At 42.8% G+C, this 235832-nt stretch overlaps 2 protein-coding genes and 1 pseudogene across 14 annotated transcripts; 2 read left to right on the top strand and 1 right to left on the bottom strand.

Annotated features, from left to right (window-relative positions):
• Window positions 1-1720: 1720 nt before the first annotated feature.
• On the top strand, window positions 1721-67265 carry FAM120C (family with sequence similarity 120 member C). 7 transcript variants are annotated; one of them, XR_014793784.1, is made up of 17 exons: window positions 1735-2791; window positions 19037-19283; window positions 20412-20494; window positions 21463-21591; window positions 33342-33444; window positions 33991-34067; window positions 34502-34773; window positions 35528-35801; window positions 36940-37111; window positions 38465-38714; window positions 42500-42614; window positions 48412-48621; window positions 50005-50206; window positions 52931-53066; window positions 53770-53827; window positions 62390-63677; window positions 63752-67265. XR_014793784.1 is itself a non-coding variant. In XM_084871027.1 (16 exons), the coding sequence occupies exons 1-16, from the start codon at window positions 2090-2092 to the stop codon at window positions 56349-56351; spliced, it is 3072 nt and encodes a 1023-aa protein (XP_084727153.1). In that variant the 5' UTR covers window positions 1734-2089; the 3' UTR covers window positions 56352-56623. The 7 variants fall into 7 exon arrangements, 4 of the variants coding, with proteins under 4 accessions (XP_084727154.1, XP_084727155.1, XP_084727153.1 ...); XR_014793785.1 differs by having other exon boundaries at window positions 62390-63683; XR_014793786.1 differs by having other exon boundaries at window positions 62390-63685; window positions 63744-67265.
• On the bottom strand, window positions 58436-58913 carry LOC311615627 (ribosomal protein eL22-like; annotated as a pseudogene). Its single transcript has one exon. The product of its transcript is annotated as a ribosomal protein eL22-like (transcript).
• A 17918-nt stretch (window positions 67266-85183) lies between the features above and the next one.
• PHF8 (PHD finger protein 8) lies at window positions 85184-161690 on the top strand. Of its 6 annotated transcripts, none has more exons than XM_084871033.1 (22): window positions 85184-85320; window positions 86161-86349; window positions 109974-110059; window positions 110413-110521; window positions 113658-113818; window positions 114431-114572; window positions 115968-116154; window positions 119756-119918; window positions 125291-125378; window positions 126660-126766; window positions 127985-128076; window positions 131770-131859; window positions 133742-134044; window positions 134788-134888; window positions 139303-139481; window positions 139767-139852; window positions 140344-140444; window positions 141126-141439; window positions 145970-146065; window positions 153868-153977; window positions 157903-158266; window positions 159168-161690. In XM_084871033.1, exons 2-22 carry the CDS (start codon window positions 86252-86254, stop codon window positions 159254-159256), a joined length of 3066 nt encoding a protein of 1021 aa, XP_084727159.1. In that variant the 5' UTR covers window positions 85184-85320; window positions 86161-86251; the 3' UTR covers window positions 159257-161690. The 6 variants fall into 6 exon arrangements, with proteins under 6 accessions (XP_084727159.1, XP_084727156.1, XP_084727161.1 ...); XM_084871030.1 differs by having other exon boundaries at window positions 140344-140477; XM_084871032.1 differs by having other exon boundaries at window positions 85194-85304; window positions 140344-140477.
• Window positions 161691-235832: the final 74142 nt, after the last annotated feature.

The following is a 235832-nucleotide window of genomic DNA, read 5'->3' as shown; positions in this document are numbered from 1 at the left end:
TGCAGTTCCGAGCTTGGGTAGGAAATCATGGGCTGAGTTCAGGGCTGTGAAGCTTCTCTTTTCTGACCTGTGAGACTATTACACTTAGTAATAACTTCCTTACATTCCAGCTGACTGTATTTACAGAGAGACATCATCACATCAGGGGGACTGGAGAACAAGGCAGTACTATGGTTCTTTATACAGTTCACCTCATTCCGATCGCCTGGGCCAGTTTCCTAATCAGTGAGACATTTGAAGTGTGAGTTCTACTGTAAGTCAGCGAAGCCCACTATTACCTGACCCTCAGCAACTGCATATCTCTCTTTTATTAAAATATATTTTATTGATTTTTTCCAGAGAGGAAGGGAGAGGGATAGTCAGTCAGAAACATCGATGAGAGAGAAACATCAATCAGCTGCTTCCTGCACACTCCCTACAGGGGATGTGCCTGCAACCAAGAATCGAACCTGGGACCCTTCAGTCTGTAGGCCAATGCTCTATCCACTGAGCCAAACCAGTTAGGGCTGCATATCTCTTAATACAGGCAGGAGTCCTAAGGACAATAAGCAACTGCTTTATTGCCAAACAACATAGAATGCCAACTTCTCTTTTTTTAATCGTCATCTGAGGACCTGCTTAGAGAGAAGAGAGAGAGAGAGAAATCAATGGAAAAAAGTATCCTAGGGTGAGGATTGATTCTATCTCTACCATCTCTATCTCTATCGCTATCTCTATCTCTATCTCTATCTCTATCTCATTTAGAATTGGAGTCCTTGTAGTAATTTTACCAGACTTCCCTGACAGACTGATTCACAATGAGGTGTAAAAACACAGGTCCTAACTATAAGACACTACAACTTCAGTGAATACCAGAAAGGTACAACTTGTAGTGTCATTTGTGATGGTGCTTATCTCCCTGCCTGAAGAGATCCTGAGGACAATGGATGGTCAATTTCACCTTTTCTCTGCATTGCCTTGGGAAAAAAAGAGAAAAAAAGTAAGTTTCACTATTCATTCACTGGGGCCAAAAACGCTTCAAAAAATTGCAGTTGCTAAAAGTAAAATTGAGTCAGAAATTGTGGTGGTTATTATGTTTTATGTTCCACAGCATCCTTCCTTCCCACGCATTAAAAGCTACACATATTAGCCCTGGCCGGTGCGGCTCAGTGGCGTGTCCACCCGCGTCCTGAAGGGTCCGGGGTGCACCAGGATTGCAGGTTCAATCTCGCCGTCTGTGTGGATGCAATCAATGGATGTCTCTCTCTCTCACATCGATGCTTTTCTCTCTCGCTTCCCTCCCTCCCACTCTCTCTAGGAAATCAATAGAAAAAAATATCCTCGGGTGAGGATTACCACCAACAAAAGAGCTACACGTATTATTTTTCACCCCCTGAAATGAACATTTCCACCTTCCAGAGAATTTTAGCAGACTTTAACTTAATCCAATTAATCCAGTCCGCTTCCTTTCCCCATGATGCATCGCTCCTTCTCCCTCTTCCCTGGAAAAGGCAGTTAAATACCACGAAGCAACTCGGTGGGTGCTAGGAACGGAGGTGCAAATCCTAAACATATATCATCACGCCCCGCCACTGGCGATCCTGCGAGACCGAGGGCTGACGGGGAGGGAATCTCGTTCCTCGGCTGCATAGCCTGAGGCCATGGAAAAAACTACAACTCCCAGGATGCCTCTGGGCCCCGCCCCGCCCCCACTCCTCAGCTAGAAAGTGTGTACCATCGACACTAGGCAACATGGCTTCCGGAAGTGGAAGGAAGAGGCTCCCCCACTTTTGAAGCGGTGAGGAGCCGTAGGAGAGGAAAAAAAAAAAAAAAAAAAGCTAGGAGTGACCGGAGCCCGGCGCTGCCTTTATCCTCCCGATCTTTCCCGAATCCCGTTGGCCTCATCCCTCCCCCCCCAAATCCGGTCAGTGGTCTCTTCCCACTCCGCCCTCGCTCCCGCGCTCCCGCCCCTCGGGAATCCTCTTCCCACCCCCTCGCCCCCCGCCGAGTGCGCACGCGCTCGCCCCCAGCTTCGCGCCCAGATCGCCGCTCCGCTCGCCGCGCAGCCGCAGCCGCCGCCGCCGCCTCGTCTGCCCGCCGCCGCCGAAGCATGGGCGTCCAGGGCTTCCAGGAGTTCCTGGAGAAGCGCTGTCCCGGGGCCGTGGTCCCCGTGGACCTTCTCAAACTCGCCCGCACCGTGTCGCGCCAGCAGCAGCAGCTCGTCCATTGCCAGCTGCCGCCTCCGGTGGCCCTGGCGCCCGGGGCTCCGCGCTTCGCCCGCGGACCCGGTCCTCTGCCGCCGCCGCTCCCGCCCCCCGGCCTGGGCGCCTACTGCGGGGGCCCGGGGCCGGCCCGGCACCACCACCCGGCTCACCACTACCACCACCACGGCCCGGGGCACCCCGGCCTCCACCCGCCGCCCCCGCCGCCGCCGCCCCCGCCCCCGCCGCTGCCCGGGGCGCGGGTGCTGGTGGACGCGGGCTCGGCGCTGCAGCGGCTGTACGGCGGCTACCAGACGGATTGGGTGTGCGGCGGCCAGTGGAACGCCATGCTCGGCTACTTGTCAGCGCTGTGCCAGGCTTGCGCCTACCCCGGCGGCGAGGGCCTGGAGCTGGTCGTCATGTTCCCCGGGGGCCTGGGCAAGGACCGGCTCGCGGAGTGGGGCCGTCGGTGCCAGACCGAGCGGCAGACGGCGCAGCTGATCGTGGGACACGTGGGCAACAAGGGCACCCCTCCTCCACGGGCCTGGTTCCTGCCACCGGCCTGCCTGAGCCACTGCGTGAGGCTGGCACTCATCCGTTTCCGGGTCAAGGTGAGGGAAGGGCCCTATCCTAATGTGCCCCACACCTGTTCCCTCCTGGCTACACACCTCCCCGCCCATCCCCCCACTTAACTGCCCCCCCCATCCATTTACCGCCCAACCCATCGCCCACCCCCCTCCATCATTCCATCCATCCACCCACCCCTTCCCACCATCCCTCATCCCTCCGCGCACCTCCTTAACCCCATTTCCACCCAGGTCATCCCAGTGGCTCCCTTCACCTCCCATTTCTCCAGCTGGCCTATCCCTGGGGCGTCGAGGAATATCTTTTGTATCCCCAACTTTCCCCGCTGTTCGCCGCCTAAAGCCGAAATGCCTTTTTCCAGATCTTTCCACTTGGCATCTCTCTTCTGCATGCCTCTTTCCAGCCTCGAAGCAAAGCAGTTCAACAGATGCTGAGCGCACCCCTTCTACACTACCGTGTTTCCCCGAAAATAAGACATCCTCCGAAAATAAGCCCTAGCGCAACTTTGGGAGAAAAAAATTAATATAAGACACTGTCTTATTTTCGGGGAAACAGGGTATTTCTCCCCCCCCCCCCCCCATTTGCACCTAGGCTTCTCCCTCCCCCACCCGGATGGCCATTCAACCTTTTTTTTTCTTCTCATTTCAACAGGTACCTCCTCCCGTAGCCCAAACACACAAGCCAAAAACAAACACGCACACACATACACACACACACCAAAAAAAAACCACCCCACCGATTCAGTTACTGTTCAACAAGTATTAACTCACCGAGCACGAGAGATGGAAAAAACACGAGACACGGTCCTCCCCTTGGAAAACCAAACATGCATCCATGGAATATGTATTTCGTGGTGTATGTGTGATTATGCTTTAGGGTACAGATTGCACGTGCAGACCCTGATCTGTGTGTTGGGGTGGTTTCGGGGGGCTGAAATGGTCACGGGGGTCCCCACCTGGGCCTTCAAAGATGGGGGGCTTTTGAAGGGTTGCTGCTTTGGGAGGAGGCCGCTTTAAGAGGGAGGAAGGCAAGGAGCAGAAGCTAACGGAATATGAGCGGGTGAGGCCCCACGGGCAGCGGAGTCTAATCTCCCCTGTACTTGGTCACTGCGATGGGGCCCAGGGAAGAGCTTGGCAGCAGCCCAGTTCTTGGCACTGCCGCTGCTCCGCTGCTTTCCCATGCTCTTAGGTTTCAAGTTCCTACGTGTGCAGAATAGCAAGGCCTGAGAAGTAAAGGGGGAGGTGGGCAGGAAAGAGGAGAAAGGAGTGCGGGATCGGGCAGGACAAAACCTCACACCCATTCAGCCACGGGGCTCAGGGATGCGCTCCCAGTCAGGAGACAGGACAGGAAATTGGGGGAATCATAAACTAAAGAAATGGTGCTGCAGGGAGTCATGAAAAAACAAAACAAAAAAAAAAAAACGCAGCTGAGACTGAAAGACCCGCATAGAGAAGCTTACAGTGGTCGGTCACAGAGCTGTGGCTGGAGTTGGGTCATACTAGACCCCTTGTGCTCTGGGCTGCAAATGCGGGCCTGCGCTGGGGAAGTTAGAGCTGCTTTTGATAATGAAAAATCGAATCAGGAGCCATGCCAAATGTACAAAGCCAAAATATATATATATATAAAACAAGCTCATTCTGCTTGCCTTCCTACTTTTTAGTAGATTCCTCATTCATGGCTGTTCTTTCCAATTTGTTTTCATCGCTACCACTCAAGTTTTTTTTTTTTTTTAAATACATTTAAAAAATTGATTTTATGGAGACATGAAAAAGAGAGAGAGAGAGAGATCAGTTGCCTCCCCATATGCTCCTGATCGAAGGCTCCTGACCTGGGAATCAAACCCGCAACCTAGGTATGTGCCCTGATTGGGAATCCATCCGGTTACCTTTTGGTGCCCAGGACAATGCTCAACCAACTGAGCCACACCGGCCAGGGCCCACCCAAGCTTGAAGGATTTTTTAAAATATATATTTTTATTGATTTCAGAGAGGAAAGGAGAAAGAGAGAGAGAGAGAGACAGAGAGAGAGAAACATCAATGATGAAAGAGAATCATTGATTAGTTGTCCCCTGCATGCCCCCCGACTGGGGATCGAGCCCACAACCTGGGCATGTGCCCTTGACCGGAATTGAACCCGGGACCCTTCAGTCCGCACACCCACGCTCTATCCACTGAGCCAAACCAGCCAGGGCATTGAAGGACCTTTTACCTCATTGTCATTATTAACTGGGTTGCTGGCAACAATGGCCATCATTGATAGAATGCTTAGTATGTGCCAGGTGCTAAGTTGTGTGCTTTAACAAAACAAAAACCAAACAGATCTCTCCTTTGATCCTCCACAGTAAGCAGTGAAAGTGTCTTATTCCTTTTCCAAATCAGGAAACTGAGGCACGGGAAGTTTAGAGACTTGCCTGGAGTCACCCAGCACTAAATGGCAGAGCTGGGATTCTGGGCCTCATGCCCAGCTGTCTGGCTCCGCAGCTCATCCTCTTAACAACGGTGCTCTCTCTCAGAGGAATCTTTCTGAAGTGCCAGCGCGATTAGGTCATTCCCACACGATTGCAATCTCCCCTGGCTCCCGGGTAAAGACAGGTCTGGGTTGTTCATTTATATGGGGTGTCCCTCCACCCCCCCCCCCAAAAAAAATGTATACACACACTTTGAATAATTACAGAGGCAGGGTTTCTTAAAACCCATTTCATTTCCTAATGGGATAGAATCAGCTGTGAGAGTGTGTATACATTTTGGGGGGGCGTCCTTGTATGGGCCTGGTACCATGCTGGTTGCTGAGGATTCTGGGGTGAAGGAGAGGACCACCCCTGCCCTCAATCAGGTCCGCTTAGTAAGAGATCCACACTGAAAGCAGAATTGCAGATCCTGGGGGCTAATTGCAAAAGATGATGCATGTGTCTAGGCTGGTGAAATCATAGCTGCTTTTAATAACGTGGCCTTGATGGGGGGGGGGGGGCTGGGGGCATGCTGACTTGGGAGTGAGGGTGTGAAAGTTGGAGGCGGCTTCACAGGCTGATGTGAAGGGGGCTGGGAAGAACAGCTCAGACAGTGCCCGAGGGTACCGAGACCTAAAATGGCCTGGGTGAGCGCTGAATGCATTTTGATCGGAGGTTGGCAGGAGAGTTGAATGCTGAACATGGGTATGTGTTTTCCAGACGTTTTGGTACCCAAATGATCAAAAAAATTTTTTAAATATATTTTTATTGATTTCAGAGAGGAAGGGAGAGGGAGAGAGAGTTAGAAACATCGATCAGCTGCCTCCTGCACACCCCACACGGGATATGCACGCAACCAAGGTACATGCCGTTGACCGGAGTCGAACCTGGGACCCTTGAGTCCGCAGGCCGTCGCTCTATCCACTGTCAGTCAAAATTTTTGAGATACAGCCCTAAAGTAGGGCTACTAAGCTCATCAAAAAATAAGATGTATGGATGGATGTGTGAGAAAGCAGATATAGTAGAAATGGTAGAATCGTGGTGGTATCCGAGTGTTCAATAAAATTATTTCAACTCTGCCATGTTTTTGAACATTTTTCATAATAAAATGTTCGGGGGGGGGGGCGGAATCCCAGCTGCTCTCTTCATCCGAGCAACACCATTGGGGAATATATAGAATAAATATATATAATTTAACTCTTTTCAGGTTCTTCATAGTGTCTTGCATACTTTAGGTGCAGGATAAAATTTCCCCCCCCCCCTGAACAAACAGGTCTGGGATCCTAAGAGGATGCAGTGTAAGAGGAACTTAAAACAAATGTCGAATGTGGTTTTTAATTTCGCGGATTGAAGACTGGCTCCAGAACTGCCTAGGTGAAGTTCTCTCTCCTGGTTCTGGCGGATGCTTTTGTGGTGGTGCTTGTTGTCATTGTTAGAGGGGACTTCCTGGTTCATGGCACAGATTGGAGAAGTGCTGGGGAAGAATTGATTGTGGTTTTCCTTTTGAAAGTTTTTCTTTTCTCAAGCTGAAACTGGATGATTTGATGTCTGATCATAAAGACACCTTGAACTTAGAGAGAAATGAATGTGGCCGGTGTACGCTGTGAGTGTCTTTTCGGATACGTGCTAGTTTCCGCAGAACGGACTTGCCCAGGAAAAAGAGGTCTTTTTCGATAATTCGTGGACCCGATGTGATAAGACGTTCGCGTCGGTTTGTTGTTGTTGTTAAATATGCTTTTAGTGCTTTTTTAAAGAGAGGGAGAGTGAGAAACATGGATCGGCTACCTCCTGCACGCCCCACACTGGGGATCGAGCCCCGGACCCCTCTGTCCGCAAGCCAGTGCTCTAACCACTGAGCCAAACCGGCTAGGACTCCGCTTCGGTTTTGATGGTCCCTGCAGGGATCGGAGTGGCTAGGTCTTCATGTCTGTTAGGATTTCTCTGCGGAGATGCCAATTGGGAGGTTCCGCGTACCCTTCCCCCTACGTGAGCGCGCATGCAGTCAGAAGGCAGCCGAAATTCTGACTCAGAGTAACCAGCGGCCCAGCGAGGGCCAGCAGGGACCCGGGATGGGGAGCCCCAAATCCGTGGCTCCTGCCGTGCACCCCACCTGTGGCCCCATTCCGGTTTGTCCCTTTGCCTCCATGATGCAGCGGGGTCTCGCTCTGGGAGGCAGTAGCTCAGACGGATCTGAGATATTTTCAAAAAGCGGCAACTGTGCGAGGGGGGGGGAGGGGGCTGGGGGAACGACGGCGCCGTTTCAGATTTTCAGGAGCTCCACGCCGCCATTTTAGAAACGCTCCCACCATCTTGAAGAGAACCGGTTTCACTGGGATGATCGGAATGATCGGTGTGCGTACGTTTTAAAAAAAAGTATTCTAGGTTACGTGCACACACATATTCCATTGCAGTTTATATTCCACGGGGTTTTCTATTAGTTGCTGGTGTACAGCATAGTCACTGAAACGCTAGTGCTTCCAAACAGAGCCCACCTCGTGTACTTCTCCTCCTCGCGGTCTTCAGAGCAGGCCGGGAGGCGGGCCTTTGTTCCCAGGCCATTTTCAGAGGTGCTAGGCAAAAGGGCCGGAGGGATAAATAAAAGGTAAAATGCGCGGATGGATGTTGAGCTTTAGACAAGGCAGGACTTCGCGTGAGAGCATCCAGTGTATTTAATTGAGATGAATTTTGTTATTTGGTTAGTTTCTCTTGTACGTTCCACAAGCCTTTGTAAGTGGTAAGCACCAGGAGCCGAAAAATTCAGGCAACCCAAATGGCCAGCCTGGTCTCTTCCTGAGGGTTCCAGAGGCACAGCAACCTAAAGCAGTTTTAGAATATAATTTGGGAGAAGATGTGGGGCTGTCAGGGAATGAATACTTTGTTTTGATGGTTATTATATACAGTAAACCCCCAATTTTGCAGAACTCAATTTAGCAGACTTTGGATCATTTCCGGTCCCTATGGCATAGGCTTTTAGCCCAGACTTGCTTATAATTAAATTAACAGGTTATTTTGTGTTATTAATACACGGTTATTTTTAACAAATTTTAGGGAATAGGCTATATGTTGTAAAAAACACTAGTAATTTCGCCAACATAAGTAAATATTACATATATACAACTATAGTCTACATATTCATATCCAAGTGTCACTGCTCATAAATAGTATTTGGCAAATGATTAGCACACGAGCACACCACCTGCTATATGGTAATTGGTTCTGTTGTTACCTGGTGTGACCTTCTGCAGCAGTTTTTGTTTTGTTTTAATCCTCATCAGAGGATATTTTTCCATTGGTTTTTAGAGAGAGTGGAAGAGAGAAAGAGAGAAATATTGATGTGAGAGAGACATTGATTGGTTACATGTGCCCCAATCGGCCCGGGCCAGGGAGGCGCCTCAGAGCTGAGGTACATGCCCTTGACTGGAATTGAACCCAGGACCCTTGGGTCCATAGGCCAACCGCTGAACCAAACCGGCTAGGGCTCTGCAGCAATTTTAACATGCTGTCTGATGTTCCCATGTGCACATTCATTTGCTTTCCGTGACTGGTGAGTGTACACATTTACAAGACTAAACAGTATACATTTAAAATTACAGTAATACATATTTTTCTGTGAAATTAACCTTATCATTCATAATTTTACACAAACATGTCTATGTAAGTAAAAACAGGTAAACTAATTTGTCAATTTTTCAACAATTTAGAAAACTTACTGTATTATATAACAGACTTTTGGCTTCAGACACCTCTCACCCAAATTATAAAAACCTGTTGTATAGAGGTTTTATTGTATTAGAAAAAAAAGATGATCATGTGAAACCCACCATTTCGCAGCTTATACTATTTGAAAATTGAGAGAGAGAGAGAGAGGAGAGAGAGAGAGAGAGAGAGAGAGAGAGAGAGAGAGAGAAACATAGATGTGAGACAGTAATGTCGATCGGTTGCCTCCTGCATGTGCCCCAACCAGGAATGGAACCTGCTACGTTTTGGTGTACGGGACCATGCTCCAACCAACTGAACCACACTAGCCAAGGCTCACAGGTATGCTTCTTCAGAGCAGGACAGTTAGGGAAGTGTGAGCTGATTAGAAGAAATCAATTAAGGTGCAGTACAGTGGAACCTTGGTTCTTGAACTTAATCCATTCCAGAAAGCTGTTCAAAACAGAATCATTTTTTTCACATTAGAATTTAAGTTGAATTCATTCATTCCATACAGCCAAATGATTTCGTTTTAATCTTATATGCATTGCATCCCTAATGTACTGCTTAATCTATAAATAAACAATTTAAAAACAAAAAGGACAAGAAATGTAAAGGAATATTTAACAAAAAGGAAGTGAAAAATGAAAATTTAATAATCAGCAGCAGCAAAAACAAAAGAATGCCAACATATTCGCAGCACAATTTCCTAAGATAATAACAGCACGAGGTTTAACCTTTGAGAGACGTGTGCATGCATGATCATAGAGGCACCAGCACGAAGGGTTTGTTGAATGTCTCAAACTCCTCCCATCTCAATTCGGTTCTAGTCCAAGTTGTTCACAGAAAAAAAAATCTTGGTTTTTGAACCAAACTTCCATTTTCTACCTGACAACCCTTTCTTGCTGACACCTCAGCATGACAGAAAGCGTCTCTTAGGCAACAAACAAAGGAGCTTTCGAGGCTGGTGAAATCAGCAGATTAGCACAATTAAAAAAAGAAAAAGCCCAATGTTGTTAAGGATGAGAAAGAAACCGGTCACAGGCAACGGAAGAGGGAGAGAATCTGTTGTTGATGTGGGTAAAGGAGAAGCAGGCAGGCAGGGACAGCTCTTTGGAGGCAGTGTCACGTGACAAGCAAAGATGCTGCATGCTGACCCGCAGGACAGCCCTGGACCAAACACTGACAGTGATAAGGCTATTGTGGGTGGTTCGATAAACTTAACAAGTGCTTATTTACACCTTAAACAGTACATTGGACATGCACTGTGTGTAAGAAAGGTTAAAATAGAATCATCAGGGAGCCTGGAATGGATTAACTCAATTTACATTGTTTCTCATGAAAAAACGATTCGGTTCTCAAATCACTTCTCCAACAGCCTTCCGGAGGGAATTAAGTTCGAGAACCAAGGTTCCGCTGTATTACTATGTGAGCACCAAGTTGTATATAAAGTGCTTTTTAAATATCTTGTTTCATCCGCACAAGCGTGCAAGAATGCATGGTATTCTTCCCATTTGCCAGTTGAATAACTGAGGTGCATAGAGGTGAAATGATTTTTCCTTGGTCTGAATACTAGCCATTGGTGGATAAAAATCTTTGTTCTGGGTCTGTATCGCTCAGTCTCTTTCCACACTCTCACCATACAGTTTCCTTTGTTTCATACATCTTGTGTAAGATCGTGTATTTTTATTAGCCAGATAATATGCATAGATACATGTAGGAAAGCAATAATTAGATTATTGAACACTGAGTTTGTGCCAGCATTGCTAACTGTGCGGTACTGCCAGTACATGGCACATGCGTAAGCTAAATGCTAAGTGAAAGAGTCCGATAGTGAGGTTATAAGAATTCAAAAGTAATCATCTCTTTTCTGCATTTTCAGTCTCTCCATCTCTGGTTTCTTTCCCTTACAGTGTACAGGAATAACTTAAAAAGCACACAAAACTTCCCATTGAATTTTTTTCATAATTGAGATTTTATTGTTTGTTTTGAGGATCAGTACACAGACATTTTAATTTGTACACAATTCTCAACATTCGTAAAAAAATGTCGTCATGTGGTTGTGATTCTTTTCTAAACAGTTATTCCAGTGACTTTCCAGCTTAAAATTTAGAGGCTAACTTTCCTTAAGAGTATCAAGTACCAATATCTTCAGATGTTGATAACGCTGTTACATCAAAGTCCCACTAATTCACAGATTAATATCATGTATACTACATAATCAAATTTTTAATCTTTCACAGCACATTGAGAAAGTTACTAGGAAAACTGGACTGCCACAACAAAGATATTACAGATGCACAAAATTCTGACAGGGAAAGCCAAGATCAAGGAGTGGTTTTCTTTTTCTTTAAAAAAAAAAAAAAATATATATATATATATATATATATATATATATATATATATATATATATATATATATATATATATTATTGTGTTTTTTTTACAGAGAGGAAGGGAGAGAGAGAGTTAGAAACATCGATCAGCTGCCTCCTGCACACCCCCCCACTGGGGATGTGCCCGTAACCAAGGTACATGCCCTTGACCGGAATCAAACCTGGGACCTTTCAGTCCACAGGCTGACGCTCTATCCACTGAGCCAAACCGGATAGGGCTATATTCTGATGATTCCTAGAGTTCTTTCTTTACTCCCAACCTCTCTTATGAACTTTTGGCACAACTTAGGTCACTTCATCCAGCAATAGCTAACCTTTTAGACCTCACGGACCGCCAGTTGGCAACTGCTGACTTAATCAAAAAAATATCCAAGATGGAGTTCAATAGTTTCCCCTCACATTTATTCTACTTTCTGTATTCTCTTTTTCTTTTTGATCTTCACCTGAAGATATGTTTTTATTTAGAGAGAGAGAGAGAGAGAGATGGAGAAACATTGACCAGCTGCCTCCCGTATGTGCCCCAACCATGAATCGAACCCACAACCTCTTGGTGCATGAGACAACACTCTAACCAACTGAGCCACCTGGCCAGGGCTGTATTTTCTTTTCCTATGAATCTTGTCTCATCCATTTCAAGCCAGATACTCTGAGATAATAAATGTTTTTTAAGCCACTAAGTTTTGGGGGTGATTTATTATATAGAAATAGATAACAAAAATAGCATTGATTGTGGCGCTTGTGCTCTTTTAGCAGTTTTGATGAACATGAAATATTTTTTGTACCCACACCTATGGAAAGTAAACGAAAAGATTATATAAGAAAGGCACATATTTAAAGGAAATTTGGAGAGAGCCTTTTTCTTTTCTTTTTTTTTTAAAAAAATATATTTTATTGATTTTTTACAGAGAGGAAGGGAGAGAGATAGAGAGCTAGAAACGTCGATGAGAGAGAAACATCAACCAGTTGCCTCTGGCACACCCCCCATCGGGGATATGCCCACAACCAATGTACATGCCCCTGACCGGAATCGAACCCGGGACCCCTCAGTCCGCAGACCGACGCTCTACCACTGAGCCAAACTGGTTTCGGCCAGAGAGAGCCTTTTTCTTGTTGGAAGTTGTAAGAAATAAGGCAAGCCCCCAAATTCAGGGGTCCTGGTAGAACACAGCATACTTGGGAGCCAGGTAGCAAGGCAAATATATTTACTTTTGAGCAGAAAGTGCGCAGCATATGGTCTGGGAGGGAAGGCACACTGAGCAGGCAGTCAGCTGGGCTTTGTAGTCCTGATGCATGTGACCTGTCCCTTTTGATTGGAGCTCAGGCACACAGCCTTTTGTGATTGGCTAATTCAAAGGGAGAGGTTGGCCTTCGCCATTTCAAGATGGCGGCTGCCAAGTCACACAGACCAAAATGGCGGCTGTCTAAACTGTTCTCTGGCAGAAAAGATGACTTGTTTCTTCTCACAAAGTGATGAGTTCCTCTATACCTAAATAAAATGTGTCTAGTGAAAGACTAGAGCTTAAGAAACCATTTAAACAGAAACCATTATAAGAAATACAACCAGTGTACAAAAATGACTGGTGTTGAAACAAAACGAATAAGCCGTTGCTAGTTTGCACAGTGGTTAGAGCGTCAGCCTGCAGGCTAGAGGGTCGTGGATTTGTTTCTGGTCAAGGGCACGTACCTTAGTTGCAGGCTTGGTTCCTGGCCCTGGTTGTGTTGTGCGTGGAGGGCAGCCAGTCGATGTTTCTCTCTCTGTGTCTCTCACCTCCCTTCCATTCTCAAAAAAATCAGTGGGAAAAAATATCCTTGGGTGAGGATTAACAACAACAAGAAAAAGCGATTGAAATTTCAATAGACTGTTTTGTTTTTGTTTTATATATTTTATTGATTTTTTTACAGAGAGGAAGGGAGAGGGATAGAGAGAGAGCTGAAAACATCGATGAGAGAGAAACATCGATCAGCTGCCTCCTGCACACCCCCTACTGGGGATGTGCCCGCAACCAAGGTGCATGCCCTTGACCGGAATCAAACCTGGGACCTTTCAGTCCACAGGCCGACGCTCTATCCACTGAGCCAAACTGATCAGGGCTCAATAGACTGTTTTGAATATAGACACAATAAATGATACCAGCATGAAATGCAAATATGTAGTAAGTTAAACATTGCTAGGCCTTGAAAGCCTTTTGTAGGTAAGTTTGAGAGAAGAGTGAGTATAGCAGAAATTACATCATAAACAAGCATAGGAAATCCTGTGGCTCCAAATGTTAAAAATGGGTGGCCGAACAATTTGAGGACAACTTGGGTCAAGAAGCTATTTGTGAAATTTTAGATTGCACCTGTTTACAACAGATATAAATGCTGCCCATAGAGTTATACACTTGGCTATGTGCCTCACAGTATGGTCCCTGACCAACAGCACTGTACCACCTGCACACTTGTTAGAAATGCAGATGCTCAGGCCCTATCCCAGACCTCCTGAATCAGAATCTGGAGATGGGGCTTGTCGGTCTGTTTTCACAAGCCATCCACCGTAGAGTTCGAGAACCATTGCACCTGCGTGTTAAAATGTTTGATGCAGTCCAGCCGGCCTGGCTCAGTGGTTGACTGTCAGGGTTCAGTTCCCTTCAGGGCACAGGCCTGGGTTGCCTGCAGGAGGCAGCCGATCCATGATTCTCATCATCGATGTTTCTCTCCCTCTCTCCTCCCTTCCTCTCTGAAATCAATCCAAAAACATTAAAACATTTTGTATGCCATCTCACTCTTTTGGCCTAGTAGTCTGTGGCAGGTGCATCCAGAAATAACTGGATTTTGTATGCTGAGAAAGTCTTGACATTTTTAGTATAAATTGGTCAAAGCTAGTGAATACGACTACATGTGTGCTTCTGCAAAAGCAATGCTGTTGGACTTTGAAACAGAAACATTTTACAAGGGCTAAAAGCTTTGTCATGCCACTCCTGAGGAGTCACCGTGCAAAAATGTTCAAAATGAAACATGTCAGGAGCTAGTAATTAACATGGTGATTTGTACCAACCACAGTTGAATACTTTGCTTAGTGACTAGATTCATGTTTTGGAAATCTGCTCTATCATAAGGAGATTGGTTGGCTTGGTACTGAAGATGCTGAGAAAACAATTTCTTAGTTGGCATTTAAAGGGCATTCAGCACTCCAGAAATGATTGAAATAAAATATTTAACCTGTTTAGTTGGCATTTCAACGCATCCAGACACTTTGAATTGAACCAGGATTGTTCAGAAATACCTTCACAAGCGTATGGTTGTATTTATTTGCTTGTTACTAGCATAATTAGGCCTTTAGAAACTCATTTTGTTCATCAGTTTATGTTGTTCATTTTATTCCACAAATGAGTGAGTTCTTGTGATATTTACCTTTCTCTGACTGGCTTATTTCACTTAGCACAGTGGTCGGCAAGCTGCAGTTTGCCACCCTGTTGACTAATGAGTTTACTGACTACTGCCTTAGGGAAAAACTTAAAAAACATGTTAATAATGTACTAAACTTCTGGGTAAGGGTAATGCCTTACTCAGTGGTCAGAAAAGTCATTAGTCAACAGAGCTGCAAACCAGTTGCAGTTCACGAGCCGCAGTTTGCCGACCACTGGCTTAGCCCAATGCTTATTATGAAATATTAAACACTATGATGTCAGCTCCATGAAGATAGGAATTTGGGGCTCTTTTTAAAAAATATATTTTATTAATTTTTTACAGAGAGGAAGGGAGAGGGATAGAGAGCTAGAAACATCGATGAGAGAGAAACATCGACCAGCTGTCTCCTGCACACCCCCTACTGGGGATGTGCCCAACCAAGGTAGATGCCCTTGACCAGAATCGAACCTGGGACCTTTCAGTCCGCAGGCCAATGCTCTATCCACTGAGCCAAGCTGGTTTCAGCGAATTTGGGGCTCTTGTTCACTGTATCCCCACACCTAGATCAGTGCCTAGCACATATCAGTTCCTGGCTCTATAAATAATGGTAGAGCCCTAGCTGAGCTTTGGCTCAGTGGATTGAGTGTCAGCCTGTGGAATGAAGGGTCCCGGATTCCATTCTGGTCAGGGCACATACCGGTTGGGGGCTCAGTCCCCGGTGTGGGGCTTGCAGGAGGCAGCCGATCAATGATTCTCTCTCATCACTGATGTTTCTATCTCTCTCCCCCTCTCTCTTCCTCTCTGAAATCAATAAAAAAATATATTGGTTGAAAGTCAAAATGGCTCATTGGTCCCCTACTCTGCCAGGTGTTCTATGCACAAGAGATACAGCAGTAAACAAAACAGACCCAAAATCTCAGCCTTCTTGGAGCTTACATTTTAGTGGCAAATACTTCTAGATTTAAAAAAATATATTTATATTTTTTAGTGATTTCAGAAAGGGAGAGAGAAAGGGAGAGGGAGAAAGAGAAACATCAATGAGAGAGGATCACTGATTGGCTGCCTCCTGCACGCCCCCTACTGGGGACCGAGCCCGCAACCCAGGCATCTGCCCTGATCAGGAATGAAATCTTGACCTCCTGGTTCATAGGTCAACTCTCAACCACTGAGCCAGGCCAGCCAGGCTACTTCTAGTTGTTTTTAACAGCAAATATTCAATAAAATAAAATATTTCTCAAAGAGCCGAAATATAAAATAGGTAAATATGAGCTCGGTTTGAAGAGAAAGTAGGTGCATCTGATTATTTGATCCAGTTTTCTACCTACCCAAACCCTGGTTTGGGGAGCACAATTTAAAATCCACTGCTTCGGACTACTTAGATTGGAAACGAAACTTCTCAGGGAGCTCTTTCCCCCTGAGTTTTATTCTTCTTTGTATTCATGCCACTCTATGCTGTCTGTGTCCTGGCACTTAGTAGGCTCTCAATTCATATTCGTTGGACTAAAATTGAGTCAGTGATTAAAAGCTAGACAGCCCTGGCTGGTTAGCTCAGTGGTTAGAGCGCTGACCTGCGGACCAAAGGGGTCCAGGGTTTGATTCCGGTCAAGGGCATGTGCCTTGATTGCAGGACTGCAGTGGCTCCTGGGCCTGGGCCCTGTTCGGGACTCCTGCAGGAAGCAATCAATCGTGCGGGAGGTAATCAATTGACGTGTTTCTCTCACATGGATATTTCTATCTTTCCCTCTCTTCCACTCTCCTTAAAAAATCAATGGGAAAATATCCTCAGGCGAGGATGAACAACAATAAAAAGCTGTAGACAATTCAGAATCTCAACTCTTGCTTTCCTTATAGCTCAAATGTCCTGCTTTTCTGCTTAGTCGTTTGGGTATGTTGTTTAATTTCGCCTGAATCATTTCGGTCTCCTGGAAAATTGCACGGTTGCCAAGGAAACCGGATCAGCTTGGACCAGGGCCTGGAAGTCATTCTGCATAGGTGGCAGTAATCATCAGAGCTGTTCTCTGAGAGGCACTGTGGCCGGAAGGCTTTCTCCTGGCCCGCCAGGGTTTCATTATCACCAGCTGATCTGAAGCACAGGTTTGTACATTTTGAAGATGCTCTCCAGCCATTGTGATTTGCACTCCTGGGGTTATAAGAGCCACCAGATTAGTTAAAAATCACTAGTCCTTGGCTTTCTGGAATTGAAATCAGTTGGATAGCGGCGTAATGTGCTTTAGACCAGACAGAAGCAATGTGCTGTCGCCGAAAGAGCAGCGCGACCCAGGCTTCTGCTTCCCAGTTCTGTGGCCCTGAGGATGGCACCTCATTTCTCTAAGCCTCAGTTTCCACATCTGTAAAATGGGGCTTACATGGTCAGATTGTGATGATTGTGAGAATATGCTACACGTAGCCTTATGCCTGGTACAGGTAGAAGGATGCTCAATCAGGGACGTGTATGAGAGATGCGCTGGAAGAAATTATCACTAGGGACTGCGTAACACTGGACTGCCCTGACCCCACTGGAGTTTATCACAGCTCTAGGCTTCAATATGTTACAGTGTGATGTAAGGAATTTTGGTTCCTTTGCCTGGATATCAAATACACCTTGCTTTGCTATCCGCTTACCAGTGTCCGTCCCCTTGTATGACTAACGTGTGACATGACTCTCTCCTGTGACCCGTCTCCCTTTACAAAGGCTGGCAAAAGCTTACTGCATTGAAACTCCGGTCAGACTTCAGAAAACTACCATTTCTTTACAACTCGAAGGATTAGATCAGTTGGGTTCAACAAAATTATCGAGGTCCACAGGCTCTAGGGCCAAAATCCAGGTCTAGCTCCTTCCAGCCACGTGACCTGAAGGACAGGAATGTAAAGTGGGTATGACAGTAGTAGTTGTGGCAGCCTAAGACTGTTTTTGGGTATGAAACGAGTTAGTGCATGTAAAGTGCTCGGGACATTACTTAGCCCATAGAGCGTGTTCAGTATCTGTTAGCCATTGCTATTCATATCACTGTGCTCTAGGTCTTATGTGGGAGCTGGGAACGCAGAGATAAAGTCTCTGGAATGAAGGAAGTTGGTGTGGTGGGTCCAGTGTGCTCTAAGTGCAGCTATAGAGGGACACATAGCAGGGCACTTAATGGTATGTCTCTCCAGGAAGAAGCCTGGCATAATGGAAAGTATGAATGTTGGCATCAGATGAACTTGGGTTTGAACCCTGCCTTCTTCACTCACTCATCATGTAACTTTGGGGGCAGCCCATTTCTTGCAGCATTCGTTTTCCCACCTTTAGAAATGGGGTTAAGTTGCTCAGGCCGGGTTGCTCAGTTGGTTAGAGAATCATCTCGTGCACCAAAAAGGTGGTGGGTTCGATTCTGGTCAGGGCACATCCCTAGGTTGTGCATTTAATCAATCCCCGGTTGGGATGTATACTGGAGACAACCTCATGTCAATATCTCTCTCTGTCTCTGTCCCTGTCTCTCTCTCCCCCCCTCTCTAAAGATCAATAAAAACATATTCTCAGGTGAGGACTGACAAAATAAACATGGGGTGAAGTTTCTGATACCTACATGATAGAAGTGCCCTTGGTGCTCTTAAAGCAAGAAGTCATTTTTAAAGGGGAGTTAGATGAGCTTCGGTTCAGGTTCTAGCTATATGGTGTTTAACCTTCCTGTGTAAGTTTTTACATCCACAACTCCCTTGCCCATGGTTGTTCTGATGCTGAGATAATTTATGTAAACTATGCGGGGTATATAGAGGTGCTGAGCAATAAATAATAGCTTTTATCTTTCTATTGTAGTTATCTTCTGTTATTGTTTAAAAACTTATATACCATGTTAATTTCTTTTAAAGAGGCTTAGGCCTCTCAGTTTCACGAAAGGAGTATAAAAAGACGGGGCATTTGAACAAACCCAAAGATAATTCTGCGTTTACAAGAGAGGCTTTAAATATAAATACACACACACACACACACACACACACGTATGTATGTATGTATTGATTTCAGAGAGTAAGGGAGAGGGAAATAGAAACCTCAGTGATGAGAGAGAACCATTGATCGGCTGCCTCCTGCATGCCCCACACTGGGGATCGAGCCCGCACCTGGGCAAGTGCCCTGATTGGGAATCGAACCTTGAGGGACCTCTTGGTGTTCATGGGTCAGTGCTCAATTGCTGAGCCACTTCGGCAGGCAAGAGAGAGGGCCCCCCCCCCTTTTTTTTAACTCTTCCGTTCAATCTCATATAATCTTGTTTCAACAAACTGTAAAATTCCGTTACTAACCCTCCTGACGGCGAACCAGACGCAGCTCCGCTTCTGTTGCATGACCTTGTTCTTCTCTGCTTCCCTCCTAGGTCTTTCAGAGCCTCGAGGACCACCATCTGGAAGTGGTGGCTTTTTTCAAGGAAAATGGCTTCCACGGCCTTCTTGCCCATGACTCCGAGTACGCTCTCTACAATATCCCCTTTTACTACAGTTCCCATGCTCTGAAGCTGAGCTGGAACGGGAAGAACCTCACTACCAACCAGTTCTTGATGCAGGAGGTGGCCAAGCAGCTGGGCCTGAAGCGGATGAGTTTTCCCATATTCGCTGCGCTGCTAGGTAGGTGGTTCCGAGAACAGATTCCAGTGATTAGTTTCCCCTTCTGGTGCTAAGAGATGAAGACCAGAGCCATCTAACCTGTCATCATTGGATTTGTCTTCTGAAAATTCTCCTGCCAAAAACTATGGTGCTGAGCTTTTTATAAAATTACTTTCTCTTTTAAAAATATTTTTTATTGATTTTTTTCTTTTTTACAGAGAGGAAGGGAGAGGGATAGAGAATTAGAAACATTGATGAGAGAGAAACATCGATCAGCTGCCTCCTGCACACCCCATACTGGGGATGGGCCCGCAAGCAAGGTACATGCCCTTCACTGGAATCGAACCTGGGACCCTTCAGTCTGTAGGCCGACGCTTTATCCACTGAGCCAAACCAGTCAGGGCTGAGTTTTTTTTTTGTTTTTGTTTTTTTTTTTAATATATTTTATTGATTTTTTACAGAGAGGAAGAGAGAGGGATAGAGAATTAGAAACATTGATGAGAGAGAATCATCGATCAGCTGCCTCTTGCACACCCGCTACTGGGGATGTGCCTGTAACCAAGGTACATGCCCTTGACCGGAATCGAACCTGGGACCTTTCAGTCCGCAGGCCGACGCTCTATCCACTGAGCCAAACCGGTTTTGGCTGAGCTTTTTTTTTTTTTTTTTTTTTTAATATTATTATTGATTTCAGAGCGGAAGGGAGAGGGAGAGAGAGAGAGAGAGAAGTATTAATGATGAGAGAGGATCACTGATCGCCTGCCTCCTGCACGCCCCCGGAACATGGGCATGTCCTTGACTGGAATTATACCTGGTACCCTTCAGTCTGCAGGCCGACTCTTTTTTTTTTTAATAATATATTTTATTGATTTTTGTACAGAGAGGAAGGGAGAGAGAGAGTTAGAAACGTCAATGAGAGAAAGTCATCGATCAGCTGCCTCCTGCACACCCCCCACCGGGGATGTGCCCGCAACCAAGGTACATTCCCTTGACCGGAATCGAACCCGGGACCTTTCAGTCCACAGACTGACGCTCTACCACTGAGCCAAACCGGCTTCAGCTACTTGATGATTTTCTCTCACAGAATCTTTGTCAGGCCCTGAGGTTCTAAGAAAACATGTGTGCAGCCAGTGATAGTGTGTTTTGTAGGTAACCACATTCTCCCCGACGAGGACCTGGCTGCTTTCCACTGGAGTCTCCTGGGACCAGAACATCCCCTTGCATCACTTAAGGTACTGTGCCCCTCTCCTGCCGATACAGCCATGCCTCGGGGACCTCAGGCTTTGATTGGAGTCTTGTTAGAACAATTACCTTTCATTAGGCTTAAATGACTTCTAATACTTAGCAGATAAAAATTTATAATTCTGATTAATACCCTTTAAAGAGGAAAAAGTTCATTTTCCACCTTCTGTGTAGGGGAAAACCCAGCTCTTGCCTCCTGTTTTGCTTTCCTGTGTGTGTCCTTCACTCTCACACTTCCACCACGCTCATTCAGAATACATCACTTCTGATGCTTCTTGTCACCAAACGTGCTGGGGTTTTCCCCACATCAGGCACTTCTCTGCAATAGCAGCTGGGTATCCTACAGTTGAACTCATTTAAAATTACACACACACACACACACACACACAATCCTACAGTTGAACTCATTTAAAATTACACACACACACACACACACACACACACACACACATATATTCGATGACTACTTTATTGTTTTTAAATATATTTTACTGATTTTTTTTACAGAGAGGAAGGGAGAGGGATAGAGAGCTAGAAAAGTCGATGAGAGAGAAACATAGATCAGCTGCCTTCTGTACAACGTCTAAGCGGGATGTGTCCACAACCAAGGTACGTGCCCTTGACCGGAATCAAACCTGGGACCCTTCAGTCCACAGGCTGACGCTCTATCCACTGAGCCAAACCGGTCAGGGCTCTTTTCATTTTTAAATATGTTTTTATTGATTTTTAGAGAGAAGAAGGGAGAGGGATAGAGAGAGGAAATCATCATTTGGCTGCCTCTTGCACAGCCTCCACTGGGGATCGAGCCCACAACCTGGGCATGTGCCCTGACTGGGAATCGAACCGTGACCTCCTGGTTCATAGGTCGACTCTCAACCATGCAGGCCAGGCACCTCACCCTTTTTCCTAACAACCCATGTCTGATGCCAGTGTTTCTTGTTTATATGAACTCTTCTAGGTTCGAGCTCATCAGCTGGTTCTTCCTCCGTGTGACGTGGTGATCAAGGCCGTTTCTGAATATGTTAGTGCCATCAAAGACCCCTCTGACCTGGATGTGGTCGGGAAGGATGTTTTCAAACAGTCTCAGGTGAGCTAGCCGCCCCTTCCTAAGAGTAGCCAGTTTTCTTACCTTCACCAGTACCACCAGCAGATCCGATCTTTCCTGGGTAGGCTCCTCCTCTCCTCCAGCTGCTTGTCTTCTCCATGCATCCAGACCCGAGCCCCAGAGCTTCCTTGAGAAAACATTACTAGGACTACATTGAAAGGATTCTTCAACTTTTCCCCACTGACTATCAAAGCTATGCAAGCTCATTCTGGAAAATTTAGAAAATACAGTGGTGCCTCACACAACGAACTTAATTCGTTCCAGGAGCAAGCTTGTTATGCGAAAAGTTCGTTATGTGAAACGCGTTTTCCCATAACAATACATGTTAAAAAAAATAATTCGTTCTGTAGCATAAAATATGCTAAGATGACATAAAAAAAATGCTAAGATGACATATTTTTATTTATATACATCTAAAAACATAATTTTTTTTAAAAAAACACACATTTTTTTAATTTTAAGACAGACTAAGTAGAGTCTACCGAATCTTGCACATCTTCATCCATTTTCTGCTTTTTGGCCGATGGTTTCATGAAAAACCTGTCCAAAGTTCGCTGTGCGAGGCGTTCGTTATGCGAGGCACCACTGTAAACAAGCAAAAAAAACAGTCACTTAAAATCTAAAATCTCATTACCCAGAAACAACATGCTATATTATCACTAGCATATATCCTCTTACTCTTTTATTATTATTTTAACCCTTACCCAAAGATATTTTTCCATTGATTTTTAGAGAGAGGGAAAGAGAGAAAGAAAGAGAGAAATATCAATATGAGAGAAACACATTGATTCGTTGCCTCCTGCACGGGCCCCTACCAGGGCCCAGGCTGGGGAGGAGCCTGCAACCGAGGTACGTGCCCTTGACCAGAAATGAACCCGGGACCCTTCAGTCCACAGGCCAACGCTCCATCTACTGAGCCAAACTGGCTAGGGCTCTTTTCTTTATTTCACTGTATATTTTAATATAAAGGCAGTCTTGCTTAGTGTAGGATAATGGGTAATGAGAAAGACTACTTAAAGTAGGTTCACATAAAACAAGAATTGATATTTCATTGTTAATAGTGACAAAAGAGCTTGACTATGATTTTGTCTTGTGAAACGAAGTTAGGAAAATAAGTTACTTTTCCTTTTCTTTTAAATATATTTTTATTGCTTTCAGAAAGGAAGAGAGAGGGAGAGAGAGAAAGAAACATCAGTGATGAGAGAGAATCATTGATCAGCTGCTTCCTGCACGCCCTACACTGGGAATCGAGCTTGCAACCCAGACATGTGCCCTGATTGGGAATTAAACTGCGACCTCCTGGTTCATAGGTCAACACTCAACCTCTGAGCCATCCCGGCCGGACCAGTTCTATGAATTTTTAACATGTATAGATTTATGTAATCACTATCACATGTAGGATCAGAGCAGTTGAACCACCCCAAAATCTTATGCTGTCCCTTTGCAGTTACACCCAAACTTATCCCCAACTCTTGGCAACTATCGGTCTATTCTCTGTTACTTTGGTTATAGCTTTTAGAGAACAGCATATGACTGGAATCATATAGTATATAATCTTTTGAGAACGTCATTTTCATTCAACATAATGTCTTTTCCAGTCTTCTAAGTTTTTGCATATTGCATCCAACAATAACTTATTCATTTTTATTGCCAAGTAGTATATATTGTGTGGGTATACGTTTGTTTATGCATTCATCCTAGAGGATATTTGAGTTTCCAGTTTTGGTTAGAGCTGCTGTAAACACTTGTGTATAGGTTTTTGTAGGAACATACGATTTCATTTCCGTAGGAGTGGGATTTTTGGGTCATGTGGTAAGTATGTGGCTAACTTTATAAGACTCTGCCAAACCATTTTCCACAGTGGCTATTTCATTCTTCATATGCACCTGTTACTGTCAGTATTTTTATGGCCATTCTAATTGGTGTATTGTGATAGCCCATCATAATTTTAATTTGCTTTTATCAAATGATTAATGATGAACAGTTTTCTTCTTCTGTTTATTTGCTGTCCATATGTCCTCTTTGGTGAATGGTGTGTTTGTTAGCAGTCTTTTGCTCATTTTTTTTAATCGGGTTGTTTGTTTATTTCCTGCTCAGTTTTGAGAGTTCTTTATATGTTCTGTATACAAGTCCCTTGTCAGATATCTGGTTTGTAAATATTTTTCCCAGTCTGTGGTTTGTCTTTACATCCTTTTTTTAAAAACTATGGCTCTTTATTTTCACATGGACACTTCAAAGAAAGTCATTACTAGCTTTTTTTTTTCTTCTTTTGGTGGGTTTTTAATTTTTTTTATCGATTGACTTTTTTTTGAGAGAGAGAGAGAGAGAAGGAAACATCAGTTTGTTGTTCCACTTGTTGATGCATTCACTGGTTGCTTCTTGTATGTGCCCTGACCGAGGATCAAACCTGCAACCTTGGTGTATTGGGACAATGTTCCAACCAACTGACCCGCCTGGCCAGGGCCTACTTTTATTTAATGTAATAAAAAGAAGAAAAGTCACACAAAAACATTAAACCTTGGGCTTAAAGGAAACCCACCTATCACTAGGAGCCTGGTTGAAGGATTCATGCTTTTAGAAGGGACATACAGTGCAGAATTCTCTAGAGAGAAAAGCAGTTGTGAAACGAGTCGGGGAGCTCATTTCCCAGGCTCGGAGTGATTTGGGGGAGGTGTCACAGTGCTTGGCATAGGGTGATGGGATAGTGATCGCTGACCAGGGCCTTGGAGTGGATCTTGCTGTCACACAATGCAGGTAACGGAGAGAGAGACACCAAAAAGTAATTAAGGCGCCAACCAACATTTTTTAATTGAGCATTTATCATGTAGGTCCAGAAAGGATAGGCATAGATTGTGTTAGGGTGGAGGTCTCAGAAACTGTCAGCCAGTAGAACAGCCTCTCTATCAGTTTCCCAAAGTTGTGCCACTCTTTTATTTTATAAATTTTATTGATTTCAGAGAGGAAGGGAGAGGGAGAGAGAGGTAGAAACATCAATGATGGGAGATTAGCTGCCTCCTGCACGCCCCCTACTGGGGATCCAGCCCACATCCCAGGCATGTGCCCTTGGCCAGAATTGAACCTGGGACCCTTCAGTCTACAGGCCGACGCTCTATCCATTGAACCAAGCCAGCTAGAGCTGTGCCACTCTTTTAAAAAATATATATTTTGAATGATTTCAGAGAGGAAGGGAGAGGGAGATAGAAACACCAGTCATGAGAGAGAACCATTGACCAGCTGCCTCCCGCATGCCCCACGCTGAGGATCGAGCCCTGACCAGGAATCGAGCCATGACCTCCTGGTTCATAGCTGAAGCTCAGCCACTGAGCCACGCCAGCCAGACAAGTTTTGCCACTCTTTTGGAATGAAGCCAGCATTCTTTTTGGCTTGGGGTGGCGAAGGTCAGTTTCCTCATAAGCCCCATCGAGGTTCCCCATATAGCGCAAGGAGCCTGCAGGAAGCCAGGCCCTTCAGGAACTTGGCAAAGGCTCCATCCCAGCGCTGCTGGTATTCCAGGCACACCAGATCTGGGCCGACATTAGGTACATAGTCTGTTACCAGCACAGAGGTGTCAAATCCAGCCACAATCACAAATGCATCAAATTCCGACAATGCCATGGGAGACACTGAGTGGCCACTGGTGGGAGAGCAGGCCCACGCCACTGCACCCCTCAGAGTCTGAAGGAGCTGACAGTGCTGATGGGGTAGTCCATATAGCTCCTGAAGTTCAGCTGGTAGTTTAGTCTCTGAACATTGGGACTACTGCAGGCCCAGGATCTCTGGCATCTTCCTTTATCCAGTCTAGACCTTTCTCCTTCATCCAGGCCTGAAGCCCAGCCGCATGCCAGGACTGTGCCTCATTTGCCCCTGGGTGAAGTGTTCTGATCTGGGGATGCCCTCATACAGGGCTGGCCCCTCTCCTGCTGCCTCTTCTTCAGTTTTCTTTGCTCCTGCTCCCAACTTACTCTTCCTCACCCGTCTGGCCCAAACTTGGGCTCTTTCATTTTGTAAAAAATATATTTTATTGATTTTTTTACAGAGAGGAAGGGAGAGGGATAGAGAGCTAGAAACATCGACAAGAGGGAAACATCGACCAGCTGCCTCCTGCACACCCCCCACTGGGGATGTGCCCGCAACCAAGGTACATGCCCTTGACCGGAATCGAACCTGGACCCTTGAGTCCTCAGTCCGATGCTCTATCCACTGAGCCACACCGGTTAGGGCTTGGGCTCTTTCTTATCTTCTCCCACCGCACCCCTTTTCCCTAACTCCCCACCTTTCACCCCGTGGCCCAGTAAAGCAGTATTTCTTCAGCATTGCTTGCTCAAGACCTTGTCTAGCTCCTCCTCATCTGAGCACAAAGAATGGATCCCTGTCTCTACTTTCTTTTTGCAGACAAAAGTTTTAAATTCTTACCAGTTTTTATCTTTTATGGATCATGCTTTGTTGTCATCTCTAAGAACTCTGCAAAACTGCAGGCAGGACAAATTCTGTTTCCTTCTAATAATGATATAGTTTCATGCCCTGACCAGTTTGGCTCAGTGAATAGAGCATCAGCCTGCGGACTGAGGGGTCCCGGGTTCGATTCCGGTCAAGGGCATGTACCTTGGTTGCGGGCACATCCCCAGTGGGGGGTGTGCAGGAGGCAGCTGGTCGATGTTTCTCTCTCATCGATGTTTCTCTATTCCTTTCCCTTCCTCTCTGTAAAAAATCAATAAAATATATATTTTAAAAAGATATAGTTTTATATTTAGAATAAATAATTTGTTTTGAGTTCATTTTTGTATAAAGTGTGAGGTGTTTCAACACACTTCACTGAAAAGGGTGTCTTTTTCTCCTTTGAATTGCCTTTGTCAGAAATCACTTGTCCATATTTGTGTGCATCTGTTTCTGGACTATTTTCTGTTCGTTTGACCTGTGTGTCTGTACCTTTTCAGATAGCACACTGTCTTGAATACTGTAGCTTTACGATAAGTCTTAACACTGGGCAGTGATTCCTCCAATTTTATTCTTTTTCAAAATTACTTTGTATGTTCTATTATTATTTTTAATTCTCACAGGAGGATATGTTTTTGTTTGATCCTAGAGAGAGAGAAAGTGGGGAGAGAGACATCCGATCGCCTGTCTTTCGTACGCTCCCCAACCGGGGATCGAACCCACGACCCTTTGGTCTACAGGATGATGCTCTAACCAACTGAGCAACACTGGCCAGGGCTCCTGCTGGGATTTTAATTGGAATTTCTTTAAATATATAGATGAATTTGGTGACTCTTCAAATCCATGAATTCAGTGTGTGTCTCCATTTATTTAGATCACATGTGTCAAACACAAGGCCCGCGGGCCAAATCCAGCCCGCCAGGCCTTGCAATGTGGCCCGCACCACGCTGTCATCACTGCACTCCGCTGTCAGTTTATGACATTGTCAGTTTATGACTGTTCAGTAAACCATTCGGCCCGCGATTTAGGCTGGATTTTAGATTTTGGCCCCTTCTCTGATTGAGTTCGACACCCCTAATTTAGATCATCCTTGATTTCTTTGGTCAGCATTTTATATGTTTCAGTCCTGTTGACACTTTTGTTTTTGGAGGCAATCAACCCATTTAGGTTCAGATCACAAGTTCTCACCATGCTTTTGTGGATTGTGATTTCAATGGCTGCAATTTTCAAGGCCTTTGCAGACCTATTTGGATCAGTAGCATGTGCGCCACCCAGTGGCCATTCTGGGACTTGAGCTGTGATTTAGCTCTTCAGGTCTCAGTCTACGCAGGTCCAAATCCATGTGTGTGCTGCTCCCTCTGCAATCTCTTCAGTTCGTCACGGTTCATTGGAACGTTCATTGGAACGATCTTGTTCACCGTCTGGGGCCAAGTAGCAGGAGGGGGGAGAGGGGGTGTGAGAGAGAAAGAGAGAAGGCATCAAAATCTCACTTCCACCTCTTCAGACTTTTGCTTCTCTGATTGGAGAGGAAGCTTCCTGTCATTCAGTTTTAGATTTCTGCTGTTCCCCTATTGTCACTTCTGCCACCCCAAGTTTGCTTTGGGCTGGCACACAGGAGAACAGACAAAAGAAAAAAGAAGGGAAAATGGGCCATTTCTAGACACTCCCTTGAGTTTTTGGAGATCCCCTTCCCACTATTTAAGCCAGAACAAGACTAGGTTTTTTTCTGGAGTTTTTTCTGTCCACATCAATGGATGCTTCCAGATTTCAGGCTGTGTTGTATCCGCACGGGGGGATGCCAGAGGGAAAAAATGCTAAACTCATCCTTGGTTCAGTGGCACTTTGAATTCTGGTCTTCTCCCCAATCCTCCTGCTTCACTTTTCAGAGTCTAGTTGCTCCTGCTTATTATAGCTACATTTAGCGGGAACAAGGTGGAATATGCTCAGTCCATCTTATCCAGGACAGAAATCTCTCTATAGATTTCTCTATATGAATAAAGAATGAAATCAATGTTTGATATAGGAGGTATATGTTTTGCTAACAACATTTTGTTATATCTATTACTTCACATTTAACTTTCTGTTTTTAAAATATTTTTTTTTCTGATTTCAGAGAGAAAGGGAGAGACAAAAACATTAATAATGAGGGAGAATCATTGATAGGCTGCCTCCTGCAAGCCCCCGACTGGAGATCAAGCTTGCAACCTGGGCATGTGCCCTGACCAGGAATCTAACCGTGACCTCCTGGTTTGTAGGTTGATGCTCAACCACTGAGCCAAAAAATAGATATTTTATATATACATACATACATGTGTGTGGGTGTGTATTTATTTATTTCAGAGAGCAAGGGAAAGGGATGGAAAAATAGAAATATCAGTGATAAGAGAGAATCATTGATCGGCTGCCTCCTGCACGTCCCCTTCTGGGGACTGAGCCTGCAACCCGGGCATGTGGCCTGAACCAGGAATTGAACTGTGACCTCCTGGTTCATAGATTGATGCTCAACCACTGAGCCATGCCGCCTGGGCAAGGTCATAAATTTTTTTTTAATTGGGGTGACACTGGTTAATAAAAGTACACAACTTCAGGTGCACAATTCCACAACACATCACTGTACACTCTGTTGTGTGTTCACCACCCCAAGTCCAGTCTCCCTCCATCACCCATTTTTCCCCTCATATCCCTCTCCTCCCTCCAGCAATCACCACACTTTTATGCCTTTTTAATTTAAAAAACAAGAGCAAAAAACTAAAACAGACCCTTTGCTCCTAATTCCATCCTAAGTTGCTTACAATGTTTTCTGTCTCCTTTATATGTGTGTTTTGATGTGGTATGGTAGTCATCTCTGTGTAAAAAATCTTAACATAAAGACTTCACTACTTTTCATTGTTGCTGTAGCATTTTCAGAAATATCTCCTTTATAGACCTATAAAAGGAAAGGATAGAACTTTATTAAATGCAATTATGCATCAGATACTAAATAAACCTTTATAGACAAGGTCCCATGCTACATACTAGGACATAAATGTGAATAAATCACTCTTCGCTCTCATGGAACCTGAGGTTAAACTGCGAGGCAGAAGCAAATAAATGAGCACAACAAAGAAAAACCCGGATAAAAGTTTCCTAGAGAGGAAAGGTTTCATACAACTGGTGCGGGCCCCTTGAAGGAAGAGTAAATATTTGTCAGGACTCAGAACAGAGTGGTGCATTGTGAGAAGTATGCATAATTTGTATTTCAAGGGATTGCATCATAGACCTATACTCACTGGCAATGAATAGTTTATAAGACTTATTGTTAACTAAGAAGAAAGGCTTTAAAAGGAAGCAACCATGCTGTCACCTTGATATTGAACTTCTAGTCTCCAGAACTGTGAGAAAATAAAGGCCTGTTGTTTAAGCTAAAAAAAAAAAAAAAAAAAAAAAAAAAAAAAAAAAAAAAAAAGACTTATTGTTAAGTACAAAAACCAGGTTAAAAACATATGATATGACTTCATTTATGTGGAAAAAAGACTTGGTGTACATGCAGCAAAAGTTATGACAGGACATATACCCAACTGCTAACAGTGGTCACTATCTTACAAGATAGCTTTTATCTTGTAAGAGATTGTTTTCAATTATTATGTATATTATTAAATATACTAATGAAATAATGCATAAAATGAAAATTTGAGCCCTAACTGGTTTGGCTCAGTGGATAGAGCATCGGCCTGTAGACTAAAGGGTTCCAGGTTCGATTCCAGTCAAGGGTATGTACCTTGGTTGCGGGCATATCCCCAGTGGGGGGTGTGTAGGAGGCAGCTGGTCAATGTTTCTCTCTCATCAATGTTTCTAACTATCCATCTCCCTTCCTGTCTATAAAAAAATCAATAATATATATTTAAAAAATGAAATTTTGACTCAAAGGAACGTTATTCAACCATATAGATATTCTGTAAGTCGGTATAATTTGAAAACATTCTTTAGACATGGGACCCTTTTTTCAAACAATTATAGTGAGTCCAATTTTAAAATTTTTAATTTTTTTTTAGATAGAGAGAAATGGAGAATGAGAGAGAGATAGAAACATCAATGAGAAAGAAACATCAATCAGCTGCCTCCTGCACGCCCCACACTGGGGATCAAGCCTGCAACCTGGGCACGTGCCCTGACCCGGAGTTGAACTGGCACCCTCTAGGTTCATGGGTTCATGGTCAACCACCGAACCACACAGGCCTTCTCAAGTCCAGTTTTTTTAGTAAGCAGAGTGATTTCGTTTCCTAGTGAGGCTGGCGGACATGCAGATCTTGATTTCTGTGTTTGTGTGCTTGCGTGCATACTCAAACACCTCTGGAATGCTGTCTAGATCCTGGGGTGTTAATAGTTACAACTCTGAGAGATATGATTATGAATATTTTAAGTTTTCCTTTTTCATTATTTTTTTAAATTAAAAATTATTTTTTCTATAAGAAACAAGTTGTTATAGTTAGTAGATGGTTTTTTGTTTTTTTTAAGAAAATATTCGACACTTGGGGCTACATGGCGAATTGGGCACTCTCATGTATTGATGATGAAAATATAACTTGTGACACTATTCTGGGAAGAGATTTAGTATCATGTGTCAAGAGTCTATGGACATGACCATGTCCTTTGACCTAGTAAACCTATTTCTAAGAATTTGCCTTATGAAATAACGCAAGAAACTTGTTAACAATGTGCTTATCAGAGCAATATTTATAATGAGAAATTAGAAATGACTTTAATATCTTATGTTCCATTTGATGAAATATAAAGACCATAAAATTATGTTCAAGGGGATTTTGATAAGGAAAAGCCCCGCCTTGGTCAGTCCCAACCCCACAGAGGGAAAGAGCCATTTGACTCCTATTGCCATAGATTAGTTTTGCTTCTATTTGAGCCTTATATGTATGCTTTTGTGTTTGTCTTTCACTCAGTATGTCTTTGAGATTTATCCATAGCATTACATGTATCAGCACTTCTTTGCTCTTCTTTATCATTATATTGTATCCCATTGTATGAATATACTACAATTGATCCATTCTTCTGTTAATATACATTTGAGTTATTTCTAGTTTAGGGCTATTATGCATAAAACTGTTGTTAGTTTGTTCATACTTTTTGGTGGACAAATGTACTCATTTCCCCTAGGGTGAATTTACTTTCCACTTGCCTTCTGAAATTGAGGAGTAAAAGTATTATACTAATAAAAGCTTAGGTGGTCCTCATGCCATCACGCCATCACAAGATGGCTGTGCCCATAGCGGAGGCGGGGTTCCTCTAGTAAATCTAGTAAATTACTTAGGAGAAGGATTACTATACTACTCGGTAAATAATGTTTAGTTTTATAAGAAACTGCCCAAACTGTTTTCCAAGCTGTACCTAGATACACCTACCAGCAATCTACTGGTATTCCAGTTACTCCATATCCTTACCAGTGCTGATATTTATAATCTCGAATTTTTGCCATTCTGTGGATATACAGTGATGTCACATTGTGGTTTTATATACACTGAGTGGCCAGATTATTATGATCTCTGAATGCATAATAATATGGCCACTCAGTGTATATCCTATATAATAAAAGGCTAATATGCAAATTGTCCCCTCGACCAGCAAGCAGGCTGGCCAACTGCCCATGTCCCCTGCCCCTGGCCAGGCTCTCTAGACCCCACCCATGCACAAATTCATGCACCAGGCCTCTAAAACACTCACTCACTCACTCACTCACTCACTGAGTGGCCAGATTATTATGTGTTCAGAGATCATAATAATCTGGCCACTCAGTGTATGTTTTAAGTGCTTTTGTGTGTTTTAAAAATATTTTTATTGATTTTGGAGAGGAAGGGAGACGGAGAGAGAGAGAAATAGCAATGATGGGAGAGAATCATTGATCAGCTGCCTCCTGCACATCCCACACTGAGGATCAAGCTTTCAACCCCCCGGGCATGTGCCCTGACCAGGAATGGAACCGTGACCTCCTGGTTCATAGGTCAGCCATGAGCCACGCTGGCCGGGCTGCTTTTGGTTTGAATGTTCATACCTTTTGAACCAATAATTTCACTTTGGGGACATTGTCCTAAGTATATGATCTAAAATCCAGAAAATCTTCTATGATGTGTTCTCTGCTGTGTAACTTATAAAAGCCAAATGTGAGAAATAACCTAAATGTCAGGTATTAGGGAAGTAGGTGCATAATTTATGATATATTTATTATGATAAAATATGCAGCCATTCAAAATTATCTTAAAATACAATAAAAGCAGGATATAATATTATACAGAGTAAGGTATTAACTATGGAAAATATGGGTATTAAAATAGTATAGCTATATACATCAACAAAAATTTTATTTTGAAGTAACAATTTTTATTTATTTTTAATTTATTGTTGCCACTATCACAGATGTGCCCCATTCCTCCCCTTACCTACCTCCACCCAGCCGCACCCCCCTCCTTCTGGCCATCACCACACTTCTCTGTGTCCATGGGATATTCATATATGTTCTCTGGCTAATCTCTTCACCTTATTTCATCCAGTCCCCCCCATTCTCCTCCTCTCTGACGTCTGTCAGTGTGTTCCATATATCCATGCCTCTGCTTCTGTTTTGTCCAAAGAGGACATACAGATGGCCAATACATATATGAAAAAGGCTCAGCATCACTAATCATCAGAGAGATGTGAACTAAAACTACCACGAGGTATCACCTCACACTTGCCGGAATGGCTATCATCAGTAAATCCACAAACAACACCTGTTGACAAGAATGTGGAGAAAAGGGAACCCTGGTGCAGCTACTGTTGAAAATAGTGTGGCGTTTCCTCAAAAAATTAAAAATGGAGCTGCCTTTTGACCCAGCAATCCCACTTCTGGGAATATTTCCTAAGAACCCTGTGTTCATAGCAACATTATTTACCAGCCAAGATCTGGGAAAAAAGTTTCTTTGAAAAAATACTAGAAGGAGAAAACACACCAAAATACCTTTCGGTGGTGGTACTGTGTAATTTGCCCCTATCCTTATGTGTTTTGTTAATGATCATGTGACCATTTTAGAAGAATACAAAATTTACTAAGTCAACTTGTATTTATTTTTAAACTTCATTTAAAAACTTTCCCCAGATTTGATGTTCTATAATGCTTTCTCCTTATCTAATCTTTCCTGCAACATGAAAAATTACTCTCTTGGGTTTCTTTAAATATTTGATTTCTGCTACTGTTTTGACTCTCAAATGACAAATTGCATGAAAAAGACACTCTTGTGTTGTTTCTTCTTCTGAACATCTGATGTTGCGACATCCAGTCCAGGACGGAAGATAAAATAGAGCGATTCAAGAAAGCAGTTGAGTACTATTCAGTCACAACCAAAATCTCTTCGCTGCCAGTGAGTTCCTCCTCCTTTCTAGGTAAGGCTTCCACCGGACCCGGAACTGCTCTGTCCATAGAGGAGACTGAGGTGGCCCCTCAGAAACTCCGGGCCAGAGGAGAATCCCTTGTTTGTATTGCATCCTCCTGTTTGCTAGACATTCTCCTTTGAATTTCCATGCAATAAGAGAGGTGACATGAGACAAGGCCCCGATTGCCCAAAACGTTAGTTGGCGTCCTATGCCATTCTCTGAGCTTGGGCTTCTTCTGGTGCTACCTTCCATTGTGGCCTAGTACACATAAGACAGCCCTCTCAGTGGTGTCAGACCTGAGTTCGAATTCCACCTCTGCTGCTTACTAACTGTGCAATCTTGGCAAGAAAGGTGGCTCACGATACCTATTAGATAAGGTGGTTATCCGATGCAATAATTTATGTAAGATTCCTGACATGGTGCATAATAGCTGCTCAGTAAGATGTGACTTATTTATAATTAATAATAATTTTTCAGGTGATGTGGGGTTAGCAGAATGTAACGTGGTAGAATTATGACGATTGCCTAAAATGTCGCCCTTTCTCTTGGCTTCAGGGTTTCGTAACAATCGCCTGGGAAATCCTCCCATTCCACGAAGTCACATGAGTGGTATTTCTCCTGGGAGGCCAATGGTAAGTATCCTTTAAGGGGCCTCAGACCGTTATTTTAGCACTAGACTCTGGTGGCTTCCTGAGTTTCATAGCCTGAGTTAGGTTGTCTCAGTGTAATCAGTGTGTTAAGACTGGCATATACCTATGTCACATTCTCAGCTGGAGGCCAGCAGACTATGTCAAGAAGACATCCAGATCAGTAACCACTAGGGCCTGGCGAAGGTAGATGTGCTAATGGTGGAGAGCGTTCTAGACCATGGTTTGGTTCATTGCCTGCCTCTGGAGAATTCTATCCGGACATCACCGTTAGAATTATTTCTTGTTTCTCTCAGTAGGTTCTTTGTATCCCAATAACCCTTGCTACAGCCATCATCTGCTATGTCACAGCTTTTGAGGGAGCCATCTTGGAGCATGGTAAAATGTTAAAGAGCTTCTCTGTCTGTTTTATCCTTCAGTTCTCTCACCATGTGCCCCAGAAAATGAAATATCCACCACCATTCCCATTGGGACCCAACTCCTCTCTTCTCTTCTCCCCCCATGCTTTGGGGGAATCCCATGCTTTTTCTGAGAATCCCCTGCTGGAGGACAACCCCCTTGCCACTTGGGGTATCTCTTATGACTCATCACAGTTTCCCAATTACCTGACTTCCAAAGCCTCACCTCCTCTGGGACCAGACTCTTCCCACTCTTCCTCCTCTGGTGATGAGCCAAACGGAGTCAGCTCTGAGTAAGTATCTGTATAGGCACCCAAGGAAACAGACTTCCGAAGCATCTCTGTTCTTTTGCTGCTAACCTGGGCTGGGGCGTGGGGAAGCGCATGCTCCTGGCTTCTCTCTGTGGCTCTTTGCTTCCTAAGCAAAGTATGAAAACTCTCTCTCTGCTTGGCCACTTCATGCTCGTTTTGACCCTAGACGGGTGGTAATTTTCAGACACTCAAGCCATGGAGGTAAAAGGCAGCACAGCAGCTAGTTGTGGCTAGCCATTTCTCAATCAGTGAGGGGAGCGGACTGAATGTTAAAAAAATGAGAAGAATTTTTAGAGTGGAGGTATTGGAACAGTTGTGTAGGCTGTTATATTGTTAGTGACTCAGACAGGATGTTGATGATTAAAATATCGGCATTTTGCATTAGTTCATTTGTTCTTAGATTGTTCTCTGAGCAGATTATCCCTGGGAAACGGGGCTGCCCTGAGGTTTCAATTGCAATTATTTTCTTAGAACATGCGCAGACTCTAAATGTGATCTCTTACGTGGTGGGAAGGATTCGGAATGGTTCCCACCGCTTCCGGTCACGTTGGTTTGTGTCAGATGGAAGAAGCCAGGAGGGTGGTGATGGCCACTGAGTGGAAACAGCCCACTGCTAACCCAGTGTCCAAACTCCCCAAGGGTTTGTCAGGTTCCTTGAGATCAGAGTAGACACTTGAGCTGGAATATCCTTATCAACTTCCTTTCTCTCTCTACATTGTCTCTCTCGATCTTTTAGTCACGTCACAGAATCATTTCATCGGCAGTCCAGATGGGAGGACCCCAATTGTAGCAGAGGTCCGTGGGTGCAGCCTATTGACTCTGGAGTTTCTGATTCTGCCCTGGGAAATGGCGAGCCCCACATCCCGTCTCTGCTCTCTATGTCTACGAGGAACCACATGGACATCACCATTCCGCCGTTGCCGCCAGTCGCCCCAGAAGTCTTGCGGGTGGCCGAACACAGACACCGAAGAGGTCTCATGTACCCGTATATCTACCACGTCCTCACCAAGGTGAGCGCGCCTCAGTGCCTCCTCCCCTCCTTGCTCTTCAGAGTGCACTTCACACTTCCTCGACCTGTAGGTCACCGGAGAAAATGCTGATTGATGGTATCTGAAGGGAGATAAAAGGAGACCGAGTGTCCTGGGGCTTCTCATTGTATTATGGGTCTTAGGTGAGGTGAGACCAGAAGGAGATGGGACTGCAGTAAATGAGGCCCAAGAAGTGTAACTGAGATTTCCAAGAAGAAACGTGGCAGATTCTGGTCCAGGGGAGGACTCTAGAAGAAGAGGCTTTATGCCCTTGTGTTTTGCCTTTCTTACTTCCGCAGAGCTGTTCCCCTCCATCATCTTACCATCCAAATCCACGCCCCAGCAAAAGGTGTAAGATGAACTTTTCCCGTTTAGTTGGCTAATCAGTTATAGCAAAGACTTTAAAAACAGAGCAGAGCTTTGAAGCTGGCTGTGGTCAGCTGGACTTATTGCTGCTTTTTATTTTATTTTTTAAACATAAATTTTATTTATTTTTTATTTTTATTGATTTTTATTTTTTATTGATTTTTTTACAGAGAGGAAGGGAGAGGGACAGAGAGCTAGAAACATCATGAGAGAGAAACATAAACCAGCCACTTCCTGCATACCCCCTACCGGGGACGTGCCCGAAACCAATGTACATGCCCTTGACCGGAATCGAACGTGAGACCCTTCAGTCTGTAGACCGATGCTCTATCCACCGAGCCAAACCAGTTTTGGCTTTTATTATTTTTTTAAGAACCATCTTGCGTTCTTTTAAAAAAAATTTTTTAAATCTTTTTATTTCGGAGAGCAAGGGAGAGGAAGAGAGAGAGACATCAATGATGAGAGAATTATTGATAGGCTGCCTCCTGCGTGCCTACACGGGGGATGGAACCTGCAATCCGGGCATATGCCCTGACCGGGAATTGAACCTTGATCTCCGGGTTCATAAGTCAACACTCAACCACTGAGCCACATCAGCTGGGCTATGGCTTCTTTTTAGTCTGAAACTATCTTAAGTACAAGTGGAAACTTTAGTGGCTAGGCTACATACAGCTCCTTACTGGTTCTTCTCGGCTCAATCCCAAACCTTGAGGTAACTAATTTCCTCCTTCTCTCTGGCTTATATTCTTATTAGGGTGAGATCAAGATCCCTGTATGCATTGAGGATGAGTGTAACATGGAGCTGCCGCCAGCTGCTCTTCTGTTCCGGTCAGCTCGTCAGTATGTATATGGGGTGCTTTTCAGCCTGGCAGAGACACAGCGGAAACTGGAGCGCCTGGCCATACGGCGTCGGCTGCCTGTGGAACGTAAGCGCAGTTCTGGCTTTGACAGATTTCCCAAAGCTTGACGCAGAGCAAAAATGTATCTGCAAACACATACTTTTGGCTGTGGAACATTTTTATTTTTATTTTATTGATTTTGTACAGAGAAGAAGGGAGAGAGATAGAGAGCTAGAAACATCGATGAGAGAGAGTCATCGATCAGCTGCCTCTTGCACACCCACTCCTGGGGATATGCCCACAACCAAGGTACATGCCCTTGACTGGAATCGAACCCGGGACCCTTCAGTCCCCAAGCCGACGCTCTATCCATTGAGCCAAACTGGTCTCAGCTATGGAACATTTTTTAAGAAAATGTATAATTCACCAGGATACTCATTGGTATGGGGAATTCATTAACTTATGCTCCAATTCTTTTTTTAAAATTATATTTTTATTGATTTTTGAGAGGAAGGCAGAGTGGGAGAGAGAGAGAAAGAGAAACATCAATGGTAAGAGAGAATCATTGATTGGCTGCCTCCTGCACGCCCCCTATTGGGGATCGAGCTTGCAACCCGAGCATGTGCCCTTGACTAGAATCGAACCTGGGACCCTTCAGTTTGCAGACCGTCCCTCTATTTACTGAGCCAAATCGGGTAGGGCTGAGTCCCAATTGTTTAACCATTAAGCATTCAGAGCAACTATTACTTATATAAACCATGCTGGGCCTTGGGAATGCAGAGGTGTATCGGACACAATCTCCTCTTCAGTGAGGTTTTTGTTTTGGAACTTGATCCTATAGATTAGTGGTCGGCAAACTGCGGCTCTCGAGCTGCGGTTTGCCACTCTGTTGACTAATGAGTTTGCCGATCACTGCTGTAGATAATTGGAGCCATTGAAATGTGTGTGTGTGTGTGTGTGTGTGTTTTGTTTTCAGAGGAGAAAGGAAAGGAATAGAGAGATAGAAACATCAATGATGAGAGATAAATATCGATTGGCTGCCTCCTGCATGCCCCACACTGGGGATTGAGCCCAAAACCCAGGCATGTGCCCTGACTGGGAGTCAAACTGTGACCTGGTTCCTAGGTTAACAACCACTGAACCACACTGGCCAGGCGAGCCTTGATTTCTCCATCTGCAAAATGAGCCCTACATTTTGTAATAATGTAGGCATAATCTCTCTCACAATTTTTCTGAAGAGCAAATGAGATTTACTTTTATATGCAAAGTACTTAACACATATCAAGAAGATAGTAAATGCTTACTACTGCTACCAATAAATATTATAGCAACAAAAGTAAAAAAGGTGTTGAGATGTGGTCGATCTTGTCCATTGTGGCCAGCTGCAGAAATACTCGGAAAGTCTCTACATCCTGGTTTTCCTCAATGTCTGTTTTCCAGTTCCTGCAGTGATCCTTAAGGAGTGGTCTGCCTACAAAGGGAAGTCACCTCAAACCCCCGAACTGGTGTCTGCACTGACATTTCGGGAATGGACCTGCCCAAACCTCAAGAGGCTCTGGCTGGGCAAAGCCGTTGAGGACAAGAACAGGAGGATGAGGGCCTTCCTGGCCTGCATGAAGTCAGATACCCCCAGCATGCTCAATCCAGCCAACGTGCCCACCCACCTGCTGCTCATGTGCTGTGTGCTCCGGTAAGCTGTGGCACCGGGAGGCAGCCTGCTCATTTCTCTCTTACTTTTCGGATATTTCCTTTAATCAGGTGTGTTTATGTGTGTTTGGGGTGGGCAGGTTTTTGTTTTATATTTAGCTTAGACTTCAGAAACACAAATTGATTGCTTTGATCGTCTCCTTGGCTTATGATCTCTGTCATCATCAATCTACGCATCACCTATCTTTTTATTTTTATTTTTAAAATATACTTTATTGATCTTTTACAGAGAGGAAGGGGGAGAGAGATAGAGAGCTAGAAACGTTGAGAGAGAAACATCAACCAGCTGCCTCCTGCACAACCCCAACCGGGGATGTGCCCGCAACCAATGTGCATGCCCTTGACCGGAATCGAACCTGGGACCTTTCAGTCCGCAGACCGACGCTCTACCACTGAGCCAAACCGGTTTCGGCTCACCTATCTTTTTAAAAAATATATTCTTACTGATTTTAGAGAGGAAGGGAGAGAGATAGAAACATCAATGTTGTTAGGATCATCGATCGGCTGCCTCCTGCATGCCCCTTACTGGGGATTGAGCCTTCAACCTGCACGTGTGCCCTGACCAGGAACTGACGTCCTAGTTCATAGTTCCTTGCTCAACCATTGAGCTGCAACAGCCAGGCATGACCTCTCTTTAAAAAAAAAAAAAAAAAACTTTATTGATTTTTTTTACAGAGAGGAAGGGAGAGGGATAGAGAGCTAGAAACATCGATGAGAGAGAAACATCGACCAGCTGCCTCCTGCACACCCCCTACTGGGGATGTGCCCGCAACCTCAGTTTGAATTCTGGCTCTGATACTTTGCAGCTTAGATAAGTCACCTTAACCTACTAAAATCACCCATTTCTGCCCAGCTGGTATGGCTCAGTGGTTGAGCATCAACTCATGAACCAGGAGCTCACAGCTTGATTCCCTGTCAGGGCCCATGCCCAGGTTATGGGCTTGATCCGCATTAGGGGGCATGCAGGAGGCAGCCAATCTCTCTCTCTCTCTCTTTCCCTTTCCCTCTCCCTTTCTCTCTCTCAAATCAATTTTAAAAATATTTAAAAAATAAAATCATCCATTACCTCATTATAAATGGTTATAATAATTCTCTGCAGAGCTGTTTGAGGATTTAGATAGTACATGCAGGGGGCCCTATAACATGAGAGACTTAATATATATTTATTCTCTAACTACCTTGAGATTAAGATTGGTGACTTAAGAAGTCTTTCCATTGCCCTGGCTGGTTTGGCTTAGTGGATAGAGCGTTCACCTGTGGCCTGAAGGGTCCCAGGTTCAGTTCTGGTCAAGGGCACTGAATTACGGGCTCAATCCCCAATGGGAGGCATGCAGGAGACAGCCGGTCAATGATTCTTTCTCATCATTGATGTTTCTGTCTCTATCTTTCCCCTCTCCCTTCCTCTCTGAAATCAATAAAAATATATTTTAAAAAAGAAAAAAGAAGTCTTTCCATTAAGAATAATAAATGGGCCCTGCTGGCATGGCTCAGGGGTTGAGTGTCAGCCTATGAACCAGGAGATCAAGGTTCAATTCCAGGTCAGGGCACATGCCTAGGTTGCAGGCTAAATCCCTAGTGTGAGGTGTATAGGAGGCAGCCAATAACTGATTCTCTATCATCGTTGATGTGTCTTTCTCTTCCTCTCCCTTTCTCTCTGAAATTAAGAAAAATTATATATTTAGCCGGGACCGGTTTAGCTCAATGGATAGAGCGTCGGCTTGGGGACTGAAGGGACCCGGGTTCGATTCCGGTCAAGGGCATGTACCTTGGTTGCGGGCATATCCCCAGTAGGGGGTGTGCAAGAGGCAACTGATCGATGACTCTCTCTCATCGATGTTTCTAACTCTCTATCTCTCTCCCTTCCTCTCTGTACAAAATCAATAAATATATTTAAAAAAAAAAAATTATATATTTAAAACAAAGAATAATAGATAAGATTTACCTCCTACTTTCTAATATATTCCTGGGCTACAGCCCTGTATTGTCTCATATCAACTCTGGAATTACATGTGTTGTTTATATTTTCTCTTAAAAGTATAAGTAGTAGTTCATTTTCCCATTTATTTGATTATCTGGGTTTTGTTTTTAAAGTAGAATGCCCCCCACCGAAACCGGTTTGGCTCAGTGGTAGAGCGTCGGTCTGCGGACTGAAAGGTCCCAGGTTCGATTCCGGTCAAGGGCATGTACCTTGGTTGCAGACACATCCCCAGTAGGGGGTGTGCAAGAGGCAGCTGGTCGATGTTTCTCTCTCATCAGCGTTTCTAGCTCTCTATCTCTCTCCCTTCCTCTCTGTAAAAAACCAATAAAATATATTATAAATAAATAAATAAATAAAGTAGAATGCCCCCCCTCCCTTTTTTGTAATATATTTTTATTTCTTTCAGAGAAATGAAGGGAGAAGGAGAGAGAGAGAGAAGTATCAGTGAAGAGAGAGAATCATTGATGGGCTGCCCCCTGCACATCCCCTACTGGGGATCAAGCCTGCAATCCGGGCATGTGCCCATCCCAGGAATCGAATTGTGACCTCCTGGTTCATAGGTCAGTGCTCAGTCACAGAGCCACACTGGCTGGGCAGTTTTCTGGTTGTTTTTGTTGTTTTTTTAAGCACATCCAGGAACATGAAAATGAGTAAAAATTGTTGATGGACAACTAGGAACTATCAGTTAGTCTATGTTCTAATAGTCTAATCCTTTCTGTTTGCTTCTGCTGAAGACAACCTGAGCCTCCTGCTCAACCTATTTATTCTTAATTTAGACACATTTCTCACAATTTGGTCATCTGATTACCCAGGGTACAACAAATCGGAGGTAGCCAATTGTAACAGAGGTGACTAAAGACTTAAGAACCGAAAAAGAGGAGGCATCATCTGGAGTCATTTATCGCAGGGGAAACTGACCTGCATAAATCAGTACCCTGTATAAGCTCATTGTTAAAGCACGAGGCGGTAATCAATGTTTGGAAAATCAAGAACAGGTTTTATAATGTTACATATATGTATCTGGCAATATGCTAAGTCAGCCTTTTGTTTGTGATACCACTAAATCCTCATAATAGCGCTAAAAGTAAGTATTATTTTTCTCTGTTTATAGATGAGGAAATAAAGGTTCAAAGGTTGCGTAGCTAGTAAGGGGTAGTGAAAGAGTTTGAACCCAATTCTCTCCAGCTCCCAATTCCTATGCTTTTTAAAAGATAAAATGGCCCAGCTGGTGTGGCTCAGTTGTTGAACATCAACCTATGAGATAAATGTTTTTTATAAAAGATAAAAAGAATAAAAATCAAGCAGGAATTTAACTGATCCTGAGACAAGAAAGGGATTTTAAAAATAAAAATAAGTATGCCTCAAGCCGTTTCCCTCTTCTGTGCTCTTATAGCTCCCTGTGGATTCTTCCATCTTGGTACTTAACACACTGTCCTATATTTTACTTTATTTCTTTTTTTTTTAAATATATTTTTATTGATTTTTTTACAGAGAGGAAGGGAGAGAGATAGAGAGCTAGAAACGTCGATGAGAGAGAGACACCAACCAGCTGCCTCTTGCACACCCCCTACCAGGGATGTGCCTGCAACCAATGTACATGCCCCTGACTGGAATTGAACCTGGGACCTTTCAGTCCACAGACCGACGCTCTACCACTGAGCCAAACCGGTTTCGGCTATTTTACTTTATTTCATTAGAATCACCAAAACCGAGCCTAGGATCTGGCCCCTGATCAGTATCTTCGCTTAAATGAGCTTTTATGACTTAATAGTGATGCTTTTATTTTCTAGGTACATGGTTCAGTGGCCAGGCGGTCGAGTCCTGCATCGCCATGAGCTGGACACCTTCCTTGCCCAAGCTGTATCTTCCCAGCTTTATGAACCAGATCAACTTCAAGAACTCAAGGTGATTTGATCTATTCTTGTTTAAATTTTCTTCTTTTTTTTTTTTTTTCCTGGAGCTGGGGAGAAGAGTAAATTCTATAGGTAGATGTTTTATTTACAGTAGCCAAATATGTCTAGTAATAAAATCAAGAGGTGCCTGTAGCACAGCCAGTGTGGTCGGTGGTTGAACATTGACCTATGAACCAGGAGGCCATGGTTCAATTCCCGGTCAGGGCACATGCCCGTGTTGTGGGCTCCATGCCCTGTGTGAGGTGTGCAGGAGGCAGCCCATCAATGATTCTCTCTCATCACCGATGTTTCTGTCTCCTTCTCCCTCTCTGAAATTAATAAAAATTATATTTTTTTTAAATGAAAGAGGTACACTGTCTCCATGCTGATGGGTGAGGATGGACAAAAAAGATGGAAATTATACAAGACTAATAAGTTGTGGCCCATAGACCATGATAAAGTTTCTGACTCTTTAAGATACACTTCAGAGACTGATCCTGGTGTCTCCTTTTTGTCTCTGAATAAATATCCACCTTCCATCCTTTTATTCTAGTTTTATTGAGATGTAATTGATACATAGCACTATATAAGTTTAGGTGATACAGCACAAATGGTATATACATCATGGAATGATTACCACAATAAGTTTAGCTAACATCTGTCATCTCATACAAATACTATATATACAGGGCAAAAGTAGGCTTATAGTTCTTCATATGGAAAAGAATAACATAAAAATAAACTGTATTTCACGTACTCATAAGCGCAAACCTACTTTTGTCCACCCTCTGCAATTTTTTCCTTACGGTGAGAACCCTTAAGATTGACTCTCCTAACTTTCCTAAACATCATACAGCAGTGTTAGCTATAGTCATCCTGCTGTACATTACATGCCTACTATTATTTACCTTACAACTGGAAGTTTTTGCCTCTGACCACTTTTATCCACTCCCACCTCTGATAATATCAAACCTGATCTTTTTTTCTATGACTTTCGTTGGGTTTTTGTTTGTTTTAGATTCCACATATAAATGAGATCATGTAGTATTTGTCTTCCTCTGTCTGACTTATTTCCTATAGTATAATACCCTCAAGGTCCCTCCATGCTGTCGCAAATGACAGAATTTCCTTCTTTCTTGAGGCTGAATATTCCTTTGGGTACCTACCACATCTTCTTTATCCATTCGCCCACTGATGGACACCCTCCTTTTTAAGAATACTTATTGGGTGTTAGAGAGAAGTCTAGAAAAGCATAAGAAAATAAATCCACCCTGTAATGAAGGTAGGCTAGAAGGTAGCTGTGTGACCTTGGGCAGGTTACTTAACCTCTCTAGCTTTAGTTTCCTTTCTTTTAGGGTTGAGGATATTAAATAAAAGAATAGATGCATGCCCTACCTGATTTTGCTCAGTGGGTAGAGCATCAGCCTGTGGACTGAAGGGTCCCAGGTTCAATTCTGGCCAAGGGCACATGACTTGGCTTGCGGGCTGGATCCCCAGTAGGGGGCGTGCAAGAGGCAGCCGATCAATGATTCTCTCTCGTCATTGATGTTTCTATCTCTCTCTCCCTCTCCCTTCCTCTCTGAAATCAATAAAAATATATTTAAAAGAAAGAATAGATGCAAAACACTTAGAACACTGCCTTGAGTGCTCACTAAATGTTAGCTATTAATGCAGGACACCCCTCTCCCAACTTCCAGTAGCCATGGACTTTTGAGGACCCAGGATAAACTAGAAGAAGATCAAGTCCAATGAGACTTGCAAAATCTTAATGTGAGGTCAACTAAGGGAAAGAGGAAGCACTAAGACAAACAGGGCATGGTTCCCTGTTATTACAAATGTAATACTGCTTGGTCCTGTAGCAGTCACCGACTCCAGACCACACCTAGGAGGGACCTTCAAGTATGTCCCCTTTTCCTTTTCAAGCCATCTAGCACACCAACTTGAGGTAACCACTGAAAATGTTGGTAGTTTCTTGCAGTGTGTGTGGTTTTTTTTGTTTGTTTGTTTGTTTTTTTGAGTTCATTGAGCTGCTTTTTATTTATTTATTTATTTTTATTTTTTTTTATTTATTTTTTTTTAAATAAGTTTTTATTTTTCATATTATTACAAATGTTCCTTCCCCCCCCCCCACCATTGCTCTCCTCCACAAGGTTCCCACCCCACCCTCTGCCCTTTCCCCTCTCCCCATTGTCCTCATCCATAGGTGCACAGTTTATGTTCAGTCTCTTCCCACGCCCCCCTCTCCCCTTTTCCCCAAGAATCGTCAGTTCACTCCCCTTCCATACCTCTGATTCTATTATATTCAACAGTTAATATTGTTCATCAGATTTTTTTAATTTCCTTGGTTTTTAGATTCACTTGTTGATAATTACGTATTTGTTGTTCATAATTTTTATCTTTGTTTACTTTCTCTTCTGAAAGAACCCCCTTCAGCAATTCATATAATTCTGGTTTGGTGGTGATGAACTCCTTTAGCTTTTTTTTTATTAGTGAAGCTCTTTATCTGGCCTTCGATTCTGAGTGATAGCTTCGCTGGGTAGCTTATTTTTGGCTGTAGGTTCTTGCTATTCATCACCTTGAATATTTCTTGCCATTCCCTTCTGGCCTGCATGGTTTCTGTTGAGAAGTCAGCTGACAATCGTATAGGTGCTCCTTTATAAGTTACTACCTTCTTTGCTCTTGCTTCTTTTAATATTCTCTCTTTATCTTTTGCTCTTGGAATTTTAATAATGATGTGTCTCGGTGTGGTCCTCCTTGGATTCCTTTTGTTTGGAGTTCTGTGCACTTCCTGGACTTGTAAGTCAAATTCTTTCACCAGGTGGGGGAAGTTTTCTGTCACTATTTCTTTCAGTATGTTTTCGATATCTTGCTCTCTCTCATCTTCTGGAACCCCCATAATTCTGATGTTGGTTCGCTTGAAGTTGTCCCAGAGGTTTCTTACATTATCTTCAATTTTCTGGATTCTCTTGCCTTCTAGCTTCTGTGGAGGAGTGTCTTCTGGCTCTTTATGTTCCAAATCTTTGACTTGATTCTTGCGATCTTCCCTTCTGTTTTTAGGACTCTGTAGAATATTTTTTATTTCAGACAATGTATTCTTTATTTCTTGTTGTTCCCTTATCATTTCTTGATGGTCTCTTTTCATATCCTCCTAGGCCTTATCCATCTTTTCTAGGAAATTCTTGAAAAACCTTATAAGCGTAGATTTGAACTCTATATCCAGACGCTTTTTGTCCTCCATTTCTTTCGTTTGTGATCTATTTTGTTGTCGCATTTCGCAGTTACAGATGGGACGGGGTTTCAGGGTGGAGCCTGCAGCTTTGGCTTCCGTCAGCCCCGCCCTATGCGGGTCCTTCAGTGCTCGCTGCCGGCGCCTCTGAGAGAAAGGTGCCCTCGATTTTCGCCTGCTGCCAAACAGTCTATGCTCTCCCACAATGAGCCCGGTATTGGGGTTCAGTTCAGTTGGAAGTGGAGTTGGAGGTGGCGTTCAGAGCAGTCTGGAGCCCCAGTCTCCTTCCCGTCGGGGCAATCCCGCGGCACAGCCGGCCGTCCCTTCTCTGGGGGCAGTGTGCGCGCCTCCGGGACCTCCTTTCTCCGCTACCCCGGGGCTCCGACCTACAGCCCAGCTCCCTATGGCTGAGCCTGAGTCTCCGGGGTCTGGCCCAGAACGGGGGTTCAGAGCAGTCGGGGGCCCAGCACAGTCGGAGTTTTATCTCCTTTCCGCTAGGGAACGCCCGCCAGGCACTCGGCCTCCCTCCTCTCCGGCTCCGTCCTCTCCGCGCGCCGCGTGTCTCCGTACCTTGGGCTTTTACAGCTTCTCCGTGCTTCCTTCTGGTTTTCTCCTTGCTTCTTGTTGTAGGATTTCCAGTCAGTCGACTTTCCTGTAGTTCTGGGTAATGTCCATTTTATATTTTAGTTGTATTTTATTAAAATTGTTGTGTGCGGCTGCGGCTAGTTGCCTACCCGAGCAGCCATCTTGGATTCTCCTCCAGTGTGTGTGTTTTGTTGTTGTTGTTAATCCTCACCTGATGATATATTTTTCCCATTGCTTTTTTAGAGAGAGTAGAAAGAAAGGAAGGAGGGAGAGAGAGAGGGGGAAAGAGAGAGAGAGAGAAAGAGAGAGAGAGAGAGAGAGAGAGAGAGAGAGAGAGAGAGAGAGAGGGAGAGGGAGAGAGAGACATCAATGTGAGAGAGACACAAGAATTGGTTGCCTCCTACATGTATCCTGACTGAAGTCGGGGATCAAACCTACAACTGAGATACATGCCCTTGACCAGGAATCGAACCCACTACCCTTTGGTGCATGGGCCCACACTCTAACCCAGGGGTCCTCAAACTTTTTAAAGTGGGGGCCAGATCACGGTCCCTCAGAGAGCTGGAGGGCCGGACTATATGAACTACTAATTCCTACTGTAACACCTCGGCTGCGCTCACTGCCCAAAAAACCTGGTGGGCCGGATCAGACTCCTCTGCGGGCCGCATGTGGCCCGCGGGCCGTAGTTTGAAGACCCCTGCAACCACTGATCCATGTCTTTCAGTCTTTTGTCATGCATTTTTTTACATAGTGGAGATCTGTTTATGTAAAAAAAAAAAAAAAAGTATATATATATATATATATACATATATATGCATATATATTTACTTAATATTGCATATGTTTTATGTCTCAAAAATTTTAATAAATAATATTTTATATAGATGTATCATTTAATTATGATAGTGTTGGCTGTTTGGTTTCCAGTTTTCCCAATTTTTGTAATATTACAATTAACATTTTTATGCACAGTGCTTTACTCACTTCCTTACTTTCTTAGAATAGATTCATAAAAGTAGAATTTCTGAATCAAAAAATGTGAAGATTTTCAAAGTTTTTTATACATATTGCTTAATTGTCATATCCCTTCCTTATCAGTTCTTTATGAGCATGCCCATTTATTTCACTACATGCTTATCAGCAGACTGATGCTGGTGTTCCCTTTTTGTCTCTGAATAAGCATCTGCCTTCCATCCTTTTATTTTAGTTTCATCCTATCTAATAAAAGAGTACATAATATGCAAATTGACCATCACTCCAAAACACAAGATGGCCGCCCCCATGTGGACACAAGATGGCCAGCAGGGGAGGGCAGTTAGGGGTAACCAGTCCAGCAGGGAAGGGCAGTTAGGGGTGACCAGGCCAGCAAGGAAGGACAGTTAGGAGCAATTGGGCTGGCAGAAGAGCAGTTAGGCATTGATCAGGCTGGCAGGGGAGTGATTAGGGGGTGATCAGGCTGGCAGGCAGAAGCAGTTAGGGGGCAATAAGGCAGTCAGGCAGGCAAGTGGTTGGGAGCCAGCAGTCCTGGATTGTGAGAGGAATGTTCGACTGCCCTCAAGGGGTCCCAGATTGGAGAGGTTGCAGGCTGGGCTGAGGGACACACACACACACACACACACACACACACCTTGTGCACAAATTTCACGCACTGGGCCTCTAGTTGAGATATAATTGACATATTGCACTGACATATTTTGGTCTTTAGTTTTTTTTTAATTTTTTCTAATTTGACAAGCAGAAGAACATGGTATATCAAGTTGGTTCTTTTTAAAGTTTCAAAGCTGATGTCTTTTTGTTGTTGTGGAGGTGGTGGTGGTGAGTGCCTTTCAAACCGTCTCAGGGAAAGATGTGGATAGAAGCTGCCTGTGCAGTCTGATGTCTGTATTGAAAGATCACATGTTCAGATTTAACTGGAACAATCAGCATAACAGGAATAAGATTCAATATAGCCAATAGCATGACTTCCTAATGGGTTTGTTTTCCTTTGTGGTGGTTTCAGATTGAGAAACTGGACGCCCGCGGGATCCAGCTTGCTGCCCTCTTCATGAGCGGGGTGGACACAGCTCTGTTTGCTAATGACGCCTGTGGCCAGCCCGTCCCCTGGGAGCACTGCTGCCCCTGGATTTACTTTGACGGCAAGCTGTTCCAGAGCAAGCTCATCAAAGCGGGCCGAGACCGAGTGTCCCTGGTGGAGCTCTGTGACGGCCAGGTACCGGCACGGCGGGCAGCTGCTCAGAATCTTCGCTGATCTGCTGTGGGATGAATGGGCGGGGCAGGAGCAGCACAGAGACCCGGGAGAGAGGCAGCAGAAGTGGCAGAATGTGTCTGACCTTGACCTAACTTGGTCAGTGTTAGTCCCAAAGGCCCAGAGTCCGATGTGCATGTTACGGAATCATATGCTGGAAAGCTTTTTTCTTTCTTTTTAAAAAAATATATTTTATTGATTTTTTACAGAGAGGAAGAGAGAGGGATAGAGAGTTAGAAACATCAATGAGAGAGAAACATCGATCAGCTGCCTCCTGCACACCCCCACTGGGGATGTGCCCGCAACCAAGGTATGTGCCCCTGACTGGAATCGAACCTGGGACCTTACAGTCCGCAGGCCGACACTCTATCCATTGAGCCAAACCGGCTTCGGCGGAAAGCTTTTTTCTTATGAACTTCACTTTTTCATATTACTTTTCTTATCCTGAGTATTTTCCCCCATGGAATCCTCAAATATACTATGTCTTTCCTGTAATTCTTAGAATGTCATCTTCCTTATTATTTACAAAAACTAAGTCACTTTTACAAGTGGTAATATTTTTGTAAAGGAACTATGTTTAGAAATAGAAGAGGGTAATGAAGCAACAGAGTAGAAGAAGAGGGTTTTTTTTTTTTTTTTTTACAATGAAATTTTGGGAAAGGTGAGGAGAGGCAGGGAAAGGGACCCTAATTGCTCCTTATCCATTAAGGGGGTGGAAGGGCCTTGAGCTCAAGGACTAGAGCAGGGGTCAGCAAAGTACCCCAAATTCCAAAATTGGAGTTTTTATTTTATAAAGTTCTATCGGAGCACATCCATGTTCATTCATGTATGGTGGAGGTGGATGTTTGTAACAGACCATATGGCCCTCAGAGCCTCAAATATTTATCACAGGGTCCTTTTCAGAGTCAGTTCGTCAGGCTCTGGGCTAGAGTCAGGGACTTCCCCTCGACAGGTCAGGGTATTTGATCCTGGGGATGGAGGAGAAGGGTGAAATGCTTTGTGTTGAATATGTCAGGGTTTGGTTCTCTCTCTTACCTAATTCTGTTACCTCCCGCTTGCCCTGCAATGGACCATCATTGAATACTTATTATTGTATTTGTCTTTCTTGACCTAATCAATGTGCCTCACACATCCTCAACCAGAACTAGTCTGATGGCAGTGCGGTGTCCTGTGAGAACTGGGGCTTTTCTGAGGGTGTCACCTTGGCCATTTTACTCCAGGCCTTGATCCCCTTGATGGGAATAGACTTATGAGACTGTAGCTAGAGCACCCAATAAATACTGTGTTCGAAACAGAGACGTTCAAAGAATGGCAGCTGCTAATTATTATTCTGTTCCCCGTTTGAAGGCCGAGCTGGCAAGCAAAGTGGAGAAGATGAGACAGAGCATCCTTGAAGGAGTCAACATCAACTACCCACCGCCTTCTGCTCTGCTCCCGTCACCAACTTTTGTGACTCCCATGATGCCGCCTCTCTATCCTGTTCCATTTTATCCGCGAGCCATGGGCTCAATGCCACCTCCGCCTCACGGGAGGAGCCGGGGCTTTGCAGGTCAGCACCTAAGAACAAGGCATTTGATATCCTCAACCTGTTTTCACAATGGCCAACGCAGTAATTATTGCCAGTTACAGAATTAGCAGTGCACATACGTCTTATCTCATGTACCATCTGTGCTGTGTTGTGGTCGTTTGAAAAGGAGCTTATTAAGATAGAGGGCTGTCACTCAGCCAGCATGGCTCAGTGGATGAGCATCGACCTATAAACCAGGAGGTTATGGTTCGATTCCTGGTGAGGGCACATGCCTGGGTTGTGGACTTGATCCCCAATAGGGGGCGTGCAGGAAGCTGCCAGTCCATTATCTCCTTTCATCATTGATGTTTCTATACCTCTCTACCTCTCCCTTCCTTTCTAAAATAAATTTAAAAATTATTTATTTATTTATTTTTAAAATCTATTTTACTGATTTTTTACAGAGAGGAAGGGAGAGGGTTAGCCAGAAACATCGATAAGAAACATCGACCAGCTGCCTCCTGCACACCCCCCACCGGGAATGTGCCCACAACCAAGGCACATGCCCTTGACCGGAATCAAACCTGGGACCCTTCAGTCCGCAGACTGACGCTCTATCCATTGAGCCATACCGACTATATATATATATTTTTTAAAAGATAGAGCATATGTAATACTTTTAACAATAGGAAGGGGAGAGAAAAATAGAAAGGGGAGAGTTAGAGGGCTGTAGCTGGGAAGCAAGTCCCCTGACTTCCCAGACCACTCTCCATAGAGGTCGCTGATCCCAAAGAATTCGACTCTCCCCAACCAAACTCCTGAAGTAGCTGGTGCAGAAACCAGGAGCCACCTAATTACCTTTGAGAACTGTAACTCATGTGAGTGGGCTCTTCATGGTTGCTGGTTTGATCTCTCAGTCCTCATTTGGCAGATAGACAAGCAGCTTACAGGCAGAGCGGTGACAAGTAAGAGTAAGTGACCATCGTCGGCAGGTGACCGTAGCATGATGTACCCATTTCCACTCGGGGGGGCGGGGTGTGATCTGATACATTCCCAGAAGCACAGAGCGAAGTCAGTTACCAACCATGCCCTCCGGGTAGCAGTTTAGCGGGGGAAACACGCCCACACCCATGCACATGTATAAATTATTAAGTTATGCTGACACCTGAGCTGCAGCTTAACGATGAATAGTCTGTCATGCTATTACGTAGCTCAGAAAGCTGATCCTGATAATGTAACCAAGCTGTCCCCTGGTAAAACAGGGTATTTTCATGGGGACATTTTAACATGAAATATGGAGATTATATGATCAGGTGGGAAGTCATTGCTGTGGTTGAAAGTATTTGTTGTCTGTTGCTCGTTATTTTAAAAGTAAAGCTGAAGCCTGGCCAGTGCTGCTCAGTGGTTGAACATCGACCTATGAACCAGGAAGTCACGGATCAGTTCCCTGTCAGGGCACACGCCCAGGTGCCGATCAATGATTCTCTCTCATTAATGTTTCTATTTCTCTCTCCCTCATCCTTCCTTTCTGAAATCATTAAATATATAGTAAAAATAAAACTGTAAGTTGAAGTTTGTTAAATTGGGGGTCACAGAATTCAATGTGGCTGTTTAGCTTAATGCTCTGCTTAGCTGAGCAGTGTGATATCTGCTCTGGTAACTAACTCCCTGTTCAGTGAGGTAGTGATCAAATCTTAGAATCCAGGGAGGCACCCACTCATCTCAACCTTTGAAGGTGACACTATGGCTCTGATCCCTCGTTCTTTGCCTATTGATTTGATTGTGTCTCAGAAGACAGAGTTGAGGTCAGGTTCTCGGGAGTTCTGCACCATTGCCCCAGGTTACAGTGATGCTTAGACTCCAGTCACAGTGGTTCATGGGGAGTCTCCTGCCCCCGAAGGGCTACAAGATCCCCCAAATGCAAGTTTTCCTGCCCTCTTAGGACTACCTAGTCCCTTAGAATCCCACTTTTATGTAAATGAAGGGCTCTTTACTAATAACCTGCTAAATGAGAGAAGAGTTATTAATATTTGGGTTTTATCCATGAATTAAACATTTTTTAAAATATTTTTTTTATTGATTTCAGAGAGGAAGGGAGAGGGAGAAACAGATAGAAACATCAGTGATGAGAGAGAATCATTGATTGGCTTCCTCCTGCATGCCCCCTACTGGGGATTGAGCCTGCAACCTGGGCTTGGGCTCTGACTAGAATTGAACTGTGACCTCCTGGTTCATAAGTGGACTCAACCACTGAGCCATACCGGCTAGGCTCAATAAACTAAAATTTAAGGTTTACTAAGGTTTTAAGAAGATATGCTATCTTGTCTTGAATTTGGTCTGGTTGTCAACTGTTGCTATTCTTACTTTTTAGTGATAAATTACTTTTAGTTTCGTTTCATTATTTCCAGCTTCATTTGGTTGCTTGGCTAATCCTCCAGGGAATAATGATACATATCCAAATCAAAAGTGCTTTTGGCCTACAATGCTCCTGTAATCAGATTATAAGACATCCATTCCCTCAATAAATATTGAATGCCTGCTATTTGCCAGGCTGTGTAGTTGAAAAAAAAAGTATCATCCACAGCCCACTTGGTAAGTGGATGTGTACAGTTCTTCAACCCTGACCCTTTATTGTTACCATGGAGTGCTTATCACAGGGAAATGGAAATAAGCCGAGTAGGTGGGCTGTAGGATCTTCTGTTACATGTCTTATCTAAGCTACCTTGTACTTACCGCTCCTTACTGCCATTTTCCCTCTCTCTCTAGGTCTCCATCCAATCCCGCCCCAAGGAGGAAAACTGGAGATTGCTGGCATGGTTGTGGGCCAGTGGGCGGGCAGCAGACCCTCCAGGGGCCGAGGCTTCGGCATGCAAGTGGTTTCTGTCGGTGGGCCAGGAAAGGGGTATGTATTCGAATAGGTTGGTATGAGCTAGTGTCAGTCAGGGGACCCTTAGGGAAGTGCCCGGCTATTGAATCCTTCTAATAAGGTAAGGGGCATTAAGTACCTTTCCATTTTTAAAAATATGTATTTTATTTTATTTTATTTTATTTATTTATTTTTTTTTACAGAGAGGAAGGGAGAAAGAGAGAGTGCTAGAAACATCAATGAGAGAGAAACGTCTATCAGCTGCCTCTTGCACACCCACTACTGGGGATGTGCCTGGCACCAAGGTACATGCCTTTGACCAGAATCGAACCCGGGACCTTTCAGTCCGCAGGCCAACGCTCTATCCATTGAGCAATACTGGTTTTGGCAGTACCTTTCCATTTTTATTTATTTATTTGTTTGTTTGTTTGTTTGTTTGTTTTTTACCTTTTTTTTTTTTATCTTTCCAATTTTAAAGCCAGTTTTCAGTTTAGTTCAGGAACATATACTAAATGCCCCGCCTTGATGAAAAAGCGTTGCCCCTAGAGGAGGACCCAGAGTAATTTGGTATAACAGAAATGAAAGCGATAGAGATTACAGTGTGAGCACGGAGGAGGGGCATCTAACTTATAAGGGTCAAACTTCTGAAAGGAAAGGAGTTGTCAACTAAGTGAAAACGGGGGTATGGGCTTTCTGTGTTTCTCATGATCACTCCCCCCCCCCCCCCCCCTTTCTAAAGGCATGGAAAAGAACAGACTGGGAGAGGATTCAAAGGATCTAAAAAAGGAAATAAACAAGTAAGTACCTTTTTGAGATTACTTTGCTTCTGTTTGATACCTCTTACCTTTTCAGCGAAATAGCAAGAGGTCCGAAACCTGGGACCTTTCACAGCTTCTGGCATTTGATGCCATTGCCTTGCTCTCTAGCTGTGTAGTGAGGCTGTTTCCACAGGGCTGCAGGTGTCATCCTTGTCACTGAGCGAGGCCACGAGGCAGAAACCAGGTGTATTCTCCCGAAGACCTTTAAGTACCGTAATATGTGCTGCCAGAGTGGGGGACCAGAGGGAAGGTAACATTAGGATTGCTAGCAGTATGCCTGAGCTCCTCGAGGGCTACCAGGGGTGCTTAGGAAACTGGACTTTGGCCTTTGCTGAATATGCAAGGGGAGGAGGAGCAGGAACCATTCTGCTCATTCTTTTTTTAAAAAAATATATTGTTGAGCCCTAACCGGTTTGGCTCAGTGAATAGAGCGTCAGCCTATGGACTCAAGGGTCAAGGGCATGTATCTTGGTTGCAGGCACATCCCCAGTAGGTGGTGTGCAGGAGGCAGCTGATTGATGTTTATCTCTCATCGATGTTTCTAACTCACTCTCCCTCTCCCTTTCTCTCTGTAAAAAGTCAATTATATATATAATATATATTTTATTGATTTCAGAGAGGAAGGGAGAGGGAGAGAGAGAGATACAAACATCAATGATGTGAGGGAATCATTGATTGAGCCCACAACCTAGGCATGTGCCCCGACCAAGAATTGAAACGCAACCTCCTCGTTCATAGTATGACGCTTAGCCACTCAGCCACAAGGGCTGGGCAACAGCTCCCATTTCTTGAGTGCATACTTCCTACCACACCCTCTACTAAACATTTTACATGCAGTGTCTGATCCTCACAAGGGTCACTGACTAAAGCATATGCAAGGCCACTTTATCGCCAGTCCTCAATCTCAAATGAGCTCTCTGGTATACAGCCAACCCTCAGTGTATCCATGTTCACCCCCATGTTCACCCCCATTGTCTGATGTTTTCTCATTGTGTGTGTGTGTGTGTGTGTGTGTGTGTGTGTGCGCGCACGCGAATTCATGCACTGGGCCTCTACACCGGGCCTCTAATGTATATTAGAGGCCCAGTGTATGAATTTGTGCATGAGTGGGTCCAGCAAGCCTGGCCAGGGGGAGGGGACATGGGCAGTTGGCCAGCCTGCCTGCTGGTCAAACTCCTGGTTGAGGGGTCAATTTGCATATGAGCTTTTTATTAGATAGGGTATACATTGAGTGGCCAGATTATCATGCGTTCAGAGATCATCATAATCTGGCCACTCTGTGTACAATAGTCTATAAAAAGGGTGACTGAACAAAGGAGAGGTAGCTGTGGTTCAGGATCTGATCATTGGCTATATAGTCTAAAAAAAACCCCATTTTTGCTACAATATCAGGGAGTCCATTTTGCAGTGCTTGACTCACATTAATGAAGATCACAGAAATAGTATGTGGGCCCTGGATGGCATGGCTCAATGGTTGAGCATCAGCCCATGAACCAAAAGGTCGCTGGTTCAATTCCCAGTCAGGGCACATGCCTGGGTTGCAGGCTCGATCCCCAGTAGGGGGTGTGCAAGAGGCACCCAATCAATGGTTTTCTGTCATTGACATTTCTATCTTTCTCTTCCTCTCTCTCTAAAATAAAATTTTAAAATATTTTTTAAAAGAAGTGTGCTTGAGGACCTGAAATCAGAACGACAAAAGTAGCTGGCGTTTAATGAGTTCTCACAGTGCTAGCCACCACATATCTAGTACTTACAATGAGTGCTTCATTGAACCCTTACAGGAACCTATCAGATAGATACTATTATTCTGTTTCACACATGAGAAAACGGGGAAGACAAGGGGTACTAGGTCACACTAAGTTTCTCTTGACTAAGATTGCTGGGGGCAGTTATCTACTCTAGAAGTAGCCAGACTCAGGAAGCCCTCTGAATGGCCTTGTTTTTAGGTGAGGCATCTTCCCTGGGCAGAGCTGCTGCTGCTTGCTTTGCTACCTCTCCTTTGTCTGTTCAGTCACCCTTTCTATAGAGTATTATACACGGAGTGGCCAGATGATGATGATCTCTGAACGCATGATAATCTGGCCACTCAATGTATATCCTATAGAATAAAAGGCTCATATGCATATTATCCCCTCGACCAGGAGTTCGACCAGCAGGCAGGCTGGCCAACTGCCCATGTCCCCTCCCCCTGGCCAGGCTGGCCGGACCCCACTCATGTACGAATTTGTGCACCGGGCCTCTGCGTGCACACACACATATTAGAGGCCCGATTATTTTGCGTTCAGAGATCATAATATACTGGCCACTCAGTATAACTTATTGTTCAATCTTATTCAGTCTGCTTACATTATAGACCTGTCTTCTTGAGAGTATTCCTAGGCCACTGGAATTTTTTGTGTTTTCAAATTCTTAAGTCACTTATTTGTAATGGTTTGCTTTCTTTGTTGGCTCCCACCCACAGGTGGCTAATACCATTCATTTTATGGATATTTTGCTACAGTGAGACCTCAGTTCTCGAACTTAATTCCTTCCGGAAAGCTGTTCAAGAAGTGATTTGTTTGAAAACCGAATCATTTTTTCCCATTAGAAATAATGTAAATTGCCCTGGCTGGTTTGGCTCAGTGGATAAAGCATTGGCCTGCAGACTCAAGGGTCCCAGGTTCAATTCCAATCAAGGGCATGTACCTTGGCTGCGGGCGTGCAGGAGACAGCTGATCGATGTTTCTGGCTCTCCATCCTTCTCCCTTCCTCTGTAAAAAAATCAATAAAATATATTTTTTAAAACAAAGAATGTAAATTGAATTAATCCATTCCAGACTCCCAAATGATTCTGCTGTAACCTTTCTTACATACAGTGCATGTCCAATGTACTGTTAAAGGTGTAAATAAACACTTGTTAAGTTTATCGAACCACCCACACTAGCCTTACAGGAATCACTGTCAGCATTTGGTCCAGGGCTGTCCTGCGGGTCAGCATGCAGCATCTTTGCTTGTCACGTGACACTGCCTCCGAAGTGCTGTCCCAGCCTGCCTGCTTTTCCTTTACCCACATCACCAACAGATTCTCTCCCTCCCATTGCCTGTGACCGGTTTCTTTCTCATCCTTAGCAACATTGGCCTTCTTGGGGGCCTCTTTATGTTTTAAAATTGTACAAATTCTAGATACTGATTTTGCCAGAATCAAAAAAGCATTCTCTCTCTTTGTTGCCTGAGAGGTGCTTTTTGTCATGCTAAGGTGTCAGCCTAAAAGGGATCCATCCTTGAAGTTTTGTTCCATAGCCAAGACATTTTTTCTGTGAAGAACATGGTCGAGAACCATATTGTTCAAGAACTGAATTATTCAAGATGGGAGATGGTCAAAGAACCAGGGTTTGACTGTAGTTTCATCTTTTTTCCCAGGTTCTTGAGCAACAATTCATAGTAGCCCCCATGTTGTATAGGCTTTGGAGCCAAATGATCTAATTGATGTGTGTTTTTTTAAATATATTTTATTGATTTTTTTTACAGAGGAAAGGAGAGGGATAGAGAGTAAGAAACATCGATGAGAGAAAATCATTGATCAGCTGCCTCCTGCACACCCCCTACTGGGGATGTGCCCGCAACCAAGGTACATGCCCTTGACCGGAATCGAACCTGGGACCTTTCAGTCCGCAGGCTGATGCTCTATCCACTGAGCCAAACCGGTTTCGGCCAAATGATTTAGTTTTGAATCTGACTCTGCCATGTACCAGTTCTGTGACTTTGGACAAGTTATTTAACCTCTTTTTGCCTTAGTTTTCTCAACTGTGAAATGGAGAAATTGTTATTTACCTCAGAGAGTTGTTATGAGTGTTAAATGAGATGATATATATTGTCCTAGCCGGTTTGGCTCAGTGGATAGAGTGTTGGCCTGCAGACTGAAAGGTCCCAGGTTTGATTCCGGTCAAGGGCACATGCCAGGTTGTGGGCTCCATCCCCAGTAGGGGGCATGCGGGAGGCAGCCATAAATGATTCTCTCTCATCACTGATGTTTCTCTCCCTCTTCTTCCTCTCTGAAATAAATAAAAATATATATTTTTTAAAATGAGATGATATATGTAGTATTTAGCGCAGAGCCTGGAACATGGGAGGTATTCAAGAAAAATTAGTAGTTATTGTTTCTAGTTAACCACTAATTCAACAGGAATTAGATTTCCACTGTGTATTGTATCCTAGTGGAAAGAACAAAGTCTTTGGAATAAAACACTCTTGGATGCAAGTCTAGGCATGCTAATGATCTTGGGCAAGTCATTTTACTTTTTTAAAAATTTAATAAATCTTAATTGCTCAGATTATTACAATTGTTCCTCTTTTTCCCCCCCATAGCTCCCCTCCATCTGGTTCCCACCCCACCCTCTGCCCCTACCCCCCCACTGTCCTCATCCATGGGTGTACAATTTTTGTCCAGTCTCTTCCCGCACCCCTCACCCCTTTCCTCCCAAGAATTATCAGTCCACTCCCTTTCTATGCCCCTGATTCTATTATATTCACCAGTTTATTCTGTTCTTCAGATTTTTTTTGAGTGTTACATTTTTTATTCACTGATAAATTAAAAATCCATTTCTAGATGGTTCTCTTGGTACACTTCATATGTTTTATTAGTAAGCAAAGGCCTATATGAGGTGCCTTCACCTAGTCCTCAGATTCAAACCCATCTTCATCTTGACTAATCTGGAAGTAACGAAGTTCATACATCTCCTTGTCAGATGCAACCACGCGAAGCCAATCATGAAGACTATTCTTCTTGAAGTATTTCTTGGTAAGGTATTTCAAATATCTTTTAGAGAATTGTTTTCTCAGAAACAACTGTGATTTTATTCTTGAAGTGTTCAATGTGAACAACATTCCCAAGATTTCCAGTTTTCCCATTGACATTTAACCTTCTCCCATAGAAACTGTTCAAAATTTGCAGAGTCAAAATGCCATTTTCTACTGGATGAGTAAGGTTCAAACCAAACTTCCAGTTTGTCCTCTTAGGCTTCTTGGCTTTCAGCGCCATCTTGCAAGTAGGCCCCGCAATCAGAGCCAGATTTTTTATTCACTTCATTTTTAGATTCACTTGTTGATAGATATGTATTTGTTCATAATTTTTATCTTTACCCTTTTCTTCTTCATCCTCTTCTTAAAGAATACCCTTCAGCATTTCATATAATAATGGTTTGGCGGTGATGAACTCCTTTAGCTTTTTCTTATCTGTGAAGCTCTTTATCTGACCTTCAATTCTGAATGATAGCTTTGCTGGGTAGAGTAATCTTGGTTGTAGGTTCTTGCTACTCATCACTTTGAATATTTCTTGCCACTCCCGTCTGGCCTGCATAGTTTCTGTTGAGAAATAAGCTGACAATTGTATGGATGCCCCCTTGTAGGTAACTAACTGTTTTTCTCTTGCTGCTTTTAATATTCTCTCTTTGTCTTTTGCTCTTGGCATTTTAATTATGATGTGTCTTGATGTGGTTATCTTTGGATTCCTTTTGTTTGGGGTTCTGTGCACTTCCTGGGTTTGAAAGTCTATTTCTCTCACCAGGTGGGGGAAGTTTTCTGTCATTATTTCTTCAAATAGGTTTTCAGTATCTTGCTCTCTCTCTTCTTCTGGCACCCCTATAATTTGAATGTTGGTACGCTTGAAGTTGTCCCAGAGGCTCCTTACACTATCTTCAAATTTTTGGATTTTTTTTTTGCTTTTTGCTTTTCCAGTTGAGTATATTTTGCTTCTTTGTTTTTCAAATCTATGACTTGATTATTGTGGTCCTCTAGTCTGCTGTTAGATCGCTGCATAATATTTTTTATTTCAGTCAGTGTATGCTTAATTTCTAGTTGGTCCTTTTTCATATCCTTGAAGGTATTTCTAAATTTATTGACTTTTTCTAGAAAATTCTTGAAAAACCTTATAACCGTGGTTTAGAACTCTATATCCAATCATTTGCTTTCCTCAATTTCTTTCATTTGTGACCTGTTTCTTTGTTCCTGCATTTTGGCTGCTTCCCTGTTTTGACAGAGTGGCTTTGTATGCTAGGTGTCCTATAGAGCCCAGTGGCTCAGCCTCTCCAGTTACCTGAGGTGGACACTCTTGGTGCACACCTTTGTGGGCTGTGTGCACAGTCTTGTTGTAATTAAGCCTTCATTGTTGTTGATATCACTGGGAGGAATTAGCTGTGAGGATCAGCTGTGTCTATGATGGGAGAACTTCTTGCTGGAGACACCCTTATGAGACAAGACTTGCAAAAGTCTCTGTGCTCAGCTTGGATGGGGCGGAGTCTCAGGATGGAGCAGACAGAATTGGTTTCCCATCAGCCCTGTACTAATATGCCCCTGTGTCTCAGTGTCCCAAGGTAATCTCTCCAAGCACCTCTGAGAGAAAGCCACTATCAAGTTCCGCCCACTGCCAGACAGTCCAATTTCTCACTGAATGAGTCTGGGTCCAGTTTACTTTTTGAGCTTCATTGGTCTTATATGTAAAATGAACAGAGCATCTGACATTCCCAACCACTTAGTAATCAAGTTGTTATTATTTCCTGATAACATTCATTGAGAGCCAACACTGCACTGCAAGGTAATGCAATTCATGTCATTAGCATTTCATTAACAGTCACATTCCTGGAATTGGAAGAAAAAACAGTAATTTAAAAAAAATATATCTTTTTTTATTTCAGAGAGGAAGAGAGAGGGAGAGAGATAGAAACATCAATGATGAGCCCTAATCGGTTTGGCTCAGTGGATAGAATGTTGGCCTATGGACTCAAGAGTTTCAGGTGTGATTCATGTCAAGGGCATGTACCTTGGTGCGGGTACATCCTCTGTAGGGGGTGTGCAGAAGGCAGCTAACTGATGTTTCTCTCTCATCAATGTTTCTAACTCTCTATCCCTCTCCCTTCTTCTCTGTAAAAAATCAATAAAATATATATTTTTAAAAAGAAACAGTGATGATAGAGAACCACTGATTGGCTGCCTCCTGCACTCCCCCCACTGGGGATCGAGCCCACAACCCAGGCATGTGCCCCGACTGGAATGGAACCTGGAACCCCTCAGTCCCCAGGCCAATGCTCTATCCACTCAGCAAAAACCATCCAGGGTCAGTGATGGTTTTAGTTATGAAATATTCTGAGGAATATTGCACAAAACTCTCATGGTTTGTTTCCTTTCCTTTTATTTACATGTCCAGCTGTCAGCATGGAGAGCATCGAATGGCAGTTAGAATAGACTTTAGAGGCTGGCTGACTTGCAGTGGAATCCTAGGCCCACAACTTTCTTTTTTAAATTTATTTTTCATTGCTTTTTTACAGACAGGAGGGGAGAGGGATAGAGAGTAAGAAACATTGATGAGCCCTAGCTGTTTTGGCCCAGTGGATAGAGCGTCAGCCTAGGGACTGAAGGGTCCCAGGTTCGATTCCAATCAAGGGCATGTACCTTGGTTGCAGGCACATCCCCAGTAGGGGGTGTGCAGGATGCAGCTGATCGATGCTTCTCTCTCATCTTATTCCTCTCCCTTCCTCTCTGTAAAAAATTAATAAAATAAATTTTTTTAAAAAGAGCCGAGGCCGGTTTGACTCAGCGGTAGAGCGTCGGTCTGCGGACTGAAAGGTCCCAGGTTCGATTCCGGTCAAGGGCATGTACGTTGGCTGCGGGCACATCCCCGGTGGGGGGTGTGCAAGAGGCAGCTGGTCAATGTTTCTCTCTTATCGACATTTCTAGCTCTCTATCTCTCTCCCTTTCTCTCTGTAAAAAAAATAAATAAAATAAATAATAAAAAAAAGAAAAAGAAACATTAATGAGAGAGAAATATTGATTGGCTGCCTCCTGCACGCCTCCTACCGGGGATGTGCCTGCAACCAAGGTACATGCCCTTGACCAATATTGGACCTGGGACTTTTCAGTCTGTAGGCCGACACACTATCTATCCACTAAGCCAAACAGGTTAGGGCACACCTTTCTTGAAAAAAAAATTTTTTTTAAATCAATTTCAGAGAGGAAGGGAGAGAGCTAGAAATAGAAACATCAGTGATGGGAGAAAATCATCAATGGCTGCCTCCTGCACACCCCCTATAGGGGATTGAACTTGCAACCCAGGCATATGCCATGACTGGGAATTGAACTGTGACCTCCTGGTTCATAGGTCGATGCTCAACCACTGAGCCACATCAGCCTGGCCTGATCCCAACTTTCTAACTCTTTCTATCTGGCTGTCCTTGAGCAAGTTACATTACTCTCTCTTAGCCTCATCTTCCTCATTTCTAAGTGGGACATGACAATATCTACCATTTATTGTCCCCAGTAGTATCGGATAAATATGTCATAAATGGTAGTTGTGTCATTATGATGTGCTGTCATTGCCATTGGATTTTAGTCAGATCCATCTGTTGTCACCCTAAGTTCTCAGGACAGTAGCAGAATGCATTGAGTGTTATGCTTTGGGCTCTGTGGCGTCTCGGACGAACTGAAGCAGCGTTGAGTTCCTTATGAGTCTGCTGGGAAGGGTCAGCCGTCTGGGACTGCCATTGCCATTGAGCATCTCTGTTGTTGATACAGGGCCCTTCAGATGGAGTCTTTAAGTCCCTGGAGCCTCCTCAGAGCCTGCCCCGCCCACAGGTAAACGGAAGCAATGGCACACTGACCAAGGAGGAGAAGAGCGACCTCCTCCTCCCAGCTCCATCACAGTGCGCCCTATCCAGCGAGAACAGCATGTGCGACAGCGAGAGCCGCTACTTCCCCGTCAAGAACGGCGAGCAGAGCCTCCTGGGAGAGCAGAACCTGGGAACTGTGGCCCTGCAGAAAGAGGAGTGAAGCTACAGCTGTCTTTACCAGATCAGGAGAGGGGAAAACATATACTTGTCTGATTTTAGGCACACCCACGTTAGAGGAGCACCTCAGTGCTTACCCTAGACTTACCCCGGACTTTGTGGCAATGTCCTATAGGATCCATCCTTCTCCCCGCCCGGGCTTTGTCTGGGCCCCCAGACCTAGCGGTCCGCTCCCGGGGAAGGTCTGGTCAACATGAATGGCAACAGGACTGGCTCCTGTTGTCAGCTTTAACGCAAAACGCCAGTGTTCTCTAGACCTCCCCCGGGAGCTTGGTAAGGTAGCGACCGCCAGAAATTAATGTCATCCCATAAGGCCCTATAATAGGAAAGTTCCCGTTTTGATTTGCTGAGTCTTCAACATGATACTTGTTTATGAACCCCATGGGGTGGTAGGGTCAGCTACCTACATTGGCCCCCTAGCTTCCTGTTTGCTCTCTGAAGTAGCGGGGCCTTTGTATGTAGCCAGTACCCGCCCCCTCCCTCTTCCCGCCCCTCACCAAGCCCAGGTTCTTGTACCATTGCCTCTAGCGCTGGCCTGACAATCAGATAAGTAGATGTTTTCAGGGAAGCGAGGTAGTGTTGGCTATTCTATTTTATTTTATGTTTTATTTTATTTTATTTTGTATACTTGTGAAAAACACAAAACTACCAATGGCCTTTGTACTGGGGGATTCAAGTGAGTCAGAAAAGTACTGGGCAGATTTTTCCTGCCTCTGAACTAATGCTTTCTTTGTAAAATAGAAGAGGTGGTGCAGTCCACCCGCTCCCTGCTGCCCACGCCCTCACGGCGTGGGAATCAGTGTAATGAAACTGAGTACGAAAGGGAACTCAGAAGACTGTGTGCGTGTGTGTGCGCGTGTGTGTGCGTGCACGCGTGTATGTGTGCGTGCGTGTGCACCTTGTGTTTGGATGTGTGTGGATGTACATATGAATATGTGTATCTAGATGCATACACATGCCCTTTATATAAAAGAAACAGATCTATTTATCTATACATATTTTATATATAAATATATGTATGTGTGTGTACACATACCTGTACATCTATCTATCTGCCTATATATAGATAGGCAGATAGATAGATGTACAGGTATGTGTATGCGTGCATACATACATGGTGATGTCCCAGAGGATTTACTGAATTTCCCAGAAATGCTTCCACTGCTATGGAGTGGTGGGTTTCAAAAGACCATAATTGGAAATCCTTACTAAGTCACAGCCCATCCCAGTTCTAAGGAGACGGGCTTTGCTCTAAAGCAGACAAAAAGCACTTTCCGGAGATTGCCTGTTCAGAGCAACAAAACAGTTGGATTGTCACAAGCTTAATCTTGAACGGAGCCCTCACATCCCATACGACGAAAACAGAAGGTCGGAGTAGGATCGGGAAGGGTCGGGCGTTTCCCTGTGTCGGGGAGCAGCCTGGATTGGAGATCGAGACCCCGGGGTGGGAGGTGACTGACGGCCAGGGCTTGCAGCCAATTCGGAGGCAGTCTCATCTGGAACTCCACTGGCCCCAGGCTAGAATCGACTGCCAGGACCAGCTGTGGGAGAGGACTGGCAAAGGAAAGGTGGTACAGGAAAGTGTGAGGAAATTGACAATTTGATTTTCCACACCTAGATTCTTTCATTCGTTCATTGATCTTTTGACTACGGGATCTTTTCGTTTGCTTTTGCAAGGAAGACTTGAGAGGACTCTGGCCTGGGCCTTTAGACAGGAGTATTCTGGAGAAGGTTGCCAGCCCTGCGCGAGGCTAGAAGCTACCCAGGACAAAGAGGCCCTTCCTCCTTGTCAGATGCCCTTGAGACAACCTTGCACTTCAGTTCCCCTCCTCAGCAGCCTGAGGCTGAGGGATGGGAACGTGGCTCGCCACAGATTAGCATTCTATCTTCATTCAAGAATCGAGGCCTTCCGCCTCACACACCTCCTTTTGGGCCTTGTGATATTCTCGCCCAAGAAGTACTATTTCTACGGGAATTGACCTGACTAGACTTCTATCAGGGTTCTCTCCCTTTTTGAAAAACCCCATGCACTTTAACCCACTGCAGGTCCCTGGCAATTTTTTCCCAGACAACCAGAAGGCTCTTTGCTCACTGCCCACTTACAATTGGTCTATCATGAGAGATTGAAGTCCGTTTCAGACCCTTTAATCCTAGTCTGGCCCAAATTAAGAGAACCTACAATCCGCAGGGGGAGGGGGGCCCTGAAGTGCCTCTCCCCCGCCCAGACACTTCTTACACAAACCAAAGCAGGATGACAGAGTGCACACCCAGCCAGGTTTAACCAGGAACAAAGCTTAGAAGCCCATCTTTGGAATCGGCTCCCCTAATTCGGCGCCCCCTCCTCTGACCTGCCCAGCCTTTAACAACACCGAGAAGGCTGGGACTTCGGAGTGAGTGGCTTGGAAATTTCTGGAGCCACCCGGGCGGGGGGAGGTATCCTTAGGAGCTGGAGAAGGAACCAGAGTCACTGAGCTGTGCTAAATTCAATCTGTCTAGCTCTCCATTTTCTAATCGGAAGTATTTGGAGTTACACGGAAAGGTATTTTCTGTTGCTGTTTCTGCGCATCTTGAACTTATTCGATACAATCCAACGACAGTATTGTAAGCTCTCACAGCATGAAGGCCATCTCTTATTTTGCAGGCGTTCACTGTGAGAATTGCTGCTGTGATTCCAGTTTGCCAAAAGGCTTGCTTTTTCTCCCTTCATCAGACCTCTTCTTTCTCCTAGGCTGGCCCAGGGTAAAGCAAGTGGCTCCATTCCAACCTTGATTTTGATTCCCATTCAGCATTTGGGGTTCAGAAGCTTACCACAAAAGAACCATAAAGATCCACACTCATATGTTTTCATTTATCTGCCAAAATACACAATTTGGAAGCCAGAAAGACTTAAGGTTCATCCCTGGGATGAACTTTCTTTCTAATTGGAGGACAAATTGGAGAAGGCAGATTTGATCTTTGCCATGAGTACCACTTTAAGAGACGGTCATCCTTCATTCGAGGTTCCTTTCTTGACGACAATGTGGCTCCTCAAACAGTCATAAAGGAACCCCTAGGAATGACCCCTTTACCTTTATAAGGCCACAAGCAAAAGCCCCCTAATCGGTTGTAGACACTGATCCCCAAGGCAATGCAGTTCTGACTCTGCAGCTGAGCCTTGGGGTCAGCCTATGACCCTCACCCTTACCGAGTGGCCAGCCTGGTCTAGACCAGGTCTCAAACTTCTGCTCACTCGCATCATTTCATTCTGAGCCAGTAGCACTTGGGATTGACTCTAAAGCCCAAGAAATGGCACTCGCTTTAGCTAGTGACATCTTACGTTTGCCTACATCTTGATTTTCTGGCATTGTTGGCCAAGTCACACTAACTTTTTTTTTTTTTTTAATCACTGTGGAAAAAAGCAGCCAGACAAGGCATTAGGGAGGATGATGAAGGTGGGGGGAGGGGAGCAGTGCTTCTGTAGGCTAGGAAGAATGTGGAGGTCACTGGTTCTAGTGATCCAGTCCAGGGGACCCACAAGAGGCTCCTTTAAGACCCCCCTCCTTTGAGATGACAATACAAGTAGACCACAGTTTAAAGTAGTTAGTATAATCCTACTAAGGTTTAATCATTGTACTTGTTCACTTTCCTGACGCATATTGGCTAAATATGCTTGGGGCTTGGGGGCGGGGGGGTAAGTTTTCACTGTTCCATTGTGCGTCGCCCTATATTTTCCCCCCTCTCTCGTGACTGGCATTTTTCCCAGATTCGGCTTTCCACTCTCTCTTTCCTTGGCTTTTTGCAGTAGTCTGCCGGTGTGTACCTCTCCCCCATTACCAATCCTTATCTGCAGCATTGCCACAGGTTGTTTTGATGTTCTAAGAAGATAACTTCACTTTTTACAAAAGCATCTTTCCCCCAAGTTCAAAGCAAAAGAAAATCCCCCTCGTGCTAGGGCGCCCATTGCAGCTTCTGACGTGGCCATTGTATTCCTATCGATGTTCTTTTTGTCCCGTGTTGGTAGTTACTAATGCCTAGTGAATTCTCATGTAAATGAAACAAATTAAACACTTCAGATCTTCTCTCATAACCCTGCCAAATCTGATGACTTCGTATTAGTTCCTTCCCAGAAGATACCTCCCCTCCTATCTTTTCTTTTCTTCTGTTCTATTTCTAGGATAACATACTTGGTAAAGAAACCGTAACCACAGGAGCCAATGTTTTTTTTTGTGTGTGTGCGCGTGCTCCCTGATAAATGATGTTATTGACAAAAGTAAGAAATTCTTCCATTGTTTTTTTTCTCCTGTGTTAATATCTCTTCTCCTGTGCTCTTTGACAGTGTGATTAGTGGATGGATAATATGTATTTCTCTTTCCCACTTCCAGATTCCAAATTCCCCGCCTTTATTGGCCCACCTCACCACAAAAGCTCCATAGTTTATTAATGTAAGTTCGAATGGATGCTTCTTAGGGGAAACTGCGGGAGGTAATGGAAGTGTTTCAGAAAGGAACGAAAATGTCTCAGGAGTTGTTCTGTGATGGAAATTGGTCTGTTGTTCTGTTAATTGCGATGGAAAGAAACTTACAGTGCTTAATAAAAGTTTATTCTTTTAGTAAAAAAACTGTTAAATAATGCTGGCTGTGTGAAGTCTCATTTTTTCCCCTCCCACTTCTGGGTCCCTTTCTGCAAATGGAGGATATACTAGTGCTTGTCTCAGTGCAGAAGCTGTTTTGCCCAGATTTCGTGATCCCCAAAGACCACCAGGGAGCTGAGTCTGATGCAAAAAACAAAGAGCCTTTATTCAAGCTAGCCCGAGCTCAGCCCACATACACCGGTGCAGCGGCGAAGTGGAGAGAGCAAGCTTCAACAGAACAAAGGTTTTATAGGGGTCTGGGGCATGGGGAGGGTCAGACCTGAGTTGGCTGACCCCGATTGGTCAGTTCCAGGTCAGGGTTTTATTCCAGGGTTTTACAGCAGGTTCTTACGGCACAAAGGACAGGAAATGATTAACACATTCCTGAGTCTGAGCTATGCCCTTCTACCCCCTGATTGGTCGAGGGAGGTGCACAAGGCCAGCATCGAGATAACCACTAAGTGTGCATAGGGCTGGCTATTCAACAAAAAGGGAAGTTCTGCTTATAGCCTTGCTCTGCCCTTTCAAAGCATTGCTCAGAGATGGGGAGCCTATTTGTAGTTGAATATCAGGGCACCTGAGCCAGTGGAGAATCATCAAAAGGAAGGGCATATTTTGCCTCCTGCTAAACTTCTTTACTTGCCTGACCAGTGTTCTCAGTGGTTGAGCATCGACCCATGAACCAAGAGGTCGCCAATTTGATTCCTGATCAGGGCACATGCCCAGGTTGCTGGTTCGATCCCCAGTGTGGGGCATGCAGGAAGCAGCCGATAGATGATGTTTTCTCATAGATGTTTCTATTTTTCTCCCTCTCCTTTCCTCTCTCTAAAAATTAGTAAAACACCTTTTTTAAGATTTCCTTTTTTACTTTTTTGTTAATCCTCACCCGAGGATATTTTCCCATTGACTTTTAGAGAGAGTGGAAGGGAAAGGGGGAGAGAGAGAGAGAGAAACGATGTGAGAGACACATCAATCGGTTGCCTCCATACTCCTCCTGACCAAGGCCAAGGATTGAACCAGCCTGCAATGAGATGCATACCCTTGACCAGAATCAAACCCAGGACCTTTTATTTTTTTTTATTTATTTATTTATTTTTTTAATAAATTTTTATTGTTCATATTATTACAAGTGTTCCTTTCCCCCCCCTTCCCACCCCACCCTCTGCCCTTTCCCCACTCCCCATTGTCCTCATCCATAGGTGCACAGTTTATGTTCAGTCTCTTCCCACATTCCCCTCTCCCCTTTTCCCCAAGAATCATCAGTTCACTCCCCTTCCATACCTCTGATTCTATTATATTCAACAGTTAATATTGTTCATCAGATTTTTTTTTTAATTTCCTTGGTTTTTAGATTCACTTGTTGATAGTTACGTATTTGTTGTTCATAATTTTTATCTTTATTTACTTTCTCTTCTGAAAGAACCCCCTTCAGCAATTCATATAATTCTGGTTTGGTGGTGATGAACTCCTTTAGCTTTTTTTTATTAGTGAAGCTCTTTATCTGACCTTCGATTCTGAGTGATAGCTTTGCTGGGTAGAGTATTTTTGGCTGTAGGTTCTTGCTATTCATCACCTTGAATATTTCTTGCCATTCCCGTCTGGCCTGCATGGTTTCTGTTGAGAAATCAGCTGACAATCGTATAGGTGCTCCTTTATAGGTAACCACCTGCTTAGCTCTTGCTGCTTTTAATATTCTCTCTTTGTCCTTTGCTCTTGGAATCTTAATTATGATTTGTCTTGGTGTGGTCCTCTTTGGATTCCTCTTATTTGGAGTTCTGTGTGCTTCCTGGACTTGTAAGTCCAATTCTTTCCCCAGGTGGGGGAAGTTTTCTGTCACTATTTCTTTCAGTATGTTTTCGATATCTTGCTCTCTCTCATCTTCTGGGACCCCTATGATTCTGATGTTGGATCGTTTGAAGTTGTCCCAGAGGTTTCTTACATTATCTTCAATTTTCTGGATTCTCTTGCCTTCTAGCTTCTGCAGAGGAGTGTCTTCTGGCTCTTTATGTTCCAAATCTTTGACTTGATTCTTGCGATCTTCTATTCTGTTTTTAGGACTCTGTAGAATATTTTTTATTTCAGACAATGTATTCTTTATTTCTTGTTGATCCCTTAGCATTTCTTGTTGATCCCTTTTCATATCCTCATAGGTCTCATTTATTTTATCGGCCTTTTCTAGGAGTCTCTTGAAAAACCCTATAAGTGTGGTTTTGAACTCTATATCCAGTCGCTTTTTGTCCTCCATTTCTTTCCTTTGTGATCTATTTGGTTTAGGCATTTTCGCAGGCAGCTTTTCTGATGGGGCGGAGTTTCAGGGTGGAGCCTACAGTCTTGGCTTCCGTCAGCCCCGCCCTATGCGACTCCTGAGACTCAGGGTCCTTCAGTACTTGTTGCAAGCGCCTCTGAGAGAAAGGTGCCCTCGATTTTCGCCTGCTACCAAACAGTGTAAGCTCTCCCGCAATGGGCCCGAAACTGGGGTTCAGTTCAGTTGGAAGTGGAGTTGGAGGTGGCGTTCAGAGCAGTCTGGAGCCTGTCTCCTTCCCGCCAGGGCAGTCCTACGGCACAGCCGGCCGGCCCTTCTCTGCGCGCTGTGTGCGCGCCTCTGGGACCTCCTTTCGCTGCTTCCCCGAGTACCGCCTTACAGCCCAGCTCCCTCTGGATGAGCCTGGGTCCCCAGGGTCTGGCCTAGAACGGGGGTTCAGAGCAGTTGGGGGCCCAGCACAGTCGGAGTGTTTATCTCCTTCCCGCTAGGGAACGCCCGCCAGGCACTCGGCCTCCCTCCTCTCCGGCTCCGTCCTCTCCGCGCGCCGCGTGTCTCCGTACCTTGGGCTTTTACATCTCCTCCGCACTTCCTTCTGGTTTTCTCCTTGCTTCTCGTTGTAGAATTTCCAGTCAGTTGACTTTCCTGTAGTTCTGGGTAATGTCCATTTTATATTTTAGTTGTATTTTATTGAAATTATTGCGTGCGGCTGCGGCTAGGTGCCTACCCGAGCAGCCATCTTGGATTCTCCCAATTTTTTTAAGTATATTTTATTCTGAGAGGAAGGTAGAGATATAGAGAGTTAGAAATATCGATTAGAGAGAAACATTGATCAGCTGCCTCCTGCACACCCCTTACTGGGGATGTGCCCACAACCGAGGTACATGCCCTTGACCGGAATCAAACCTGGGACCCCTCAGTCCGCAGGCCGATGCTCTATCCACTGAGCCAAACCAGCTTCGGCAACCCAGGACCTTTTAAGCTTCTTTATTTGGATGTTCTTAAGGCAGTTTTGACATTTCCTAAACTGAAGCCATCCTTTCTTCTGAAACCTACTCCATGAGTGGCATTACCTTCTCAGTTGTCTGAATCGCAAACCAACGGAGTTCTCCCAGATTTATGCCTTTCCCTCATTTATCAAATAGTGACGAGATCTGTTAATAACGATCAGCCATCTTTCTATTTCTCACATCTAGTCCTGCGGCTGAGGTGTAGTTTGGGCCTCCTCATGTGTCCCCTGTCTTCCTACCCAGGTGATTGTAATCAACATTTCGTGTCTGAGTGTATGTACCTTCTGGTGAAAGGGCCCATGCCCTTTTTCAGGCTCTTAAAGTCTATGGCCACCCTAGCTGGTTTGGCTCAGTGGATAGAGCACCGACCTGCAGACTGAAGGGTCCTGGGTTTGATTCCATTGATGTTTCTACCTCTTCCCTCTCCCTCTCTGAGATCAATAAAAATATATTTTTTAATTATTTATTTATTTATTATTATTGATTCTGTACAGAGAGGAAGGGAGAGAGATAGAGAGTTAGAAACATCGATGAGAGAGAGTCATCGATCAGCTGCCTCTTGCACACCCCCTACTGGGGATATGCCTGCAACCAAGGTACATGCCCTTGACCAGAATCGAACCCGGGACCCTTCAGTTCCCAAGCCGACGCTCTATCCATTGAGCCAAACCGGTTTCGGCAATAAAAATATATTTTAAAAAAGAAGCATATGACCATAGACACATTAGAACAATTGCTTTAATCCCTCATGCTTATCAGCTCCCAGAATAATCTGTTCTGACATGCTGCATTCCCACTGCCATGGTCCTTACATGATGTACCTCATTTCCAACCATCCCTAGCTCCCTCCAGTGATTCATTTCTGACCATCCCTAGCTCCCTCCAGTGACACTAAAGTGCATTCCATAGCATTAAGCTGTTAATACCCATTTCTTTTTTTAAAATATATATATTTTATTGATTTTTAACAGAGAGGAAGGGAGAGGGATAGAGAGCTAGAAACATCAATGAGAGAGAGACATCAATCAGCTGCCTCCTGCACACCCCCTACTGGGGATGTGCCTGCAACCAAGGTACATGCCCTTGACCGGAATCGAACCTGGGACCTTTCAGTCTGCAGGCCGATGCTCTATCCACTGAGCCAAACCGGTTTCAGCTTTAGTATGTTTTTAAACGGGGCTCTGAGAAAAAACAAAACATGGAGTTTTGAATCCACCTTTGAACGACAGAGGGATGTATGGGGTCGAGTCTGAAGCCAGGACTCGAGGGCATTCTTATCTTCCGACTTCTGCAGAAGCTACTGCTGAGCGATGCCAGCTGGGTTTGGCCTCTTACTGCTCTGTGCCTCGTGTGGACAGATTACAAAAGGAACAGCTGAGCCTGAAGGTGAGTGTTAGAGGCTTACTGAAGCTTATAAACACTTTACCCTGAGAGGAAACTATTATTTGTAACATGCTTTGTTTTATATTCAGATCATTATGGCTGTGGTTGTCTTTTCCTAGCCTTTGATCTTTGGATGTTGGGACTCCGAATTTAATAGTAGGAAATTTTTAAGATTAGGCTTTTAAAAGTTACCATAGATTGAGGGCTCATAAGGTTCTAGGCTCTTGTACATTATTTCTAATCCACAAGCAACTCTGCAAAGTACAATAAATATTATCCCCACTTTACACATGAGCAAAGTGATTTAGTGTTGCCCAAGTTCCGACCAGCTACTAAGTGATAAAACCAGGGTTCTAAACACCAGGGTTCTTTAAAAAAATTTTAAAAAATTAAAAAAAATATATATATAATTGATTTTTTTACAGAGAGGAAGAAAGAGGGACAGAGAGTTAGAAACATCAATCAGCTGCCTTTTGCATACCCCCTACTGGGGATGTGCCCGCAACCAATGTACATGCCCTTGACTGGAATCGAACCCTTCAGACCGCAGGCCGACACTCTATCCACTGAGCCAAACCAGTTTCGGCTAAACACCAGGGTCCTATATCTAAGTTCATTTTGACTAGATAACTTTTATTTATTTTTAAAATATATTTTATTGATTTTCTACAAAGAGGAAGAAAGAGGGACAGAGAGTTAGAAACATCGATGAGAGAGAAACATCGATGAGCTGCCTCCTGCACCCTCCCCATTGGGGATGTGCTCGTAACCAAGGTACATGCCCTTGACTGGAATCGAACCCGGGACTCCTCAATCCACAGGCTGAGGCTCTATCCACTGAGCCAAACCGGTTTTGGCTAGATAACTTTTCATTCTGCCTGCCCAGCATTCTTTCCTCTTTCTGGCAGTCAAGCCAAATTTTGTTTTCCTTTCCTCTTTCTGGCAGTCAAGCCAAGTTTTGTTTTCCTTTGGGGAACTGCCCCTCCCTGTCTTGGGGTAGAGTTGGGTTAACCACCAATCACATGGCTTTTCTTCTAAAATCACAAGCATTAGTAATAATGGGAGCCTTCGATTTGCGCCTTCTACAATTAGTGTGAGGAATATAAAAATTCTGTAGCCATTCATTAGGATCAGATACAGAGAGAGGTCTAGGCACTTTATTTATTTTTATTTTTAAATATATTTTATTGACTTTTTACAGAGAGGAAGGGAGAGAGATAGAGAGTTAGAAACATCGATGAGAGAGAAAAATCAATCAGCTGCCTCCTGCACACCCCCTACTGAGGATGTGCCTGCAACCAAGGTACATGCCCTTGACACAGTGCTTTTGAAGTCCGCAGGCCGATGCTCTATCCACTGAGCCAAACCAGTTAGGGCACTTTATTATTATTTTTTAATATATTTTTATTGATTTCAGAGAGGAAGGGAGAAAGAGATAGAAACATGAAGGAGGAGAGAGAATCATGGATCGGCTGCCTCCTGCACAATAAGGATTGAGTCCACAACCCAGGCATGTGCTCCTGACCAGAATCAAACCTGGGACCTTTCAGTCACAGGTAGACACACTCTATCCACTGAGCCAAACCAGCTAGGGCTAGGCATCTTATTTTACACGCCATATACATTTTCATTTCATTCAGTCCTTATGCATTCATAATCTCCAACTCTAGAAAGAGGGGGTGTATCAGTCAGGATCGGCTAGGTTTTGCTGCAATAATATCTCCCAAATCTCAATAACATAATTAACATATACCTGTTGCTCATATATGTCCATTATGTATTGGCGAGGGGATTTTGACATTCATAGTCACTTAGAAACTTGGACTAACAAGCCTCATCACTGAGCCAGGGAAAGGCATGTGACCAAAATGCACATTGACTTTTAAAGCTTAAAATGTCACACCTCATTTCTCGCTTTTCATTGCCCAAAGTAAGTCACAAGATTGCACCTAATTTCATAGAGGTGGAATAGTACAATTCCATATGCCTGGAACAGGGAAGAGGTGAACGTGGTGAGTTGCAATAATAAATGGTCCCCTCTCATCATCGATGTTTCTAGCTCTCTCTCCTCCTCCATTCCTCTATCAAATCAATAAAAATATAGTTTTAAAAAAGATGTTCAACTTCACCAGTGATTGGAGAATACAAATGAAAAAAACAACCAAATACGAGTTACCATCCCCCCCCAAATTATCAAGTTGGCAAACAATTGAAAGGTCTGAGTCTTAGGAAATATGAAGCTGCACTGCTGATGGGAGTGAAAATTGGCACAGTGCTTTTGAAATGCAATTGGGCAGTCTGTATTTCAAATTGAAAATATCCAGCCCTGACCAGTTTGGCTCAGTGGATAGAGCGTCAGCCTGCGGACTGACGGGTCCCAGGTTCGATTCCGGTCAAGGGCATGTACCTTGGTTTCGGGCACATTCCCAGTGGTGGGTGTGCAGGAGGCAGCTGATCGATGTTTCTAACTCTCTATTCCTCTCTATAAAAAAATCAATAAAATATATATTTTTTAAAAATTGAAAATATCCATACCCGTTTCTGAGTTTCTGAGTGAGAAATAAGGAGGCTGCTTCGGGTATATTCACTGCAGCTCTGTATTCATGAAAAAATAAAACCACTTAAAAAGTCCATTAGGGGAGTGGAGAAATAAATCAAGGCCCATCTGCCAGGCCCGGAGCAGCAGCTGCCAGGCTGGGAGCGGCCAGGCCCGGAGCAGCCGGGTCTGGTGCGGCCAGGCCTGGAGCAGCGGCTGCCGGGCTGGGAGCGGCCAGGCCCGGAGCAGCAGCTGCCGGGCTGGGAGCGGCCAGGCCCGGAGCAGCGGCTGACAGGCTGGGAGTGGCCAGGCCCGGAGCAGCAGCTGCCGGGCTGGGAGTGGCCAGGCCCGGAGCAGCCGGGTCTGGTGCGGCCAGGCCTGGAGCAGCGGCTGACAGGCTGGGAGCGACCGGGCCCGGAGCGGCCGGGACCGGAGCAACCGGTCCAGAGCAGCCGGGTCGGGTGCGGCCAGGCCTGTAGCAGCAACAGCCAAGTCCAGAGCAACTAGGTCGGGAGCGGCAGTGACCAGACCTGGAGCAGCTGGTTGTGGAACGAACCAGAGCAACAGAGGCCAGGCCCGGAGCAGCCAGGCCCGAAACAGCTCGCTCCTCGCCTGTACCTGCCCACGGCTGCCTCTCAGACATGGCTGGAAACTTTTGCGGGAACTTGAGGGTCTGCTGAATCAAGTGATGAAGGCTTAGATCTGGATGTGTTGAGTTAGTATAGCGCTGGGGTGTTGATCTGTGAGTGCCTTGGGTGGGGCCTGGATGAGGCTGGTTGACCTATTTGAAAATGTCTTTTGTGTGAAGTGTATCATTGGGCATGTGGAGGTATTATTGATATGAGAAAATGCTAAGTAACAGATTTACTATCTGAAAAGGGATTTACTATCGGGGAAAGGGAGGGAGGAAGAGACTGAACATAAACTGGGCACCTATGGATGAGGACAATGGGGGATGGGAGGGGGCAGAGGGTGGGGTGGGAACCTGGTGGAGGGGGGAAGAAATGAGGAACCTTTGTAATAATATGAACAATAAAGATTGATTTAAAAAAAATAATAAAATAAAATAAAAAATAAAAAAAATAAAAAAAATAAAAATTGAAAAAAAAAAAAAAAATAAATAAATAAATAAAAAAAAAAAAATAAATCAAGGCCCATCTGAATTATGTAATTACCTGAACAAGATTTTTTTTTTTTTTTAAGAACAAGGTTGATTTATTTTGGTAGAAAGATCTCCAAGACATATTGCCAAGTGAAAAACGCAGCTGGCCAAATAGTATGGACAGTGTGATCCCGTTCAGTTGAAAATGATAAATCTCTTCCCTAACTTTTTTATTTTATTTTATTTTTTCAATATATCTTATTGATTTTACACAGAGAGGAATGGAGAGGGACAGAGAGTTAGAAACGTCGATGAGAAAGAAACATCGACCAGCTGCCTCTTGCACATCCCGCACTGGGGATGTGTCCACAACCATTGTACATGCCCTTGACCGGAATCGAACCCGGGACCTTTCAGTTCGCAGACCGATGCTCTATCCACTGAGCCAAACCGGTTCAGGCACTCTTCCCTAACTTTAATATCTCTGTGTTGTCATCTTGTCTCTACCCACCCACCCCCACTCCTGGTGGAGAGAGGTTTGGTTAGAGCAGGGAGGCTGTTGGTATAGCTATAATCCCTTCAAATCACCTCATGATTACCATGGAGCAGAAGTGGGAGCCTACTACATAATTTGTGGGGTCCAGTGCAAAATGTGAGGACTGCCGAAACTGGTTTGCTCAGTGGATAGAGCGTCGGCCTGGGGACTGAAAGGTCCCGGGTTCGATCCCAGTCAAGGGCATGTATAATACCTTGGTTGCGGGCACATACCCAGTGGGGGGTATGCAGGAGGCAGCTGGTCGATGTTTCTCTCTCATCGATGTTTCTAGCTCTCTGTCCTTCCCTCTTCCTCTCTGTAAAACATCAATAAAATATATATTTTTAAAAAAAAGAAAAGAAAAGAAAATGGAGGACTCCTTGGTCAAAAACCTGGGGAGCCCTAGCTGGTTTGGCTCAGTGGATAGAGCCTCGGCCTGCGGACTCAAGAGTCCCAGGTTCGATTCCAGTCAAGGGCATGTACCTTGGTTGCAGGCACATCCCCAGTGGGGGGTGGGGACGGTGCAGGAGGCAGCTGATTGATGTTTCTGACTATCTCTCTTCCTTCCTCTCTGTAACAAATCAATAAAATATATTTTAAAAAAACAACCAAAACTAGATGAGAGGCGAGAAGTGCAGTTAAAGGTACTAAAATATTGAGTGTTTTCCTTTAAAATATTTTATTACTTATAAAACAGTATAGGGATAATAGTGATACCTGATTAACAACATAAATATACAAATTGCAGAATAATGCTTTGGGGATAGTTTTATAGAACAAAATTCATAATTTTTCTGGCTTGCTTTTCTGAAAATTCAATTATTCAGTCACCAAAACTTATATTTTTTGCAACTTCATTTTTAACCAATATAATCAAAAGCGACATCAGTCACAAGAGGTCAGGTAATATTTGATAACTTCTCATTTTGAGAAGGAGTTTTCTACTGAAGCAGCTATTACTGGCTGTGACAACATTGGGATAGATATATGATAAATTATTTCAAAATGGAAATTTTAGCTCTAGCCAGTTTGGTTCAGTGGATAGAGCTGCGGACTGAAGGGTCTCAGGTTCAATTCTGGTCAATGGCACATGTCTGGGTGGTAGGCATGATTCCTAGTAGGGGCTGTGTAGGAGGCAGCCAATCAATGATTCTCTCTCATGGATGTTTCTCTTCCTCTCCCTTCCTTTATGATATCAATAAAAATGTACATATTAATATATATATACACACTGTATATAATCTTTAAAAAATACTTTATTGATTTTTTTACAGAGAGAAAGGGAGAGGGAGAGAGTGTTAGAAACATCAACGAGAGAGAAACATCAATCAGCTGCCTCCCGCACAACCCACACTGGGGATGTGCCCACAACCAAGGTACATGCCCTTGACTGTAATGGAACCTGGGATCCTTGAGTCCGCAGACTGACGCTCTATCCACTGAGCCAAACCGGTTAGGGCTGTATATAAATTTCAATGCATCTATAGCTGATGATTCTTGTGGAACAATTTTTCTAACAAGATTTAATTCTTCATACAAATCTAATTTTTGTGTAAATCTAATTTTAAATATAAATTTCTATAGTGACATTGAATGTTTTATCTGGCATTTCCTGCAATTTGTGGAGATTTACTTTACAGAATGCTCTTGTCCCCTCCCCTCCCCCCTATTCATATGTGATGGTTTAGGGCAGTGGTCGGCAAACTGCGGCTCAAGAGCCACATGCAGCTCTTCGGTCCCTTGAGTGTGGGTGGCTCTTTCACAAAATACCACAGCCTGGGCGAGTCTATTTTGAAGAAGTGGCGGTAGAAGTTTTTTTTTGTTTGTTTTTGTTTTTAAAGTTGGCTCTCAAAAGAAATGTCAATCGTTGTCCTGTTGATATTTGGCTCTGTTGAATAATGAGTTTGCCGACCAGTGGTTTCGGGGATGGGGCCTTGGAGAGGTGATTGGGTTTTGAGGGTGAAGTTTAGTGCCCTTAAGAAACAGAACCTGAAGCTCTGACGGGTTTGGCTCAGTGGATGCGGACTGAAAGGTCCCGGGTTCGATTCCGGTCAAGGGCATGTACATTGGTTGCGGGCACATCCCCGGTAGGGGGTGTGCAAGAGGCAGCTGGTTGATGTTTCTCTCTCATCGACGTTTCTAGCTCTCTATCTCTCTCCCTTCCTCCTCTCTATTAAATATCAATAAAATATATTTAAAAAATAAAAATAAAAAGAAGCTGAAGGGCTCTTTCACCCCTTCCGGATGCAGCAAGAAGGTGTGCATCTGTGACCAGAAAGTTGGGCTCTCACCAGACATGGCATCTGCCAGCACTTCCATCTTAGACTCTTGAGCCTGCAGAATTGGGAAAAATAAGTTGTTGCTTATTAACTGCCCAATCTATGGCACTGTCATCATAACAGCTTGAACAGACTAACAGGGGTCTTCAAACTACGGCCCGCGGGCCACATGCGGCCCACAGAGGAGTCTGATCCGGCCCGCCAGGTTTTTTGGGCAGTGAGCGCAGCCGAGGTGTTACAGTAGGAATTAGTAGTTCATATAGTCTGGCCCTCCAGCTCTCTGAGGGACCGTGATCTGGCCCCCATTTTAAAAAGTTTGAGGACCCCTGGACTAAGACAAGGCCATAAAAGAAAGAAAACAATGGCTCCATGAATTCCTTATGATTCAAAATGTCTGTTTGTTCATTCTCCTACTGTATCTTCAACTACAAGGAAAAACTTAAAAAAATTAAATATATTTTATTGATTTCAGAGAGGAAGGGAGAGGGAGAGAGAGATGGAAACATCCATGAGAGAGAATCATTGAACGGCTGCCTCCTGCATGCCTCCCACTTGGGATTGAGCCCACAATCTGGGCATGTGCCCCTACTGGGAATTCAACCCTGACCTCCAGGTTCATAGGTTGACGCCCAACCATGGAGCCACACCAATGAGATCATTTTTTAAACTCAACAATTATAGGTACATATATGCAGAGATGAATCAGAAGAGAGGCCCCCTGAGGTGGTCAGCAGGGATCTTCAGCCTGTTTGAATGTATACAATGGGAATGCATTTACTATTGTGTAATTAAAAATAAGTGTTTACAGCCGAAACCGGTGTGGCTCAGTGGATAGAGCATCAGCCTGTGGACTGAAGGGTCCCACGTTCGATTCCAGTCAAGGGCATGTACCTTGGTTGCGGACACATCCCCAGTAGTTGTGCAAGAGGCAGCTGATCAATGATTCTCTCTCATCTATGTTTCTAACTCTCTATCCCTCTCTCTACCTCTCTGTAAAAAATCAATAAAATATATTTTTAAAAAATAATAAAATAAAAATAAGTGTTCACAATTGTTAAGCGGAGGACGGGTCTCCTGAGCAGTAGTCTCATACCATGGCAGCCAGTTCAGAGACTGCCCTGATGCTGTGAGAGCACACACTTCCGGGGCAGCAGCCCTGGTATATAGTAGGTGGTCAATAAACATATGAATGAAATTGTATTTGTTAATCCATGGCAGTACCAAGAATCCCTTTGCCAGCAAATCTAACTGCCTGAGATTCAGTCTCCGGACAGCTTTGCCTTCCCCATTAGCCTTCAGTGCCCACACCCCACCTCCCAAGAGCACGGGGGAGGGACTTCTCGGGGTGGGTACCCATGTACCTGGGTCAAATGCCGCCTTCTATGAAGCCTTCCCTGACACACCCGCTGAACATATTTGAATGACTTGTGACTCCCTTTGTTCCCACACATGTTGCTCAAACATCTCGTTAGCACTTAGAGTTTGACCTCTTTCAAACTAGTGATTGTTCTTTGAACCTTACCTTCCTCATTAGACGGTACGCACACTCCTTTAGGATACACACATGGTCTCTTATTCACGTCTTCTAACCCACCCCAACTCCCCTGTACTCCACCCAGCCCATCGGAAATGCTCGTTCTTGGGAGGGTGCTCTGAACTCTGACCCTCCCGCCACAATAGGTGCTTTTCTTTGGCACTTTTGATGCCTCCTGTCTTGTCCCTGGCCAACTCTTCTTGTTATTCAGGTCTCAGCTCACTTGGCACCTTCAAGAGGCGTTCCTTCACCACCCTATCTCAAATCGACTATCTTTCATCCAAATCTCTATTTCATAACTTGCTTTATTTTCCTCAGAGCACTCGCTGCAGTCTGAAATTCTCTTATTTGGCTCACTTTATTGTCCATCTCCCTCACCAGAATGTGAATCACAGGGAGGCCGGGGCCATTTCGGTTTTGTTTATCCTTGAATCCCCAGTGCATGGGACAGTGCCTGGTATATAGTAGGTGCTCAATAAATACATGAATGAAATTATTTGTTAAATTATTGACTGATCCCCCAGGAGAATGCCAGCCCCATGAAGGCCCGGACCTTATTTTTGTTACTGCTACATCCTCAGCACCCAGCACCCTGCCGGGTGCATAGTAGATGCTCAATAAAGAATGGTGGAGTGAGTTACTGTTCCACATACACCTTAACCCTACACACTCCAAACTGAACTTAGTCTTTCCTTCCCTACCAAGCCTGCTTTTCCTCTGAGTACTCTCCCTCAGTCAGTGGTATCACCATCCACTCTGACACACAACCCAGAAATGAACCCACACTCTTTCCACTCACTCATCCACTCCTGTTTTTTCTTCCTTTTAAAATATTTTTTTCTTTTAAAAATAATTATTGTTGAGAGTATTACATGTCCCCCCTTTTCCCCCACTGACTCCCTCTAGCCCGTCACCCCCTCCCCTCACTAGCTATTTTTTTTTTCCCTCCATTTAAAAAAAAAATATATTTTGTTGATTTTGTACAGAGAGAAAGGGAGAGAGATAGAGAGCTAGAAACATCGATGAGAGAGAGTCATCGAACAGCTGCCTCTTGCACACCCCCTACCGGAGATGTGCCCACAACCAAGGTACATGCCCTTGACCGGAATCGAACCCGGGTCCCTTCAGTCCCCAAGCCGATGCTCTATCCATTGAGCCAAACCGGTCTCGGCTTACCTCCATTTTTTTTGAGGTGTTATATGTGCACATATCTTACCATTACCCCTCCTCCCCACTCCCATACATGCCCTCATCCCCCAGAGTTTTGCATCCATTGGTTATGCTTATATGCATAAGTCCTTTGGTTGATCTCTTATTTGCCCCACCTCTCCCTAACCTTCCCGCTGTCATTTGACTGTTTGATGCTTTACTGCCTCTGTATCTATCATTTTGTTCATCAGGTTATAATGTTCTTTATTATCCACAAATGAGTGGGATCACGTGATATTTTTCTTTCATTGACTGGCTTATTTCACTTAGCATTATGCTCTCCAATCCCATCCAGGTTGCTGCAAATGGTAAGAATTCCTTCTTTTTTGTAGCAGCGTAGTATTCCATTGTGTAGATGTACCATAGTTTTCTAATTCAGTCATCTGCTGATGGGCACCTAGGCTGTTTCCAAATCTTAGCTATGGTGAATTGTGCTGCTGTGAACATAGGGGTGCATATATCCTTTCTGATTGGTGTTTCCAGTTTCTTAGGATATATTCTAAGAAGTGGGATCTCTGGGTCAAATGTCCCCAAGCTCTGCCTGTTCAATCTCTCCTTATCTGATCCTTTTCTACCCCTGCTACAACTATCCTGACGGAGGCCACATTTTTTTTTTCTCATGACTAATGCAATAGTCTCTTACCTCATTCTTTTTTGTGTGTGAAAACTTCATGCATTTGCATGTCATCCCTGTGTAGGGGCCATGCTAATCTTCTCTTTCCAATTTAATAGACGTGCTGCTGAAGTGAGCGCCCTTCTTAGTAAACTTTCTTTTAAAAATATATATTTTATTGATTTCTTAAAGAGAGGAACGGAGAGGGATAAAGAGTTAGAAACATGGATGAGAGAGAACCGTGATCAGCTGCTTCCTGCACCCCCCCCCCACAACTGGGGATGTGCCCGCAACCAAGGTATATGCCCTTGACTGGAATCGAACCCGGGACCCTTGAGTCTGCAGGCTGACGCTCTATCCACTGAGCCAAACCGGTTACGGCTGGTCATGTGTTTTATAAAGTTTGTAAAATATACTTATTGGTTAAAACTGCTGTCCCAGCTGGGCTGGTGTGGCTCAGTGGTTGAGTGTCATGTCAATCCAGGAACCAAGAGTCACTGGATTGATTCTGATTCCCTGTCAGGGCACATGCCAGGGTTGTGGGCTTGATCCCCAATGGAGGGCATCCAGGAGGCAGCCGACTGATGATGTTTGTACCTCTCTATCCTTCTCCCTTCCTTTATCTCTAAAGATTAATAAAAACATAAAAAAACTGCTGTCAGAGAAAGACAAATATCACATAATCTCACTAATATGTGGAATCTAATGAATAAAATAAACTAAGAGACAAAATAGATCCAGAGACATAGAAGCATGGAACAGACTGCAGAATCTCAGAGGGAAGGCAGGGGAGGGTGGGTGGGAAGAGATCAACCAAAGAACTTGTATGCACACATGCATAGCCCATGGACACAGACAGTAAGGTGGTGAAGGCCTGGGATGGGAGGTGGAGATGGGTGGGTGCGGGCTAGAAGGGGTCGATGGGGGAAAAAGGGGACCTATGTAATACTTTCAACAATAAAGATTTCATTGAAAACAACTGCTATCCCTTTGCACGGAGTTTCCCTGGTGCCATTTTCTCCTGTATTAGGTGGTGTTGGCGTTGCTTCAGACATTTTTGAGGTCCAGCTAAGTGGAAGTTTGTTTGGGGTACATATTTAGTTTGGGTTTACTGGGACATTTATATGTGTCTATATAACTTCTATTCATAGTTATTGCTCAGGAATGGCTTCTGGAAATATTCTGCCTACCCTTTGAACCTAATTTTGTATTCACAAGTGTATATTCTTTTTTAAAAATGTATTTTTTTATTGATTACCGCGAGGAAGGGTGGAGAGAGAGAAACATCAATGATGAGAGGGAATCATGGATCAGCTGCCTCCTGCACTCACACAGAGGATCGAGCCTACAACCTGGCATGTGCCCAAACCAGGAATGGAACCATGACCTCCTGGTTCATAGGTGGATACTCAATCACGGAGCTATGCCAGTCGGGCACAAGTGTGCATTGTTTTCTTAAAGTCCCACAAACTGTATAAGCTTTAGGTGCCAGTAAACCTGGCATGTCCTGTGCCTAAGACACAAATGCCACTCAGCTGTTCTTGCTCAAAAACCTTTAGTGTTTTTTTAATGCTTGCAGGATAAAATCTAATACCCATTTATTGTGCAAATGTTTCCCCAGGTGTCTGCATGCATTTATATTTGTTGATGCTTTCATCTGCAATGCGAAGTGAAATCTCCCTGGACAGCAGCAAGCAGCTGCTGAGCACTTTCTTAGCTTTACATTGCAAGAGGCATCTGCGTGCCTACTGGACTTGTACTCCAACTGTTGATTTGCAAGCTGGCATCCTGCACTGGCTGGAAATTTCTCACTGCACAGTCCCCCTGTCCATCATTGCACCCCCAGGGCCTAACCCACTATCATGAATAAAAGTGATGCGCACACTCTCAATTTTTTTTTTTTAAAGCGTGGGACCCTTTAAGAAAATCCAATAGTAAGAGGATTCCTGGAGACTATTCTCAATTGCCTGAGCAAACCAGCGCCATCTTGAAGCAGGTGTGTGGAGCTCCATTCATTCAATGTCTTCTCCCACCTCACCCGCTGGCTGGAGTCAGAAAATCGTGGGACGTGGACAGTGAAAAAAAAAAAAAAAAAAAAAAAAAAAAAAAAATATATATATATATATATATATATATATATATATATATATATATATATATATATATATATATATATATATATATTGCGCGGGGAAATATTTGAACTGGATCTGAACTGCATTGAAGCGAAGCAATAAGGCTAGAGGAGAGAGGTCCCAGGGAGCTACCGTAGGAAATGGACACAAATGATCAGGAACGGGACCGAGGACAGAACGCGGGGGTTGTAGAAGGCGTAAGGTTGCTTCCCAGCTCGGAAATACATGTCACCTCTAAAACCGGATCCTCCTTTTGGGGATCCCAACGGAGCTTCCTTACAGCGAGGAACACACACGCCTCGGAGATGCAGTGAAAGGGTCTGAGCCTGAACGGAAGGCTGGATGCAGACTCCGCCTCCGCCCTGGCCCCAGACTCCCCTTCCCTCCCCACGCCACCTCTTCATTTTGCAGCTTCCAGGCAGAGCCCACCTCCTCTCGTGGGAGGAGAGGCTGGGAGGGCGTTGTGTGGTGGTGGCGAAGCGCCTCCCTCCCCGCCGGCCCCGAGGGGGAAGGCTTGGAAGCTTCTGGCCCCTCTCAAAATGGAGCCAAGCGCCCGCCTCGTCTAAGATGGCGGCTCCCCCGCCTCCCGGCTCCCGGCCCTCGGCGTCCATTGGGCGGCCCGAGGAGGCGAGCGGGTCCCAGGGCAGCCGGGCCCCGCCCCCCTTTCTCAAGACAGGCCCCGCCCCCCGACGTCACGCGGGAGCCGGCGTCCGCCAGGCCCCGCCCCTCGCCGCCGCTGCCGGCGTTCGCGTGCGGCGCCCTCATAAGATGGCTGTCGCGCCGCCTCCTTGCGGCCGCGCCGCCACTCTCAGTATGGGAGCTGTTTACCCCGTATTCTCCTCCCCTCTCGGCGCTTCCACTTCCTCGTTGTTTTGAATAAACTTTATTGACTACTCCGAATTGCCTCCCACCGCCACCGGGCTTCTCCGGGCGGCTTTCCGGGCCGTTCTCCTCGCCGTCTGGCCGCCGGGTCCTCTCCTCCCTCGTCGCTTTGCTCGCCGCGAAGCTCCGGCCGCGCCGGCGACGACGCGAGCGGCGGCCTCCGGACTAGGCCCCAGCCGCGGTCTCCGGTAGGCCCTGGCGGCCGAGCCCGGGGCCGGGCCGCGCGGAGAGCTGCCCGGAAGCGCCGCTGGGCGGCGGGGGCCGAGCCCCAGCGGGTGGTCGCGGGGGCCGCCGGGCGAGGTCGGCTGCGCGGCCGGGAAAATCCCAGAATCCGGCGCGCGCCGCCGGTGGGGCCGGAACTGCCGGCCGAGCCTCCGCCGAGCGACGCCTACGGCTCCCGAGCGAGCCCCGCGGCCGGCGCGTCGGGGGGCGCACGGAGCCTCGCCGGCGGGAGCGGTCCGCGCGGCGTGGCGGACGCGGAGGTCCGCGCCGAGCCCGGGACCGTAGACATTGTTGTCAGCCCGGGCGTGTGAGGAGATTCCTGTCAGGCTGGGAGGTGCGAAGACGTTCTCGTAAGTTTCGGGGCTGCGAGGCTTTTCCTGTCAGACGGGGCGATCTTGGTCCGGTTTTGGGGGGGGGGGGCGGGGAGACCTCCTCCCGGGGAGGGGGGAGGGGGGAGGGGGGAGATGCCTGCCAGGGTCCGAGCGGCGAGGAGCAAACAAACCCTCGCTCACTTGCGGGAGTGTGAGGGAACCGTGCTCCGTTGCGGGGGGCTTCGGGGCGCCCCTGTTTAGTGTCGGGGTGCCCCGGGAGCACCCGGGCGTGCTGGAGAGAGACGACGAGCTGCCGAGTTGCGGGGCGGTGATGGATCTCGGCCGTCGGGCTGCGGGGGCTCCCGCCGGCCGGGCTGGGATGACGGGGAGAGTTCCCACAACGGGACCCCGCAACTGTGATTGGAGTTGGGCGCCTCCGTCCTGCTCCCGAAGGCGGCGGGGTCGTTTGCGAGGGAGCGAGCCCGGGTCCGTGGGTTCCCCATCCCTGTTGGGGGGCAGACAGAGGGGCTTCTGCCGGGTCCCCCCGGCCTCCTCCTGGCCTCGTAATAAAGAGCGCTCTGGGCAGCGAGGGCTCAAAGAAGCTTCCTTAAAGCATCGGCTATCTCCCCGAACCCCAGAAAGTTCTCAGGGACTCGGGGTGGGGGTGGGGGCCGAGGAGGCAGCGAGGAGGGCTGGGGGGCCAAGCCTCCGGGGCACGGCGTCGGTCTTTATTCGTGCAAGCCGGTGGGCGCTCCCCGATTGCCCCCTGCAGCCACACCCCTGTGTTGCACCCCGGCTGTGGTCACTGCCCGTTCGCGGACGGAGGGTGGGTACCCCGGGCACCGGATTGACGTGGGAAAAAGTGGTGTTTGTGCCCAGCCCAGGTCCAGGAAGGACGCGTGCTTCTGCCTCCCGTCCCCGGGACGCCCTGAACCTGGCTGGCCACGCCAGGCTCCCAGGCCAGCCGAAGATGGCCACGGTGCCGGTGTACTGCCTGTGCCGGCTGCCCTACGATGTGACCCGCTTCATGATCGAGTGTGACATGTGCCAGGACTGGTTTCACGGCAGGTAAGGAAGGCAGGCCGGGGGACAGGTGTTCCCCTGGCTTTTCTGCCGGCTCTGGTTCGCATTCCCACTCAAACTTGATTCCTCCAATCCGCCTCCCAGACCCAGGTTCCCCCGTCCCTCCTTCCCGCTAGGGTCTAGCTGACATTGGCCTCTGCTTTCTCCTCTTTTTTTTTTTCTTCTTCTTCTCTTTCTCCCTATGTATTTTTGCTTGGCACCCTTCTTTGGATTTTTTTTTTTTTTTAATTTAGAAAATAGTTTCTTTCCTTCAAAGCACCATTTTTGTCTGCTGATAATTTTATCTCAGTCCGGGCTTCAGGAGGAGACAATATTACATTTTTGGATATTCGAGGCCAATAAGGACAGATTTGAGTTCTGGCTTTGTGATTTATTGTAGCAAGTTTGCCTTGGGCAAGTTGCACTGCTTCTCTTTGCCTCATTGTCTTCGCCTATAAAATATATCTAGTGCATCCTTCCTGATTATTTAAAGCGTTTTGCATGCACCCGGTTAATGGAGGCAGAAATGCAACAGTGTTTTATTTCTATAGCATTTATCTGCAGAAGCATCTAACTAGATTGAATTAAGCAGAAGAGATGTTGGGTAAAACAGCAGCAGTAAAACCACTCATGATCTCCCTCCAGTTTACCATGTGTGCACGTAAGCACCTGTTATCTAGGGTTCTAGAGAGGTTAGTGTGTGGAATAAAACTGTAATGTTATCCCATTATTGGGACTTAAATCCCAGGTCTAGGAAGAAAACTGTGAGAGGCCTTTGTACACTGGAGTACAACAAATCGGTCTATGGCACCCTCCTCCCGTTGCATGTTGTTAGATTTTAGAATTTTCAGTCACTAGTCCCTTCCAAAGAGCTGTTTCTGTTATATACCCAGGACCAAACAAGGCGCTGGTGTGGCTAAAATTCTGCTCTCAGCAGGGACTGCCTCATGTAGCACATCCAAATTCATATTCAACTGATTTTTATTGACTTTTTCCTGTGGGCCAGGTGCAGAGTTCTGTTTACTGCCTCATGTTATTTCATTTCAGAGGGGACAGACGTAAGGGGTGGGACTTTTTCTTTCCCTCGGAAAATAAGTGGGGATTAAGATGTTTTTCAGGACTCCTTATATCTTTGCCAGTGCTGATCAAGTCACTCCACTGTTAAATAAATATTTTTTTGTTGGTTCCATTACAGAATAAAATTCTTTTTTTTTCCTAAATTTTTAAATTGATTTCAGAGAGTAAGGGAAAGGGAGAGAGAGATAGAAACATCAGTGATGAGTCATTGATTGGCTGCCTTCCACGCGCCCCACATTGGGGATTGAGCCCGCAACCCAGGCATGTGCTCTTATCAGGAATCGAACTGTGACCTCCTGGTTTACAGGTCAATACTCAACCATTGAGCCACACTAGCTGGGCCAGAATAAAGTTCTTCAGCCTTCTTTGTGTGACAGACAAGACCTTTTGTGATCTATTTGCTCAATCTCAGTTCCTGCCACTCGTCCTCCCTTATTTTTTGTGTCCTAGCAAGATTTGAACTACTTATAGGTAAAAAAAAATTTTAATTGATTTCAGAGAGGAAGGGAGAGGGAGAGATAGAAACATCCAATGTAAGAGAGAACCATGAATTGGTTGCCTCCTGCACATGCCCTACTGGGGATCGAGCCCACAACCTGGGTATGTGCCCTGACAAGGAATTGAACCTGTGACCTCCTGGTTCATAGGTTGATGCCATTTGTTCTAAAACAAATTTTCTGTGACTGTCTTTGCACATTCTATTTTGACTAATGTCCTGTCTTTTACAACTCACAATATACCTCTTCTGTAAAAGGCCTTCTTCCACTGGCTTCCCGTTACACTTGTGTACATCCTTACCAAAAGAAATTATTCCATCATATCATAGTTATAAATACATCTATGTCACTTACTAGCTGGAACTACCTGAGGACAGAGATGTCATCTTTTTATTTTTTGGTATCCTCAGAATCTAGTTTAGACCTAAACATATAATAGATGCTGAGTACATTTTATATATATATATATATATATATATATATATATATATATATATATATATATATAATATTTAGAACTGTACTTTATATTGGGAATTTTAAATGGATAAGAATTTAACTTTTTTAATATTTAAAATTATTTTTATTTATTTTTAAATTTAATTTTATTATTTAAAGTATTGCAAATAGTAGTATATATGTTTCTTTTTCCCCCCATTGACCTTTCCCCTGTCCTTCCCTACTCCCCCACCCCCCTCACATGCCCTCTTTATTCTTTTTTTTTTTGTTTTCAAAATATTTTTATTGATCTCAGAGAGGAAGAGGGAGGGAGAGTTAGTTAGAAACATCAGTGATGAGAGAGAATCACTGATTGGCCACCTCCTGCACGCCCCCCACTGGGGATCAAGCCCACAACCCCGGTATGTGCCCTTGACTGGAATCAAACCCAGGACCCTTCACTGAGCCAAACTGGCTAGGGCCATACTGAGTGCATTTAACATTAGTTAATAACATTATATAAATTTCAGCTGTAAAGCATTATAGTTATATATCTGTATACTCTATTTTGTGCTCACCACCAAATGTCTAGTTTCCTTTCATTAATATATATTTGACCACCTTTACCAATTCGCTCTTTCCCCACCCCTTACATTTTTCAATGAAGAAGGGAATGAATTTTCATGAAAAGAGCTATTCTCTGTGACCCTTGCTTTGGATTGTGTGGGACGTGTGTAGATTCAAATCTGGAAATTGAACTCTTGCCCACAATATAGAGACCCCATTTTCACAGTCTGGGTACAAGAAACAGGAAGGAATGGTTTCTCAGTGCTTACTGATAGGATGTAGGATAGGACTTCGCTTAAATTATCTTAACCCACACCCAACCCTGAAAGTTACATATTTCTTTTTAAAATAATATTTTAATTTTTTCCCCAACTATAGAGTGGAGACATGCTCATTATAGAAAATATAGAAAAAGAATAAAGAAGGAAACAAAACTTACCTATAAGTCTACTGTTCGGCACAGTACACTTACATTTTTGGTTGCATTAACTCCCATCATTTTTTCCCCATTGATTTTTTAGAGGGAGGGAGAAAGGGAGTGAGAGAGAGACAGACAGAAAAAAACAGATGTGTAGAGACACAAAGATTAGTTGCCCCCACATGTGCCTGTATGTGCCCCACGTGCCCGATTGGGCCAGAAAGCGAACAAACGCACAACCCAGGTAGGTGCTTTTGACCAGGAATTAAACTAGTGACCCTTTGGTTGACACTCTATCCCAGGGGTGGGGACCTTTTTTACTGCTAAGGCCATTGGATATTTATAGCATCATTCACAGACCATACAAAATTATCCACTTAAAAATTAGCCTGCTGTATTTGGTCAGACATTTAATTAACTCACTCTTAATGCCTTGGCAGGGCCAGACCAAATGATTTTTGCAGACGTTCCTCACCCTTGCCTGGCCACAGCAATACTGGCTAGGGCTAACTGCAGTAATTTGACTTAGAATATAAATACCGTATATGTTTTTACAACATGGGGTTTTATTATAAATATCATTTTATAACCTGAGTTTTTATTCCTACATTATATTGTGAATATTTTACTTGATTTCTGATATCCCACCATGTGTATTTGGCCTCACTTAACTCTGTGGTTGGATGCTTATGTTGTCATTGCCTCTGTGGCTGGATGCTTATGTTGTTTGTACTTTTTTGTGTTATAAATAATACTAAAGGCCCAGTGTGCACTGGAGGGGGGGGGTGTCTCTCAGCCCGGCCTGCGCCTTCTCACAGTCTGGGACCCTTGGGGGATGTCTGCCTGCCGGCTTAGGCTTGCTCCCCATGGGGATTGGGCCTAAGCTGGCAGGCAGACATCCCTCTTGCAGTCCGGTACCCCTTGCTCCTTACTGCCCATCTGCTAGCTGCCACAGAGCTGGGAGAGGCTCCCTCTACCGCCGCTGTGCTTGCCAGCTGTGAGCCCAGCTTCTGGCTGAGCGGCGTGCACTGGAAGTGCACTGACCACCAGGGGACAGCTCCTGCATTGAGTGTCTATCCCCTGGTGGTCAGTACACATCATAACAACCAGTCATTCTGGTCGTTCCGCCTTAACGGTCACTTAGGCTTTTATTATATAGACTAGAGGCCCTTGTGCACGAAGTTCATGAACAGGGGTGGGGGATCTTCTCAGCCCAACCTGCACCCTCTCCAACCTGGGACCCCTCAGGGATGGTGCTTAAACCGGCAATTGGACATCCCTCTTGCAATCTGGGACCTCTGGCTCCTAACCGCTCGCCTGTCTGCCTGATCACCCCTAACTGCCTTTGCTTGCTGGCCTGATTGCCCCCTAACTGGTCCTCCACCGATCTGGTAACCCCCTAACTGCCCCTCTGCCAGCTTGGCCACCCCTAACTGCTCCCCTGCTGGACTGAATGCCCCTAACCACCCCTGCCTCAGCCACCGCCACCCACCGTGGCTTTGTCCGGAAGATGTCTGGTTGACTGTTTAATTAGCATATTATTCTTATTAGTATAGATTGTGATGTGAGAGAAACAGGAGGTTCTGTAAATGTTTTGAATTTTAATATGGGTGCTAATTAAAGTGGAAAGCATTGTGTAGTGGACATCTTTGCACAGTAGAGACTTGACATTTACAAGGAACACCACTGAGGCCTTTAAGAATTCCAAATTTACAAATATAGAAGTGAGTTGGTGGGTCAGGCCCCTCCTTAATCACATTTCTGTGGTAAGTCTGATATTTCTGTGCATACCCTGACACAAGTTAACTTGTATCAAGTATCAATATGAGTATCAATCAGCTACCTCCTGCACACCCCTAACTGGGGATGTGCCCGCAACCAAGGTACATGCCCTTGACCTGTTGAACCCGGGACCCTTCAGTCCACAGGCCGACGCTCTATCCACTGAACCAAACCGGTTAGGGCTGCCTTAATTTATTTATTTTTTTAATTTTCACTTTAAAAAAATATATTTTATTGATTTTTTACAGAGAGGAAGAGAGAGGGATAGAGAGTTAGAAACATCGATGAGAGAGAATCATCGATCAGCTGCCTCTTGCACACCCCCTACTGGGGATGTGCCAGCAACCAAGGTATATGCCCCTGATCGGAATCGAACCTGGGACCTTTCAGTCCGCAGTCCGACGCTCTATCCATTGAGCCAAACCGGTTTCGGCTGCCTTAATTTTTTAAATAAAAGTTTTTATTTCTTCTCATGCATGTCTTTATGGGCTGCCAAAGAACAAGAAGGCCAGCTAAGAATCATGCCCGTGGTGCATGACTGCTCTTGCTTGCTCAGTACATTGCTTTTACACATACACACACACACACACACACACACAAACACACATACACCCCCTTCCATTTAAGTTTGTACTTCAGCACAATTGAAAATTACTAAATAGTGTGGACTTTTCATAGTTGCTCACGATAGTTAAACCCACACACATCTCTGATGTCTTCCATAGGCTAGATTTCATTTTTGAATTTATTTAAGATTTTTTATTGTTGAAAATATTACATATGTCTCCTTTTCCCCCCATTGACCTCTCCCCGCTCGCTCCCACCCCCCAGCACATGCCCTCACCCCCTTACTGTCTGTGTCCATTGGTTATGCTTATATGCATGCATATAAGTTATTCGGTTGATCTCTTAACCACCCCCCACCATCTTCTGCCTTCCTTCTGAGGTTTGACAGTCTGTTCAATGCTTCAGTCTCTCTTTGTTCATCAGTTTATGTTGTTCATTGTTTTTTTTTAATTTCTTTATTGATTAAGGTATTACACATGTGTCCTTATTCCCCCATTACCTCCCACCTGCCCATTCATGCTCCTAAAACCCCCCCCCCCTGTTGTCTGTGTCCATTGATTAGGCTTATATGCATGCATATAAGTCCTTTGGTTGATTTCTCCCCCAGTACCCCCACCATCCCCTACCTTCCCTGAGGTTTGACATTCTGACATTCTGATCGATGTTTCTCTGTCTCTGGATGAACCACACAGGCCAGGCCTCAAAGAACAAGTTTTATGTTTCATTAACTTTATCATCTTTCTGTTTTCAGTGTCATTGATTTCTGCACTAATTATTTCTTCTTCTGCTTGCTTTGTATTTATTTTGCCCCTTTACCTAATTTCTGGAGGTGGGAGCTTAGGCTATTGATTTGAGACTATTCTAGAGTTGTTATTTTTTTGTTAATCTTCACCCAAGGATATTTTTCCATTGATTTTTTTTTTTTTTTAGAGAGAATCGAAGGGAAGGTTGGTTGCCTCCGCTTGTGCCCTGACCAGGGCCGGGAACCTAAAACCCAGATATGTGCCCTTGAACAGTAATCGAACCCTTGATCCTTCGGTGTGGGGGCTGATGCTCCAACCACTGAGCACACTGGCCAGAGACTATTCCTGTTTTCGAATGCATTCAGTGCTATTAGTTTCCCTCTTTGTACTGATTTAGCTGTCTTGCAACTTTTGATATGTTTTCCTTTTCATGTAGTTCAATGTCATTTTTAATTTCCTTAGAGACTTTTTGTTTGACCTATGAATTATATAGACTGTGTTGTTTACTTTCCAAGTATTAGGAAAATGTCTTGATTTCCCTTGAATTCCTTAAGGGTCTTTTCATTTGATATTAAATTCTGGGTTTCCAGTTCTTTTCTTTCAGCACTGAAAACTAGTGTGCTACTTACTTCCATTTGATCTCTCTAATTTCTTATGAGAGATCCTTTGTCATTTGAATTGGTGTTCTCTTTTAGGTAATGTGTCATTTCTTTCTCACTGCTTTCAAGATTTTTCCTTTGTCTTTTGTGTTTAGGAGTTTGACTATGCTGTTCACTTTAGTTTATTTTTAAAAATTTATTGGGATGACATTAGTTGACAACATACGGTACAGGTTTTCAGTGTGGGTTTCTGTGTTACAAGATCTATATATTGCACCGTGTGCCCACTACCCAAAGTCAAATCTTCTGTCACCTTATATTAGGACCCCTTTCTCCCACCCCCTTCCCTGTGGCAACCATCACACTGCTGTTTGTTCACAAGTTTCAGTTTTATATCCCACATATGAGTGAAATGATATGGTTCTTAGCTTTTTCTGACTGACTTATTTCACTTAGCATAGTATCCTCAAGGTCCATCCATGTTGTTGCAAATGGCACTATTTTATCCTTTCTTATGGCTGAGTAGTATTCCATTGTGCATATGGACCACATCTTCTTTATCCAGGTCTCTATCGCAGGATGCTTCGGTTGTCTCCATGTCTTGACCACCATGAATAATGCTGCAATGAACATAGGTGTGGATTATGCTATTTCTCATTATGGATTTCTTTGGGTTTGTCTTTGTTTTAATCTTTTTTGTTTGTTTGTTAATCCTCACCCAAGAATATTTTTCCCTATACAGTAGGTCCTTGGGTTATGTCGGAGATCTGTTCTTACGGCGCGACGTATGCGATTTTCAATTTTCGCCGTAAGTCGGAACCCACTACATAAGCATGTATGTTACTCACCCATATGGAGCACATACACAGCAGTAATGAAGTGAAACAGTAAAAAAAAAAAAAAATTAAAAGAGATAACAATTCCTGACCTTTACTTGTGGTAAATAATAATAAAAAACATAAAGCACATATGTACATACGTTGAAATGATAAAACTTTCTTTTTCATAACTAAATGGGAGATGGCTATGTAACCATGAAACGATGTACATCGAGTCCAACGTAACCCGAGGATTGTCTGCATGTTAATTTTATATCCTACATCTTTACTGAATTTGTTGATTCAATCCTAAACTTTTTTTTTGTGTGTGTGTGGAGTCTTTAGGATTTTCTCTAGATAAAATCATGTCATCTGAAAGTAGAGACAGTTTTTCTTCTTTCTTTGAAAATTGGATGTCTTTTATTTCTTTTTCTTGCCAAATTGCTCTGGCAGGGATTTCCATAACTATGTCGAGTAGGAGTGGTGAGAATGGGCATTCTTGTCTTGCTCCTGACCTTGGAGGAAAAGCTTTCATCTTTTCATCATTGAGTATAATGTTAGCTGTGTGCTTGTCATATGTGGTCTTTATTATGTTGAGGTACATTCCTTTTATACCCCATTTTTTAAAGAATTTTTATCATAATTGGATGTTGTATTTTGTCGGATGGTTTTTCTGCATCTTAGATGATCATATGGTTTATTTCTTTCATTCTATTAATGTTATGTATCACCTTTATTATTTTTTTATTTTTTATTTTAAAATATATTTTATTGATTTTTTTTTCTTTTTTTTACAGAGAGGAGGAGAGAGAGATAGAGAGCCAGAAATGTCGATGAGAGAAAAACATCGACCAGCTGCTTCCTGCACACCCCCTACCGGGGATGTGCCCACAACCAATGTACATGCCCTTGACTGGAATCCAACCTGGGACCTTTCAGTCCTCAGACCAACGCTCTATCCACTGAGCCAAACCGGTTTCGGCACCTTTATTATTTTTTAAAATTTATTATATTTTGGTTGTGAATCCTCTCTGAGGATATTTTTCCCATTGATTTTTTTGGTGAGAGTGTGGAAGGGAGGAGAGAGAGAGAGAGACATAGACATTGATGTGAGGGAGACATCGATTAGTTGCCTCCTGCACACTCCCCCACAGAGGGTGGGAGTGGGGGGCAGGGATTGAATCTGCAACCCAGGTACCTGCCTTTTACCCTTCGGTGCGCAGGCTGATGCTCTAAACCACTGAACAACACCAGCCAGGGCTATCACCTTTATTGATTTTCTTATGTTGAATCATCCATGCATCCTTAGGATAAATTCCACTTGATCATGGTAACTGTTCCTTTTGTGTTGCTGAATTTGGTTTACTAGTATTTTATTGAGAATTTTTGCATCTATATTCATCAGGGATATTGGCCTGTAGTTTTCTTTCCTTGTAATGTACTTATCTGGCATTTTTGAAAATCAAGGTAATGCTGATCTCATGTAATGAGTTTGGGAGTGTTGCCTCCTCTTTGAGGTGTTTTTTTTTGTTTGTTTGTTTTTTTTTAAGTTACCATAAGATCCAGAAATCCTCTTTGCATTTTTTGAAGAGTTAGTGAAGAATTGGTGGTAAATCTTTTAATGTTTGGTAAAACTCACTAGTGAAGCCATCTGGTCCTGGGTTTTTCTTTGTTGGGAAGTTGGTGGTTTTTCTTAACTATATATTTTTTATTGACTTAAGAGAGGAAGGGAGAGGGAGAGCGAGATAGAAACATCAATGATGAGAGGGAATCATTGATCAGCTGCTTTCTGCATGTCCCACACTGGGGATTGAGCCTGCAACCCAGGCATGTGCTCTGACAGGGAATCGAGCCATGACCTCCTGGTTCATAGGTTGATACCCAACCACTGAGCCATACCAGCTGGGTGGGAAGTCTTTTTTTATTACTGATCCAGTCTCCTTACTAATAATTGGTTTGTTCAGGTTGTATTTTCTTCTTGATTTAGGGTGGGTATATTTTCTATTTCTAAGAATTTATCCATTTCTTCTAGATTGTCCAGTTTTTTGGCATATAGTTGTTCATAGTTCCATCTATTTTCTTTCTTTTGTTCAGTTTAGGTAATTTCTATTGTTCTAGCTTCAAGTTTACTTTTTTTCCTGTAGTCTACTTTCTGCTGTTGAGTTCATTGAATGAGTTTTCATTTAAGTTATTATATTTTCATTTCTAAAAGTGCCATTGTTTCTTTTCTGTATCTTCTAGTTCTTTGTGGAGAGTCTCTTTTTTTATTAAGGTATTACATATGTGTCCTTATCACTCCATTGCTCCCCCGATCATGCCTTTACCCCCTGGTGTCTGTGTCCATTGGTTATGCTTATATGCATGTGTACAAGTTCTTTGGTTGATCTCCCCCCATTTACCCCCACCGTCTCCTAACTTCCCTCTGAGGTTTGAGCATCCGATCGATGCTTCTCTGTCTCTGTTTTTGTTCATCAGTTTATGTTGTTGACCCTTTCTATTTTATTTGTTTCATGCATGTTCATAATTATTCATTGAAACAGTTTTATGATTGCTCCTTTAAAGTTGTCAGATAATTTCAACATTTGTGTCATCTCAGTGTTGAGATTGATTTTTCTTGCTCATTCAAGTTGTGATTTTCTTTGTCCTTGATATGATGTGTGATTATTTTCATTATGTTCTGGATATTTTGGGTACTGTATTGTGCTATGAGATTCTGGATATTATATCTTCTGTTTTCGCAGATCTCTTCAAACACTGCCTTTCAGTGGCAGGGGAAATGGGTACCACTTTGTTATACCAGGTGGGACTGGAAGTCCATGTTCCCCATTTGGTTTCTGTTCACACCTACTACCTCTGGTTCTGTTGTCCCTAGTCAGGGTGCCTTCTCACCATCTTTCAGAGTTGCCTGACTTTTTTGAATACAATGTTCAAGACTTTTAGCTGTACTTAGTGGGAAGAATCGGGAGAGGTGTGTCTATTCCATGTTGTTCCATAACCAGAAGTGACCAGTTAATCTTCACAGTAGCTCTTTGGATCTGTTATTTTCTCCCATAATAACTTGCCCAAAGTTACACAGCCAATTAGCTGCTCAATCATCAGTCCAACCTAGGTCTCTTGGACTCTTGCTATAAGATACAGTAGTATAGAAAGTATAAAGCACTGTTCAGGGTAAGGTATTTTCAAGACGTTGTGGGAGATAGAGAAAATCAGGCTTATAAACTCACATACAGCCCACATTTTTTTTTTTAATTTATTTATTTATTTATTTATTTATTTATTTATTTATTTTTTACATATTTTCTTGATTTATTTTATTGCCCCCCTCCCTCCCTCCCACACATCCCCTCCCTCCCCATAGTTTTATGTCCATTGGTTGTACTTATATGCATTTATACAAGTCCTTCGGTTGATCTATTATCTCCCCCTGATATCCCTACCCTCCCCACTGTAATTTGACAGTCTGCCTGTTGCTTTACTTTCTCTATATCTGTCTCTTGGTTCATCAGTTTATAAAGATCTTTATCATCCACCGATGTGTGAGGTCATGTGGTGTTTCTCTTTCGTTGATTGGCTTATTTCACTCAGCATGATGCTCTCCAATTCCATCCAGGTTGCTGCAAATGATGAGAATTCCTTTTTCTTTATGGCAGCATAGTATTCCATTGTGTAGATGTACCATAGTTTTTGGATCCAATCATCTGCTGACGGGCACCTAGGCTGTTTCCAAATTCTGGCTATTGTAGATTGTGCTGCTATGAACATAGGGGTGCATATATCCTTTCTGATTGGTGTTTCTAGTTTCTTGGGATATATTCCTAGAAGTGGGATTACTGGGTCAAATGGGAGTTCCATTTTCAGTTTTTTGAGGAAACTCCACACTGTTCTCCACAGTGGTTGCACCAGTCTGCATTCCCACCAGCAGTGCACGAGGGTTCCTTTTTCTCCGCAACCTCGCCAACACTTGTCGTTTGTTGATTTGTTGATGTTGGCCATTCTGACAGGTGTGAGATGGTACCGCATTGTTGTTTTGATTTGCACCTCTCGGATAATTAGTGACTTTGAGCATGTTTTCATGTGCCTTTTGGCCTTCCTTCTGTCTTCTTTTGAAAATATTCTGTTTAGGTCCATTGCCCATTTTTTAATTGGATCATTCATCTTCCTTTTATTTAGTTGTATAAGCTGTCTGTAAATGTTGGAGATTAAACCTTTATCAGTGGTAATATTTGCAAATATGATCTCCCACACCGTGGGCTTTCTTGTTGTTTTATTGATGGTTTCTTTTGCTGTAAAAAAGCTTTTTATTTTGAAGTAGTCCCATTTGTTTATTTTCTCTTTAGCTTCCATTGCCCTAGGGGCAGTATCAGTGAAGAAGTTATTTTGGCATACGTCTGAGATTTTGCTACCTGTGGATGCTTCTAGTATTTTTATGGTTTCCCGTCTGATGTTTAAGTCCTGTATCCATTTTGAGTTTATCCTTGTGAATGGTGTAAGTTGGTGATCTAGTTTCATTCTTTTGCATGTGTCTGTCCAATTTTCCCAACACCATTTATTGAAGAGACTGTCTTGACTCCATTGTATATTCGTGCCTCCTTTGTCAAATATTAATTGAGCATAGTGATTTGGGTTGATATCTGGGTTCTCAATTCTATTCCATTGATCTATTTGTCTGTTCTTGTGCCAGTACCAGGCTGTTTTGAGAACAGTGGCTTTGTAGTATAGTTTGAAGTCTGGTATTGAGATCCCTCCTACTTTACTCTTCTTTCTCAGAATTGCTGTGGCTATTCGGGGTCTTTTATTGTTCCAAATGAACTTTTGGAGAGTTCTTTCTAGGTCAGTGAAGTATGTCGTTGGTATTTTAATGGGGAGTGCATTGAACCTATAGATTGCTTTAGGAAGTATGGACATTTTGATGATGTTGATTCTACCAATCCATGAACATGGTATGTTCTTCCATCTCCTTACATCTTCCTCTATCTCTTTTTTCAGTGTCGTGTAGTTTTCCGCAAATAGGTCCTTTATTTCTTTAGTTAAATTTATTCCTAGGTATCTTAATTTTTTTGGTGCGATGGTGAATGGAATTGCTTTTTTAGCCTCTGTTTCTGTAGTTTCACTGTTGGTGTATAGAAATGCCATGGATTTCTTGGCATTAATTTTATATCCTGCTACGTTGCCAAATTCATTTATTAAGTCAATTAGTTTTTTAATGGAGTCTTTTGGGTTTTTTATGTACAATATCATGTCATCTGCAAATAAGGATAACTTTACTTCTTCTTTTCCAATTTGGATGCCTTTTATTTCCTCCTCTTGTCTAATTGCAATGGCTAGTACTTCCAGAACTATGTCAAACAGGAGTGGCGAGAGTGGGCATCCCTGTCTTGTTCCTGTTCTTAGAGGGAATGGTTTTAGTTTTTGCCCATTGAGTATAATGTTGGCTGTGGGTTTATCATATATAGCTTTTATTATGTTGAGGTATGATCCTTGTACTCCCACCTTTTTAAGAGTTTTTAACAGGAAAGGGTGTTGGATTTTGTCAAATGCTTTTTCTGCGTCAATTGATATGACTATATGATTTTTATCTTTCAATTTGTTTATGTGATGTATCACGTTTATTGATTTGCGGATATTGTACCATCCTTGCATTCCTGGAATAAATCCTACTTGGTCATGGTGTATGATCTTTGTGATGTTCTTCTGGAGTCGATTTGCTAGAATTTTGTTGAGGATTTTGGCATCTATGTTCATGAGGGATATTGGCCTGTAATTCTCTTTCATTGAGTTGTCTTTATCTGGTTTTGGTATTAGGGTGATGTTGGCTTCATAGAAGGAGTTTGGAAGTGTTCCTTCCTCTTGGATTTTTTGGAATAGTCTGAGGAGGATAGGTTTTAGTTCTTCCTTGAATGTTTGGTAAAACTCTCCTGTGAAGCCATCCAGCCCACATTTTTGTTCCAAGTGAAATCAGGTTAACGGGTACACTACTTTTTATTTTGAAATGGTAGAAGGCTAACCTATAGCTTTAGGAGTGTGTGTGTGTGTGTGTGTGTGTGTAAAAAAGTTATGTGGCAAAGGGAAGATAGGTCCTGGCATTTATATCTAGGGTTTACTAGATATAATAAACTAGTAGCCCATTGCGCAATATCGCGTGCAGTACGTCACCTACCACTTCCGTGGGAGCCGGAAGGAGCTGCTGTGTCGCTGGGAGCCGCACTGCTTCCATGGGAGGTGGGCTTGCCGTCTCCTCTCTGGGCCTGTGCCGACTTCTCTCGATCACGGAGGCTGTGGGCTGACCCCCCTGCCCTCCAGAGGCCCTCTGTCCGGCCAGGCTGAACGGTTGCCTCATCACCATGGTGATGAAACAAACATTCTGCCAGGCTGCTCAGGCTGCCTCTGGTGGGGCTGGCTGCCAGCTTTGTGATGGAGTGATGGTTAATTTGCATATCACCCTTTTATTATATAGGATGGGCTGCAGAATCCCTGACTTGGAGAAGGTCTTGTAGGGTGTAGAGTTGGAAGAATCAGAGGACAGCCTGATCTGTCAAGATTCTTGGGATGTCTCTTGGAGTGGCATACTTTTTAAATAAGTTTTTATTTTTAATAATTATAGATTCACACAAAGTTGTAAAAACTTCATGGAGCATGCCTGTGCACTTTAACCCAGATTTCCTTATATCTTACGTGACTATAGTACAATACCAGGAAACTGTCATTGGTTTAATCTACCAATCTTACTTCATTATTACCAGTTTTATATGTACTCATAATTGTGTGTATGTGTGTTTAGTTCCACACAATTTTATCACATTTGTAGATTTGTTTAACCACAACAATCAACCTACAGAACTATTCCTTTATCATTGGGGTAGCATTTTTTCCCAGGCCACAGGGAAGGAGTTTGGAATGGTAAACATACCCAAAGAACGGGTGGTCAATGTTTCTAGGAAGAGTGTCCTGAAAATTTAGAATACAGTGGAAGGTCTGATAGGAATAACGCTCAGGACTGTTATCAGACAAATGAAAATATGCTTTGGAAACAGAAGCATAGTGCTGAAAGCATGGCTTGGGAGTCAAGGTAACCTGGAATCCTAGTTCTCCCATTTAGTAGCCCTATTGCTTTGGGCAGGTCATTTGACCTCTTTACCATCTGCTTTCATAGCTTTAAAACAGAATTCATATTTCATGTGGTTGTTGTGAGGATTAATGAACGAATGTCTGTAAAGCATCTGTAGAGTCCCTGCTCATAGTACTCAATTTTGGCTAGCTCCTAGAACCAAGGTCGGCAAACTGCGGCTCGTGAGCCACATGTGGCTCTTTGGCCCCTTCAGTGTGGCTCTTCCACAAAATACCACGGCCTGGGCGAGTCTGTTTTGAAGAAGTGGCATTAGAAGAAGTTTAAGTTTAAAAAATTTGGCTCTCAAAAGAAATTTCAATCGTTGTTCTGTCGATATTTGGCTCTGTTGACTAATGAGTTTGCCGACCACTGGCCTAGAACATTCATACAATAAATATTTAGTGAATATTTACTGTTTGTCAAGCAGTGAGCTAAGAACCATGGGAGATAAGAGATGAAGACATGGGCTATCTAGATTATCTCAAGCTAGAAAATAAGAGGGATTCATTTATTCACTCACTTATATACTCACTTACTGGATGATGTAGTTCCAGGTATTGTTCTAAATGCCAAAAAGGGTAGGATACAGCAGTGAACACAAGACCATAAACATAAGTATATAATGTGTCAAGTTATAATAAGTGGCATAGAGAAATGAAGCACGGTGAGCAGAAGCTGGAGTGCCATCCCTAGGGCTTGAGACATGGTTATTATTATTATTTAAAAAAAATAAATCTTTATTCAGATATTACAGTTGTTCCTCTCCCACTCCCCCATAGTTCCCCTCCACCCATTCCCACCTCACCCTCCGCCTTTCTCCCCCCACTGTCCTCATCCATAGGTGTACGATTTTTGTCCAATCTCTTCCCGCACCTTCCACACACCTTTCCCCCCAAGAATTGTCAGTCCACTCCCTTCCTATGCCCCTGATTCTATTATATTCACCAGTTTATTTTGTTCATCAGATTTTGTATTCACTTGATTTTTAGATTCACTTGTTGGTATGTATTTGTTGTTCATAATTTTTATCTTTACCTTTTTCTTCTTCTTCCTCTTCTTAAAGATTACCTTTCAGCATTTCATATAATACTGGTTTGGCAGTGATGAACTCCTTTAGCTTTTTCTTATCTGTGAAGCTCTTTATCTGACCTTCAATTCTGAATGATAGCTTTGCTGGGTAGAGTAATCTTGGTTGTAGGTTCTTGCTATTCATCACTTTGAATATTTCTTGCCACTCCCTTTGGCCTGCATAGTTTCTTTTGAGAAATCAGAACTGGAGTTCAGAGCAGTCTCCCTCCTTGTTGATAAAGCCAGCCAGTACTCAGTTGCCAGCCCTCTCTGCGAGTGCCTCTGTACCTCTGAACTTTACTTCTGAAGCTCCTTTGAGTCTCAGTGTGCTTTTCTCTTTCCTTCTAGTTGTAGAATTTCTACTCAGCCAGCCTTCCTGTGGTTCTGGATGATGTTCGTTTTGTCTTTTAGTTGTAGTTTTGAAGTGGTTGTGCGAGGCAGCAAGTTCATGTGCTGCCATCTTGGTTTCTCCAAGGCACGGTTATTTTATCTGGGTGATTATGCATGGGTAACAGGTGAGCAGAGGGCTGAAGGAAAGTGAGGGAGGAAACCACTCTGGTAAGTGGGGGGAGAATGTTCCAGGTAGAGGAAATACAGGACCTGGGTGGGGAGCACACCTGGCATGCTGCCATTTCAGTTACATCAAGGAGGCCAATGGACAGAGTGAGTGAAGGGAGAAAAGGAGAAGCCGATGATAGGGACTTGGGAGGTTGGAGCAGATCAAGTGTGGTCCCTGGACAAGCAGGGATCAGCATCACCTGGGAACTGGTTAAACAGATGTTTGCATCCCATCCCAGACCTACCAAATCAAACTCTGGAGGTGGGATGTAAGAATCTTTCCTATAATAAACCCTCCAGATGATTCTGATGCACTCTAAAGTTTGAGAATCACAGGTAGAGGGCCCTGGTGGGCCATTGAAAGAACTTGGTTTTTACTCCAGGTGGAATGGGAACACAGAAGGGTTTTGAGCACAGGACAACTGTGAGTTGCTTTAGACTTTGGCTGTTGTGAGGACACAAGGGTAGAAGTTGGAAGAGTTGTTTGGGGGTTACTGTAGATTTTTATTCCTTAAAGTATGTACCTGGACCAACAGCATCTGCATCACCTGGAAGCTTGTTAGAAATGCACATGTACGGGCCCCACCCCAGACCCACTGAGTCAGGATCTCTGGGGATGAGGCCCGCTAATCTAACAAGCTCTCCAGGTGTTTCCAATATCGCCTAATATTTGCGGACGCTGGTGTAGTTAGGCAATGGTGGCTTGGACCAGAGCCAGTGCTGATTGGATTTTGAATCTCTGTTGATTACAGGATTTGCTAATGGATTGGAATGGGGCTGTGACAGAAAGGACTCAAGGATACTCCATTTTGAGGGGCTTTGGTATAGAGGGAAACAGTAATGAGGCAGGGGCTGAAGGAGTCACAAGAGGATTTTTTGTATGGGTGGATTTTTTTGAAGATAGAGATTATAATTTGTTTGTATGCATGTGAGTGTTTGTGTTGGTGCATCCAGAATTTAGTGACACCTGTTATAGGCAAATGTGTGTGACATGGACTAGGTAGATTAAAAGAAACATGCACTAGATCTTCTTCAGTGTCCTTTGTACTCCTTCAAGTCCTGGGTGCCAGGAGGTAGGGGGGACACTGGTGGGAATGGTGTGTGTCTCAGCTTCTAGAGATGGTCCATCCCTGTTTTTATAGATGGTGCTTGGCCTGGTTAAGGTTGTTGCCAGAAACCAGAAATTGACTTGTATTTTTCTGGTATTTTTTTGAATAATGAAAAATGGTAAAATATGTTCTTTTCCTCTTTATTTGTGAATGAAGTTATTTTTTCAGGGCTTTGGTCACTCTCAGAGAGAAGAGGTTGAGCAGATAAGCCAGACAGGTTTCTGAGCAGCCTTGTCACCCTCTAGCTTCTCCAGTCCTCAGCTTCCAGTCAGTTCCACACTCTTGGAAGAATTGAGTGCCCATTTTGTCTTGTTATATAGTACTTGACTGTGCTAACAACCCCACACTACATTCTAGTTACATATTGACATGATAGAGTGGAGTCACACAGATCTGAATTTTATCCTGCTCTGCTACTTACTAGTTTCTTGGGATTTTTTTTAATCCCCAAGGATATTTTCCCATTGATTTTTAGAGAGTGGAAGGGAAAGGGCGAGACAAAGAGAAGCTTTGATGTGAGAGAGACACATGGATTGGTTGTTCCTTGCACACACCCTGACCTGGACAGAGATCTAGCCGGCAGTTGAGGTACGTGTCTTTGACTGGAATAGAACCTGAGATCCTTCATTCTGTGGGCCAACGCTCTATCCACTGAGCCAAACCTGCTAGGGTGGAAGGATAGTTCTTTTGTTGTAACAGGAGGAAAGGATGGATGCAGAAGGAGGTGGATCTGGTGTGGGAAGTTGAGATAGTTCCCAGCTGATTACTTCATTTTGTCTAAGAAGTAGGAGGCAGAGTTATTTGCTGAGATAAATGAGAGATTTAAAATAGCCACGAATGGGCGAGAGCACTGAGCAGGGAAATATGGGAGGATTGTCAGGCAGCATGACCCAGATATTTTTTAATAGACTTTATTTTGTACAGTAGTTTTAGCTTCACAGCCCAATTAAGTGGAGTTTACAGAGATTTCCCATGTGCCTACTGCTCCCATGTACATAGCCTCCCCCATCATCAGCATTTCCCACCAGAGTGGTACATTTGTTATAATTGATGAACCTACATTAACACATCATAATCACACAAAGTCTATACTTTACATCAGTGTTCACAGGTAGTATACATCTTATGGGTTTGGACAAATGTATAATGACATTTACCTACCACTATAACAGTTTTTTAAATATATTTTATTGATTTTTTACAGAGAGGAGGAGAGAGGGATAGAGAGCTAGAAACGTCGATGAGAGAGAAACATTGACAAGCTGCCTCTTGCACACCCTCTACCGGGGATGTGCCCGCAACCAATGTATATGCCCTTGACTGGAATCGAACCTGGGACCTTTCAGTCCGCAGACCGACGCTCTACCACTGAGCCAAACCAGCTTCGGCTTCCTCCATGTCTTGATGGCTCATTTCTTTTTAGCACCAAGCAATATTCAATAGTCTGAATGTACCTCAGTTTACCATTCACCTATTGAAGGAATGTTGGTTGCTTCCAAATTTTGGCAATTGCGAATAAAGCTGATTATAAACATCTGTGTGCACATTTTTGTGTGGATAGTTTTCAGTTCCTTTTAGTAAATGCCAAGGAGCATGGTTGCTCTATTGTATAGTAAGAAAATGGTTAGTTTTTTAAGAAATTGCCAAACTGTCTTCCAAAGTGGCTGTATCATTTTGCATTCCCACCTGCAAAGAAGGAGAGTTTCTATTGTTACACCTCTCCTCCAGCATTTGGTGTTGTCAGTATTCTGGATTTTGGCTATTCTGATATGTATATAGTAACCTATTACTGTTGTTTTAATTTGCATTTTTCTAAAGACATATGATGTAGAGCACCTTTCCATATGCTTATTTGCCATCTGTATATTTTCTTTGATAACATGTTTGTTCAGATCTTTTGAGCATTTAAAAATATATGTTTTTATTGATTTCAGAGTGGAAGGGAGAGGGAGTGAGAGGGAGAGAGAAACATGAATGATGAGAGATAATCATTGATTGGCGGCCTCCTGCATGGCCCCCACTGGGGATCGAACCCACAACCTGGGCATGTGCCTTGACTGGGAATTGAACTGTGACCTCCTGGTTCATAGGTTGACACTCAACCACTGAGACACCCCCGGCTAGGGTAATTACTGTAGCTTTAGAGTAAGTCTTAAAGTTAGGTAGCATCAGTCTTCCAACTTAGTTCTTCAATATTGTATTGGTCATTCTGTGACTCAGATATTTTGGACAATGAATTTATTGTGGCACCAGATCCATTGGGTGATTCTTTTCTAGCCATGCCCAGTGGTTCAGTGTTATGTAGTTTGATTGAACCACTGTTGGTATTTGCATATGGGGGTGATGGAGAAGTTGTGGGCAAGTGAGTTGAGGATATCTGTAGGAGAATGGTTGAAGTGAAGAAGGGTGAAGTCAAGAATCGGTGAATATTTTTTCCACACTCAAAAGTAGGATCAAAGGGATTTTGCAGACACCGAACAAGTGTAATGAATGAGAGCTGAATGGATATACTTGTGGTCAGAGAGTGTGATGTGTGAATTTCACATTTCATAGGTGGAGCAAATGCAAGTATTGACTATAGGAGTTGGTAGCTGAAATGGAAGCGGAGACAGCAGTCTCCAAACATGGGAAGGTCAGAGAGCTAAGAGGCCAAGATATTGGGTCTCTACATTGATAACAGTGTCATGTGGAAAATTGGCAGGAGTTAGTTGAAGAGGAATCTGTGTAGGTTCTTCAGTGAAGAGGTAATATTGGGCCCTGACTGGTTTGGCTCAATGGATAGAGCGTCGGCCTGTGGAATCAAGGTTCGATTCCTGTCAAGGGCATGTACCTTGGTTGTGGGCACATCCCCAGTGGCGGGGGCGGGGGGGGGTGCAGGAGGCAGCTGATCGATGTTTCTCTCTCCTCAACTTTTCTAGCTCTCTATCCCTCTCCTTTCCTCTCTGTGGAAAATCAATAAAACATATATATATATTTTTTTTAAAAAAGAGGTAATGTTGGGGAGATGAGTAGCTGATGGTGAAGAGGAGTAGCAAGGGGTATGGTTAATTGCTATGAAACTCAGGAATAGGAGATCCTACAAAAGGGTAGAGGAGAGATGTTTCAAAATCTCACTGGAGAATGAGGGGGATGTCTACCTCCAGCTCAGCCCTGAGGTATAAGAGTATGGGAGAATTTGCAACTTCTGCCTTCACAGGGCTCTACCAAAATGTTTCTTTAGCTTTTTAATTTCCAATCAATAATGGGCCAGTCCTTTTGTAAACTAAAATATGAATTGCTAGAAAAGTGGTCTGAATCAAAAAGCTACACAAAAGAAAAGCCCAAACTTTTTATTATTAGATTCAACAGATGTAAAATTCCTCAGCCAAATGGCCATTAAAATTGTTGTGCTCTTTCTGTATTTATCACAGCATTAGTGCATGCGCTGTACTCTTGAGTGGTACTGATATAGAGAAAATGGTGAGAAGCTGCGTTCAGCTAAGCCAGAAAGGTGAAGAGAAGGGGCTTGCTGAAAGGGATGTGCATATAGAGGGGTTTGTTTTCCAGGAAATAGGATTTTGGGGAGTGCAGCAGGAAAGTAGAGAAAGTTGATGAGCGGTGGGTGTTTGGGGTAGGGAAAGCACATAGCTATGTGGGATGAAAGTTCAGGAGAGACACATTAGAGGGGTCCTTTTGAGCAGTGTGCAGGGTAATAGGGGTGTGAGACAGAAAGGATGTAGTCCAGGGAAATGAGTTAATGCTATAAGGTTTGGGGAATATATTTAAAGAAGGTTTAAGAAAGTTAAGGGTGAGGTCTAGGCTGGGTGGAAAAATATTAGCTATTACTTACTAACTACTTATTGTGTACCAGACTCTGTCCTCACTATGCTAGGTACTTTAGATATACATTATCTGAGTCCTTTTAAAAATCCTACAAAGTTGATGGTGATATCCCCAGTTTATTGATATGCAGTATGTTTATGGACATTAGGATTAGCACTTTAGAAAGTGATGGGGCCCTAGCCGGTTGGCTCAGTGGATAGAGCATCAGTCTTGGACTGAAGGGTTCCAGGTTTGATTCTGGCCAAGGGTACATGCCTGAGTTGTGGGCTTGATCCCTAGTAGGGGGCGTGCAGGGGGCGGCCAATCACTGATTCTCTCTAATCATTGATGTTTCTTTCTCTCCCTCTCCCTTCCTCTATGATCAATAAAGAAATATATATCTATACATACACTGAGTGGCCAGATTATTATGATCTCTGAACACATAATAATTTGGCCACTTAGTGTATTTGTATCTCAAATGGGTACCAAAAGTATTCTAGACTTTTGCTGGAGATCAACCATCTATTTGCTCTGAGCTTTCTATCAGCCAGTGCAAAGGGGAAAACTGATCAGGTTCTCTATTTATAGTATCTTTGATATCAAATAAATGAGGTACTCAAGAGAAGTACACTGGGTGGCCAGATTATTATGCTTTCAGAGATCATCATAATCTGGCCACTCAATATAAAAGCCCAGCAACTGGAATGGCAGAATGACCTGAATGACCGGTGGCTATGACATGTACTGTGGCAGCCAACTAGACTGATCTGGGCCCTGATTGGGCCCCCTGGTCCCTGATCGGCCCCCAACAACCTGATTGGGGGTGGGGCCAGCTGGCCAACCAACCTCGGACCCATAAGCCCCCATTGGAGCAGGCCATGCACAAATTTGTGCATAGGCCTCTAGTAAATATATTTTAAAAGAAAATAATGGGGTCCTGATCCCAGGAAGTCAGTTTATAAGCATGATCTTGGCTGAAATAGTTGGAGCTCTGCCCTATTCTTACTCTCCCTGCTGTGTGTGGCTGACTAAAAGATTTGAGGAGTTTGATCTTAGCCAGAGTTACTTGGAGGACTGCTGATGACTTCTTTGGTGAAGAAGGGTTTAATTTTGTGAGATTTCTACCTCATATACATGTAAACTCAAATCTTCAAAATGAAATAATTTTTAGACATTACAGTATGAAATAAGTAACATATGTTCACTGTAGAAAATTAGAAAATACAGATAAGGAAGAGGAAAATGATTACCTGTAATCCTTCTCTCAGAACTACCGTTGACAATAAAATACCCTTTAAGTCCTTTGAATTTAATAAAGTAAAATGCTCAATAAAGTTTAAATTTTTATATGTTGAAATGATAATTTGGATATATTTGTTAAAATTTCACCTGTTTCTTTTTTTAAAATATATTTTTATTGATTTCAGGAAGGGAGAGGGAGAGAGAGAGATAGAAACATCAATGATGAGAGTGAATCATGGATCAGTTGCCTTCTGCATGCCCTCTACTGGGGATCGAGCCTGCAGCCTGGGCATGTGCCCTTGACCAGAATTGAACCCAAGACCCTTCAGTCCATAGGCCAATGCTCTATTCACTGAGCAAAATGCCTAGGGCTCACCTGTTTCTTTTTACCTTTTCATGTGGCTACCAGAACATTTAAAATTCCTATTTGCTCACATTATATTTCTATTGGACAACACTGCTCTAGAGTCTCTTTCTGCTCTGACTATTCTGAGTCTTTTAAAAAATATTTTTTATTGATATATATAGAGAAAGGGAGAGGGAACGAGAGAAACATTGATGTGAGAACACAACACTGATCCGCTGCTTCCTGTGCACCCCATACCAGGGATTGGGGATCCAGCCCTGACCAGAATAAAGCCACCAACCTTTTGGTGCATGGGACAACACCCAACCAACAGCCAAACTGGCCAGGGCCATTCTGAGTCTTACTGAAGTTTTACTGTCTGTACATTTTTAACTCTGTCATAAGTGTTTTTGGGCCAGTGTAGTCTACTAGAACTTTTTGCACTGATGAAAATGTTATCAATCTGTCCAATGTGGTAACCTCTAGCCACTTGTGGCTATTTTTTTTTTTTTTACCAGAAATTGTTTTTTAATTGATTGATTTCAGAGAGAGAGGGAGATGGAGAGAGAGGTAGAAACATCAATGATGAGAGAGAATCATTGATCAGCTGCCTCCTGGGATCCGAGCCCACAACCCGGACATGTGCCCTTGACCGGAATCAAACCTGGGACCCTTCAGTCTGCCGGCTAACGCTCTATCCATTGAGCCAAACTGGCTAGGGCACATGTGGCTGTTGATCACTTGAATATAGCTAGTGTGATGGAGGAACTGCTTTAAAATTTTTACTTAATTTGAATTAACTTAAATGTAAATCACGTGCACTGGACAGCACAGTCATAGGCCTTATAAAAATAAAATTTCCATAAACCTTGGCTGACTTTGTCTTTTTTAGTTGTGTTGGTGTTGAAGAGGAGAAGGCTGCCGACATTGATCTCTACCACTGCCCCAACTGTGAGGTCTTACACGGGCCTTCCATTAGTAAGTAGATCTCGGGGTTTCCAAGAGAGCATGGGCCAGCGGAGAGAGAAAGCAAAGGAAGCTGGGAAGGGAGATTGCCTTTGTGTGGGTGCTTCAGATTCCTCTCCCCTGGGAAACAGCAGAGACTATATAGGCCCTGCAGGGGAGCAGCCACCCCATGGAGAGGGCAGAGGGCAGAGTTTCATCCCTTCCCTTCCTGGGGACTTCTCAGAAGAAGCACCTATCCCCACTGAGAACTTTCTTCAGTCTGTGAGGGCCTTGTGGACTCCAGGGGCTCCAAAGGGGTTATTAGATTGGAAGAGAAGCAGGGTCAGCCATTCTGATTTACCATCTCCTGTCTTTTTCTGGCTCAGTGAAAAAACGCCGTGTGTCTTCCAAAGGGCATGATGCACACAAGGGGAAGCCGGTGAAAACGGGAAGCCCTACCTTCATTCGAGAGCTCCGCGGTCGGACCTTTGACAGGTGAGTACTGTACTCCAAGTGCTGGTGGGCTCTATGGCTCTGGGGAGCTGGCTTTCCCGCGGGCTGTCCCATTAGGTGCATCCCCCACTTGGAGGTGTCTACAGGGCTCTGTGAGTTCCCTCTAGAGAGGGCTCTTCTGTTTCAGTCAGTTGCTGAGAAACATCGCTAGAGTTTCATTTGATGTACGGAGTACATTAAGGTCCACGTGTGGAAACTTGATAGATTGGGAGGCAGTTTTGTTCAAGTCAGGCGAGGATATTTACATGCACCCACAGATTGTGACAACTAGGAGACTTAAAGATCCGAAAGTTTAAATTCTCATTGTGAAGACAAGAAATCTCTTAAAAAAATAAAGAAAAAATATGAGGATCATATCTGTCTTTCGCAATCAAAAGGAAGTTTTCCTTTTAAAAAAATTAAGATGGGCTTATTAAAAAGAAATTATATCAATTGTACAAAAATAATGAGTTAAAAAGTTAATGAATGAAGGTGCTCCCTTTTGCTTAGTTTTTAATTCATTGGATCATTTTTAGCTTTCCTATAACTGAAGTGTTGTTTAGAATTATAACATTTTCTTTAAGTTAATATTTTTTGTTTTGTTTATGTAAAGGCAGTGAGTTTCCTTTCTACTTCAGAACCCTCAGATCTCCTCTCGAAATTTAACCAGTTTCTTGTGCATTCTTCCAGAAGTAGTTTTTGCTTATATAAGAATGTGGTCTGGCTGGTTGCTCAGCGGTTAGAGCTACAGCCTGTTGATCGAAGGGCCTCAGATTTGATTCCCAGTCAAGGGCATGTATCTCACTTGCAGGTTCGATTCAGTCAGGGTGTGTGCAGGAGGCAACCAATTGATGTTTCTCTCACATTGATGTCTCTGTCTGTCTGTCTGTCTCTCTCTCTCTCTCTCTCTCTCCCCCCATCTCCCTCCCTCCCACTCTCTAAAAATCAGTGGGGGGAAAAATCCTCTGGTGAGGATTAAAAAAAAATGTATGTGTTTGTGTGTGTATCAATTAATCTTTTAAAAAATACAAATAGAAACACTGTATTCTGCATCTTGCTTTTTTAACTTAAAATTATATACCTTTAAACATTTTTTTTCTTTAAACATTTTTATTGATTTTTAGAGAGAGAAAGGGAGAGTGGGAGAGAGAGAGACATCGATTAGTTGCCTCTCGAACACACTCTTACTGGGAATCAAACCTGTAACCTGGGTATGTGCCCTGACTAGGAATTAAACTCACAACCTTTGGTGCATGGAACATTTTCCAACCAACTGAGCCACACCAGTCAGGGCTAAAATTATATATCTTGAAGATCAGTCCATATTAACACATGCACATGTTCTTTATTATTTTTCATGGATGTTTAGTGTTCGATTGTATGGATAAATAATTTATTTAACCAACCCTCTATTGATGAACATTTAAATTGATCCTAGTATTTTGGTGTTAGAAAAAAATTACTGCAGTAAATGTCTTTATATTTAAGTTTTTGCATATGTGGATAATTTTATTTTGTAGATTCATTATCTAACAGTGAAATTGCTAGGTCAAAGAGTATGTGCTTTAAAAATTTTTACAAATATTGCCAAATTATTTGCAGAGTGGCTATATTTCACACTCCCACTAGACAACGTGTGCAAGTATCTAATTTCCTGTATCCTGGCTGGAACTGTTTACTATCGAACTTTTTTTTTGCTTGCTTGCTTATTTATTTATTTATAATTTTCATATTTAATTTATAATTTATATATTTATAATAATTATTTATTTATTTAAAATATATTTTATTGATTTTGTACAGAGAGGAAGGGAGAGAGATAGAGAGCTAGAAACATCGATGAGAGAGAGTCATCGATCAGCTGCCTCTTGCACACCTCCTACTGGGGATGTGCCCGCAACCAAGGTACATGCCCTTGATCGGAATTGAACCTGGGACCCTTCAGTCCCCAAGCCGACGCTCTATTTGAGCCAAACCGGTTTCGGCTATAAAAAATTTTTATTAATTTTAGAGAGGAAGGGAGAGGGAGAAAGAGATAGAAACATCAGTGATGAGAGAGAATCATTGATTGGCTGCCTCCTGCACACCTCTTACTGGGGATCGAGCCCGCAACCTGGGCATGTCTCCTTGACCGGAATCGAACTTGGGAACCTTCAATCAGCAGGCTGACTCTCTATCCACTGAACGAAACTGGCTAGGGCTATTTTGCTTTTCTGATAAGATAAAAATGAAATGTTTCCATTTGATTTCTTTAATTATTAGGAAGACATATATTTCTGTATGTTTATAAATCATCCTATTCCTTTCTCTTATACTGCTTGCTTATGTTATTTGACAATTTTTCTATTGGGTTGCTGCCTATTACTTGCTGATTTATGATAGCTTTTCTTGCAGAAAATTTTAATTTTTATGTAAATTTATTTTTACTATTTTAGTAGGTCCTGCACCTTATCTCTCTTGTTTTTTTTTTTTTTTGTGTGGTTTTTTTTTTGTACTACATGTATTTATTTTTTCCAATTTAATCTTTGAATTGTCTAGAGCCGTAATCGGCAAACTGCGGTTCGTGAGCCACATGCAGCTCTTTGGTACCTTGAGTGTGGCTCTTCCACAAAGTACCATGGCGCCGAAACTGGTTTGGCTCAGTGGATAGAGCGTCGGCCTGCGGACTCAAGGGTCCCAGGTTCGATTCCAGTCAAGGGCATGTACCTTGGTTGCAGGCACATCCCCAGTAGGGGGTGTGCAAGAGGCAGCTGGTCGATGATTCTCTCTCATCGATGTTTCTAACTCTCTATCCCTCTCTCTTCCTCTCTGTAAAAAAATCAATAAAATATATTTTAAACAACAACAACAACAAAAAACAAAGTACCATGGCTTGGGCGAGTCTATTTTGACTTCCAGAGAAGAGCACCCTATTGACAGGATATCCTGGGTTAAGCTTTCCACCTCTGCCAGTGACCTGGCTTCTTGCCTTGTCAAGAACAGGTCCTTTCTTCCCTGGCACATGAAGTTTATGCCATTAGTTGCCAGTCCATCTTAGATCCCCTCAGCAAGATCCCACCCCATAAGTGAACCGTAGCATCTAGTGAGCCTTCAGCGGCAGGGCCTCTGGGTCTCAGCGTTTCTCTCCTATGGCCTACAGCTCAGATGAAGTGATTCTGAAGCCTACTGGAAGTCAGCTGACGGTGGAATTCCTGGAAGAGAATAGCTTCAGTGTGCCCATCCTGGTCTTGAAGAAGGATGGATTGGGGATGACGCTACCCTCACCGTCATTCACTGTGAGGGACGTGGAGCACTATGTCGGTGAGCAACACAGACCTTCCTAACTGTGGTATTGTTCGCTCTCATTAAGACCTGTGACCCCTCCCTTCAGTCTACCTTTTCAATTTCCTTTCTAACCATCTTGGGAATCTCAGGTGAAGTGCTTGCTCAGAGTCATTCTTTGGCGAAGCTAGAACCAAAATCCTGTCCTTCTCCTTCTCCTTTTTCCTAACGGATCACAAAACCCCAGGCGGAGCCCCATTTCTTAACCTGGGCAGTACCAAAAATTGCAATGGTCTCTCTGTCCTTGCTTGAAATGAGAAAGCTTTGGACTTTTGCCCGCACAGGCCAATTTTCTTCTGAGCATGTGTTTTGGGGATAGGAGGAGAGAAAGTGAGGAAGCAGGGCCTAGGCAGGTGGATTGTATTATGAGAGACTGTGTGTCAGGCAGTTCTGTTGCCCTAGCAGTCCTGGACCCAGCACATAGGAGAGTACAAGTGATTCCTACACTCAGCTCTGAGACATGCATATACAAATACAATGTTTGAGGAGAGAGGTTTTGAGTGCAGGCCATTCTAGGGATCGGTAAGGGAATGAGAGACGCTTCCCCGGTTTCTGAGACCACTTGGTATAGAACCCATCTCTTTACTCCAGGTTCTGACAAAGAGATTGATGTGATCGATGTGGCGCGCCAGGCCGACTGCAAGATGAAGCTCGGTGATTTTGTGAAGTATTACTACAGTGGGAAGAGGGAGAAAGTCCTCAATGTCATCAGTTTGGAATTCTCTGATACCAGGTAGGAGAGACAGGGGTGAGTAAAAAGCCTCACAAATGCCTGGAACTTACCATATACTGAGTACATGTTAGTGTTCCTTTCCCTTCCTCCGTGGTAACTTCCTTTGGGCTGGGGAGCTGGTTTATACTTTTCTAGGGTTGATGCTCACATAACAACCAAATCGTATTTCTCCTTCACAGTTCCAGCGATGGATAGATTAAATAGTAGCTAATATAATTGACTTTTATCTCCTTCAAGACCAGGGCAGCTTTCTTAGACCTTCTGATATTCAGAATGTGGCATGGTCATTTGTTTAACTCCCAGGATAGGTCCTCTGTTCCTGGAAATAGATTTACTAAAATTACCCCCAAATAGTTTCTCTAAGTATAAGGTTTCTTAGATTTAAAAAAGGAGAAAAGCTTATGACCTTTAAGTGATTCTGTCTGGACTTAAATACTCAGTAGATATATGTAGTCTTCTCTGTGCTCAAAACCATGGAGAGCCCCCAAAATCATAACACATCCTGTTGCACTTAGGAAGAGTACAGCCTGATTGTTTACCTTTTTAGCCTTTAATTTTGACATAATTATAGATTCACATGCAGTTACAAAAAAAAATGTACAGGGTGGTCCCATGTGTCTTTCATCCAGTTTCCCTCAATGGCAACATCTTACAATAACTATACTACAATATTGAAACCCTTGCTATTGGGTTTAACAAGCAAAGTTACCCTGAAGGTGTTTAAAAAAACTGTTTATACCTCACTTCATTTTGAAAGACTATTTCAAGCAGCTTACAGAGATGTAAAGGTGGGGGGGGAAAGAAAATTGGAATAAAAGGAAAACAAAGGCGGGGAGATAACATACATCTGGTGGGTCATCTGCCCACAAAATGCATGTATGAATTTCTGGATAGTTAATGGAGAAGGACTTGAGAGTTTTCACTGAATTTCCTTAGGGTCAGAACAAAGAAGGGAATGCAGTGGTACAGAATTTGTGGTTTTCGCACAGTATAAAAACAACCAGATGTTTGGGAGAAACACTTCTTTACGTGGAACTGAGCCCAGAGAGCTTTCTCTAAAGGTTCCTCATAAAGAAGACACTATGAGATGGGGACCATACAGTTCACTGTTATAAACCAAGTGCCACGCGAGTGGGCTGGGGTTGGGGGTATGAACATTTAGTAGAGGACATGATCGCTTTTGACTGAGGAAGGCTGTGGAGCGGGGACTTGGGACTTGTAGAGCTGAGTGGAATGAGGATGCTGACCAGATTTACAGAAATAAGTGTTCTTGGGATTCTGTGGAGAGAACAACTTTGTCTTTATCGACTCTCACTGGAACGGAGGGCATTTTATTCAGACTTCAACCTCAATTCCTAACCAACTGACATCTCTTCTCCATCCCTTCCTTGCTAGGCTTTCCAACCTTGTGGAGACACCCAAGATTGTTCGGAAGCTCTCATGGGTGGAGAACTTGTGGCCCGAGGAGTGTATCTTTGAGAGACCCAATGTGCAGAAGTACTGCCTCATGAGCGTGCGGGATAGCTACACAGACTTCCACATTGACTTTGGCGGCACCTCAGTCTGGTACCATGTTCTCAAGGTAGGAGTGCGTATGGCTCCTGGAGGCAGCCAGGCCTTGGACCACTCTGTTTTTTTTTCAGGTGGCAGCACAAAACAGGCTGCTGAGGCCTTCCTAAAGATTGGGTACTTAGTGAGTATGCCGTGTAAACTGTCTCTGCTTCACACTTGGTGCTTAACATTATTTTTTTTTTTCAATAACAGCAGATGCCTAAAATTTTCTCTAACCATTATCTTCTTTTTTAAAAAAAAATATATTTTATTGATTTTTTTACAGAGAGGAAGGGGAGAGAATAGAGAGCTAGAAACGTCGATGAGAGAGTAACATCAACCAGCTGCCTCCTGCACACCCCCCACCGGGGATGTGCCCGCAACCAAGGTACATGCCCTTGACCGGAATCGAACCCAGGATCCTTCAGTCCGCAGACTGACGACTCTCTACCACTGAGCCAAACCGGTTTCGGCCAACCATTATCTTCTTAACTGAACCAATATATACTACTGTGTTTCCCCGAAAATAAGACCTAGCACATGGAAAAATAAGACATCCCCTGAAAATAAGATCTAACGCATCTTTGGGAGCAAAAATTATTATAAGACACTGTCTTATTTTCGGGGAAACAGGATACCACTGTGTGCAAATGTCCATATGTCCAAATGTCCATATTTACTGAAATTCCTGGTGACTTGAGAACTTCCCTTCCCCCTAACTTTATTGAGGCATACTTTATCCTATATAATATAGAACTAATATGCTAATTAGACTGAACAGCAGAATGACCATCCAGACGAACTTCCAGACAAAGCTGGGGTTGCAAGGGCTGACTGGGACTGGCTGGGGCTACAAGGGGCTGTGAAGGCCAGCCGGGGCTGTGAGGGGCTGTGAGGGACTGTGAGGGCTAGTTCCTTGCACAAATTTTGTGCATCAGGCCTCTAGTATACCATAAAATTAATGTTTCAAGTGTATAGTTTGATGAGTTTTGACAGTTCTGTATATCTATAGCTATCTATATATATAAAACCTAAGCAACCATTATGACTGGTCGACCAGTCATTATGACACACACTGACCACCAGGGGGCAGATGCTCAATGCAGGAGCTGCCCCCTGATGGTCAGTACGCTCCCACAGCTAACCTCCTGCGGTCCCTCCTCCCAGTCAGCCAACCTCCTGCTGTCCCTCCCTCTGGCCTGGGTTAGACGGCCCTGATCAGCTCTGATTGCTGGCCAGGCAGAGGGACCCCACCTGTGCACGAATTCATGCACCGGGCCTCTAGTAGTTGTATAACTTTCACCACCATCAGGACAGAGCATATATGAGAAGTTTTGTTTTAATGTCAGCTTTCCTATAGATAATTTTCCTTTTAGTTATTATAATTAGCATATCAATTGTTAATGACTACAAAGGATTTTTGAGGTCTAGAAAACACATTTAAATAATTTTGATTGTTTTCCACCATTGTTCACACTATTCAGTTTTCTTTTCAGAAATGCCAAGGATAGAACAGAAAACGGATATGGCTCTTGTCCAACTGATCACCAATGTTAAACTAATTGTTTCCATTGTTTTCTCATGAAGAAATTGGAGCATTTATTTATTTATTTTAAAAATATTTTTTAGCCGAAACCAGTTTGGCTCAGTGGATAGAGCGTCAACCTGCTGACTGAAGGGTCCCACATTCGATTCTGGTCAAGGGCATGTACCTTGGTTGCGGGCACATCTCCAGTAGGGGGTGTGCAGGAGGCAACTGATCGATGTTTCTAACTCTTTAGCCCTCTCTCTTCCTCTCTGTAAAATCTCAATAAAATATATTTAAAAAAATATTTTTTATTTATTTTAGAGAGGAAGGGAGAGACAGAGAGAGATAGAAACATCAAATATGAGAGAGAATCATAGATTGGCTGCCTTCTCCTCCCATGGGGATCAAGCCCACAATCTGGGCATGTGTCCTGACCAGGAATCAAATTGTGATCTCCTGGTTCATGGGTCAGTGCTCAACCACAGAGCCACACTGGCCAGGCTGGAGCATTTGCTTTCTTTTTATCTTTATTGTTGAAAGTATTACATAGTCCTCTTCCCCTCCCCTCATTAACCCCTTCCAGCATGCTCCTGTCAGCTGGAGCATTTAAATGAAGGGCTATTATGCAAATGTTACATTTAACTTCTTTATTTTTATTTATTTTACTTTTTAATATTGATTTCAGAGAAGGGAGAGGGAAAGAGAGATAGAAAGCATCAATGATGAACCGTTTTGGCTCAGTGGATAGAGTGTTGGCCTGCGGACTGAAGAGTCCCAGGTTCGATTCCGGTCAAGGGCATGTATCTTGGTTGCTGGCACATCCCCGGTGTGGGGTGTGCAGGAGGCAGTTGATCGATGTTTCCCTCTCATCAATGTTTCTGACTTTCTGTCCCTCTCTGTAAAAATATCAAAATATATTTTAAAAAAGAAAAACATTAATGATGAAAGAGTATCATAGATCCGCTGCCTCCTGCATGCGCCCCATTGGGGATCAAGCCTGCAACCTGGACATGTGCCCTGACTGGAAATCGAATTGCAACCTCCTGGTTCATAGGTTGATGCTCAACCACTGAGCCATGCCAACCAGGCAGACTTTTTTTATTTTTAAATAAATTTTTATTGAAAAAATACAAAAATAACAGGAAGAATTTCTGTGTCCTTTATTTAGATTCTCCAAAGGTTACCATCTTTCTTTCTCTAAAGCAAACATAATAAAATGATTTTATATATAGATTTTTTTCTGAAACATTTGAGAGTAGTTACAGACATGGTTTCCCTTTATCTCATAATAATTCAGTGTGTATTTCTTAAACACGAGGGCATTATATTATAGTTATCAAAATCAGGAAATTAATACTGATATATTATTATTTAATCTACAGATCTGATTCAAATTTCTCTAATTGTACAATAGATAATTTTAAAGATAATTCTGTTTCTTTTCTTCATTGAAATTTATGATGAAATATTGGTTAAAGTAATAAAGCTGTGGGTTGGGATATTTTTGTGCTAGTGGGTTTTTGTGCCTTTTCTGCCAAATGATCTATCTGGTGATTATCCAGGCAAAATATAATAAGAAAATAAAATGTTCTTTTAGTAGATAATCACCTAACATAAAATTTTTCATAAGTCCTTAGGCGATTACTGAACTTTTAAACTTTTATTAGCTTTGATTGTAGGTGTGAGAAGGAATACTCTCTGTAAATGGCATTTAAAGGCAAATTCAATTTCTTCTCATTGGTAATGTGGCCTTAAATTCTCCTAGGGCTAGTACTATTGATCTTTTTGTCCGTAGAGGCCATTTTTCATTTGGTATTGCATGAAAAATAGGAGCCTTTGGTGTACATTTGTGCTAAGTTGAACAATTTTGTTTGAAATACTCTTTAAATGATTTTTGTCAATATCCTAGAAGCTTAAAAATGAAAAAGCACCTTTTGAAGTTTTCCACATTCCAATAAAATGATCTTTAGATGGGTTTGGAAAAGATCCTGGCATACCACGTGGTTTTAGAGCATGGGAGAGAGAATATCCTTTTGGAGACCCCCTTGAGGACTTTTCTGGAAACCCTTGATGTTTTTGGCATTTCAACCTCTTTTTGTTTCAGGGTGAAAAGATCTTCTACCTGATCCGCCCAACAAATGCCAACCTGACTCTCTTTGAGGGCTGGAGCAGCTCCTCTAACCAGGATGAGATGTTCTTTGGGGACCAGGTGGACAAGTGCTACAAGTGTTCTGTGAAGCAAGGACAGACGCTTTTCATTCCCACAGGTCTTTTCTGGGCCCCTCTGGGAGCATTTGAGGAGGGCAGGAAGCGGAAAGCTGGGAGCATCAGATTCAGCCCCTTCCTATAACGTGTTGATGTGATTATGTGGGATATCCCTTTCATATCAGCTGAAGGCTCAGAACTGGACATCAAGAAAATTCACATGGTGGCCAGTGAGCAGCATGGCCGCTTGGGAAGGCTGATGGTGGGGAGGCTCAGGAGAGTTAATAGACTTCTTTGCACTGGGCTACTTGGTGATAGAGAACAGAACCCTCAGCCCTATGACTCTAATGATGGTAACTGGAAGGCTGGCATTGCAGGCTAGAAGTCAGAATGACCTGGGGGGAGGGTGGGCCTTTCTCCAGAGCAATACATGCCTAAGCTTTACCCCTAGAAGGATGAATTTGTAGGTCTTGAGTGGGATCTGAGTGTGTATTTTGAAAAAGTTCTCCCAGTTGTCTCAGTGTGGGGAAAGTTGACATCTTTACTATGTTGAGTCTCCCATTAACACAGCGAGTCTCTCCATTTATTTAGATTTTCTTGATTTCTTAATTTCAGAATTTGTGTTGAATTTTCTCAAAACGTTTGGTAGAATTCTCAAGTCCAATTTCATGGACTTAGGGATTTCTTTTGGGGGAAGCTTTTAATTAGCATTCGATTTTCTTAAACTTTATTAGGGTATTCAAATTATTTCATAATGGGTGAGTTGTGATAGTTTGTACTTCTAAGGAGAGTTGGTCCATTTTTTCTAAGTTGTGAAATTTGTGTGTGTAGAGTTGTTCATAGTATTTCCTTATTATCCATTTGATGTCTTCTAATTCTCTAGTGAATCCTGTTTCATTCCTGATATTAGTTATTTGTGCCTTCTCTTCTGTGTGAATATTGAAGGAGGTTTATCAGTTTTATTGAACTTTATTTTATTTATTATTATTTTTTAATATATTTTATTGATTTTGTACAGAGAGGAAGGGAGAGAGATAGAGAGTTAGAAACATCGATGAGAGAGAGTCATCGATCAGCTGCCTCTTGCACACCCCCTACCGGGGATATGCCCGCAACCAAGGTACATGCCCTTGACCGGAATCGAACCCGGGACCCTTCAGTCCCCAAGCCAACACTCTATCCATTCAGCCAAACCGGTCCCGGCCAGTTTTATTGAACTTTAAAAAACACTCATTTCATTGATTTTTCTCTGTTGTCTTTATGTTTTCATTTTCACTGATTTCTGCTTTTATCTTTGTTTTTCTTCCTTCTGCTTGCTTTGGGTTTATTTTGCTTTCCCTTTTCCAGTCTTGAGACAAGAGCTTAGATAATAAATTTCAGACTTACCCTGTTTTCTTTTTTATATATATTGATTGATTTCAGAAAGGAAGGGAGAGGGAGAGAGAGAAACATCAATGGTGAGAGAGAATCATTGCTCAGCATGCCCCCTACTGGGGATAGAGCCTGCAACCTGGGCATGTGCCCTGACCAGGAATCACACTGTGACTTCCTGGTTCATAGGTCAACTCTCAACCACTGAACCACGCTGACAGAGGTGTACCATGTTTATTTGTGGATATTATACCAACCTTGCATCCCACTGGATCATGGTGTGTGATCTTTTTTATGTATTGCTGTATCTGGTTTACTAATATTTTGTTGAGGATTTTAGCATCTATGTTCATAAGGGATATTGGCCTATAAGTTTCTTTCTTTGTAGTGTCTTTATCTTTTTTTTTTTTTTAATATTTTATTGATTTTTTACAGAGAGGAAGGGAGAGGGATAGAGAGTTAGAAACATCTATGAGAGAGAAGCATCGACCAGCTGCCTCCTGCACACCCCCCACTGGGGATGTGCCCGCAACCAAGGTACATGCCCTTGACTCAGTCCGCAGGCCGAAGCTCTATCCACTGAGCCAAACCGGTTTCGGCTTTATCTGGTTTTGGCATTAGGATAATGCTGGTTGTGTAAAATGAGCTTGGGAGTCCTCCCTCCGCTTGAATTTTTTGGAATAGTTTGAGAAGGATATGTTTTAGTTCTTCTCTGAATGTTTGGTAAAATTCACCTGTGAAGCCATTCAGTCTAGGATTTTTTGTTTGTTGGGAGTTTTTTTTTAAATTTTTATTACTACTTCAATTTCACTAATTGTCATCTGTCTATTCAGGTTATCTGATTTTTTCTGATTCAGTTTTGGAAAATTGTATGTTTTTAGGAATTTATGCATTTCTTCAGATTGTCCAATTTGTTGGCATATAGTTTTTCATAATATTTTGTTACAATCCTTTTTCATTGTCAGTTGTTACTCTCCTCTTTCATATCTGATTTTATTTATTTGGGTCCTCTCTTTTTCTTGATGAGTCATATTAAAGGTTTGTCAGTTGTGTTTTTTTTCTAAGAACTAGCTGTTGGTTTCGTTGATCTTTTGTATTGTTGTTTGTTTGTTTTTTTAAAAAAATATATTTTATTGATTTTACACAGAGAGGAATTGAGAGGGATAGAGAGTTAGAAACGTCAATGAGAGAGATACATCGACCAGCTGCCTCTCGCACACCCCCCACTGGGGATGTGCGCGCAACCAAGGTACATGCCCTTGGCCGGAATCGAACCCGGGACCCTTCAGTCAGCAGTCCGACACTCTATCCACTGATCTAAACCGGTTTCGGCTGTATTGTTATTTTTTTAAGACTGTTTCTTTTATTTCTGCTCTGATCTTTATTATTTCCTTCCTTACTCACATTGGGCTTTATTGTTCTTTTTCAAGTTCCTTTAAGTGTAAAGTTAAATTGTTTATTTGAGATTTTTGTTTCTTGAGATAGGCCTGTAATGCTAGGAATTTCCTTCTAAGGACTGCTTTGGGTAGTTGTGTTCTCATTTTCACTTATTTCAAGATATCTTTTGATTTCTTCCTTGATCTCATTGTTATCTTATTCATTGTTTAGTAGTAACATGCTATTAAGCCTCCAGGTGTTTGTATTTTTCATATTTTTTGTGGTTGATTTCTAGTTTCATATCATTATGATCAGAGAAGATGCTTGATATGATTTCAATTTTCTTCAGTTTATTGAGACTTGTTTTGCATTCTAACATGTGGTCTATCCTAGAAAATGTTCCATGTGCACTTTGAAAAGAATGTATATTCTGCTTCTTGGGGTGAAATGCTTTGAAGATAACAATTCAATCCATCTGATCTAGTGTGTCATTTAAGGTCCTCGTTTCTTTGTTCATTTTCTGTCTGGAAGATCTATCCATCCATGTCAATGGGTGTTAAAATCCCCTATGATGACAGTGTTACTAATAGTCTCTCCCTTTATATCCATCAAATTTGCTTTACATATTTAGGTGCTCCCATGTTGGGTAATTATTATAAATATATATAAGATCTCCTATATGCTCTCAATTACATTCACATTTTTCTCTGTCAGGGCTAGCCATTGTCCTGAAGTTAGTGATTATCATTATTATGCATTTTTTTTCTTTTCTTTTTTAAATATATTTTATTGATTTTTTTTACAGAGAGGAAGAGAGAGGAATAGAGAGTTAGAAACATCTATGAGAGAGAATCATCGATCAGATGCCTTTTGCACCCCCCCCCACTGGGGATGTGCCTGCAACCAAGGTACATGCCCCCGACCGGAATCCAACCCGGGACCTTTCAGTCCCCAGACCGACGCTCTACCACTGAGCCAAACCGGTTTTGGCCATTCTTATGCATTTTGATCCTTTTATTACATAGGATGCCTCCTTAAGCAATGTATGATACTGTTTTACATGTTTTTGAATGTTATATTAATGGAATCATCATATTAGAGATAATATTATTTTAACTTGCTCCCCACCCCCAGACATTGTGATTGTGAATCAAGTAGCTGAAATTAATTTATTTTACTTGCTTTCCAGTGTTCTGTTGTATGGGTATATGGCAGTTTATTCATCCTTCTGTAGATTAACATTTCACTGAAGAATTATGAGCAGGGCATAACATGGGCAGATTGGTATTTTAGTTATATCTCTTTGGGTGATGGACTTCAGAGGTTGAGATTGGTATAGAGCAGTGGCTTGCAAGCACTTTGCACTCAGGACCCCTTTAGACTTTTAAATATTATTGAGGACACAAAAGAGCATTTACTTTTTGTTTTTTATTAATGATTTCTCATATTATAAATTAAAACAGAAAATGCAAAAATATATATTAATCCATTCGGAGATAATAGTAATAAGCTTATGACATCAATATTTATGAAAAATAACTATTTTCAAACCAAAACAAAATTTAGTGAGAAAATTGACATTTACATTTTGCAAATATTTTTAATGGTTGGGCCAACAGAAAACAACTGGATCCTCAAATCTACTTCTGCATATGGTGATATCATGTCATATACCCTTGGGAAAAATTCCACTGTATATTCGTGAGAGGATGAGGGTAAAGTGAAAAAGTCAAATCACATCTCAGTATTATCATGCACATGGTTTTAATCTTGGATATACTCTGAAAGAGTTTCAGGGATCCCCTAGCACATGTGTCAAACACAAGGCCTGCGGGCCAAATCCAGCCCGCCAGGCCTTGCAATGTGGCCCGCACCGCGCTGTCATCACTGCACTCCGCTGTCAGTTTATGACATTGTCAGTTTATGACTGTTCAGTAAACCATTCGGCCTGCGATTTAGGCTGGATTTTAGATTTTGGCCCCTTCTCTGATTGAGTTCGACACCTCTAGGGTCTCCTGGGCCACAGTTTAAAAACTGCTGGTGTAGAGGAGCCAGTTTCGAGGCTGTTGTACGTAGCCTAGGTGTGAGATAATGAGGGGTCTGACCACAGCATTGGTAGGATGGATGGATGATGTGTGGATGTATGGGTGGAGAAGGGAAGGTAAATATGAGAGAGATTTGAGGAGAAAAATCAGAAAATTTTCAGGAGGTGGTATAGTGTTAAGTGCAAGGAGAATAGATTTCCAACTTAGGTGCATGCTTCACAACCAACCTGTGAAGTGGACATTTAGCTAGAAATGGCAGAATTTGAATCCAGATCTGTCCAACACAAGAACTCTTTGTTTTATCTAGAGCAGAGTTAGAAGCGGTAGTCATGGCGAGGAGGTGTTGTTGCCATTCTCAGAGACAAGAGAGAGGATGGGTGAGGCAACAGAGAGATTTTGAAGAGGAGAGGAGGGAAGTAGGAATTTATTACCCTCATAGATTGTTCCAGTTCAGGGTTCTAATGATGGCAAACTTTGACAGGGTGTGTATTGGGAGAGTGGAGGAACCTAAAATGCTCAGAACCAGAGGAACTTAGAATGTTCTGAGTCACTGCCAAGCTGCCTGCTCTAAGGAGTTGTGTTGGAGCTGAGTGGGGAGTGGAGATGTTTTCCAGCTCTGATTTTGCCGTATTGCACTGCAGGATGGATCCATGCTGTGCTGACCCCGGTGGACTGCCTTGCCTTTGGAGGAAACTTCTTACACAGCCTTAACATCGAGATGCAGCTCAAGTGAGTCCCGAGGTTGTGGTGATCCCAAGTTGGCCATTCCCAATTGCTAGAGGCTTTGGGTTCTCCTGTATAGTAAGGAGTGCAGCAGCCAAGGAGGCAAGATGGTCAGAAAGAAATGGATATGGTTCCTCATGCTCTTCGGTCTGAGGATGAATACCTCTTCCTCACTTTGTAGTTATGTGATTTTGGGCAAGTCACATAACCTTTTATTTATTTTTTTTAAATATATTATATTGATTTTTTTTTACAGAGAGGGAGGGAGAGGGATAGAGAGCTAGAAACATCGATGAGAGAGAAACATCAACTAGCTGCCTCCTGCAGCTACTGGGGATGTACCCTCAACCAAGGTACATGCTCTTGACCGGAATCGAGCCTGGGACCTTTCAGTCTGCAGACCAACTCTATCCACTGAGCCAAACCGGTTTCAGCAATCACATAACCTTTTAAAAAATCCTCACCTGAGTATATATTTATTGACTTTTAGAGGAAGAGGGAGTGAAGGAGAGACAGACAGACAGACACACACACACATTGATGTGAGAGAGAAACATCAATCAGTTGCCTCCAGAACATACCCTGATGGGATTGAACCTGCAACCTAGGTATGTGCCCTGACCGGGAATCGAACCTGAAACCTTTTGGTGTACAGGACAGTGCTCCAACCAACCGAGCCACCTGGCCAGGGCAAGTCACATAACCTTTGAGCCCAAGTTTCCTAACCCATAAAGTATGGTCTTAGAAGGTAGTTTTGAGGATTAGAGATAATGGATATACAGCAGGGGTGGGGAACTTTTTTTCTGCCAAGGGCCATTTGGATATTTATAATATCATTCTTGGGCCATACAAAATTATCAACTTAAAAGTTACCCTGCTACCCCAGCTGGCATGGCTCAATGATTGAGCATTGATCTATAAACTAGGTCATGGTTTTTGGTTCCCGGTCAGGGTACATGCTTGGGTTGCGGGCTCGATCCCCAATGTGGGGCATGCAGGAGGCAGCTGATCAGTGATTCTCTTTCACCAGTCATATTTCCGTCTCTCTCTTTCCCTCTCTGAAATCAATAAAAATATATTAAAAAAAATTTTTTTAATTAACAAATTTGGTCAAACATTTAATTAACTCACCCTTAATGCCTTCGCAGGGCCAGACCAAATAATTTTATGGGCCTTATATGGCCTGTGGGCCAGACATTCCCCACCCAAGCATTCAGAACAGTGGCTGATACATAGTAGATGCTCAGGAAACAGGATCCTTATCGCTGTTTTGCCTGTTTTTTCCAGAGCCTATGAAATTGAAAAGCGGCTGAGCACTGCAGACCTCTTCAAGTTCCCCAACTTTGAGACCATTTGTTGGTATGTGGGAAAGCATATCCTGGACATCTTTCGAGGTATGAAGCCCTTTGCCAACTGTGCCTTTTATCTTAATCTCCTGAGCATGTGTGTGTGCCTGTATGCATGTAACTATCACCTCAATTGAGATACAGTACTATTCTGTCACGATGTGTAGTTTCACTCACTCTCTTCCCTGCACTAACCATAACTTATGGAAATAATTTTCCTGTTTTCCATCTCTATAATTTTGCATTTCAAGAATGTTATAAAACTGGAGTCATGCAGCATGTGATCTTTTGTGATTGTCTTTTTTACTAAGCACAGTGTAGGGGAGAGCATGGGTTTAAACATTTTTCTTTAGCAAAGGTGGCTGAGAAAATGGAATAACAGTGAAATTATTCCTCTTCCCTACCAATTAAAATAAGAAACTCAGTCTAGATAGGGACAAGGCCCAGTCCTGACCATCCTGGTATTATTGTGTTGGTGCCGGGTCTCAGCCCAGGTGGAAGCTAACCTGCTGGGTGTCTTCTTGCCCACTCTGCTCTAAAATCAACTAGTTCCCTTGATTAGACCTGAGATTCTTCAAGATGACTTTGGCAGGAGGAATCAGTAACTCAGAGTTGTAAAGAACCTCAGAGACCAAAGAATAATCTCCTACCCAATACCTCAAGCCCTTACTCTGCCACCTAGACAGATTGTCACTTAAGTGTTCAGAGTGTAAATGACTAACTGTTTATTACTTGTTCTGAAAAGCTCAGTTTAGTAGAAAATTCTTTATTATGCCTAACTAAATCCGGCTTTGTCATAACCTCCTCCTGGAGTAACTCAGAACAAGGGCATTACATGGCCCTTCAGATCTGTGTAGAGGGGGCTAATCATAGTCGTCCTGAGTGTTATATTTTGGAACCCAAGAGGGAGAGTAGGGCCTGGGAGAAGCACAGGCCTCAGATGCAGACAGACATGGTTTCAGTCTTGGCTTTGGCCATTTCCTAGGTGTATGCCCTTGGTTAAGTCTCTTTGCCTCTCTGAGCCTCAGTTTCCTACAAAATGAAGATGGTGATACTTGTTTACAGGGTTGGGTATAAATGAGAATGTAGATGTCAGATGCCTAGCACATAGTAGGTACTCATTAAATGAGCACTATTATAACAACTGAGATCTGGAGTTGTGTTTAGAACCTCGAGCATTTTCTCTGGTTGCCTGAAAAAAAGAAGAAGCCCTTCACTTCCCTGCATGGCTTTGCTCACCCTCTGCCTTCCTCTTTCACCCTTTAGGTTTGCGAGAGAACAGGAGACACCCTGCCTCCTACCTGATCCATGGTGGCAAAGCTCTGAACTTGGCCTTTAGAGCCTGGACCAGGAAAGAAGTAAATACGCGTATTTCTCTACCGCCTCTAGAATTCTGCCCTTCGTGGGGATTGGCTTTGGGTGGATTCTTTGTGGGAGGCTTGTGGGCTAGCAGCGTTAGCATAGAGGACTGGGCTAGGACTGTTTGAATTACGTTTTCAAACTTTTTTTCTGACTATAAAAAAAGTAATACATGCTTACTCTAGAGAATTAAAAAATACAAAAAAAGTATAAAGAAGAAAAATACCACCTGTAATTTTAATACTCAGAGGGAATTAACGTTAGCATTTGGGTCTACAATCAAACCTCATTTCTCAAACATCTCCCATCTGGAACAATTCAGTTAGACAAGCAAGTGGTTCACAGAAAAAAGTCTCCCTTGTTGACCAAAACTTCAGTGACCTGACAACCCTTTCATGCTGTTGCCTCAACGTGATAAAAAGTGTATGGAAGGCAAGGAGCAAAGGAGAGAATGCCTTTGTTGTTGGATTAGCACAATTTTGAAACACAAAGAGGCCATCAGGAGTGCTGATGTTGCTAAGGGTGTGAAAGTGCTCACAAAACAGCAACCGGGGGCAATTGAATAGGTAGAAAGCTGTTGATTGGATAAAGGAAAAGCAGTTAGCCAGTGATAAAACCTCTGAGGCAGTGCTATATGAAAAATTCCTTTAAGGCTCGTAGGAAGTGGTTCTGTAAAGTTAAGAAGTGTTTATTTATAAATTAACCAGTACACTAGACATCTACTGTATATAAGAAATGTTGAAACAGAATCATTTGGGGGTCTGAAATGTATTAATTCAATTTACATTATTTTTAATGGGGGAAAATGATGCAGTTTTTGAACAAATCGCTTCTTGAACAGCCTTCGGGAATGAATTAAATTCAAGAAACTAGGTTCCACTGTATTTTCTTCTGACCTTTCTTATAATGTATTTAAAAAACATAATTGCTGTCACCCTGTACATATAATTTTATATCTGAATTCATTGGCTTATCTTAATTTTCCTGTGTCACCAAAGTTCTCCATAAACATTTAATAGTTACGTGATACTCTTTAGCAAGGATGTATCATCCTTACCTGACCACTTGTGTATTGTTCCTTTCTTTTTACTTATCCATGTATTTGTGGGGCAGTTGTAGAAAATTATGCAGTGAATATCTGTATTATTTTTTATCACTCATCTCTTTTTAAAAAAAATACTTTTATTGATTTCAGAGAGAGGGTGGGAGAGAGACATAGAAACATCAATGATGAGAGAGAAACATCAACATCCATGGGCTATCTCTTGCACGCTCCCTACTGGGGATTGAGCCCAAAACCCAGGCATGTGCCCTGACCTGGAATCCTGGTTCATGGGTTGATGTTCAACCACTGAACCACCACGGCTGGGCTGTCCTGATCTCTTGATTGAAGTTTCTTCAGGATAGATTCCTAGAAGAGCAATTACTTGATCAAAGTACATGGGGGAAAAAATGTATGATACTTGATGCATACTGCCAAAATGGCTTTTTAGAAATATATCAATATCCATATACCCAGTTGAATATTAAATAGCTACAGAAGAGATTCAGTAAGTTCTCTCTATGTACTGATTTGGAAAGATCTCTAGAATTTGTCAAGTAAAGGTGTAGAACCGTATGTATAGTGTGTTACCTTATGTTTAAAGAGGGGGAAAAATAATTATATTTGTATGTGCTTAATGTTTACCTTAAGACACAATCTGGAGGGATGCAGATAAAACTAATAAAAGTGGCATATGGGGGTGGCCTAACGGAGCTGATGGCCTAATGGGGCTAATAAGGTTTTTCAGTATATATCTTTTTATATTGTTTGATTTTTTTAAATTTGTGAATGGATTATCTACTCAAAATACTGAATTTTTAAAAAAGCAATTTTAAGAAATGCAAAAATAGAAGACATCAATTTTTTATGCTTTTGATATATATGTAGTATACACACACACATCCTATATAATAATAGGCTAATATGCAAATTGTCCCCTTGGCCGGGAGTTTGACCAGGGGGGCGGGCCGGCTGGCCAACCACCTGCGGCCCCTTCCCTAGCCAGGCCACCCTAATTGGCCCTGATTGGGGCCGGTGGCCAGACCCCACACATGCATGAAGTCGTGCACTGGGCCTCTAGTGTGTGTGTATTTGTTAATCCTCACCCAAGGGTATTTTTTAATTGATTTTTAGAGGGAGTGGAAGAGAGGGTGAGAGACAGAGAGAAGCATTAATGTGAGAGACAAATGGATTGGTTCCCTCCGTACGTACTCCAACTGGGGTCGGTTCATGCCCTTGACTGGATTCAAACCCGGGACCCTTCAGTCTGCAGGCCGATGCTCTATCTACTGAGCCAAAACAGCTAGGGTGCTTCCGATATTTTTATAGACTTATTTTTATGCATAAGGAGATCTCCCCAATTCCTGTTGCTGAACTTCCCCTCAGATATCCTTGGACTTCATGTTTTGTGCCTTCTCTTGCTCCTTAGACACATCTCCAAGGCCTGGGCCTTAGCCTGCAATTCTGTTTCTTTACATCTTTACATCATTCAGTGTGGCTACCTTGAGTTTCATCTCTGACCCTCCTGTCCCCCATTTAGTGAACTTTAGAGTGACTCTGTCCCAGAAACACCAAAAGGGAGGGAAGTGGATGGGTTCTAAGCACTCATGCCTTGGGCCAGCATTGCCCCAGGGACCAAGGGATGGCCCCAAGTGGAGTAGCCAGAGGGAGAGTAGGACAGAGATCTGAGGAGCCATGCTTATGGAAGAGGACTGACTTCCGTGAGAAGCACTTGCTCGCCAGAGCCCCAGGGCTGTGTGGGAGGAGGAAGCTGTTAAGGTTATCCATCTGGTCACATGGGTTTTAGGCATCAACCCCTGCCTAGCCATCAAAATAAATTCCAGATGGATTAAAAGAGTTAAAGGAAAAAATAATCAAAGCATGGGAAACAAGAAGTACATGCTGAGGAATTTTTATCAATCCTCTGGATACCGAAGTGAAGTGAAAACTGATGGAAAAAATCACCAAGGAGAAGCTTGACAGATCTGGCTACATAAACATGTAAATCTCGAGGACTCAGAAAGATTGCAAAGGGATTAAAGAGAGACAACCAACAGCCCTCAGCCTGGGTTGCTGTTGAGCCAGCTGTGGGCCAGGAACTACTGGGCACTGAGTTCTGTCCTCACAGGAATGTTCCCAGGGATCTCCCTGAGGTCCTTGGCTTTTTGAGGGTGTGGCCCAAGCCTGCATCTGAGTTCCTCACACATCTTGACCCTGTGCTTTATCAGATATACGCTTTGTAAATGTTTTCTCTGGGCCTATGGCTTGTCTTAACAGTGTTTTTCCCAGAGATGCTTTTCTTTTTTAATTAAGCCCAGCTTATCAGTTTTTTCTTTTATGCTTCATGCTTTTTGTGTCCTAACAGATCTTTGCCTTCCCCAAGGTCATAAAGATTTTCTCCTCTGCTTGCTTCTAAGTGGTTTATAGTTTCAGATGTTACATTTAGGCCTGTGATCGATCCATTTTGAGTTTGTATGCGTGTCTTTGTGTATGGTGCTGGATAGGGGTTAAGGTTCTTTTGGGGCACATGGATATCTAATCGGTCTAGTATCATGTGTTACCACCCTTTCTCTTGAATTACCTTGGAACCTTTGTCGAAAATCAATACTTGTTCATTTCCGGGTGGGTCCTCATGCTTTTTGTTTGACAGGCTCTGCCGGAACATGAGGATGAGATCCCGGACACAGTACGGACCGTCCAGCTCATTAAAGACCTGGCTAGGGAGATCCGCCTGGTGGAAGTAAGAAGCATGGGAGCAGGGGAGGTGTTTGGGAAGGGCTTGAGGCTCAAGTGGCAGGGAAGGCCCAACCAAGGACTCCATTCATTCATTCATTTATTAATTCAAACATCGTGTGCTTTAAGTGTGCTACACACTGGGTTAGGTTCTTAAGGTACATAATACAATGCCTACCCACAAAGAACTCACAGTCAATGGGGGATCCGGCAGAGTTAACCTGTCTAAGCCTCGTTTCCTCATCTCTAAAGTGAGTATAATTATACCTACTCAGGGGTTTTTAAAAGGATTAAGTAAGGTCATATAGGTTGAGCATTAATTATAGTGTTTGGCACACAGTTGGTTCTCAGTAAATTCTGATGGTGGGTCATGGTGATATTATTGGGTGGTGGAAGTCATAATAGTAGTTATTGTTGTTATTAATATTTTGATTCAGTCTCTGCATTCTACAAAATGACAGTTCTCCCGGGTTGAAGATGATTACAAAGCCATGTTTCAACAGGTGGCATATACCACGAGGCAGTAAGGTGTAGTGGTAAGAGACTCAGAGAAACTCGGGTTCTGGTTCCTGGTCTGTCACTTGCAAGCCTTTCAGAGCCTCAGTATCCTTATCTGTAAAGTGGAGATAACTCCACCTTGGCAGAGTTTTGTTAGAACTAAGAGCTAATGTATTAGAGCCCCTCGCACAGTGCCTGGCAGAGTAAGTGCTCAATAAATGTGAGCCATTGTTCTTAGTAGACTTTGCAGCAAAGAGAGAACTCAGTGTGGGCTGGTGAAGTAGCAGAGGCACCAGAGGAGAATGGGACTTGAGGAAGTTTACATTTTCCTTCAGCTCAGAAGCTGTGAAGTTCCAGTTAGCACTAAATCCATGCTGAAGGGTAGTCAGAGTGAGCTACCGGGAAGCTGGTCTTCTAGCCTCACCACTTACAGCATGTTTCACTGCCCATAGCACAGCTTACCTGGTCCACCTCCTACCTCTTCTTCCTTCGCTCCCATTTGTCAAAACAATGTAATTGTGGAATTAAAAAGTAAAGGTGTAATTAAAAAGGCATACCCTTTCCCCAGCTCTTCCCACTTAAATCAAGTTTGTATACGCAGAACTTTGGAGTTCTTGGAAGAGGACTTAGTGATGGATCATATCTGATCCATTGGCTTTCAGATATTTTAAATAAGATTTTACTTGGAAGTCTAATATATACAATCAGTCAAAGCACAGCCGCTGTGAATAAGATGAAGGTGCGAGGCTCAGAGCTCCACTAGGTGCTCTTGTTTGCCTCCTATCTCCCTCCAATCCTCAGGGCTCCTCCCAATAAGCTGAAAGGAGCCACAGGCCATCTTTGCAAACCACCGATCTAGTCTAATTATTTAATTTTTCAGCTGAGTAGACAGAGCCCCCAAGTGGTCAGATTGCTTATCTGAGGCCACAGAGGTAGCTAGTAGCAGAATTCAGATGAAAACCTCTCTCTTTCTCTCAAATCCTGCAGTCCTTAGAGTTGGAACCACCAGTTTACTCAATTATTTTCTGCTCTTGGAGACTTTTCTCTCCAGTTTTTAAATATATTTTTATTGTTAATAGTATTATAGATATATCCCATTTCCCCCACCTCTGCCCCCCTCCTCCCAGCCCCTACCCACTTCTCTCCAGTTTTGACAAATAATGCTGGGTTTTTCCTCTGCTCATCTTCTCTATATTCATCAGTGGCTGGGTAAAGAAATGCCACCCAGTAATTCTTGATGACTTATTGTGCTAAAACTAAGGTGTGCATCTGTGGAGCATCTGTAAGCCACTTCCATAGCCGTGCCGCCAGTGCCACGAATGGACCTCTGCTCTTAGCAGAGAGAACCCTTGAGTAAGCTCTAACCCCCTTGTGTACTAACACTCTTGTAGGATATCTTCCAACAGAAGGTTGGGAATACGAGCAATATCTTTGGGATGCAGAGGATCTGCCCAGCCGGCTCCACTCCCTTAACCAGGCCAGTCCGTCCCACTTCAATAGCCATACCCAGGCTGTCACTGCCCTCCAAAACTGGTTCAAAGAAGAAAGGCCTGAAGCCCAAGGAACTCTTCAAGAAGGCTGAGCGAAAGGGCAAGGAGAGCTCAGCCTTGGGGCCTGCTGGCCAATTGAGCTATAATCTCCTGGACATATACAATCATCAGGCACTGAAGACAGGCTCTTCCCAAAAAGCAAAGGTGGGTGCTGGCCCATGGGTTCAGCCCAACCCTTTGGTGTCCCTCGGAAGAGCAGAGCATCAAAAGGACAGGCTAGCCTGTTTCCCACGTCCCTTAGGGCCCCTGATGTTTGGCTACCAGTCCCACTACTTTAATAGGCATTTATTGAGACCTTGTCTATGCTGGGCACTGTGATAGGTGCTATAGATCTAACCTTCAAGAGGCTCACAGGCTAGTGAGAAAGACAGGCATAAAAAAGGAGTGCAATGAAGTGGTGTAGATTCCACAGTCGGGTGTGTGTGGGACCCTAGGTCTCAGGGCGATGATTCTATCTGGGTAGGAGCAATGGTCAGGAGCTCTTCTCAGAAAACAGGACACAAGCTGAATCTTGAAATGCTTGGATGAGAAAGACATTTGACATTTGAGAACATGCTCTGTGAGTGTCAGGTTGGAGTCTTAAACAGGTCCTTGAGCAAAGCTCTCATCCAGGGCACCACCTTGCTTCTATGGGTATGTGAAGGTGTTCCCCCTCTTTTTAGGGAACATGCTTTATCAGATGGACAGGGTTCCCCCTGAGCCAGTTGTTCTCAACCTCCTACTCCTGTGATCATTTGGGGTGCGAAGTGGGAGTGGGACAGTATGATAGAAGGCCTTGGTTCAGGTGGTTTTGACAGTGAACTAAACCAGTGAAACTGGAGGGAACTGGCCATCCTGATTCACATGGGAGACCCAGACAGGTGACAACCGAGCCTCCTCTTCTGCAGTACAACATCACTGGTACCTGCCTGAATGACTCAGATGACTCGCCAGACGTGGACGTTGGTGGGAATGAGGGTCCGCTGGCCTTATTGATGTCTAATGGCAGGTGAGTTTGGAAAGAATAAACACAGATACTGGGACTGTTGGTGGCAACATGCCACTAACACAGGGCATGGAATTGGGATCTGGGACTGTAACATGGGTTGGGGAGGGACTGCATCTGGAGAAATACCTAGATATTATCAGATATCATTACTTCGTTCAGAGAACCATGATTGTGTTTATGGGTAGGGAGAGGAGAGGTCTAGAATCTAATTGGCAGTCCTAGAAAAATCTTGTGTAAGTTCTAGAAATTCCAGCCAGTCAGTGGGTCAGAACTGCTGGCAGGTATAAGAGGTAATATAGCACACTGGTTCAGAGCATTAGTTTTGTGTATACCTTTTGCGATTCAATTTTTAGGAATTTATTTTGCAGAAATATTTGCACAGGTGTATACAGAGAAATGCTCACATCATTGTTTATAATAGTAATTGGAAACATGTTCATCAATTAGGGTTGGATAAATTATGGTACATCTGTAGGATAGAATACCATGCGGCTGTTAAAAAGGAATGAGTTTAATATTTATTGACATGGAGAAGTGTCCAAGGTTAAATCCTTAAGTGAAAAAATCAGTTTATAAAATAATATATAGGAATAGTTCCATTTTAATTTTAAAAAATGCATGTGTGTAGAAAAGCAGTATACAGACTTTCCCCTTTATTTTTTAAATTAAATTTATTGGGATGACATTAGTTGACATGATCATATATTTATTTTTAATTTAACTTTTTGGAAAAAGTTTAAGTTTTAATTTATACAGTTTAAAATTCAAAAAGAATACTTAGTGAACAATTTTGCTCTCATTCGTCTCTGTTCCCTAGTCCTCCTCTCCATGGACAATGAATGTTAATGATTTCCTTCCAGAGATATTTATTCACATTGCACGCAAATAAATATATTTATTATTTTATACTTGTCAATCAAACTTGTTAACAGTAGTTACTTCTGGTAAGTAGGATAGGAGAGACAGGAGAGAAAATTTTTACTTCAATAGCATTTTAATTTTGTACAATGAGCATGTCTTACTTTTCTTAAAATAATTGTTAACAGAACATCTTCCCAAAGAATAAAATAAAGGCTGTTCACAACAAAGAGCATGGACTTGGGAATCAGACAATCCTGAGTTTGAATCTCAGCTCTGACGTGTTTGTGTGTGACCGTGGCAAGTTAGCTAACATGTCTGCCTCAGTGTCCTTATTGTTATCTATCCTATAGATAAAACTTAGGCTTTTGGAGGACTGAATGAGATAGTATATGTAAAGTACTTATCAAAGGGCCGGCCACATAGTAAATGCTTAATTAATGGTAGCTCTTACAAATATAATGATGCAATTGAAGTGAAAGGTGATGATGATGGTGATATGAACAGAAGCTGAATAGGTCATCAGAAATTCTGAAACATGTGGGCAGGCAGAGGAAGATAGTAAAGAGTTATCATCTGGGCGCTCAGAACAGCAGACAGGAGCAGTCAGGAGCCAAATACAGAGTGTGTACATTGTGGGAACACAAGTGACAAGGATACCTTAAGAGCCTTTTTGTAGGGAAAGGTGGTCTTCCGATACCAAGGGTGGAGAGAAATAAGGGAAAAGAGTGTGAGAGCAGGACACATTCTCAAAGCAGCAGAGTTATCCTTGGGATTTGAGGACCTAGTTACTGACAAATAAGAGGAGAGAGACTGTTGAGATCGCCTTTGAACCAATGGTTGGTCTCTGGGGAAGAGAAAATCGAGAATCCTAAGGGTCCAGCCGGTGATGGCTATTGAGGATATGGGGAGACCCTTCCCTACTTCTATCACCTCCTGAAGCTGCCAGAAGCAGCTGGTAAGTTACCTACAGAGTCAAGGTATAGAAATATTTGGAGACCAGATGATATTATGTCTGGGCTTTTCTCCAAACAATCCAGGCAGTGTTTTGCGGAGGCTGAGGTGCAAATGAAACAAGATTGGCCGTGAAACAAGATTGATAATTGCCGGAACTTAACTGGGCGATAGGTACATGGGAATTGGTTATACTTTTCTATTTTTTGAATATATTTGACATTTTTCCTAATTAGATGTTAATAAAAGATCTGGATATAAATAGCTACCATTTACAGAGCTCCCACTCTGTAGCAACTTCTATCTTAGCTATTTACATACATTATTTTATTTCATCCTCACAACCACCCTGAAGACCAGGGTTGTTATCCCTATTTTACTAATGTGGAAATTGAGGCCCCAAGAACTTTATTAGCTACATTGGGCACTCACCACGTGCCAGTCTCTGCATTAGCTTATTTAATTCTCCCGACCACTCTATGAGGCCAGGCCAATTTAATGAGAGCCAGTTAACTGAAAGCTAGTTCACCAAATGACTATTCGCTGTATATGTCAAATATATATTACTTCATATTATTTACCAAGAATGTGTGTGTTTTTTGTTTTGTTTTTTTAAATATATTTTATTGATTATGTACAGAGAGGAAGGGAGAGAGATAGAGAGTTAGATACATCGATGAGAGAGAGTCATCGATCAGTTGCCTCTTGCACACCCCCTACTGGGGATATGCCTGCAACCAAGGTACATGCCCTTGACCGGGATCGAACCTGGGTCCCTTCAGTCCCCAAGCCGACGCTCTATCCATTGAGCTAAACCGGTTTCGGCAAGAATGTGTTTTTTTTATAATAAGATTTATTTTAGCAGTTTATACTGGTTAATATTGTTTACCATGTATAATAGGATTATTTAAGCTACTTTTGAGTGTTTTTGTTGTTTTTTTAACACGTTAAGTGCCCAGTCAGTCACCAGTGACTAACACTATACTTTTCCATCTGGAAGACAAAACAGGCTGGGCACTTAACGTGTTAACTATATATATTAACAGCTTTCTTGAGGTATAATTTAATTACCATATAGTTAACCTGTTTTAAGTCTACTGTTAAATGGTTTTCAATAAACTTAAAGAATGTGCAACCATCACTACCATCCGATTTTAGAATACGTCTATCCCCCAAAAGATCCCTTATATCACTTACGGTCAACCCTGATTTCCTCCCCTTCCCCCCAGACCCAGCAACCACTAATCCACTTTCTGTCTGTATAGATTTGCCTTTTCCAGACACATCCTATAAACGGAGTCACACAATATGTGTGTTTTTGTGTCTGGCTTCTTGCACTTAGCATGTTTTTTAGGTTCATCCATGATGTAGTATGTAATTAACTGGTTCCTTTTTATTGCTGAATAGTATTTCATTGTATAGATATATCACGTTTTGTTTATCTGCTCACTAGTCATTGGATTGATTCCACTTTGAGTAATGAATAATGGTGCTATGAGCATTTTGCATACAGATATTTGTGTGGCCATATTTGTTTGTTTCTTACTTAGGAGTAAAATTTTGGTTCATGTGGTAACTCTATTTTTAACTATTTAAGAAACCTCCAAACTTTATTCCAAAATGGACCATTTTATATTCCCACCAGCAATTACAAGTTACTCCATATACTGATTAACACTTGTTATTCTCTCCCTTTTTAATTATAGCCATTCTGATGGATATAAAGTGGTATCTCATTGTGGCTTAATTTTCATTTCCTTTAAGACTTAACAATGTTGAGCATCTTTTCATGTGATTATTGGCCATTTGTATGTCATCTTTAGAAAAAAAGATATCCTGTGCATTCAATGACAAAGGTCTATTCATATCTTTTGCTCATTTTAATTGGTTTATGTGTCTTATTATAGAGTTCTAAGAGTTATTTAAATATTCTGGATACAAATACTTTCCCAGATAAGTGATGTGCAAGTATTTCTTCCCAGTCTGTGGTTTGTCTTTTCATTTTTTTAAAAATAATGTCTTTTGAAGCGCAAACATTTTGAATTCTACCTAATCCCAGGTCACAAAGATATTTTCTGTTTTCTTCTAGAAGTTTTATATTTTACATTTAGACCTATGATCCACTTTGAGTTAACTTTTGAGTATGATGTGAAGTACGAATCCACGTTTCTTTGCATATGATAGCCAGTTAGTTCAGCACTTTTGTTGAAAAGACCATCCATTCCCAACTGAATTGCCTTGGGACCTTTATCAGAAATCAATTGATCATAAACTTAAGAGTTCAACTCTAGACTTGCAGTACAGTTCCAATGACATATGTCTGTCCTTATGTCAGTATCACACTACCTGGATTACTGTAGCTTTATAGTAAATTTTGAAATTGAGTAGTATAAGTCCTCCAACTTTGTCCTTTTTCCAAATTGTTTTGACCAGTTGAGACCTTTGTATGCTTGTATACATTTTAGTATTAGTTTATTAATTTCTTTTAAAAAATCTAGCTGTATTTTGTTAGGAATTGCATTGAATCTATAGATCAATTTGGAGAGAATTGCCACCATAACAATATTGAGTGTGACTGATTTTATGTTCTGTTTTCCTCTAGTACCAAGAGGATAAAGAGCTTATCCAAGTCTCGGCGAGCCAAGATCGCAAGGAAGGCGGACAAAGCTAGGCTAATGGCAGAACACATGATGGGTGATGGATTTGAGTTGGATTCGGATGATGAACTGCAGATTGATGAGAGATTGGGAAAGGATAAGACGACTCTGATAATAAGACCAAGTGTGTACCTGTTCTTTCTCTTTCCTGCTTCTTGGGCTATTATGAATTTTTTGTGTCCTTGATAGACTCCAGACGTTAGTCCTGACCTTGTTGACGTTCTGATTTACCAGCTCTGTAGGCCTCCGTGTAGACTTTGCTCTAGAGATTTCTTTGTAAGCTAATTCCTAACCTTTCTAAATCAGTCGTCTGTGGTCATTACTTTTAGGAATATTATAGTCTCACTTTCCCCTGGGTGTTGGGCTAAGGTGTTTGGCTTTGCGATAAGTGCATACCTTTGTTTTCTAGAATTTCCCCGAAAGCTGCCCCGTGCGAAGCCTTGCTCTGACCCCAACCGAGTTCGAGAACCAGGAGAAGTTGAGTTTGATATTGAGGTAGGAACCTGCCCTGTGCTTAGTCTTCTTCTCATTCTGGTTATAGAGACAGAAGGCCGCTATTGTCATTCTACTTGGGAGGAAGAAGATATCCTGTGTATTCAGTGACTACGGTATTTGTTAGGTGAAAGACTGTATTAAGTGCTGCTGAGCATATAAATGGAAGATGGTAATTTAGTTAAAATATTTAAAAGTCTTTAATACAGAGCAGAATAAAAGCAGTGTGAGGTAGCAGAAAGAACATCTGATTTGGAATATCTGATCATGATCTTGCACAAACTATTTAACTTCACTGAGCCTTCGTTTCACTATCTGTAAAATGGGAATTACACTACCTACCTCACAAAGATGCTGTGGGAATGAAGATGAAAGAATGAATATTCTGTTTATACTTGGTGCTCAGAAGATATTAGTTTCAGGAGTGAGACTATCATTGGGCACTTATCTGACGAACCCCGGGCAGCTAAGGCAATATCCTTTTTTCCCAACAGGAGGACTATACAACAGATGAGGACATGGTAGAAGGGGTCGAAGGCAAGCTTGGGAATGGGAGTGGAGCTGGTGGAATTCTTGATCTGCTCAAGGCCAGCAGGCAGGTGGGGGGACCTGACTATGCTGCCCTCACGTGAGTACTGGCTTTGATCCCCCCTTTCCAAGGCAAACAGCATACCCTCACCTCCCACTCTTAGGGCCGAGGCCACCAGTCAACAAACATTTATCAGGCAGTTATTTAAAGGGACAAAGAACAGGATTAGCCAGGGCATTTGGACTGAAAGAATAAAGTAGACATGAAATCTGCCCTAAGAAACGTAAGGTCAGAGAAAGAGAGAGAGAGAGAGAGAGAGAGAGAGAGAGAGAGAGAGAGAGAGAGAGAGAGAGAGAGAGAGAGACTATATAGACATCAAGGGGAATCAGTCTTGGGAAGTTGGAAGAGGGGCTGGAAGAGATAAGGAAGGAGAACTGGATCTTTTAAAAAACAAAAAAGGAAAGAATGCAGCGTGGATGGACATGGAGGAGATGCGCCCCTCTTTTTGCCATGTTGCATGCTGTCTGTGGAGAGACTCGAAGCAAGAAGGACTGGCCTTTTCGTGAAAACAGTCTGTGATACTGTCTGGAATCTTTATTGATTTCTGGTTTTTCACCTGGGATGATTCTCTTCCTCCTCTCTCCCTGACCCCTCAGCTGTGGCCCTCCTCCCCGACTATTCTGATGACTAGTTTCCCTTGCCAACTAAAGACACCCCGCCTAAACATTTCCCCTCTGTCCCTTGCAGCGAGGCCCCTGCCTCTCCTAGCACCCAGGAGGCCATCCAGGGCATGCTGTGCATGGCCAACCTGCAGTCCTCGTCGTCCTCCCCAGCTACCTCCAGCCTGCAGGCCTGGTGGACCGGGGGGCAGGACCGAAGCAGCACCAGCTCCAGCAGTGGGTTGGGTACAGTGTCGAGCAGTCCTGCCTCCCAGCGCACCCCAGGGAAGCGGCCCATCAAGCGGCCAGCATACTGGAGAACCGAGAGCGAGGAGGAGGAGGAGAACGCCAGTCTGGATGAACAGGACAGCTTGGGAGCATGCTTCAAGGATGCAGAGTATAGTAAGCTGAGCCCTTGAGTCTAGGCCAAAAGAGTTCCCCCACCCCAGACTCATTCCCAATCTCAGTCCAGGACAGTCGAGCCATATTTCTGTAATCTGTAAAATGGGGCTATCGCACAGGTTGATTTCAGAATTAGAGATGATGCTTGTACAGAACACCTGACATACTGTCGTGCTCATGGGTGGTCCTCAGAAATTGATAGCTGTTATAATTAGCTGTCATTCACTTTTGGTCCAACCTTCCCTGCTGGTGACTTTTTTCCCTCTTGCCTATTTCACTCCCATCACCTGTATTTTTTGTGTCTTCTATGTCATTCTGTTCATCCCTAGCAAAAGTATATATAATAACCTTTTAATGAGCTTTTTACATGACTCATGAGATGACTTATTTTTGTAAGCTAAGATTTATTGAGTACTTCAGTGTATAAAGCATTTTTTTGTATTGTATAGCTGACATTAATGTAGGCTTTTGTTTTAATACTATTTTTTTTAATTAGTGCTATTGACCCAAATTAGAACAAGACAGAAAATAAAAGTTACTTTTGACTAACACTCATCTGTCTCAGGTTATCTGAGGCAGGTGACCTTTGTTATCAGTTTGATTTACACCTTTCATTTTCTTTTATACCTGCACGTAGCTATAAATAAAGGTGTAGTGCTGTTTAGTGTCTGTGGTTCTAAAGCTTGCTTGGATATCTTTCAGTTATCAGTTCCTAGAGATCTTCTTCATCAATAATATTGAGATATACCTCTTGCATAGTAGTCTTATAGCATAGCTGTACCATAATTTGTTTAGCCATTTCCTGCTGTTTAGCATTCAGGTTGTTTCTAATATTTCCCTATTTCTAACAATGCTTCAATGAAAATTTGTATAAATAACCTTTAGAGCACATATGCCAGCTAACATTTCTCTAGGGTGGTTAGACATGCTGGGTTGGAGGGTATGTACAAAATAAATGTTAAGAGTGCCAAATCCCCCTCCAAAATGGCCAGTATGTGAGTAGTGTCTGAGCAAAACCTGTCTCTCCCAGCCTTACCAGTAGTGGATGTTACTAGCCTTTTTATTTTTCCCAGAGGGCAAAAAATGGTGTCTCAGTTTGTTTTATGTTTATTGGCTCTTCTTTATTACTTTTCTGTGAATTATCTATTCAGTCATTTATCCATTTTTCTATTAGGATGTTTGTTTTCTTACTGATTTGTGAGTTCTTTATTCTACATTTGTTGGAGTGTTTTTAATATATTCTTGAAGTGTTGAAAAATATTTTCTTTTTTGTCTGTTGCTTGTGTTTAATTTATTTATGGTATCTTTTAGCATATAGAAGATTTCAGTTTTTATACAGTCACCTTTACCATTTTTTTGGTATATTATGGCTTGTGTAAGATTTTTCTTCTATTTTCACCTAAAACTTATATAGAAGTTAAAATTTTAGCTTTTCTTCTGGAATCAAGTTTTGTGAATTGTGGGAGGTAAGAATGTAACTTATTTTTCCCCCCATACGGGTAGTCATTTGCCCCAACACCATTTATTGACTAGTTCATCATTATCCCCCTGATTTGAAGTTCCACTTTTGTCATAAACTGAATTCCCATGTAAATCTAAATATTTTTTCTACCCTTTATTCCAAGTTCTGTCCCTTAATAGCTATGTGACCTTCCGCAAGCTAATTAGCCTCTCTATACCTACCTCATATAGGATGTTGTGGGGTTAAAATGAATTTACATAAAGCACTTAGAACATTGTCTAGCTTGTGGTAAGTGCTGTGTAAGTATTAGATATTATTATTATTCTGTTCCATAAAATCATTTTGTTTGTTCCTGTGGCAATAACACATAGATTAGTTACTATAGGTCTTGTGTTTTGTAAGGCAAATTCCTTCTGCAGAACTTGCGTCGGACCTGAGACCACAGAAGCTCATCAAGCCCATCATCTCTGTTCTGAGCTGTGATTGGTCTTGGGGGCGTGCCAAGTTCATCCCACTTTCAGCAGACAGTTACATCCACCTCCAGCCAAGATATCCAGAGCTGCTCTTACTAGTCCCCTCAGAACAAGCAGCTCAGTCAGCCTCTGCTTTCCCATACCCTCCCTGCTCCTGCTTTGCCCAGCAGCACTAGGAAGGCAATTTAACAAGGAGATGCCAACCTACTTGTTCTTATTTTTCCAGAATTTCTAGGCCATTACTGAGCTTCCCCCCCCCCAGATGGATTTCAGAATCAGCTTGTCAAATTTTATGAAAAATTCTATTAGGATTTTTTGTTAGGATTTCGTAGTACTTGTGGATTAATTATGGAGACTGACATCTTTCATCAGAGACTTTTCTGCTACAATGGGATGTATGCAACCACTACCCCTCTCTGTTTCCTAAAAAACATCACATTCTGAAAATTTATGAACTATTACAGTTCTCTCTCATTCCCCGCCCCACCCTTTGTCCCCTCCACCTAGCCTCTGCTCAAGTAGGGACAATTTTATTCCTTTCCCATCTGTATGTAATTTTTTCTTTTTGCCTTTTTGTTCTAGCTAGCATTTCAAACACAGCGTGGTAAGAAAGTGAACAGCCTTGCCTTGTTTCCAATCGAAGAGGAAAGCATTCAGTCTTTGCACTATTATGATGTTAGCTATAGGTTCTGAGGTTCACTTCTATTCTTATTTTGCGGAGAGTATTTTTTTTTCTGAGAGTATTTTTAAGTCTTTTTTGTTGTTGAGAGTATTACAAATGTCCCCCATTCCCCCCCTTTGCCTCCCTCCACCTGGCTCCCACCCCACCCCAGGCCTTCCCCACACTATTATCTGTGTCCATGGCCTGTGCATATAAGTTATTTGGTTCATCTCTTCCTGCCCCCTTTCTTCCCTTCCCTCTGAGATCTGGCAGTCTATTTCATGCATCCATGCCTCAGGACCTATTTTGTTCATTAGATTCCACATGTAAGTAAGATCATATGGTATTTGTCTTTCTCTGACTGGCTTATTTCACTTAGCATAATAATTTCCAGGTCCATTCATGCTGTCCCAAAGAATAAGAGTGCCTTCTTTTTTTTTTTTTTAAATCCTTACCCGAGGATATATTTTCCATTGATTTTTAGATGGAGGGGAAGAGACAGAGAGAAAAACATCAGTGTGAGAGAGACACACACATGATTGGTTGCCTCTCATATGAGCCTGACCAGGGCCAGGTATTGAGCCTGAAACCGAGGTACATGCCCTTGACCAGAATCGAACCCAGAACCCTTCAGTTCACAGGCTGACGCTCTATCCACTGAGCCAAACCTGCCAGGACAATTTTTAATTTTTCGAGAAAGCTCCATATTGTTGGACCAGTCTGCATTCCCTCCAGTGGTGCACTAGGGCTCCTTTTTCTCCATATCCTCTCCAGCTCTTGTTTGTTGACTAATTGATGATAGCTATTCTGATAGCTGTGAGGTGATAACCTCATTGTTGTTTAAATTTGCATCTCTCTGGTGATTAGTGACTTTGAGCATCTTTTCGTATGTCTACTAGAGGCCCGAGGCATGAAATTCATGCAAGGGGCTTGGCCCTTTCAGCCATAGCGGCTTTGTCCAGAAGGATAAGGTCTTTCTGCTGTCTGATCTAATTAGCATATTACACTTTTATTATTATAGATTGGCCAACTCTATGTTCTAGAAAGAGGTGGGAGACTGAATTTCTCTGATGAAGTAAAATTCTAGAGAAATTTGAAGCTGGTCATTAGGAGGAAGTTTTCAACTTCTCTTTGCTTCTCTTTTAGGTTTAGCTGCAGCAGCAGAGTTTGACCTCATCTGTAGGACTTTTCTAGACCACTTCCCCCTTAAATTCTCTAGGGGTTACCTGAGGATTCCAAGGAGAGAGTGATAAAACTGGATGCTTGTGTGTATTTGTATAGCATGAGATGCTTGTATATGTGTGTTTTGATATCCAGAACATTCAGTTCCAGTAATCCTGTTCCTAATTCAGCCAAGTAGGCTTTTTGTTCCCTTTTTGTGAATAATGTGTGTACCATTCTTTTTTCATTAATTCAAAAAACACTTTCCGAGCATCTCCTCTACATTGTGTTAGGCTCCCTTTGTTTGAAACCAAACAGTACATTTCCCTGTCTTCCTGGTAAATTGGGGGTGAGAGATTTACTAATTACCTCTTAAGCACCATATAAGAAATAACTACAGTAAGGGTATGCACAGGATTCTATGAAGTGTTGAGGCACCTGAATCAGATTACGAGGAAGAGGCAGGGCTTTAGGGAGTGAATCTAGAGCTGAATTTTGCAGGGTCAGTGAAGTAACTCATGAAATTACTCACTAAGTGGAGGTTGGGTGAGTGAGTCAGAATTAGATGATGCTGGAGAAGGACATTGGCAGCAGGGGGCAAAGGCAGGAAGGCAGGAAAAGGAAGTGGCTCAGTCAGGGACTCCTGTAGTTGAATATGATTAAGTAAAAGGTTCTTTTTGGGGGGAGTGGTAGGAGCTGAGTTGTAGGTATCCTTCTGTTTTCACCCTTCTGGATGAGATCTCAGTTTACCTTGCTTTTCTCTCTCACTATAGTTTACCCTTCCCTGGAATCTGATGACGACGACCCTGCTTTGAAATCTCGACCCAAGAAAAAGAAGAATTCAGATGATGCTCCCTGGAGTCCTAAAGGTATTCTGTCCTTAAACGGTGTGGGGGTGGTTAGGGGACCAATAGGCTGGAGGTCGGTGGGATATTAATTATAGGAAGACCTGATTCAGTCACTCATTTGTTTATTTAGCAAACTGTGCCTGTTGTGTGCCAGGGATTAGGTGCTGGAGCAAAAATGATCAATGAGACACAGCTTGTGCACTCAGTTCAGCAAAGCCAGAGGTAATGGGGCACTTTGCTTCTGGTATTATATGGCTTCAAATGAAATGCAGAAGACCTTGAACGGATTTTAGCAAGCAGTCTAAGGCTTCTGAGAGAGTATTTTGCTACCATCATCATATCCCTTTGGTAATACTCATGTCAAAGGAGGGAAATTATGCTGACTACTGAGCTCTGCAAGGCGCAAGACGCCTTAGACTTTCACCTGTGCTCGCTGAGGCCATCTTTGAGAAAAGAAGAAAATGATCATTAAGTTGGACATGGAATTTAGAGGATAATAAAAGTATTGCATTCATCTTATTGGCCAGGCGGTTTTCACATTGGAGGATATGTCAGTTAGCTTTCGCTGCTTATCCAGCTACCCAAAACTTAGTGGCTTAGGACAACAGCGGTTGATCATTTCTCATTATTCTCCAGATTAAAAAAAAAAAAAAATCTTTATGTGGTTCTCTAGATTGATCTCCTGTTCTGGACCAGCTTGACTGGGGCTGGATGATCTGTAGAGGTCTGCCTCACGTGTCTGGGATCTAACTTGGGTTGGGCTGGGGCCTCTTTCTGTGTGGTCTTTCACCGACAAGTTTTTTTCTCAAAGTAGCAAGCACAAGGGTATCCAGCATCAAGAGAGGACAAGCCCCAATGTGCACACTCTTCAAGTCTCGGCTTGAGTCATGTTTTCTATTGTTCCATTGACCAAAGCAAGTTACATGGGCAAACCTTGATTCCAAAAGTAGATTCCACCTCCTGAAAGGGAGCTGCAAAATTCTCATGCATACAAGAAGATGTGAGCAAATTGAGGTCATTACTACAGCAGACCATCACAGAGGGTGCTGGCATCTCAGTACCTAGGTTTCCCCAGGAAGTAAAGAGCCTGCTCTCCTCACCCAGCCTTTTTTGAGTCTGGTGTTTGCAAGGCAGCCCTGGAAAGTATTCTCTTAATGCGTCAATCAGCAAGTATTTATTTTTTCTTTCCTTAGGCCTGTTTTCTGATTTTATTTTCTCCTATCGTTTCTGGCTTATGAGCATATTAGAAAATTTGGAAACTACAGAACATAGAGGGAAGTATAAAAAGAAACCACCCATGATTCTGCCACCCAGAAGCAACCACTGTTAATGTGTTGATATATTTCCTTCTAGTCTTTTTTCTCTTTTTATGATTGAAATCACATGATACAAACATATATCCTACTCTAAAATTATTTTGCCCTTTATTCATTTTTTAATATATTTTATTGATTTTTTACAGAGAGGAAGAGAGAGGGCAGAAAGTTAGAAATATCGATGAGGGAGAAACATCGATCAACTGCCTCTTGTACACCCCCTACTGGGGATGTGCCCGCAACCAAGGTATATGCCCTTGACCAGAATTAAACCCGGGACCTTTCAGTCTGCAGGCCGATACTCTATCCACTGAGCCAAACCAGTTTCAGCTTGCCCTTTATTCCAAATAATGTGTGTATCTGGTAGCAAATCAAATAATAGAGGAGTTTAGGATGAAATGCAGTTGTCATCTTCCTCTGTTTTTCCTACCTACAATCCCCTGCCTGTGAGGGCCTCATAGTTTTCATTTTTGTTGTGGTTACTTCCAAAACTCGGTATTATAGAGTTTATAACATAATTTTTTCATTATGGCTTTTTTTTTTTCTCACAGTTGCTTTTAAAAATATATATTTCTTTATTGATTTCAGAGACGAAGGACAAGGGAGAAAGAGATAGAAACATCAATGATAAGAATCATTGATTGGCTGCCTCCTACACGTGCCCCCCCCCCCCCCACTGGGGATTGAGCCTGTAACCTAGGCATATGCCCTGATCAGGAATCGAACCATTACCTCCTGGTTCATAGGCAGACACTCAACCACTGAACTACACTGGTTGGGCTGTCTGCTATTTTTTCCTCCAGCCTTCTATGAGTCACATTTTTTTGTTTACATTGTCTTGAGAATTATAACTACATTGACTAGAGGTTGAGTGTAAAAGTTTAAAGCCAGCCGAAACTGGTTTGGCTCAGTGGGTAGAGCGTCAGTCTGCGGACTGAAGGGTCCCGGGTTCGATTCTGGTCAAGGGCATGTACCTTGGTAGCGGGCACATCTCCGGTGCGGGGTGTGCAAGAGGCAGCTGGTCAATGTTTCTCTCTCATCAACGTTTCTAGCTCTCTATCTCACTCCCTTCCTCTCTGTAAAAAATCAATAAAATATATTTTTTTAAAAATTAAAAAAAGGTTTAAAGCCAATAAATATATCTGGCCTTTTAAATTAACATTATATCATAAGCACATCCCTATGCCATCGCTCCTAAATAATATATTGGTGGTTACAAAGCATTCTATTTCATTGATATACCTAACTTCTCCTTTGATGTGGGGCATTTTTAGTCCCAGGTTTTCACAGTTAGTGATGACATTTGGGGCGAGCATCTTTTTATGTGTTTGTATCTCTGATTATTTACTTAGGATGGATCTCCTTGAGACTCTAGATGGGCCAAAGAATAAAGGTTTATTGGTGTACAGTGAAAAGTTCCTCCGGTCCCTGTTCCATAGCCTTCCGATTTCTCATCTGGAGTCAACTACTGTTACCAGGGTCATGTTTATTCTTTCAGAGGTAGTTTATGCATATACGAGTAAACACAGATTTCCCCCCCTTTCCCCCCTCAATTGGAAGCATACTTTATGCACTGTTATGTGCCTTTCTCACTTAACAGTTCCATCTTAGAGACTGTTTACACACCCACAAGCAGTGCCTGAGAGTGCCTCTTTCCCTACACCCTTGCCAGTACAATTTGTTAATATGAGTGTTTTAAAAGCTCTTTATATGTATTGGCAAATTGCTTTTCAGAAAGGCTGTATTAGTGTACACTCTCACCAGCCATGTGTGAGGATATTGTTTACAAATCTTTACAGGCATTGAGCATATCAGTTAGGAATAGTATTTGCCTGTGAGTAACAGTAACCTATCAGGCATCCTTAGTGAGTGCTTATCCCCTCAGGGTCACAAGATGGCTGCTTTACCTCTGCAGAGGTCTCTGAGTTACAGTGTTGTGGGGTTTTGGGCAGTCTTTTTTATATATAAAATCTTGGTTGAAATTGTGTCACATGGCCAAGATTGTCTGCCAGACAGGCCAGGAAATGTCGTTTTTAGCTAGGTACATTTCCGTCCCCCAAAGTCATGTATTTTGTCGTAAAGCAAGAAAGGGCCCAGCCGGTGTTGCTCAGTGGTTGAGCATCGACCTATGAACCAGGAGGTCATGGTTTGATTTCTGGTCAGGGCATATGCCTGACTTGTGGGCTCAATCCCCAATAAGAGATATGTAGGAGGCAGCTGATCAATGATTCTCTCTCATCATTGATGTTTCTATCCCTCTCTCTCCTGCTCCCTCTCTCCCTGCTATCAATAAATATGTACCGTGTTTCCCCGAAAATAAGACATCTTCCAAAAATAAGACCTACTTACAGGTTTCCTTCTGAGTGAAATATAAGGCATCCCCTGAAAATAAGCCCCACCCCCCCAGGCTAAACATGAGAGATTTGGTCCACTGATTCTGAAAGAAATGGAGTCATAAGAAATTCACCAGGAAATTCAGGAATTGGATTGTTATGATGATGTTCCAGAAGATGATGACATGATTGTCATTGAATAAATGAGTAAATTCTTGATACTGTAGGATTCACAGTTTGTTTGGTTTGTGTTGACAACTACCATACTACCGTACCGTATACAGGTAATAAATTTCCTTTATTTTCATTTAACAATAAATGTGTACCGTATTCTTCTTCATGGAAAAATAAGACATCCCCTGAAAATAAGACCTAGCGCATCTTTGGGAGCAAAAATTAATATAAGACACTGTCTTATTTTCGGGGAAACGGGGTATTAAAAAAAGAAAGGGAAAATGATACTGAGTTGAGAACAAGCAGTCTCCACCATGATATCTTTTTGATCTTTGGTAATTCACAAGCAAACAACAGTATCTTATATACTAATGTTTATTTCCTTGATGTTCATAGTAGCATTAGAATTTTTTCTTTTGTAAATTTTATTTCTGATCTTTGCCCATTTATCCATGTTATGACTCCAGGTTTTTCAAATTTCCCTTTTTATATAGAAGGAAATAGTTATTATTTGTATACATATGTAATTTTGTTTATGGTAATTTCCCCTCATTCTACATTTAAAAAACCCATTATTTTTTAAATAAATCTTTATTGTTCAGATTATTACAATTGTTCCTCTTCCCCCCCTCCCATAGCTCCCCTCCACCCGGTTCCCACCCCACCCCATGCCCTTACGTCCCCCCCCCCAATGTCCTTATCCATAGGTGTATGATTTTTGACCAGTCGCTTCTTGCACTCCCCATACCCCTTTTTCCCTGAGAATTGTCAGTCCACTCCCTGTCTATGCCCCTGATTCTATTATATTCACCAGTTTATTCTGTTCATCGGATTTTTTATTCACTTGATTTTTAAAAATATATTTTATTGATTTATATTTTGTTAATTTAGTGATTAATTCTTCAAATAGTCTTTCTTCCCCTTTCACTCTCCTTTAGCAATCTCATATGTATGTGTTGTTAAATTGATTGCACCCCACAGATTCTTTTGTCTCTGCTGATAATCCTCATTCATTTTACTTGCTGCAGATCAGAATGGAAAAATCTCAAGCTACTAATTCTTCCTTCTACCAGCCCAAATCTGATGTTGAAACCCTTAAGTGAAATTTTCATTTCAGTTATTTTACTTTAAAACTTCAAAATGTTTTGATTCATTCTTTACATTTCTGTCTATTGGTATTCTTGCTGGAACATAATTCTCATACTTTTAATTCTTTATACATGGTCTACATTATGTCTTTGAAGATGCTTAGAATAGCTGGTATATAGTCCTTGTCTAGTAAATCCAACTTGTTTAGGAAGTCAGGTACAGTGTTTATATGTTACTTGTTCTCCTGTGTATGACTACACTTTATTCTTTGCATGTCTTATCATTTTTTGTTGAAATCTGAACTTTTCAATAATGTGGCAACCCAGGAAATCAGATATGCCCCACTCTACTTTCCAGGATTTGTGTTGTTGCTACTTGTTATTTGTTTGTTTATGGCATTAATTCAGAAAAGTCATTAAAGTATGCATTCTTTTTATTCAGTGTATACTACTGAAGTCTCTACTCATTTAGCTTAGTGGTCATTTAATGATTGGGCATTGATTTCCTTAAATGCCTGGAGTCAGTAAGTCTCCAGTGCTAGGTAAAGGGGCTCTGTGTGCCTTCAACATCCAGGCAGGCAGTTTACAACTTTCCTAAGGCTTCACTTCCTGCTTTTTAGATCCTCAGCATCAGCCAGAGGGAGTGCTTAGGGCTTTCTCACGTCTTTCCGGATCATACACTGTGAATGTTATGGCCTCCTAGATTCCCAAAAACGTGTGGGAGCTTCTTAAATCCCCAGTGGATAGCTCACTGCTCAGCTTTTCTTTTTAAGCCTTTGGGTTAGTCTTGTTTGCCACACTATTATCTATCCTCTTAAGGGCTGTGACATTAAGCACTTTCCTTTAAATACTGGTGATAAATACCCCCTGGGGAGAAGCTTCAGAGCACTGGGCTTTCAAAGAAAGCTCCAGCTCCTTTATGCTCCCAATATTCCTGGAAATGTAAGCTTTTATCTTTCGAGGCTACTTCTGAGCTGAGGAGACTTGGATGGGTCTAGGACAAGTTAAAATGCCACAAAGCTCACTGCCCTCATTAAAATTTAGCACTTTTTTTTAATGGGTGTTTGTTTAATTAAAAAAAAAAAAAAATATATATATATATATATATATATATTATTGATTTTTTTCAGAGAAGAAGGGAGAGGGATAGAGAGTTAGAAACATCGATGAGAGAGAAACATTGATCGACCAGCTGCCCTTGACTGGAATCGAACCTGGGACCCCTCAATCCGCAGACCAACGTTCTAACCACTGAGCCAAACAAGTTTCGGCTAAATTTTATTTTTCAATGACAGTTAACAGTTAGTATTATTTTGTATTAGGTTCAAGTGTACAGCATAGGGGTTAGACAACCATAAACTTTTACAAAGTGTCCCCCCTTGTATTTCAAGTACCCACCTAGTACCATACAGAGTTATTACAGTATTATTGTCTGTATTCCCTGTGTTGTATTTTACATCCCTGCAGCTATTTCATGACTAATGATTTGTAGTTCCGCATCCTTTTCACTCAGCCTCTTTCCCCCTGGCAACCGTCAGTTTGTTATCTGTATCTATGAGTCTGTTTCTGTATTTTATTTGTTTTATTATTATTTTAAAATCTATTTTTATTGATTTCAGAGAGGAAGGGAGAAGGAGAGAGAAATAGAGATATCAGTGATAAGAGAGAATTATTGACCAGCTGCCTCCTGCATGCCTCACACTGGGGATCAAGCCCGCAACCCGGGCATGTGCTTTTGACCAGAATTGAATCTGGGACCTTTCAGTCCGCAGGCCAACGCTCTATCCATTGAGCCAAGTTGGCTAGGGCTGTTTCTATATTTTAACTAGTTTTATTGATTTCAGAGAGGAAGGGAGAGGGAGAGAGAGATAGAAACATCAATGATGAGAGAATAATTGATTGACTGCCTCCTGCATGCTCCCTACTTCTCAGATGATACTGTAAATTTTCTGTTGCATTGCAGATGCATGAAGTCTGTCTCCCTATTAGTGACTATAAGATTAATACCAAGGTAAAGGGGTGATTTCCTGATCTCACCCTTGTAAAGTTTTTTTTTTTTCTTTCTTGAGACTAGCAAATAACATGTGAGGTAATACTCTGGTACTGTGTGAATGTCCAGTGCCCTCGAATCAGTTGTTTTATTAGGGCTTGCAAACCTGTGATTTCCTAATTCTGTCATTCATCCTGCATTTATCAGCTGGCATTCTTCTGTAAAGAGCTTTCCTTGTCATCGGATGCTGTTTGGTTATACTGACATACACTTCCTATGTAAAATGTGAGCTGAGGAACTATTTTTTGATTCAAGATGTTAAATTCATTATGAAAGGGTTATAGAAGAAGCTGATCTTCAGTAGCTCATAGCTTGGCTGAGTGGACAAAAGAACACACATCACCATTAGGAAATAAGACAAGATGGTGAAATTAATATATTAAGAAACGTGCACACACTGTAAGTTCAGGGGAGAGGAGCCAGAAAGGTCCTAGAGGTTTGCATAGAAGGTTTGGAAGAAGTGGACAGAAGGGAAGAAGGTACTCCAGGCAGTGTGGATAAGGAGGAAGGCACAGGGAGAGAGGATGAGCTGTGCATATTCTGAAGGTGTAATGAGGAAGCCATTTTGTCTGGAGAATCTGAGAACGTGGGTGCAGAAATAAGGTGGTTGCGGTAGGTAGGACTGGAGCAGAAGATGTACAACCTTAACTGCCAATTTAAGGAGATTAACTTTTATCCTTTAATAAGTATGTGCTCTGTGTACTTTAGGCATCTGGGAGCTATTTTCTTACACGACAGGAAACAAAATCTGGCTTTGTTAAAGCCAGAAGTACAAAGCCCAGCGTGATGATCTTTGGAGAGCTTGGAGGTAGGGGATATGGTTAGCATTCAGATAAATGTCTTCATCCTCTTTCCTCTGCAGCCCGTGTGACCCCAACTCTGCCAAAGCAGGATCGTCCTGTGCGGGAGGGGACCCGGGTGGCTTCCATTGAGACAGGTTTGGCTGCAGCAGCTGCAAAGTTGGCCCAGCAGGTAGGTGCTGACACTCAAGCAATGGCCCTGCTCTGATCCTAGTTTCACTTAGAGCCTCACAGCTCAGACCTAGGCTCCCACTGTTGTCTCACTGGGGACTGGGCATTCTTTGATCTCTACCCTTCCCATCCCAACTCAATGAGAAGCTCGTTCCGCAGATTACGCAGTTGACATGAAGGAAAATGGGGGACCAGAGAACAGCCCTTGCTTTTCTGGGTGTATAAAAGCCTCTCAGATGGGAAGGACAGTTCTGTCCTTGAGTAAGAACATTTGCCTTCAGATGAAGTCCCAAGGGGGTGACTCGATTGAGTATGCTCAAGTTCTTAGCCATTTACCAGCTCTGGGATAGAGGTTTTTCTTGTCCTCTATACCAAAATTGGATCTTAAAAAAATTTTTTTAAATACATTTTTAAAATTGATTTTAGAGAGGAAGGGAGAGGGAGAGAAACATCAATGATGAGAGAATCATTGATTGGCTGCTTCCTGCCTGCCCCCCACTGGGGATTGAGCCCCCAACTTGAGCATGAATTTCTAGCTCATAGGTGAGTGCTCAGCTACTGAGCCATGCTGGCCAGGCCCCAAAATTGGATCTTAATCTTGTCCCCTTGCTTCCCAAGAAAGCATCACCCACTAATTTTTGTTTTAAAGGGTCACTCCACTACAGTCAAGCTGACCTTTAAGCATGTTAAAGTTTACAAAGTTGTTTAATGTGTATAATGTGCTCAGCAACCATGGGAGCAGTTAGAGGGGAATCCTATGTTTATCTCCTTATCGACACCCCCCTAGTGCCTCGTGCCACTTCCTGTAGCTTAGGACATTTATTACTGAGCATCTGTTTTATGTTAGGTGCTGCGTTTGTACAGTGTCTCATGTAATCTTCCCAGTACCCCTTTTCAATAGGTTATATTTTCATCATTTTACAGGTGAAGAAAATCAGACTGTCTTTAAGTGACTAGTCCAGGATAATACAGCCAGTAGATGGAGGAGACAAGATGCAAACTCATATCCTCTAACTTCCATTTACATAAAAAGGAAATTGTTATTTAAGTTGCTATTTACGTAAAATGAAATTGTTAAGTATTTATTTATTTAAGTAATTATACCCTATTTAAATAAAGTTGAATAGAACTGTTTTTAATATGATGGGTGACGGCACGCTGGAGTTGCTTGCAAGTGTTTCGGTGGTTATTGTTGGGAGCCAGGAGACCACGCAGAACTTTTCTCTGTTATGTATATCCTCGTGCCATGTAAAATGTCATTGAAAAGAAAAGGAATTCTGCTTTAAATAAGCGGACAAGTTAATTAAAAGTGTGAAAACTACTCTTAGTACCTTCTAAGGAGCTTATTTCTATTTCGGTTATCAGGGATAACCTTAAAGAAGAGGTTTTGAAATTGGGGAGGGGTCTTGCAGACTAAGCTTTTGGAGGTGTCACAGGGAGGCATTCCAGAGGAGAGCTTGATACACATACAAGGCCATGCTGATCTGGTCTCTGGTCACCGCTTCTCCCTGAGTTCCTGCCGGCCCCTCACGCAGGCCCTTTATACCAGCCACACTGTTGCACTGCGGTACTCAGTTCTCTCAGTGGATCAGGCTATTCCTTCTGCCCACTGGGAGTCATAGCATCTTCTGAGGTGCTTTACCTAATTCCCCTTCACACCACCTACACCAATATATTTCAATATCCTCTGTGCTTTCATAGCACTCTCCCAGGGCACTTAGAACCGTAAGAGTAATTTTCTGTGGCTTACTAAACTGTAAGGGCCTCAAGGGTGGGGATACATCTAACTTAACTTGGTATCCCCACTGTGTTAAATATGTGTGTAGTCAGTGATGAGTGAGTGCATGAATGAGTAAGCAGATCTTTCTTGGACTGGAGGATTCGTGTTGAGGAATGGGGTGAGATAAATGGAAGTTAAAAAATGGATTCCGGCCCTAGCTGCTTTGGCCCGTGGATTGAAGAGTCTTGGGTTCGATTCCGGTAAAGGACACGTACCTCAGTTGCAGGCTGGATCCCCCAGGGCCATATGCAGGAGGCAAGCAATCAGTGTGTATCTCTCACATCGATGTTTTTCCCTCTCTGTGTCTCTCCCCCTCCTTTCCATTCTCTAAAAATCAGTGGAAAAAATATTCTCGGATGAGGATTAAGAAAAAGAAATAAAAGGGATCTGGACCAGCCTGCTTAAGTTTGAATCCTCTATTGCTGAGCAAATTACTTAATTATCTGTGCATCAGCTTTCTTGTAGACTTTGAGGATTAGATGAGGTAATATATGCAGACACTCTGAGAATGGCACTTGCCACAGAGTATAATTACTGTAGACATGTTATTTTTTCATTGTTGTCACTATGGGTTAGGTGAGTGTAAGTGGTCAGACTGTGGAAGACAGTGACTGTCAGGCCAGGGAATTTGAACTTGGATGTGGACCTGCTAGGCTTTTTGGGCAAAAGAATTGTCACAGTGAAAGTGGCCTTGTCATAGGACAGTGTAGTCTCCTGTGGGGGATCCGGATTAATGATATGAGAAGTAAATAGGCAATAGAGATAGGAAAAATTGGCTGCATGATCTAGGCCTGAACAGATAACTTCTGGATTCAGTAGAGAAAAATAGGGGCAGAAATACAGTTCTAGTGTGGGTGGAATAGCATTGTGGCTGAGAAAAGAGAGGTCCCCTAACCTTGGGAAAATGACCACCCCTTGGTGCCATAGTTTCTTCTACTAAAAATGGGATTAGAAGTCTCCCAATACTTTTTATGAGTATTAAATGAGTTAAATTGGAGAATAGTGCCTGGCATGTATTACTAATATTATTATTCTTATCTCTCAGAAATTCCTATGGTAGCCACATGAGTAGGCCCGTGTTGCCAGGAGAAGGCAGAGAAATGTAATCACTGAGGTGGTCTTTGTGGCTGTGTAGCATTTCAGAAGGTGAAGTCATTCACATGCTCTCAGCATCACCTTTCCAGGTTCTCAGGGCTCCAGATGCCCGCTCCACAGGTACCCACTGCGCAGTGGATAGTAGATCAATAGAGCCATAGGTGGATGAGGTCCAAGATATTGGGAGAAGTGACACAACTCTTTATTCATCCCTCCCTTCCAGATCGAGGCTTTAAGATTGGTAAACTAGAGGATCGTCAAGTCCTCTGTTCAAAGAAAAAGACCAGCAAGAGGAAGAGACACCAGTTTAAGGGAAGAAGATAGAGTAATAGTTCACTTCCTGAGTACCTATGATGTACTATGTTGTTTCTGTTATTATTTGATTTAATCTTTCCGACAAGCCCGAAAAACATGTTGTTTTGCCCATTTTACAGATGAGGCAATTGAGATTCAGAAAGGTTAGTAACTTGAACAAAGTCATCCAACTTAGGAAGCACAAATCTCGATTTGAACCCAAGTTTATCTTATTCTAACCTACCTCTACCCTTTTACTTTCAGACGTCCCATTTTGAGAAGTGTGCAGGGTGGGTGTTCACATACACCACATCTTTTTAGCTATAAGGCTTTAGGCTCAAGATACTCCCTGCACCTCAGTTTTCTCATCTGTAAATAGGGATTTTCCTTCCCAGGGCTGCCCTGTGGAGTAAATGGGATAAAGTGTCTCAGCTGCTGGCATAAATTTGGCTATTATTAGTTTCCCGATCCACCTCATAATTGGCAATGCTAGTACCAAAACCCCACGTCTCGGAGCTCATTTGCCTTTCTGTTGCCACTGTACTGATTTTGGGCAGTGATGACTTAAGGGTAGATGGTGCCGGAGAGATGGCCTCAGGTACCGGAAGGCCGGTCTGCGTGTACATATATCCAGGCTTAGATGTGGGTTGGGGGTGGGGCGCAGAACCACACTGACCACTGTCCAGTTTCCTTTCTGGGAGATTCTCTCTTTTTTCTCACTCCTGAACTCTCCCCTCCCACTTGGCTTGTGTTCCAGGAGCTGCAGAAGGCCCAGAAGAAGAAATGTATCAAGAAGAAGCCTTTGCCGAAGGAGGTAGAACAGCCTCGCCCGCAAGAGTCCAATGTCACCGTGGCGGCGCCGGCGCCAGCACCAGCACCAGCCCCAGCCCCGGCTTTGCCTGCTGCACCCCCACCTCTCACCTCCTCCTCCTCGCCCGTACCTCCTCCTGAGCCTAAACAAGAGGCCCTCTCAGGAAGCCTTGCTGACCACGAGTATACCGCTCGCCCCAATGCCTTCGGCATGGCCCAGGCGAACCGCAGCACCACGCCCATGGCCCCTGGCGTCTTCTTGACCCAGCGGCGCCCTTCAGCTGGCTCTCAGAGCAGTCAAGCAGGACAAGGTACAACTGCCATACGGTTATAGGCTTGAGGACTGTAGGGCCATCAGCTCCAAACACTGTGCGCTCTGGTAGATGGCAGGTCAGGAAGGGACACTGGCAGCTGACCTAGGGCCCTTGGCCTTGATGTCACAGGCCATGAAGTGACATCGACTGGCGTTAAGCTGGGACAGGCTCAGATGTGGGTCTACAAAGAGCTTCTGGTGGCCGGAGTGGAGGATGGGCTGAAGGGGGAAGTCTGAGAAGGAGGCACACGAATTCTGTAAGCTGCAGTGAGGAGAGGTGGGGGGAGGGGAGGCTCGGGCAGAGGGAATGGAGAGGGTGAGGGACATGGGTTAAATATGGAGGCGGTCACATGGGATGTGGGAGGTGATTTGATGTGGGGAGAGCGGAGGAGGCAAGGGTCAGGGACTCGAACCCTCCTTTCCCTCATTTTGGCCCTCCAAGCCCAGCCTCTAGAGCACATAGCGGAGGAGGTGAGGCATTGGCTGATGAAGATGGGGGCTTGGAATGAAACAAGGTTCTGGGGGTAGCATCATTAGGGACCTTGAGCTATAATCACTAACCAGGTACTTGTCTGTACTGGTGGGCAAGATAAGGGGACTGGGAATCATAGTCCTCTCCCCGAAAAATAGAGGAAGGAAAACGGGACTAAAAAACAGTGGAGAAAAGGAGCCAGAGTAAGCAGGGAGCCTGTGGCGGAAGGTCCCGGGAGGAGGAGCGGAGGCATGTGGGATGGGCCGGGAGCAGTGAGGAGCACTTCTTGCCCAGGATGGGCCTGGACTGGGTGTAAGGATGGGACATGGGGCAGAGGCTCAGGAGCGGGGGGCTGAGGACCGGCGGTACTGGAGCTGCTGCCGGAGCCCTTGCCATGGTGTGTGCTTACCTCTTGGTTGCCCCACAGGAAAGCGTCCCAAAAAAGGCCTGGCCACGGCAAAGCAGAGACTCGGCCGGATCCTGAAAATCCACAGAAATGGCAAACTGCTTCTGTGAGCTCCCTGGCATCCTGCCCCTCACCCCTCACCCTCATTGCCTTCACAGTCGACTCTCGGGGCACTCCTGGATCCTCTCTGCCCCCAACAAGGTGCTGAGGCACATCGCCCTGCCTTCTTGGAACTGACCAAAGGCAGGGACTCCCCCGCAGGCCTCTTCACTGACCCCCCCCCCCCCAACTCTCCCCCAATTCCTCCAGAGCATCCTGCCTTCCTCCTCCATACCTCTGAGTGGCAGGTAAATGGGAGAGGTTTCCAGCTGGCTAGAACTCTGCTGCTGCTCTAACCCATTTCCCTCTCACCAGCCTTGTCCCCGCCAAGAGCCAGAAGGCAGGGTGAGGAGAGGCATGAAGGAGAGCCTGGGCCTCAGTATTGCCGCGGTCCTGAGGGGAGGCCCAGCGCTTATTACGTCCCACGACTCCACCCCGTCTCCAGAAGCCTGCCCCCCCCTCCCCCCAGCCCATCCTGCCTTCCCCTTCCTCCCCGCAGCCCAGGGGGCATTTCCCACTTGAGACTTGTTCCTGGGAGAAGGGGCTGGCCTCTGCCCTTTCTTGCCAAATGGTTCATGGACATGAAGAGGGGATTGGCGCCTCCTCACTGCCCCCCCATGGGCCATTGCCAGAGGGAGTCCAGAGAGGCCATGGGCTGACTTGATGCCTCCTTGGGAAAAGGAGAGCTTCCTGTCACTTCTCAAGGCGGGGAGAGCCTTTGACCATGACGTTGAGCTTCACTTTAGAGCCTGTTGGCGGAAGCTACTTCGGAGTGGCTGCAGGTGAAGTCCCCAGGCTGAGCTCCAGGGACTGGCCTGTATTTTGATCCACGCCGCTGTGCTGAGTCCCAGCAGGTGAAAACTGTCTCCCAAAGCCTCATAGCACCTGCTGCCGAAGCAGGTGACTTCACCTCTTCACCTGTATCCCAGCACGCAGCGCGGCCCTTCCAGGGAGGACGTGGCAGGACAGCTCAGCCCTGCTTCTCCCCCACCGGACATCCTGATCAGAAGACAACGGGTCTCACACCTTCACTCCCGGCCGCCGCACTCCCAGTGCCAGGTGGACGCTCGAGCTGAGTGCGGAGGCCACAGGCCAGAGCCTGGGAGAGGGAGCACTCACGTCACAGGAGCTGGTCATCTGATCCTGCTTCCCCTTCTCTTTGTGGATGTCTATTGTCCGGACAGTGCCCACCCTCTCCCTCCCTGTCCCCCAGCTCCCTCCACCTCCACCTGGCCTGCCTTTTCTGGCAACCTGGACTAGATGGAGAATGATCCCCCCCCCCCTCCATGTTGGCACTGCCCAGGTGGAGTGCACCCGTACCCCCCCACACACCCCTCTCCAGCCTCACCCAGTTGGCCCAGTGCTTCTGGGGGGCTTAACAGCTGCCATGCAGGCCACAGGGAAAATGTGAGACCTCTGTGTCATCTCGGTGTCTCCAGTTCATTCTTTCTCCACAGCCCACATCGACTCCCCTTCCTTGGAATCAGGGGTCCCTTAGCCCCGTTTGCTTTTTCTACCTTGGGGACCCCAGGGGCCAAGCAGTCCTCCATCTAGTGACACCAAAGGCAAAAAGCCTGGCTACCTCCCCCTTTGCACGTGAGGTCCCCACTCCCCTCCTCTCTGTTTCTGCCCAGCTTTGCTTTTCCTGGGATTTCAAGGCGGCAGAGGGTGGCGAGGGGAGGGAGGGGGCAGCCTTTGTCCTCCTGTAGGCGACTGTCTGACTAGGCCCTGACTGCTGTAACCAAGACCAGGACCCCGGCCCTTCTGCTCATTAACAGCCCCTCCCCCCTGATCTTTCAAAGGCAGCTAATTGCTAGCAAATCCCCTCGTTCCAGGCCTCTTCCCCTCTGTTTCTTTGTTAGGAGTTTCTGTGGAGCTGAAACCCAACCTCCACACGACTGGGTTTCCTTTTAGTTTAGGACTGCCAGAGCTTCCTGTTTGTTGTTTTGTGTTTCCAATGAAAAGCAAGTTTACCCTCAGAGTTATGCTTTTCCAAAGAGGCTAGTGTGCTTTTTTTTTTTTTTTTTTAATGTTTCAGGTTCTAAGTGAAGTGAGTTGGGGAGGGGTTAGGAGTGGTAGGAACCAAGGGTTAGAACACGGTGAGAGTTACCTCTGGTCTCCTATCCCCAGTGCGGAGCTGGGGGCAGATAGGGGGCAGGGAGAGAGGATTTCTATTCACCTTTAATATATTTTTACAAAAAAGCAAACAATTTAAAAACAAGCCCACCGCTTCTGTACATGTTTAAATATATTTTTAGAAGTGGGTAGGATTGTGAATTTCTGATGCAGGGCCTTTTTATAAACAGGTTAGAATAGCATCATACAGACTTCTCTTGTTTTTCCCCCCTCCCCTCTGTTTTTTTCTTATGTTGTGTTACTAATGTAATTTATATTTTTTTTAGGTCCTCCCTTTCCTATAGAGATAAAAGTGATTTATCTTGGCAATGACTGGATTGGCGTTCTTTTTTGTGGTGGTGGTGGTGGTGGTGGTGGTGGTGGTGGTGGTCCCCCCAGGAATGTCGCCTTCTATAGCTACTCTCCAACTCACCCTCACATCAACTGAGCACTTTGCTGGCGCCCAACTATATACCCGAGGTGGGGAGAGGACAGGGTCCCTCGCGAGAAGACACAGTTCACATGCAAAACAGATACTCAGAAGGATAGTGAGCAGAAAAGAAAGGATGCAGCAATTCAAAGGGGCCCAACAAGTGTGTTGCGAAGGCTTTCCATGGCTTCCATGGGCTGTTGTTAGTGTTGACACCTGTATCTTTTTTTTTCTATTAATGTAAAATTTTGGGGTCTCTCTCTCATTCTCTCTTACTATTTCACTCTTCCCCCCTCTCTCTTCCAGGCTGAACTGGATTACTGTGCTTAGGGCCAGTGCAAGGGATAGAATATAATCATTGGAGCTAACATGTCATCCCAGACACACTGCTCTTAATGTTCTATGTGTATCGATTTATTTTATCCTCACCTACTGATGAGGAAAGAGAGGCAAAATAACTTCCAAGTTGTGGAGCCCGCCTGGTTCCATAACCTGTTTTTTTTTTTTTTTTTTTATAATATATTTTTATTGATTTTGTACAGAGAGGAAGGGAAAGAGATAGAGTTAGAAACATCGATGAGAGAGAGTCATCGATCAGCTGCCTCTTGCACACCCCCTACTGGGGATATGCCCGCAACCAAGGTACATGCCCTTGACCGGAATCAAACATGGGACCCTTCACTGAGCCAAACTGGGCTGGATCGAGAAGGTTCTTATCTGGGAAGTGGGGAACTGTATCTCCTGGTAGAAAGGCAACAGGAAAGGGGGGCGGGGATTTCAGAGCCCTGTCAGGAACGGTGGGCTGGATTTGCTTTATCACCAACTCTCATTCCACCCCTTCCCAGTGAGGGGCCAGAACACCATCACCAGACACTGTCACCAGCCTAAGTTTAGAGTAGGGGTGGGGAACCTTTTTTCTGCCAACGGCCATTTGGATATTTATAACATTACAAGAGGCCCAGTGCACGAATTTGGGGGGCCCTCAGCCAGCCTGCGCCCTCTCGCAGTCTGGGACCCCTTGGGGGATGTCTGCCTGCTGGCTTAGGCTTGATCCCCCTGGGAGATCCGGCCTAAGCTGGCAGGCAGACATCCCTCTCACTGCCTGCAGTGGAGGTGGGAGAGGCTCCTGCCACTGCCACTGCACTCTCCAGCTGTGAGCCTGGCTTCTGGCTGAGTGGCGCTCCCCCTGCAGGAGCACACTGACCACCAGGGGGCAGCTCCTGCATTGAGTGTCTGTCCCCTGGTGGTCAATGTGTGTCATAGCGACTGGTCATTCCGACATTTAGTCAATTTGCATATTAGGGTTTTATTATGTAGGATTTGCAGGCCAGGCAAAATTACCCACTTAAAAAGTAGCCTGCGCCGAAACCGGTTTGGCTCAGTGGATAGAGCTTCGGTCTGTGGTCTGAAAGGTCCCAGGTTCGATTCCGGTCAAGGGCATGTACCTTGGTTGCAGGCACATCCCCAGTAGGGGTATGCAGGAGGCAGCTGGTCGATGATTCTCTCTCATTGATGTTTCTAGCTATCTATCCCTCTCCCTTCCTCTCTGTGAAAAATCAATAAAATATATTTTAAAAAATAAAATAAATTAAAATAAAAAGTAGCCTGCTATATTTCATCAAACATAAAACTAACCTCTAATGCCTTGGCAGGGCCAGATCAAATGACTTCACAGGCCTTATATGGCCTGCAAGTTGGACAATCCCCACTCCTGCTTTAGAGGATAAACTATTCTTGGTGACCTTACTCTTCATCTAGGCAGGAGGTGCCAGCAGATCAGAGGTTCCTGTCTAAAAATTGGAAGGAAAAGAGGTGCACCCAATTTCAGCCTTCTTTCCAGTATGGAGTAGGGGAGTACACAGGGCTTGTCACTAAGAGCTCACCTTTTCAATAACTACCCAAGTCATTTGGGAGAGATTACTTGTCCAGGTCTCAGTTTCTACATTTGCCAGATGGAATAACTTCAACTATGTACCTCCCTAGACGACAAGTGTTGGAGGAGGAATCACCCTTGAATGCTATTGATTCCCGAACAGAATCCTCTAACCCTGACCTATCCTTAGTACAGATTCCACATTTCTGTTTGCTCATGTGGTATTCCCTGCCTCAAGCACACAGGCCCCTCCCTTTTTTCTAAATATATTTTTATTGATTTCATAGAGGAAAAGAGAGGGAGAGACAGAAACATTAATGATGAGAGAGAATCATTGATCAGCTGCCTCCTGTACATCCCCACACTGGGGATCGAGCCCACAACCTGGGCATGTGCTCTGACCGGGAATCAAACCCTGACCTCCTGGTTCATAGGTCGACACTCAACCACTGAGCCACACTGGCTGGGCTGTCCCCTCCCTTTCTGTCAGGACCCTGATCATGCCAAGTTGGCTGAAATGGCACTTGCCCTCCAGTATGGGCCAGTGTGGTGACAGATGAGCAAAGGATGCTGGTCAGGGAATCTATCCCTGGGAAGCTGGGAATTCAGGTCAGGTTTCCTGTCAGGGTGATGTCTGAGCTGAAGGGTGAAAAGTAATGGGATGAAAACAGTGGGAAGAATGTTCCAAGCCAAGGCAATAGCATGACTTAAACAATTTTGGGGTAGGGAGTGGAACTCATGTGTGAATAGGGCAAGCACTTTAGTGTAACTGCTGCTGTGGTTTTTCACCTGAGGGTACATATGCAGAGTCTCCAGGAGGGAATGTTTAGTTTGAGTAGGCATATGATAAGAATCCATTAGTTTTTAGGCATAATATTTATTTTAAAACCTCCGATAATGGAGGATATATCATTTTGATGCCTGTCAAAAGACTTTATCCCACGAATGACAGAGAACCATTCAAGGGTTTTAAGGAGGAAAATGGCATGTTCTCACTTGCATTTTAACAAGATCCCTTTGCAAGTCGTAGGAGTAGGTTAGGAGGGAGAGAGATTGAGCCAGGGAGACCAGTGAGGAAGTTACTGAAGGAGGGGAGGGGAGGTTACCATTGCATCTTCTAAGCTCCCATTCAATGCCACCTCCCCAAGAAAGCCTTTATCCAACTTGCCAGTCAGTACTGACCTTTTTCTGGACTTCTACACCTCATAGAACAGGGGTCTTCAAACTTTTTAAAGTGGGAGCCAGATCACGGTCCCTCAGAGAGCTGGAGGGCCGGACTATATGAACTACTAATCCCTACTGTAACACCTCGGCTGCGCTCACTGCCCAAAAAACCTGGCGGGCAGGATCAGACTCCCCTGGGGGCTGCATGTGGCCCCCGGGCCGTAGTTTGAAGACCCCTGTCATAGAAGCTGGAAATCTCCGGCCATTTCCAGGAGGCAGACCTATGGAGTTGGCCTTTCATACAACCTAAGAGACACACCTGTGCTCCTCTATCCCCTTTTCAGTTTTTTAACTCAAAATAGCTCATCTTTCCAGGCCCCTTCTTTCCCCTAGGACCATAACATAATGCCAGCACTCACCAGTGAATGCGGGAAGAGAAATACAATACCCATTTTATATTCTCCTCAGGAGTCTACCAAGCCTCTCTCGAATTTTATTTCATTCTGTTCTGTCATACACAACCTTTCAGGGTTATTTTCCCAAAGTCCTATTTTCATCCTTCCTTCCTGCTTAAGAACATCTGCAGCGTCCCACTGCTTTATGATATTCTCTGGCTTTGGGGCTCTCCAGGGCCTTACCCACCCTGGAGTCCATGGGCTGTGGTGGAAAGAGAATTATGTCCCGCAGTTGAGTACACCAATGATTCCAATTCAGCTCTGACACCTATGTGATCTTTAGCTGGCTGCTTCATATTTTCTTGATTCAGTTTTGTCGTCTGTGGAGTGAAGGTATAATCCCTACCTGATGGCTTTGTTGGGGGGATTAGAGCAGCTACTGTCATTAAAGAACTTCATTCAATGTCTGGCAGTCAGGTAATCAGTGAATCCATTTAAATTTTTTCTCAGCTAATATTTGACCAATGGGCCTATCATTTCATAAAGACTACAGAGAAAGTAAGCTTTAAAGGAATTGAGAGAATATTTCAATCCAGGGCAGGAAATTGAGTTGGCTTCATGAGGAAAGTGGAGGACACACTAAGTCAATAGGTGTGGTAAGCCTTACACTTTTGTAGAGAGGAGATACAACTAAATCTGTGATGCAAAGTTGCTGGAAGATGCCCGAGTATCATCTACAGCAGTTCAATATCACTGATTCAATTCTACAGTGGCTTATCAGGCCCTGTGTATGCTCTCAGAATGCTTGATCCTCAAGGAGCGTGTAGTTTAGCACACAGACATGGAAACGCAAGTATAGCATTCTGAGGTAAATATAGTAAATCCACACAACATAGTTGGTACATTCTGCAACTTGAAGCAAAATGACATATACAGAAATCAATTTTACTATAGGCTAATTGATATAAACAAAAGGTAAGCCGCTGGTATGGCTCAGTGGTTGAGTGTCGACCTATGAATCAGGAGGTCATGGTTTGATTCCCAATTCCGGGTCAGGGCCTTTGAAACGACTCTTCTCTACTTCGCTAAGGTTGCAGGTTTGATTTCCAGTAAGGGGGTGTGCAGGAGGCAGACATTCAATGATTCTCATTATTGATGTTTCTATCATACCCTTCCTCTCCCTTCATCTCTGAAATCAATAAACATATTAAAAAATAGAATAAAAGTAAACACACACACACACACACACACACACACAGACACACACACACACACACAAGTTAAGTTCCCATAACACCTCATCAATGAAATGGCATGGAAAGAAACATTATTTGAGGACCTGCTGTACTACATTAAAAATAAGTATGGGAAGCATGAAGGAAGGTGACGGGACCCAGTCTGAGGAGCAGAAAAGATGTCTAGGGCTAGGCAGAAGCAACACCTGAGTTGAATACTAAAGGACAGTCTCCAGGAAAGGAAAGGCAGAGGATGAGTTGGAATAAAGCATTCCAATCAAAAGGGACAGCATAAGCAAAAGTAGAAAGTGGAGGCAGCCTTGTGTGTGAGTGGAATTATTAGCCCTTGACTTGGGCTGGTGTGCAGGCTACAGTAAGACAGCAAGTGTTGGAGGATGAAGAGTAAGAGGTTGGCAGGGACCCAATCATGGAGGTTCAATTTATGTTTCAGGATGATTTTTCTGGTCATCCTTAGGGTGGGGAGAGACGGGGGTTGCAAGATTCCAGTAAGAAGCAAAGAGGCCTAAACCAGGGCAGTGGCTGCGAAGATACCAGAGACACTAACCCATCCACCCCCTTTTCGTGACATTTTACTATGGACAGTTCCAAACACACAAAGTCGAAGTAATTATACTATGTATTCTCATGTATCCACCATCTAGATTCTACAATTAGCTTTTTACTATACTTGTTCTGTCACATGTATCTATTCATTCTTCTATTCCTCCATCAACCCATCTTAGTTTTATTCATTTCAAAATTAAATATCTGTACACACCCCCTTAAAACACTTCTGTGTGCATGCCATTAACTAGAGTATATGTTTTGACTTTTTATTTTATTCTTAAAATATATTTTATTGGGAGAGGGATAGAGAATTAGAAACATCTATGAGAGAAGCATCTATCAGTTGCCTCCTGCACACTCCTCACTGGGGATGTGCCCACAACCAAGGTACACGCCCTTGACTGGAATCAAACCTGGGACCCTTGAGTCCGCAGGCCAATGCTCTATCCACTGAGCCAAACCAGTCAGAGCTGTTTTGATTTTTTTTTTTTTTTTTACAAAGAGGAGGGGAGAGGGAGGGAGTTAGAAACATTGATGAGAAACATCAATCAGCCGCCTCCTGCACACCCCGCACTGGGGATGTGCCCGCAACCAAGGTACATGCCCTTGACCGAAATCAAACCTGGAACCTTTTAGTCTGCAGGCCGAAGCTCTATCCACTGAGCCAAACCGGCTAGGGCTGTTTAGACTTTTTAAACTAAAATATCCATATAATGAAAGACACCTATCTTAAGATTATAATTTTCTGTATATAGTAGCCCACACCTCTATCAGAGATACAGAACATTTTCATCAACCCAGAAAGTTTCCATGTGTCCCTTCCCAGCCAACCACAGTCCTACCCCTTCCAGAGTAGGCCTTGAGTTCGAAGGATAGGATTTGGAATGTGTGAAAACAGAAAGATGACCCAGGTAGAGAGAACCGGGATGGCTCCCTCTCCAGCAAAGCCATGAAGGCAGGTAACCCTGGGGGATGCACAAGCATTAGTAAACAAGCTCGAATGGATGCCTCTCAGTCTTCCTTTTGTCCCCCTATGGGTCCTCATCTTTATGGGTCAAGGCATGGAACAGCGAAGTAGAGAAGAGTCGAGTCAAAAGCCCTCAGAAGCTAAAAGTCTTATGGAGGAAACAGTCACAATTCCGTGTAACAAATATTGAATGTTGCATTGTACAAGGGTCAGTGCTGTAACAGGAAAAAAAATGGAAAATGAGATGAAACAACACAAAAGTGTCACAAGGGTATATGGTATGTGACAGAGAGGGACAGAGGGGGGAGCAAGAAAGGAAGAGGGTAAGGAGAGTGGAGAAGGGATAAGGTGAATGACTTAGACCAGTGGTCGGCAAACTCAATAGTCAACAGAGCCAAATATCAACAGGACAACGATTGAAATTTCTTTGGAGAGCCACATTTTTTAAACTTAAACTTCTTCTAATGCCACTTCTTCAACATAGACTCACCCAGGCCGTGGTGTTTTGTGGAAGAGCCACCCTCTAGGGGCCAAAGAGCCGCATGCGGCTCAAGAGCTGCAGTTTGCCAACCACGGACTTAGACTCTTGGGACTGGAGAAGTTCAAAGGAAAAAAGAGAAAGATCATTGGGCAGCCATGAAAAATTCCCTGGAGGTGAGAGGAGTTGTCTTGAAGGATGTTGATTTTGATAATAAGTGTGCTAGACATAAAAATATTTTAAGTAGCAAATAACAAAATGCAAAGCAGGCATGGGACATTGGCTCGTGTAATTGAAAAGTCTAGAAGTCTGTGGATTTCAAGCACAATTTAATCAGAGCTTTGATTCTGATGATCTCAGTTCTGCGTGTGTGTGTGTGTGTGTGTGTGTGTGTGTGTGTGTGTGTGCTTGTATTCAGGATACTTCTTCATGGTTATAAGATGGCTGCACACAGCATAATGCAACCGCTTGTGTTTATTTGCCATCTGAACATCCTCTTTGGTGAAGTGCCTGTTCAAATCTTTTGATATTTGGAGTGGGTTGTTAGTTTTCTTACAATTGAACTTTTAGAGCTTTTTATATATTTAAGGATATTAAATTCTTTGTTGGATGTGTGCTTTGAGAATATTTTCTCCCAGTTTGTAGCTTGTCATTCTCTCCCCCCTCCCCCAGTCTGCAGCAATCTCTTTCACAGAACAAGTTTTTAATTTTGATAAATTTCAATGTATCAGTTTTATTTTGTGGATTATCATGTTTAAGAATTCTTTGACTATCCCTGACTGGGTGTGGCACAGTGGTTAGAGTGTTGGCCTGCACACTGGACAGTCTGTGGTTTGATTCCCGGTCAAGGGCACATACCTGGGTTGTAGGTTCAATCCCTGGTCCTAGTCAGGGAATGAGTGGGAGGCAACCAATCAACGTGTATCTCTCATATCAATGTTTCTCTTTCTCCTCCTCCCCACTCCCTTCCACTCTCTCTAAAAATTAATGGAAAAAAAATCTTCTCTCGGTGAGGACTAAAAAATATTTGAGTGACCCTACATCATGAAAATGGTCTCTTATCTTCTAAAAGTTTTATAGTTTTATGTTTCGCATTTAGACCCATGACCCATTGTGAGATAGTTTTTGTATACTGTAAGAGGTTTAGGTCAAGGCTTTTTTTTTTTTTTTTTTTTGCCTGTGAAATTTCCAATTGTACAAACATTCTTTGTAGAAAAAAATCGGTCTTTTCTCTATTGAATTGCCTTTGCTCCTTTGTCAAAAATCAGGTAGCTGTACTAATATGGGTCTAATTCTGGAATCTCTATTCTGTTCTATTGATCTCATGTTTCTATACTTCCACTAATACCCCCCTATTTTGATTACTATAGCTATATAATAACCCTTAATGTCAAATAGAGATTCCTCCCACTTTATTCTTCTTTTTCAAGATTGTTTAGCTATTCTAGGGCCTCAGCCTTTTCATATAAATTTCAGAATAAGCTTTTTTGTGCCTACACATACCTTGCTGGTATTTTGAAAGGAATTGCATTAAATAAGTAGATCAATTTGGAGATAATTGACATGTTGAGGGCTTTAAAATATTTTTAGATTTTATAAAATATTTAACTGAAGTATAATATACTAGAATTTGTGAAGAACACAAATTCTAAATGTACAGATTAAAGAATTGTCCCATTACCCAGTTTAAGAAATATAATAAATAGCACCTAGGGGATTGAGTTTTAACATAAAAGCATTTCAGATGAGGAGGTCCTTAGAAATTAGCTTTCTTACTGCCATAGGGACACAATGAGAAATCTTGTCTATCTTGGTTTGGGCTTTGGCTGGGGGGAAGTGAGGGGTGGCAAAAGCCTTAATTAAAAAAAAATCTTTATTGCTTCAGACCAACCTTTGAAGAAAGGCAGGCTGGTGCTGGTGCTGAGTCTTGGGCCTTTTGTGGGCTCCCTAACCCAGCTGCAGCTTGTTTGACAGATTTTAGCCTGAGCGAGGCCAGGTCATTTATATGCAAAAGCTGCTGCCCACAGCTTGGGTGGGGCTGCAAATTGGGTGAGGCGGGGTCTTAGGGAATCACCAGGGTGGAGCAAACAAAAATGGCTGCTAGTCAGCCCTGCAACCGGGGAGGTCCCAGCATAGGAACAATGATCCCTGCAAGCACCTTTGTCTGGGAGAAAGTTGCCCTGAGTTCCTGCCCTGATGCCAGACAACCTAGTTCTTTCTTGTAAGTATCTGTGTTTATCAGAGCCTTGCCCTGGTGCTGGAGCTCAGAGGAAGTGGGGCCTTGTAAGTTCAGTTTGTGCTGCTGGCCTTTTAAGAGGAACAACTGGGTCTCCAGCAGCCTTTGTGTCACTGAGCCCCAATTGGCACTGGTTTTTACAGCCCAGAGTTCTTAGTGCCCATAGCAACTTCTTTTCCCAGCTCAGGGACCCTGGGCAGGGAGTCTGGTTTGGAGCTTGGACCCCTTGCTCCTCTAGGCGGCCTCCACACCTCCTCCCGGTTTCACTGAGCTTTCTTCCTTACTTTTCTAGTTATGTAGGACTTCCATTCAGCCCATTCTGTGCCTCCACACCTCCTACCAGTTTCACTGTGCTTTCTTCCTTCTCTAATTGTAGGACTTCCATTAAGCCAGTTCTGGATGATGGTTGTTCTGTATTTTAGTTGTAATTTTGATGTTGTTGTGGGAGGTGGTGAGTACAGGGATTTACCTACCAACTTCTTTTCCCAGCTCAGGGACCCTGGGCAGGGAGTCTGGTTTGGAGCTTGGACCCCTTGCTCCTCTAGGCGGCCTCCACACCTCCTCCCGGTTGTAGGACTTCCATTAAGCCAGTTCTGGATGATGGTTGTTCTGTATTTTAGTTGTAATTTTGATGTTGTTGTGGGAGGTGGTGAGTACAGGGATTTACCTACACTGCTATCTTACCTCTCCCCTTTACAAATTCTTAACCATGTAACTCAGCTTCATAAAAGTTTGTGGTTCAAACCTGTACTACTTATATGATTACAGAACCTACAACTTGTGAATTTAACAGAAAAATTGATCTCTCCGGCATTTGGCAAAGATAAATACCAAACCTCTCAGTATTAACATGCCTTCAAGTGAGGATGAACAATATTTCTGTAGATAAAACCTATTTGAACTTGAACAAAATAATTCACAATAAACAAGAATCAGCAAGTACAAGCGTCCATGAACAGACAATAGAAAAATCAAATAGAGTTAATAAAAATAAGTATTTAAAATTAAGGACATAAAAAAGAAACTAAAAAAAAGAACAGGCAGATTTTAAAAGGGAACCAAAGTAGATTTCTAGAAATAAAAAAATGTAGTAATTGAAATTAAAATATCAATAAATGAGTTAAACAGATTAGATACTGTTGAAGAGAAAATTTAACTGGAGACAGATATTAGGAGATTAGAATATATGGAGGACAGAATGAGAAGGTCTCACAAATGAGTAATTGGAGTTACAGAAGGAATAAATATGGATAAAAGAAGAGAAAAACTATTATTCAACTGCCTCCATAACATTTTCACTGGAAATACCCCGAGGGGCCAGATTATTATGATCTCTGAACACATAATAATCTGGCCACTCAGTGTGTGTGTGTGTGTGTGTGTGTGTGTGTGTGTGTGTGTGTGTATTAGAGACTCGGTGCATGAATTTGTGCATGGGTGGGGTCTGGCCAGCCTGGTCAGGGGGAGAGGACATAGGTGGTTGGCTGGCCTGCCTGCTTGTCGAACTCCTGGTCGAGGGGACAATTTGCATATTAGCCTTTTATTTATAGGATATACACTGAGTGGCCAGATTATTATGTGTTCAGAGATCATAATAATCTGGCCACTCAGCGTATATCCAAAATGTAACTCCTAATCTTTCCTCTCCAAATCTGCTTCTTCCCTGGCCTCTGTCTTAATAGTAGATGGCAACTTCATCCTTCCAGTTGCTGAAGCCGAAAACCTTAGGTAATCCTTGATACATCTTTTTCTGTCACACTCCATATTCCAGCTGTAGGCAAATCCTGTTGGCTTACCTCCAAAATATTCCCAGAATCTGACTACTTTTCACCATCTCAACTGCTACCAGCTTAGCCAGAACCATCCTCATTTTCTCACTTGGAAAATTACAATAGCCTCTAAACCTATTTTACTGTTTCCTCCATTGCTTCCCTAGAGTCTAATCTCAACACAACACCAAGAAAGAGCTTGTAAAAACATATGTCAGAGACTTCCACTTCAGAGAAGACAGAGAAGACTTTCTCTTATTCTGTCCAGTAAGTACAACTATAAACCCTGGATATTATATATAAAACAAATACAAGACTTTAAAATGTAGAGAGAAGGCAAATAAGCACCGGGACCTGAGAAGCAACACAGTGGTAAATGCCTTGCTTTCCTTTTGGCTCATACATCCTACACTGGATACTGGAGGAGCTGGAAACCTACAAATACCAACAGATGCATACAAAAGTCAAAGAAAAGCCTGTTTTCTCTATCCAAAGGATCAATAAAGGGGTAACCTAGGGACGCAGAAAACTTTTAGACAATCACTGTTCTATTCCAGCCAACCACAGAAAAATTATGACTCTACCAATAAAGACTAAGGGAAGAGCCTAGACTTTTTCTGGACTGTGTTGAGAGGCTCCAACCTCCCTCCACCCACCACAGAGGTGGTGTTAAAGAAAGTAAAGTAGAGAACCTGGACTTCCACCTCAACCTTAAAGTAATGAAATGGCACCATATCTTTCTCTGCCAGAGCCTTTTCAGAAGATGCCAGCTCAAATATATTTAATTATAGTCCAAAGTCTCATAATATAATATCCAAAACATCCAGGTTTCAATTTGAAAAATCACGGATTGTACGAAGAATCCGGAAAATCTCAAATTTAATGAGAAAAGACAACAGATACTAACACCAAGATGACACAGATGAAAGAATCATCCAACACGTGTTGTAAAGGAGCCTTTATAAAAATGCTTCAACAAGCAATTGCAAATTGATTCGAAACAAATGGAAAAAAAATACATCTCAGCAGAGCAACAGAAGATATGAAGAAGAATCAAATGGAAATTTTAGATCTAAAATATAAAATAATGAAAATAAACTCCATAGATGGCACAATGAAAACAAATGAAAAAAAATTTTTTTAACTTGAAGATATAATAGAAATGACCCAGTTTGAATGCAGTTCCTAGAACTGATATAAACTTCAGCAAGGTTACAGGATATAAGATCAATATTAAAAAAATCTATTGTATTTCTCTATACTACCTATCAATCTCTGGAAGCTGCAATTATAATGTATGTTAAAATATGTAAATTAAAAATGTACATTCATGCGGAAGGTGAAGGCAATCAGTGGGGGGAAAGGGAATATCTGCAATACTTTCAACAATAAAGATTAACTTTATAATAGTATAATCACTAAAAAATGCAATGCTTATATGTAAATCTAATAAAACGTGTATAGGATTTGTATGCTGAAAACTACAAAAGGCTGATTAAAAGAAATCAACGATCTAAATAAACAGATATCTGTGCTCATTGATTAGAAGACACAGCATAGTAAGGAGATCAGTTCTTCCAAATTGATATATAAGTTTAATGCAACTCCTAAGTTTAAAGCTCCCAGCAAGATGTTTTTGTAGATAGACAAGATTATTGTAATATTTGTATGGGAAGGCAAAGGGACTAGAATAACTCTAGTGGGTTGAATGTTGGTCCCTCAAAAGATATGTCCACTTCCTAACCCTAGAAACACGTGGCTTAATTATTCAGTGAATGGATCCTTGCAAATGTGATGCAATTAAGGATGTTGGGATAAGATGATCCTGGGTTATCTCAGTGAACTCTAAATGCAATGACAACTGTCCTTATAAGAGACAAAAGAGAAGGCAGAGAAAGGATATGCCATATGAAGATGGAGGCAGAGACTGGAGCCACAAGCCAAGGAACACCTGGAGCCACCAGAAGCTGGAGGAGGAAAGAAAGAATTTTCCCTAGAGCCTTTGCAGGGAGGATGACCCCACCTTCCCCTAGATTTCAGACTCCTGGCCTTCAGAAGGATAAGAGAATCCACTTCTGTTGTTTTTAGCTACCACGTTTGTGGTAATTTGTTATGGAAACACTAGGAAATGAATAAAACAGCTAAAGCACTTTTGGAAAAGAAAGTGGGAGGAACCACTCTAATGGACTTCAACACACTATATAGCAACAGTGATCAAGACTGTGAATTTCTGGGCCCTGGAGGTTCCTCCTGAGGAACAAGCAGTCCAGGTCCCCAGCGAACTCCCCAGTTCAGCGGTTCCAGTGCCAGGAAGACAAGTCCCCACAAGTTCTGGCTGCAAAAACTAGCAGAGATTGTGGCTGAGTGAGATGGAGTCCTAGGTGTTCCTTTACTACCCTGTTTCCCCAAAAATAAGACTTATATTATATTAATTTTTTCTTATATATTAATTTTTTCTTATATTAATTTTTTCTCCCAAAGATGCGCTAGGTCTTATTTTCAGGGGATGTCTTATTTTTCCATGAAGACGAATATGGTACACATTTATTGTTAAATGAAAATAAAGGAAATTTATTACCTGTATACAGTATGGTAGTTGTCAACACAAACCAGACAAATATGAATCCTACAGTATCAAGAATTTACTCATTTATTCAATAACAATCATGTCATCATCTTGTGGAACATCACCAGAACAATCCAATTCCTGAATTTCCTGGTGAATTTCTTGTGACTCCATTTCTTTCAGAATCAGTGGACCAAATCTCTCATGTTTAGCAATAGCATTCTGAGACAGAGCCTAGGGGGGCCTTGTTTTCGGGGGGATGCCTTATATTTCAGTCAGAAGGAAACCTGTAAGTAGGTCTTATTTTCGGAGGATGTCTTATTTTCGGGGAAACATGGTAGTAAAAGGGCCTGCACACTGACTTATTTGGACTCACTTGCTCTGAGCTTCCGGGCTGGGGTGACAGGGACTTACAGGGAGGAATGGAATTGTCTGGCATCAGGGAAAGCGCTGGAATAGCAGCTTTCTCTTGGAATTGCTGGCAGAAGCAGAAGCCATTATTCCTTTGCTAACTCTTCCCACAGCAGGCGCAGGTGGGGCCATTTCTGAGTCTCCATTAACGTGTCTAACACCAACTGCCCTACCTTGGTGATTCCTTGTGACACCACCCCACCCAACATGTGGGCCCACCCAAGCCAGTTCCAGTGGCTTTTCTAGAAAAACCTCCTGTCTTGGCTCATGCACTGAACTTGCATAAAACCTCTCAAAAGTCCAAAAACTACAAACAAGCAGCATCTGGCCTCAGCATGCCTCCTACCCCTTGATAAGCAGCCCCAGGCCCAGCACTGGCAGCAGCTGGCCTTGGTTTGCAGTTGGTCTCTCTCAGGTACCTCTAAGACCAGCACAAGTGGAAACCATTTGTAGATCACTTTGTAGTTCATGCTGGGTGGCCATGGGCAGAGCACAGGCAGCGGCTGAACTTGCATGTACCTTTTCAGAGCCCCCAGAGCCAGTGCACCCAATGGGCAGCTTCAGACCACACCAGAACACTACCCGACAACCTCTATGAGAAACACACTTAAGGGTGAACTCGGGGGCACCAGAGCCCCACTGAAGCAAGTCCTGCTCCAAGCAAGTACAGCTCCTCTGCTGTACTTGTGGCCTGTCCTCTAAGCTGATGGGCCTGGGGGTCAATTCTGCTCATTGTCTTGCCAACAGCAATCAAGGCTTAACCACAACAGGAGGGTGCACACAACTTACTCGGAAGGCACACTGTCAGCAGTGTTATCCCACTTCTAGGAATATATTCTAAGAAACCTAAAACACCAGTAGGAAAAAATAAATGCACCCCAATGTTCATAGCAGCACTATTTACAATAGCTAAGATCTGGGAACAGCCTAATTGTTCATCAGCAGATGAGTGGATTAAAAAACTGTGATACATCTACACAATGGAATACTACAGAGCTATAAAAAACAAAGAGCTCTTACTATTTGCAACAGCATGGATAAACCTGAAGAGTAATATGCTAGGCGAAATAAGTCAGTCAGAGAAAGTATCGCATGATCTCACTCATATGTGGAATCTAATGAACAAAATAAACATGGTGAACAAAAATAGGTTCAGAAATATAGAAGCATGGAACAGACTGTTGAAGCTTAGAGGAAGGGAGGGAAGGCAGGGGAGGGTGGGTGGATGGGAAGAGATCAAAACCAAAGAACTTGTATGCACATATGCATAACCCATGGACACAGACAGCAGGGTGGTGAAGGCCTTGGTGGGGGGTAGGGTAGACTAGAACAGGTCAATGAGGGGAAAAGGGGATATATGTAATACTTTCAACAATAAAGATTTTTTTAAAAGAAGAGTATGGCATTTTCTTAAAAATTTAAACATAGAACTACCATATGACTAAGCAATTCCACTCATAGGTATATATCCCCTCAAATTGAACACAGGTACTTAAACAAATACCTGTACATGAATATTCATAGCAGCACTATTCACAATGACCAAATGTCCATCAACAGATGAATTAAAAATGTGTTAAATCAATACAATGGAATATTATTACCTCACTCCTCCAAGCAACAATCTTCTTTTAAAAATAAGCCTTTATTGTTCAGATTATTACAGTTGTTCTCTTTTTTCCCCCCATAGCTCCCCTCCACCCAGTTCCCACCCAACCCTTTGTCCTTAACCACCCCGCCCCCACTTGTTCTCATCCATTAGTGTATGATTTTTGTCCAGTCTCCTTCAGCAACCCCCTCACCCATTTCCCCCTGAGGATTGTCATTCCACTCCCTTTCTATGCCCCTGATTCTATTATATTCCCCAGTTTATTCTGTTTCTCAGATTTTTTTAAAAAAATATATTTTATTGATTTTTCACAGAGAGGAAGAGAGAGGGATAGTTAGAAACATCGATGAGAGAGAATCATCAATCAGCTGCCTCTTGCACACCCCCTACTGGGGATGTGCCCGCAACCAAGGTACATGCCCTTGCCCGGAATCAAACCCGGGACCTTTCAGTCCGCAGGCCGACGCTCTATCCACTGAGCCAAACCGGTCCCCTGTTTCTCAGATTTTTAATTCACTTGATTTTTAGATTCACTTGTTAATAGATATGTATTTGTTCATCATAATTTTTATTTTTACCTTTTTCTTCTTTCTCTTCTTACAGAACACCTTTCAGCATTTCATGTAATACTGGTTTGTCAGTGATGAACTCCTTAAGCTTCTTCTTATCTGTGAAGCTCTTTATCTGACCTTCAATTCTGAATGATAGCTTTGCTGGGTAGAGTAGTCTTGGTTGTAGGTTCTTGCTATTCATCACTTTGAATATTTCTTGCCACTCCCATCTGACCTGCATAGTTTCTGTTGAGAAATCAGCTGACAGTTGTATGGGTGCTCCCTTGTAGGTAGCTAACTGTTTTTCTCTTGCTGCTTTTAATATTCTCTCTTTGTCTTTTGCTCATGGCATTTTAATTATGATGTGTCTTGGTGTGGTCCTCTTTGGATTCCTTTTGTCTGTGTTTCCTGGACTTGTAAGTCTATTTCTTTCACCAGATGGGGGAAGTTTTCTGTCCTTATTTCTTTAAATAGGTTTTTTATATCTTGCTCTCTCTCTTCGTATGGCACCCCCATAATTTGGATGTTGGTATGCTTGAAGTTGTCCCAGAGGCTCCTTACACTATCTTCAAATTTTTGGATTTTTTTTTTCTTTTTGTTTTCTGGTTGGGTGTTTTTTGCTTCTTTGTATTTCAAATCTTTGACTTGATTTTTGCGATCCTCTAGTCCAGTGTTTCCCAACCTTCTCTCATGATGAGAATCACCTGGTGGAGTTGTTAAAAAACAGATTCCTGAATCCCAACTAAGAAGTGCTAAACTAGAATTTTTGGGAACATATAGGTAAAATTGTATACTTAACTAGTGCTCTAAGACAGATGTTATATACAGAGCACTAAGTTAGGTATGCAATTTTACCTATATGTTCTCAAAAATTCTAGTTTAGCACTTCTTAGTTGGGATTCAGGAATCTGTGTTTTAACAACTCCACCAGGTGATTCTCATCATGAGAGAAGGTTGAGAAACACTGCTCTAGTCTGCTGTTGGATCTCTGTGTAATATTTTTTATTTCAGTCAGTGTATGCTTAATTTCTAGTTGGTCCTTTTTCATATCCTTGAGGGTCTCTCTAAATTTATTGGCCTTTTCTAGAAAATTCTTGAAAAACCTTATAACTGTGATTTTGAACTCTATATCCAGTCATTTGCTTTCCTCCATTTCTTTAATTTGTGACCTGTTTCTTTGTCTCCACATTTTTTTGCTGCTTTCCTGTGTTGATGGAGTGGCTTTGTGTGCTAGGTGTCCTATAGGGCCCAGTGGCTCGGCCTCCTCAGTTACCTGAGGTGGACACTCTTGGTGCACCCCTTTGTGGGCTGTGTGCACAGTCTTGTTGTAGTTAAGCCTTGATTGTTGTTGGTATCACTGGAAGGAATTGACTTCCAGGCCAATTGGCTATGAGGATCAGCTATGTCTACGATGGAGAACTTCTGTGCTGGAGACACCCTTATGAGACAAGACTTGCTTTGGTGGGGCTTTGGTGCTTACCAAGTCTGCCCCCTGAGTGTGTCCCTATGGATCTGAGGAGTTGTAATCTGGATGGTTCTACTCTGAACCCTGGGTACACAGGCTCTTGAATCTCTAAGGAGGGCTAATTTAGCCTCTGCCTGAGGCCACCCAGCAGGAGCTGTGGAAAGATCTGTAGATTCCTCTTCTTTGTTTGGGTTTTGGAATTGCCCAGATGAGGCCCAGCTGTGAAGCAATGCAAGCTGCTGCGGGGCCTTTGGCCTTCTTTTGGATGTTCTGGGTCTTTTTGACTCAGCTGCAATTTGTTAGGTAAGTTTAGAATTCAAAGGACCATGCAATTCATATGCAAAAGCCTCTGTGCACAGCTAGGATGGGGCAAAGCCTCAGGGTGGAGCAAAGAGCAATGGCTTTGTGGGGCAGGATCTCAGGATGAAACAAACAGCAATGGCTTCCAGTCAGCCCTGCCCTAGAAAGCCCTGCCCTGGGTCTCAGTGTCCCGTGGTAATCACTGCAGACACCTCTGAGAGAAAGCCACCCTCAAGTTTTGCACACTGCCACACAGTCTAGTTTCTTCCTGTATGAGTCTGGGTCCCCAGAGTCTTGCCCGGAACTGGAGTTAAGAGCAGTCAGAAGCTTGTGTCTCCCTCCTGCTTGAAAAAGCCAGGCGTGTACTTAGTTGCCAGCCCTCTTCACATGTGTACCTCTGTACCTCTGCCTTCCATAGCTCCTGTGAGTCTCAGTGTGCTTTTCTCTTTCCTTCTAATTGTAGAGTTTCCACTCAGCCAGCCTTCCTGTGGTTCTGGATGATGTTCGTTTTATCTTTTAGTTGTAGTTTTGAAATTGTTGTGTGAGGCAGTAGGTCAGATGTTTACCTATGCCGCCATCTTGGTTTCCTATTATCCCAGCAAAAATCTTAGAAGAAAAAATGTAAAATCACAGACATCTCATTAAGCAAAATATTATTTCCATTTTAACCACATTCTGGCTTTATTTTAATTAATATAACATTCATACATTTTATTCCAATCCTTTGGATACACTTCTGAGTCTATTTTGCCAGCAAGATTTTACTGTATGCAATCATTAAATATAAAAATTCATTTGACATAGCTCCTAAAGCTTGTCTGTATTTTATGCTTTCTTTCTAAGACATCTTTCACACATCTATGCATCTAAGTACCACCTGAGTGATGATTTTTAAAACTGTTCATTATACAAAATTCAAGCAATACAGAATACAGAGAAATACAAAGAATAAAGAAAAAGAAAAAATCACCTTACAATGCCACACTGCAAAACAGCTGTCATTAACATTAGGTGAACATAATTTCAGACATCTCCCAATGCATGAGAAAACGTTGTTATTAAGTCATTCTGTAAGAAGATGAACTGGTGAGCAATTTTCTTCTGTTCCTTGGGTTATGATTTCCTTCAAATTGCGTTGTAAACCTGTCTTTGCATATCAAGTTCCTGTTTACATTTTTGCTTTACTGCATTTGCATAATAGCCCACTTCTATTCATCTTGCTCATAGTTAAATGGAAAGCCGTGTTCACTCTGCTCTTTTCTCTGACATGGAGTGGGTGAGTTCTCCCACCCTCATACTTATCACCTGAACATTTTTTGCCCCATTCTCACAACTACACTGTAAGCATTGTGTCTAGCTGTCCATATTGCTGTACCTTAGGGGTCACAAGATGGTGCTAGTAGTGGTGGTACTAAGTGGTCACTGGAAGGTCCTGGGCTCCACCACTTTCCACATTAATGCACGAGGTTCCTTCCTTGTTTTATTGAGGCTTAGTGTGCTTTGTGCTGGATTTTGCTATTTTTCTTTTGAGTTCATTTTAGCTGTCATTGGAGGAGAGAACTTCTGTGATTTGACTTTATGCCACCATCTTTTTCACTGGCAGCTGGCAGCATAATTTTTATTTCCAGTTTGGACTTCCCTTTTGCTCTCTAGGTCCATATAGCCAAAAGAGTCATGGGCACCCCCTTTTTATGTTGTGGCAATCACTGTCCTTGTCCTACCCAATTACAATTGCCTGCCCAACCTTTCCCATGTAGGTATTTCATAGATTCCTTGATTTATTATTTTCAAAAATCATATACGAGCATTTATACCAATAATACCGGCAGTGTGAAAGAGCAGCAGGTCATCCACAAAAACCTGCTCTGCCCCCCACACCCCATAAGCCAGCTGCTTATATAGGGTGGAAGGGAAAAAATTATGTGGAAAAGTAAGCATTACAGGCATCGGAAAGTAGGCCTGGTGTAATGGTTACAGGCAATAGGGCTGGGGGTGCAAAGGGTGGGCGCCTCTAGGACTAGAATGTTTCAGCCACAAGGTTGTAAATCTCTCCATAATGATAGGCAGCTGTCAGAAAGAGAGGATGGACTGCATTCTGATGTTAGCTCCCATGTCCCAGGGCATACAACTCTCAGCCAGATTACAATGTGCTTTCTCTAATCAGAACAGCACCATCATGGTTAACAGAGCATGATTAATATTTCTTTTTGTTGTTGTTTTGTTTTGTTACTCCTTACCTGAGAATATTTTTCCATTGATTTTCAGGGAGAGTGGAAGAGAGAGGGAAAGACAGAGAGAAACATCGATGTGAGAGAAGCCCATTGATTGGTTGCCTCCCGTATGAGCCCCGACCAGGGCTTGGGCCGGGGAGGAGCCTGCAACCAAGGTACATGCCCTTTATTGGAATTGAACCCAGACCCTTTGGTCTGCAGGCTGACACTCTATCCATTGAGCCAAACTGGCTAGGGCTAAGATTAGTATTTCTTATAATTATAGCTAGTCCCCAATATTGTATTTCTGCCCCTAACATTCCCCACTGTTATTTCTTTTATCTAATATCTATGAGATTAGTTGTAAGTGAAAAGTCTCATCCTGATGGACTGCATTTGCTTCTGTCTTAAAAGCAGTTCATGGAGTGGAATATAGGAAATGCAGGATCTAAAAAGAGGAAGACATTGAATATAGCAGCAAGCAATCGGACTACAATAATAAACAAGGGAAAAATCAAACCTGATTCTTACCCTAGCCGGTTTGGCTCAGTGGATAGATGCTGTTACCCACATATCAGAAGCCAACCAGCCAGCAACTTAGTATATCCATTAATATAAGGGAGGGTGTCATTATCAGAAGAGTTTATATGGTTGTTATTAGATACTTAAAGACAATAACTAGAACACCTGGTAAAAGTCACACATTCACCTTCGGAAGCTACTGTAGCAAACTTTAAAAATATATATATTTTATTGATTTTTTACAGAGAGGAAGGGAGAGGAGAGAGCTAGAGAGCTAGAAACATCGATGGAAGAGAGACATTGACCAGCTGCCTCTTGCACACCCCACACCAGGGATGTGCCCGCAACCAATGTACATGCCCTTGACCGGAATCGAACCTGGGACCTTCCAGTCCGCAGACCGATGCTCTATCTACTGAGCCAAACTGGTTTTGGCCTGTAGCAAACTTTAGAGAAAACTTCCCTGCATCCTTTTCCTGGACAGTGGGTCCCAACGCATAAAGGTCCCCACATGTGCCTTTCTTCCCAAAATGAATAGAATGAGTATAATTCTATAAATTAGCAATTGGTGTCCCAACTCCTACTAGGCGTTGGGATATAAAGGTCTGTTCTACATAAGTTCCTTATGAAAGGCAAAACTCAGAGATATTAAGAATTTTTTTTTTTGTGCTAAATACACCCAACTATTTTCATCTCTTCTGAATGAAATTAGTTGTCCTTTAGCCAGACCAACAGTGGTCAAGAGCACAATTATAATAAACAAGAGGCCCATTGCATGATATTTGTGTAAGAATAGGCCTTCCTTCCCCTGGCTTCACTCCCAGCTGTCTGAGAGCCAGCAAGTCCTTGCTCTGGCCAGAGCACTGCTCCAATAGCTCCCTCCACTGTCCTCCCTCCCCCATAGCAGGCATCCTGCCCCTCCCAGCTGCTCTGTGCCTACATATGCAAATTAACCCACCATCTTTGTTGGGTTAATTTGCATAACCACTCCTGATTGGCTGTGGACGTAGCAGATGTACAGTCAATTTACATGTTTGTCTATTATTAGGTAAGATGTTGCCTTTGAAAGAGGATCTTGGGGTATTTCTTGGGTTCAGTCACTTGAGATTCCTTGATTTCATGGAGGAAATGAAAACTGTTGTAAATGAGCAATCATGTCCACAATCCTCTTAGTTATTGATTGGCCGAAGGGTGGGTGTGCAAGGGAAACTAATGTGATAGAATAGGAATCCTATTAGGGAGAAACTTGTCTTTCTAAACCACATGTGTCAAACACAAGGCCCGCGGGCCAAATCCAGCCCGCCAGGCCTTGCAATGTGGCCTGCACCGCGCTGTCATCACTGCACTCCGCTGTCAGTTTATGACATTGTCAGTTTATGACTGTTCAGTAAACCATTCGGCCCGAGATTTAGGCTGGATTTTAGATTTTGGCCCCTTTTCTGATTGAGTTCGACACCCCTATTCTAAACTGTGGGGGGGCTGTTTCTCTGTTTTCTGCGACCCGCACGGAAAACAACAGATTCCTGAGTGGAGGAGCTGGGGATTAAGAAATTAAAGAAAAAAAAGGAGACCAAGACACAGAAATAGATTCAAGTTGGGATCCAGGTGGGGTGCTGTCACTCTGATGGAGAGATAGTCAACCACCCACCACAGACAACACAGCACATGTATTGATTTCCAAAGGGGGCTTTAAGGTCAAAGAAGTTTTGGGTGTGCCCAGGTCCTATTCATTCCCTCATTCCTGGGATTTAGCATATCAAGACCTGGGTAAGTCAAAGTCCTATTCCTTCCTCATTCCAAGCACATGGATAAAGATAAGAAATCAGTACAGATAACAGTGACATTTTGGGAGGCTGTTTCGAGGAGAAGGCCATGCCAGTCACCTCAGACTCAGGTGACATTAATTTAAAGGTCATCCATGTGCATTCCCAAGGGGCCCTCTACATTAAACAAAATGACAAAGCCTCCAAAAGAAAAACCTGTTCTGCTTTCCCCTTCTTCCTTTCATGGACTTGAATGCCTTGAAAAGAATTTGTGACCATGAAAGGGAAAAGCCAAGAGAATTATGGGAATATCAGCACTGACATTTTAATTCACTGAACCAACAACCTCCTTCATCTAGGCCAGTGGTTCTCAACCTTCCTAATGCCACGACCCTTTAATACAGCTCCTCATGTTGTGGTGACCCCCAACCATAAAATTATTTTTGTTGCTACCTCATAACTGTAATTTTGCTGCTGTTATGAATTGTAATGTAAATATTTGCGTTTTCTGATGGTCTTAGGCGACCCTGCTAATGACCCACAGGTTGGGTCATGACCCACAGGTTGAGAACTGCTGCTGTAGAGCCTAAGACCATCGGAAAACACAGATATTTACATTACGATTCATAATAGTAGCAAAATCACAGTTATGAAGTAGCAACAAAAATAATGTTATGGTTGGGGGGTCACCACAACACAAGGAGCTGTATTAAAGGGTTGCAGCATTAAGAAGGTTGAGAACCACTGACCTAGGCCTTTGGTTTTATGAAAGTTTAAGCCCCATTTGTGTAAACTACCCCTAATTAGGTATTCTGTTGCTATCTGCATTGGTATCAGCAGCCAAAAGAATTACTATGACACATTTATTGCACACACCTCAAAATAAGCACAAGTGAACTCATGATCCTCTCCACTAAACTTGATTGTCTTCCAATCGCTTCCACCTTAGTAACTTTTATACCATCCAACTAGCTGTAAAAACACATGAGTTTACCTTGAATCTCCCCCCCCACACACACAAACACATACCAAATGCTGTGAATTCTGTCTCTTAAATATCTCTTTAGCCTTTTCATACCTGCTACCACCACTCCTGTCCAACTCCGCAGCATCTGTTGCCTGTACCACTGAAAATGATTCTTACCACATCTCTTCTGGCTCATCTCCAATACATTCTCCAAAACCAGCAATGGTCATGTTTTTAAAGAAACATATCTGATATAGTCTGTTGCCATGCTTAATATTCTCTGATGGTTTCCCACTTAATTGAGTTAATCCAAGCTCCTTACAAGACCTAAAAGACCTTAAGTGATGTGAACCTATATAGATTGCTTGCCTCCATTTCATTTAGTTCTTTTTCTGGAGATTTCTCCTATTCTTTCATTTGGGGCATGCTTTTTTGTCTCCCCATTTTGGGTGCCTCTCTGAGTTTGTTTCTGTGTATTACGTATAGCTGCTATGTTTTCCAGTCTTGGAAAGGTCACCTTATGTAGTAGCTGTCCTGTGGACCCAGTGGCAAAGCCTCTCTAATCACGTGAGCTGGGAGCTCCAGGAATGTATCTTGTGTGGGTTATGAGAGCCCTTCTGTTGTGGTTGAGACTTGATAGCTGTTGGCCTGTCCCTGCATGGGGTTGAGCCTCAGGCTGGCTGACTACGAGGATAGAATCCAACTAGAGTGGAGGAGATGCTGTGTAGGTGCTGACCACATGAAGCAGAATTTGCCTCAGCAGGCTCTAGTACCTGCCCAGAACCCCCTTTGGGTATGCTTCTTGTGAAGGTAATTGGATCCTGTCCTGATGTTGTCTGAAGCCTGCCACTAGTTGTGTTGCTTCTGGAGCCTCTTGGGAGGGACTCCAGTGCAGGTCTATGTCAGATGCTACCTGTGAGTTGCCCTGGTCAGCCTGTTTGAAGCTCTAAAGTGATCCATAGTTTGTGGCTCCCTCTACTGGGATTGGGTGTGTGGGGGCAGGCAATTGTAATTGGGTAGGACAAGGACAGTGATTGCCACAACATAAAAAGGGGGTGCCCATGACTCTTTTGGCTATATGGACCTAGAGAGCAAAAGGGAAGTCCAAACTAGAAATAAAAATTATGTGCCAGCTGCCAGTGAAAAAGATGGTGGCATAAAGTCAAATCACAGAAGTTCTCTCCTCCAATGACAGCTAAAATGAACTCAAAAAAAAAATAGCAAAATCCAGCACAAAGCACACCAAGCCTCAATAAAACAAGGAAGGAACCTCGTGCATTAATGTGGAGAGTGGTAGAGCCCAGGACCTTCCAGCGACCACTTAGTACCACCACTACTAGCACCATCTTGTGACCCCTAAGGTACAGCAGTATGGACAGCTAGACACAATGCTTACAGTATAGTCGTGAGAAGGGGGCAAAAAAAATGTTCAGGTGATAAGTATGAGGGTGGGAGAACTCACCCACTCCATGTCAGAGGAAAGAGCAGAGTGAACACGGCTTTCCATTTAACTATGAGCAAGATGAATAAAAGTGGGCTATTATGCAAACGTAGTAAAGCATAAAAGTAAACAGGAACATCATATGCAAAGACAGGTTTACAACGTAATTTGAAGGAAATCATAACCCAAGGAACAGAAGAAAATTGCTCACCAGTTCATCTTCTTACAGAATGACTTAATAACAACGTTTTCTCATGCATTGGGAGATGTCTGAAATTATGTTCACCTAATGTTAATGACAGCTGTTTGGGAGTGTAAAGTGATTTTTTTCTACTTCTTGGTACTTTTTTGTATTGCTTGAATTTCGTATAATTAGCATTTTAAAAAATCATCACTCAGGTGATACTAAGATGCATAAGTGTGTGAGAGATGTCTTAGGAAGAAAGCATGGGAAAAAAATAAGAAAGAAGAGCATTACGGGCATATTTCAAGAATTCTCATAGTTAATATTTGCACATATTCAAGTTTCTAGCAAAATGGTAGGAATGTGTTATGAGAAATTTAAGACTGGGTGTTCAAAATGGGAGAGAATAATTAATTCTGTGATAAATGCTAGTGACATGTCAACGATATGAGGACTCAGAAGTGGCCAGTGAGTTTAGTAAATTTTTTTTTTTTTTTCATCGATGATCTGAGCAAGAGCACGTTTAGGAGTGGTTGAGGTTCAAACCAAAATAAAGGAGGTTGAGAAGTGCATGTATGAAAACAATGTCATATAGCCTATGCTTTCAGTACATTTAAGTTGAAAATACAGCAGCCCAAAGGGATAATTAATACTTCAAGATACTGAAAGTGCCGGAAGGAGAAAGACATTACAGGTGGTGATTGAGGTTTACATAAGAGGATGGGAGGAGGCAGATTTGGTGCAAATAGAGATAGTCTTATACATTTAGTGGGGGAAAGGTAAAGTTGTTATTAGTTGAGAGCTTCTACTTTCTCTCTGAAGGAGAAGACAATATCATTTGCTGAGTGTCAGGTGATAGGCAATAGAAATAGAGAGTTTATGGAGAAGTAAGTTCACAAGAGAAGTATGTTAGGATTCTTGGGCAGTTTAAAGGGTTCATTTGTCACCATTTACCTAGAGTGGTAGTGACGTGCCACATGGTATGACTTTCTGCAGCTATGCTTCACAGCTGTGTGCAAGAAGTAAGGAGACAATCATCCATGGTTGGGATTTGTCTAACGGTTGCAAAGAAATGTCAACGGGGAATGGCATTGGGGGTGTTTGTAAGACAGTCATTGAAAACATGAACCATGGAAAAAAAGACACAGAAGTGAGGGAAAAGAAAGAAAGGGCGAAAGTATATGGCTCAGTACTCTAAATCACGATGAAGTCTAAAAGGTGGAGTGAAAGCAGGGGAGTATCAAAGTCTAAGAAGAGAAGGCTTTGGAAGGAGAAGGATGTTTAAATAGAAATTTCTGAAGTGGAGAAATTTTACTTTATGATAAAATTTAGAATATTATGGAAGTATAAACAACTGAGATGAGTGGAGGAAATGGACATTAGAGATGAGATCATGGAAAGAGGACCAGGCTGATAGGTTGAATATTGAATTTATCCATGATGATGGCAGGAGTTGAGATGAAGAGGACTGTGAGCTAAGGGCCAAAGTTATAAATGTATGAAGGGGGTATGTCTTATAGGTTTGTAGGTGATAGTGATGAAGAATGGTAGAGCCAAATGGCAGAGGCCTCAAAGGACCATGGCCCTTTTATGACAGAGGTGGGGATGTTGGTTGGCAGTAGTAGTGTGGAGTCATAATGACACCATCTTTATGTCTCCATTCTGCTATACATGGGGAGTATAAGAATGAGCATCCTCGCTACAGGGGGCAGATACAGAAGTAGGGTGAATGGGTGCAGCTGGGGTTGAGTTAAGGCAGAAAGAGAAAAGCATGTTGAGAAATGTTGAGAATGTAAGGGAGTCGGTGCATCACAGAGCAGAAGTTCCAGGGAGCATGTTTTAAGAATTGAGAGAGCAAGGAGAAGGGGTATAAAGCAGTACATGAAGGGTGAGGCATCTAGAGCATTAGAGAGGAAACATGAGAAAATATATTGATCTGAGCAGTGGAGAGGAAAACAGGGATTGGAGGCAGGTCAGTAAATTGTGAAGATAGTAAATCCTGACGATAGGTTAATGGACACTAATACTCAATTCTGTTGCCAACTAGTGGAAAAACTCTAAAACTAGCAAAATGGACCATGTGTTTCTGGCTCTAGAAACTTCAAGGACCCTCATGTTGTAGGGGTAGATGCAATGGTATTGCCTAATGCACTGGGTCTGGGGTAGAGGACAGGATGCTGTATGATCAGGTGTTGTTTCTGATAGATACTTCTGTGGGCGGGAATCAGTGTTGGCAAGTGCATGATCCTGGGAGTTTGGTTTATTTTGGTATAATTTTTATGGTGTTAAGATGATGATTGTCAGAAGACCTAGGAATAATGGAATCTTTCCCCAGACCACTGCTAACATTTCCTATGAACTTCTAAATGGAGCAAAATATACAGGAAAAAATAACAGATGAAAAAAAAATGATGCAACTACAAATGTTTGCTAGCTTGATAGCACCTACTCCTGTATGGTAGGGCCCCAGTTCTACCTCAAAGTATCACCCAGTTATTTCTCTTTCTAAGGCTCCCTATCATGCTCCATCCTGGTCACTAAGTCTCTCCAAATATTATCCAATATCCTAACTTTTAGATGAGTTTTGCCTGTTTTGAACTTTATATACTATATAATGATAGAGTGTTTTGTCTCTGTCTTCTTTTGATAAACATTATTTGTGAGATTCAACCTTGTTGTGTCTAGCTACAATAGTTCATTTATTATCACCCTTACTGAGTTTTACATATTGTAATATATACATTATTTGGTTAAAATAAGAAACATTTCGAAGGGGACTTTAAAAAAAAAATCACTGGTATGTGAGGGGAAGAAAATGCCAATGACCAAGTTCTGACTTCATAGAGCAAACTTACAAGAAATTATTTAAAGCTTTTAGTAACACAGAGATGTCAATTGCAACATTATTACAAGGGCAAAAAATTTATCAAATAAGACATCCAATCAGAATTACAGGTTTATTTTAGAGCCTATTTTCACAGGCCATGGCAACAATTTCTCAAGTTTTACACATGATATCTTCAAGGCTAGATTTATATGAGAGAAAATGTAATAATTTCTAACAATAATGTCATTCATAGAAGTCTATTTTGCACAGAGAAACAGAATTTATATTCTTGTGAATGTTTTCAACCTAACAATTTTTCAAATTAGTTTCTTTTCAATAGTTTGGGCTGAAGTATGATAAAATCTGTAGCTACAGAGGGAAGGGGACAACTTCTACATTTCTGAGATTCTCTTTTAAAAAAATAATATTTTTATTGTGAAATAAAATATAGGTAACGAAAATCACATGGATCAAATGTGTGGCTTAATAAATTATTATAAGGTGAAAACCATACAAGTATGAACTAGAACTTTGCCCGTCATCCCAGAAGCCCCTTTCCTGTGACACACTCCATTCACAGACCCTCCTGGCCCCCAATAAGAAACCGTTATCCTGAACCCCCTGGCAATGGGCAAAGAGACACCTGATTGGTGGTGTTGCTCTTATATCAATCAGGGGCAAAGCAGATGTACAGTCCTCAGTTCATCCTAGCTTGATGCCTGTATCGGTGGCTAGAGCTATTTCATGCCTGAGGCACATAAAAAAAAGCCATTATCCTGAATTATATAATAATTACTTCCAAGTAATTTAAAAAAAAATTCATCACACAAATGTGAGTTCTGAGACACTATGGTTGCATATTGCCTACAAATCTATAGCTTTTTCTCCTTTGTCTTTTCCACTTTCTTATCATTTATGTTTAAACTAATAATACTACCATTGTCATTGCTGGATATACTATATTAAAGCATTTTTGGCACATTTTCCTCTAATACCAATTTTTAAAAATAGAGCATGTTGCCTACATAATACTCTCTCTCACTCAACCCATGCTGATTTTTAGTTCTACAGTAGTTATATATTTAATGCTCACAATCAGTCCTTATATCTGGTTATAAATGTATATCTAGAGTTGATTCTCTGGTAGCTTCTTCTTCAAAAAGGGCTCATGGGAATGATATTTTCTGAATCATGCATATCAATAACAGTTTCTCATGTTATTAATACTTGAAAGTCAATTTTACCGGATATTAAATCCTTAGTTCATACTTTATTTTTTAATACATTAAATGTAACTCCATTTTCCTTTGGTATGAAATGTTTGTGTTGAAAAAAATCTGATGATAATTTAAATTTCTTTTTTCTTAGGCTTGGAGCCTTGGCATGGTGGCACATGGAAGTGTTCTGGTGCCCCAAGGTGGAAGCTGTCCAAAAAGATCTACATTTCTTAACTTTGTAAGTCACAAATGATTTTTATTCATAAATGCACAAAATATTTTTCTTTGAAGAAAGGTCCAGTAATTTTGCTAGAGCATCTTAATATTGGCTTCTCTGGGTCAACATTCTCTAGTACAGTGGTCGGCAAACTGCGGCTCGCAGGCCACATGCGGCTCTTTGGCCCTTAGAGTGTGGCTCTTCCACAAAATACCCCATGTGGGTGCACACATACAGTGTGATTGAAACTTTGTGGCCCATGCGCAGAAGTCGTGGACCAGCTGTGACTAGAGTGGGAGAGCTGCTGTGCAGGAGACACCCTATGGAGCAGGACTTGCTTCAGTGGGGCTTTGGTGCTCACTGAGTCTGCCCCTTGAGTGTGTCACTTAGGGATGTGAGGAGTTGTAATCTGGTGTGGTCTCACACTGACCACTGAGTACACTGGCTCTTGGGTCTCCAGGGAGGTGCAAAGTCAGCCACTGCCTGGGGCCGCCCAGCAGAAACTACAGAGAGATCTGCAGATTCTTCCTCTTTCTATTGGGTTTGGAGGTGCCCAGATGAGGACCATCTCTGAAGAAAGGCAGGCTGGTGCTGGTGCCAGATGTTGGGCCTTTTATTGACAGGTTTAGGGCTCCCTGACCCAGCTGCAGCTTGAAAGATTTTAGCTTGAGCAAGGTCAGGTATTCATATGCAAAAGCTGCTGCACACAGCTTGGGTGGGGCTGCAAGATGGGTGAGGCGGGGTCTTAGGGAATCACCAGAGTGGAGCAAACAGAAATGGCTGCTAGTCAACCCTGCAACGGGGAGGTCCCAGTATAGGAACAATGATCCCTGCAAGCACCTTTGTCTGGGAGAAAGTTGCCCTGAGTTCCTGCCCTAATGTCAGACAATCCAGTTCTTCCTCATATGTATCTGTGACCCCCAGAGCCTCACCCAGCACTAGAGTTCAGAGGAAGTGGGAGCTTGTAAGTTCAGTTCGTGGTGCTGGCCTTTTAAGAGGAACAGCTGGGTCTCCAGCAGCCTTTGGGTCACTGTGCCCCAATCTGCACTAGTTTTTACAGCCTGTAATTCTTACTGCCCCTAGCAATTTATTTCCCCAGCTCTGGAACCTTGGCTAGGCTTCTGATGTGGGCCTGGGACCCCTTGCTCCTCATGGGTGGCCTCTGCAGAGATTAAAAATGTGGCACATGTGGGTGTCAGACCAGTCTGTTCTGCGCTTCTGCACCTCCTACCAGTCTCAGTGTGTTTTCTTCTTTACTTCTCTAGTTTTAGGGCTTTCATTTAGCCAGCTTTCTGGTGGTTCTGGATGATGGTTGTACTGTATTTTAATTGTCATTTTGATGTGGTTGTGGGAGGCAGCAAATGCGGGTGTTTACCTATGCTGCCATCTCTTCCTTTCTCTCAAGATCTTGGTTGACTTTTATAACTGCCCATTTGGCCTATGTTTTTATACTCTTCCTATGCTTACATTGCAGCTCTAAGTTTACCAACAAAGAATGTGTGTCCATGAAACCTAGACCCTCACCCTCATCTCAACCCCAATAAAAGCAGGACCTTACCCCAGGCCTGTGTGTTCTCTCTCTCTCTCTCTCTCTCTCTCTCTCTCTCTCTCTCTCTCTCTCTCCCTCTCTCTCTCTCTCTCTCTCTCTTCACTCCCTATCCCATGAACTTGCTTTGTGACCTTAGGTATGCTATGTAATTTCCAGGACTTCTAAATAATAAACCTTTACCTTGTCAAAGTTTCAAAGTTTCGTGATGGTTATTACTGAAGAGTGTCTTGCAATCATATGAACCACAATTGCTGGAACACAACATTGGGTACTGATAGGCTGAAACCAGCCCAAACTAGTCTAACACCATTAAGTATGATGCTACCTGTAGGTTCTTTTTCTTTAAAAGATGCTCTTTTTCATGTTGAGGAAGTTCCTTTCTATTCCTTGTGTAGTGAGAGTTTTTTCTTCTTGTGATCATGAATGGATGTTGACTTTTGTTGAATATTTTTTCTGTGTAAATTGATGTGTTAATTCCACATATCAAAAAGATAAAAAAGAAATATTATATGATGATAAATATTATTATTTTCTTTATCCTGTTAATATGCTGGGTTGCATTGACTGATTTAAAAATATTGAACCAGACTTACATACCTGTAGTAAATCCTACTTGGTTGTGGCATATTATCCTTTTTATACATGATTGAATTTCATTTGCCAAAGTTTGTGGGGGTTATTCTTGAACCTATATACAGGAAGGATATTGGTTTGTAGTTTTTTGTTTTTTTTTTAATATATTTTATTGATTTTTTACAGAGAGGAAGGGAGAGAGATAGAGAGCTAGAAACGTCGATGAGAGAGAAACATCGACTAGCTGCCTCTTGCACACCCCCTACTGGGGATGTGCCCACAACTCGGGTACATGCCCTTGACCAGAATCAAACCTGAGACCTTTCAGTCCGTAGACCAACGCTCTACCACTGAGCCAAACCGGTTTCGGCGGTTTGAAGTTTTTTAAATGCAGTCTTTGTATTGTTTGGTGTCAGGAAAATTCTGCCTTCATTAAATGAATTGGGAAGTGTTCCCACTCCTTCCATGTTATTTTCTTTGAATGTTTGGTAAAAGTACCCAGCGAAACAATCTGGTACTGGAGTTTTGCTTTTTTTGGCAGGGGGGATTTTAGTAGTACATATTTATTTAATTTAATGATTATATGTGTATTTGTGTGGTCTATATCTTCTTGGCTATGTTTTGGTAGTTTGTGGTTTTTGAGGATTGGTCAATTTCTGCTCAGTTTTCAAATTAAATGAACATGAATTTATTTTTAGTATCTCTTATGTTTTAAATGTTTATAATTGTGGTTAAAATATACATGCCATAAAATTTACTATCTTAACCAATCTTAAGTGTATAGTTCCATAATGTTAAGTACATTTACAGTGTTGTACAAGCATCCTCAAGAACTTTTTCATTTTGCAAAACCGATTCTCTATACCCATTAAACAACTCCTATGATATGCACTGACCACCATGGGGGTAGACAGTTGACCAATAGGTTAGCTTCTGCTGGGGTCCAGCCAATCGGTACTGAGCCAGGCATGCCCTGGAGCCCTCCAACAATCCCTCCCGGGCTGGCCATCCTCTTGCATCCCTCCCTGGCCCCAATCATACACCAGTGGGGACCCTCAGCCTGGCCTGTGCCTCTCGCAATCTTGGGCCCATTGGGTAATGTTGGTGAGCCCGATCCCACAGGCCAGGCCAAGAGATCCCACTAGTGCACAAATTCGTGCAGGGGGTCTCCAGTTGAAAATATAACAAGTCAAAATTTAAGGAATATAGTGAGAGCCATGTTAAAAGGGAAAGTTATACCTATAAATGCTTACATTAAAAATAAGAAAGACCTCAGTGTCTTAACTTTGTACCTTAAGGACATAAAATAGAAGAGCAAACTAAACTAAATAGGAAAAGGAAGGAAATAATGATTAGTGTGGAGATAAGTAAAATAGAGAAGAGAATAATCTTATATTTAATCTTATGTTTTTGCCATTAACATATCCTCTACGCCAGAAGTCTGCAATCTGCTTTGCACTAGGCAACTTTTTCTTTTTTTCTTTTTTAATATATTTTATTGAGTTTTTACAGAGAGAAAGAGAGAGGGATAGAGAGTTAGAAACATTGATCAGAGAGAAACATAGATCAGCTGCCTCTTACATACCCCCTACTGGGGATGTGCCTGCAACCAAGGTACATGCCCTTGACCGGAATAGAACCCGGGACCTTTCAGTCCGCAGGCTGACACTCTATCCACTGAGCCAAACCGGTTTCGGCTCAGCAGCATTTTAAAAGAATTACACATCATGACAAAGTGAGACTTATTCCTGGAATACAAGGATGATTCAACACACGAAAATCAATGGAAGTCACCACATTAACAGAGTGAAGGGGGCGGGGGGGAACCACATGTATATTTCAATTGATACAGTAAACACACTTGACAATATTCAACCCCCTTTCATAATAACAATACTCAAAAAACTAGGAATAGAAAAAAGTTCCTTAATATGTGAAAAGCTATAGCTAACATCATAATCATTGAAGATATATTGAAAGCTATTCCCCTAAGATCAGGAATAAAACAAGAATTCTGACTTTCCCCACTTCTATTCAACATAAAAGTTGAATAGTAAACCTAGAAGTTTTTCCAGAGCAATCAGGCAATAAAAAGAAATAACAGAGGTAGTTTGAAATGGCAGTGGAGTGGGTGATCTTGCTTGCAACTCCTCACAGAACCAAATTGGAAGTTAACAACTAAATTGGGGAACAATCACCCTGATTTACCAAGTGAAAACTCTCTGAAGAGGAGATTTTCAGCCAAGGACTGGCAGAAGAAGCCACCTGGAGGCTGGTAGGAAGGGCAGAGACCTAAAGGGGCTGGCCCTGCTCCTACAGGCGGCAGGCCAAGGTTATGGAGGGATAGCTCAGCTGTGGGAGGTCCCCTCTGAGGGGCGTGAAGTCTCAACCCCAGACCAAGTCCCCCAACCCGGAACACAAGAGCCAGGAGCAGGCACCCTCATAGCATTCCGCTGTGAAAGGCACAGGGTTTATGTCCACCAAGGGGAGGCAGAGCCTGCTGCAGACACAGCCACCCCTTAAAGGGCCAATGGACAATTCTTCCCAGCCACTTACCCTGGGCTCCTGCAGAGGAAGGTGGTGCAGACTGGAGTTGCCTGAAGAGTCTGGGTGGGTGGCTTTGGGAAGACATGTGGGAGAGCAGCCACTGGGACTCTAGGGCTGGGCCATCCTCTGCTACTGCAGCTGCCATTTTTCTTGGGAGAAATGATCCCCTCCAAGCAGCATCAGCCTGGAGAAAAGCAATTTCCCCACCTCTGAAATCCCACTCACCTCACCCTGCATTTTAAACCCCGCTGAGTAGTCAGTGGCATAAACTGGAGCTTAGAAGGCTGGGCAGTCTCAAGGATTATTGGTGACTGGCTGGGGCAGGGTCATTCAACCAATTTCCAAGGAATCTCACAAGATTTCCAATAGAAAAACTACCCCCCCCCCCGCCGCGCCCCGGTCCCGCTTCCAGCAGACACAACCTCCATAGACTCTACCCACCTGGCTAGTAGGGTCTCTGCTCTGGCAATATCAGGGGAGAATCCAGGTCAAACTCGGACATGTGGCTCGGGAGCAAGGAAAAATACCCACCATCTTCCCTGAAGTCTGAAAAGCACCACCTTCTCACAGGAGATCCCATGACCCCATCCTACTGATTCTGCCAGAGGCACTTTCAGAGACTAAGCTTTTTTAATGACTAAGCCTGGCAGATTGCCAGCAAGCAGAGGCAGGTGGAGGCGGGCGGAGGCAGGAGGAGGCAGGCAGAGGCAGGGGGAGGCAGGCAGAGGCGGATCCCCAAGTGCCTTGGGACATTTGCTGACCCAGCTCTGGGCCTTGTGCTATAAAAGCTGGCTTTGGAGTACAGCTTGGTCCTTCCCCTGTGCAGCCAAGCCCAGCGGAAGCAGCCACAAAGTGTGGATTGCTTGCAGCTTCAGACAAGTTGCCAAGGGCAAGGCATAGACAGCATCTGACATTGGTTTGCACCAGAGCACCTTCCCGGAGGTCTGGAACCAGTATACCAAGTGGCCGGTTTAGGACATCAAACCAGGAGCAACAAGCTTCACTTTTTTCTATTTTATTCTTTTCTTTATTTTTTATTTTCTATTTTTTTCTTGTTGTTGCTCATTTTTCTTCTTTTTATTTCCTTTGTATTTCTTATGCTTTCCTTCCCTTTTCTATTTTTCTTCTCTTATTCTTTTTTTTTTTTTTTAAATATATTTTATTGATTTTTTTACAGAGAGAGGAAGAGAGAGGGATAGAGAGTTAGAAATATGGATGAGAGAGAATCATCAATCAGCTGCCTCTTGCACACCCCCTACTGGGGATATGCCCGCAACCAAGGTACATGCCCTTGACCGGAATCGAACCCGGGACCTTTCAGTCCGTAGGCCAACGCTCTATCCACTGAGCCAAACCGGTTTCGGCTTCTTCTCTTATTCTTTTCCTCCATTTTTCCTTTTTCTAATTTTTATTTTTTTCCTTTCATATTTTCTTTATATATATATATATATATATATATATATATATATATATATATATATAATTGATTTTTTTACAGAGAGGAAGAGAGAGGGATAGAGAGTTAGAAACATTGATGAGAGAATCATCAATCAGCTGCCTCTTGCACACCCCCCACTGGGGATGTGCCCGCAGCCAAGGTACATGCCCTTGACCAGAATCGAACCTGGGACCTTTCGGTCCGCAGGCCAACGCTCTATCCACTGAGCCAAACCGGTTTCGGCTCCTTTCATATTTTCCCTTTCTTTTTCTTTTCTTATTCTTGTTCTTTGTTGCCTTTTATTATTTTCTTATTCTTTTTGGTGTTATTGTTTTTGTTGTTTTGTTTTGTTCTGTCAGCACCTGTACAATAGCTTACATGATGTGGTTGAAGTTGAGCCTCACAGTCAGCCAGTCAACCATAAAAGGGCCAACAGCAATCAAAACCTAATTACAACAGGGGGGTCCACATAACCCACATAAGAGATATTGCTAGAGCATCCAACTCAGGATATCAAGGAGACTGCACCACTGAGTCCCACAGGACACTCACTACATAAGGCCACCCAATGAAATCTGAGAGTCATAGTAGATCTGTTACATAGAAACAAACACAAAAAGATACCCATAATCGGAAAACAAAGAAACAATCCCTAAATGAAAGAACAGGAGGAATCTCCAGGAAAAGAGCAAAATGAAATGGAGGCAAGCAATTTGTCAGATATAAAGTTCAAAGTAATTGTTATAAGTATGCTCAAGGAACTTAGTGAGAATTACAAGGAACTTAATGGGAACTACAAGAGTATGAAAATGACATAAACCATGAATTAAGAACCAGACAGAAATGAAGAATACCATATCTGTATAATACAATGGGAGGAATTAAAAGTAGGTTGGATGAAGCAGAGGCTCAAATTAGTGATTTGGGAGACGAAGTAGGAAAAAACACCCAATGGAACCAGCAAAAAGAAAGAAGAATTAGAATGAGGATAGTTTAAGGGAACTGGGGACAACATGAAACATAATGTCCAAATCATAGGCATACAAGAAGGAGTTCAAGCCAGCAAGGGATAGAGAACCTGTTTGAAGAAATAATGACAGAAAATTTTTCTAACCTGGTGAAGGAAAAAGACACAAATTCTGGAAGTAAAGAGAGTCCCAGTTAGGATGAACACAAGAGACCCATACCAAAACACATCATCATTAAAATGACAAAGGTTAGAGATAAAGAGAGATCCTTAGAGGTAGGAAGAGGCAGTGAGTTACTTACAAAGGAATTCCCATTAAGGTGCCTGTCATCTGATTTCTCAATAGAAACACTTCATACCAGAATGTATTGGCATGAAATATTCACAGTAATAAAAAGCAAGAAACTGAAACTAAGACTACTCTATTCAGCAAGGCTGTAATTTAAAAATGGAAGATGAAATGAAGGTATTAATAGAACATTTCATCCCAATGAAGAATATACATTCTTTTCAAGTGCACATGCAACATTCTCAAAGATAGACCACATGTTAGGACACAAAATTAGTCTTAACAAATTCAAGAAAATTGAAATCACATCAAACATCTTCTTGGATCACAAGGGCATGAAACTAGAAATCAACTACAATTAAAACACCAAAAAACATTCAAACATATGGAGGTTAAGTAGCATGTTATTAAACACTAAATGGTTTACCAATGAGATCAAGGAATAAATTAAAATTACTTGGAAACAAATGAAAATGAACACAAAGCAACTCAAAATCTATGGGAAACAGTGAGAGCAGTCCTGAAAAGGAAGTTCAAAGTATTGAGGCCTACCTCAAGAAACAAGAAACATTCCAAATAAAAAAACATACATCTAGAAGAATTAGAAAAAGATCAACAAACAAAGCCCATATTTCACTGATCTGGAACAAATACTCCAAAAATTTATATGGAACCAAAGAAGGCCCTGAAGAGCCACAGCAATCTTGAGAAAGAAGAACAAAGTTGGAGGGATCACAATACCAGATATCAAGTTATATTACAAAGCCACTGTTCTCAAAACTGCCTGGTACTGGCACAAGAACAGACATATAGAACAATGGAATATAACAGAGACCTCAGAAATCGATCCAAGCCATTATGCTCAATTAATATTTCACAAAGGAGGCAAGAACATACAATGGAGTCAAGAATGTCCCTTTGATAAATGGTATTGGGAAAGTTGAACAGATACATGCAAAAAATGAAACTAGGCAACCAATTTACAACATATACAAAAATAAACTCAAATGAATAAAGGACTTAAACATAAGATAGAAAACCATGGAAATATTAGAGGAATCCACAGGCAACAAAATCTCTAAGTCACTGATCATCAGAGAGATGCAAATTAAAATGACAATGAGGTATCACCTCACACTTGTCAGAATAGCTACCAAGACCACAGCTGGTTTGGCTCAGTGGATAGAGTATTGACCTGTGGACTGAAGCATCCCTACTCAAGGGCACAAACTGGGTTGTAGGCTCGATCCCCAATAGGGGACATGCAGGAGGCAGCTGATCAGTAATTCTCTGTCATCATTGATGTTTCTATCTTTCCCTCCCTCTCTCTTCCTCTCTGAAATAAAAATTTTAAAAAAGAATGGCTACCATCAACAAATCAACAGATGACGAGTCCTGGCGAGGATGTGGAGAAAGGGGAACCCTAGTCCACTGCTGGAGGACAGGCAGACTGGTGCAGCCATTATGGAAAACAGCATGGAGATTCCTCAAAAAATTAAATATGAAACTGCCATTTGACCCAGTGATCCCAATTCTAGGGATATATCCTAAGAAATTAGAAACACCAATCAGAAAGAATATATGCACCCCTATGTTCCTAGCAGCACTATGTATAATAGCTAAGGTTTGGAAACAGCCCAAGTGCCCACCAGCAGATGAGTGGATAAAAGAGCTGTAGTACATTTACGCATGGAATACTATGCAACAGTAAAAAAGAAGGATTCTTACCCTTTGAGACAGCATGGAGGGAGCTGGAGAGTATCGCTAAGTGAAATAAGTCAAAGAAAGACAAGTATCACATGATCTCACTCATATGTGGCTTCTAATGAATAAAATAAACTGATTTGAAGCCTGAGAGCCTGGCTACAGAGTCCAGATTTAGCTCCTGGGACAGTGGGGTTCCCAAAGTGGCTGCACACCGGAAACACCGGGGCGTCCTGAACCCGGCCTCTAAGGTTCAGCTACACTGACGGGGGTGGGGCCTCAGGATCCTGAGTGCGCATAGAGGTCAGCACGTGACTTTAGGGTGCAGCCAGGCTAGAACTGTAGCCTGAAGGCAGAGGCGGGGGTGGGGGGAGGAGAATGGGCCTGTGGAGTGGTTTTAAGTTGGGAGACTGGGTCAGATGGGAACTAGCAAACCCCTTCCTGGCCAGTCCGTATGCAGTGGGTCCTGTGAGATGCTCATGCTGTCCGTTCCCATGCCTGTAGTTTCCCTGTTGTTCAGTGCTACAGTGTGTTCTACTTGCTTATTTTGTCTCTCTGAAGAAGCTGTGAGCTCTAGGGTGGGACTGGGGTTGTCTTGCTATGGATATACTAGAGGCCTGATGCATGAAGATTTGTGCAAGAATGGGCCTTTCTTCCCCTGGCTGCCTCCTTTCTGCCTTCACTCTGGATCAGAGCCACCTTTCCACCTTCCCATGCTGCCCAGAGGCCCGGAGTGTGTGGGGCAGTGTGGAACACCTGCATATTCACCATGGCGATGATACAATAGTCCTGCCCTGCCCCCACCTGTTTGGCGCCTGTGTATGCAAATTAACCCACCATCTTTGTTGAGTCAATTTGCATACACACTCCTGATTGGCTGGTAGTCGTCACAAAGGTACAGTCCATTTGTATCTTTCTCTTTTATTTTTGTAGATTCCCAGCAAAAAGCATAGTGCCTGACCCAAAACAGACACCAGGTAAATAGCTTTTGAAAGAAAGAATGCATCAATGAATCCACTTACAAAGGAGATGATGGAGACAGGGAGAATATTTAGGAAATTACTGAAAATACCAGGAAAAGTATTAAGGAAGGAGTGTTGTCAGCAAACTGGCAGTCTAGGAGATCCAATGTGCCGCCGTTCCATAAAGCAAGAAAAACAGTGAATAAACAACAGCATGCTGACAAAAATAGTTCTGGAATACAATACAGAACTGTAGATGCTTTGTGGAGCACAAAAACCGAGAAAGGCAGCATAGAAAAGCCTAGGAAACACTTAGCCTATCCAGCACAACTCATTGCCAAGAGATACCCCCTGTGAACTCCCCCAGGATTTTAATGGTTCCTCATCTTACATTTAAGTCTTTTATCCATTTTAAGTTTATTGTGTATGGTATAAATTGGTAGCCTAGTTTCATTTTTTTTTTTGTATGAATCTGTCCAATTTTCCCAGCACCATTTATTGAAGAGACTGTCTTGACTCCATTATATATTCTTGCCTCCTTTGTCATCTGGGAACAGAGATAATTGTACTTCTTCCTTTCTTACTTGGATGCTTTCATTTCTTTTTCTTGCCTAATTGCTCTGGTTAGAACTTCCAATACTATGTTGAATAGAAGTGAAAGTGGACATTTTTGTTTGTTCCTGATCTTAGATGAAAGACTCTGTCTTTCGCCATTTAGTACCATTTTAGCTGTGAGCTTTTCATATATGGCCTTTATTATGTTGAGATAGTTTCCTTCTATTCCTAGTTTGTTGAATGTTTTTATCAGAAATGGGTGCTGAATTTTGCCATGCACGTTTTCTCCATCAATTGAGATGATAATGTGTTTTTTCATCATTCTGTTAATGTGGTTTATTATATTGATTGATTTTTTAAAATGTTGTGCCATCCTTACGTTCTATAAATTAATTACACTTGGCTGTAATGGATAGTTCTATTAATGTACTGTTGAATTCTGTTTGCCAGGATTTTGTTGAACATTTTTGCATCAATATTCATCAGTGATATTTCTCTGTAGTTTTATTTTCTTGTGGAGCCTTTGTCTGGCTTTGGTACCAGAATAATGTTGGACTCAGGATAAGTTTGGAAGTGTTCCTTCCTCTTCAATTTTTAGTAAGAGTTTGAGGAAGTTTAGTATCAGTTCTTTAAATGTTTAGTAGACTTCATCTGTAAAGACTCCTGGCCCTGGGCTTTCCTTTGTTGGAATGTTTTTATTACTGATTCACTCTCCATACTAGTTATTATAGGTCTATTCAGATTTTTTCTCTTTCTTCAGGATTCAGTCTTGGCAGATTTGTGTTTCTAGGAATTTTACCATTTCATCTATGTTATCTAATGAGTTGAAGCATAATTGTTCATAATATTCTCCATAATCCTTTATATATATAATTGATTTTGTACAGAGAGAAAGGGAGAGAGATAGAGAGTTAGAGACATCTATGAGAGAGAGTCATCGATCAGCTGCCTCTTGCACACCCTCTACTGGGGATATGCCCGCAACCAAGGTACATACCCTTGACCGGAATCGAACCCGGGGCCTTTCAGTCCCCAAGCCGACGCTCTATCCATTGAGCCAAACCGGTTTTGGCTCCATAATCCTTTTAATTAAAAATTATTGTAATATCCTCACTTTCATTTCTGATTTTAATTATTTCAATATTCTCTATTTTTCTTAGTTAACTTAGCTTGAAAAGTTTCTCAATCTTGTTGATCTTGTCAAGAACCAACTCTTATTTTTGTTGATTTTCTCTATTGTTTTTCTAGTCTCTGTTTCATTTATCTCTTTTCTAATCTTTATTATTTCCTTCATTCTGCTAGCTTTGGGCTCAGTTTTGTTTTCTGTTTTTTACTAGTTTCTTAAGGTCTAAAGTTACATTGTTGATTTGAGATTATTCTTTTTATATGATTATAACTATAAATTTCCATCTTAGTACTGCTTTTGCTACATACTTTAAGGTTATTTTTTTTTCATTTTCATTTGTCTCAAGGTATTTTCAAATTTTCCTAATTTCTCCTTTAAGCATAAAAATTACAATAAATCAATGTTAATGTGCACAGAATATATAGAGATGAAATTCATGACATGAATAACAAAGTGAGAGTAAAAGCTGTAAGAATAGTTTTTATATTCTATTGAAGTTAATCTTTTATCAGTTTAAAATATATAATTATAATTATAAGATGTTTTATGTAATCCCCATGGTAATCACAAAGAAAATATATCTAGAATATACACAAAAAGAATGGAAAGGGAATTAAAGCATATCACTACAAAATATATTCATTGCTGTTGAAGAATGAATTTTTAAATTTCCACATATTTGTGGATTTTCCAGTTTTCCTCTTCTGTTGATTTCTAATTTCATCCCATTATGATTGGAAAAATATTTTGTATAATTTTAATATTTAAGATTTATTTATACCTGTTTTGTGACCTTATATATGGTCTCTCCTGCAGAGCATAACATATGCATCTACTAAAAATATGTATCCTGCTATTGTTGAAGTGTTGTGTATATGTCTGTTAGGTTCAAGTGGTCTGTAGTGCTGTGCAAGTTCTCTGTTTCCTTATTGGTTTTCAATATGGTTGTGCTATCCATTATTGAAGGTCTCCTTACTGTTACTATAAATGTGTCTATATCTTCAATTCTGTCAGTGTTTGTTTTATATATTTAAAAACTAATGTTTGGTGCATAAATCTTTTAAAGTATTATATCTTTTTGGTGAATTGACCAGTTTAATATTTTATAATGTCTTTCTTTGTCTCTTATCACAATTAATACTGTAAAGTTTATTTTGTCTGATATGAGTATAGCCACCCTCTTCTCTATTTTACTATCTCCACGGAATATCTTCTTCCTTTTATTTACTTGCAGTCTCGGTAAACTTACATCTAAAGTCAGTCTCTTAGGGAAACCTTTGGAGCAATGGTTGTCAACCAGTGGTCTGTGGACCACTGGTGGTCCGTGAGGTCTGAAAGGTTGGCGGCTACTGCTTATGACAACATATAATTGGATCCTGCTTTTTAATCCATTCAGTCATCTATACATTTTTATTTCAGACTTTAGTCCACTTACATATAAAGCAATTACTAATAAGGAAAGAGTTATTATTGCCATTTTATTTATTGTTTTCTTGTATCATTTTTGTCCTTCCCATCCTCCCTTACTGCCTTTCTTTGTACTTAGTTGATATTTTGTAGTGATATGCTTTAATTCCCTTCTGTGTATATGCTAGATATATTTTCTTTGTCGTTACCATGGGGATTACATAAAACATATTGTAATTATAATTAAATAAAAGATTAACTTCAATAGAATACAAAAACTATTCTTACTGCTCCTACTCTCACTTTGTTATTCATGTCATGAATTTCACCTCTATATATTCTGTGCACATTAACAGATTTATTGTAATTTTTATGCTTTTGTCTTTTAAATCCTACAACAGAATTAAAAGTGGAGTTACAAATAAAATTTACAATAATATATGTGTTACATTTGTCCATATATTAACTTTTTAAAAAATAAATCTTTATTGCTCATATTATTACAATTATTTCTCCTCCCCCCCCCATAGCTCCCTTCCACCTGGTTCCTGCCCCACCCTCTGCCCTTACCTCCCCACTGCCATTGTCCTCATCCATAGGTGTACGATTTTAATCCAGTCTCTTCCTCCACCCCCTATATTCCTTTCCCCCTGATAATTATCAATCCTCTCCCTTTCTTTGCCCCTGATTCTATTATATTCACCAGTTTATTCTGTTTCTCATATTTTTAATTCACTTGATATTTATATTCAATTGTTAATATATATGTATTTGTTGATCATAATTTTTATCTTTTTTCTTCTTCTTCCTCTTCTTAAAGAATATCTTTCAACATTTCATATAATTCTGTTTTTGTGGTACCTTCATACCTCTTCCTTCCGCAGCTCCTCTGAGTCTCAGTGTGCTTTTCTCTTTCCTTCTAGTTGTAGAATTTCCACTCAGCCTGCCTTCCTGTGGTTCTGGATGATGTCCGTTTTGTCTTTTAGTTGTAGTTTTGAAATTGTGTGAGGCGGCAATTTAGGTGTTTACCTATGCCGCCATCTTGGTTTCTCCTCCCTTGGCATACTTCTGAGTGTGACATATTTGCTGTAAGAGTGTGTCCATGACTGAGACAGTATGTGTATCTCATATATACACTGATTAGCCAGATTATTGTGATCTGTGAATACATAATAATCTGGCCACTCAATATATATATATATATATATATATATATATATATATATATATATATATATATATATATTAGAGGCCCAGTGCATGAATTTGTGCATGGGTGGCATCCAGCCAGCCTGTCCATGGGGAGGGGACATGGGCGGTTGGCCAGCCTACCTGCTGGTCAAACTCCTGGTTGAGGGGACAATTTGCATATTAGCCTTTTATTATGGAGGATAAACTTAGTGGCCAGATTATTATGCATTCAGAGATAATAATAATCTGGCCACTCAGTGTAGTGCTCTTTTGGAAGCCTTACTGATAAATTATTATTTAGTCTTCTATGACTTTGTATTTAATAAAGAACTCAATTGTTGAGATTTTTAAAAATAGTTTATCTCAGAAGTCACATAAAAATTGAATTAAAGAGGATCCCAATGAAATGCTATGGAAAAAAGATGTGTACAACAGGTTGTGTTGGAGCAGAATCGTGATGGGGCCCCAACATTCTGGCCCTTGGTATACACACTGTTATCCCCTCCCAGTGAATGTGTCAGGACTGCAGATGGATAAATATTTGCTCTTATTATAGGGTTACATTGTGTGATACAATAATGGGTCAGTCACTGCTGTGCTTATGTGACTTTATCTAAGATTTCACAACTCTGTGGCAGTCCATTGGCTTTGTAGAAGCACACAGTTATGAGGTGATCTAACATGTCATGTCGAAAGAGGGTGGTATGGTTAGCAACTGAGTGAGGCCTCTCAAAGCTAACATTTGAACCTGGTTGAAGGTCAGCAAGAAAAAACACAAGGCCTCAATCAGGGCTGCAGTCATCTGGTATTGGATTCTGCCAACAACCAGGTGAAGTTGAAACTCTCAGTCTTTGATGAGAACCACAGCCCCTCTGGTGACACCCTGAGCTCAGCCTGGAGAAACCCCGAGCAGAAAACCCATCTAGCTCCTCACTCACAGAAATGACATGATAATACATATGTTGCTTCAAAATTTGTTCTTTGATTATTTTTATTAACATTCATTTTTTAATATTGTCATTTTGTTTGTTCCTCGTTTTTTCCTGATTTCATTTAGTTGTCTGTCCATGAGCTTTTAGTTCCTTGAACATCTTTGAAAGAGATGTTTCAAATTCTTAGTAAACTAAAACAGAGGTCTATATTTCAAGGTCAGTTTCTGGATATTTATTGTGTTTCTTTGAATGGGCCATGTTTCCCTGATTATTTTATTTTTGTATGCCTTTTGAACTTTTATTGAAATTTGGGCATTGGAAAACAGCCACCTATCCCAGTCTTTGCAGACTGCCCTCCTCAGGGGAAGCCCTTCACAAATCAGCCTGGTGTAAGAATCTTAGGTCCTTTCAAGCTTTTTCTGGGGATCTGTCTTCCCTGGGCCTCTGCATGGGCTTTTATTTTAGTTCTCAGTATAGTATATATGTGTCTACTTTTATTATTTTACTAGGAGCTTAGCATGTGATTCAAAATTGCATGGCGCTGCCCACCCTTGAGTCACTGGTCCGGCCCTGCTTCCCTCTTTGGCCCTTGGAGCAGTCAGGGTCGTTGCTGATCAGGCCCTCCCCCAGCACAGGTGCATGGAGGTCCCTGGTGCCCCACCCCCGATGCTGCATGCACAACCTCCTCCTGTCAGGTTGACTCATTACGGCATCCCAATTAATTAGCATACTTCTCTAATATATATATACACACACACTAGAGGCCTGGTGCATGAAAATTCATGCACTGGAGGGGTTCCCTCAGCCCGGCCTGCCTCCTATCACAGTCTGGGAGCCCTCAGGTGCGGGAGGAGACCTGGTGATCAGGGGAAGGCAATGCTCCATCACAAGCCTCAGCCAGACCTGATTACCTGAGCCTCGGGTGGCGCTGGGCAGCTGGGCAGCTGGGCAAACGCCATCTGAGGCTTGCCTCCACCTCGGGCAAGCCCTGGTCTGCTAGGGGGCTGAGGGATTGGGGGATGCCAGAGGCAGGCACGTGGGGTGGGCCTGGCTGTGCCACATGTCTGCCACCCCGGCGGGGCTGAGGGGACTGGGCACTGCCATCTTTGAAGGTGGGCAGTCAATTAACATATTCCCTCTTTATTTTTTTATTTTTATTTTATTTTTTTAACTCAATCTTTATTGTTCATATTATTACAAAGGTTCCTCATTTCTTCCCCCCTCCACCAGGTTCCCACCCCACCCTCCGCCCCCTCCCCACCCCCCATTGTCCTCATCCATAGGTGCACAGTTTATGTTCAGTCTCTTCCCGCATCCACCACTCCCCCTTTCCCCGAAAACAGTCAGTCCACTCCCCTCCCGTATCAACAGCTAATATTGTTCATCAGGTTTTTCAGTCTCCTTTTGTTGTTGTTGTTGTTGTTTTTAATTAATAAATTTTTACACTTCTAAGAATAAATTTTAAAATCTAATAATTTTAAACCTTGTTTTTTTTCTGCTCTGGGAATTGAGAAGCAAACTTGTTTACATGTAAACTTGCCCTTAGGCTATCAAAAGGTGTAGCCATTCAAGTGTAAATGGACACATTGTTTAAAGATAGCTGCTGGTTGGAATTGGATTACCTGTTCTGGGTGGGAAGGGCTTGTCTTCCCCTTTCTCCATTAAAATTAAGGTGTTAGCTTTAAAACCTCTTTTGGGCAAGAGACCTTAAACTTTCAGAACTTTAAATTTTTCAGATAGTAAATCAGTTACTTAGCATTTTCTCAAATCAATAATACCTCCACATGCCCAAGGATACACTTCACACAAAAGACATTTCCAAATAGATCAACCAACCTCTTCCAGGCCCCACACAAGGCACTCACAGATCAACACCCCAGCACTATACTAACTCAACACATCCAGATCTAAGCCTTCATCACTTGATTCAGCAGACCCTCAAGTTCCCCCAAAAGTTTCCAGCCATGTCTGAGTGCCACCATTTTTAAGGGCAGAGAAGTCAATTAGCATATGCCCTCCTTATTGGCTGTGGGTGCCTCCATCTTTGCAGTGGTGTGAGAGTCAATTAGCATATTCCCTCTTTGTTAGATAGTATAGATAGCTAGATAGATTTTAATTTATATCTGAATTGAATTTATTGGGGTGACATTGGTTAATAAAATTCTATAGGCTTCAGGTGTACAATTCTATAAGACATCATCTGTATATTGTATTGTGTGTTCACCATCCCAAGTCAAGTCTCTTTCCATCACCATTTATTCCCTCTTTACCTTCTTTTTCTACCCTCGTACTATTTCTCACAGAGTTTCTGCTTCTGGGCTTTGGTTCCAGTATGTTGTGATTTTCTTTACCTGTCAGGGTATCTCTTCAAATTGTGGGGCAGAAGATTGCCCTGTGACCACAGTTTCTGAAGTATCTAAGAAGAGTTGTTTTGTTTTTTTTAAATATATATTTTATTGATTTTTTGCAGAGAGGAAGGGAGAGAGATAGAGAGCTAGAAACATCGATGAGAGAGAAACATCGGCCAGCTGCCTCTTGCACACCCCCTACCGGGGATGTGCCCGCAGCCAATGTACATGCCTTTGACCGGAATCGAACCTGGGACCTTTCAGTCCGCAGACCGATGCTCTACCACTGAGCCAAACCGGTTTCGGAAAAGAAGAGTTGTTGATTTTCAGTTTGTTCAGCTTCTTTCTTGTATGTATGGAGTGATAAATTTAAGTTCTTTATATGCCATACCAGAAACTAGCAGTGTTACATCTTCTGTTGTATTTTGCATTCTAAGACATTATCTTGACTTTATCTTCTGTTGAACTTTTCACAACACTCATCTTAGAGAGAGAAAGGGAGGGAAAGAGAGAGAGAGAGAGAGAGAGAGAGAGAGAGAGAGAGAGAGAGAGAGATGAGATAGAAACATTGATTGGTTGCCTCTAGCACACCCCCCACTGGGGATCAAACCTGCAACTCGGGCATATGCCCTGACTAGGAATTGAACCCGTCAACTTTTAGTGTATGGGTTGATGCTCCAATCAACTGAGTCACACCTGCCAGAGCCTTCTATTGAACTTTTTATTTTTTTAAATTGTTTAAAATAATAAGCACTCTTTATTCTCCAAAGTTGACTTTTCAGAGCATCCTTTTCTTCTTTTATTTGCAATATAAGATGCAATATCCTCTATGTGTGCTTAATAGAACTGTAATGAGCATCCCCAGTGGGGGGTGTGTGCAAGAGGCAGCTGATCGATGATTCTCTCTCATCGATGTTTCTAACTCTCTATCCCTCTCTTCCTCTCTGTAAAAAAAAAAAAAAAAAAAAAAAAGAAGAAGAAGAAGAAGAAGAAGAAGAAGAAGAAGAAGAAGAAGAAGAAGAAGAAGAAGAGTAATGAAGTAGTTTTGGGCATAATAGAGAAAAACTACTAGGTCAGAAAGAGAAATTGCAAATGGATATCCTACATTACCTGTCTAATAAAATATCAACCATACCCTTCTGAAAGGAGCTGGCTACTCTCTGTCCTTCTCCTTAGCCCCTTAGGCTGCTACCACCTGTGGAAACGTAATTGCCCACCAACTGCACAGTTGTGTGTGTGTGTGTGTGTGTGTGTGTTTTTAATTGGTCTCTGGCTGTCTCTTCGGGCAGTTACCACCCCCTTCTCCCTGGTCGTCTTCCACTCAGAAGCTGAAGAGCCAGAGATACGTTCTCAGCCTCCCTTGCAGCTAGAGATGGGTATGTGTCCCCGTTCCCAGCCTCCCTTGCAGCTAGAGATGGGTATGTGTCCCCGTTCCCAGCCTCCCTTGCAGCTAGGGATGGGTATGCGTCCCCGTTCCCAGCCTCCCTTGCAGCTAGGGATGGGTGTGTGTCCCCGTAATGGCCGTGAGATGCTTTCTGGGCGTCTCTGACGAGGCTTTGACTTTCCTGAGACACACCTGGCTACACTGTCCTCTTCTTCTTTCTGCCGGGAATATACTCGTGCTGCCTGGAGCTGTGGCAGCAATCTTGTGACCCTGAGGGGATGAGCGTGAGGATGAAGCTCAACACATTAAGGAAGAAAAGGTTAGGAAGAGCCTGGGTTCTTAATGGCATCATTGAGCAGCTGAACGCATGCCACACTTTTGTTAGTAGTAAATTAACTTCCTGAGAAAGAAAGAAAAAAGAAAGGAAAGCCATATAAGTTTAAGCCACTGTCACTTGGGTTTTATGTTATTTGTACCTAAAAAAATTTTTTTAAACAAATCACTATGTTTTTAAATAGTATGTTTATGTTACTGTTTTGTAACTTAGCAATTTGAGACATTATCTCTTGACATCTTGTTATGGTAGATGATACACCTTTTTTTCTACTCCCCTCTATACACACCCTGTTTTCCTTCCATTCTTCCACTATGTGTATGTCGTAATTCCTAGTAAATCAGTAGTTGCTACAGAGTCAGGAAGTGTACTATTATCATTATCATTATCATTTTCTGCATTTTTTAATATTCCTGGTTTTAATAATTGCTTAGCTTTTCCCTTTGAAATGTGCCCAGCCTTAATTTTTCCAAATTGATTAATCAGTTCATTCATAAACCTATTGTATTCACACATTTCCCCCCCCCCCCCCCAAATATTCAAACCTCTTGATTTAAGAAGAAACCAATAAAAAGTTTATTGGTTGGGAACCTGTGTAAGGTGAAGACTGGGTGGGGCCCCGTGCTTTCTGCTGGAGGACTCCTGAGTCCAGAAAGGAAAGGCTTCGCTCTGAGACTGGTCCCTTTGGGGAGCGCTCTGTAATTTGCTGAGTGCAGATGCGTGGCTCTTGTGGTTTCTCCCCGCGAGCACAGGGAAGGGCAGAGCGAGGCGGGACAGTCACCTGTTCCACGCCGACGTCCAGCCCTCCCTCCTTCGGGGCCCCTGCATCTCACTCCCACCGCCAGGATGCCTTTTGCACCAGCGCGTCACCCGGATTTCGCAAAGCAGACCGAGGCCCTTCACTCAGATCCCTCCCAGGGGTGGACTGTCCTCCACCTCTCCCGGCCCTGCTGTCTCAGTTACCACCCCTCTAGCCCCTCTCTGCCAGGGAGTTGTGGAAGTCTCTTCCCCAGATGAGACCTCCTGCAGTCTCTTTGGAGATGTGGGTTCATACGCTTGATTCCTTTACTCTTATATTATGTGGTGTCAGGAGGTAGAGGAGAGAGAGGCATTCCACCTTCTTGAATGGAAGTTAGAATCTTTAACAGCCCCAGATTACTTGGACCAACTCTTGTGAGCTATTGGCAATGGAAAATCCTGGGTTTGGGATTCTGAAGGATTTGAGTTTGAATTGTGATTTTCTGACCTCCTTACTCAGTCACATCCATGGGCCTCAATTTTCTCCTCTACAAAGTGGGAATGACAATGCCTATCTGATAGAGTTCTGGGAAGATTTCCTTAGCTGCCGTATGTAAGCATATAACACAGGGCTTGGCAGACAGTAGGTGCTCTGAATTGGAGTGATCACTGGTTAAGGCAGCAACTGGGAAATGTGATTGGAAAGATCTGAAGCAGGTGTCAGGAGGGTCGAGGATGCCAGGACTTACTTTTGTGACGCCGAGGAACCCTGGCAGGCTTGTGAACAAGGAAGTGACTTGATCTCAAAGAATCTGTCAGATTGTTCTTTCAGTTGGGTGTGGAGTGAGATTGGCCCAGCAGCTCTTGGGTTAAAATCTTCGCCTGCATCTGAGTTATTTGTAACCGTTGTCATAGCAACAAGTTTGGCAAGTGAGCCAGTGCTACAAGCTCCTGGCAGTAAGGAGGGGAGGGCAGTGGGAGAAGACAGAAGATTTGGAAGGGAGGCGGGGGGGTCATCTGTGACCAGCACGTCACTTTTCTCTCATTGGTCTGAAGCATTCAGCTGGAGATGAGGGTGAGTGTCCTTCAGGGAGAATCACTGGGGACTCCTGCCCAGTATCCTGATATTCCAGATGTGACAATATGTCCAGAGGGGTCCAGTAGCTGGCTCAAGACCACACAGGACGTCAGGGACAGAGACAGGACTAGATGTTTTAAAAAGTACTCAAGGTCATAGAGCTGATACACCTGAGAGGACTTGTGGAAACATTTCACTCACCTCTGTACCAATACACACGCTTTTATTGTGATTGCTGCTCATCTGGCAAACCTAGGACCCAGATTGGGTTTCAACTGACTGAGGTTCACACAACAGCTTGGGTGCTGACTTGAGATCACAGCCCGGAGGCCTGGGGCCTCCCAGGCCTGGGCACTTCCTGAGGAAGTGGCACCAGGGTTCACAGCTCAGAGAAGCGCTCCTGCCCCCTTCCAGGGAGGCCTCCCCAGGTAAAACTGGTTTGCCTTCCTTGGCCTCTGACCCTCCCCAAACCAACAGGCATGTGCTGAGGTCACATCGTCCCTCCGCACACACCTCTTTCTTTGCAAGGATGTGGGTCCTCCTGCCCGTGACAGGGCTGTTGCACAAAGGATAGCCCGCCTCCCTCCGCCCTGGACCAAACACACCTGCCACAGGTCTCTGCCTTCCAGTCACCCACAGGGCTCAGCACTTCCTGGGCATACGTTTATGTGATTCATTCCTCACAATTAGCATTCTTTGCCTCCCCATGTATCAGGTGGAAAACTAAAGGTCACACAGTCAGTCTTAGCCTGAACTGTCCACCTCCAGAATAGTGCTTCTGCCCCTTCTATCCCGCACTGATTTCCCAGCACTCAGAGTCCATGCCCTCTACCCTCCGCCCCCTGCCGCCGCCATTACCTTTGCCTCTGGGCACTTGTTCAATAGTTTCCTCTGCCTTACGTGCAGCCCAAACTCCCCTTCTCTCCTCCTAGCCAATCCCTCACCAAGTCCAGCTGATTCCCTTTCTGTCTCTCAAATCCAGCTTCTTTCCTGTCCACTGCCATTGCCCTATTGCAGCCTCAACGCTCCTCACATGAATGACCTCAAGTACCCTTCCTGGCCTCGGGCCTGACTGGCCATCTTCAACCTACCCTTTTGCACAGCAGCAGTGAGAGGAGTGTTGCTTCCTTCTGTGACACTCACACACACACACACACACACACACACACACACACACACACACGGATAAAGTTCTACTCCTTGTTTGGCAATTAAGGCCACCCATAGATCCGGCCTTACCAAACCTCTCCAACCACATCTCTTGCCACACCTGGTCAAGACACACTGTGCTCTGTCCACTGAACTAACCACAGCGGTTCCAATAGTGTGCCCGCTCTCTCTTGTCTAGGTGACTTTGCAAGGTGTTCTGCCCTTCACAACTCCCCAAACCTTGTAAACTCACCAAGTGTCACTTCATCCAAGTAGCCTACCTTGATCTTGTCCTCTAGGCTTACAACCCCTAGAGCTTCCTGCCCCCGCCCCATGTGGATTTCATGTCCAGGGTTCCCTCTCCTGTCAGATCAGAAGCCCCCTAGGGGCAGGGCCTCTGTCTCCAGCAAAGCTCAGCGCCTGGCCAGTCCCAGAGGAAGGGTCAGTGAACATTCGTTGCATGGATTCAGGTGCATGAACGGTTGAATCAAGAATGAAATTTGGGTTCAGCTCTGACCTTGCGCATTCCGGAAGTCAGTTGTTGTCTGGCAGGTTCTTACCTGCTCCCCTGGTGGCTTCTCTGGGAGGGGCGTGGCTTGAGTCAGCTGACCGAGGGTAAGGCCCAGCCAGCTGAGTAGAGAGCATGTAGGTGGATGGGAAGGAGTGCAGTGAGGGATAGAAAATGGGTGTGCCCACTGAGGTGGTGCTATGATTTTCCCTCCCCCTGTAGGTAAGTGGCCCGAGGCACAGGGCGGCTGAGGTCTCTTGCCAAAGCCACCCAGCTAAGGAAGGTCCTGGTGGGACTCCAACTCTGATCAACTTCAAGGCACTTTCCACACTGTCCCAGCCTCTCCCAACCTTCCCTTCGGATAACAGGCTTGTGGGGGTTCATGGTGGCGTCATGCTTGGAACCAGGGTCTTAGAGTGACAATTGTCAAGGCAGAAGAGAGAGAGGGAAGGAATCACATTCTGAATTCGTCCTATGACCTTGTGCTGTGGGAACCCGCAGATTGGTGGTGTGGGGGGCAGAGGATGGAGCTTCAACATTTAATGAACTAATGAAGTGGCTGTAATAAGGTCTTCCAAACATTGCTTCTGTTTTTCTTTTCCTACAATCTAATCTTCAGTCTTTCCATGCTGCTCCAACTTTTTTGTATGGGATATTTCAATGGTGTATACTGATAAAATGTATTATGTGTGATATTTCAATCCGTATAAAAGGTATAAAGTAATTACAAATCCAAAGATGATGATGCTGGTTAAAGCACTGCAGGCAGGGGAAGCAACCCCATTCAAGAATAGGTGATTATTTCAGTAAGGATAAATTGGTGGGAAGGGTCTTATGTAACCCCTCTGTCCCCCAAGAACAGTGGTGGGCAAACTCATTAGTCAACAGAGCCAAATATCAACAATACAATGATTGCAATTTCTTTTGGGAGCCAAATTTTTTAAACTTAAACTATATAGGTAGGTACATTGTTATTAACTTAATTAGGGTCCTCCTAAGCTGGCCTTTACTAAAAACGTCCTCAATTTGATTGAGGCATGTGGCTCGAGAGCCGCGGTTTGCTGACCACTGCTCAAGAACTTGCTGGTTTCCCAGGGAATGGGACATATTGGGTTCCTGCTGTTGAGAAGCTTTGCACCAACAGTGTTAGTAGCCCAGTCTACCAGACTGAAGGGAAATCCATGTTGACTCCTTCTACTCTGTCAATTTTCTTCATTGGCTCCTCCAACAAGGACTGGTAGATCTGGACAAAGAGGTTGACACATTTCCACAGGGTGGATTGTCGTGCTCCTTTTGGGAAGCATTTAGATGGGACACAGTCTCACCCTCAGCCCATCCTGAGAGAGTTGCTCACTGACTCCTCACACATATGTAGGCGCTGAAATTGGACTGTGCCTTGCACATACAAAGTGCCCTTTAAGTATTTGGTTGCGTTGTTGTTATTGCTATCAGTTCTCCAATCTTGTTCCTTCCCAGTCTCTGATCATCTGTCCAGCATGTTAATTGGTATTGATCAGCGTCCCTGATCAAGTCACTTTCTGGATTAAGAGATCAACCAGATGCCCCGAGTTTTGCCTGCTAGGAAGGCTTCTCTTCCTTACTTCCGTCAGAGTTGCACCTCAGTGGGGCTGTCACACAACAGCATCGACATCCAGCTGGCTCCTGCTTAGCATGCAGTGGCATCTACAAACCATGTTTTGTTTTCTCCTTCAGTAAGCTGGCTATTGGGAACTTGCCACAAGGACCTATGTGTGGGCTGAGGGAGAGCAAGTAACATGGCAGGTGCAGGTGCTATGGGGAGGTGAGCCTCCGGTAAGTCACGTGTGCTTTGGGGGTCCTGCTGCAGACTCACTTTGTTTATATGGCCGCCCTCTGATGGAGTGTAGTTATTGCCTGCCCAGCTTTATGGATTGGCGGGCGCATGGCACCAAGGCCAGGGTGGGCAGCTCAGGTTGCCTGGTCACTTGGGGTCACATGGCTAGGCATTCAAAGTCTACCAGGGCCAGTAATGTGACCTTGTTAAATGAATCACCAAGTGCCAGGAAGTTTCTCAAAAGGAAAGTAGTTATCTGACAGAGGGCAATGTATGTGCTCTAAGACTGTAGGGGTGTGTGCTGGGATTCTCCAGTGGGGCTCCCCAGAGGCTCCACGAGGCTTCCCGTGTGTCACAGACTCTCACCTCATTAAGACATATACTTGCTCATTCAACAAATCTGCATTATGACGACAGTATTTATGGCCCTGCACTGAGTACCCGGGTATTCTGTTCTCAAGATATTCCTGCAATTAACATTCCACTAATCTTTGAGATGAATACTAAGAATATACAACAGGAAAAAGATAGAATCATATATAATAAAGAACTAATATGCAAATTGACCCTCATGCCCTAGCACAAGAATCCGCCCCATATGGTCCAAGATAGCTGCCACAATATGGCCCACAATATGGCCGTCCAGTCCAGGGAGGGAAATGGTGACGACACCTAGAGAAACCACCAAGGGCGGTGGGAGCCCAGAGCAGGCAGTGATCCCCTCTCCTCTGCGTATAGGCCCGTTACTATGGGTACACATGTGTGTGAGGAGCATGGGCACAGGCGCATAGACACAGCACACGTTTACACGTCCGAACATGGGCACTGTGTGCACACACGCTAAGGGTGGGTTCTGAGTCAGCAGCAGCCAGTGTGCTCTGGTGGAAGGAGCCCTGGCTGGGGGGTAGGCGATGGGGTTGAACTGCTGCAGCTCCCTCACACGGGCTCCCTGTGCCTGGGGCGTCCCTGGCCTCTCTGGCCTGGGGCCTCCTGCCTGGAAGGTGTGAACAGCATGCGCTCACCCAGCCTGGTCTCTGCGAGTGGAGATTAGTTCGTGGGTGGGGAGCGCCCAGAGCACCCCTGGCACAGGGTTGGTGAGAGACACTCTAACGGACTTGGGAGCCAGACCCTGGGAAAGGGCGTGGTGCCCTGTGCCCACCGGTGAAGGTGGGGCCAGGCGGGAGTGTGTCCATGCTCACATCTGTGTGGAGTGGCCATGTGTCCAAGCTGGGTGCTGAGCTAGGTGGGCAAGGCCGTGGCCAGCCGCACCCAAGAGACCCCTGGCTGCAGGTGGTGCCATGAGGCACTTTGGGTGTGTTTACGCCCCCATGGCCACGGCCATAAGCTCCTGTGGGCAGCCCCTCTCCCCTAGTTATAGCTCTCCACTTTGTGATAACGGCTCCCTCCCCTGGACCCTTCCATTCCTGGGAGGACATGGCTTTCCCTGATGCAGTTCTTGGGTATCTAATGACCAATAACCTCCCCACGAGTGGGTTCCCTTCACCCTGCTCACACTCTGAGAATCATGTCTCACTAGTTTCTCCTCACGTGGCACATGGCGCGTGCCATCTGTTTTGGCGAGCGTTCTGATTGACACAGAGCATGGATGAGAGTGAAAAGGAAAGGCGCGAGTACAGGAAAGAGTGGGTGAGTGCGATGTCAGTAAAGGCATGAATGGATCCGTAGATAAGTGTGACTGAGGGGATGACGGACAGAGTTGCTGTGTAAAACTTTCCCTATTTACTGTGCTAAGTGCTGTGGGAGCCACACTGGCCAGATCCAGCTTTGCTGTGGAATCAGGGCTGAGAAGGGAAGGGCAATGGGAGGAGAGCACACACTGCAGGCTGTCCTTGAGGATGTGGTCTCAGGCACTGTGGGCCAGAGATGTCCTGGCTGCCAGCCTTGCTGTAAGCTGCAGCTAGGGGTGTGTGAAGGCCAGACTGGCGACATCAGAACCCCCATGTTGGGGGTACAGATTCTGGACCCCACCTCTGGAGTCCGATTCAGTAGGTTGGGGAGGGGCCCAGGAACCTCTTACTGCCCAGGTGGCAGGTGAACTTGCAGTCTGCCCAGGTGGGAGAACCACTGGCCTGGCCCACCCACCTCCTCTGAGAGATGAGTGGACAGGCACAGAGAAATCACCGGGCCTGTGGCCACCCTCACCAAGCTCCTCAGCTGGGAGCTCCTGACTAGTGTGACCTGAAAACCCAGAGTGACAGAGTGGTGCACAGGAGGAGAGACAGACACACAGACATGGGCTCCAATCCCAGCTCTGACCTTCCCCTAAGGTGGGGCGCAGGCAAATCCCTCGAGTGCTCTGCTTCACGTTTCCACCTGCACCATGAGGAGATGCCACCTGTGGCCCAGGACCAGGAGAGGTGATAAGCTCCTCCCTGCAAAGCCCTGCAGCGAGGAAGGAAGGCTTGATGAAAATGGCAATCCTTAGAATGATTGAGCAATTACTAAGATGCAAAGATGGCTCCCAATGCTTGACATAAGTCTCTTTTCATCCCCACAAGCACCGTCTATGAAACAGGAGCTACGATCCTGGGGAGACTGAGGCTGAGAGAGTGGGAATGAGTTTCCAGGGCCCAAGGCAGCCTCTGAGCCTTGGAGCCTGCCCTCTTACCCCCCAGGCTAAAAATGGCAGCTCCCTCCCCCTGCTCCTCAAAGGTTAAAACAGAGGGTAGAGCCAGTCCTGTGGGGATAAAGGCAGAACAAAGACCTCTGGAAGGAAGGAAGTCGGGAATGTATGTGAGCAGGGGCCTCAGAGAGTATGGGGCCTCAGTTTGCCCCTCAACTTCCGGACAGCTGGAGCAGGAAGACGTTGGGTAGCAAAATTCCCAAGTTTCAATTTTTCTGGATAAAAGGTGGCACATAGAGTTGTCTAAATGAACATTTGTCTTGGACTAACATTCCAGAGAAGTTAATTGTGTGGCCAGCTCAGCAAACATCCGGGACCAGAGAGTCCTCTGTGATTTCATGAGACATTGAGAGGCTTATTTATGATCATGATTCTGAGCAACTCCTTCTGAAGAGAGAGGGAAATATGGAATTCTAGCCCAAATCTCCACAATAGTTTAATATATATATATATATTTGATATTTTACAGAGAGGAAGAGAGAAGAATAGACAGTTAAAAACATCGATCAGCTGTCTCCTGTACACTGCCGATAGGGGATGTGCCAACCAAAGTACATGCCCTTGACAGGAATCGAATCTGGGACCCTTGAGTCTGCAGGCCCATGCTCTATCCACTGAGCCAAACTGGTTAGAGCCACAGTAATTTTGACAAGCCCCCATTCTCCTTGGCCTTTGAGCATCTCCACCTAACCCTTACCCTTGCTTAACCTCCTACTGCATTGAAAATGGAAGGCACAAACAGCAATGTCCTCAATTTCTTGTCACAAACTATCTACAAACTCATGAGCATTCCCTCCTCTCCTCTCCTCTCCTTCCTCCTTCCTGTCCCAGTGAAAGAGGTGCCTCTTTTCCTACTCACTTATCTTTCCACCAGTGATTTGTGTCCTATCCCCGCTACCTCATCAGGAATGTTGATCAGTTACCCCGCTCTTATATCTTCAGCCTTTCCTTTTCTGACTCAATTTTTAAACACGTTCAAGTCTTTCGCATCTTAAAAAAAAAGTCCACTTCCAGGATGGAAGAGTAAGGAGCTCCACAACATACAAACAAAATGGGTGCAAATGATGTTTAAAAGCAACCATTTAAAATATCTGGAAATTGTCCTAAGGGCACACATCATATAAAGAACCATTTATTCAAGCAAAATCTATTAAAACTTAGAACAGGAGGAGTCTGTGGCTTTTGTGCCATGACCCATCCCTCTTTCCGCCCTTCCCCCTCAACCAAATGGAGGCTCCACTCTGGGTGGTTGTGGCCAAGAAGGTGGGGCTCCCTCTCTCCTTAGCACTCATACAACAATGACCATATCTTATCTTAGGGGCAGGCCACCAGCCTTTCTGATCTCTTTCACCTCTGAGTTGAAGAGACTCAATTCCTGGTGAGTGCAATCAAGATACATGGCGCTCTCTTCTTCACCTAGTCCCCTACCCAGGGCAGAGGCTCTATCCAAGGCATGGCAGTCCAAGCATGCAGGTGACCTGACCAACCTTATCCAAACTCACTCATAAGGGAAAGATCCCACCTTGAGAGACACAAGCCAAGAAGACAAAAGTGTACTGCCCTGCCCATACCGGTTTGGCTCAGTGGATAGAGTGTCAGTCTGTGGACTGAAAGGTCCCAGGTTCGATTCCGGGCAAGGGCATGTGCATTGGTTGCGGGCACATCCCCAGTGGGGAGTGTGCAAGAGGCAGCTGGTCGATGTTTCCCTCTCATCGATGTTTCTAGCTCTCTATTCCTCTCCCTTCCTCTCTGTAAAAAAATCAATAAAATAAGGGGGAAGAAAAGTCTACTGTCCTCCTCAGCACTCAGATTAGTGGCTCAGAGATTTTTTTCCCAGGGGTAGAGGCTCTTCCCAAAAGCACAAACTTTCCTTGAAACGGATTATGGGGAAGTTGAAGCCTAAGAGCACTTTTGAAAACAATAGCTCCCCTTAATGAAGAGCAACTAGCTAAAGCATGGGCAAGCCAGTTCTCTAGACAGAACCAGGGAAATAATACAGCTAAGAGCCCTGCTGGGATCACTGCAAACTTCAAAGTCTGGCCTCATAAACTACCCCTCTACAAAAGTGACTGGTTCTGACGGTGAAACAAATCATGCCCCAGGACACTGCCAACAATAATGGAGCAATTAACCAGTAATTAGTGGATACTGACAAGTATATGTGATATCAAATGAGGTAGATAGTTTAACAGAAAGATCAGGGAAGGAGATAGTCAAAATGTTTCTGCTAAAAGCACTGGCATCCCGTAGGGACTGTGCACATGCCTGGGCCTGAGAATCCTGAGGAACAACACCAAAGATTTCACACTGGGGGGAATAGCCAACACTAAAGTTGTTTAGCCAAACCAATATACATACATGCATACATATACAAACAGGCACAGAAAAAGCACTGGGTAGAGGGGAGGGGAATCATTGTCCAGAGTTATTACAGGATGTTATCTAAAATGTCCAGTTTGCAACTACAACTACAACAACTACAACAACAACAACAAAAAGTGAGTCGTACAAAGAAACAGGAAAATGTAACCATACAAAGAAAAAAAATCAGACAATAGAAATTGCCTGTGAGAAGGGCCAGATATCGGATTTAATACACCAGGACCTCAAAATGACCATTACAAATATGTTTTAAAGAACTTAAAGATACCGTGCTTAACAAAGCAAAGGAAGGAGGCTTTCACAAGGAGCCACCTCTATGAAGAATGTAGAAAGCCACACATATGCTCAGGTGTGCTCACAAATGACCTGCGAAAACCTTAAACTTTTATTTCAGGTGACACTAGGCTCAGAGGAAGCTGAATTTTTCTGGAAGGATTGCCTCAGCAGAAAGCCAGTCTGCCAAGATTGGGAGTGGTGTTGATCTCTCTTTTTTGTTTGTTTCTCTGTTTCCACTCTTGCAGTTCAAGGCAATCTATGTCAACAAATTAGCTGAACAGCCATGGCCAGTGTGGCTCAGTTGGTTGAGGGTCATCCAATACACCGAAAGGCCACAGGTTCAATTCCTGGTCAGGACACATGCCCAGGCTGTGGATTCTATCCCTGGTCAGGGTAGGTACAGGAGGTGTCCAATAGATGTTTCTCTTTCACATCAATGATTCTCTCTCTCCCAAACCAATAAACACACACACAGACAAACACACACACACACACACAGAACAAAAGCTGAAGGGACAGAGACATCAGTGAGGACACATAATAAGGAATAATATTTGAAAATAGTTTGGAAAGATCTAACAACAGACTACTACAACCTTCAGCAATAAATGAAAAGGAAAAAAAATAACAGCAAACCATAGGAAAAAGAGGAGAATCTGATTTCTAAACTTACTATAATAGTCAAATGACCAATTTTCTTTCTTTTTTTAAATTTAATAAAGTTTTATTGTTCAGATTATTACAATTGTTTCTTCTCCCCCCCCAAATAGCTCCTCTCCACCCGATTCCAACCCCACGCTCTGCCTTTACCTCCCCCCCACTGTCCAGTCTCTTCCTGCACCCCGCACACCCCTCTTCCCCAAGAATTGTCAGTCCACTCCCTTTCTATGCCCCTGATCCTATTATGTTCACCAGTTTATTCTGTTCATCAGTTACTACTGGCAAAAGGATGGACATACAGGCCAATGGAATAGAATTGATAATTCAGAAATAAACTTTTACATTTATGGTCAATTGATTTTTGTCAAGGGTGCCAAGACTATTTAAAGGGGGAATGATAATCTTTCCAAAATGGGGTTGGAACAATTGTAGATCCACGTTCAAAAGAATTAAGTTGGACTCATTCCTTTCATCATATACAAAAATTAAATTTGTAATTTAATTGAAAATTTAAAAGCAAAAACTATAAATCTCTAGAAGAAAACATTCAACATCATAAAGCTTTCCTGCTATGCTTCTTTCTATAGTTTTGACCATAAATGTAAAAGTTTATTTCTGAATTATCAATTCTATTCCATTGGCTTGTATGTCCATCCTTTTGCCAGTAGTATACAGTCTTGATTACTGTAATTTTGTAGCAAGTTTTAAAATAAGGGAACATAAGTCTTTCAATATTTTGCTAATTATTTTGGCTATTCTGGGGCCCTTGTATTTCCATATGAATGTTATAATCATTTTGCCATTTTTGCAAAGCAGCAGCTGGGATTTTTATAAGGATTCAACTGAATCTGTAGATGACTTTGAGGAGTATTGCCTTTTTAACAATATTAAGTCTTCTAATCTATGAACATTGCATTTCCATTTAATTTGGTCTTCTATTAACTTTCTATCAACAGTATTTTTATAGCTTTCAGTGTACAAACTTCTTTGAATAACTTTTTCTTATGGATTCTTGATGATGTTGTAAATGGATTTTTAAAAATTTTATTGATTTGAGGGAGGGAGAGAGACCAATTTTTATTGTTCCACTTATTTATGCATTTATTGATTGCTTCTTGTATGTGCCCTGACTGGAAATTGAACCTGTAAGCTTGGCATATTGGGACAAGGCTTTAACCAACTGAGCTACCTGGCCAGAGCCTGGAATTTTTTCTTAATTTCCTTTTTTAATTGTTTATTTTTAGCAAATACTAAATGCAATTAAGTTTAGTGTGTTGATTTTGTGTTTGGAACCATGCTGAATTAATTTATTATAATTTTTTTGTGAATTCCTTGTTGCTGTTTTTTATGTCAGATCATGTCTTCTGCTAATAGAGATAACTTAATTGCTTCCTAAAACTCTGTTTCTATGAGTTCAGCTTTTTTAGATTCCACATATGAGATCATGTCTTTGTCTGTCTGACTTATTTCACTTAGCACAATGACCTCATGGTACATCCATGTTGTCACAAATGTCAGGAAACCATTCTTTAATTCTGAATAATATTCCATTACATATATGGCACTTAGGTAGTTTCCATGATCTAGCTATGGTGAATAATGATGCAATGAATATGGAGGCACAAACATCCCTTTGAGATAGTAATTTCATTTCCTTCAGATATATACCCAGAAATGGGATTGTTGAATCATCTATTTTTAACTTTTTGAGGTACCTCCATTCTGTTTCCAATAGTGGGTGTACCAATTTACATTCCCAGCAATAGTGTACAAGGGTTCCCTTTCTCCAAATCTTTGCCAACAGTTATCTCTTATCTTTTTTTATTGTAGCCATTCTAACAGGTAAGAGGTAACATCTCATGGGTTTGATTTGCATTTCCCTGATATTTAGTGCTGTTGAGCACCTTCCATATACTTGTTGGTCATTTGCATGTCTTCCTTGGAAAAATGTCTACCCAGGTCCTTTGTCCATTTTTAATTTAATTTTTTAATCCTCTCTTGAGGATATGTTTCCATTGATTTTTAGAGAGAGTGGAAGAGAGAGGGAAAGATAGAGAGAAACATCAATGTGAGAGAAACACATTGATTGGTTGCCTCTGCATGAGCCCTGATGAGGACCTGTGTCAGGAAGGAGCCTGCAACCAGGGTACCTGCCCATGATGGGAATCAAACCTGGAACCCTTCAGTCCGCAGGCTAATGCTCTATCCACTGAGCCAAACTGGCTTGGGCTGTCTATTTTTTAAATGGACTATTTGTTTTCATGATATTGGGTTATATTAGTTCCTTATATATTTTGGTTATTGATCTCTTATTGGAGAGATGGTTTGCAAATAGTTTGTCCATTTCATGGGTTGCTTTTTCATTTATTGTTTCCTTTGCTGTGCAGAAGCTTTTAATTTGATGTAGTCTCACTTGTTTATTTTTGCTTTTGTTGCTTGTGCTATTGGTGATTTATCAAAAGATAAATTATTGCCAAGAACTATGTAAAAGTTTTTTTCTAAGAGTTTTATGGTTTCAAGTCTTACATTTAAGCCTTTAATACATTTGAGTTAATTTTTGAGTGGTGTAATGTTATATGTTAATGTTATATGTTAATGTCCACTTTTCCCACATTATTTATTAAAGACTAGAGGCCCGGTGCATGAAATTCGTGCACAGGTAGGGTCCCTAGGCCACACAGAAAATCAGGGCTGATGGGGCCTTCTCGCTGCTGGCCAGGGACTTCCTTCCTTCTGCACCGCCCCCTGGTGATCAGTGCACATCATAGCAAGCGGTCGGTCTCCCGTGGGGATAATTTGCATATTAGGCTTTTATATAGAGAGATATTGTCCTTTCTCTTTTGCGTATTTTTAGCACTCTTATCAAAGATTAGTTGTCTGTGTATCTATTGCTTATTCCTGGAATCTATTCTGTTCCATTGGTCTATGTATCCATTTTTATGCTAATACTATAATTTTTTTTATTATCATAGCTTTGTAATATGGTTTGAAATTATGAAGTGTGATACCTCCAGCTTTGTTCTTCTTAAATTGCTTTGGCTATTTGTGGGCTTTTGTGGTCCATATAAATGTGAGGATTATTTTTTCTGTGAAAAAAATGCCATTGGAATTTTTATAGTAATTGCATTGACTCTGTAGATTGTTTTGGGTACTATGAACATTTTAATAATATCAACTGTACTGACCCATGAGCATAGAATATATTTTCATTTGTTTATGTCTTCTTCAGTTCTTTCATCAATGTCTTATACTTTTCAGAATACAGAACTTACTTTCCTTGGTTAAATTAATTCCTAAGTATTTTATTGTTCTTGATACTATTTTATTTTTTCACTTTAAATTGATTTACTTTAAATTGATTTATTTTATAAATCTCTATTGTTGAGTATATTTCATATGCCTCCCTTTTCCTCCCATTTCACCCTCCACCCACGTCCCACCCTACCCCAGGCCTTCACCACCCTATTGTCTGGGTTCATAGGCAATGCATACATGCATGTAAGTTATTTGGTAATCTCTTTCAGAACCCTCTCTGCCCTTCCCTCTGAGATTCATACTAGTGTAAATGGAATTTTAAACCTTTCTTTTTCAGAAAGTTTGTCACTACTATGTAGAAACACAACTAGTTTGTGTAAGTTGAATTTGTATCCTGCAATTTTACAGCGTTTGCTTATTAATTCTAGGGTTTTCTATATATAAGATTATATCATCTGCAAACAGACCATTTTACTTCTTTCTTTCTGATTTTATGCCTTTTATTTCTTTTTCTTGCCTAATTGCTTTAGTTAGGACTTCCATTAGTATGTTAAATAAAAGTGGTGAGAGTGGCCACTTTTTCCTTGTTCCTGATGGTAGAGGAAAATTTTTCAGCTTTTTACTCTTAAGTATGATGTTTCCTGTGGTCTTGTCATATAATGGCCTTTATTATGTTGAGGTATGTTCCGTATATATACAATTTATTGGGATTTTTTTTTTAATTATGAAAGTATATTGTATTTTGTCAAATGCTTTTACTTCATCTATTCAAATTATCATATGATTTTTATTTCATTCTATTCATGTGTTCTATCACATTGATTCCGATTCTTTTAATGTGCTGTTGAATCTTGTTTGTTGATATTTTGTTGAGAATTTTTTTTTAATCTATGTTCATCAAGGATATGGCCTGTAGTACTTTTTTCTTGAGTGTCCTTGAGTGGTTTTGGTATTCGGTAATGCTGGTTTCATAAATTGAGTTTGGAAGTGTTCCTTCCTCTTTACTTTTTCGAAGGGGTTTAAGAATGATCAGCATTAATTCTTCTTTAAATGTTTGGTAGATTTCACTAGTGAAACCATCTGTTCCTGGAATTTTTCTGTGTTACAAGGTTTTGATTACTGATTCAATCTCTTGAATTGAATCAGTCTGTTCAGATGTTCTAATTCTTCATGATTCAGTCCATTTCTTTTAGGTTATCCAATTTGTTGCCATATAATTGTTTGTAATATGTAGTCTCTTGATATCCATGTATTTCTGTGGTATCAGTAAAAATAACTCTTATTTTATTTTGACTTTATTTCTTTGGATTTCTCTCTTTTCTTACTTAGTGTAGCTCAAAGCTTACCAATTTTGTTTCATTTTTCTAAAAAAAAAAAGCTTAATTTATTTGATATTTTCTATTGTTTTTGTGTGTATGTTCTCTATTTCATTCATTTCTGCTATACCCTTTGTTATTTCATTTCTTCTGCTAACTTTAGGCTTAATTTGTTCTTTTTTTCTGATTCCCTGAGGTATACCAAATAAAATTAGGTTGTTCATTTGAGGTATTCCTATTTTTCTTAATCTAGACATTTATTGCTATAAAATACCCTCTTAAAACGGTTTTTGCTGCATCCCATAAGGTTTGATATGTTGTGTTTCAATTTTGTTTGTATAAAAACATTTTTTTAAAAATCCTCACCTGAGGATATTTTCCCATTGATTTTTAAAGAGAGTGGAAGGGAGGGGGAGAGGCAGACAGAGAGAAACATCAATTTGAGAGAGACTCATAAATTGGCTGCCTCCTGCATGCATCCCTACCAGGGCGTGGAATTGAGCCTGCAACCCAGGTATGTACCCTTGACCATAATCAAACCTGGGACCCTTTAGTCCATGGACCAAAGCTCTATCCACTAAACCAAACTGGCTAGGGCTAATATACTTTTTATTTGGTTTGATATATTAAATGACCATGAGAGTATTGTTTAATTTCCACATATTATGAATTTCCCATTTTTCTCCCTATTATTGGTTTCTAGTTTCATACCATTGTTGTTAGAGAAGACAAATGCTATGACTTCAGTCTCCTTAAATTCATTAAAACTTTATTGAAATATATATATATATAAAATCTATCCAGGAAAATGTTCCATGTGCACTTGAAAAGAGTATTATTCTGCTATTGTTGGGTGGAAAGTTCTGTATATCTTTTTAGGCTCATTTGCTGTAAAGTATAGTTCAAAGCAAGTGTTTTCTTATTTTCTATCTAAATGATATATCCATTGCTGAAAGTGGGATATTGAAATTCACTACTTCCCCCCTACACACCAGAGCAGTGATACCCCACCTTCCACAGGAAATCCACTAACCCCCTCCACAGGAGAACCACTAGCTCCAACCTCCGGAATCCTGGCAAGTCCATCATTCTGAGATTTCCCTCTGCAATACTGTCAGTGGGCTGTGGCCAACCTAGTCTTACAGGGTAGAATTTTTGGAAGTATTCTTGAGGAGGTACTGGCAAATTTGGGGAAAGACCAAATTGTGCAATTCTTGGATGGGGGCCATTTGCATGTCCGACCAGCTCCATCGCTACTGTGGAGAACCCTCCTTGACATGGCCAAGTTTTGATCTATTTGGGCCTTAGGAGCTATGCTGGTTTCACCTTGATGATTCCCGAAGGCAGTGGTCAGCAAACTCATTAATCCACAGAGCCAAATATCAACAGTACAATGATTGAAATTTCTTTTGGGAGCCAATTTTTTTAAACTTAAACTATATAGGTAGGTACATTGTTATTAACTTAATTAGCGTACTCCTAAGCTGACCTTTGCTAAAAACTCAAGGGGCCAAAGAGCCGCATGTGGCTCGTGAGCCACAGTTTGCCAACCACTGCCCTAAGGCCTCTACAAAAGTCTGTGGACACCGAGTTGAGGTGGCTGACCTCTTCAATGAACCAGTTTTTTGTTTAATGATCTTTATTACTTTAGTCTCCGTTTCACTTATTTCTATGTAGTCTTTATTGCATCTTTTTTCTTCTTGCTTTGGATTTAGTTTGCTCTACTTAGTTTCTTAAGGTGGAATGTTAATAGTTTGAGATCTTTCTTCTTTTTCAATGTAACTGTTTATAGCTATAAATTTCCCTCTTAGCACTACTTTAGCTGCATTCCATATGTTTGGGTATTTTGTGTTTTTAATCTCTAAGTGTTTTCTAATTGTCCTTGTGATCACTTTTGTATTATTTAAAAGTGCATTGTTTAATTTCCACGTATTTGTAAATTTCCTAAGTTCCCTTCTATGATTGCCTTCTAATGTCATATGTTATGGTCAAAGAACATATGCTATATGACTTTAATCCTATTAAATTTATTGAGTTTTGTTTTAGGGACTAACATATGGTCTCTCCTGGAGAATAGTCCATGTAAATTTGAAAAGAAATTATAGTTTACTGTCATTCTGGGGAGTGTTCAATGAATGTCTTGTTAGGTTTAGTTAATTTGTAGCATTGTGCAAGTGTTTTATTTTCTTGTGATCTTCTACCTAAGAGTTCTATTCATTACTGAAAGTAGGGTATTGAAATCTCCAATTATTATTGTTCGGTTGTCTCCCTTTCAATTCTTGCATTTTTCAACTAACCAATTTTTTGTTTAGTTAATGTTCTTTATTGTTACTTTAGTCTCTGTTTCACTTATTTCTATACTAGTCTTTATTACATCTTTTTTCATGTATTTTGGGATTCTATTGTTAAAAACATATATATTTACTAGAGGCCCAGTGCATGAAATTCGTGCATGGTGGGGGGACCCCTCAGCCCAGCCTGCATTCTCTCCAATCTGGGAACCCTTTGGGGATGTCTGGGATCGGGCCTAACCAGGCAGTCAGACATCCCTCTCACAATCCTGGACCACTGGCTTCTAACTTCTCACCTTCCTGCCTATCTGATTGCCCATCACTGTTTCCCCTGCTGGCCTGATCACCCCTAACTGCTTTTGCCTGCCAGTCTGATCGCCCCCAATGGCCCCCCTTGCTGGCCTCGTGACCCCATGCAGCCTGCTGTTCAGTCATTTGGTTGCCCCTCACTGCCTCCCCCCCTCCCCCAATGGCCTGGTTTCCCCATGCAGCCCGCTGCTCTATTGTTTGGTCTTCCCTCACTAACCCCCCTTGCTGGCCTAGTGACCCCATGCAGCCTGCTGTTCAGTCGTTTGGTTGCCCCTCCCTGCCTCCCCCCCTCCCCCAATGGCCTGGTTTCCCCATGCAGCCCGCTGCTCTATTGTTTGGTCTTCCCTCACTAACCCCCCTGCTGGCCTGGCTGCCCCACACAGCCTGTTTTGTTAGCCTTTTGGTGCGATGGTCACTTAGGCTTTTATATCGATAGACTAGAGGCCTGATGCACGAATATTCATGCAAGAATGGGCCTTCCTTTCCCTGGCTGCCAGCACCACCTTCGTTCTGGCCATAGCCGACTTTCTGCTCTGGCTAGGAGCCTTTCTGCCTTCCCACACTGCCCAGAGGCCTGGATCGGCTGGGGTGGTGTGGAATGCCTGCATCATCACCATGGTGATGATGCAAGCATCCTACCCTGCCCCCGGTCACCCAGCACCTGTGTATGCAAATTAATCCACCATCTTTGTTGGGTTAATTTGCATACTCACTTCTGATTGGCTGGTGGGTGCCACGAAGGTATGGTTAATTAGCATGTTACTCTTTTATTAGGTACATAATTGTTTGGCTGTCTGGTTGATCTTTTCACCATTATAAAATGTCCTTATTTATTTCTAATAATAATTTATGTCTTAAAGCCTATCTTGTCTGATAACCAGATAGCCACTATCATTATGCACATGGTGGTTGCTGCACTTGATAGTTTCCCACAAGCCCATGAGGCTCTGTTAATTGTCCTTTATTCTTTCTTTTTCCAGAGTGGATAATCTCAGTTGACCTATTTTCAAATACTATGCTGATTTGTTCTTTTGCCCAACCCAAATCTGCTATAAGGCTCTTTAGTGAATTTTTCATTTTAGTTATTATACCAATAAATGCAAGAATTTCTATGTGCTTCATTGTTATAATAGCCATATTTTTACTGATATTCTCTAATTCATGAGGCATTGTTCTCACATTTTCCTTTAACTCTGTAGCAAGTTTACTTTGCTTTTTAAAACATATTTCTAATAACTGACAAAATATTTGTTTGTAAGTTCAATATCTGGGTTCCTTCAGGTTGATTGATTCCCCCCCTATGTACAGTTTACCATGGTTTCTGGATAAAGATGAACATATACAAATAGTAATGATCAATTAAAAATGAAATTTATGACAAGAAGCCATTCACAAAAAGAAACAAGCCCATTCACAGTAATAAGGAAATAAAAGGAGATACCTATTGATGGGGTCTTACATAATATAATTATAGGAGTGTGTATTCATATTCATATTCACAATTAAGGGAAGATAGTTATACAGGGCATGCGTACCAAGGAGTAGAAATCTTGGGGACCATCTTAGAATTCTGCCTACTCACTAAGAATAATTATAACAGCCCTAGCTGAGTGGCTCAGTTGGTTAGAACGTCATCCTGTACACCCAAAGGTTGCGGGTTTGATTCCAAGTCAGAGCATATACCTGGGTTGTGGGTTTGATACAGGTTAAGGAGCCTATTGGAGGCAACCACTTGATGTTTCTCTCTCTCTCTTTCTCTCTCTCAAAATCAATAAAAGCTTATCCTCAGATGAGGATGAAAGAATGACTATAACAAAAATGTACAAAATACTTTTGAGAAAAATGTGAAACATGATTGGACATCAAAAAGAACCTACTTCAGAGACTGAGAAACTGGTCCAGCTTAAAGGAGATTAAAGAGCTCAGACAATTATAATAATAAAAAAAGAGCCTACTTGAATAAATGGAGATCTATAACAAGTTATTATATGGTAAGACACAGTATCATAAAGCTATTAACTCTTCCCAATTAATCCTTAAATTAAATTAAATTCCAAATCCCAATAGGATTTTAAAAAAATCTTTATTGTTGAAAGTATCAATATGTTCCTTTTCCCCCCAATTGGCCCCATTAGCCCGTCCCTGCCCCCCACCCCAGGCCTTCACCACCCTATTGTCTGAGTCCATGGGTTATACATATATATATGCATATAAGTTCTTTGGTTGATCTCTCCCACCCACCCACCCTCCCCTGCCTTCCTTCTGAGATTCAACAATCTGCTTCATGCTTCTATGTCTCTGGACCTATTTTGTTCATCAGTTTGTTTTGTTCATTAGATTCCACATATGAGTGAGATCGTGTAACACTTGTCTTTCTCTGACTGGCTTATTTTGCTTAGCATAATGCTCTCCAGGTCCCTCCATGCTGCCTCAAAGGGTAAAAGATCCTTTTTTACAGATGTATAGCATTCTATGGTGCAAATGTACCAAAGCTTTTTTAACCATTCATCTACTGATGGGCACTTGGGCTGTTTCCAGATCTTAGCTATTGTAAATTGTGCTGTTGTGAACATAGGGGTACATATATCCTTTCTGATTGGTGTTTCAGGATTCTTAGGATATATTCCTAGAAGTGGGATCACTGGCAGTGAGTGAAATGGCAGTTCCATTTTTAATTGTTTAACCTTTAAATTTTTTTTAAAAAAATATTTCTTTTATTGATTTCAGAGAGGAAGGAAGAGGGAAAGAAAGATAGAAACATCAGTGATGAGAGACACTCATTGATCAGCTGATTTCCTGCACAACCCTTACTGGGGATCGAGCCTACAATCTGGGCATGTGCTCTTGACCAGTATCAAACCCTGGACACTTCAGTCCACAGACTAATGCTCTATACACTGAGCCAAACTGGCTAGGGCTAATATATATTTTTATTTATTTCAGGGAGGAAGGGAGAGGGAGAGAGAGATATACACATCAATGATGAGAGAGTGTCATTGATTGGCTGCCTCCTGCGCATTCCAACTGGAATTGTGCCTTGAATCAGGAATGGAACCATGACCTCCTGGTTCATAGGTTGACATTCAACCACTGAGCCATGCCAGCTAGGCTCATTTTTAATTTTTTGAGGAGACTCCAGACTGATTTCCATAGTGACTGTACCAGTTTGCATTCCTACCAGCAATCATTAGGATCCCTTTTTGTCCACATCCTCACCAGCACTTGTTTGTTGATTTATTGACGGCAACCATTCTAACAGGTGTGAGGTGGTACCTTGCCAGGGCTGACCAGATGTAAATCGAGTGACGGATGAATGATTGCTCTGACACACGTTTCTGTGAAAGGGAGGCTAAGGGACTGCTTGGCTTTAGCCACCAAGCAGCCCTGTTTGCCTGCCTCCTTAGGCTCTTATTGTAACAACAGCTTGAACTAAAATTAACCTCTAGAAACAATTAGCAGGGCAAGCATCCTTGAGAAAGCACCTGCATCTGCAGTGTCTTTCAAATAAGTATGTTTTGAAGTCTAAACATAAAGATTCTAGTAAAACATCTCAGGGCTCACATTTGTTTGGAAAAGTCAAGTCAGGGTCTGTGGCCTTCAGCAAGGTCCACCAGAGACCTCTGACCTTTCAGAGAATCCTCCTTACAAACTTTCCAACCAAGTCCCGTGCTTCCCCACAGTACCTCATTATCATTTTAATTTGCATCTCTCTGATGATTAGTGACATTGAGCATTTCCCATATATCTCTTGGCCATTTGTATTGTATGTCTGCTTTAGAGAACTGTCTACTTAGGTCTTCTGCCCATTTTTTGATTGGGTTGTTTATTTTCTTTTCGTTGATTTGTATGAGGATTTATATATTTTGAATATTAACCCCTTATCATATGTAACATTGGCAGATACGTTCTCCCATACAGTGGGTTCCCTTTTCATTTTGATGCTGTTTTCTTTTGCTGTGCAGAAGCTTATTTTGATGCAGTTCCATTTATTTTTTTCCTTTGCTTCTCTTGTGCTAGGTGTTGTATCAGTACCAATAGGATTTTTAATGGAATTTGTCAAACTGATTTTAAAATTCACGTGGAATAGATTTGTTTGAGAATAACTAATTCAGTTCTGAGAAAGAATGAGGAGAGAAGGTGACTTGTTTAACCAGATATCAAGGTTTATTTTTTAAATATTTTTAATGTTTTTGCTGATTTCAGAGAAAGGAAGGGAGAAGGAGAGATAGAAACATCATTCATGAGAGAGAATCATTGATCAGCTACATCCTGCTCGCTCACCACCACCCCCTGCCCCAGCCACCACTGGGGCTCAAGCCCACAACCAGGGCATGAGCCCTGACTGGGAATGGAACCTCAATCTCCTGGTCCATGAGTGGATGCTCAACCACTGAACACCACCGGCCAGGCTCAAGATTTATTTTAAAACTATAATAATTAGAATAGTATGTGTCTGTTGTAGGAATAAACAAATTGACTAGTAGTGGAAGAGAATAGAAAACCCAGAAACAGATTCATGGAACAGAATAGTACAGAAATGACACTTCAAATATCAGTGGGGAAAAAGAACACTTAATAAATAGTATCAGAACAACATATTTTTACACAGAAAAATAAAATCAGATTACCTTACACAGAGAACAATTCTCGAACTAAAACTCTACAGGTAAGAAGCACTCTTTTAAATGTATTAAAAGGAAATATATAAAGGTATAATATGACCTTGCAGTAGGAAAGGTTTTTTTAAGCAAGTTACAGAAAGCCCAAACCATAAAGGAAAAGAATGTTTGAATTTATTAAAATGAAAACTTCTTTAAAATAAAAGCACTATAAACAAATTTATAAGACAGGTGTCAGTCTGGGAAAATATGTTTGCAAGACACATACCAGACCAAAAACAATGGTATAAAGAATTTCCACAATGCAATAAGAAAAAGGCAAACAAAACTCAACAGAGAAAGAAGCAAAGTATATGAAAATGCTACTACATAAAAGGGGGGGGGGGGAATGAAAAGATACCCAACCTCACTAAATATAAAAATATATAAATTAAAAGAATAAAAAACCATTTCACATCCATCACATTAACAAAAAATTTAAGTCTTCTGTTATAGGATATTTGAACAACAGAAATGGTCATACTGCTGGTGGAAATGTAAACTGAGACAACCACTTTAGCAAGCGTTTGGCACTATTTAATAATATAAAAATTGTATTTATCATATTTCACTTCCAGTTATTTTCCCTAGAGAAATTCTCCAAGATGTTCACAATGATAATATACTAAGCTGTTCATTACAGAATTATAATAGTGTAAAATTGAATAATGTATAAATGTCCTTCAGTAAATGAACGGATAAGTAAAATGTGGTATAATCCTACAATTAAGTACTACACAGTAGCTAAAGAAGTGAACTAGATCAAAAGTCTTATCAACATTTGAGTAAAAGGCCCTACCTGATTTGGGTCAGTGGATAGAACGTCGGCCTGCGGACTCAAGGGTCCCAGGTTTGATTCTGGTCAAGGGCATGTACCTTGGTTGTGGGCACATCCCTAGTAGGGGGTGTGCAGGAGGCAGCTGATATAATAAATGTTTCTCTCTCATTGATGTTTCTAGCTTTCTCTCCCTCTCCCTTCCTCTCTGTAAAAAATCAATAAAATATATTTTAAAACAAAACAAAGATCCACATTTGAGTGAAGGAATTAAGTTGCAAAGTAATATCTCTTCTAAACATATATTATACAATAATATATTATGTTTATATATATAAAATCTGAAACTACTTCTATAAAATTAAAAAGTGTACACTGCATACTTTATTGCTTATAGAGACATAAAGGTATGTAAGTATTATTAAAACATGAATACTAGCCGAAACCGGTTTGGCTCAGTGGTAGAGCATCGGTCTGCGGACTGAAAGGTCCCGGGTTCAATTCCGGTCACGGGCATGTACCTTGGTTGCAGGCACATCCCCGGTGGGGGGTGTGCAAGAGGCAGCTGGTCGATGTTTCTCTCTCATCGACGTTTCTAGCTCTCTATCTCTCTCCCTTCCTCTCTGTAAAAAATCAATAAAATATATTTAAAAAAAATAAAAAATAAAACATGAATACTAAATTCACAATGGTATTTGGATCTGGGTGGAAAGAGTAGAACAGGATTGAGGATGGGTGGACAAAGGATACTTTGACTTAATTACTTAATTGCTTCTAAAAACACAAATTTATAGAAGATGTGATAAAATAATAATAATAGATAAATCTGGGTGTATGGGTGTTTGTTATACTATTTTTTGTACTTTTCTGTATTTTTTAAGTTACAAAAGAAAATGTGCACGGAAGCCCAAATTGGAGAGTCTTCCCAAATGATGCTGACACGTTTTAGAGCCAATTCCAGAATGTTTGTGCTGAGCAACAACCTAAAGTGTAGAGAGAACAAAAGGAAAGGAGATGATATGCATAATCATCACACGGTTCCCATGGACACGCTACTCAAGCATTCTTGTCTATTTGTAAATCATATTCTCCTCCCAAAGCTCAAAACGATATGATGTGATGACTAATACACCATTAATATGTCTATGTGTTCTAGGAGAGCAAAACCCTAAGGCTGTGGGCAGCAGCTGTACAAAATGTCAAATTTTATAGGAAGATAAAATATATAGGTACAAAGTTATTGAAAATCTTGCATGCTAAAACACAATTTCTAAAGAGGGATTTGGTAGAATACAAGCTCTCTTATCTGATACAATGACAACTGTAGTTACCCAGCTAATGGGAAAAATCAGTAAAGCAGGGAGTCATAGACATGATACATTAATATAATACAATACTAATTTTAAGTGAAAACATATAAATGTACATTTATTCACCAATCTCTATTTAAAACCAAGGCCTTTTCTTTGTGTATGCTTCCACTAATTGGACTTCTGCTTTATTTTTCCTGCATAAACCATAGTCACAGTGCATTATCTATGAGTGATAGTTTTGGTTTCTTCAAAATGGAGCAAGAACTTAGAGAGGATTCTGAAGCAATCTGAGAGCAGACGCCTCTTGAAATTTTGAGGGTGGTTAATGATATTGAATGTCTTTTCATGAGCTATGTACCATCCATATACTCTCTTCAGTGAAAACTCATGTGTTTCTGTTTAATAATACCTTGTATAATATGTATGATGGATGCATTAACATTCAACTCACAACCAACAGTGTAAACTCACCTAATATGCATAATTTCTCTATAAGAAATTACAGCCTTCTTGTACTTACAAACACTAGAAAGCACTTCAGCACTGTGCTTGGGGGCCATTTCAAGCAGCAAAATCGCCAACGAAAAACACAAAAATGTGAAAAATGTGGCACTAAATATACCCCAGAAGGAACACT

Source organism: Pipistrellus hanaki (genome assembly GCF_964339955.1).
Source record: "Pipistrellus hanaki genome assembly, chromosome: X".
NCBI classification, from domain to species: domain Eukaryota; kingdom Metazoa; phylum Chordata; class Mammalia; order Chiroptera; family Vespertilionidae; genus Pipistrellus; species Pipistrellus hanaki.
Note: the sequence above shows the minus strand (reverse complement) of the source record. Positions and strands in the feature narration are given on the sequence as shown.

Bases quoted from the DNA above. Each gene is read 5' to 3' on its own strand.
- FAM120C (XM_084871026.1), top strand. From the start codon at position 2,090: ATGGGCGTCCAGGGCTTCCAGGAGTTCCTGGAGAAGCGCTGTCCCGGG. The intron at 35,802-36,939 runs GTGAGCGCGCCT...TATTCTTATTAG, and splicing joins TCTACCACGTCCTCACCAAG to GGTGAGATCAAGATCCCTGT. The intron at 53,828-62,389 runs GTAAGTACCTTT...TTGTTGATACAG, and splicing joins CTAAAAAAGGAAATAAACAA to GGCCCTTCAGATGGAGTCTT.
- PHF8 (XM_084871030.1), top strand. From the start codon at position 86,252: ATGGCCACGGTGCCGGTGTACTGCCTGTGCCGGCTGCCCTACGATGTG. The intron at 140,478-141,125 runs GTGAGTACTGGC...TGTCCCTTGCAG, and splicing joins CCTGACTATGCTGCCCTCAC to CGAGGCCCCTGCCTCTCCTA. The intron at 141,440-145,969 runs GTAAGCTGAGCC...CTCTCACTATAG, and splicing joins CTTCAAGGATGCAGAGTATA to TTTACCCTTCCCTGGAATCT.